Here is a 285789-nt window from a genome sequence, read left to right as displayed (position 1 = left end):
GAGGCATGAGGCGAAGGATGGAGGAGCTCACCTGGACAGGAGGTGTCCTTTTGGAGTGCCTTGCTGAGGTCCTCACAGGACCCTCCCTTTCCAGGAGCTGTCTCTCACCTAGGGTGCAAGGCAGGACGTGGTTCTCTGACCCAGACCACTCTTTCTAAGCATGCTAGAAGGGTTTTAGAATGTGGGACTGTATAAGCATAATAAAAAGTAGCTACAGCTGACCTACCAGGTCCCCCCAGTTCAATATAGTCATGGATAGATGCTGGTTACCCTTCCTCCTCCCCAGGGTCTTGATGAAGCTCTTCAGCCAGGGGCTGCCTGGGGTCAGAACTCTTCTTTCACAAACTCGGTCTTGTCTCTCCATACACGTGGTTTCCTCCGCCTCATTGTTCAGTCATCCTGGATGCGTCAGGACATGTCAGACCCCCATCAGAGTCATTTTTGCTTGGACTTCCCAGACTTTATCAACATTATGCTTTCCTTTCTTAAACTCTTCTTACTTAATCTTTTTTTTTATACAGAAGAGAACTTATTCTGAATATAAAAATTAATGTGTTACAGTTGTAGAACATTTTGAAAATATGGAAACACATAAAGAAGAAGCTAGAAGTTTCTAGCTTCTAGTCAAATTTCTAGTCAAAGCTAGCTCTGACCTTGGAAGCTTTCAAAATTCATAGAAATATCTGCTATAAATTTTTGACATATTTTCTTCCTTAATCTTCCCATGTCTTAAATATAATTTAAATATTAATTTTATATAATTTTTTTTTCATGGAATCCTATATGGTAAGCATTTCCTCAATGTCAATGAAAACTCATAAAATGCATCCATTAGCTCATGGAATAATACATTAAAATTTACTTTAGTATTCCTGTCTTATTGGATATTGAGGCAGGCTGACCATACTTTAATGCTATAAAACATTATGCTCAGCCTTATGTGCATATATCTTTATCCAAATCTCTGATGATTTTTTTTTAGATTTATTTACTAAAGGTTTAATTACTAGGCTAGCTTGTAGGAACATTTTAAAGTTCTTGATATATATTGTTAAATTGCTTCCAGTATATCAGAATGAGTATTTCTTAATTCTCTCTGTTGAGATACTCAGATTAAAAAATAAAAGTAATGCTGCCAATTTCATAAGCCCCTCCTTACCACATAAAGAAAAAAGAACATCACACTGTTTAAATTTGTGTATTTTTTATTGCTAGCTCTTTCCTTCCCTCTGCTTTTCTTATTGTTCCTAAATGTTATTATTCAAACACGTGCCCTTTATTCTTTTGAAGACTTGTGTTGTGGTTGTAGGAATTTAATAAATCTCAGAAGTTTAAGGCAGAAATGTTAAAAAGAAAAAAATGAACAGAAATATCTTTTGGGCAACATGCTCTCAAAAATAATATCTCCCATTTGTGAAAGTTCTATCCCCTATGGTTGGATCATGAATTCTTTCTAAAACTTTAAAATGGCAGAGCCAAGGTTAAAGCCTCTCCTTATGGCAATCTCTGCTTGACCTTGAAGTAAAGTAAAGTCGCTCAGTCATGTCCTACTCTTTGTGTCCCTGTGGACTGTAGCCTACCAGGCTCCTCTCTCCACGGGAGTTTCCAGGCGAGAGTACTGGGGTGCGTTGCCATTTCCTTCTCCAGGGGATCTTCCCGACCCAGGGATCAAACCTGGGTCTCCAGCATTGCAGACAGATTCTTTACCATCTGAGCCATCAGGGAAGCCCACACCTTGAAGCAACTGTTTAATAAGTGGGGTGTGGGCCCACAGAGGACTGCTTCCTCCAAAAACCACCTCTTGCTAAAGCAAAGTGCAAAGGTGGGAGATGAGGGAGGCAATGAAACAAATTAATTTACATCCTCCTGTCCGGATGGCACATATTGTTAAACTACTCTGTGGGGAAATTTTAATGATATGAGGCAATTATTATGGTCATATGTAATAACACATACAATAGTATCATTTTATATGCATAAGTGGAATAAGTTCTGAAATATTAACAGAGGCTTCTCTGGGCAGTGTGGTTGTAAGTGATCCTTTTGTTCATTTTCCTTTTTTTTTTTACGCATTTTCCAAATGTGATAGTATCCCCAAGGTGGGGAGGGGATGTTGTGCTATCTCCCCACCAGTCTGCCTTGGGGCCTGACCCTTCCCCATTAGAGTCACTGGCTGTGGCATAACGATCAATGCAAAGCACAGAGGTCCCCAGGTGGGGGCCCCACGAGGTAGCCCTGAAGGAACAAGATGGGCATCTCTGCTGAGCATCAGCAGGAAAACTGACATCTTCCTGGGGCTTCGAGACGGGAGAGGAGCGGGGAGGAGAGAGGCCAGGAGAGAGGGGCTGTCCCCTTCCTCAGCCCCTTCTCCCCTCTGCCACTGCTGCACACTCCCCAGGCCACGCAGGAAGCAAGACACATGAGAGGACAGACACAAAGGAAATGAAATGCCAGACTGAGGTTTCCCGAGACACGGGGAGCAAATTTTCCCCTTTCTGCAGAGGTTTGTATTTAAGTCTGCACGTTCAGGCTCACAACTGAATTTACTTCACTCTTCTTGAAATACATGTGAGAATCACTGGCAAGGTTCAAAAATGGACATAATGGAAGACACCTGTCAGGCTGCAGGTATTCTCAAGGGAAATGAAGACTAGCTTGTTAGCAATGATACAATAAAGTGTGCATGTATGGACATCCTTGTGTGTGGATGCATCAAAAGGGACTTGTGTGAACTGACCCAGTGCCCCTATAATTTATTTAGAATGGAGCTACTCAAGGTTTGAACCCACTCCAGTACTCTTGCCTGGAAAATCCCATGGATGGAGGAGCTGCATCCGACTCTATGGGGTCGCAGAGAGTCGGACACGACTGAAGCAGCAGCAGCAACTCCAGGTTTCACCATTCATCCATTCACTCTTCACTTACTCATTCAATAAGTACCCAGCTCAAATCATTTTCCACCTCCCCCAACTACCATTAAGCAGGTGATGAAATTTTTCCAGAATTTTTCATGTGCCCATAACCAGGGGCGTCCTGTAGGAACACACAAGGCTGGCACACGGTTGGCTCTCACAGTGGGCAGCTGCTACTAATGCTGTTGTTGTTCACTCAGGACTCGGCCTGCCCCCAGTTTCTGATTGCTCACAGCCCCCTGGAGACGGACACCATCAGGTGTGTGTCTGCTGAAATGAACCGTGTATGAATCCATGTTTTCCAGATGCTGGAGTCCCGACCTACATGTACGAGTTTCAGTATCGCCCAAGCTTCTCATCAGAGCTGAAACCCAAGACGGTGATAGGCGACCACAGGGATGAAATCTTCTCTGTCTTTGGGACTCCAATTTTGCAAGGTGATGGCCCTTTGGTGACTATAAACTTGGAGTTAGGAGATCAGGGTTCAAGTTTATTTGGTGACCTTGGGCAAGTTCCTCCTTCTCTCCAGGTCTTTGTTTCCTGAATCACCATCACAGGGTGGAAGAACAAAGGTCCCAGCCATTCTCTTGCTCTAATGTACCTGATGGAGAATGCGTATCCTTGTGCCCTCACCCATGGTCACTCTTAAGAATCCAGACCTGGGCATCAGCAAGATGGGAGCTGGGTCACCTGCAGGGCCCTGCTCAGGGCTAGAAGGCTACCACTCACCCTGCCCTCACAAGAACACATCAGAATGTGCGTGAGGGTAAAGTTAGAGTTGTTATTACCCTTGAATCCGGACTAACATGTGTGTCTCTCTCCAACCATCTATCTATCTAAAACTGGTATCTTTTAATATCGTAATATATCTAGGTGTGTAATATATTTTTAAAAAAACTTTTCACAGATGTCTTCAATGCCTTAACCATTAGCAATTACAGACAAATTGTGTGTGACACATCACAGAACTGTTCATTACACACAGTGCCTCTGGGCATTTCCTGGTTGGGTGACTTTTGCGGGATCTTGCAGCTCGGTTATTTTCCAGATTCTGTGAAAATGTGTGTGGATCAAGGACACCGAGAAAAGACCCAAAGGAGAGCATCCTGGGAGGTGGGGTTACTCTAGCAGAAACCCTGGGGTGTGTCCCTGAAACACTGAAGGGGGAAGGGCAGTCGGGAGGGCACAGAAGACAAGGCGATATGCTTCTGGATCGACTCCAGCCCTTCATGAGCCCAGCCTCAGTCCCCACACTGTCAAGCTTGAAGTCCACTTGTGTTACCCAAGATCTTCTTAACATGCAGGCTTAGACTCAGTAGTTCTGGAGTAAGGCCCCCATTTCTGAATTTATTAACAATTTCTCAAGTGCTGCTACTGCCAATAAACCACACTTTGAGCAGCAATGGCTTTGTCCCCTCCCCACAGATGGTGCCTCAGAAGAAGAGATCAACCTCAGCAAGATGGTGATGAAATTCTGGGCCAACTTTGCTCGGAATGGGTGAGCTGCTGGCAGACATGGAGCGGGGTTGGGATGGGACAGGGCATGTCTGTTGGGTGGGGGGAGCTTCCAATGTGTAATGGTCAAACACCCCGTCCTGTGACCTCTCAGATGAGAGCTCCACATGATGGACTGGCTGCCCACGACATGGACAGCCTCCTGTCTCTGGAGGCATATGAGCCTTTGGCAGAAATGAAACCATGGGGTCCCTGACAATCTCAGAGGTCCAAGACCACACAGCAGCTTTGGGGAATTTCTGTTTGATTTTGTCCCAGGAACCCCAACGGGGAGGGGCTTCCCCACTGGCCAGCATATGACCAGAAAGAAGGGTACCTTCAGATTGGTGTCAACACTCGGGCAGCCGAGAAGCTGAAAAGTGAGAAAGTGGCTTTCTGGAATGAGCTTCTGTCCCAGGAGGCAGCAAAGAAGGCCCCACAGTCAAAACACGTTGAGCTGTAAACAGGGGGTTTCTCTAGAAGTGTTTATGTGCCAAAGAGGCGTCTTATTGTGGAGTCTGAGGAATTATCCGATGGGAGTGGCAGAGGTCAGGGAGGGGGAGTTTCTGTTTCTGTGGCCTCAATTTGGAAATAAATGTTCTTTTGGAGACCAAGTCGATGTCTTTGTCTTGCACTGGAATAAAGCCATCCTCCTCAGTGAGAGAAGGATGAAGACAGTGGGCACCATTGGCAGGAAGGTGCTCTGGCCGTTCTGGCTCGAACTCTGGGCGTGCAGAGTGGAGCTGGCTGGGCCCTGGGAGGTGCTCAGGGGGATGCTGCATCTGCTCCATGCCTCTGGGCCATCCACAACTCCAATGAGAGGATGTGGGGGACCAGAGTGCCGAGTCCCCCTCGTCCATGTGGAGCTGCCTGTAGAGATGGAGGTGACACAGACTGAGGATGTCCCTGGAGTGGGAAAGAGGGGACTGCGCATGGCGAGACTGAGGCATGGCTGCCTGGCCCTTCCTGGCCCTCCTGCAGGTCTACACTTCTTCCTTCAACTTACGGATTGTCCCTCCAAGCCCCTCCCTGCAGCCATCTCTTCCAACAAATCCTCTGAAGACTTTCTGTGGCCTGGACCATACCAGGTCCAAGCAGTGACCACCTTGGAGTGAATCCCAGGAGTATCACCTGAAAATTGTCTGTTTCAGATCCCTGGGGTGACTTCTGGCTTCTCCTGGGATGTAGAAATCTCTAAGAAATGTATGGCCACCCTTTCTGCAAGAAAAATCTGGATTATTCCCAGTTTCATGACTTCTTCTGATTCATTCAAAGAGGTTGCAGGGCAATGAAGTTTGAAGGAAGATGAACACCGTGGAAGAGAGATGGGGCATGAACACTGGCTGACTGTTGACAGGTGGAAAATGGAATCACCATGTGTGTGAGTAGAGTGACTTAAAATGAGAATTAAGTGTTAAAGGGCAACTGTGGGCGAGTATGGGAGTATACAGTCCTCAGAAACCAAGGACCTACAGGGGTGTTTACACTCATTGCAGGCCCTTCTCCCTGGACCTCTATCAGGGAGCTTTGAGAAATACTGGTAACAGGTAGTAAGATCAGAGAAAACCTGCCCGAGAGGGGCAGGCTAGAAGCCCTGCTCAGACACTTCTTCCCCTAAGAAATGAAATCTCTTAACCACTGGGAAAAGGCAGCACACCCATCCCCACCTTTGGGTCCTGGGGAAGACCTATTGAAGCAGAGGAAAAGGAAAATTTTAGGTTGAAAGCTGGATAGACTTTTTTTTATTCAGCAACGTAATTTGGCTATAGTTATCCAGGATTTTAAGTACTCCCGCTTCCAATCTCAGCTTTTGTGTTTGCAAGTGAGGACTTTATAGGTCAAAAAGGAATGGACTTTTACTGGGTATCTTCTACCACCTAGTGGTAATTTAGTTCATTGCAAACTGTGGGAAAACCCAATTTAGTCTTAAGTAGTCAATGGGACTGAGAAGGCAATGGCACCCCACTCCAGTACTCTTGCCTGGAAAATCCCATGGACAGAGGAGCCTGGTAGGCTGCAGTTCATGGGGTCTCAAAGAGTCGGACATGACTGAGCGAGTTCACTTTCACTTTTTTTTTTTTTCCCAGTGGGTTTTGTCATACATTGATATCACTTCACTTTCATGCATTGGAGAAGGAAATGGCAACCCACTCCAGTGTTCTTGCCTGGAGAATCCCAGGGACAGCGGAGCCTGGTGGGCTGCTGTCTATGGGGTCGCACAGAGTCGGACACGACTGAAGTGACTTAGCAGCAGCATTAGCAGCACTCAATGGGAAATAGATGAGGAAACAGTGTCAGACTTTATTTTGGGGGCTCCATAATCACTGCAGATGGTGATTGCAGCCATGAAATTAAAAGACACTTACTCCTTGGAAGGAAAGTTATGACCAACCTAGACAGCATATTTAAAAGCAGAGACATTACTTTGCCAACAAAGGTCCGTCTAGTCAAGGCTATGGTTTTTCCAGTAGTCATGTATGGATGTGAGAGTTGGACTATAAAGAAGGCTGAGCACTGAAGAATTGATGCTTGTGAACTGTGGTGTTGGAGAAGACGCTTGAGAGTCCCTTGGACTGCAAGGAGATCCAACCAGTCCATCCTTAAGGAGATCAGTCCTGGGTGGTGGCAAAGAGTTGGACATGACTGAGCAACTGAACTGAATGGTTTCAGGAGGACAGCAAAGGGACTCAGCCACATATGTGCATATATCCTTTCTGCCCCTAACTCCTTTCCCATCCACGCTGTCACATAGCATTGAGGAGAGTTCCCTGTGCTGTACAGTGGGTCCTTATGGGTTATCCATTTTCAATATGGCAATGTGTACATGTCGATCCCAAACTCCCTAATATCCCTTCCCCACATCCTTCCTCATGGCAAACATAAACTCATTCTCTAAGTCTGTGAGTCTGTTTCTAAGCATCCTGATTTTTTTTCTTGATAGGTGCCAGTTTTTGAGGGTGTCAAGAACTCTCTGATTTTTCAGACCCCTGGGACCCAGAAATATAAAACTCCTTGCCACCAGAGTGAACCACTCAGTGGGTATCCCCACTGTGGCCTGCGTGTGTCTGCCGGCTTTGGGGGACGGTCACAGGAGCACTGTAAGGGCAGGGTACTTGCCCAGCCAGGCTTGGCAACTGTAGACACCCACCCAACTGGCCTTGGAGGGACTGCAGAAGTGGTACAGGTGTGAGGTACTTGCTTGGTCAGCCTTGGTGGGTTCAAGGGAAAGTCTCAGATGCTGGACATGCCCCCCGGAACTAGCAAGTCAGAGGCAAAGTACAGAAAACGTGTCTGCCAAGCTGATGTTAGCAAGGTAGAAGGAAAAGCAAAACGGGTGCTCACCGGTGCCTGTGTCCCCAGAGAGCATCCCAACAGGTTCCTGCCCCTCCAGCAGATGCTTAAGGATTACCAAATAAATCTTCTTCACAAATGGTCTAGGCATCTTTCAAGCTGCTGCTTTTGTGCTAGATTCCAGGCAAGTGAGTTTGAACATGATCTCTTTAAGAGAGAAATCTCCATTCGCTATAGGCCCACAGTTCTCCTGAACCGGAGCCCTGCTGGTTTTTAAAATCAGGCATCCTGGGAGCTGTCTCTCTAGTTCAGGTCCCAAGGGCTAGTGGGCACAGGCCCCTCGCTCCTCAGGGATAAGCAGTGTGTTTGTGAGATCCCTCTGCTTGTGGGTCACCACACTGGGGTGGGGTTTGGGGAACACCATGACTCTGCCCAGCCAGCCCATCTTTATGTGGCCCTCTGTTGTAGAGGAGCTGATCTACTACCATTGGTTACCAGTGAGATATTTTCTTCTGTAAATTTCCTATCTCTAGCTGTGGCCTTTCATTCTTAGAGAAGTCCCTTTAGCATTTATTGTAAAGCTGGTTTTCTGGTATCGAACTCTTAGCTTTTGTTGTTTAATCGCTAAGTCATCTCCGACTCTTTTGTGACCCCCTGGACTGTAGCCTGCCAAGCTCCTCTATCCATGGGATTTCCCTGGCATGAATATTGGAGTTGGTTGTCATTTCCTTCTCCAGGGAAAATCCAGTTTTCCCTACCCAGGATTGAACTTGCATTGGCAGGTGGATTCTTTACCACTGAGTCACCAGGGAAGCCTTCTTGTAGCTTAAACTCTTTATCTTATTTTCAAACCTGGATGATATCCTTGTCAGGTAGAGTATTCTTGATTGTAGGATTTTTCCTTTCATGACTTCAAATATATATGCCACTCCCTCCTGACATGTAGAGTTTCTGCTGAAGAGTCCACTGATGCTTCATGGGAATTTCATTAGGCATAACTAGTTGGTTTAACCTTGGTGCTGTTAATAGTCTCTCTTTAACTTTTGACATTTTGACATTTTGTCTTGGTGTGGACCTCTTGGATTGATCTTCTTTGGAACACTCTGTGCTTCCTGGATTGAGATTTCTGTTTCCTTTCCCATTTAAGGGAAGTTTTCAGCTATCATTTCTTCAAATAAAATTTCTGCCCTTTTTTTCTCTCTCTTCTCTTTCTGGAACCCCTATCCTGCAAATGATAGTATACTTGATGTTGTCCCAGAGGTATTTTAAACTACTCTAATTTTTTTTATTCTTTTTTTTTTCCTTTTGAACTTTGGGGATCCCCACTACTCTGTCCTGAACTTCACTGATATGTTCCTTCATATCACCTATTCTACTGATGATTCCTCTAGCATGTTTTTAATTTCAGTTCTATTCTTCAGCTCCATTTTTCTTTATACTTTCTCATTCTTTGTTGTGCTTCTCACTGTGTTCATCCAGTCTTCTCGAGTTTGTTGAGGCTGTTTATATTCATTACCTTGAACCCTTTATGTAGTAGATTGCCTATCTCCAGTTCTTCTAGGGTTTTATCTTATTCCTTGCTTGTAACATATTTTCGTTTTGCCTCCTTTTGCCTAGCTCTGTTTTCATTTTTTGTATTAGATAGGTCAGCTACATCTCCCAGTCTTGGAGAAGTGGCCTCATGCAGCGGTTCTCCTGTGGGAGCCAGCAGCACACTCCCGTCAGGTCACCAAGATTATAGGCTCCAGTGACGCCACCTGTGAGGATGCCCGAGTCCTCCTGTTTGGCAGGGCGGACCCCTGCGGGCCCACGGTAGGTGGGCTGGTCCCTGGGCCAGGTGGCTGCCAGCGGATCCTGAACTGGGGGAAGGGCCCAGGGCTGGTTTCAGCCCATTCATGGCAGGGCCATGTGCCAGTAGGTTGGCTCTGAGGTTGGGTGGTTTTACAGCTGGTGCTGACCTGTTGATGGGTTCTGGGCCTGCTGACGGGCAGGGCTGTGTCCCAGAGTGGCTGACTGCTCAGCCTGAGGGGTCCTGGGACTTGTGCCAACTACCTGGGGGGTAGGGAGGAGGGCGTGCTAATGGACGAGAGGGAGGGCTCCCAAATGGCACTTGCTAGCACTGGGGTCCTGGTGGTAGAGCAGGAGCCCATAAATGGCTGCCACTATAATACTTTTCCTTAGGGGGTATCCCAGTTGTCTCCTGCCTCTTCAGGAGGCTCTCCACGATCAGCAAGTGTATCAGATCTAGGCTCCTTTCAAATGACTGCTTCCTTGCTGGGTCTAAGAGTATGTGATATTTTATGTGCACCTTTCCCAAGGCCTCCACTTCCCCTGCATGCTGGCCTTCAAAGCCAGAGATTCTGGGGGCTGGTCTTCCTGGCGCAGGTTCCGCAGATTGGGGGCCCTGGTGCAGGCAGGACTCAGACTCCTTGCCCCTTGGGAAGAACCTCTTCAGCTGCGCTTGTCCTCCCGGGTGTGGGCCACCTACGCAGGGGGCGTGGGTCTTCTCCATCCATCCTCCTGCATTGTTGCTTCCTTCTGCGTATCTTAGTTGTGGAAAACCTTTTCTGCTAGTCTTCAGGTCATTCTCATTGTTACCCTATCTGGAGTGCCTGTTGGAGGAGGTGAGTTCCGGGTCTTTCCACTCCACCATGTTGGCCACTGCTTAGAAAATTGTTTTCCTGAAATAAGTTACTCAGTGGGAAAAGCATACCACTGATGATCAGCTAGTTATATAAGGATGGGACTGCCTTGTCCACCATCATGACCACTAGGCAGGTGACCAGGCATTGTCTTCATCAAGGGTCACTGCTACTGCAGTCAATTCCTGGAACTTCAGGAGACTTTTCGTTTTGACACGCAAATCTCTGGACAGAAATAACATTATGTTGAGACTTCCAGGGTCCTTCTGATGCCCCGTTGTGATCAGGTGATTGGATTCCCCAGATGCAGTCCAGTTCTAGGAATGGCTGAAGCAGAGCCCACGTGGGGAACTTTGGCCTGGGTGGGCTGGAGGGGAGAGCTGCACCCTTGATGCACAGAAGTTGGGGATACCTACACCCCCACTTTAACAGTTACCTGGCACCTCTAAGCCAGAGGGCTGTCTATTGCCTCCATTCTGCATCCATCTGTTGAGGGCTTCCTCTTCCCCACACATTGACTCTCCCTCTCTCTGCTCTGAAAGTAGTAATCATTGTTCTGTCATCTTTCAGCTTCCAAAATACTGTTGCCATCATCTCCGCTTCTGTTTTGTTCGGACACAGCATCTTGTGCCTTAACAAATGTTATTTTGCTCTCCTTTTAGAAAAACTTGAGAAGGGAGTGGAAATAAATGCATGGAGTTTTTAAATAGATTTTTTAAAATATTTGTTTATTTGGCTGTGTGGAGGCTTAGTCGTGTTATGTGGGATCTTTTGCTACAGCCTATGGACTCTCTAGTTGTGGCGGGCAGGCTCAAGAGTGTTCAGGTTCAGTAATAGTGGCCTGTGGGCTTAGTCGCTCTAAGGCATGTAGAATCTTAGTTTCCCAACCAGGGATTGAACCTGCATCCCCTGCATGGCAGGCAAATTCTTAACCACTGGACGACCAGGGAAGTCCCCATAAATGCAAGTTTTGATCCTTCTTCTTTAATAGCAAATGCCAAACTGATTTTTTAATGAACACTTAAAAACAATATCGTATTGTTCCTACATTTTTGACTGCTACGTAGCATCCCACAGTAGAAATACTTCATAGATTATTTAACCATTTACTTTGTTGGTCATAGGTTATTTCATACTTTTACTACTATCAGTATCACTGAGGTGAATAGTCTGATACAGACTTCTTTGAGCACATTCAGAATTATTCCTCAGTAGAGAATAGCTGGGGAGAAGGCAATGGCAACCAACTCCAGGACTCTTGCCTGGAAACTCCTCCCTTGCTTGGAGACTTCCTCCCATGGTCGGAGGAGCCTGGTAGGCTGCAGTCCATGGGGTTGCGAAGAGTCAGACACAACTCAGCGACTTCACTTTCACTTTTCACTTTCATGCTTTGGAGACAGAAATGGCAACCCACTCCAGTGTTCTTGCCTGGAGAATCCCAGGGACGGAGGAGCCTTGTGGGCTGCTGTCTATGGGGTCGCACAGAGTCGGACACGACTGAAGCGACTTAGCAGCAGCAGCAGCAGAGAATAGCTAAGGCAACCCAGATATCCTTTGTAAGTTTTTGGATGTGCTCAACTGCTTCAGTCATGTTCGAAGTCATGTTCGGGTGGAGCGGATTGCCATTTCCTTCTCCGGGGGATAGATTTTGCCAAATTGCCCCAAGAAATGCTGCATTAATTTATCTCCTACATCAGTTGTGAAACTTCCTGTTTTTCTTGCCAATACTTGGCACAACCACTAAAACTGTTGTGAGGTGATTCCTTGCCGATTGGATAGGTACAGTTTGACACACATAGTTTTAATTTGCACATCTTGATATTCATGCTTACTGTACTTTGGAGTGACATTTTATATGTATGTGTAGCTTGAAGGGTACTTGAACCCTGGGCAATATGTTGGGGGAAGCGTGGGCTGATTCAGGCTCCACCCACACCACACACTTGTGCCCAGTCTCCAATGTGCTCCTGACCTGCTTCCTAGAAGGACAAAATGGTGATTGTCCTCCAATGGGTTACAACTTCCCATGGCTCCTGTGACCTTTCAGAGCAAGAGCCAGGAACTCACAACAATAGATCCTGGGATCTGACAAAACTTTTTGGCATCTAGCGTTTTGGAGATTCTTCTGTCGTTATTCTTGCTGAGGTCTGTGGGAGCCCCTAAAGAAAAACTTTGACCTGCAGAGAACTTAGCCATGTTCGGGAAGGAGAGCTCACTTTCCTCCATCTCAGTGAGTGTTTGGAAGGTTCCTTTTCAGAGTAACCCTCTTGGCCACTCCAATGGCTTATATGTTTTTCCAGATTCTACTTTCAGAAACACTGTTGGTATCTTGTCATCCCCATCATCTGGGGTGAAACCCAACTCTCCTTAACTTGGTACTTTTCAGAGTAAAAAAAAATTGTTCTGTGTCCTTTATTCACCTTTCAGCCCCTGCGGCCTACACCCAGGAAGCCTCCAAATCCACCTTGCACTGCTGCTAATGTCCTTTCTTCTCTGTTCTCCAAATCCTGCTCAACTCTTAATACCCAGTATGATCAGAAGTCATGGATAGATTTGGGCATTTATACATATATATGTATGTATATTTATATATATGTTCTAATGGGTTTCCCAGGTAGTTCAGTGGTAAAGAATCCACCTGCAATGCAGGAAGTGCAAGTTCAATCCCTGGATGGAGAAATTCCCCTGGAGGAGGGCATGGCTACCCACTCCAATATAATTGCCTGGAAAATTTCATGGACAGAGGAGCCTGGAGGGCTGTAGTCCACAGGGTTGCAAAAAGTCAGACATGTGATCCTGAGCTCACACACAGGATCTCATGATAATAATGAAACAGATGGTATACTGATATGGCAAAAAAGCATACTGAGTTACTCAGTTGTGTCTGACTCCTTGTGACTCCATGGACTGTAGCCTGCTGTACTTCTCCATCCATGGGATTTCCCAGGTAAGAATACTGGAGTGGGTTGCCATTTCCTCCTCCAGGAGATTTTCCCCACCCAGGGATCGGATCTGCTTCTCTTGCATCTCCTGCCTTGAGTGCACTCCAGACATTGAGAGTTATTGTGCTTATTGCAATCATAATCATTTCTGTGAGTGCATTGTATTCTCTCAAAAGCTTTAAATACATGTTCCCTGCTCCTAATGACCAAGCAAATGATCTCCCTGAGACTGTAATGTTGGAAAAGAAGGAAAAACAATAACCAGTTAAGTATCATGAACTTGAAAAAAAAAAAGTATCATGAACTCGAAGCCATGACCTATGACTGTCATGGGGATTAAACAGGAAAAATTGTTGAGCTCTGGACACCACACAAAGGACCCACAGAAGTTGTGACCTGTAGCCAAGAGTGGAGCTTAGATCTTGCCTAGGTGCCTTAGATCTTGATCACATCTCTCAGTTAAGCTAACTGTTTGATCAAAAGAGGGGAATTGTTAAAAACAAAAACAAAACAGGCCTCAAATGCAGTCACTTGTGCTAAGCCCTCATCATCAGATGAAGATTTAGTACCTTACCTAATTGGAGTTTCAACCTTCCCCAGGAATGGAATCTTAACCAGTCAGTCTGGAATTTCCTGGCCAGCAGCAGTGAGGTAATATGCCTCACAGACCCTTTTGTCCCCTTGAAGAAAGTGACACTGCCCAATGTCATCATTTTTCGTTTGTTTATGATTTGCTTGTCCAACTCCCTCTCTACCTTTCAGAACTTTTCTGCTTGCTCGATGGATTTCTGCTTTGTGTGTGAATCATTTGAAAAGCCAATTATATCTTCAAATTTATGAGGTGGACCTTTGTTTTTAACATAGGATACTAGATGGGATTTTTAAAATAATTATTTTCTTGAAATATAATTCAAGTGCCATAAAATTCACATTTTTTAAGTGCACAATTAAGTGGTGTTGTATATTCACAAAGTTATTTAACCATCACCACTATCCAATCCCATCCCCAGGAAAATTGTCATCACTCCTAAAAGAAACCTCATACCCATCAGGAGTCATTCCTTATTCCCCTCATCCCCAGCCTGTAGAAACCTCTAATCTACTTTGTTTCTGTGGATTTGCTTATTGTGAACATCTCATAAACAAAATTATTCAACATCTGGCCTCCTGTATCTGGCTTTTTCCATTAGCATAATGTTTTTAAGGTTCCTCCACATCATAGCATGTATCCATCCTGTATTTCTTTTTATGCCCAAATAATATTCCATTGTGTGGATAGATTATATATAGATCATAATAGTTCTTTCTCCATTCATCAGTTGATGGGCATTTTTGTTGTTTCCACTCTCAACTCTTTTGACAAACGCTATTTGTGTGCAAGTTTTTGTATAGACATATTGTCAGTTATCTTGGGTACATAGCTAGGAGTGAAATATGGTAATTCTAAGTTTAATTTTATTTATTAATATTTATTTATTTATGTTTGGCTGCACTGGGTCTCCATTGCTGCATGAGGACTTTTTTTTTTTTTTTGTAATTAATATTACTTTTTTTTTCCTATTTATTTTTACTAGTTGGAGGCTAATTACTTTACAATATTGTAGTGGTTTTTGCCATACACTGACATGAATCAGCCATGGATTTACATGAGTTCCCCATCCTGAACCCCCCCTCCCACCTCCCTCCCCATCCTATCCCTCTGGGTCATCCCAGTGCACCAACCCCGAGCACTTGTCTCATGCATCCAACCTGGACTGGCGATCTGTTTCACACTTGATAATTTGCATGTTTCAATGCCATTCTCCCATATTATCCCACCCTCTCCCTCTCCCACAGAGTCCAAAAGACTGTTCAACACATCTATGTCTCTCTTGCTGTCTTGCATACAGGGTTACCGTTACCATCTTTCTAAATTCCATATGTATGCGTTAGTATACTGTATTGGTGTTTATCTTTCTGGCTTACTTCACTCTGTATAAGGGGCTCCAGTTTCATCCATCTCATTAGAACTTATTCAAATGTATTCTTTTTAATGGCTGAGTAATATTCCATGGTGTATATGTACCACAGCTTCCTTATCCATTTGTCTGCTGATGGACATCTAGGTTGATTCCATGTCCTGGCTATTATAAACAGTGCTGCGATGAACACTGGGGTACACGTGTCTCTTTCAGATCTGGTTTCCTCGGTGTGTATGCCCAGGAGTGGGATTGCTGGGTCATATGGCAGTTCTATTTCCAGTTTTTTAAGGAATCTCCACACCTGTTCTCACTAGGCTGTTACTAGTTTGGCATTCCACACCAAACATGTAAGAGGAGTTCCCTTGTTTCCGCCCCTCTACCAGAATTTATCTGCTTGTGTAGCACTTTTCGGATAGGTCAAGCCATTCTGAACTGGCATGTTAATGGTTATACCTCAACCTTCGAGGTTCTTGACTTTAGCATTCTCTGATAATGACGTAGATGTGTGAGCACTACTTTCATGTTGCTTTGTTAAGCCATCTCTAATGTCATCTCTTTGGAAGACAATGTTCTGTTTAGATTTTGGCCCCCATTTTCTTGATGGCGCTTTATTTTCTGGACATTTGAGCCAGCCTTGCAGGAGACTTGCTTGCTATATTTTTGAGATTAATCCTTTGTCTGCTCTTCATCTTCTATATTCTTCTCCCATTTGAAGGCTGTCCTTTTCACCTCGGTGCTTTTAACAGTTTCACTTCATTGTGAAAAGCTTTTAAGTTTCATTAGGTCCATTTTGTTTCATTTTGACTTTTATTTCCAATATCTCTGGGGAGTTGGGCTCACTAGAGGATTTGCTGGGTTGATTTATGTTTGGAGAGTGTTGTGCCTATGTTCTCTCTAGGAGTTTTACTAGTGTTCTGGTCTTACATTCTAGTCTTTTATCCATTTGAGTTCTCATTTTTTGTGATAGGCTGTAGAAAGTGTCTCTAGTTGTTCTTTTAACAAGTGATTGCACCAGGCTTTCCCAGCACCAGCTTGTTAAAAGAGGTTGTCATTATTTTCCAGTGTATATTCTTGCCCCTTTGTTGAAGAGATAGGTGTCCACTAGGTTTGTGCGACTTATCTCTGGGCTTGCTATTTCTGTGCCATTGACTCTATACCTTTCTGATCTTCCTGTTGCCCCAGTTTCCATACTGTCTTGTGACTTTGTAGTTAGAAGCCTGAAGTCCAGGCAGGTTGATTCCTCCAGTTCCATTCTTCTTTCTCAAGATTGCTTTGGCTATTCGAGGTTTTTTGTATTTCCATACAAATTGTGAAATTATTTGTTCTAGTTCTGTGACAAATACCGTTGGTAGCTTGATAGGGATTGCATTGAATCTATAGATTGCTTTGGGTAGTATACTCATTTTCACAATATTGATTCTTCCAATCCATGAACACGGTATATTTCTCCATCTGTTTGTGTCCTCTTTGATTTCTTTAATCAATGTTTTACAGTTTTCTATGTATAGGTCTTTTGTTTCTTTAGGTAGATATACTCCTAAATATTTTATTCTTTTTGTTGCAGTGGTGAATGGTATTGTTTCCTTAATTTCTCTTTCTGTTTTCTCATTGTTAGTGTATAGGAATGCAAGGGATTTCTGTGTGTTAATTTTATACTTGCAACTTTACTATATTCACTGATTAGCTCTAGTAATTTTCTGGTAGAGTCTTAAGGATTTTCTATGTAGAGGATCGTGTCATCTGCAAACAGTGAGAGTTTCACTTCTTTTCCTATCTGGATTCCTTTTATTTCTTTTTCTGCTCTGATTGCTGTGGGCAACACTTCCAAAACTATGTTGAATAGTAGTGGTGAGAGTGGGCACCCTTGTCTTGTTCCTGATTTTAGGGGAAATGCTTTCAATTTTTCACCATTGAGGATAATGTTTGCTGTGGGTTTGTCATATATAGCTTTTACTATGTTGAGGTATGTTCCTTCTCTTCCTGCTTTCTGGAGAGTTTTTATCAGAAATGGATGTTGAATTTTGTCAAAGGCTTTTCTGCATCTATTGAGATAATCATATGGTTTTTATCTTTCAATTTGTTAATGTGGTGTATTACATTGATTGATTTGCAGATATTAAAGAACCCTTGCATTCCTGGTGCATGAGGACTTTATCTAGTTGCAGGAAATGGGGCTACTCTTCATTGCAGTGCACAGGCTTCTCAAGGCAGTGGCTTCTCTTGTTGCAGAGCATAGGCTCTAGGGCATGCGGGATTCAGGAGTTGCAGCACACGGGCTCTGTATTGTGGTGTACAGGCTTAGTTGCTCCACGGCATGTAGGATCTTCCCAGACCAGGGATCAAACCTGTGTCCCCTGCGTTGGCAGGCTGATTCTTAACCACCAAACCAGCAGGGAGTCCCTAAGTTTTATTTTTAATGAACTGCCAAGCTGTGTCCCAAAGCAACCCTAACTATTTTATAACCTATATTTTCCCCTTAACAATGGATCATGACTGTACTCTCTTGACCATATGTAGAAGTGTGCATCACTAGTTTGAGTGAATGGATAGTATTGTCTTAGCCAGCTAAATCTCAATATCAGAGCATATTTGAAGAATTCTCTTTTATTGGACATTAAATGATTCTGTGAAACAGATTTTGAGCATCTTCTTTGCATCCCCACTAAGGAGATGACACTCTCCCAGGTATATCCAGAGCACATTATATATACAGCACATATCTTTATATACAGTGCTTTCACATTGCATGGCAAGCTCCCCATAGCTTCCCCCACCTATTTTATCTATTACATGGTGAACTCCTCTGGGCGCTAGAACATGTCTTAAATGTACCCTTGTATCCATACTTCGCAGCATAAAGCCAAATATTTGATAGATGTTTGCAGAATGAATGAATAAAGGAAATAATGAATAGATGGAAAGATGGATGGATAGAGTCAGGGTCTGTGAAGAGACAGTGTTCCTTTACTATAAGAACATTCTGTCAAAATTCTTGCCTGGAGAAGCAGTGAGTCCCCAGACCCTGGAGGTGTGCAAAAGGAGGTTGAGTTAATTGTCAGGAACACTGTAAAGTTAATCCAGGCATCAAAAGGGAAATGGGATGAAATTTAAGATGCTTCCAAAGTGGAAAGCATGGAACACTATGAAACAGAAACCTGGGAAAGCTAAGAGATTGCCATATGTTCTCCAGCTGGACAGCTGTGGAGCCAGGAGTCGCTCTGAAAGTTCTTGAGCTGTTCTGAGGACCACAGACCAAAGCGTCAGTTCGGTCGCTCAGTCGTGTCTGACTCTTTGTGACCCCATGGATTGCAGCATGCCAGGCTTCCCTGTCCATCACCAACTCCCAGAGATTACTCAAACTCATGTCCATCAAGTCAGTGATGCCATCCAACCATCTCATCCTCTGTCATCCCCTTCTCCTCCTGCCTTCAATCTTTCCCAGCATCAGGGTCTCTTCCAATGAGTCAGTATTTGCATCAGGTGGCCAAAGTATTGGAGTTTCAGCTTCAGCATCAGTCCTTCCAATGAATATTCAGGACTGATTTCCTTTAGGATTGACTGACTGGATCTTCTTGCAGTCCAACCATCTCTCAAGAGTCTTCTCCAACACCACAGTTCAACAGCATCAATTCTTCGGCGCTCAGTTTTCTTTATAGTCCAACTCTCACATCCATACATGACCACTGGAAAAACTATAGCTTTGACCAGATGGACCTTTGTTGGCAAAGTAATGCCTCTGCTTCTTCATATGCTGTCTAGGTTGGTCACAGCTTTTCTTCCAAGGAACAACCATCTTCTAATATCATGGCTGCAGTGATTTTGGAGCCCAGGAAAATAAAGTCTCTCACTGTTCCCATTGTTTCCCCATCTATATGCCATGAAATGATGGGATCGGATGCCATGATCTCAGTTTTCTGAATGTTGAGATTTAAGCCAACTTTTTCACTCTCCTCTTTCACTTTCATCAAGAGGCTCTTTAGTTCTTCACTTTCTGCCATAAGGGTGGTGTCATCTGCATATCTGAGGTTATTGATGTTTCTCCCAGCAATCTTGATTCCAGCTTGTGCTTCATGCAGCCTGGCATGCCACATGATGTACTCTGCATATAAGCTAAATAAGCAGGGTGACAATATACAGCCTTGAGGTACTCCTTTCCCCATTTGGAACCAGCCTTTTGTTCCACCAAAGTGTGCCCTTGTCTAAAGGCCTCTGTTTGCTTATGCCTGCTTTGGGTAGCTCACAGTGCACTAAGGTTAGAATCCAGGAGGGAAGAAACACTTGTGAAACTAGTGGTTGAACAAGTCAGTGGTTATGTGTAATCAGGGAGTTTAATACAAGCTCTTTTGATAAAAGTCAAAGTCTAGGAGGGTGGGGCCTGGACGGGCTTGGCCACTGGAAACTTCAGCCCTTGCATCTTAGGGAGCAGAGAGAGCTTTTCTGTTGTCTCCTCATCAGGCTCTTGGGCGGCGGGGGCAGGGCTGGGGAGAGCTGGAGAGGGCGGGAACTGGGCGGCCTCATTCGTAGGGCCCTCGGTAGGCGCAGACACCTGAGGACGCAGAGCTTGCTGTCCTCTCACGATGTGGCTCGTCGCTCTGGTCCTGACCTCCCTCGCCATTTCCACGGCTTGGGGTGAGTCCTCCTGAAATGCAAATAGCGGGCGGTCTTTGGGAATCCTTGTGGGGGACCAGGGGGAGGAGAAGCGTACAGGGCAACGCAGTGACAGGCTGCCGGGTCCCGCAGCTGCCGGGTCCCGCTGCAGCGCGCGCTGTCAGGACTCTGAGGCTCTGCCAACTCCCGGCGGCGACAGGAGACGAAGGGGAGGGTACACCCTGGGAGCCGCAGCTGCGCCGGCCGTGCCACGTGCAGGAGGGCAGCCAGCTCACCTATCGCTGAGCAGCTGAGGACTTTGGCGAGCTCCGTGTGTTTCCCCCTTGATCATTAGTCCAGTATGGCTAAAAGTGGGTTAGTGGAGTATTAATGTCCACTCTGGAGTCAGCATGGGTGGGTTCCCATCCAAGGCAGCACTCAGGAGCTGTGTGCTTTTAAACAAGGGATGTTTCTTTTCTGTGTCTCAGTTTTGCACGGCTAAAATGGGGGTGAGAACTGTATCTACATCATTGGGCTCTTGTAAGTGTGAAATGGGTTGTTTCTAAAGAGTGTCTGGAATTAGAGAAAGTGAAAAGACAGTGATTGACAAGTAAAAGAGTTGTTTTAACTTACAGTGTATTAATAGACACTCTGAGGTGTGCTAAAGCCCATGGATCAGGAGCCAATTGCCATTTAAGAGATAGTTTGTTTTTCCCATTTCCCAGAGGAGGGGGCATGACACCACCTGGTGGGCTAGAAGGTGAAGCCCCAGGTGTGTCAGGGGCAGAGGAAGAAGGGAGGAATCAGGGGCGAGAACTTTATCTTGGTTGTGGGGTGGGGTGGATAGGGTGAGAAAATTAGCCAATCCCCCCATGCTCTAGGGCTTAGGGACTGCCCACGACTGTTAGGTACTTTGCCCTAGAATGATTAGGGCAGGATGATAGTGGCCATTGTGGAGGGCCTGATAAAGAAGGTGATTGGGGTTCAGCCTCTGGCAGGCTGGAAGGGAAAGTTCTTTCCTGTCTCCAGGGATCAGCTAACTCTGGGAGGGGCAGTCCCCCCAGAATCAGCAAGGTGCCCAGTATCAAAGCATCAGAATACACAGCACAGAAGACATGGTTAATACAAGGGTGCAGCAAGAGCCCTCCTCCTGGTGCTGTGACACTGTGAGAGGCCTGGAATTGAGGGTAAGAGCAGAGTAAGAAGCACATAAGAAGCTGATTATCCCCTTTCTGCTGGTTTATCTGGGTAGAGTCAGTCTCTTTCCATCTTTTGCAAATCCATACTGGCTTCCTCCGTTTCTTCAGTTGCCTCTTTTGTAAAATGGACATATTAATCTTTCCCTAGAGAGGCTTTTGTCATTGGAATGTCCACGTGGCACAGAGAAAGTACTCAATACACAGCATTACGTGTACCTCACGTGGTAACTGCTGCAGTCACCATCGTTGCCTATGCCCCACAGCTCATCACCCACTTTTTCACCTTTGCCAATTGGGCATCTGTCCACTTCACGTCTCTTGAAGGCTGTCATCGATGTGTCTATAAGACCAGATCTGCGTTATTCTCTATTTTGGCCACACGCTTTGAAGGAGAGGTTGTCCTTTTGTCTGTATCTAAAGAGGAACAATTGGGAGGGTGAGAGGCTGGACATCATTTCCTGTGAGGATGCTTAAACAAACATCAGCTGTTGAGGATGGACAAGAGAGGACTTGAAAGATGAGCATGAACGGGGGTTGCACTAAAGCCACCTGCCTCATGAAGGCGCAGGATGTCCCCAAGCAGTGAGGACCAGGCCTGACGGGGCAACGGTAGGAGATGAATTTCAGCTCAATGAGAAGGAACTGTCTGTTCCATGGGAATGGGACAGACAGAATGTGACCCCCAGTTCGCTCCCTCTGGTGACCCTCTGAGTTAGGAAGGACAGTTATCTTCACTCTCTCTCAGCTAAGAAGCTGAGGCTTAGAAAGTTGAGAGGACATTCAGGATCACACGGCAAAGGTAACAAAGTCCACCCAGAATCCAGTTCAAACCTTCACCACTGACATGTCCTCATTTCCTCTCAATGTCCACCAGGGCTGCCACCCTCACCACCTATTGTGGAGACTGCTCAGGGCAGTGTCCTGGGAAAATACGTCAGCTTGAAAGGATTTGCACAGCCTGTGGCCGTCTTCCTGGGAATTCCTTTTGCCAAGCCTCCTCTTGGATCCTTGAGGTTTGCTCCGCCGCAGCCTGCAGAGCCATGGACCTTCGTGAAGAATACCACCTCTCACCCTCCCATGTAAGTTGGGAGTGTGGCTTTTGGCATCTTTCAGTGGGGATGTTAGTCTCAAAGGGATGCAGGAAGGAGCCAAGGCAATCTTCTGAGTGGCTGATACTTTGTTCTGGAATCCTCAAGATACTGTAGATCCTTACCAGCATTCCAGAATTCTCACAGCACTGTAGAGCCTTTATTCAACCAATATTTCTGGAGCACCTCCTGTATGTCAGCCGTGTTCTAGTTTCCTGAGATCCATCAGTGAACCAAAAAATGATCCCACCCTCATGCAGCTTGCCTTTGTAGCAGGGAAAGACAGATCCTGAGCAATATGCAAGGTAACAGATTATATGATATGTAAGAATAGGCTAAGTGGTTTGGAATAAAACAAGGAGTTGAGCAGTGATGGGGGTCGGTCAGAAGTAATGATTCTGTGTATTCTCCTGTCTTGATCTTTGCTGCAGCTGGGGAGTGAGGTGGGCCAGGAGGTGTGCGGGTAGGGAGTCTTTGGGGTATTGCCAGTTCCTAACTCCCAGGTGTGACTGCTGCCTAGTAAGGAGGAGAGCAATGGTTGGTGTGTCCTACTCACTATGTCCACGTTGGGCAAAGAAGTCAAAGCCGTCCCTAGAACACCTAGGACATCTACATGGGTGGATCTCTAGGGATTTCCAGGATCTGTCTCTTGCCGCTAGTTTCCACCCTTAGGTGAGGTCCAGAACCACGTCATTAACACAACGAATGATGCATCTGTCACTCCTTTCACTTAGGGAATTCCTCAGGTTTTAGGAACTGCTTGCAGGAAATAGGAAGACCAAAGATATATTTCTTATTATATCACAGTATCATATCACACAATAAAGATACTTTTTTGTTTTTTTAACATAATTTAAAAATTCTATTTATTAAGTCTTTAATTGGCTGCGCTAGGTCTTTGTTGCTGCACGTGGGCTTTCCCTAGTTGCAAGGAACAGGGGCTACTCTCCAGCTGAGATGCGGAGGCTTCTGTTTGCGGTGGCTTCTCTTGTGAAGCACTGGCTATAGGGCTGTAGGGCTCGGATTCAATCGTTGTGCACCCGGGCTTTGCTGTCCCACGGCATGTAAGAGCATCCCAGGCCAGGGAGCAAACCGATGTCCCTGCATTGCAAAGCAGACTCTTAACCATTGGACCACCAGGGAAGCCCAATACAGATACTTTGGATGTCTGCTTTGCTCATTTGTATCATGAACATGGTTATATGTCATTACATGTCACAGCCTGACATTAGATTACACTGGGTATAGAGGTATAGCTTATTTACCCAGTCTCTTATTTGGGATCATTAATTTCTTCTTGATATTTTTGATAACATCATTAGCACTGTGATGAACATCCTGTAGCCAAACCTTTATGCACATTCACAGTAATTGGGGCTAAGTTCCAAGAAAATGACATTTCTGAGTAAATGAGTATCACCTTTAGTTAAATTTCCTTTCAGAAATGTTCCAACTACACTCTTTCCATTAATATATGAAAACTTTCATTCACTAGACCCTAGCCAATGCTTGAGATTATTAAAAAATGTTTTGGCTATTGGATAGGCAAAATAATAATAATTATTAGCATCATAATTATTTATATAATTTTAGAGTTATTCTGCATTTATCTCAATACTAGTGACGTTGAACTCTCTTTCCCATTTATTTTTTATTTTCCCCTTTTATGAATACTATATCCCCTTGCCTTGGTGATCTGGGGAAAGCTCCCCCGGATGGAAATCAGAAGGGTCTCTTTGGGGCTATGACAGTCCCTTGATGGCTATGTCATCCAAGCACCTCAGTACTGGGGGCCGCCATGCCTGCTTTTTGGAAATCTGGAAATGTGGTTTATAATGTCCTCAGAAACATAAGCAGTGCATAGTCTGACTCTTCCTGGTCATGTGATCTTGGGCAGGTTCTGTAACGTCTCTGTGCCTCAGTTTTCTCAACTGTACATTGGGAACAATAATAGAACCCATATCATGGGTCTGACCTGAAGAATTTTTAAAATAATTTTATTTATCATTTATTTTTGGTTGTGCTGGGTCTTTGATGCTGTGTGGGCTTTATCTACTTGCAGATGGCGGGTCTACTCTCTAGTTGCAGTGAGTGGGCTTCTTGTTGCAATGGCTTCTCTTATGGAGCACCGGCTCCAGGGTGCTCAGCTTCAGTAGTTGAGGCTCCCAGGCTCTAGAGCACAGACTTAGTACTTGTGGCTCACAGGTTTAGTTGCCCCGTGGCATGTGGGATCTTCCCAGATCAGGGATCGAACCTGTGTCTCTTGCACTGGCAGGCAGATTCTTTACCACTGAGCCACCAGGGAAGCCCCTGATCTGAAGATTTTCTGGTTGTTGAGTCCATAAGTTATGTCTGAATCTTGTCAACCCCATGGACTGTGGCTCATCAGGTTCCTCTGTCCTCCACTATCTCCTGGACTCAAATTCATCTCCCTTGAGTCAGTGATGCTATCTAACCATCTCATCCTCTGCCACCCCCTTTTCCTTTTGCCTTCAGTATTTCTCAACATCAATTTCTTTTCCAACAAGTTGACTCTTAGTATCACACGGTCAAAGCATTGGAGTTTCAGCACCAGCAACAGTCATTCCAATGAGTATTCAGGGTTGATTTCCTTTAGGATTGACTGGTTTGATCTCCTTGCAGTCCAAGGGACTCTCAAGAGTCTTCTCCAGCACCACAATTCAAAAGCATCAATTCCTTAGCCTTTAGCCTTCTTTATGGACCAATTCTCACATCTATACATGACTCCTGGAAAAGCCATAGCTTTGACGATATGGACCTTTGTCAGCAAAGTGATGTCTCTGCTTTTTAATATGCTGTCTAGGTTTGTCATAGCTTTCCTTACAAGGAGAAGTGTCTTTTAAATATTAAGTATTGCCTGTTACCACTGTTGGATCTTTCAGATCCTTTATTTGGGCAATGCATAACACTTGACAAGATGAGCTGACAGAATCTTAGCATGTCAGTGCTGCAAGACCCTTATAGAAATCATTCCCCTCACTTAGACATGGCAGACTGGGACCCAGAACAGGGAAGGAACTTGCCCAACGTCACCCAGCATGTAAGTGGCAGAGGCAGAACTAGAACCAAGTTCTCCTAATTTTGCACCACAAATATTTTGCCCTTGGCCTGTTGCATGCCTTAAATGATGGCCAACACAATGGCTTCTCACTGTTTTTGGAAGTCTCCCGTGAACTGGAACTCCTGGTTGACCTGTAGAGGAGAGTGAGCACCCTGCACTCGCTATGCATCATAGAGCCAGCTGTGACCAGGGCATGCAGGAAATGATCTACTTCCAGGCTCATAAGTAGCATCTTCTTGACACAATGCATTCTGAAGTCTCCTGAAAGGGGGAGGTGCCAGGCCTTCTCATTAGTCCTCTCCCCAGAGACCTTGGTGAGCCCTAGAGCCCCCTATCCTGACTCCCCCCTCCCTACCCCCAGGTAGCCTCCTACCCATTCCAGTGTCTGGAATCTGGTAAGACAGCTTTGTTTACAGGCCTAATTCTCCCACTCCAAGACAGGAGACATCTCCTTGGTCATCTGTGATTGCACATCAGGAGTTCTTCTCTTTCCTTGCCCCTCCCAGGTGCTCCCAAAGCACAGTGTTGGCGGAAATGTCCTCAGACCTCATTAGCAACGGAATGGAGAGTGTTAAGCCTGAATTTTCTGAAGACTGTCTTTACCTAAATATTTACACCCCTGCTGACCTGACCAAGAGAAGCAAGCTGCCGGTAAGCACTGGGAACCCCTGGTCAAGACTGGTATAGACTAGAAGGGGATGAAGGGGGTGTTAAGGAGGGGTGTCTTGGGTCAAGGGTCTTCTGGGGCCCCAGGGCTTTCTTTAGCACCATGGCCAAACCTGACATCAGGGAGCGCAGGTTGCCCACACCTGTGTCCCCTCGGCCAGAGTAGGGCCCCTGGGGGAGATGGCTGCACATCTGTAATGCATATTTGAATTTTTCTGATGTCTCTCATGCTAATAGATGGACAAGAAGGATGACTTGTAATTGCTAGGTTAGGAATCTGATACCCAGAGTAGGTAAAACATAATTTCCACTTAAGTTACAGCTGGAAGGAACCTTGGAGATAAACCAACAAATCAACCCTTCCTTTACAGACAGAGAAACTGAGGCCCAGTGAGGGGAAGGGGAGGTCACAGAGGAGGGTTGGCAGGACTGGAGCACGGGGCCCCTGGAATAGTTGGGAGCTCTCTGACACAGGCTAGCAGAGGAGCCTGTGTGTGGCCTTTCCTCAGCACAGAGAGACCCTCTCTGACAGCTATCTGTGTCACAGGTTGGGGGGCAGAGCCTGGAACAACAAGGTTGCACTTTCCTTTGCTAACTATCAAGATTTTCTTGTAGTTAATTTCACTTCCTAATTGCCTTTGGCCCAGGCTAGTGATGCAGTGTGTCAGCATTTCCAGAATAAATGGAGCCCAGAGACAGGGAAGCCTTCCAGACTCAGGTTGGAGGGTGGGGCTGGTCTGCTAGAAAAGGAGGGGTCAGTGGGGGTAGAGACAGGGCTGGGCGCACCCAGCCATCTCCCAGGAACACCCCTGGCATGGTGCCCAGATGTGGAGGAGGGTGTCTGAACTTGGGACTAGAAGCCTGAAGAAGTGGGGACAATTGATCACTCATGCATTCATTCACTTGCCTGTGACATACTTAGTGCTCCCACACATGTACTAGAAGTGGGGATGAAGAGAAAAGAGGAACGTAGAACTATGACCACACAGCCCCTGCCTTTGAGGATGGGCACCGAGCTGGACTGGCTTCTTCAGCAAATCACTGCTGACCAGCCCTTGGCTCAGCCTGGACTCAAGAGATGACTGCAAACTCAGTCTCTCCACCCGGAGGCAGTCAAGGATCGGAGGTGTTGGAGGAGCAGGGGCTCTGGGAGCCGAGGCTGGAGAACCTCTACTGTGGACACAGACTCTGAAACTGCAGAGTCTGGGTGTAAATACTAGTTCTGCCTTTTACTGCCTGAGAGACCTGGCTCTGTTTCCTCAAATCAGGGATAATCACATGTGAGTTTTCAGTGATGAATATGAAGATTTATGGCAGTGTCTGGCACAGCACAGGAGGCAACTTCCTGATGCATTAGTTAGAGTGGAAGGGAAGGAATTCCTCATGCCCCAGAAGCCAACATACTGCACCATGGCCATTGGCTGCTGTGTGCTGGGTGGCTCAACATATGGACTCTGCAGCCAGACTGCCTGGGTTCAAGCCTGCCTCCACTGCCTAGTAGCTGCATGACCTCGGTGGTTAAGTGCCCCCGTTTTCCTGTCCATGAAACGGGATAATAGTAGTCCCTCGTTCATGGATGAGTTATTTTTAAATGCTTAAAATCATACTTGGCACATAGTTCATGCACGAGTCCTTCAAATTTTTTGTTAACAAAATCATTATAATATTTACTTTAGCTATTCTCACTTTCTTGCTATGTGAACTCCTTAAATTGGCGGACATGCATTATGAATGGCCTCAATTCTTACCACAGTCCCTGGCGCCTAGTAGGTTTTCAGATCACATTCATCAAATAGTTGAAGACTTCTTGGAGGAGGTGGTTTTTAGGCTGGGCTTTGGAGGATGGGTGAGATTTGGGGAGCAGAAGGAGGCAGTAGGAAGGTATATTAATATGAGGTACCACCCAGGGCATAGGCTTCTTGACATGATCATTCATTCACAGGAGAAGTTTAATTCACCACACAAAAGGTAACTAAGATGAAGCTGAAACAAGCTTCTAACCAAGGGCTTCTGCATGCTGAGTGTGCTGAGCTGGGTGAGGGGTCCAGGAGTGAGGGTGGTGGGAGTGTTGGGGAGGAGATGATGCATGAGCCTCGGCTGTTCCCATGATGATGTTCTGAGCATGAAGAGTGCTGAAAGCAGGTGGCCCTGGGGCAGGGGAGACAGACAGGGGCAGCCAGGGTGCCCTGAGTTGGGTGGTGACCTGGGCCGCAGCTGGAGAACGGGTAGGTGACCAAACCAGATAGCCTCTGAGGTCTTCCCCAGCTCTGCTTCCTATAACCTGTGTGGTGCATCCCCCCATCCAGGTGATGGTGTGGATTCATGGAGGAGCTCTGCTGATGGGAGGAGCATCAATCTATGATGGGCTGGTCCTCTCTGCCCATGAAAACGTGGTGGTGGTGACCATTCAGTACCGCCTGGGCATCTGGGGCTTCTTCAGGTAAGACCCTGGACTCTCCTGGTGGCAAATTGTCCCCAGTGTAGGGGTGCTAGGACCCCACTCTGGTCACGCAAGCCCTCAAGGGGATCCTTGCTAGGCTCCCTACTATGACATCTGGGTCCCCTCATAACTGGGCTCCACCTACATTCTCATTCCCCACCCACCCTGGTCCACTTACTTCTGAGCTCTTACACATAAAACACCTAATCTACCTGAGAAACTCCTATTATTCCTACAGAGCCCAACCCATTGTTATCTCATCTGAACTACTTATCTCTTTTTCACTGTGCTGCCTGGCATGTTGCCCTATCTCTAAGATGACAGTTACCTTGCAGCACAGCCCTTAGAGGCTCACACATCTTATCTCCTGGGAAGTAAATGTATATCACCAAGTGTGAAATAGATGACCAGTCCAAGTTCAATGCATGAAGCGGGCACTCAAAGCCGGTGCAGTGGGACGACCCAGAGGGATGGGATGGGGAGGGAGCTGGGGGGGGCTCAGGACGGGGGGACACATGCACACCCGTGGCTGCTTTGCGTCAATGGATGGCAGAACCCACCTCAATATTGTAAAGTAATTAGCCTCCAATTAGAATAAATTAATTAATTTTTTTAAAAAAGGAAGGGGCAGATTAATGTGGGAGCTCTGTGAAGCCTTGTAGGTGAAGGAATGGGTGCCTGGAACTGGGAGGTTGTAAGGAGCATCTGACTCCAGGGGTACATCTACTGGGAGGAGCGTTGGGCCCACTCACCCCATTTCCTCCCTGGACTTTGGCACATGCGTGAGTGAAGGCTGAGTCTCCCGCGTGGATTCTCCGAGGACAGGAACCAGGTCTCCAGCAGGCAGTTACTGAGCTTTTCCTGAATGCACTGGCGCCAGGACCTCTTACCCTGAGATGCTGGGGCGTGCACCGGGAGAGGGGTGGTCACCTCCCTGCAAAGACCTGTGGGCCGGGGGAGGGTTGTCAGAGGGGAGTCGTGCCCCAGGACGTGTCCCCTTCACAGAGGCCCCTCAGCTCTTCCCCCACGGCCCGTGTCTGCTGTCAGTGACAGTGTAACTACACAGATTCGCCCCACTTCCCCTTCCCCGGCCTCTCCTCCACCACGTGATTTAGGGTTTCACCCCGACCAGACACCAGACTACTCTGGTCCAGGTCACGTGCCCCAGCATCTCTTGGCCAACCTTGGCAGATCCACACGTGAGCCCTCAGTTCTTCTTGAAAAGCTGACCTCTCTTGGCTCCTGGCCACCTCCTCCCTCATGGGTGCTCCTTCTCAGCTCCTCCCTGGCCCTCCTCCTCCTGTCTCAGCCTCTGTGTGCATCTTCTTCTCTGTCCCACTGATTCCTTGAGTGACCTCAGGGAGCATTTCCAAGCTTCCTACTTTTAGTCCTGTTTCTCCACTGTAGCCCACAAGTACACCATGGAGTGCCTCCTACCTTCCCCATGGGACGTCTGAGGGCACCTCACTCCTCCACAAAGAAATATAACCCTTAACTCCCACTATCCCTCTCTGCAAACCCTCCTTCTCTCCCCACAACAGGGCCTCCTGCTCAGCTATTGGCAAATACACCCTTCCAGTTACTCTGGATAAAAACCTTGTGGTCGCATGAATTCTTCTCTTTTTTTCACTCCCCACATCCAGTCACCACCAAATCCTCTTGGTTCCACAGTAGCCAGAGTGATCATTTAAGACATAAATGAAATCTTGTCATCTCTGCAATGGCTCCCCGTCTTACTTACAACGACATGGATGTCCTCACCCAGACACTCAGGACCCTCTGTAGCTGCATGTCCTAGACTCACACTTTTGTTCACTGGACCCCAGGGACTTTGCACTTGCTGTTTCTTCCACCAGGTATTCCCTTCTTTGGATATTTGTCAAGTCCATGTGCTCATAGGAAATGCTCAATAAATAGATGAAGGATGGATATGTAGAGCCCTACGGCAGAATAGGATGGAAGGAGATGAAGACCCCGTGTCAGGGCTGTGGGAGCCCAGTGCTTTCCAGAAGGCTCACCTGGACCCCCAGCCCCATCTCTGGTCCTCAGGGCCCTGCCGGGACATCTCTGCTCCCAACCCCACCCTGTTCTCTCACTCACAGCACAGGGGACGAGCACAGCCGCGGGAACTGGGGCCACTTGGACCAGGTGGCCGCGCTGCGCTGGGTCCAGGAGAACATTGCCACCTTTGGAGGGGATCCAGGCTCTGTGACCATCTTTGGAGAGTCAGCAGGAGGGGAAAGTGTCTCTGTTCTTGTAAGTCTTCCTGGCCATGAGGTGGCTGCTGATGTGACCCCTTGCAGACCAGCCCAGCTCGTCCTGGGACCTTTGTTTCAAGACCTGGATTCAAGGCTGACCCAACTCTGTGCAACATCAGATGGTGGAGAGTTAACGGCCAGACTCCCCTGAGCCCCTGGGAAGCTCAGGGCTCAGCTGAGCCTCCGGGGCCGTAGCTGTAGCCACAGCTGCGACAGACACATTCTTCCTGACCTGTGTCGGTTGAGCTCATCCTCTCCTTCTTAATCATTTTAACGTTAGGACACTTTTCAAAGTTTAACTTCTCTTGGAAAATAGAGGTGGGTGTAAATTATTAATAAGAGTAGGCAACTGTAAAGATGGACAGAGTGTTGTTATTTGGCTTGAAACCAATTCAGGAGGATGCAAGCACTAAGAACAGGGTGGGGCCCCCTCTGAGGGCATCTGGTGGCTTGTCCATGCCCAGCAGGGAGGGCAGCAGCCTCTGGGGCTGAGGGATGGAGCTGGGCTGGGGGAAGGAGAAGAAGAAGAGGGATGTGGATTGGACAGGTGACAAGGGACACAGACGGGACCTGGGAGTGTGGTGTGGGGAGTGCTAATGAGGGAGACGCCAATGGAGGCAAAGATGGAAAGTCAGATTAGAAGGGCCTGGGAGCTGTGAGAAACCTTCCAATTACCTCACTATTGAGCACTATTACTGTATTTTTAAAACATGTGGGATCATACTTGAATATTCAGAGAAAACTATTTTATATTTTATAAAATGGAGAAAAAAGAAAATCATAGATAACCACCCCCCCCAAATAAAAATTCATCCACAATCCCATTAGCCAGTGGTTCCCACCATGGACAGTTTCGTTTTTCCAGTCTTTTTTCCATGCTGCTGTGCTGTCCTGTGCTTGGTCGCTCAGTCATGTCCAACTCTTTGCAACCCTGTGGACTGTAGCCCACCAGGCTCCTCTGTCCACGGGGATTCTCCAGGCAAGAATACTGGAGTGGGTTGCCATGCCCTCCTCCAGGGGATCTTCCAGACCCAGGGACTGAACCCAGGCCTCCTGCACTGCAGGCAGATTCTTTACCGTTTGAGCCCCCAGAGAAGCCCTTTCCCCATGAATCACCCGACCTATCATCTATCTGTATCTATGAGTTTTTAAACAGAAAAGCTCCCTTTCCATTATAGCGTATATGTTTCCCTAACCATTAGTTATAATTTCTTATGTTTTGTGTGTATGGTCATGAGTATTTCCTGGTAAGAATGAAAAATACCTTATTTACCCAATGTCATGTATTAAAACCTTGTGTTATTTCCACTCTTTACTGTTATAAATAACATGAACATCTTAGAGATTTTTGTTTGCCTCCAGAGAATTTTCCTTAAAAGCAATCCTGAGTAATGGAAATGGGAAATCAGAACTGTGTGTTTAAATAGATGCTAGAAATTTCCAGCTGCCTTTCAGATACTTTGAGTGCTACGATCAGTGCATGCCTCACTCTGTACGCCTGGTTCCCTCTAGGAGAGGTTTTCTTGGAGAAGCTGGACCCACCGGTCTCTCTAGGGAACAAGGTCAGTCAGGTCAAGCAAGGACCTGCCATGTCCACTGAACCCCACGGTCTCCATGGGAACAGGCCAGGACAGGGCTATGGATGGGTAGATCTCTTGAAGACCCCACTCCCCGTGAGCCTAAACTCCCTTTCTTGCCACTCTCCTCCCAGGTTTTATCTCCCCTGGCCAAGAATCTCTTCCACCGGGCCATCTCAGAGAGTGGCGTTGCCCTCCTTCCTGGCCTGGTCAAGAAGGACTCTAAGGCTGAAGCTAAGGTAGGTCTCACACTGGACTGTCCCTACAGCATGCTCTGCTCTGCTGAAGTTGTCGGGGCACTTTCTTACCACAGCGTCTGGCTGACATCCTCAAAATATCATAGAAGTGAGGGTGGCTGACCAGGAAGGGTGAGGACACACCCCGCCCCACCTCCCGGTTCTCCTGCTAAACAAACTGGGGCAGAGAGCAGAAGTACTTGTCACAGTCAGCCGGTGACGAGGGCAGAGCTGGACTCGGGCTCATGACTCTGGACTGCCAGCCCCGGTGCACTTTGCCCTGACCATGCGTCCCGACGTGTGCCAGGTGTGGTGCGGGGCTGCACAGTGGGCAACGGCCTGTCATCTGTGTTGCCTCCCTCAGTGTCTGAGTCTGCTGAGCTCATTGGGCTCATGTGAGGCTGGAGTGGATTTTCCCTGGGGGCTTGAAACTGGGGTAGGTTCCTGGAGCATTCATTCATTCATTCACTCAACAATTAGTTTTGATATAATGTGACATCTGGCAACCTCATGAAGCTTCTATTATAAGTTAGGAGATGGAGTAATAATTATACAGCCGCAAAACTTATAAAACAACAACAACAAAAAAAAACTTATAGAACGTCAACTGTGAAGAGCAATGGAGAAGAGGTACCTGATGTCAAAAGAATCCAAAAGGAGCACTTAGTCCAGTGGGTAGGGAGAGGTTATCAGGAAAGGCTACTGGAGAGAATAGTGATCAACAAGTTGAGATGAGAAGGATAAGCAGTAAATTACTTGGTAAGAAAAGAATATCCAGGAAGAGGGAACAGTGTCCTGTGTCCTGTGGCAGGAGCAGGTGTCTCAAGTGAGAGAGTGAGGAAGGCCAGTGTGGCCAGGGCAGAAAGTGCAGACAGGACCTGCAGAGAGCTGAGGATGGGGCCATTGGCAGGGCTACACTACATAGGACCTCGTGGGGACCTTGTCTTTATTTGGAGAATGTTAGGAAGACAGGGAAGGGTGAGCAACACGAAGGCCCTGCTGAGGAGTGTGCCTCAGAGAGTCAGTGATGTGGAGCGTTTTGGTCAGGCTGGTTTGGTGGAGGGGTGGGGGCAGCAGCCACACTTAAAGGGAGGAATCTAAGATTCTTATTCTTGCCCTACCTCCCTCTCTCTCTCTCTCTCTCTCTCTCCCAACTCTGTCCACTACTTCCGGTCATTTCATTTATTCAGCAAACATCTACTGAGCTCTGATTGCATGTCAGACACTGGACCAGGCTCCAGGCAGCCCTCTCCAGGGTCCCACCATCCCGGCTCCTGACATCTCCAGCATCTTCCCCTCTGGCTTCACTTTGCAAGTGACTGCCCTGAGGCCACATGACTGATAATTGGATGAGCCAAGTTTCAAATTAGACAGTGGGATCCTGGATTCCACGTTTTTAAGCTCCATACCCTGATGCCTGTCTTCAGTTTCAAGAATATTGTGCCCATTTTAACAGACATAAAGTAACAGTGCTGAGGCTGTGTAATTGGCATGACTGGGACCCAGGACCCATACAAATTGGTCTGGAACATTTGCTTTTTCTATCTTCTTCTTCTTCTTCTTTGCTTTTTTTTTTTTTTAGTGTTTTAAACTTTAATTTAATTTAATTTTTTTTTAATTTATGTATTTATTTTTTACTGTGCTGGGTGTTTGTGCTGTCTGCAGCCTTTCTCTAGTTGTGGTGCACAGGCTTCTCACTGTGGTGGGTTCTCTTGTTACAGAGCACGGGGTCTGGGATGTGGGGGCATCAGTAGTTGTGGCCCGTGGCTTTAGTTGCCCCATAGCAGGTGGAGTCCTCCCAGTCCAGGGATCGAACCCGGATGCCCTGTATTGGCAGGCGGATTCTTAACCACTGGACCACCAGGGAAGTCCTGGCCTGGGGTGTTTTCTGCTACCACGGGCTGCCTTTAGAAATTGAGGTTGGGACAGAACACCTCGGTACTGATGGAGGGAAGAGACGTGGCTCTTGATTGCTGTCACCTGTGGTCTCTGTAGCGAATTGCTGCCTTTGCTGGGTGCAAAACCACCACCTCGGCTGTCCTTGTTCACTGCCTGCGCCAGAAGACAGAGGACGAGCTCTTGGAGATAACGCAAAAGATGGTAAGTGCATCCATTCTCTTGGACAAACAAGCCCCCCACCCTGGAAACATGGCTGCAGGCTTCACCATTTCATCTTCAGTCCTCTTGCCCTAGAAAAATCACCTGGGATAGTTTCTCACCTCCCAGGAGCAGTGTCGGCCTCTGGATCTGATTGGGGAACTGTTTTTCTTTATTATTATGGAATATCTCAAACTTCAGCAAAGTCAAAAAAAGAACGAAATGAAGAATAATCCTCTAGATCTATCAAAACTTATTTTTTCTATTCTCATTTTTAGATATATTTTTAAAACTTAAACATTGTATATTTCAGAGGTAACTACCATCCTGAACTTTAGGGACAGAAATATGAAAAACAAATATTTTGGGGAAGATTATCACAATTTCTCTAAGTTAACTTAGAAACCAATTTATTTTTAAGCCAATGGTGGGCCACTTTTCTAGATTTTTTAAGACTCTGCCTCAGTTGTTATTCTAGGAAAGCTATACATCAAACCATTAATCCATCCAACCATCCATCCATTTATTCATCTATCCATCTATCTTATCATGCCTCTATCCAGTCCACAAATCCATTCAAAGTTTTTCATTCATCTGTTATTAATTGTCCATGCACCATCCAGGCACCGATATCGTCACTCCATCATCCATCCGTCCAAAATCAGGGATCCATCCATAACCCATCTGCGAGGTGTCATCCATGTATCCACTTGTCCATCTGACTCACCAGTACTCCACGTACTGACCACTTCATCCATCCATGTATCTATGTTAAGTGTGTGGGGAGGGAGGGGTGGTAACAGGGAGGGTGATGGGAACGTGAATCGGATATATAGTCCCTGCTCACAAGGAACGTTCCAGGGAGAAACACACCCACACACTTTGTGGGTTCTGTATGGTAGGAATACAGAGAGGGGAAGTGTTTGTTATACTAAGCAAGGATGCTTCACAGGGAAGGTGACCTGTGAGGCTTGATGGATGTCTGTGGCAGTCTCTCATCACAGAGAAGCCACAGCAGGACGGACACCCGGAAATACAGCACCAGCACCAATAGAAACTATCCTCTGTGTCGGGGAGGGTTTGAAAGAAAGCCCAGAGTAACCGAAGCACCTGGGCTCTCTGTATGGACTCCGTAGGGTATTCCTGGACCCCCAGAAACAAGTCTCTAACACTGGACTCTGATCTCTTTCCAGTGTGGCCTTGGGACTTAGATCCTGGCTTCTCAGGCTCACATGATGTGACCAATATATTCAAAGAATGAAAATACAACTGCTTTCTAATACCTGAAAGGATGTAAATTTATTTCAGCACCTCTCAATCTGGCACATGAGGTCGAGTTTATAAAGGGAGATTGGTTGGGGAACACATGTAAATCCATGGCTGATTCATGTCAGTGTATGGCAAAAACCACAACAATGTTGTAAAGTAATTAGCCTCCCACTAATAAAAATAATTGGGGGAAAAATTTTTTTTAAAGAGAAAAGAATTAATTAAATAATTAAAGGGAGATTAGTGACTTTGGTTAAACCCGGAGCCTCTATAATCCTCCTGAGTTTCCTGAGATCATGTGGAAGTGTTTCCATGATTACCTTCTCTCGCTAACACACACACACACAGACACCCACACACACGGATACATGCACCTGGATTGCAGGGCTACAACACATAATGGAGAGACCGTTTTTGGTAACCTCATATATCCTGGTCAGGCCTGTTAGCTACAGTGTAACAATAAAGTCAGTACAGTCATGGTAAACTTACCACAAAGAGAATTTTCGGTGACTTTGTATGAGTCAGGATTTTCCAACGCAAGATGAGAAAACTCATCTCAAAGTGCTTTGAGAAGAGAGAGGAATATGTTGTGACTGAATCTTCAGGTAACTCACTGACAAGTCCAAGAGTTGATGGCTTCAGGCATGGCTGGATCTGGATGCATGTATGGTGTTATTAAGAATCTGTCTCTATCCCTCAGCATTTGCCTTTCTGTGTTGGCTTCGCTCTTAGGCAGATCTGGCCCCTAGGGATTTAAACAACAATACTCTAGTCTTACATCCTATCTGGTTAGAAACCCTCTTTCCCATCAACTCCAGCAAAAGTTTTGGGTAAACTCTATTGAACGGACATGGGCACGTGTCCATCCCTGAATTAATCTCAGTATTCAGGGATTTGGTACACCTGAGGTCACATACAGATGCCTGTAATCATGGAGTGAGAGTAGGGAAGAGGGGGTCCCCGAAAGGAAAATCGGGGTGTTGTTGCCTGGAGGAACAAGAAGGGGAAACGGGTGGAGGGCAGGGCAGGCACCAACAACAGTCCTCTGGGAGCTCCCCTCCCCCATCCCACCCCTGCATCCTGAGCTGGTGCCCAGGGGAGGGAGTCCTGCCCGCTTCCTTTCAGCCCAGCCAGGGAGGCGCCAGGAGGGAGCACTTGGTACCTTTGGGCACAGCTCACAGAGGTCAACTTTCCTCCCAGGAAGCCTCCTCACCACAACCTCTGTCTTTGTCTTCACAGAACTTTTTCATTCTTGATTTCTTGGGAGACCCAACAAAGGTAAGGACCTTTGGTTTCTTAATTATGGGTTTTAAGTCTTGACACCTTTAAGCTCCAGTTACATATGAATGACAGAATTCTCCCATGCAGAGCCATAGTAGCTCCTTGTGTTTCTTGGAGAGGGATAGAGTGCTGTCCAGGTGGCCGGGCAGGAGACCAGTCATCAGACTAGAACCCAATACTCTGACCCCCAGGCCAGTGCTCTCCATCGTCAACACTGTGTCCCTGTCCCTAACCAGCCCATGGTCTTGTTTACATTCCTAATATCACCCTGTTGGAAGAAAGAAGGTGAAGGAGAAACCACTGCGGCGAGTGGAGATGACTGGGGAAGGGGCTCTTCAGGAGCCTTCACAAGGAGCCTGGATCGCCTCCTGGGGGGTTTCAGGTTGACTGACTGTGCAAGTCGCACTGTTTGCAGGGATGTGGGGAAAGGAGCCATGAAATTCAGTCCTCAGGACACCACCCTCCTCCCAGCCACGTGGGAAAGTCCAACAGCAGCCTCCCATCTCCTTCATCTCCTCCCACCTTCCAACGCTTCCTTCACCAGGTTCTGGTGGCATTGCTTCTGTGGCATCTCAGTCCTGGCCTCTCTGCAGACTCCCTGGGGAGTCTTATCTTAAAAGGTGTAGAGGATCAAAGGAGACTTAGTCAGTCAACAAAGTGGTTTCTTTTAAGTATAGTTGATTAGCAATGTTCGGCTGGTTTCTGGTATATAGTGAAATGATTCAGTTATACATACATATGCACAAACTTTTTAATATTATTTTCATTATGGTTTTTTATAGGATATTGAATATAGCTCCCTCTGTTGGGGCTTGTTGCTTATCTCTTTTATATATAGGATTTGTATCTGCTAATTCCAAACTCCTAATTTGTTCCTACTCGGCCCCTTTTCCCCTTTGGTAACCACAGTTTGTTTTCTGTCTGTGAGTCTGTTTTGTTTTGTAAATAAGTGTATTTGTGTCATATTTTAGATTCCACATATAAGTGATATCATATGGCATTTGACTTTCTCTTTCTGATTTACTTCACCTCGTATAGTAATCTCCGGGGCCATCCATGTTACTGCAAATGGCATTGTTTCATTCTTTTTCATACCTGAAATATTCCATTGTATATATGTTCCATATCTTCTTTATCCATTTATCTGTCGATGGATATTAGATTGCTTTCATGTCTTGGCTACCGTAAATAGGGCTGTTGTGAACGTTGAGATGCATGCGTCTTTTTGAATTAGAGTTTTCTCTGGATATCTGCCTGGGAGTGGGATTGCAGGGTCATATAATAGTGATATTTTTAGCTTTTGGGGGAACCTCCACACCGTTCTCCGTGGTGGCTGCACAAATTTACATTCCCACCAACAGTGTAGGAGGGTTCCCTTTTGTTCACAGAGATCAAACAAGGAGCTACTTTTTTGTCTTTTTGTTTCATCTCTAATACCACTCACACACCTTCTCATGGTCCTGTTTAGTGCCACCGTTTGCATTCTTGAGTTTTGTGCTGTCAGTTCTGCTGTTTAAAATAATCCCCAACCACGGACAGAAGGGCCGTCTAGTGTACCTAAGTGCAGGCAGCCTACGAAGCGTCTGACTTGTGAGAAATATGAGTAAGAGACAAACTGCCTTCAGGCCTGGGTGACAGTGTTAATGAGTCAACAATGGAGAGCATCCGGAATAAGAAAAGGTTGTTTGCCGATCAGTGCCGTGAGATGCTTAGGAATATGCTAAAGCAACATCTATAGCGTGTGACGAAGCCATGAGAAACAAGCTTTGTTTGTGACTTTATGAGATGAAGGTGGATTTAAAAAAAAAGCATAGTGGGCGGCACTGTTGTGAGGCTGACGGCCAAGGGCTTTACAGTAGCATCGCCCAGGAAACCGCTGAGTCCTTGTGGGCTGTTGTCTTCTTTTCTTTCCCTAGTTCATTCTTCTATTATTTACTTAGTTTTGGCTGTGCTGGGTCTTCATTGCTGCACGGGCTTTTCTCCAGTTGGAGGGCCGTGGTCTCCACAGCGTTGCGGTGTTCAGGCTTCTCACTTCTGTGGCTTCTCTTGTGGAACACAGGCTCTAGGCACATGGCAACATCTGGGCTTATTGCCCCGAGGCCTGTGGGATCTTCCCGGACCAGGGATTAAACCCCATGTGCCCTGCATTGGCAGACATTCTCTTAACTGCGAGACACCAGGGAAGTGTGTCACAGTAACTTCTTAGAGTTAAGTACCACAAATAATGAGAGCTGAATGAGACTGGAAAGAGACATACAGATGTGTGTGTATATATATATATATATATATATATATATATACTTCAAATATATGCACATTATATTATATATTTTTATACCAAATTGACTGAAGATATGCCCCCATCACCTGACCCCTGCTACCCCCTGGTCAGAGTTCTCCCCTCTGGGGTCCACACAGTTATCCCCCTCTGTTAGGACTCAGGTGTGTGATACTGGTCATGAGCTTCGGCAGGTGGAGAGGGAGATGTGGTGTGACCTGGAAGGGGAAGCACAGACCCTACTCTGCCCTCTTCCCCAGACCTATCCTTTCCTGCCCACCGTGGTGGACGGAGTGGTGCTGCCAAAGATGCCCATGGAGATGCTGGCTGAAAAGAACTTCAACACCGTTCCCTATATCGTCGGAATCAACAAGCAAGAGTTTGGCTGGATTCTGCCATTGGTGAGAAAGAACAGACTGATCTCCCGTGCCTGTCACATCACCCTCCCATCTGTGGTCACAGACCTCTCTCTGGGACCAGGGCAGCTGTCCCCTTCATACAAGCTGACATTTCCATGGAAACTATCTCTGATGGTCCACACTGTCATCTGGGTGGTCAGTTCTGGGTACCCGCATCCCCACACACTCTCTGATTGTCCTCCCATCCATGAACCCTGAAATGTCGGTTCCAGGAGGGCTGGTGGAGATCATCACGGGGCAGATGAAACACCCAAGGCCTGGAAAGGGGAAGGGGCTCGGGAGTCAAGGAGAGTGGGGCTTGGAACCTGCAGCCTCTCTGCTCAGGCTTGCTGCTTTCATGCTTTCTCCATAAATTACCCCCACCCCACCCATGCTCTCAGTCATCTCACTGGAAAGATTCAGAGGAGCCTGTTTCCTCCTGAGCTAAAATTGACTTCTAAAATTAGGAAGGGCTTTCCCTTCTGACAGAGATAAACAAAGCCAGACCCTAGGTGAAGTGGTAACAGATGATTCAGTTACATCCTGCTAGAGGGAAACCATCCATCCTGAACTGAACCCAATCCCTGAAATGAAAGCCTGGAGCTTATTTAATGAGTGGGTGGGAGTGGGGTGGGGTGGGGTGGATTGTCCATGTGACTGGACCACCTGGATTTGTTAGCTGGCATTTATCTGGAGAAGAAACAAACTTCTGTCTTTATGACAGGAGGCAGTGGTGTAAGTAGAATCAAGAGTCCCCTGAAGTTAGGCCTTTCTCCTCTCACAGGGACTGGAGGACAGAGCAAGAATTATCCCTGAATGCATGTTTTTCATAGATGGCTCTCAGGTCCTTGAGGAAACAGCTTTGGGTGGTAGATTTACATTTGAAGGGACAAAGAAAAGCTTTATAATTACAAGGTTTCTACAGTAACTGCTCTCAGAGGGAGCTCAGGGCCCTACCTGCCTGTCCCCAGGCTTTGGCTGAACAAAGAGTAAAACCTCCTGGCAGCCCAGAGCTCCTTAAGGGGGCCTGCGCTCATCCTGGGACATGGCCTTAAGCTTCCTTTAGCTGTCCTGGAGTTTGGTCAAGCCTCTTAGGGCCGAGTTTTAATGGAGTTGTTATGTGCAGAGTTCTATGGTTCTTCAGAATGATTTCAGAGGTTATACCAAAGGACCGAGGTCATAATGGCAGGATTTGGAGCTCTCTCAGTTATCTGACTAGCAAATCTGCCTGTAAAGCCCGTGGGTCAGGAAGATTCCCTGGAGAAGGGAATGACTCCCCACTCCAGTATTCATGCCTGGAGAATTCCACGAACAGAGGAGCCTGGTGGGCTACAGTGGATGGGTTTGCAAAGGGTCAGACACAACTAAGCTACTAACACTTTCACTTTTTTTTACAGTTCTCTGACACAGGCAGGGTACTGGTGCAGTCCGTGTCATCTGCCCCAGAGCCCTTCACTTCAACACTAGGCTGGCCGAAATCTTCCCTCTCTGTCTCGACCACTCTGGGGACTCTAATAGTTTGTGTATCTGTGTGCGTACACACATACACACAGACACACACACACGGACTAGGACAGCTTCCCTTAACAATTACATTATCCTTTTTACACTCCCTGGTCTCTGGATATGAAAGTCCATTTGAGTCCAAAACTCATCAAAAACCCATGCCCAACGAAGACATGACAAAGTGACCTTCAGCCTCCATTTAGTTTGGTCTGTTGGTCGCTTTGGTTTTTCCTGCTATTTCCTGATGATTGCACAACTGCTTAACCTCTGTTTTAACAGTTCATGGGCTTCCCACTATCTGAAGACAAGATGGACCAGGAGATGGCCACATCACTCGTGTGGAAGTCCTACCCCATCCTTGTAAGGCTCTAGGAATCATGGGAACTGGCTGAGCACCAAAGAGGGGCAGGGGCTTGTTCCCAATTGCAGAGCAGCTAAGGGCAGAATGAAGACTGGGGCTCGGGGTAGGAGGGTTCAGCTCCTACTTTTCTGCCTTTCCACCTCACCACCAGAGGTGGGCAGGAGCGGTGGCATGGGGCCTGAGAGGTTCACCACTAATGCAAGCCTTCCTCCCTGGCTGGGGAAGCCCAGGCTGTTCACAGGGCTTGGTGGTCACTTTAACTTTTGATCTATTTCAGAACATCCCTGAGGAACTGGCTCCAGTGGCCACTGACAAGTATTTAGGAGGGACACATGACCCTGTGCAAAAGAAAGACCTGCTCCTGGACTTGATTGCAGATGGGTTGTTTTGTGTCCCATCTGTGAACACAGCCCGTTACCACAGAGGTGAGTCTTGGACACTGGACAGCAGAGGGACACTGACCCCACCAGCTTCACACTGTATTCTGTCTTAGCCCTCAGCATAGAAAGATATAAGAAAACGTCAAGGTCCATTCCATATAGCCAGGGGCGGGGCACTGTCCTATTTTGATTTCCACCAGAAGCAGACTCTGAGAAAAGGGTCTAAATGCAGGTAGTGTATTTGGGGTGATCCCAGGTAACACTGGTAGAGGAGTGGGGAAGGGACACGAATGGAGAAGGAAGTCAGCCTACACGGTGCTGTCAGGCGAGTGTCCCCCATGGACACCTGGAGCTGGGGAGCTCTGGGAAACCAGCAGAAGACGGGGTCAGGGTTTTCCCGAGTGAGTGACAGGAGAGCTGGCGTGTTTATCCTCCAGCTTTGGTGAGTCGTCAGCTGAAGGCTGTTCCCAAGGGCAGTTAATTCCCTGGTGCTTTGACCTGCTGCACATGTGGGCAGAGTGGTCTCTGGCTGCCGAAGACCTCAGGCAAAGAGCTACAGATGCAGGAGGCGGAACTCCGGCCAGTGTGCCCAGAAGCAGGGGACATGGGGAGACACCAACAGTCTCTGCCCCGGGGTCTCTCACCTGAATTACAGTAGTCTGTGGGGCCACAGGGCAAATATTGGAGGTTTTTGTCTTAGAAGCCTTCCAAGGTCAGAGCTAGCTTCAAACTAGTTTGTTAACCAGTGGAGCTGGGGATAGCAAGAGGCCAGGTGTTGGATCAGGAATGTTGTCTGGGACCAAGAAAACCCAAAGGACTGAGCCGAGGGAGGTATGGGGCAAGTGGTCTGGAGAATGTTGATGTCTGCAGCTGGCCTTCTTCCATGCCAGTGTGTGCTGTGTCTATCACAGGATCTTTCAGCGCATCCCAAGACTGTGTGTGAGGGGGCCCTAGGGGCATGAGGCCAAGGATGGAGGAGCTCACCTGGACAGGAGGTGTCCTTTTGGAGTGCCTTGCTGAGGTCCTCACAGGACCCTCCCTTTCCAGGAGCTGTCTCTCACCTAGAGTGCAAGGCAGGACGTGGTTCTCTGACCCAGACCACTCTTGCTAAGCATGCTAGAAGGGTTTTAGAATGTGGGACTGTATAAGCATAATAAAAAGTAGCTACAGCTGACCTACCAGGTCCCCCCAGTTCAATATAGTCATGGATAGATGCTGGTTAGCCTTCCTCCTCCCCAGGGTCTTGATGAAGCTCTTCAGCCAGGGGCTGCCTGGGGTCAGAACTCTTCTTTCACAAACTCGGTCTTGTCTCTCCATACACGTGGTTTCCTCCACCTCATTGTCTGTTCAGTCATCCTGGATGCGTCAGGACGTGTCAGACCCCCATCAGAGTCATTTTTGCTTGGACTTGCCAGACTTTATCAAATTATGCTTTCCTTTTTTAAACTTTTCTTACTTAAGTCTTTTTTTATACAGAAGAGAACTTATTCTGAATATAAAAATTAACGTCTTACAATTGTAGAACATTTTGAAAATATGGAAACACATAAAGAAGAAACTACTAGAAATTTGACTAGAAACTAGAAATTTCTAGTTTCTAGAAGTTTCTAATCAAAGCTAGCTCTGACCTTGGAAGCTTTCAAAATTCATAGAAATGTCTGCTATAAATTTTTGACATATTTTCTTCCTTAATCTTCCCATGTCTTAAATATAATTTAAATATTAATTTTATATTGTGGTTTTTTTTATGGAATCCCATATGGTAAGCATTTCCTCAATGTCAATGAAAACCCATAAACACCATCCATTATCTCATGGAATAATACATTAAAATTTACTTTAGTATTCCTGTCCTATTGGATCTGAGGCAGGCTGACCATACTTTAATGCTACAAAACATTATGCTCAGCCTTATGTGCATATACTTTATCCAAATCTCTGATGATATTTTTTTTTTTAGATTTGGTTACTAAAGGTTTAATTACTAGGCTAGCTTGTAGGACCATTTTAAAGTTCTTGATATATATTGTTAAATTGCTTCCAGTATATCAGAATGAGTATTTCTTAATTCTCTCTGTTGAGATACTCAGATTAAAAAATAAAAGTAATGCTGCCAATTTCATAAGCCCCTCCTTACCACATAAAGAAAAAAGAACATCACACTGTTTAAATTTGTATATTTTTTTATTGCTAGCTCTTTCCTTCCCTCTGCTTTTCTTATTGTTCCTAATGTTATTATTCAAACACCTGCCCTACTTATTCTTTTGAAGACTTGTGTTGTGGTTGTAGGAATTTAATAAATCTCAGAAGTTTAAGGCAGAAATGTTAAAAAGAAAAAAATGAACAGAAATATCTTTTGGGCAACATGCTCCCCAAAATAATTTCTCCCATTTGTGAAAGTTCTTTCCCCTATGGTTGGATCATGAATTCTTTCTAAAACTTTAAAATGTCAGAGCCAAGGTTAAATCCCCTCCTTATGGCAATCTCTGCTTGACCTTGAAGTAAAGTAAAATCGTTCAGTCGTGTCCTACTCTTTGTGGCCCCGTGGACTGTAGCCTACCAGGCTCCTCTGTCCATGGGATTTTCCAGGTGAGAGTACTGGGGTGGGTTGCCATTCCTTCTCCAGGGGATCTTCCCGACCCAGGGATCGAACCTGGGTCTCCAGCATTGCAGACAGATTCTTTACCATCTGAGCCACCAGGGAAGCCCACACCTTGAAGCAACTGTTTAATAAGAGGCTTGTGGGCCCACAGAGGACTGCTTCCTCCAAAAACCACCTCTTGCTAAACCACAGTGTAAAGGTGGGAGATGAGGGAGGCAATGAAACAAATTAATTTACATCCTCCTGTCCGGATGGCACATATTGTTAAACTACTTTGTGGGGAAATTTTAATGATATGAGGCAATTATTATGGTCATATGTAATAACACATACAATAGTATCATAATTTTATATGCATAAGTGGAATAAGTTCTGAAATACTAACAAAGGCTTCTCTGGGCAGTGCGGTTGTAAGTGATCATTTTGTTCATTTTCCTTTTTTTTTTAAGGCATTTTCCAAATGTGATAGTATCCCCAAGGCAGGGAGGGGATGTTGTGCTATCTCCCCACCAGTCTGCCTTGGGGCCTGACCCTTCCCCATTAGAGTCACTGGCTGTGGCATAACGATCAATGCAAAGCACAGAGGTCCCCAGGTGGGGGCCCCACGAGGTAGCCCTGAAGGAACAAGATGGGCATCTCTGCTGAGCATCAGCAGGAAAACTGACATCTTCCTGGGGCTTCGAGACGGGAGAGGAGCGGGGAGGAGAGAGGCCAGGAGAGAGGGGCTGTCCCCTTCCTCAGCCCCTTCTCCCCTCTGCCACTGCTGCACACTCCCCAGGCCACGCAGGAAGCAAGACACATGAGAGGACAGACACAAAGGAAATGAAATGCCAGACTGTTTCCCGAGACACGGGGAGCAAATGTTCCCCTTTCTGCAGAGGTTTGTATTTAAGTCTGCACGTTCAGGCTCATGACTGAATTTACTTCACTCTTCTTGGAATACATGTGAGAATCACTGGAAAGGTTCAAAAATGGACATAATGGAAGACACCTGTCAGGCTGCAGGAATTCTCAAAGGAAATGAAGACTAGCCTGTTAGCAATGAAATACAATAAAATGTGCGTGTATGGACGTCCTTGTGCATGGGTGCATCAAAAGGGGCTTGTGTGAACTGAACCAGTGCCCCTATATTTATTTATTTAGAATGGAGCTACTCAAGGTTTCACCATTCATTCATTCACTCTTCACTTAATCATTCAGTAAATACCCAGCTCAAATCCTTTTCCGCCTCCCCACACTACGCACCCTTAAGCAAGTGATGAAATTTTTCCAGAATTTTTCTTGTGCCCATAACCAGGGGCGTCCTGTAGGAACACACAAGGCTGGCACACGGTTGGCTCTCACAGTGGGCAGCTGCTACTAATGCTGTTGTTGTTCACTCAGGACTCGGCCTGCCCCCAGTTTCTGATTGCTCACAGCCCCCCGGAGACGGACACCATCCATCAGGTGTGTGTCTGCTGAAATGAACTGTGTATGAATCCATGTCTTCCAGATGCTGGAGTCCTGACCTACACGTACGAGTTTCAGTATCGCCCAAGCTTCTCATCAGAGCTGAAACCCAAGACGGTGATAGGCGACCACGGGGATGAAGTCTTCTCTGTGTTTGGATTTCCAGTTTTGAAAGGTGATGGCCCTTTGGTGACTATAAACTTGGAGTTAGGAGATCTCGGTTCAAGTTTATTTGGTGACCTTGGGCAAGTTCCTCCTTCTCTCCAGGTCTTTGTTTCCTGAATCACCATCACAGGGTGGAAGGACAAAGGTCCCAGCCATTCTTTTGCTCTAATGTACCTGATGAAGAATGCATATCCTTGTGCCCTCACCCATGGTCACTCTAAGAATCCAGACCTGGGCATCAGCAAGACGGGAGCTCGGTCGCCTGCAGGGCCCTGCTCAGAGCTAGAAGGCTACCACTCACCCTGCCCTCACAAGAACACATCAGAATGTGCGTGAGGGTAAAGTTAGAGTTGTTATTAATCTTCAATCTGGACTAACATGTATGTCTCTATCCAACCGTCTATCTATCTAAAACTGGTATCTTTTAATATCGTAATATATCTAGCTGTGTATTATTAAAAAAAAACTTTTCACAGATGTCTTCAATGCCTTAACCATTAGCAATTACAGACAAATTGTGTGTAACACATCACAGAACTGTTCATTACACACAGTGCCTCTGGGCATTTCCTGGTTGGGTGACTTTTGCAGGATCTTGCAGGTCGGTTATTTTCCAGATTCTGTGAAAATGTGTGTGGATCAAGGACACTGAGAAAAGACCCAAAGGAGAGCATCCTGGGAGGTGGGGTTACTCTAGCAGAAACCCTGGGGTGTGTCCCTGAAACACTGAAGGGGGAAGGGCAGTCGGGTAGGCACAGAAGACAAGGCGATATGCTTCTGGATCGACTCCAGCCCTTCATGAGCCCAGCCTCAGTCCCCAGACTGTCAAGCTTGAAGTCCACTTGTGTTACCCAAGATCTTCTTAAAATGCAGGCTTAGACTCAGTAGGTCTGGAGTAAGGCCCCCATTTCTGAATTTATTAACAATTTCTCAAGTGCTGCTACTGCCCATGAACCACACTTTGAGCAGCAATGGCTTTGTCCCCTCCCCACAGATGGTGCCTCAGAAGAAGAGATCAATCTCAGCAAGATGGTGATGAAATTCTGGGCCAACTTTGCTCGGAATGGGTGAGCTGCTGGCAGACATGGAGCGTGGTTGGGAAGGGACAGGGCATGTCTGTTGGGTGGGGGGAGCTTCCAATGTGTGATGGTCAAGCACCCCGCCCTGTGACCTCTCAGATGAGAGCTCCCCATGATGGACTGGCTGCCCACGACATGGTCAGCCTCCTGTCTCTGGAGGCATATGAGCCTTTGGCAGAAATGAAACCATGGGGTCCCTGACAATCTCAGAGGTCCAGGACCACACAGCAGCTTTGGGGAATTTCTGTTTGATTTTGTTCCAGGAACCCCAATGGGGAGGGGCTTCCCCACTGGCCAGCATATGACCAGAAAGAAGGGTACCTTCAGATTGGTGTCAACACTCGGGCAGCCGAGAAGCTGAAAAGTGAGAAAGTGGCTTTCTGGAATGAGCTTCTGTCCCAGGAGGCAGCAAAGAAGGCCCCACAGTCAAAACACGTTGAGCTGTAAACAGGGGGTTTCTCTAGAAGTGTTTATGTGCCAAAGAGGCGTCTTATAGTGGAGTCTGAGGAATTATCCGATGGGAGTGGCAGAGGTCAGGGAGGGGGAGTTTCTGTTTCTGTGGCCTCAATTTGGAAATAAATGTTCTTTTGGAGACCAAGTCGATGTCTTTGTCTTGCGCTAGAATAAAGCCATCCTCCTCAGTGAGAGAAGGATGAAGACAGTGGGCACCATTGGCAGGAAGGTGCTCTGGCCATTCTGGCTCGACCTCTGGGCGTGCAGAGTGGAGCTGGCTGGGCCCTGGGAGGTGCTGAGGGGGACGCTGCATCTGCTCCATGCCTCTGGGCTATCCACCACTCCAGTGAGAGGATGTGGGGGACCAGAGTGCCAAGTCCCCCTCATCCATGTGGAGCTGCCTGCAGAGATGGAGGCGACACAGACTGAGGATGTCCCTGGAGTGGGAAAGAGGGGACTGCGCATGGCGAGACTGAGGCATGGCTGCTTGGCCCTTCCTGGCCCTCCCGCAGGTCTACATGTCTTCCTTCAGCTTTCAGATTGTCCTTCCAGGTCCCTCCCTGCGGCCATCTCTTCCAACAAATCCTCTGAAGACTTTCTGCGGCCTGGACCACATCAGATCCAAACAGTGACCACCGTGAAGTGAGTCCTTGAAGTGTCACCTGAAAACTGTCTCTTTCAGATCCCTGGGGTAACTTCTGGCTTCTCCTGCAATGTAGAAATCTCTAAAAATATTATGGCCACCCTTTCTGCAAGAAGAATCTGGATTATTCCCAGTTTCATGACTTCTTCTCATTCACCCAAAGAGGTTGCTATTACCCTGAAGTCTGAAGGAAGATGAGCACCGTGGAAGAGAGATGGGACATGAACACTGGCTGACTGTCTGCTGACAGGTGGAAAATGGAGTCACCGTGTGTGTGAGTAGAGTGACTTAAAATGAGAATCAAGTGTTAAAGACCAACTGTGGGTGAGTATGGGAGTATACAGTCCTCAGAAACCAAGGACCTACAGGGGTGTTTACTCATTGCAGGCCCTTCTGCCTGGACCTCTATCAGGGAGCTGTGAGAAATACTGGTAACAGGTAGTAAGATCAGAGAAAATCTGCCCTAGGGGGGCAGGCTAGAAGCCCTGCTCAGACACTTCTTCCCCTAAGAAATGAAATCTCTTAACCACTGGGGAAAGTCAGCAAACCCATCCCCACCTTTGGGTCCTGGAGAAGAAGCTGAGGGAAAGGAAAAGTTTAGGTTGAAAGCTGGATACATTTTTTTTAAAAATCAGCAACATAATTTAGCTATAGTTATCCAGAATTTTAAGTATTTCTCTTTCCAATGTTATAGATCTCAGCTCTTGAGTTTGCAAGTGAGGACGGTATAGGTCAAAAAGGAATGGTCTTTTACTGGGTGTCTGCTGCCTCCTGGTGGTAATTTAGTTCATTGCAAGCTGTGGGATATCCCATTTTAGTCAACCAACAAGCACATGAAAAGGTTGAGACAATCAGACTTGCTTTGCTAATATCCTAGAACGTAGTTCTAAGTTTACAGCTGACAGGCCCTTGAGTAAACAGTTTGGAGTTAGTATGAACTGGTATATGTAGTGACCTCCCCCCTACACCTTTTTTTTTCTAGGGTCTTAGCTTGAATTTTTAGGACCTTGACTTTGTCCCCAGCTTCCCTGCAACTAAAAGCCCTATTTGGAATGCATTTATAAATCTATAGTCAAGCATGGTTTAATTCATCATGTGAAGATGTTTTTGAGAATTTCGTAGTACAATTGGACAGAATTATACATATTTAGGATGCCCAAAACTGGGAACATCTTGTATTAAAGCACTGTTTTCCAAATTGTCTGGTGTTAGAAACATAGCAATACAGCAGGCCCAAGGCAGGACCTTCCAGTGACTGTTAGTAGCAAGGAGGCCCAGGGACCTCAACGTCAGAAAGTGTCGACACTGTCGCTATGGTGACACAGGATGCTGGCTGACCTTGAGGATGGTGAGTAGTCCCAAGACTCAGTTTCCGGGCTTCTGCCACTTCCCTGTCCCTCTGGGTCCAGATAAAATGGTTGTTCAGAGCTCAGTCTTGGCCAGAAGCCAAGTTCCACAACTGTTATTAATATGAATAATATTTAATAGCAATAACAATGGTGTTTCAAGAGGCTTCAAGAGAATTCAGCTAGGATTTTGGTCTGTTCTTAACATAGACTCATCCTGGTAGAACGTGTCATCCTCTGTTCCAAACCTCCAATGGCTCAGCACTTCTCTGGGAGTAGAAACCAAAGTCCTCATGTTGGCTCACAAGGCCCTACATGACTCCCTCCCGCTAGCTCCGTTTGCCGAGCCCTATACCACGGGACTATCAGAAATGTTCTGCCTTGGGACCTTGTCATCTCTGGTCCTCCGTGCCTGCGATGCTCTGTCAGTGGACTCCCTCCCTCTTTTCTTTCAAATCTCAGCCCCTCCCCCCAGAAACCTACCCCTTCTCCTGTACAACTTTTTTTTTTTTTCCTGAGCATCTGTCATTATCTATCCTCCCCTAACAGAAAGCACACTCCATGAGGGCAGGGACTTTATTATGGAAAAATCCTTGCTTTCTCCAGACATTAATGGGCAGGGTGTGCACATAAGAAATAAGTCAGACAAGCAGACTTGTGAGTTAAAGGTCTCTTTCTTTGAAACAGAGACGTTATATGAAGGAAACCGTTCTGAAGACTTCCCAGGTGGAGCTAGTGGTAAAGAATCTGCCTGCCAATGCAGGAGACGTAAGATATGTGGGTTCGATCCCTGGGTTGGGAAGATCCCCTGGAGTAGGGAATAGCAACCCACTCCAGTATTCTTGCCTGGAAAGTTCCACAGACAGAGGAGCCTGGTGGGTTACTGTCCATGGGGTCCCAAAGAGTCGGACACAATTGAGCAACTGACTGATTCATAAGGCATTATATAGTTATTATAAAAAGATGTCTTCTATTTATGGTTTAAAAGGCTTAACTTTTTACTTATCCCATGAAGCAACATAACAATCCCCCATCTTGGTTCCATAGATTCAGATGAGATCTGAGCTATGTTTCTTCATTTCTCCTATTTGTTACCTTAAGGTTTTATTTAGTCGAGGATGAAACAAGAACAGTGGAGGGCAGCTGTGAAGTAAATTGCTGTAGGTCTCTGAATAACCACATTGGAGAAATTAACTGTGAGTGCTCTGGTGGCCCTAACAAAATCAAGAATTTCATCATTGGTGGTCTGGGGTCTGAGGTTCTGGGGTCAGTATCAGATGTGGTGTCAAAGGCTGAGGTCCATCCTTGTCTTTGCTCTTTACAGGGCATGTCACTGTGGGTCAACCCCAGTGCCCGAAGTGTCTGACACATAGTAGGTGCTCAGTGAAAAGAAAGCTGGACTTCGCAATGCATATATGGGGATATGTGAGTGGATGGTCAGAAGACCCTTGGGATTCACAGGGGGTCCCAGGTGGGAGAGAAAGGTGGACCTGAAGGATCCTCTCCTCTCCTTTTTTGATGGATTCTGAACACTGTCAATTCCACCAACACTTATTGATGCCCGCGGGCCAGTGCTTGGAGTGGAGGAGCCGGCAGGGAGGTCAGAGGCCAGCACGGAGGGCCCACCCTGAAGAAGTTCACTGCCAAGTCCACAGGGCCAACCAACACAGAACGAGGTAGCCTGCGCCCCCATGGGGCCCAGAGGCCACTGAGTGGGGAGTGAGCTGTTCTGTGGGAAGGCGCTGGGGACCAGCGTCCTAGACACCAGGACACCTAGACACCATGGTAGGTCTAGGAGAATGAACCAGAGATGATCCAGGAGGAGAAGTGGGGGCATCATTTTGGGGCAATAATATTACATTTGTTTCTTTTTGCTCCCTCCCTTCCTTCCCCACCTTGATTGCTAAAGTCACATATTTTCTCTTGGTAGAAAATTTATAAATTATAGGAAAGAACTAAAAAAAACCTCACCACACAGAGATGGTGCTTCCCGCCATTTTAGTGTATATTCATGTAGACTATTGGGGGCATTATTAAATTTTTAACTATGAATAATACATGAATATAGTCTTCTTGTAAAAAATTAAAACATTATAGATAGGTCTCAAGTCCCCTTAGACAGCCAGCCCCACTCTTCGAGCTGGCTCCAGCCCTTGCCTCCCAAATGACAAGTCATCAGAGTAGTAAGTATCATTCCAGACTGTTCCCTATGTATGTGGAGGTGTGGAGACCTGGGTTTGTTGTTTTTTTTTCTATTCCTTATCTGTATATTTTACATTGTAAATTCAGTTCTGTGGGTGCATCTTTCTACTTGACATTTGACTACTTATTCTATATGCTCTCATATGTACCTCTAGAAAATACTCTATTTTGTTGTTTGTGGTTTTTTTTTTTCATTTGCTTGAACTGTATTTATCCTGTTGTGATTTATTGACTTAGGACAAAGGGGTTGAGAACTTAGGCTCTGGAACTTGATTCCATAGGTTTGAGTCCTGTCTCTACCACTTCTTAGCTGTGTAACCTTGAGAAGATTACTTAGCCTCTCTGCTCTTTGATTGTCTCCTTTAGAAAAATGAGCTTTTTCAATTCCAGAAAAATAAATGACCCAATCAAAAAATGGGCCAGAGAACTAAACAGACATTTCTCCAAAGAAGACATAGAGATGGCTAACAAACACATGAAAAGGTGCTCAACATCACTCATTATTAGAGAAATGCAAATCAAAACCACAATGAGGTACCATTACACACCAGTCAGGATGGCTGCTATCCAAAAGTCTACAAGCAATAAATGCTGGAGAGGGTGTGGAGAAAAGGGAACCCTCTTACACTGTTGGTGGGAATGCAAACTAGTACAGCCACTATGGAGAACAGTGTGGAGATTCCTTAAAAAACTGGAAATAGAACTGCCATATGACCCAGCAATACCACTTCTGGGCATACACACCAAGGAAACCAGATCTGAAAGAGACACGTGCACCCCAGTGTTCATCGCAGCACTGTTTATAATAGCCAGGACATGGAAGCAACCTAGATGCCCATCAGCAGATGAATGGATAAGGAAGCTGTGGTACATATACACCATGGAATATTACTCAGCCGTCAAAAAGAATTCATTTGAACCAGTCCTAATGAGATGGATGAAACTGGAGCCCCTTATACAGAGTGAAGTAAGCCAGAAAGATAAAGAACATTACAGCATACTAACACATATATATGGAATTTAGAAAGATGGTAACGATAACCCTATATGCAAAACAGAAAAAGAGACACAGAAATACAGAACAGACTTTTGAACTCTGTGGGAGAAGGTGAGGGTGGGATGTTTCAAAAGAACAGCATGTATACTATCTATGGTGAAACAGATCACCAGCCCAGGTGGGATGCATGAGACAAGTGCTCGGGCCTGGTGCACTGGGAAGACCCAGAGGAATCGGGTGGAGAGGGAGGTGGGAGGGGGGATCGGGATGGGGAATAAGTGTAAATCTATGGCTGATTCATATCAATGTATGACAAAACCCACTGAAATGTTGTGAAGTAATTAGCCTCCAACTAATAAAAAAATTAAAAAAAAAAAAAAAAAGAAAAATGAGCTTTTGGTAGTATCTCATCTCCCTTCCTAAAAGAGTTGTCGTGAGGACAAAATGAGATAATACATGTCAACTGTTAAAAACAGGGGCTGCCACGTGGACGACTTCAAATGAATGTTAGGTCTGACAAATGTGTTGATATTTCTAGGACCATTTCATCATCAAATGGTGAAATAGCATAATGGCTGAGAGCATGGGCTGTGCAGTCAGGCCGACAGCTCCCTGGGTTCAAATCCCAGCACCACCATGGGCCCAGTGAACTTTGGGCAAGTTTCTTAATTTTTCTGTTCTTTATCTATAAAATGACTTGACAATAATACCTACTTTATAGGGTGAGAATTATGTTAGCATGCCTAAGTATTTAGAAGGATACCTCACTTAAGTGTTCTAGTAATTTTCTTTTTGTCTGCTGCCAAATTTTCAAAGAATAATTATAGTACCATTGTAAAAGCCATTTTCCAATTAGTAGATACTTCAGCTGTTTACCCATCTCCTTTCTCATATGTGTTTCTCTACCCAGAATTGGAATTGCTGGGTCATTGGGCATGTACATTTCAATTTCTTTTTAAAATATTATTTTCTTAATGGTTAATTTCTTAATATTTTTAAAATGCACATATAGATGTATTATTTTAAATAGTTGGATTAGTCATTGCAGCCAGTTTTCTTTCACTTAACAACATAGTGAATAATTTCCAAGTACAACAGCATTTTCTTTTCTTTTTTTTTTTTTAGCATTTTCTTTATCCATCTTTTTATATGCATTTTATTATGGAAAATTTCAAACATAAAAGTAAAGAGGATAGTTAAATGAAATGTATCCATCCCTTAGCTTCAACAAATGTCAACATTTTGCCATACTCTGTACGGCACTGCTAATAATGGTGGAATATGCATTGTAAGGGTGAGCTGTGATTTATCAAGCTGGCCTCTGTTGTTGCAAAACTAAGACTTTATTTTTCCACTGTGATAATGGGATTTTTAGCATCTTGAACTTAGCGATGGGGTTTCTTGCCATCCCATCTTAGACATTGCCCTGCTCTCTTCTCAGCCCAGCACTCTTCTGCCCACAGGTTTCTCTGATTCCCAGCTGGAGACAAGCAGGTGACTTTTTGAAGGTGAGAAGGCGTGAAGGAGGGTGAGAACAGGAAAGGAGGGGCCCGAGCACAGATAACCGTCAGGGCCCCTCTACCCTGCACCTCTCCCACGAGGGGCGGGGCAGAGCTCACACCGCTGAGCTGCCCTGCCACGAGCAAGGGTTCTGATTCCCTCAGGTCTGCCCAGCAGTGAGATGCAACCTGCCAAGCATCTTAGGGAGAGGCAGAGGCCCCAGTGCCAGGCGAAGGATAGTGACAGCCTGTAAGGGGGTCTGGAAGGGTAACATGCCCACATTGTGCATCGTGAGACCCAGCTGACGCCTACTGGCGAGAGAGGTTTCATAAGAAGCACGTGGGGGAGGAAGGAGGGAGGCTTAAGAGGGACGGAGTATGTGTATGCTTATGGCTGACGCACATTGTTGTATAGAAGAAACCAACACAACATTGTAAAGCCATTATCCTCCAACTAAAATAAAATTTAAAAATAAATAAATAAAATACACACAGGGTTTACGAGTTTGGTATGAAAAAATAAGACCTCATTAAAAAATTTTTTTAACATTTCTTACATGTTGAAATAATAGGATATATTGCATTAAATAAGACATTATTATATTTTAAAAATACATTGTACAATACGGGGATTACAATCAATATTTTAAAATAACTGTAAATGGAGTGTGAACTTTAAAATTTGTATTAAAACATTTTTAATTAAAAAAAAACCATGAAGCATGTGTGACAGTAAAGCAAGTCTAACCCCCAGCACCTCAGAATGTGATTGTATTTGGAGACTGTCTTTAGAGAGAGAATGAAGTTACCATGAGGTCATGAAGGTGGGCCCTCGTCCAGTATGACTGCTGAACTCATAAGACAAGATCAGGACACAGACACGCAGAGAAGGAAGACTGTGTGAGGACCCAGGTAGAATTCAACCATCAACAAACCAAGGAGAGAAGCTGCAGGGGGGAAATATCAACCCTCCTGACACCTTGACTTGGGCCTCGTGGCCTCCAGAATCGTGAGAAAATGAATGTCTGTTGTTTACACCAAAAACGAGCTTGTGGATTAAACTGGAGGATGTGGGGTTGGAGAGCCAGGAGGCAGGAAATGAATCTCTCCTCCTTTCATATCTGGATGCAAAGCCCACAGACGCCCAAGCTCAGGCTGAAGCTTGATAGGGAGTGAGATAAGAGATTGGGCAGCATGATGGCTCATATGGAATTTAAGAAACAAAAATTGTGTACCAGCCAGTAAACAGAGCGGGAGGCAGTGGGACGTGCGGGAACAAGGCGGGAGGCAGCTCTGGCAGACGTGAGGGCCTTTGGAAAAACTGGCATGGGGCAGAGGAGCCACTGGGGACGGGGTGGTTAGAGTCTGGGACAAAGTTATTGACTGTCAGGAAGGAAGGGTGCACGCCGACTCGAGGGCAGGGCAGGGCTCCCCTGGCCACGCCAGAAAGTTCAGGTTCAGTACACAGGGGAGGATGGGCTCTAATGGAGCTAAATATCCTTGCCCTTAGAAGGCTGAGGCCAGACCTTCTGAAGGTCACTGGCCTGCCATCCATCCTGCCACAGGACACCCAGGAAGCAGAGAAGAGCCAGCATTGCAATCGGCACCCCCAGGGTTGCATCCCACCCACCCACGTTTCACTTGACTGGAATGTGAACCAGAAGGATCAGAATCTTTAAACATCTGGGTCTCCAGAGCACTGGACCGGTGTTGCTGCATGTCCCCAAGGGGACCATCTCAGTAACGGCTGCCCCCTGCAAAGTGGTCTTGCCACAGCCCCCACCACTCCCCACCTGCTTTTTTACTCATGAGCAAGAGTCCCCGGCCCTGCAAGGGGCTGTGGCGTCCCACTCACCAAGGCTTTGAGGAGTCCAACCTCAGTTTCTTTTTTTATTTTTATTTTCCTTCAATCTCCTTTTGAGGCTGCATATTCTACCTCTGGCTACAGCAATTTGTCTGATGCCCAGGAAAGCAGGGATACAAGGGCTAGGGGTCAGTGGAAGGGGAAGATCCGCATGGAGGCTGAGGATGTAAGCCCTGGAACCAGGCTGTCTGGGTTCACATCCTGGCTCCCCTGGCATCTCAGTTTTTTCACTTATAATATGGGAGAAACGAATAGATATCAATACATGTACACTTCTTTGCACTCAGTGAACGATAACTATTAGTTTGATTCCTAGTGAAACAGAGTCCCCCCTGCTAAAACTGAGCTCCTCCACTGAGTTTATGATTAACCTCTGTATCCAAAACTTTATTTCCTTTCTTGTTCCACACCTGTTCTTCCTCAGGATTGAGGAACAAAAAAAAAAAAAAAAAGGAAATTGTCATCAAGGAGGACCCGAATGGGCCTTTCTGGGACAGACCTTCCTTCCCTATGTCCTCTACCTGCCTCTTGGTTGTAGAAAAACTTTAGCCTCCTCGGCCTCCACCAAATTCCAAAGAATAAATTTAATCAGAGAAGTGAGAAAATGCAGGAACAAAGGAAAACAGCCAAGCAAGACAAAAGTGATAGTTTAGCCATTAAAGTCGAGGATCTTCAGTTCCTCCTCAAGGGCAGTAGATTCTGAGCCAAATCCTTTCAAATGCTTTGCAGTGACTGAACCCCCCATCAGGTGGGAGAAGTTAACTGCCTGTTGCCCACAAGCACATAGATTCCAGACCAGCTGGAACCAGAAGGTTGATGATGTTGACTCCCGATTACCTCACCGCCAGCCAATCAGAAGGCTGTCCACACCCCTGCACCCCTCCCCCTCTCCCTGTCTTTATAAGCCTTTCCCTGACCGCCATGGGGAGTTTGGGCCTTTCAAGCATTAGCTGCCCTGAACTGTCTGCTTGGTGCCCTGCAATAAACACTGCACGTTCCTTCACCACAACCTGGTGTCAGTAGATGGGCTTAATTGCATGCAGGTAAGCAGATCCAACCAGTACATCCTAAAGGAGATCAGTCCTGGGTGTTCACTGGAAGGACTGACTCTGAAGCTGAAACTCCAATATTTTGGCCACCTCATGCGAAGAGCTGACTCATTGGAAAAGAGGGATTGGGGGCAGGAGGAGAAGGGGACGACAGAGGATGAGATAGCTGGATGGCATCAACGACACGATGGGCATGAGTTTGAGTGAACTCCGGGAGTTGGTGACGGACAGGGAGGCCTGGCATGCTGCGATTCATGGGGTCGCAAAGAGTCGGACACGACTGAGCGACTGAACTGAACTGAAACAGACCGAAGTTTGGTTCGGTAACGCTAGCCCTGGGTTGTTCTTCCACTGGCCATCATCTCTAGCCGCTCCAAGCAGGCCACAAAGACATTCTCCCAGCTGCCCTCCCACTGACCACAGGCCTTCGTGTTGGGGCCCTGCCTGCTCCCCCAGGGCCCAGGCACTAGGCCCCAGGGTGATGAGCATTCTTGCACCTCCCCACCTGAGGGGCCGGGCCCCCTGCAGGGCATTGTGTGCTGTGGACCCAGGCCCCCCTCCCCTCCTCCACCCTCCACCTTGGGGTCCTCCAGAACTCAGGGAGCCACTCCCATCCGAGCCACACGGCCTTCACGGCTCCCTCCCCGATTCCAGAAACCACATCAGGTCTGTCCACCTACATCAGGACACCCTGAGGAGGGGGATGATTAAAATGCCAGATCCTCAGCTGAAAAACATCAGTTTCCTAGATCCCATGAATCCAAATCTCTGAGATGAGGGCTGGCAATTCACACACACAGTTTTTGAGATTAAATTACATTTACATTCAGTAAAATGTGCAAACATTAAATTCATAGTCTGATGGGTTTTGACAAATGAACATTCCCATGTAACTCACACACCAGACATGACATAGAACATGTCCATCACCCTAAGAATTCCCCAGCCCCCCTTCCAGTCAATATGTCTCACCCACCCACAACCCCTGTTTCATTTCTGCCCCATATTAGTTTCATCTATTCATGAACTTAATGTAAACAGAATCCTACAGTCTAGTACTTGTTCTGGCTTCTTTTACTCAGCCCAGTGCTTTTGAAATTCAACCATATTATTGCCTATATCAATAGTCTATTCTTTTATATCTGAGTAGCATTCCATTGTATGCATGCCCCACAGTTAGCTTATCCCTTCTTTGCTGGACATTCAGGTTTTTCCATTTGGGGCCATTGTGAAGAAAGCGGCTATGAGCATTTGTAGGTAAGTCTTTTTGTGGGCAGCATGCTTTCATTTCTGTTGGGTAGACACCTAGCAGTGGATTTTCTGGGCCTTTATTAGAAGCTGCCAAACTTTTCTAGAATGGCTGTAACCTTTAAGACTCCATCCAGCAGAATATGAGAGTTTCAGTTGCTTCACATTTCTGCCAACACTTGGTATTATCAGGCTTTTAAATTGTAGTCATTCTAGTGGGTATGAAGTGGCAGATCATTGTGACCTGAATTTACTTTTGCCTGATGACTAAGAATATTAACTATTTTTTCATGTTTATTGGCATTTTATATGCTCTTTTCATGAAGTGCCTATTCAAGTCTTTTGACCATTTAGAAAAATGGGTTATCTTTTAAATTATTATTAATAATGATTAATTTTCAGATATTCTTTTATATATTCTTATAGTGTAAGCTCCGACAGTATTTTCTTTTTTCTAGTGCAAGTGCCTGACACACTTTGGTCACTGAGGCATCTATTTCAAAGAAGCATCCACTTCAAAAACAACTATTTAGAGTAAACACATTGCACGTCACACAGCAAGATAAAGAGCCAGGCTGCCTCCCCCAACCAAGGTTCCTTTCTTTTTAGAGGTCTTGGTTGATAACAACTGACCTTTGGTGCTACATTTTTTTTCTCTTCCCATGTTTTAAAATTCCCACTTTTATGTTTTAAATTCATCAATAAGGAGTGAATTCAGGAAAACCTACACCCCCCACCCTACCCTCAACCTCAATAAAAGAGGAACCCCAGGCCCATGCAGTCTCTCTCTCTCCCCTTGACCTTGCTGTGTGGCCCCAGATGTGATGTATCATTTTCAGATCTTATAAGTCTTAAACCTCAATTTTTTTTTTCCAAAATTTCCTGATGGTTGTAGCTGAAGGGTGTCTTCAATCATACGAACCACATGGACTGGTCCAACCAAAATATTGGTTATTGATAGGCTGAGACCAGCACACAGTTTTGGTCATATGTCCTTTGTCATAGATAAATATTAGGAAATTTTCCTTTCAGTCGAGGGCTTGCCTTTTCATTTTCTTAGTGATATCTTTTGATGATCAGAAATCTTAATTTTTGTTGAAAACCAGTTTGTTATTTCGTCCTATTTTGATGAGTGCTAGTTTTCTGCCTAAGAATCTGCCTACTGACTGTGTGTTTAGCAAGCTTCTCAGGTGGTTCTGCTTTGCACTAAAATTTGAGGTCTCAGTGGTGCAGTGTTAGGTATTTTCCCCTGCTGGCTCCCTTCCTCCTAACACATGTGTGCATGTATGCACGTGCGCACACACTCACATACCTGGACAAGGAATCCAGAACTTAAGAACCCAAGATATGATGGGTAGACAATGGGTTTTCCCTCGCTATGCACCCCCTTCCTCTTTGTAATAGGAACCCAACAATTGTCTGGGATGCGAATGTCCTGCTAAGACTACATTTCCCAGCTTACTTTGCAGCCAGTGGTGGCCATGTAACCAAGTTTTGTCCAATGACTGGTAAGTGGAAGTGGATATAAAACTGTAGGAATATATCCTTGAAGGAATGAGGAGCTTCTTCAGAGTCCTGCCCTTCTTTATGCTAGCTGGAACCTGAATGCAATAGCTGGATCTTAAGCAACCACGTTGGCCAGTGAGGAGGGATATTAAGGCTGATGGAGCAACAGTGTAGAAGGAGCCTGGGTCCTTGATGACTTGGGAGCCACCAGATTGTCTGGATGGCCTCTCTTCAGACTTCTCTTACGTGACAGAAAAATAATATCTTACCTTGTTCAGGTATTGGTGCTGTTACTGCGTTTGGGTTTTGTTTGTTTTCTGCAGTTGAATTGAATACTAACTTCTGCACCTGGCTGTTTTCCTTTGAGGGAGATGGAGAAAATGAACTCTCCATTCTTTGTAGAAGATGCTGACCAGAAGGGGGAAAAAAGGCAAAGCAAAACAAAATGAAAAACTGATACCAATTAATTTCTCAGGAACTCAGTCACATCTTATTTGGAAAGAAGTCAAGGAATCTGGAACATTCCTACAGCCTCTAATGTTTTCAAAGCACTTCCATGCATATCTTTTCATAGAGCCTCATTGCATCCTTCCAGGTGGGTTGTTTTTGGACACACAGTATCGACTTCCCCTGACACAGGCAAGGTCTGAGATTCAGAAGGCAAGTGACTTGCCCAATCCTCCCCTCCATGGCCCACACAGACCACAGGCAGTGTTGGGATACCCTGACTTTTTGCCCAGGGCACTATGGAAATGCCTGAGAACCACAGTGGTACAGAGATGTCTGGGCATGCAGCATCTCAGAGGGCAAGGGTGAAATCCTTTTCCCCCCGATGACAGTGGGGTCTGCCAGAGCTGGGGCTCAGGTCAGGCAGGGGGCCACCCACTGTCAGGTGCCACGGGATGATCCTCCGTGAGGATCTTGCCTCATCTGAGTCCCTGCCGGGGAATGTTCAGCTCAATTCTTTGTCTAAACAGCAGCCCCTGATTCTTCTACAAAGAGAATGATATGGTGGCAAGACCATGGGCCACAGCAAAAGACCAACTTTTGGTTCAAAAATCCTTCTCTAGTTACTTCACTACATGACCTTGAACATTTTCCTCTGCTCAGCTTCCTTTCTGCTCTGAAACACACGAATACTTTGAAAGCACTGTTGGAGGGATTAAATTAAACAGTATAAGTCAAGTATCTGCCATGTGAGTTCCTTTCCCCTCAATTGCCCTTTATGATAATAGGGTTCCTGGTATTCATTCTCCCAGAGAAGCAAGAAATTGCTAATTCATTACACTAATTACACACCTTCTGGGTATAAAGTATGATGCTAAGATTATTCACCAGGTAGAGATAAAACAACCTGATCCAGCTATCAGTGAGGCGTGTTCTGATTGTCAAACAACCATTCCTGGCTGGCTGAATGGAAGGCAGAGAGCAAAGAACCCTCTCTGCCAAAATAGATCCTGACAGATCCTCCCTAAATGTTGCTGGTGGGTGAAATGAAACGATGGGCTGAGTCCAGCACAGTCAACTCCACAACACAGAAGTTACCCCACTTCTTCTCAGGCTTTCATGTTAATATTTCTCTCATTCACTTGACATTTACTAAATATTTATTCTATACAAGACCTTGAGTTGAAATGAATGTATTTTAATTTTACTTGTGGGAATTAATTTCATTAAAAAAAAAAAAAAAGAGAAACACTGATTCTTACCAGGATAGATTTTTCACAAAAACTTCATAGAAATTGATAGATGATTTTAAAAATTGAGACCATACTGGATAAAAACTCTCCCTTCAAATCTTCCAGTTTAAACTGAACCATGAAACTGACGGTCATACTTTTCATAATATAAAATTAAATACATTACAAAAAAGTAAATGCTGTGAAGACACATGGATTAAAAACATAAACATATTTTCCATTAAAATTATATTATCAACCAGATGGATAAAGAAAGTTTTATTCTTACCTAAATGCCCCTCTTCTATGACTTTCAGAGGACTGTTTTTTCTTTTTCTACTCTAAAAAAGGATGAGACATCTAAGACAGATTTCAGCCAGGGGCTGTAGCCTGGCAAGTGTGTGTGAAATGGTTTCCATAAGGGTAAACTCTGGCGTTGCTTCACTGAAGTCTGAGTATTCAGCAGTCTTCTATCTCAAGGCAAGACAAGGTCTGGCCACATCATGTTTCAGGCAATGTTTCCAGTGCCCAGGAATATTACAGAACCCCTGACCACCAAGATGGGGCTACATGTAAGATCTCACTATATCACACATACCACTGTTAACCCCAGTCTGAACCAAATGCTGAGGGTGCTAATTCTATTTGAGAATCTCAGGTTCTGTGTTCCAGGGGAGTTGATACGTTGGGGACGCTGGAGCCTTTGTTCTGAGGATCCCAGCCAGCGGGTCAGGCTGGTCCTTTTTCAACTAGCATTCACTGATCGCCCCCTGGTGGACATAAAGCAGAACGTGCCGTGACCCGGCTCTCAAGGTGAAAGTTATAGAGAGTTGCCATGTCCTATGATGCACATGGAACAACAGACTGGTTCCAAACAGGAAAAGGAGTACGTCAAGGCTGTATACTGCCACCCTGCTTATTTAACTTATATGCAGAGTACATCATGAGAAACGCTGGGCTGGAAGAAGCACAAGCTGGAATCAAGATTGCTGGGAGAAATATCAATAACCTCAGATATGCAGATGACACCACCCTTATGGCAGAGAGGGAAGAGGAACTAAAAAGCCTCTTGAGGAAAATGAAAGAGGAGAGTGGAAAAGTTGGCTTAAAGCTTAACATTCAGAAAACTAAGATCATGGCATCTGGTACCATCACCTCATGGGAAATAGATGGGGAGACAGTGGAAACAGTGTCAGACTTTATATTTTTGGGCTCCAAAATCACTGCAGATGGTGACTGCAGCCATGAAATTAAAAGACGCTTACTCCTTGGAAGGAAAGTTATGACCAACCTAGATAGCATATTAAAAAGCAGAGACATTACTTTGCCAACAAAGGTCCGTCTGGTCAAGGCTATGGTTTTTCCAGTGGTCATGTATGGATGTGAGAGTTGGACTGTGAAGAAAGCTGAGTGCTGAAAAATTGATGCTTTTGAACTGTGGTGTTGGAGAAGACTCTTGAGAGTCCCTTGGACTGCAAGGAGATCCAACCAGTCCATCCTAAAGGAGATCAGTCCTGGGTGTTCATTGGAAGGACTGATGCTGAAGCTGAAACTCCAATACTTTGGCCACCTCATGCGAAGAGTTGATTCATTGGAAAAGACCCTGATGCTGGGAGGGATTGGGGGCAGGAGGAGAAGGGGACGACAGAGGGTGAGATGGCTGGATGGCATCACCGACTTGATGGGCATGAGTTTGAGTAAACTCTGGAAGTTGGTGATGGACAGGGAGGCCTGGCGTGCTGCGATTCATGGGGTCGCAAAGAGTCAGACACGACTGAGCCACTGAACTGACTGACTGACTGAACTAATGATGCCTAGCATGGGGTGAGGTGGAATGGGATGGAGTGAGTGAGGGCAAAGGGTGGCTTGGTCCTGGTGGGTCAGAGAAACCTCTCCTCAATTCTAGAATATTGTGACAACAGGCTCTGCCAGAAATAAAAACAATGTTTACTGAGCACCTAACATATGTTAAGACTGCTCTAAGCCTTAACATGCGTTAACTAATTTAATCCTTAGAGACAACCCCTCATGGTGGATTACTATTATCCCTATGAGAATAGTCACAATGTGAAAGACGTAATCCCCCCAGAGTTAGCCTGCATGGCCTTGGGTGTAGTTTCCAAAGAAGGGAGACTGTGTGGTGGAAAGCCCCAATGCCACCCAATGTCCATTACTGTCCACCACACTTGTTTGCTGATATTAATTTTCTCCTGGGTTTTCAGAGAAGGATTAAGTCCTCTGATTTCTAAGAGTGGTAATGCTAGAAGTCTGTTTCTGTTTTCTACTTTCATTCTTGGGGACAATTTTCTTTTGTCATTTAAGGTTTTTTTTTTTTTTTTCTGAACCTCCAGCTGCAAATACGTTTAATAATCAACCACAACAGAGCCCCTGACAGATGAGCCTCAAAACAGATGGCTCTATTGAAAAGCAACAATTGAAAATGGAGGGTAATTTGAACCAATCAAGAAGATAGGGTCTCTAGGAGGCAAAGTTTCTACAGAAACTGTAACAAACTATAACCATATCCCCCAAGCTCCACCCGCAGATGAGCCTTTCTTGGGGGTGGATCCAACTTTTTTTTAAACATCTGGAATGTTGAAAAGGAAGAGAGAGAGGCCCTAGGGACTTGTCAATCAAATTCACTTTACTTTTGGCAAATTCAGCATCAGTGACAAATTGTGCAATTTGACATAAACAAAGTTGATAGATGTCGGCAAAGCTGTCTTGAAACAGCAGCAGTGAAGAAATGTGTAGGATTTTTTTTCCTTTCACTCAACAGTTTGTTTAATAACAAATAAAACAACCAGATGTTTAAAAAAATCCTGCCACCTCCACAATGTCATCTGAGAGTTAACTGCTGATTAATGAGAATGTGAGGTTCGTTCCCATCCCAATTCAGAAACTTGGCAAGAAAGTCCATGTGAGAACTGCATAGCTCTTATTACAGTTCATGAAGGCTTCTAAGTTCACCTCTGAGGCTTTTATTGGACTAGAAAACACTGGCCTTGATATCGGAAGACTTGAGTGTAGGCTCTAGTCTGCCACTACCTCCCTCTGTAACCTTGGGTATATCACTTAATCCTCCTGGAGTTTGGGTTCCCATGGGATGCACGATGATCACCAGCCCTGCCCTGCCTACCCCCGGGTTGTTGCAAGGTTCAAGTGCGATACTAGATGTGAATCACATTTTCTTTAATTTCAAGCTTATTAATCTTCTCATTGAGAGATAATTACATCTGGTGAAGTACACAAGTCATAAGCCTATAGCTCAATAAATTTTTACATATGTATACACCTGTGCATGTGTGTTAAGTCGATTCAGTCATGTCCAACTCTTTGCAACCCTGTGGGTGGGATGTAACCCACCAGGCTTCTTTGTCCATGGGATTTTCCAGGCAAGAATGCCGAAGTGGATTGCTATGCCCTCCTCCAGGGGATCTTTCAGGCCCGGGGTCGAACCCACGTCTCCTGCATTGCAGGGAGATTCTTTACCCACTGAGTCATCAAGAAAGCCCATTTTATAGGGTAAGAACTGGCTATCCTGTTAGATCAGCAACATCTTTACTGCCTCAAGATGGAGTTCACACCGAGGATGACCCAGCAGAAAGCTGGAAGGTCCCTGGAGACTCAGCTGCTGAATCAACCAACCTGCCATCTACTGCCAAACTTCCAATTAGGTTAATAACACATTTCCTCATGGTTCAGGCCAAATTCAATCAGTTATTCGGAGCTCAAACATCCTGACTGATACACTAAATGATCTCAGAGCTCCTCTATTGAGCTTGGAACTACCCTCAGTATCTTTAACACATGACTTCTGGTAGACCCAACCAATTGTGCCGACACAGGAGTTAGAATTCTGGTCAAAGCCTATTTGCCATCCCTGATAATGCCAAGTCACCTTCTGTGCAGCTGAAATTAAATTCATCTAAAGTGCAAAGTAAGAAGCTTCCCTTTTAAGCTTTTAATGACTATTAAAGAATACTGCTCATCACTCAGTCACAGATCACAAAGCATTATGCAATTTGCTGCCACCCACTAAGAGCCCATCTCCAGCAGTAGCAGCTCAAGATAGGGGGCAATTGTGGAGCTGAATTCTGTCATTTAAGATATAATTCTAGCTTTCTTCCCATGTACCACATGCTAAGGATTGTGGGGGATACCAAGGAAGTAAAACAAGGTTCTAAACTGCAAATACTTTAGGAAAGAGAAGTGATAGGAATTCTGGGTAGCAAAAATATCAAATATTCCATAGTGAAGAGGATATTTTCCCTTTTTTAACTTTTATTGTATAATGAATAATATATGTGTGGTAAAGTATATAAATCTTAAATGTGCAGCTCAATGAATTTTTAAAAAGTGAATACATCCATGTGCCCAGCATCCAGATTAAGAAACAGACCATTAACAAACCTCAGAAGATTGTCTCATTTCCCTCCCTAATCAACAACCCTTCCTCCCTTCAAAATAACTACTGATGTGCCTTCAAAGTACTGCTACTGATCTGACAGTCTGTCACCATAGATTAGTTTTGTCTCATTTGAACTTTATATAAATGGAGTCATACATTTGGATCTGGGTTTTGCTTACCATTATTTATGAAATTCATTCACGTTATTATATGTGGATGTAGTTCACATATTCTTTTATTTACTGCAGTATTTTGCAGTATCACATCATAATTTATTTATCGCATTCTTCTTTTAATGGCATTTGGGTAGTTCCCACTTTGGGGCTAGTACAAAATATGGTGTTTTAAATGTTCTTGTACATGGCTTTAGCGAAAATATGTACACATTTATGCAAGAGATGGATTAAAACATACAAACATATACATACATACATAAAATTGTTGAATCACGGAGTATGTGTGCATTTAACTTAATATGTTTTGCTAGTTTTCCAAAATGGATGTTCCTATTTACAACTCCTCTGTAGTGTATGATGGTCTTAGTTGCTCCACAACCTTAAAAACATTTTTGTTTATGCTGGTAAAATATGCAACATAAAATTAACCATCTTAATTTTCAAGTGTACAGTTCTGTAGTATTAAATACTGTAATAATGTGTTTATGATTATTATAATGCTATCACTACCATCTATCTTCTTAACCCTTTTCAACTTGTAAAGCTAAAATTCTGTACCCATTAAATGATAACCCCATTTCCACCCACTCCCTAGCTCCTGGCAACTGCCATTCTACTTTATGTCTCCATGACTTTACCTACTCCAAGTGAAATAATATAGTCTTTGTCTTTTTGTTACTGGTTTATTTCATTTAGTATAATGTCCTCAAGGTTCATCCATTTATAGTATATGTCATGATTTCCCTCCTTTTAAAGGCTGAATAATATTCTATTCTCTGTATATACTATATTTGCATATCCATTCATCCATCATGGACACTTGGATTGCTTCTGTAGTTTGAATATTGTAAATAATGCTATGTACATGGGTGTAGAAATGTCACTTTGAGACCCTGCTTTCAATTCTTTGGAGCATATATCCAGAAGTGGAATTGCTGGATCATATGGAAATTGTATTTTTAGTTTTTGAGGCTTCTCCATAAAGAATGAGTTTTTCTACTGCAAAAAAAAAAAGTCATAAGGATTTTTTTAGGGATTGCATTGACTCTGCAGATCTCTTTGAGTAATATTGACATCTTAACAATACTGAGTCTTCCAATCCATGGACATGGAATGTGTTTTCTCTTATTTATGTCTTCTTTAACTTGTTTCAGCTATTTTGTAGTTTTCATTATGCAAGTTTTTCCCTCCTTAGTTAATTTCTAAGTTATTTTTATGCTATTAAAAACTGAATTGTTTTTGTAAATTTCTTTTCAGATTTTTCATTGTTAGAGTATAGAAATGTGACTGGTTTCCTATGTGTTGACTTTGTATCCTGTTACTTTGCTGAATTAATTTGTTCACTCTAACAGGGTTTGTTTGTATGTGTGTTTGTGTGTGTATGTGTGTGATCTTTAAGACTGTCTACATATAAATCTTATCTGGGAACAGAGATAATTTAACTTCTTCCTTTTTTATTTGAATGCCTTTTATTTCTCTTTCTTGCCTAGCTACTCTGGCTAGAACTTCCAGTACTATGTCGAATAGAGGTGACAAAAGCAGGCATCCCTGCCTTGTTTGTGATCTTAAAGGAAAAGATTTCAGCTCTTTGCCATTGAGTATGATGTTTGCTGTGGGGGTTTTCATATATGGCTTTTACTCTGTTTAAGTACTTTCCTTCTGTTTCTAGCTTGCAAAGTGTTTTTATAATGACAGGGTGTTGAATTTTGTCAAATGTATTTATGCATCAATTGAGATTATCATGATTTTTCTCCTTCATTGTGTTAAAGTGGTGTATTACATTGATTGATTTTCATATGTTGAACCAGTCTTGCGTTCCAGAAATAAATGCTTCTTGGTCATGGTGTTATACTCATTTTAATATGCTGCTGAGCGCTTCCCTGATGGCTCAAGTGGTAAAGAATCTGCCTGCAATGCAGGAGACAAAGGAGATGCGGGTTTGATCCCTGGGTCAAGGATATCCCCTGGAGGAGGACATTGCAATCCACTCCAGTATTCTTGCCTGGAAAATCCCATGGACAGAGAAGCCTGGTGGGCTACAGTCCATAGGGTAGCAAAGAGTCAGATACGTCTGAGCATGCACATACAGGGAGCTAAGATTCCGCATGCCTCATGGCCAGAGAAACAAAACATAAAGCAGAAGTGGTATTGTAACAAATTCAATAAAGTCTTTAAAAAAAATGGTCCGCATCCAAAAATCTTTTTAAAAATATGTTGCTGAAATTGGTTTGCTAGCATTTTGCTAAGAATTTTTACTTGTGGTATCTTTGGCTGGCTTTGGAATCGGGGTAATACTGGCCTCACAGAACACTCATAAAAAGTATTCTTTCCTTTTCAGTTTTTTGGAAGAATTTGAGAAGGACTGGTAGTAGCTCTTTAAATATTTAGTGGAATTTACCAGTGGAGCCATTGGATCCAAAGCTTTTATTTGTTGAGAGATTTGTTTGAGAGATTTGTTGAGAGATTTGTCGACTGATTCAATCTCATTAATTACAGGTCTACTCCGGTAATCTACTTTTTCTTGATTTAGTCTTGGTAAGTTTTATGTTTCTGGGAATTGGTCCATACCATCCATCATTTGTTGGGGTACAATTGTTCACAGTACTCTTATCCTTATTTCTTATTAGTGCAGTAACGTCCCCACTTTCATATCTGATTTTCATAGCTTTCATACTTTCATAGAAAGTACGTTAGTGTTTTGCTCAAGTCTTTACAGGTGCAGGTTGAAAGCTAGAAGAGAACAGGTCTCAGAGGAGCCTGGGTAGGGGCTCCCTTTCTCAGAATTGAGAGGTAATGTATCGAGAGGGTGGGCAGACACTTTCTTTCCTCTCCACCTTTGCTTATTCTATTCCCTTGGCGAGGAAAAAGCTCCCTTCTCTCTCTGCCTGTCTGAGCCCTGTTCACCTTTACAGCTCAGTGAAGGCATCAACCCACCCACCCCCAGGGGAAGGCTCCTTTCAACCCAACAGACTGGGTTAAACTCCCTTAGCATCCTTACATATTACACTGAAATACACTCTTTCTGCACCCACTTTTCATCAGATCATAAGGACTAGGTCTTACACATTTTTGGCATATTGTGAGCACTAATTGTATTGTATGACTGGGCATTGCAACAATCCTAGCTCCACTCTCCTCATGTCTGTCTTTTTTTCATTTTATTTATTTATTTTGGCGGCACTGGGTCTTCATTGCCATGCGCAGACTTTCTCTAGTTGCAGCAAGAGGGGGCTACTCTCTAGCTGCGGTGCTTGGGCTTGGTAGTTGTGGTGTTTAGTTGCCCTGGGGCATGTGAAATCTTCCTGAAGCAGGGATCAAACTCCTGTCCCCTGCTTTGGCAGGTGGATTTATAACCATCTGAGGACCAGGGAAGTCCTCTGCTTATGTCTTAAACACAGAAGTAGCCTCCCAGCTCCTCTCTGATGCCTACTGTCCATTCTCCCCCAAAAGGACTAGAGGGATTGTCTACAAAAGTAAACCAGCTCATGTCAGAACTCAGCATCAAACCCTCCAGTGGCTTCCACTTGCATGAGGAATAACTGACACTCTCTCGCTGCAGCCTGAAGTATCTACAAAGTCTGGCCCCAGCCAACTGTCTTACCCCACCTGTGCTCCATCATCTTCTACCAGTCATACCCTTCCCCCTGCTTCTTTCTATTCTTCAAACACCAGGTGTTTCCCCGTGGAACCTTCAGATTTGTTCCCTCTACTAGGAATGTTCTGCAGCCAAGGCTGTGCAAGGCTGACCCTTTCTCATGATTTAAGTTTCAGCTCAGCGATCACCTTCTCAGAAAGGCCCTCTCTGATCACACAGGCATTGTCTCTCCCGTTACCCTGCTTGTTTCGCCATTGCCTTCCTTACAAACTGGCAGTCGTTTATTGTCTTTTATTTCCCCCACCACGGGCTTCCCTAGTGGCTCAACTGGTAAAGAATCCGCCTGCAATGCGGGTTTCCTGGGTTCGATCCCTGGGTTGGGAAAGATCCCCTGGAGAAAAGAAAGGCTACCCACTCCAGTATTCTGGCCTGGAGAATTCCATGGACTGTAGCGTCCATGGGGTCGCAAAGAGTCAGACACGACTGAGCGACTTTCACTTTCATTTCCCCCAGCACCTTGAGAACTGTCGTGGTCACCACTGTACCCCCCGTGCCTAGAATAGTGCCTGGCACTTGGATGGTGCTCAATAAAGGGTAAGAAATCCGCGCAGGCCATTGTGCGACCGCTTTCTTGCGCCCGAGTTGACTCTAACCACGTGGGAAGGGTGAGGGCAGAGGTCGAGGGAGTGTGGGGAGTGACAGCTCAGTCGAAGGCCCCGCCCCTAGCCCCGCCCGTGTCCGTGTCCGTCTCCATGGGTCTCCATAAAGTTCATTTGGCGGCGCGCCGCGCGGGGCCTTCTGGGAGGGCCGGCCTCGGCCAATCAGGGAGCGCGGACGAGCGGCGCGAGAAGCGGCGGCCGCGTTCTCCAGCCGGGACCTGCGAGGGGGACACGGCTGCTGCTGCGCCAGGTAAGGGTGTTTCTGGCCCCGTCCTTCTGACACGCGGCGTATCCTTGAACCCAGGCCCCCGAGGCTGGGCGGAGCCCTGTCCACATGCTCAGAACCGTGCTGCCCACGCTTCCCCTTCGCCTCATGGCAGCCGTCACGCCTCACGCCGGCTACACAGCGCCCTGTCGAACCGCCCCTTATTACAGCGTCGGGATGGGCCGGCGGAGTGCCTTCTATCTGCCCTCCTTCCGAACACCGAGCCGCGGGCTCCTGGCGCCCCTCATGTCCCACCCCAGCGCTCTGCAGGCGCGCCACGCCCCCACGTCCACCCCTGCCCTGCGAGTCCACCCTCGTCTGTATCGATGCCCCTCCCCCGCCACCTCACTCTTCCAGATTACCTTCCTGACCGCGCCTTGCCAGTTCGCTCGCCCCTCAGAGATGGATTGACCCTGTCGGGAGGCTTTGCCCTCCCAGGAGAGGGACAACCCTGTGAGCCGTGGCCTATCTCCTCCGTTTGCATCCAGCAGAATGCTCCTTCCCGTGAAGGCAGATGCTAGTGATTAGAACCTGGACGTGGCCCTCACTTTCTCTGGGCCCACAGCTCCCCATCTTTTACAAAGGCAATGCCTACATTTACTGGGTCTCATTTTTGAAAAATTACTGGGACCGCAAGGGTCTTTGTTCAAAGTTTGGACGACCCATTGGCAGAGTTGGTCGTGGTTTGCCCCTCTGCCGGTTGTGAGAAGGAGGTTTTGTTTTGACCAAAATGTCTTTAAGCAGGGGTCACCTTTCTGTTCTCTTTGGGGGGTGAGAGGGTGTCCTTAGGCATCATATCTGTTCTTTTCAGTCGTTATTCTTTGTGAATTTGTGTTTGGGACATTTTTATTTTTCATTCCTGGTGATGTCACTCGAGGCTATCATTGTAAATACCTGTTTATTAGGCTAACAGATCCCACCTGAATATCTCCAGCCTGGGCCTCTCCCTTCACCTATGTGCAGCTGCCTACTTACTGTCTCCACTGGGATGGTTGGTAGGGAACTCAGACTGAACATGTCAGGACAGGGCTAGCAAGCTCCATTCCACCTCTCTTCCCAGATTGCTCTTCTTGCTATTTTTTTCTCTTCTCAGTAACGTAAAAGACTCTGACAACAACCTTTGAGTTATCCTTGACTGCTTTTTCACATCCAGTGTCTTTGGCCCAGTCACCATCACCTCTCTCCTGGATTATTGAAATAGTCTCCCATCTCTTCTCCTGGCTTCTGCCCTAACCCCTGTTTTCAGCACAGCAGATAAAAGGATCCCTGTAAGTCAGATCATAAAACCGTCCAGTGGGTCCCCATCTCATTTTAAGATAAACTCTTGGGAATCTTCTAGTGGTCCAGTGGTTGGGACTTGAGTCTCAGACCCAGGTTCCATCCTTGGTCTGGGAACTAGGATCCCACAGGCTTTGCTGCATGACCAAAAAACAAAAAGAAAAAACAAACAAATGATGAAGTCCTTACAGGGAGCTATAATCTGACCCACTGTTACTTTCTCACTTTAGTTTCTGCTCCCCGCTCTTTGCACATGGCAGACTTTCTTCAGCCTCAGAACCTTTGGGCTTGCGATTCAGTATTCACATGGTTTGCTCCCTCATTTCTCTCAGATTTTTATTTGCGAGTCATCTAGTAAGACTTTTCCCACTTCTTGTCTTCCTTTATTGATTTTGTTGTTGTTATATTTTTCTTGTTTATCTTATGTATGTATTGTTTATTTTTCCCCTTGGGAACACGAAGGGGGAATTTTTATCTGTTTTGTTCCTTGCTGTATCTCCAGCACCTAGACCTGCCACACAGTATGTGCTCAGCACATAGGAAATAAGGCCATGTTCCTGACACCGATAAAGGTTTGGGGATCCAGTGGTGACTGAGATAGGCCTGCACTCACTGAGGTGCTGTTTCTGTGGGGCACAGCACCGGTGGTGAGCCCACAGGGATGGCACGTGGTGGCAGGGCCCTTTTAAAAAGAGGACACGGATATCTGAACAGAGACCTGATTGAAATCTGAGAGGGTAATATCTAGGGCAAGCGCATTCCTGGAGGGAAACAGCCAGTGCAAATACCCTGAGGTGGGAATATTGGAGATTCAAGATAGTGAACTTGAGTGTCTGCACCTGCTTCCTGACGGACTGCAGGAGAAAATAAGGTAGAAAGAAAGATATGCCACTGAGAGGGAGAGGTCAGAGGTAAGATCCGGAGGTGAGGACCTGAGGTACAGGTCCTCAGGGAACTGGCCACTTTGATTTGGCAGACATTGATTTGGTACCTTTTTTGTGCCAAACCTAGCAACTGAAGATTCAGAGCTGAGTGGTCTGTGGACCTTATCCTACCAGAATTCTCCATGTGGAGAAGGAGACAGACTTGGGAAGAGATCATCACCGTTTTTCCAGCTGTCCAGGGAAGAATAGTAATCGAAGGTTCAGAATCGTGTGGGAGCAATTTGAAGTAGTTAGGACTGTCCCAGCCCACTTTTCAAGATACCTAAGAGTGTGACAGGGTAGGTTTGTGTTCTAGCAGAGTGTGCACCTGTGTGTCCTGGGGTGTGAAGGGAGGGAGCAGCATGAGGCACCCCAAGGAGTAGTGAACTGCTGGGGTATCTATGAGTGGCGGGCAGTGAGAGATGACGGTGAGGGTGGCTGTACCCGTTCTTTGGAGGACACCTCAGTTGGCCATGTCAGAGCCTGAGCATTTCTTCCTGCAGGGTATGAAAGGTGGCCTTGAGTGGGTCAAGTGTAAAGGTAGGGGAGCGTTTCAGAAGGAATTAACCTCTCTGGCCAAGGGGAGGATGGGTTAGAGGAACGAGAAGGCTTAGATTGTTGAGGTGATCAGGAGAAAAGAATGAGGTTAGAGAGACTGGAAATGGAGGAGGAGGAGGTGGTGATGGTGGCAGTTGCAGTGGCAGCTAGGAAGCGGGGAGAAGTGAAGCATTTGGGATAATGTGTAGCTTGAGGCACCCACTGGTCAGCCAGGTATAGATGTCAGGTGGACACTTGGAAATATTGGCCCAGGGAGAGAGCTCGGCTAGACATAGAGATATGGAAGTCACCTTTGTGTTGACAGATGAGGCTCCTTGCCTGGGCCCGGATAGACCACCGAGGTCCTTGGATTGATTTCCTGGGGAAAGGCAACATTGAACTTCCTGATACTGCCTGTTCAAGAGTGTGTGTGTGTTTCTCTTGGATGAACATGTGTATGTGAGCGGATTCAGAGAGGTCTGTAGCCACCTGGAAGACTAATGGCCACTGGTGGGAATTGTAGTTGAAGGCTTTTTTTTTTTTTAATAGGCAAAGCTCCAGAATACTTTAAGTTTTAAGCTCTTTGGGAGAGAAGGAATCTAGATATTAATAGACAATAACAAGGCAAATGAGAATGAAGTTAGCAGGGTGGTGGACTAACAGGTCCTAATGCCTGTCCTCCCATAGAAACAAATAAACAACTAGATGTTGATGAAAAATAGCTCTGTGAAAGCTCCAGAGTGAAATAAGGAGGCTACAGAAACCCTGTGGAGCCTAGAAACAGACTGTTGGCCATATGGAAACGTGCTGCGCGACAAGTAGATAAATGGGGTCGAGAGGGATTTAGATGTGGGGAGACCGGCGTGGAGGAGCACCGGTTGGCAGTGGGACTTGAATTGGTGGTGAGGGTAGCTGGTGTTTGAGTGGTTATTGTGTGGCAGGTGAGGAAGGTACAGCTGTGTTTCCACTTCATAGGCGAGGCGCAGAAGGAGTGGTTAACTACCCAAAGTCACCCAAGAGGGCACAGTTCCTAGCTGGATCTGGGGGTGGTGGAAGGTGAGTAGATGTTCCTGGCTGTGAAAAATGGGGCACTAGCGCAGAGCAGGGAGTGGGTGAAGATGGTCAGAGGCAGAGTGGATCACATTGCTCATACACAGGGTTTCTGCAAAAACAGTGCCTCATCTGGAGCCCAGGAATCGGATATATTGAGGGCTCTTGTGCAGGAGCAACAGAGGGAAAGTGATGGTGGAAAGAGGGACACAGTCGCTGTGAGCAAGTGATAGGCATTGGGAGGGGCTGGAACTGGCATCCAGCAAGAACTTGGGCTTAAAGGGCGGGAAGTCTGGCCGAGAGCGATGGTGATGAAGATGGAAGCAACAGTTAGACTAGCTTTCTTGTGGTAATGATCTCACAATATGTATGTCTATCACATCATCACATTGTGTGCCTTAAAATGATACAATATGATGTATCAGTTACATATCAGTAAAGCTGGAAAAAGAAAAAAAGCAACAGAAGACACTGGAAAAATATAGTATCCCTTGCTGTCTAATCTGTTTTAGGTAATGAGGGATTTGGAGGGATGTCATGTCATCTAAATCTGTAATGCTGGTTTTCTGAGATTTTGTTAGGGAGTAGCAATAGTTTGGATAATGAGGAATACCTCCCTGCTGTCTCTCAAAAGTGTATCTGCATCTGTTTTGTTTTCTGAGTCTGGAGAGTGGAGAATACCTGTAAACAAAGCCTCCATACCCAGATGCGAGGAGAAGGGTGAGTTAGAACCTGAGAGAGCAGCCAGAGTATGGTGGAGGGCTTGGGAAGGCGGCTGGCGGCTGGCGGCTGGCGGCGGCGGCGGTGCAGAACTGCATTTGGAGACTGCGGAGCGTGACAGTTACGGGCCTGAGTGGAAGGGCGCAGGCAGTGCCTCGGCGCTCCTGGGCTGGAGTGTGAGCGCCTGCAAGAAGCAGGTGGGGGTGTGGGTTTGACGTTCGTCGCCATCGAGGAGCCAGGGGCAGTGATGAGGCAAACACGGAGGCGGAGTTCAGAGCAGTTTTAAGATGAACAAGTTATTAAAAATTAGAAAGGGTCACATTCAGTTATGGAAAAGAATTCAGATTGACAGAGGGCATAAAGTGAAAAGTAGAAATCTCCCAAATCTTAGCTTTGCTCTCTTTCTCAAGGTAATGCTAAGTTTCTTGCTAGGTCTTCTAAATACCCTCTGTGCACAAGCCTTAATATATATATATATTATATATACACTTAATATATATTTAATATAGCTTATGAACTTTTACATATTTATTCAATCTTTGTGGCCATCACCCATTTTGAAATATAGAATGTTTCCAATACCCTGATGTCTTCTCCTGGGCTGCTGTGTAAACTACCATGGCCTGAGTGGTGTAAACAACAGAGTTCCAGCTCTGGAGGCTGGAAATCGGAGACTGGGTGCCACATGGTGGGTTCTGGTGAGGGCCCTCTCTTCCTGGCTTGTAGGTGGCCACCATCTCAAGTGTGCTCACGTGTACTTTGCTGGGTGAATGTGTGTGGAGTGAGGATAGGAGATGGGAGAAGCAGCTTTCTGGTGTCTCTTTTTAGTAGTGTACTAGTCCCATCCTGAGGACCCCCTCTTCATGACCTCCTCTAAACCTAATTACCTCCCAGAGACCACTTCTCAAGATATTTTCATGTTAGGACTTCCGCATAATGACTTTTATGGGTTTCCCTGATAGCTCAGTTAGTAAAGAAGCCACCTGCAATGCGAGATACCTAAATTCAATCCCTGTGTTGGGAAGATCCCCTGGAGAAGGGAAAGGCTACCCACTCCAGTATTCTGGCCTGGAGAATTCCATGGTCTTTATAGTCCATGTTTGCCGTAAAGAGTTGGACACGACTGAGCGACTTTCACAGTGACTTTTGGAGGGACACGTTTCAGTCTGCGGTGACAGGAAAGTTCTGTTGTCCTTCCTCCCAATCATTCCCTGTTCCCCTTAAACGCCCCCCCGCCGCCCCTCCCGATAACCAGTGTTCTGATTTCTAGCACCATAGATGAGTTTTTTCTGGTCTTAAAATCCATGGAAATGGAATCATGAGATATGTCCTTTTGGTATGTGGCTGCTGTAGTTCCTTTTATCCCTATTGTTCCATGTAGCTGTGGTTTGATCTTTTCCAGTGCTCTGTGATACACCAGGGTATGAATATACCATCATGAAAAACTCAGATGGTATAATTCTGTACTATACAGTGTTTTAAGGTTATTTGGGGCAGGGTGGGAAGGAGACTCAGACTTTTGTTAGAATCTGGTAACATCTGTAGTGCTTTTCTTGTGTATTTTTTTAAGATGCATGCATATATTTCCAGAGGTTCAGGAACCTCTGGATGCCTTTGATGCTAGTGTCATGGCCCTCAGGACAAGGGCCTTCCTTAGTTTCCTGCAAGGTTTCTCAGCTTTGACACTGTTGATATTTTAGGATGAATAATTCTTTGTTGTGGAAGCTGTGCTGTGCATTGTAGGATGTTTAGCAGCACCCCTGGCCTCGGCCATCTAGATGTCAGTGGCACGTGGTCTCTCTTCCTCTCAATTGTGGCAACCAGAAATGCCTCTCGATAGTGCCAGAGCTCCCCAGAGGGCAAAGCCGCCCCCCAGCTGGGAACCCTTAGTTTAGAGAGGAGAGCTAAGGCCTTTTTGGGGTAGACTTGGTGATCTGCCCTGGGTTATGTTCCCAAGATTCTACACAGATACTTTTCATCACCACTGAGTTGGGGCTGCTCCTTCCAAGGACACGTTCATTGGGTTTCAGTCAGTTCCGTTGCTCAGGCATGTCCTACTCTTTGCCAGCCCCATGGACGGCAGCACACCAGGCTTCCCTGTCCACCACCAACTCCTGGAGCTTGCTCAAACTCAGGTCCATCAAGTCAGGGACACCATCCAACCATCTCATCCTCTATTGAGTTTAGAGACAATTAAAATATCCCACATCTGTAGTTTCTTCTTAGTGGGCAGGACCTTAGAAATCAGCTGAGCCAACCCCTTCATCTCACTGGTGGTGAAGCTGGGATCCAGAGTTGAGGAAGGGCAGATCCCAGGGTCAGAGGGCTGATGTGGGGCAAAGCCAGGATGGGGTCCACATTCTACCCCAGGCCATCCACTGTGAGAGTTTGTCAGAAAGTGGGCTGTGTGGATACTTGGTTTCTGCTTCTCTTTGCACCTTGAAATGAAATAATACAAGTGTTATTTTATGTATCAGGAAAGCTGACACTACACACTCCTGACCAAGTCATCTAGGCCCATACTTGTACTGAGTCACCAGGTCTTTCATTTCTCTTCTGTCTAGGGTAGTTTGTTTTAATTCTTTATTTTCTCCAGTGTCTACCTTCTGAATAATGATTAGGTCTAACTCTTTTCTTAGTTTCACAAGACTATAAAAAAGTATCTGAAAACACTTTTTTAAAATCATTTTTTTCCTAGTCTTCTAGAGGTGTCTGAAACAATAGTATCTGTTAGGGTGTAATTTTCTTTTGGTTATTGTTGTAATTGACAGCTGACAGATACAGCATAAAGTGGAATGCTATTGTCATTTAACCATAGTTTATATATTCAGAAGAAGAGTGGAGAACAGAGCCAGTCTTCAACTTTTGACACTTCCTGTGAGGCTTTCCTCGTTAATCTTGGTGTTGAACATTGAACATTTTTCTTGTGTTTTAATCCTATTACAGTCTAATTAATAAGAAGGTTTGAGGGCAAGATTTCTGCTTCAGATTCAATGCTAAATTTCTTTTGAGTCACACTTTTCATTGTGGAAATTTGGATTTATAATTAAAACCATATTTGATAGTGGGGAATTTAAAAATGGTGCATGTAAAAATTGCGGCTGTCTCCCAGAAGTTCTTACTGAATGATATGAAGCTGTGGTTAAATAAGTCATAATTTAGTATCATATATTTACTAGATTATTTTGAAGCAGAGATGTTTACAATTGACAAAATATTGCCAAATTGGCAACTTTGGAAAGAAGCTAAAATACCATTTTATGATGACGTAAATCACAAGAGTTAATAAAAATACTTCCTGTGTGTCGTCAGCTCCTTGAAATAGGTAGGCATTGTCCTCTCCCCTTTAGAGACAAGGAAATTGTGGGGGAGATTGGGATTCTATCCCCCACCTTCAGCTAGTAAGTGAAACCTTCTAGATTTGAACCAGGTATGTGGGCTCAAAGTTCAGTCTTCTCCTGTTGACATGTTTTCTCTCCTGTTTTCTCCAAGTCCTTTTAAAATATTTTTTTATTACTGTCAAAACTTCTAAAAATAATCAAAAGAAGTAATAACATTGTTAGTTGTATATTTTAAAGAAAAAAGGTATAAACTGCAGCATCAGTTACTTCCCCTCATGTATATGAAATCCTCCTCTGACAACATCCAGAAAATGTATAGCAGTGCTAAATGTGCGTTTATTAGATTGCAGTATCTTTGTAGTTGGAAGAGAGAATGTTTGGGTATATGGTAAAATTAGAATTCCACAGTGAGTGGGAATGAAGTATTGTTTGAGTACTTTGACATTCTGCAGGGAAAGTAGCTGGTATCATCTCCCCGTGCACCTCAGTGAATTGAGAGTCCTTAACGCTGAAGAAAAAATGGCTGGCCTCGTCTTTATCCTTTCACCTCTTTCTCAGCCCTTGGTGTTTCTTGGATGGCTAGGCTGTTTGGCTTGTGGGTGATGAGGGAAGGAGAAGCTCACTGGGGTTGATCAGTGTGTTGCGGTATCTGAACGGGGCAGTGAGCTCCCACTAGCATTCTGTGCGGTAGGGCAGAACACATTCCCTGTGTCTTCACTGGACACATTTCATCATTTACAAAACAGATTTCTTCTCCCAGATGTACTTTCCAAATGAACAGCTTAAAAGAGGGCAGGGAAATGACAGCAGGCCGATTGTGTCACTCAGTCTTTATAGAAGTAATTTCACTGCTAAGGCCTAGTGAGGGTAGGTTTGGCAGGACATTGAAGCAGGCTAGTAAGCACTTATCAGGTCTAGCTCAGATATCCTCGGCAAACTAGGGGTTGGCAAACTGCTAGCTATGGGCCAAAGAAATTGAAGAGTTTTTATTTTTTATGTCTTTAAGTCATTTTGGGGAAAAAAATCTAAAGACTATTTCATGACATGTGAAAATGTTATAAAATTCATATTCAGGTGGCCGTGATTAAAGTTGTATTGGATCGCCTCCACACTTGTTTACCTGTTAACTACATTAAAGTGGAGTTGAGTAATTGCAAGGGTAGTTGTTGTTTAGTCGCTAAGTCATGTCTGACTCTTAGCGACCCTACAGCACACCAGGCTTCCCAGTCTCCCCCGAGTTTGCTCACACTCATGTCCATTGAGTTAGTGATGCCATCCAACCATCTCATCCTCTGTCACCCCCTTCTCCTCCTACCCTTAATCTTTCCTAGATTGTTACCTGTACTTAGGACCAACTGGCTACAGATCAGAAGCTCTTGTATCCACCACCGCCACCTCCAGGTTTAATTAGTTCACTAGAGCAGTTCACAGAAATCAGAGAAACACTTACTTAACGTTCACCAGTTTGTCGTGAAGGATGAATGGCCAGGTGCAGAGGTACATAAGATGGGGTCCAGATGAGTCTTCAGCCCAGGAGCTTTTGTCTCTGTGGAACCTGGGTACCATTCCTGTTCCCCTGGAACCATTGTCCCAGCATGTAGGTGATTCACCAACCCAGAAACTCAGCAAATCTCATTGTTCAGGAGTTTCTATAGAGCTTAGTCTGCAGCCCTTGCTTCCCCTTGCCAGAGGTTGGGGGGTAGGGCTGAAAGTTCCAACCTTCTAATCACTTGGTCTTCCTGGTGACCAGCCCCATCCTGAGGCCACCTAGCATAGCACCTCCAAGTTACCTCATTTGCATAAATTCAGGTGTGCTTAAAAGGGTTCATTGTGAGTTACTGAAGACTCAGAACTTCAGCACATTCCAGGGGTTATAGAAGCTTTGTGCCAGGAACTTGGGGACAAAGACCAAATGTATTTATTATACTACACTACTCTTTTCTGACTTGATTAAAGTGGAAATGACCGTATTTTTCATAATTAAGACACATGTTAATAGCAAGTAGACCAAAATTATTTGATGCATTTTTGCTTTACCCTCATCCTATATGCAATTTGGAGATATTTTTTTTCCTCTTTGTTGACAATGTTTATGTGCGTAGAAGGGGCATTTTTTTGGACACTGAAGGACAGGTGAATGCTAACTAATTTGAGGAAGTGGAAATCTGCCCAGTCCTTGGCTTTCATTCTGAGTAGGAGCTGTCTCTCTAAAGCTGCAGGCTTTAATTTTTTCCTCTAGTTAATTTTTTCAGCATCCTCTAGGTATGGTGAAGAGGTCTGAACTGGGGAACTTCCACTTAAGAAGCATTCACCAGTGGGTCATTGCCTTTCATTTTGGAGGGGAACTTTTTACTCAAGTGTGATGCACAATCAGAAATGTGCATAAGCGATGAGTCTTGCTCCAATTGAACACACTATTAAGCAGCACCAAGTGTAAGAAAATTACCGATCCCCAGAAGCGTCCTTTCTCCCCACCCCTCCCCCCGCCAAAGGGTAACCAGTTTTGCCTTCTGACAGCAGTGATAAGTTTGCCCTTCATTTTAAGCTTCACCGGGTGTTTGAGGAGGTCGTTGGAGGACTTCTTCCCAGAGGCAGAGAGCGCAGGTGGTTGCGCAGAGCCCGCGTACCCTGCTGTGCTCTCTGAAGCACCTTGCAGTGTTTCCAGGGGCCCCTCGCAGTCAGGCAGGAGTCCTGCGGACAGAGAGGGGCCCCAGTGCCGTGAGCTGTCCTTGCTGGTCTTTTCCACCCAGCCCCCGTTTTGCTGCCTTGGCTGTGCCACAGCCCACTTGGGTGGGTTCTCAGTGGCTTCTTCCCGTGGAGTGGCTCCCTCCTCACAGCTTCCCGGGGTGCAGCTGACATCCAGTCTGTGCGTGTGTCCTGACCAGATTTCCCCGACACAGAGCTTGGACTTCACCCTGACAACTCCCCCCTCCCCATCCCATTTTAGTTCTCTCTGTTGGACTAAACTTGTGAGGTTATTTCCCTGATCAGTTTTCAATATCTTGGATCAAGTGATACTGATACTTGGTTGGTTTAACCCCCTATATTTTGTGGCTAATTTGATATATATTTTTGCAGAAAGGTTAAAAATTGTCTTTAAATTTGTTAAATTAACCATGCATTTAAAAATTTTAGTGAAACGGGATGATGACTGCATCATAGTGTAGACTTGGAAACTTTAATAGCAGTTTTTGATAAATCAGTTTCCATTGGTTGAGTTATAATGCGGGACAAAACCAGTTTTTCCAAAATATAGTATTATATACATTACTGTCTTCTTTCAGACAGACATGGAACAAGCTTATTTTCTGCTCTGAAGTTGTATAGCACAATTCTATGTATTATTTGTTCTTTTAGTTTGGAATTTGTTCACCTGAAAACTGGGCTATTTCTTCTAAAATACCACTGGGTTTTTGTCTGGGTATGTAGAGGGAAAGCACTTGTCTGGACCAAGTGTGATCTGAATTCATGCCATTTATACTGTCACTGCCTTATGCTGTGCAGCCTCGGAAATGTTAAGTATCAGTTGGTAGTCGGAAGGGAATGTTTTTGCTCTGGTTTCTGCTTGCCAGTGGATTTGGCAAGAATGTGTAGGAAGCCTTCAAGAAAAACAGTCTCCATAAATGGAAGAACAAAACTCCTACTATTCATTCAACAGATGAGCACCTACTATGTGCCAGGCACTGTTCTAGGAACCTGAGTGAACCTCAGTGAACAAAACAGGTAAAAATCACCATCCTTGTGCAGTTTACATTCTAGCTGGGGTGACAGACCGTAGGGAGATGGGGGAGTGCTGAGGCTGGTTGCGGGCTGCACTCTTAAATATTTTGTTCTATGAAATGAAGTGAAGTGAAAGTCGCTCAGTTGTGTCTGACTCTTTGTGACCCCATGGACTGCATCCTCAGGCTCCTCTGTCCATGGACTTCTCCAGGCAAGAATGCTGCAGTGAATAGCCGTTCCCTTCTCCAGGAGATCTCCCCAACCAAGGGATCAAACCAAGGTCTCCCACATTGCAGGTGATTCTTTACCATCTGAGCCACCAGGGAAGCCCAGGTTGGCATCAAAGGCACGGTGACAGTTGAGAGAGCTAGGGTACAGAAAAAGGACAGGAAGATGTTTGACCCATAGGGGAGCAGCACGGAGGCCCAGAGTGCCTGGAGTGCAGGAAAGGAGGAGGGACGGGGCTGGAGATGCGTCTTGAAGGAAAGAAGAGGTGGGTTGCTTCACGGAGCTTCACTCTGTGTTAACACAAGAGGTTTAAACAGAGGATGGATGTGATCAGACCTTTAAAGGACCACTGGTTGTCAGGTTGAGAGTGTAGGAGACAAAGGCTTAAGCCGGGGAGCCAGGAAGAGGTGATGGTGAGTTGGATGGGGGAGGTGGTAGGAAGAAGTAGATCCTGGGTACACTTTGAAGGTAGATTGAAAGGCTTGGCCTGTCTCATGTGGGATGTGAACTGGGGAGAGCTTTAAGGATTTTGACCCAAGTGACTGATGGGGTCTCCACACTGAGAAGGCCAGGGAGCAGGTTTTATAGACAAGAGGTTAAAGCTCAGTTTGGGGCATGTTAAGTTTAGGATGGCAGAAAGTGAAGAACTACTAAAGAGCATCTTCATGAAAGTGAAAGAGGAGAGTTTAAAAGCTGGGTTAAAACTCAGCATTCAGAAAACTAAGATCATGGCATCCAGTCCCATCACTTATGGCAAATAGATGGGGAAACAGTGGAAACAGTGGCAGACTTTATTTTGGGGGGCTCCAAAATCACTGCAGATGTTGACTGCAGCCATGAAATTAAAACATGCTTGCTCCTTGGAAGAAAAGCTATGACCAACCTAGATAGCATATTAAAAAGCAGAGACATTACTTTGCCGACAAAGGTCTGTCTGGTCAAAGCTATGGGAGAAGGCAGTGGCACCCCACTCCAGTACTCTTGGAGGAATATCCCATGGATGGAGGAGCCTATTGAGCTGCAGTCCATGGGGTCGCTGTGTCGGACACGACTGAGCAACTTCACTTTCACTTTTCACTTTCATGCATTGGAGAAGGAAATGGCAACCCACTCCAGTGTTCTTGCCTGGAGAATCCCAGGGACGGGGGAGCCTGGTGGGCTGCCGTCTATGGGGTCGCATAGAGTCGGACATAACTGAAGCAACTTAGCAGCAGCAGTCAAAGCTATGGTTTTTCCAGTAGTCATGTATGGATGTGAGAGTTGGACCATAAAGAAAGCTGAGCGCCGAAGAGTTGATGCTTTCTTTTGAACTGTGGTGTTGCAGAAGACTCTTGAGAGTCCCTTGGACTGCAAGGAGATCAGAGCAGTCCATCCTAAAGGAGATGAGTCCTGAGTCTTCATTGGCAGGACTGATGCTGAAGCTGAAACTCTAGTACTTTGGCCACCTGATGCAAAGAACCCACTCATTGAAAAAGGCCCTGATGCTGGGAAAGATTGAAGGCAGGAGGAGGAGGGAGTGACAGAGGATGAGATAGTTGGATGGCATTGTCGACTTGATGGACATGAGTTTGAGTAAGTTCTGGGAGTTGGTGATGGACAGGGAGGCTTGGCATGCTGCAGTCCATGGGGTCACAAAGAGTCGGACACGAATGAGTGACTGAACTGACTTGACTGAAGTTTAGGATGTTGTTTAGAGATTCAGCCTTTATTTTACTATGGTCAGAATAATCCTAATTCATTAACTTTGACAAATCATATTTGTTGGACCATATTGAAGTAAAGCATGACTTTTACTTTACATTTATTACTTACCCTCAAATGCATCACTTTAAGTCTTTGTATGGAGAAGTCACTTGAGAGGTTGAGCATTTCCTTTGCTGAATTTCTCTGACATCGGAATGTTACATGAAATATTGGACGTATTTTCTTCTCTCTGCTTTTTTTAAACATAAAGTTTTGTTTCATTCAGTGTTTTATTCGAGGAGTTCCAAAATTTTCCTTATGAAGGAAAAAAGGCGTTTCCTTCTCCTTGGCTCTGTTTGACAAATTATTTTTATCTTAGAGTAAAAAAAAATGTGGGGGAAGAGGCAGCATGTTTCTTTTCTTTCCTCTTTGTGGTGAGAGAGGCCATGTTTCTGACAGTTCATAGAATGTCATTGGCCTTGTAGGTTTCTGAGGAAAAACATTTCTCCATCAGGCAGGAGCCATTGTGTAATAATAATCTGTTTCTTTATTCCTCTGTCCCAGAAAGTACCTCTTACTCTGTAATCTGCATTTTCCCACAGGTGGAGATGGCCAGTTACAGCCTGATTCCATTAGGTAAAAAAAACAAACAAACAAACAAACAAAAAAAACGACCACGAATATCTAGAAACTTTAGATAAAGAGTTATGGCATACATGACTTTTTATCTAAATATTAAAGCCAGTTGGCACTTCATAAAGAATATAGAAATGTTTCCATGTTTATTCCAGCTGAGCTGTTTTTGTTTTAACCTTGTGCCCTTGCTTTTAAAGTTAATGTCCTTTAATGTTCATTTTTAAAACTCCTTATTCTCTTGCTGTGGATTTATGGTGGAAACCATGCCCTTTTAACATTAACCTGAGCTTCATAGCTGAGATGTAATTGTATATTACATTAACATTGTAACTACACTTCTAGACCAAGGGATTTCAAAAGTACAGTAGAAGTCATGCCTTTAGAACAAAGAGGAAAATTATAATCAACAAAAGCTACTTTTGAAAGACTTGTTCTTTTTTAATAAATAATAATTTTGTTAACCTTTTAGCAGTGAAAATTTTTTAAATGATGTTGATACTATTTACCTTCTCTTGATTTCAATAGTGGTAGTAGTTAAAAACTCCTTGGTCATGAACCTTATACTAGGATGGTACAGTATGTAGAAGATTCATAACTGTGTAATGTGCAGTAAATATCAACACTGTTCAAAGCGTTTTTCTCAGTCAGTTGTTGGAGAAAGAGGTGATCTTACTAATAATATTCATCATCTAGAAACCAGCTACTATTGTATAATTATTAGTTGCAGTGGTATTTCTGAAAGTAGTAGATGTATTAACAAGTCTAATATTCTGAGTGTCATATATAACAAGCAAAGATGGATCTCTGCTCTCAGAGATGAAGCTAAAGAACAATGAGTGGAGACTTGGACATGAATTTTAAAAGATCGTCTTTTATGTGAGCAAAGGAGCAGGTGTGTGAGACTAACAGGGATCAGTTAGAAGCCTGTCTTCTGGCCTCAGTTCTGCCTCGTTGCTGCAGAGACTGTTCTGGGCCCAGGACTGAGCTCTGTGGACTGACGTTGCTACTCACTTCTCAGGGTCCTCAGAGTTGTAGGGAATCATATAAGATAAGGGCCTTATTTTATAAATTGCCCGGCCCTCTGCAGGTGGGGCGCTTTCCTGTCTCAGACGGGCGGAAGGAGGGAGGCACAGGTGAGGGTTCTTTGGGCCTCTCAGAGGTTGCCACCGTGGGTTCTGTCCCCTGTCAGCTCTGAGCCTGTGAAGGGAGACAGGAATTCTAGTTTGTGCCTTAATATCTTTGCTTTTGTTCTGGTGGCAGAAATCAATCTTGGGGCTGTCAGTATGGACAGAAATGATCTATTTCTTCTCAGTCTGACTCATTTTCTCTGTCAGACCTGTCATTCTTGGGCTATGTTCAGGAACAAACCCTGCTTGTTGAAGACCTGCCTCCTTGTCTGTTTTCAAAAAGTCCCAGTGTTTCGTTGAGCTTGTGACAGGTTCAGGCAGTGTGTGAAGCCTATCCTTCCCTTGACTTGGGTCTCTTCTTTCTTCTCCCCCACCTAGGATCTGCATCCCCGATGGATACTGAGGGGTTCGGTGAGCTCCTTCAGCAAGCTGAACAGCTTGCCGCGGAGACCGAGGGCATCTCAGAGCTTCCCCATGTGGAACGGAACCTGCAGGAGATCCAGCAGGCGGGCGAGCGTCTGCGTTCCCGTACGCTCACACGCACGTCCCAGGAGACAGCAGATGTCAAGGCGTGAGTGCTGCTGGGGAGGGAGCTCTGGCACTGGGGGGCTCGGGGGCAGGAGCTGTTCTTCTTTCCTGCCTTGAATTTGGCTGCAGTCTGTAAAATTCAGATACAAGCCAGATCCTCAGGAATTCGAAAGAGGTTTTATAAACAGGTCAGCAGCGCTGCTTTGTCCCCCACCTTCCTGGCTTTCCCAGCCTGCCTACCTGACCAGGCTGTGAGCCCCATCTCAGGCAGAGGTGATCAGGGTGAGAGAGGGTGTAGAGCTTTGCCGTGCAGAGTCGTCCCAGTCGTTTTCCTGCTTGGGTTCACTAACTGTTGGGTCATAAATGGTTCACATAGTGTATTGGTAAATGTGGGTCACACAGATAAGTGTACCCTTTAAAGCCAGAGAGCACAAAGTGATGGGCACCGTTCTTAAGAGCACTTGGAAGAAATTGATGAGCAGTTAGTGATGAGAAGCCATCCGCATGAGTAGTGATTCTGTCTGCTTATTGTCAGTGACCCTGTAGGCTGCTTCTAAAAGACCTTGGAAATGCGGTACCTGCCAGTTGATTGTAGAAGAGGAAAGTGGGTGAGCCCCGAGGAAGTGCGGCGGGAGAAAAGTGCAGATTGACTGTCTGACCAGTGGCTGCTGCTGCCACACAGCGTGCGTTGGGTTGTTGATTCTACAGACATATGTTTGGGGTCCCCACTGTGCCAGGCCTGGACAGTCTCTTGGCTACAACCATGAATTAGACGTGGTCCTTGCCCTCAAGGAACTTATTCTTTAGTGAGGCAGAGAAAAAATCTTACCACTTTCCATAACAAATGTGTTTATTGATTACTTACTGTACATCAGTAAGATTTTGCTTAGTCCTCACAATAAAATGGCAACCCACTCCAGTATTCTTGCCTGGAGAATTCCATGGACAAGGAGCTTGGCAGGCTACAGTCTGTGGGGTCACAAAGAGTCGGACACGACTGAGTGACTGACACTTTCACAATAAATAGTAGGACTGTGACCCCTGTATTACAGTTGAGCAGCTGAGGCTCAGAGAGGGCAAGGAACTCTCCGCTCACACGGCTGGCGAGTAGTGAGTCAGGAGTCAACCCCGGAGAGGGTGGCTCCAGAGTGTGTGCGCCTTTAGCCCTGATGGAAGCGTCGTGGAAGGATGGAGAGGTGGTGTGACTGGTGGCCTTGCTGGGCCTGGAAAGTGGCTGGGATTCTCTGTGGAAAATACATCATGGGAATCGTCAGTCATCGTTGTCATTCCTTAAACTTGAAAAAGACCTAAATGCTGGTATTAAGGTGGGGACATTGTTTTGGATACATAGTGAATAATGTCACCAAGATGAGTATAACGGCTGCATTTTCTTTTTTCAACTCATCTTGAGATCTGAATGTCTTGGCTGCCATGCTGAGTCAGTAAGGATGTTGTAGAAATCCTTATGTAGGCCTCCCCAGAATTTTAGTTTTCTAAAATACTAAGTTTTAAAAAAATAATAATAAAATTTAAAAAAAATACTAAGTTTTCTTGGTTCTGTTGGTATTGGTAAAGGCACATCAAGGGAGCCCTGGCAGGGATTTTTTATTACCCGTCCTTGCTCCCCTGCACTGTCGCCCAACACCCCAGCCAGCCTTCAGACGTTTCCACTGACTAGCCCTCCCTGCAGGCTCCTGCTGCAGCTCCTGGCTGCCTGCGGTTACCCCGGGGCTCGAGCATGCAGGCTTTGCTTATGTGACAGGATGCTGCTGGAGCGAAAGGACTGTGATGCCAGCTGAGTTGCTATAGTTATAATTTAATTGCATCAGCTTTACAGCCTATTAAGAGCAAAAAGGGAAAATGTTTTCTTGGTAACAATTATCAGTCATGCTCTCTTTCTTGTAAATTTCCATTCTTCCTCATCTCTTTCTACCTTAAATTCATCATTTTAGCGGGGAGGAAGTTGGAACATTGAAAGAATGGGTATAGGGTGGGGCAGGTGCTTAAAAAGAAACCAAAGGGCTGATGACTGTATTTTTCCATCTCTGTGATAGGCAGAGACATAAAGTGTGGTGTGAATATTTCAGTACAAGATGAGGGCAGAGGAAAGAAGTGAATAGGGAAAATTTTCTTACATGAAATAAATTTTGAAAAATTTCTGTCTTCAAGATTTTAGTTAAGATTGGATTGTAGATTTAAGATTGAATTGTTCTGTGTTGAAATGCATTTGTTTAAATAGACTGTTGGATTTTTCATTTTAGGGAACAGATTTGATTGCTTTTTTGCATGTGTGTGATATTTTTAAATTGTTAAATTTCTTCACACATAAAAAAGAATATGCATAACGTATATGAAGGTATAAATCAGGGGTTGGCAGACTAAGACCCAGGAGCCAAATGCAACCCGCTGCCTGTTGAAAGTTTTATTGGAACACAACCACACATACTTGTTTATGTATTGTCTATGCTGCCTTTGTGCTACAGTAGCCGAGTTGAGTAGTAATGACAGACTGTATGGCCGGCAAAGCCTGAAGTACTTACTGTCTGCCTTTTACGGAGTTAAGTTTGCCGACTCATGGTGTAAATAGTAGTAAAGTGAATGAATACCGCTGTGCACATTGCACAGTTAAGATATAGAATGTTATCAGTAGCGGCGAACCCCAATCTGGGTACACATCGTCAATTGCATCTCCCTCTTTTCCCACGGGCGATGCCTCATTGAATTTTTCCATTCAGCTCAGAAGCCAAACAATCTCGGATACAAAGAAAAAGTCAGCAATCACTCTCTCTGCCCAACTTCACCCTCCAAGGTCATCAGTGTCATTAACTTGCTTGGTCTTTCACAATTTTCCTCATGATCAGGCAAAACATGTATACACTTTTATTTGCCCAGAGTTAAACAGCAGATTATAACATTTTCTGTGCTCATACTACTAACCTACCTTTTAAAGCACTTATTGTTTGTCAGACGCTGTGCCAAGTACTTTACATGCATTATGTACTTTCCTGTGAAATAAAATAACTCTTTGAAATAAGTGTGACTGTCTCCTTTTTATATTGAGGAGTCAGATAGCAGGTGGTCACACCAGAACTCAAACCCAGCTTGAGCAGTGAGAATCCCTCATGTTTGTGAGGCATTTTCAGTTTCCAAAGGCTTATCATGGGCATTCTCCCGACTGGTCTTCACAGGCCTGAGAGGTGAGAGAGGCGGGGCTTTCCTCCATGTTTTAGCAGGAGAAAAAGGAAGCTTGGACAAGTGAGCTGTCCGGGATTTTCAGTCAGTATCTGACAGGTGGGACTAACCCAGGCCTCTGGACTTCCTTCTGAGAACAGCTTTTGTCTTCCTGTTCTCCTGGGACTGGACTGTTTGACTCCAGCCTCTCTGGCTTTCTGCTCAGTAGAGGCTCCCTGGCTTGTAAAATTTGGGGCAGGGAACCTTTGGATTTTTCCACCCTGAGAAGGTGAAACAGCCTTTGTTTGTATTAGTAACATTATCCTTACCCTAGATTCCCTGCCTCCTTCATGGTCCCTCTCTCCACCTCCCCCCTGCCGCCCCATCAGGGCTTCTGCAAATGATGACTTTCCTCATAATTTTCATAGCTAATTTTTAAATTTCAAGGTTCCCAACCCTGGTATGCCTTAAAATCACTGGGCTCTGAATACCTTCTTGCATATCGCTGGTGGGGATAGAGTGCCGGTGGGTCAGAGTTTGTCAGTAGCTAGTGAATTTACTCTTGACCCAGCCGTCACCCTTCTGGAGATCTCTCCTAAAGATACACTGGCAGAAGTACAAAAAGATGTGTGCACGAGGATGTTCTTTGCAGCATTGGTTGTAATAGCAAAAGTTAGAAAAAATTCCAGTATCCATCAATATGGGACTGGTTGAGTAAGTGTGGTGCATGTGCATAGCAGAGTGCTTTTCAGTAGCACAAAGGAATGAGAATATACACTACCATGGATGGAGTGTCTCCAGGCCATATTGCCAAGTAAAATAAACGTGAAAGGTGGAGGAACGTGTATACTACTGTATCATTTATTTAAGAAACAGGTGAAAGTCCATGTGCATGGATTGGAAAACTTCATCTCAATAAGATGTTAACACTTACCAAGTTCATCTATGGATAATGCAATTCCTATCAAAATCCCAGGTGGCTTTTTTGCAGCAATGTGTAAATTCATCCTAAAATTTGTATAGAAATTCAAGGAACCTGGAATGGCCACAGCAGTCTTTTTTTTTAATTGAAGTTTAATTGACCTACAGTGCTTTGTTAGTTCCAGATACAACATAGTGATTCAGTATTTCTTTACATTACAGAATGATCACAATAAGTCTAGTTACCATCTCGCCATACAAAATTATTACAATGTTATTGACTGTATTTTCTATTCTGTGCATTTCATTCCAGTGATGCATTTATTTTATAATTGGAAGTTTGTACCTCTTGATCTCCCTCCCTGCATTTCACTCGTTCCCCCTACCTCTCTCCCCTCTGGCAACCACCTTTTCTTTGAATCTATGAGTCTATTTCTGTTTTGTTATCTTTGTTCACTTGATTTGGTTTTGAGATTCTGCGTATAAGTGAAATCATACGGTATTTGTCTTTAAAATTTTAAAACTCTTAAAAGAAAACATAGGCATAAATCTTCCTGACCTTAGGTTAGGTAGAGCCTTTTTGGATATGAAACCAAAAACACAAGTGACAGAATCAAAAATAAACTGAACTTCATCAAAATTAGAAAGCTTTTGTGATTTTGTATATTGTATATTGGATCAGGGACTTATATCCAGAATATATTAAAAACTCTTACAACTCAGTAATAAAAAGACCACTCTGTTTTGAAGTAGTATTGATTTACAATATTAGTTTCAGATGTACAGCATTGTGACTCAGTATTTTTACAGGTTATCATCCATTGAAAGTTGTTACAAGATAATGGCTATAATTCTCTGTGCTCTACAATATATCCTTATTTCTTATCTATTTTATGTATAGTAGTTTGTGTCTCTTAATTCCATATCTCTAATTTGCTCTTCCCCCTTTCCCTCTCCTTTCTGGTAACCATTAGTTTGTATCTGTCTGTCTATTTCTGTTTTGCAGGTACATTTATTTGTATTATTTTTTAGATTACATTTGTATTATTTTTTAGATATCATATATAAGTGATGTCATACAGTATTTATTTCTGTCTAATTTCACTAAGTATGATGCTTTCTCAGTCCATCCATGTTGCTGCAAATGGCAAATTTTCATTCTTTTTTATGAGTGAGTAATAGTCCATTGCATACAAATACACACACACACACACACACACACACACACACACACACACACACACACACACACACACACACACACACACACACACACACATCTTCTTTATCATCTGTGAATGGGCACTTGAGTTGTTTCCATATCTTGGCTACTGTGCTGCTATGAACATTGGATACATGTATCTTTTTGAATTAGTGTTTTCATTTTTGTATATCCCCAGTGAAGTTGCTGGATCATGTGGTAGTTCCATTTTTAGCATTTTTTCTTTTGCGAAACCTCCTTATTGTTTAACATAGTGGCTGCACCAAAAGACAACCCAGTTTTAAGATTAGCAGATCTGAATAGGCATTTCTCCAAAGGAGATCTGTTCATGTCCAGTACACGAATGAAAAGATGGTCAATTCACTAACCATCAGAGTGGTGCAGATCAAAACCACAGAAAGATACCACTTCACCCCTGCTAGGATGACTGTAATCAAAAGATAGGTAATAACAAATGGAAAGAATGTGGAAAATATTGAAACCCTCATATACTGTCAATAGGAATGTAAAGTGGTGCACAGTTTACAAAATCATCTAGCAGTTCCTCAAAAGGTTAAATATAGAGTTTCCATATAAACGAGCAGTTCTACTCCCAGGCGTATACCCAGCAGGATTGAAAACAGTTGTCCACACAGAAACCTGTACATGAGTGTTCATAGCAGAATTACTTGTAATCGCCAAAAAGGGTAAACAATCCAAATGTCTAACGACTGATAAATTGATAACTGAAAGTGGTGTATCCATATAATGGAATACTATTTGGCAATAAAAACGAATAAACTACTAATACATACTCCAACATGGATGAACCTTGAAAAAACATGCTAAGTGAAAGAAGTCAGTCATAAAAGACTATATACTGTATAGTACCATTTACATGCGGTGTCCAGAGTAGGCAAATCTATAGAAACAGAGAGTAGATTAGAGGTTGTCAAGGGAGTGATAGACGAGGGGGTCTGGGGAGTGACTGCTCTGGGTAAGGAGTTTCTTTTCTGGGTAATGAAAAGATTCTAAAATTAATTGTAGTGTTGGTTGCATAAATCTGTGAATATATTAAAACCCACTAAATTATACTTTTTTTTTTTTTTTAGATTTCCCCCCCCCAATCACACTTCTTTTTAACCCTTTTATTATGGAAATGTTAAAACATTCGTAAGAGTAGAGAAAACAGTATAATAAACTCCCAGGTACCCATCACCCATCATATCAACGTTCTGCCATTTTTTAAATTTCTTTTTAACTTTTACTTTATATTATAGCTGATTAACAATGTTTCTAGTTTCAGGTGTGCAGCAAGTGATTCAGTCATACATATGTATGTGTCTGTGAATTCCACATTTTCAGTGGGTGATTGAATAGTATGTGGATTATGTCTCAGTAACACTGTTTTCAAGAAGTAGAAAACACAAATGTATATATCTGTCTGCTAATTAAAAAAGAAAGGTATTTGAAAGTACCTAAGGTTTGCTATAATAAGGTATGGTAAGACATGCAGACATGGATATGACTGTCACAAGGGAAGACGTTTCTACTCAAATTTCTCCAGAAACAGGAGGCCGAGCATGCCATGCAGGGCCACTGAGGAAGCACTGAGGTCAGTCGGGGCAAATGAAGTAAGGGGAACACGTGGGCAAAAGCCTTTATTGTGGTTTCTGTAAGAAGGCATGGTGAGCAGGCTTAGGATTGGCTAGTTTGAATCACCTCAGTGGGCTCTAGGGTAAAGGCTCTGTCTCTGGTTGGTTGGTACCTAGCCCTGATTAGGGCAGAGGATGGTGTCCCAGTGAAGGAGGTGGTTGAGGTATGGGCTGTGGATTGATCAGTATGCGTATGTTATATGTGCTTGCAGGCCTCTAGGAATTAGGGAACCTGGGAGAGGCAGTCCCTCCAGTATCAGCAAGGCCCCAGATGTCAAAGCAGCAAATACAGAAAATAAAAAGATGTGATTAATACAAATGGTTACCTATAGGAAAAGGGAAAAAATAAGATGGAGAAGACAGGGACTTTTTTTTGGACTTTGGAATTGTTTAAATATTTTGCATAATTGTAAAACAATTAAATTTCAAAAAAAGAAATTCCTACAGAAGAAAAATGCTCATTCAGTTGATGACACAACCATTCAGAGAGGAACATTTCCAAGTAATATCTTAATCAGTTGTTGATATTGTTGGTGGAGGGATTGATACTGCTGTTTTGAGATTGTTGTGTATATAGTGTAGGATAAAGCAAGTAGGTAGTTAGGGTAGTGATGTTGAGAACTAGGACTTTGGTATAAGAGAAGGGAGATGCAGATAGAAAATCTATGAGGTTAACCCAAAACTATGTGTTTTTAATTTTGAATTTAAAGTGTCAGTATGAACTCGTGATGTAATTTATCTCAAGGAAGCTGAAACAAAAGTAAAAACTCTGTTTCTAGCTCTGCCTGTTGAGGGCTTAGGAACAGTGTAGCAGTGAGCAGCCCTAGTGCCAAGATAGTGCTCTCTGAAAATCCATTTCTTAATAAAACGTAACGGGCTTTTTGGAGAGTTGACCAATTCCAGGTGTGTGTAAGATGAACTTACACCAGATGGCAAGGAAGTTATGAAGGTCCACTTGAGTCATGTCAAATGATCTCAGAAACCAACTTGAAAAGGCTTGTTAGCCAAAGATGAGACAATTTTGAGCATGATAAAGACAGTAACTGCAGTGGAGTGAAACACATCAAATATGTTTAAATTCATGAGTTCATAATGATACTAAAGCAAGACTCATCAGTCACCTTTGGAGGATGCTAGAGAATCAACTCATTATTCAGAGTAACCACATAGTTGATGAAGAGCGTCTCTGAGGGGAAATATTCCAGCTAATAAAGATAGAATACCACCATTTTGCAACCTCTAAGGAATTAATGAATCTCAGCAGTGATCATCAGCGTCTGGTAACATTCCAAAAAGAGGTAATCAGACGTTACATACCTCTTGATAAAAGTCTGAAGTAATCGAACCAAAAAAATAAAATAATGCCACATGAATCTGATCCGACTGTCAGCACTTACTTTCAATTTACAGGAAATTGGATAGGAGAGGCCAAAGGACCCTGCTAAATTACATCATGGGGATGCAGTCAGTAAAACCTGTTATGTGGGAAACTACATCTTTGCTACTTTGAGTGTGGCCCATAGATCAACAGCATAAGCATCAGCTGTGAGCTTTTCAGAAATGGAAACGCTCATGCTCTATCCCAGACCTGCTGAAACAGAATCTGCATATTAACAAGTTTCCCAGGTGATTCACATGCACATTTCAAGTTTGAGTAGCATTGCTCCACGGGACAAATGAACTAGAGTCTCCAGACAAGTAGTAAGGGAAAAAATGAGACAGATGGGAGCCTATATAGATGAAAAGAGGCATATCAGTTATTTGCAAGTAGAGAACTAATTTGTGTTTGATTCAAACAAAGAAATCTTATAATTATTAAATAATTATATCTTGGATTTCTTTTGAAATAATCTGGGTGGTAGAGAGAGGAAAGTAGGTAGGGATGTAGATGAAATAAACTTGCTACAACATGCTGATTTTTGAAGCTGTAATAAGTATGAGTATTTTGGTCACCTGATGCAAACACCCAACTCATTCAAAAAGTCCCTGATGCTGGAAAAGATTGAGGGCAGAAGAAGAGGACGTCAAAGGATGAGATGGCTGGATGGTACCACCCGATACAACGGACATGAACTTGGGCAAACTCCGGGAGATGGTGAGGGACAGGGAGGCCTGGCGTGTTACAGTCCATGGGGTGGAAAAGAGCTGGATATGGCTTGGCGATTGAACAACAATATGTACAAGGTTTATTATTTTGTAATAAAATATTAAGATTTTTCCTATAATAGTTGAAAAGGGGGAGTTCACTAAAATGGCTGCAATCAAAAAGGTAATAACAGGTACTGGCAAAGATATGGAAAAAGTTAGAACCCTCGTACATTGCTTATGAGACTATAAAATAGTGTAACTGCTTTGGAAAATAGTCCGACAGTTCTTCAGAAGGTTAAACAAGGTGTTAATATATAATCTAGCAGTTCCAAAATAGAAAGCCCAGAGATAAATCCATGCACCTATGGACACCTTACCTTTGACAAAGGAGGCAAGAATATACAATGGAGAAAAGACAACCTCTTTAACAAGTGGTGCTGGGAAAACTGGTCAACCACTTGTAAAAGAATGAAACTAGAACACTTTCTAACACCATACACAAAAATAAACTCAAAATGGATTAAAGATCTAAATCTAAGACCAGAAACTATAAAACTCCTAGAGGAGAACACAGGCAAAACACTCTCCGACATAAATCACAGCAGGATCCTCTATGACCCACCTCCCAGAATGTTGGAAATCAAAGCAAAAATAAACAAATGGAACCTAATGAAACTTAAAAGCTTTTGCACAACAAAGGAAACTATAAGCAAGGTGAAAAGACAGCCTTCAGAATGGGAGAAAATAATAGCAAATGAAGAAACAGACAAAGGATTAATCTCAAAAATACACAAGCAACTCCTGCAGCTCAATTCCAGAAAAATAAATGACCCAATCAAAAAATGGGCCAAAGATCTAAACAGACATTTCTCCAAAGAAAACATACAGATGGCTAACAAACACATGAAAAGATGCTCAACATCACTCATTATCAGAGAAATGCAAATCAAAACCTCAATGAGGTACCATTACACGCCAGTCAGAATGGCTGCTATCCAAAAAACAAACAAATAAATAAATAAATAAAAATAAAAAATAAAAAAAATAAAAAAAAAAAAGAATGGCTGCTATCCAAAAGTCTACAAGCAATAAATGCTGGAGAGGGTGCGGAGAAAAGGGAACCCTCTTACACTGTTGGTGGGAATGCAAACTAGTACAGCCACTATGGAGAACAGTGTGGGGATTCCTTAAAAAGTGGAAATAGAACTGCCATATGACCCAGCAATCCCACTGCTGGGCATACACACCGAGGAAACCAGATCGGAAAGAGACACATGTACCCCAGTGTTCATTGCAGCACTGTTTATAATAGCCAGGACATGGAATCAACCTAGATGTCCATCAGCAGACAAATGGATAAAAAAGCTGTGGTACATATACACCATGGAATATTACTCAGCCATTAAGAATACATTTGAATCAGTTCTAATGAGGTGGATGAAACTGGAGCCCATTATACAGGGTGAAGTAAGCCAGAAAGAAAAACACCAATATAGTATACTAACGCATATATATGGAATTTAGAAAAATGGTAACGATAACCCTGTATGCAAGACAGCAAGAGAGACACAGATATGTTGAACAGTCTTTTGGACTCTGTGGGAGAGGGAGAGCGCGGGATGATATGGGAGAATGGCATTGAAACATGCAAATTATCATATGTGAAATAAATCACCAGTCCAGGTTTGATGCATGATACAGGATGCTCGGGGCTGGTGCACTGGGATGACCCAGAGGGATGGGATGGGGAGGGGGTTTCAGGATGGGGAACACATGTACACCCATGGCGGGTTCAAGTCAGTGTATGGCAAAACCAATACAATGTTGTAAAGTAAAATAAATAAATTAATTTAAAAAAATAATAATCTAGCAGTTCCGTGCCTAGGTATATACTCACAAGAAATGAAAACATATATTCATGTAAAAACTTGTACAAGGATTTCCGTGATGGTCCAGGGACTAAGACTCTGTGCTCCCAGTGCAGGGAGCCTGGATTCAATCCCTGGTCAGGGAACCAGATCCCACATGCTGCAACTAAGATGACCAAGACCCAGTGCAGCCAAATAAATAAATATTACCCAAAAAAAGAAAAACTTGTACATGAATGTTCATGGCAGCATTTTTATAATAGCCAAAAAGTAGAAACAACCCAGCTGTCTTTCAACTGATGAATGGATATGTTCATAAATATAAGATATTTATGATATATATCATAAATATAAGATATATAATATAAGATATTCATAAATGGAGTACTGTACAATAATAAAAGGAAATAAAGTACTGATACATGCTACAACATGGATGAACCTTGAAAACATGCTAAGTGAAAGAAGCCAGTCACAAACAACTACATATTTTATAATTCCATTTATAGAAAATGTCCAGAATAAGAAAAGTTAGATGGAAAATAAATTTGTGGTTGCCAGAGGTTGGGGAGAGATTTGTGGAGACATGAGCATCTTACATTCCCATGACTGCTGATGGGTTGTCAGGAAATTAGGAGGGGGGAGGGTGATGAAAATGTTCTAAAATAGATTGTGGTGATGGTTGTACAACCCTGTGAATACACTGAAACCCATGAAATTCTACACTTTTAAGTGGGTGAATTGTGTGATATGTGAATAATATCTCAGTAAAGCTGTTACTAAAAAAAGGAGAGCATTATACCAGTCTCCAATCTGGACTGGATACCCAGTCTCCAGTCTTCACCCAGCATTATCAGAATCATTGGGAGGGAAGTTGTCTAGGCGATTCTAATGTGCAACCAAGACTGGGAACCCCTGTAGTAGGAAGTTTTCTGTCAAGGATTGTTAGAAGAGAGAGGCAAGATTATCTGTTTGAAATGATAGCCTGGAGGGGAGGCCAGGGATGGCATCGTAGCTGACCATTCTGATGAAAAGAGACCAAAATCTACAGCGGGGAGTCCTCTGGGTGCACATCACCTATGAGTAGCACTTGGTACCAGTAGTGGTACTTGGTACAGCGGGAATAAGCATGAGAAGCCCTTTGATTCTCCAGTGAGTGTGTTCAGGACTGGGCTTCCTCAGTGACACCCGCAGGCTCTCGGGTCACTCTGCTGCCGGTGGTGTCTCTGTGAGCACAGACTTTGTCAGCGGGATTTTGAGGTATTAAACCCTAATCCAAAAGCAGCAATCTAAACAACTTAATCCCCCTAGGTTCCTTTCCTCCAGAAAGTGTTCTGGATATTAGTGAGACTCTATAATTATTTTTTGGTCTCCATTGTCACATTACTCAAGTGAGTAGATGTAAAGCCAGCTGTACTATTCTCATTTCCCTTCAGAATATTTATTAGTCATGTGTTAGACTGGGCAGCAGAGAGGGAATTTGAAGATGCAGTTTACATGATGTTTGGCTTTTGGAGAGAATCTTTGGAGAACCGGCCTTGAATTCTGGTTTTACTGCCCTTTGCAGGTTATTGATTGCCCTGGACTTTAGTTTCCTTAATGAATGAAGCTTGAACTAGGTTACTCCTGAAGCTTCTGAAATTTTGTGGTTCACTACATCTGTCTGTACAGAGGCTATAAATATAGTGTGCTGGTTGAGTTTGTGCTCTGGAGCTTGGTGACCTGGCTCCGCTGTTTCCTGGCTTTGTGATTTTGAATAAGTTGGTTAACCTCTTTGCACTTTGGTTCCCCCATCTGGAAAATGGTGATTGAGAATAATACCCACCTCACAGTTTTCTTTACTGTAAAATATTTGGAGCAGTCTAGCCTGTGATTTTATTGATATGCTATCAGTTTATCCTATATAGGTCCCTCACTCTAATTTAGGCGTGATCAGAACTCTTACTGAAAAATGCAGTGTTGTGTCTATTATACCAGGTGGTAGATGTTTTTGGAAAGATATAAAGCAACCATACAAAAGTATTTGGGCAGCGTATAAGATGTTTTATACCAAAAATACTCTTTAATATTTTAGGAAGTACATTAGATGTCCTAATTCTTTTTTTCTCCCTGCCCCGTACCCTCATATAGATCAGTTCTCCTTGGGTCTCGGGGACTTGACATATCCCACATCTCGCAGCGATTGGAGAGTCTGAGTGCAGCCACCACTTTCGAGCCTCTGGAGCCCGTGAAGGATACAGACATTCAGGTAAGCGATGCCAGGCACCTGGACTGGTCCAGTGAAGCCCTGAACGTGCAACCCAGGCTGAAGGCCCTGACCCTTTGTTCACCAGCTGGTTTAGTAATTCCATACTTCTTTGTTAATTTTCTTCTTCAAATATTAAGAGAATGAGAGGCTCAGCTTTGGAGGAACATTGGATTATTTTCAGAGTGCTCTGCAAGACTGAATTTAAGGAAGCAGTTCCGACCTGCATTTTTTAAATTATTGTAATTACGAGCACAGATTTGTCTTCCTTCTTTGGGCTTAGTCCAAGGCACAGAGACATTAGTTGTAAGTTTCTCTTGCTTTCTTTGCTGGATCTCAAATAATTTTACTATTCATCTTCCATATTTCTTTTCTGCATCTTGCTTGTATGCATTGGCAAAGAGCTGGGAAAAACTTAAGTACTATTTACTGAAACCCACTTATCGATTTCTAGGAAGTATTTGGCTCCATTAGTGGCACCAGGAAATGGCCTAATAGAGCACTCCAGTCTCATTTAACCTAGCATGCCACTGGCACAATTGATTGCTATTTTAATCTAATCAGAAACTAGTGGCTGTGTGAGTGTGTGTCCAAAATTGTTAAGCAAAAATCTTGTGATCCATTTAGTTTTGAGGAATTGGAACACTGATTTGTGTTAGAGTGAAGGGGTAGTGGGATACCATTTTTGTCATTGATTTACCTTTGAGATAAAAGGATGCAGGTCCTACAGAGGCAAATCCTAGTACAAATGGATCTATTATTATTTGGACTCAATTTGAAACACTTCACCCCACCATCCTTCTTAAGAACTGTTTTAATCCATCTAATGGCCACAATGCTACTGCATTTATTCCACTTCAGAAACCTAAAACCCTAGACTTTGAGTTGAGAGTTGAATAACTACAGATGTTTATTATTTCTGTGTTATTGATATGTTCCCAGACTATGAAATTCAGTTTTTCCCAGTTTTATATGCTAAATTATATTTGCCTCTCACCTAACAGATGCTTTCTTATTTCCATGTAATCTTAAAATGGCATGTATAATTGCCTCTTTTTTTTTTTAAGTTTTAACTGTTCCTCTCCCCACCTTCTATTTTGCTTGATGCCCTGTAAACAAATATTGGGGGTGGCCTAAAAGATCATTTGGGTTTTCCCATACCATCCTATGGAAATGCACAAATGAGATTTTTGGCCTACCCAAAACTTACAACAGGATGAAGGTGGGTGAACGGGATAGAGTTCAAGTAATTTGAATAATCACCATGTGTTTAGGGGAGTATCCCTAATAGTGTGGAAAGAGATGGCACTTACTGAAAGGTTGTTATCTGAGTTGTTTTTAATGTTTAAGATGCCAAATAAGTTGTTTATTTTAAAAACTGCTTTTTTTAAATTTTCTTTGGCGTATTTGTAATACATATTTGGAATACCCAGCAATGTTTAGTGAGGCACTTCATGAATTACCTTTGATGTGTTACATTGTTTACTTTGAGGGATTAATGACAGGTTTACAAATGTCAAAAGTTAGAATAAAAAAAAGTGAGAATAACTTTCTACTTTATGCATGAACATTGTCCTTCAACAGCCCCTTTAGGTGGCTTCCTAGCAGTGCATGCTTGGTCACAGCAGAAAGTTTCTTAATTTGGAATGAGCATGGCTAAGAGTTTTGGTCCTGCCGCTGCCGCGAAACCTTTGAACTTTGAGAGGAAGGATGCTTCCATTTCAGAATTTAACCTCTCAGTTGAGCTGTTCTGAAATATTTTTAAAAATGTGAGTTGGCTGCTCCAAGATAAGTTTTGATTATTTGGGAATTGATGATCTAGACCTGCAGTAAAGATCTAAGACTAACCACTGAGCGACTTCACTTTCACTTTTCACTTTCATGTATTGGAGAAGGAAATGGCAACCCACTCCAGTGTTCTTGCCTGGAGAATCCCAGGGAGGAGGAGCCTGGTGGGCTGCCGTCTATGGGGTCGCACAGAGTCGGACACGACTGAAGCGACTTAGCAGCAGCAGCAGCAGTTTCAAAATAAAATCCTCTGTTGACTTCATCTTCTTGCCAGCAAAGCCTTAAAGAAGAAAATGTAACTTTCAAAGGACTGAGTCTTTGGCCTAATTTGAGATGGCTCTAGTGGTGATAGAGATTTGAAGCCTTAAGTTGTATTGTGTGGCTCAGTTGACCTGTGCCCTAACTTGTGCACGACGCAGGATCATGTCCTTGCCTGGTTTCCTGTGTGGTAATCAGATACAGGGGCCAAGCCAGCTTCCCCCTTCACAGGAGTGAGCCTCCTTTTAATCCTTCTCTTCATGTATTGATTGTCCAGGAAGAGTTAATTTGGACATTTTCTGTTTGAGAAACCAGATACACTTTTTGATGCACACTTTCTTCTCACTTATTTTTCTTACCAGCTTTATTGAAATAATGATTCACATAATATCAGTTTTTGTATATGAATGTCATGTTTTTGTATATGAATGTCATGTTTTCCAACTATGCAGTTCTGAGATAAGAACACACCCTAATCTCACGTACTGAGTATCAGTCAGTGAATTTATTATGTCAGTTTATAAATTCATAAAAGGAAATGCTGAAGGAGCCTTTGGTAGATTCTGCTCAAGACTTTGTATTGTCCAATGTTTGCGTTACTTATAAGCTTGAAAAGGCATTTTCCCATGAATAGATTGTCCTTTTCTGTTTGGTAAACATTGATTGTATTTCCTTCTCTTTCTAATGGAGCTTGAAATTAATACAAGTTTTTTGTTGTTTATCATAATTAGTGATCTTGGCATGCATTGAGAATGCATTTTTAAATTGTTGTGGCCAGCAAAGGTAGCATATTTAAATAAGCCCACTTAAATATATGTTTGAATGATACTAGTGGAATTTTTTAAAATGTTTATTGATTTAATTTTTGGAAATGTTCATAAAGAAGGCCTACACATTTGCTGTAATAGAGATGAAGAGCAATAATTGTTAACAGGACGTGGTACTAAAGCAACTACTGCTCTGTTCTGAGTGACTTTGTTGTGCTTGCAAGTACGGTTCCTCTCGCAGAGATCCTCTTGCTCACTTCTATCTTTGGAAAAAAAATATTGAGGGTAGACTGCACATTTTTACTGTGGTCTGAACAGACCTAATGTACCATGGATGATATGTATTATATAGTAATAAAGTGCACAGTTATACAGTTCAGTTGTATTCTGGGCTTTTTCACTAGATTACATGTATTTTTCAAGAAAGCTGTGTAGAAATAACCTGGGCCGGCCATAAAAATGGGAGCTGCAGTTTCTTGGCATTAGGCTGCAATATTTCCAAATGGCATTAGACCAAAATATAATAATATTATTGCGAAACTTACTTAGATTCCTATGGCTGCCATAACAAATTACCACAAACTTAGTGGCCTAAAACATTAGAAATTCATTCTCTCGCTGTTCTGGAGCTCAGAACTTTGCAATCAGGCTGTTGGCAGAGCCGTCAGAAGGCACTCAGGGAGACTCCTTCCTCTTCTAGCTTCTGGCGGCTCCTGACGTTCCTTGATCTGTGGCAGCACAGGTGCGGTCTGCCTCCATCTTCATGGGTTTTCTTTTTTTCCTCGTGTGTGTCAAGTCCACTTCTGTCTTCTAAGAACACCAGCCATTGGATTTAGGGTGATGATCTCAGCTAGAGATCCTTAACGTAATTACATTTGCAGAGACCCCCATTTCCAAATAGGATCACATTCACTGGTACCAGGAGTTTGGACTTAGACATAGCTACTTTAACCCACTGTGCTAACAGTGCCAGAAAACGTAAAGCTGTAAATTAACTGAAATGAAACATTCACTATTTCACAGCTGGATGGAGTGTCAGGATAAGGCACCTATTGCTAGTTGTTCCAGGGACTGCAAGCCTCAATCGAGTATCTGATCTCATCTTCAGCTCTCTTTCAGGTCTTTGAAAGGTGAGGCTGACTACTAGAAACAACCTGATTTTTTAAAATAGCTTTAAGTACGTTAGTTTTCAGGGTAAGGACAGATAGCATTAAATTTAGGAGGGGAGGGAGTATTGAGGATGAGAAAGAGGTTTCTACTTCAGCTAACCAGGTTACCAAACCGTTTTGTTTTCCTTCTATGCTTTTGGCCTTTGCTCACCACCTTGCTTTAGTGTGGAGTAGCACCTCTGAAAATGTCTGACACTCTTAAGGCCTTCCTTAGATGCCACCTCTTTCATAGTCTCAGATCTTTCTTCCCATGGCCTTCAAATATAGCATGTTGGCTTTACTGCTTAGGAAGAAAAAAACCTTTCTGAATGGTCCCCCACAAAGTAAACAGCAACCTAGATTATGTTATTGGAATTGACTTAGCAGCCAGTTTAAATCTTGATAAATGAAAATATAGCCCCTTCATTACACAAAAAACCCTATACAGAACTAAAGATCTTCATAATCTGCTCAATTTCCAGATGGAAATCTGTCCTGTATAAGTAAAGAGAAAAAAGATTCTTAAAAAGAGAGTAAAATAGCTGTAAGAAAATGAGTCAGGGAAACTGATGTGTCACATATAAAACTAATGGTGTAATAATTGATTTGTTAAAAACTTGTTCTGCTTACCACACTGTATCTATAGTAAAATATTCATTATGTCCTTCCTTTTTCTGTCCTTGGAAATGTAGAGTTATGCTCAAACCACTGTTAGCTTATCTTGTAAATAACCAGAAGAAGCTAAATGGCTTTGGTTAAGTATAAAACAAATCACTGGTGGTATAATCCCATATCACCTAAATTGTTATTTTCGAGGTTTATCTTTTAATTTTATACTTCAGAATTAAGGTACTGCTGATTAAAATGCAGCTATATATAACAGCTAAGAGGAAAAGTGGTTGAGTGCTATTAATAATTGAGTGTTTGTAGTACTGGCAAGTTGTTGGTAGGGAATTGGTTCCAGAAATCGTATGGCAGTTTGTTGACAAGAGGGTCAGACTTGCCTAGAATGATTAGTATGCTAATAGCAGTTCTTCAGGATTAGTACTGGCAAAATATTAATACTGAGGGGAGAATGCAGTAAGCTTTCCCTAGCTTGAATTAGTTGAGGGAAGGTACATTCTGAATGGATGAACAGTATCTTCAGTCAGTCAGTTCAGGCGCTCAGTCATGTCCGACTCTTTCCGACCCCATGGACTGCAGCACACCAGCCTTCCCTGTCCATCACCAGCTCCCAAAGCCTGCTCAAACTCATGTCCATTGAGTCGGTGATGCCATCTAACCATCTCATCCTCTGTCATCCCCTTCTCCTCCTGCCTTCAATCTTTCTCAGCATCAGGGTCTTTTCCAGTGAGTCAGTTCTTCACATGAGGTGGCCAAAGTATTGGAGTTTCAGCTTCAGCATCAGTCCTTCCAGTGAATATTCAGAACTGATTTCCTTTAGGATGGACTGGTTTGATCTCCTTGCTGTCTGAGGGACTCTCAAGAGTCTTCTCCAACTCTGCAGTTTAAAAGTATCAATTCTTTGGCACTCAGCTTTCTTTATAGTCCAACTCTCACATCCATACATGACTACTGGAAAAACCGTAGCTTTAACTAGACGGACGTTTGTCGGCAAAGTGATGTCTCTGCTTTTTAATATGCTGTCTAGGTTGGTCATAGCTTTTCTTCCAAGGAGCAAGCATCTTTTAATTTCATGGCTGCATTCACCATCTGCAATGATCTTGGAGCCCCCCAAAATAAAGTCTGCCACTTTTTCCATTGTTTCTCCGTCTATTTGCCATGAAGTGATGGTGCTGGATTCCATGATTTTAGTTTTCTGAATGTTGAGTTTTAAGCCAACTTTTTCACTCTCCTCTTTCACTTTCATCAAGAGGCTCTTTAGTTCTTCGCTTTCTGCCATAAGGGTGGTGTCATCTGCTTATTTGAGGTTATTGATATTTCTCCTGGCATCTTGATTCCAGCTTGTGCTTCATCCAGCCCGGCATTTCACATGATGTACTCTGCATATAAGTTAAATAAGCAGGGTGACAGTATACAACCTTGACATACTCCTTTCCCATTTTGGAACCAGTCTGTTGTTCCATGTTCAGTTCTAACTGTTGCTTCTTGACCTTCATACAGATTTCTCAGGAGGCAGGTAAGGTGGTCTTATATCCCCACCTCTAAGAATTTTCCACAGTTTGCTGTGATCCACACAGTCAAAGGCTTTGGCATAGTCAATAAAGCAGAAGTAGATGTTTTTCTGGAACTCTGTTGCTTTTTCAGTGACCCAGCGGATGTTGGCAATTTGATCTCTCATTCCTCTGACTTTTCTGAATCCACCTTGAACATCTGGAATTTCATGGTTCATGTACTGTTGAAGCCTGGCTTGGAGAATTTTGAGCATTATTTTGCTAGCTTGTGAGATGAGTGCAATTGTATGGTAGTTGGAGTGTTCTTTGGCATTGCCTTTCTTTGGGATTGGAATGAAAACTGACCTTTTCCAGTTCTGTGGCCACTGCTGAGTTTTCCAAATTTGCTGGCATATTGAGTGCAGCACTTTCACAGCATCATCTTTCAGGATTTGAAATAGCTCAACTGGAATTTCATCACCTCCACTAGCTTTGTTCGTAGTGATGCTTTCTAAGGCCTACTTGACTTCACATTCCAGGATGTCTGGCTCTAGGTGAGTGATCATACCATTGTGGTTATCTGGGTCATGAAGATCTTTTTTGTATTATAGTTCTGTGTATTCTTGCCACTTCTTCTTAATATCTTCTGCTCCTGTTAAGTCCATACCATAACCTTCTGTTAGGTCCATGCCCATCTTTGCATGAAATGTTTCCTTGGTATCACTGATTTTCTTGAAGAGATCTCTAGTCTTTCCCAGTTCTATTGTTTTCCTCTCTTTCTTTGCATTGATCACTGAGGAAGGTTTTCTTATTTCTCCTTGCTATTCTTTGGAACTCTGCATTCAAATGGGTATACCTTTCCTTTTCTCCTTTGCCCTTTGCTTTTCTTTCCTCAGCTATATTTAAGGCCTCCTGAGATAACCATCGGAGAAGGCAATGGCACCCCACTCCAGTACTCTTGCCTGGAAAATCCCATGGATGGAGGAGCCTGATAGGCCGCAGTCCATGGGGTCGCTAATTGTCGGACACGACTGAGCGACTTCACTTTCATTTTTCACATTCATGCATTGGAGAAGGAAATGGCAACCCACTCCAGTATTCTTGCCTGGAGAATCCCAGGGACGGGGCATCCTGGTGGGCTGCTGTCTGTGGGGTCGCACAGAGTCGGACACAACTGAAGTGACTTAGCAGACAACCGTTTTGCCTTTTTGCATTTCTTTTTCTTGGGGATGGTCTTGATCACTGCCTCATGTACAATGTCACAATATCATGAACCTCCTTCCATAGTTCCTCAGGCACTCTATCAGATCTAATCTCTTGAATCTGTTTGTCACTTTCACTTTAAGGGATTTGATTTAGGTCATACTTGAATGGTCTAGTGATTTTCCCTACTTTCTTCAATTTAAGTTTGAATTTTGCAATAAGGAGTTCATGATCTGAGCCACAGTCAGCTCCCAGTCTTGTTTTTGTTGTCTGTATAGAGCTTCTCCGTCTTTGGCTGCAAAGAATATAATCAGGGTGATTTCGGTATTGACCATCTGGTGATGTCCTTGTGTCAAGTCGTCTTTTGTGTTGTTGGAAGAGGGTGTTTGCTATGACCAGTGCTTTCTCTTGGCAAAACTCTGTTAGCCTTTGGGCTGCTTCATTGTTTACTCCAAGGCCAAATTTGCCTGTTACTCCAGGAATTTTCTTGACTTCCTTTAGGTCTGGAATTATTTTTAAAGAAATGTAAATCATTGTCATTTGCATCGTTTCTAGAGATTGAAACTGCTAAGTGTGTGTACCAAGGAGAGGTCTTACCGAAACTGCTTTAGTAAATTAAGGAAGAGATGAGGTTCTTTCATAAGAGTTGCATCTGTTTGCAGACTGAAATTTGAATAACAATTCTGAGAAATGGTTTAAGGTAGGCAAAACATACCTACCTGCCTTATTGTTTCTGCTCTTGAATATACTTGAGCAGTCTTTTCTACACATAATGGTGATCTTGCCCAAATTAGATGATTCAGAATTTTGAATTGATGGACTCTGAGACTTTGCTCTTAAATGTTTTCACATAATATTAATATAAAAATGTAAGAGACCATTGCATGGAATCTGACAGTGTGAAGATATTTATTTAGTTAAGCATTTGTGTTTATTAACCTCCTTTGTTATATTCCTCTTGCTCCTAAGAGAATCAGTGGGAAGTTCAAGCTAACCTTTCTTTTGAATTTTTAGAGGACTTTAATGGATATTTGAATCTTGCCCTTTCCACCTTATAACAATTCTCTGTCCTGGACTTGAAACAACCTATAGGTAATACTCTTGGGTTCACTAGCAAATGAATCCAATTCCCACTGGATCCAAAGCCTGTTAGTAGAGAGTGAAACTCTTTCCTAGAAATAATACCAGGTATATTTTAGGCTATGATTCAGTTGTAGGGGCTGAGGTGCATGTGGATCAGGTGCGTCTCTCCCTGTGTTCTTGTTCAAGGCAGTAGCCCTGCTAGACTTTGTCTCTCGTGTAAACACTGCAGCGCCCACATCACCCCCACTTAATGAGCATATTTGCTGTTCCTTGTCATTAAACCCTGACCTGGAATAAATCTCAGAGCTGGTAAAAGCCACTAAACATGTAAAAAGGCAAAAATAGTGTCTTTGCAGAGGCAGGTTAATATGCCATCCTGTTTTGTGTTTATAATGAGGTGGGCTAATGCAGATTGCTGTGGTAAATACTGAAATGACTTAATTTTCCTGCCTGTTTGTGATAAGGGGAAAGGTAGATATTGTGGTCTGGTGGCAAAGTATGCAATTATGTTAAAGTGTCCTGTAAATGCAATTAAAAATGGTAATAAAAATGGGTGTTAGAGGCATCATCTGTGGAAAATGTGAAAAACTGCTTTTATGTTAGCCAGGGATATAAGATTTCAGCCTTTTTACTTATCCATTCACACTTACTCCTGAATGCAGGGCTTTCAGAACAAACAAGTAAATGGATGCTGAATGCATTCTGAGCAGGCAGGAAATGACAGGCTTTTTTGTCTTCTTAGAGGTTTCTTATATCCTGTAGTGAGCAGAGGAATATCAATTACCAACTTAAAGAAGAAAGAAGTTGGAATGGTTCTGTAAGAGTATTTTGGAAGAAGCCCATGGCTAAAATATTTATCTACCAATTTAATAGAGCACTTCAAGTGTTGGCCAGGCGGTGCCTTTGAACTGGAATTGAGTCATCCCTCCCTCTTTACCAGCTTCTCTTAACCTGCCGATACCTATTGATGCCCGAACTCTGGAGATGATATATTGTCAACTTCGGTCTGGTATCTTTAAATTGCTTGGTTTCAGAAACTAGAAATGGGCTGAACTGTTTGATTTAAATGGGGGTTAAAACCTAGTCAGATATTGAACACACTTACTGTAGACCAGTCTGTCATTCTCAGATGGCGGATCTTGACCCCGGGCGCCACTCGGATCTGCTTTCCACAGCGCCGGGTGATCTCTTATTTCCGTTTCGGAATGTTCAATCCAAGGCTTTCCAGGCCGGCAGTGTGATCTGGCTCCTTCCATTGGTGGTGGTGGCAAAATGTGGCTCCCTGGTCATCAGACTGCCGGCCCGGGTTCTCCCTGTCTCCACTGAAATCCCACATCCTGTGAAGGAACTGAGAGGGCTTCAGAAGGAGAGCCCCATGGTTTTGCTTCTGTTTGTTGGCGGGGACCAGGAAAAGAGGCGGGGAGGGAGGGTGGGCATCATCCTCTGCTGACAAGACCTGTGCTTAGAATTTCTTTTGCTGCAGAGCTCTCAGAACCAGTGTGTATTGCTTTTTTTTTTTTTTTTTTTTGAGCATTTTCCGGTCTCACAAATGGTTGGCTTCCATCTTGCACTTCAGATGTGGAGAGGTTGGGTGAGTCCCCCACTCTCCTGGTCTGCGACACTAACGATCGGCAGCAGCGCACGTGCTGCTTTAATTATCTTGGAGGACAGAAAGGCGAGTCCCTGCTTCTCACCGTGGAGTGGCTGTGAGGCTGAGATGCCATCAGCAGAATCCTGCCTGTGCTTTTCAGAAAGCCGCAGCACTGGAAGCACTGCGGCAGAATCGGCTGAGCAGGGCTGGGTGTGACACAGCTTCCAAGAAACTGGACGAAAAAGCCTCTTGTCTTATAAGACACATTTACAACTAGCCCCAACCATTCATTTAGTTTATAACACAAAGGGGAGGATTAGGTCAGCAGAATGTAAGTGGGAGTATGGATCCACTGGCTGATTTTTATTATTGCTACCTGATTTGATTTATTTCTTTGAATGGCACAAGTGCAAGGATATGGGGCACAGTTTTCTCCATTCCTCCTTTTTCTAATGAAAAAAAAATTGTCTATTTAAAAAAGCTGTTGCTCTCTTAGGGACAGGAGGAAACAACCGTGGCACGTTATAATATGCTTGATTTGCTCAAGGTACCAAAATATACTTGTATGATATTATCTGGGAGCGCTTTCTCATTTCTTATCAGATTCTCTGTTATCCACAGTACGTATCAGTCTTTCTCAGCAGAACCAGTCTCTAAATGAGCAGGGCTGAGTGGGTCCTTAAAGGTTTAAGGCCTTCACTAGTAGCACTTGGTTCTGTGATGAGGTCCCATATGTGTTTGTTTTGAAGAAATTGAGTGATGGGTGTTATACTCAAAAGGTGTTAATAGAATCCATGCTTCTCAACTTTCTTTTTTCTTTTTTCCCAATTTATCCCAGACTTAAGATAAAATAAGTTAAATGAATTACTAGAAAAAGTGAAGTAAAAGACATACAGAATATGAGCCTTAGGTTTTGGTTTTATGTTTGTTTTGTGTTTTTGGCCACTACATGCAGCTTCTGGAATCTTAGTTCCCCGACCGAGGATTGAACCCAGGCCCTTGGCAGTGAAAGCGCAGAGTCCTAACCACTGGACTGCTAGACCAAGGAATTCCTGGAAGCCTTGTTTTTTTTTTGTTTTTTTTTAAATTAAAGTCAGTAGACATAAAACTACTCTTGTCAGGTTACTATAACAATTTCTAAATGCTAATTCACAGTTTTTGTAGTTATTTGCTACAGACCGGGAACTGTGGACGGGTGCTCCTTCAGCTGTACTTGGTAGTTCTGGTTTCAGTAGCTGTGTTTTCTTCTTTTCTCCTTTCCTGCCTCCCTTCCTTTCTTTTGTCTTAAGTGTTCCTTGCTGTACGGTGAAACATGGCACCAAAGACAAGTGTGAACTTCTGTCTTGTTTTATCCCAGCTAAAATCAAGGAGGCAGAGCTGAAGATTAACTAAACATGTATTGTGTACAGATACTGTACTAAGCAGTTTCTAGGTTTCCTCATTCAGTCCTTCCAGTAACCCTCTGAGGTGGTTACGTTAACCCCATTTCACCAGGGAGGAGACTGAGGCCTGAGAGGCTGTGTGTGCCAGACTTGAACTCCCTTCTGTCAATTTGAGTTCAGTCCTTGCCCTTATTCCATGAGGTTTTAAATTTCATTTGTAGACTAAGGCTCTTTTAGCATAGGAGTGAATTTTCAGGGTATATTTGAAGACTATGGTGGTAGAAATAGGAAATAGAAGTATAACTGATTGCTCATTTAGAGCAAAATAAAGAGTAGAAGTCTCATAGAGAACGGATATGTGGGCACCGCTCTTGTTCAGATAAGCTTAGTGGTAAAATCGTGCTGACTGAGGGGGAGGCTGGAATGTGCTCTCTAAACTGTAATACAGACCCCTGCTGGTTTTGGGGGAGATGAGTTTTGCAGGAAGGCCAAACCTGCTTCCTGCATTTATCTGCAGGTGCTGGCTTTTTTGCCGTAGTTTTCTGCTTGCTGAGCTGTCAGTTTAATTTACTGTCTAAAGCCCAGCCTGTTATTTCTCAGGTTTGCTGCCCTACAGGTACACTGTAAAGGATTTCTGTGAAATCCTGGAGCAGCTTTTAGTTTTGAAATGCCAAGGCTTTGTGCTTGTGAAAATAGATTGTGTTCAGCTTCTTGCTTGATCATCTTTGTTTTGTTTTGCTTCTGAAGCTGAGCTGGAGTTAGAAGGATGATGCTAGAAGCAATTTAAAGGGCACATCAGATTTTTACTGTAGTCCTGGACTATTGATTGTTGACTTCTTTGTAGGTTTAATGCAGACCCATTTCCTTACTTAGCGTCTGACTGGCCATTAAGTTCTGGCAGTGTGCCGGAATGTTGAAATCTTACATCTCGTAATATGATTTGGCTGTCTAAGGGTATTATGTGTGTTTGGTCTTTAAAGACACAGGCAAAGCCCTCAACTTGGTGTGTGTGCTCCAGAACACAGGAAAGAATTTCTGCATAGCAAAATCAGGTTTTTCTAGGAGCCAGCACAAAAGTGAGGAGTCAACATTCACCTGAAGTCATGCAAATTGATACCTCCGGACTAACTGGTTCTTAGAAATAAACACAGACTGGCATGACAGAATCTTGACGAGAAGACCAGCAGGGAACTGGGCGGGCGTGGTGGTGTGCCAGAGTGGGTCCCCACTAAGCAGGCCCTTCCTGGTGAGTGGTCCTCAGCGTGCGCCCAGTGCCGCTCTCCCCGTGGGAAGTTGACAGTAGAGTCTGGCTGAGAGGCGGTCACAGTGTCTTGCTTATGGAGGAAGCTGGGCTCACAGTGGTTGGAAGAGAAGTAGTCAATATCTGTGAAAGACTTCTACACTCCTTTTCATAACCTGAACACCTCTTGACTGGAATTGAGAGTAAATGAGGGCTAAGGGAATTAGATGACAAGAAACTATTAAATTTGGGATTTTAAGGGTGTGAATGAGAACTCAGTGGCATTAGAAGGGGAAATGCACTTTTCTGTCTAATTACAAAAGCAAGATGTGCGTACTTCAGAGTACTTGGGAAATGGCTCCATAGTGCACTTTCTTGACTGCCACCATTTTGGGAGTTTTGAATTGTTTGGACCAGGTACTTGAAGCTGTGAAACATCTTTGAAAATAACAAGGAAAATTAACTTATTTTAACAGGGCAGTGAGGAATTGTTTCATGAAATGTGTTAGAGGTAGACTATAAGAATAGCCCTCATAAGGCCATTGGTCAATTCCTCTAAAGTAATATACAGTCTTTTCCTTTATTCTGTAACAGAAAAGTTTTTCTAATGTGTGAATAGAGATCTGATACAGATTTCATGAATGATCATTATGTCATTTCACTGTCCCCCTCAAACCATTGGGAAAAATAATTATTGAGAAGTCTTATGACTTTGTCCTGATTTGGAAGATCAAGGGGGAAGTAGCAGACTAGTGATTTTATGTGAGCTTTGAGGGACACACTGTGATAATCCTTTCATTCGTGTAATACTTTGCAGTGGACTTTGTCCATCACTGTCTTATTCCTTTCTGCAGTGTTTGAGGTGAGGTGAATGGATGTTGGCATCATCTTTATTTAGAAAGGGAACAAATCGAGATCAAGATTGATTAGTTACTATCAAAGGTGGAACTTGAATCCAGATGCTTCATATCATGCCTTGGTGAGGAAAGCCTCAAGGGATGCATAATTGGGTAAATTCCACATTATCATTATTATTATTTTATTTATTTTTCCACAAAGATGATAACCTGGTTCTTTTGCCACTGGTCAGATTTCTCGATGTTTTGGTTCTGTCTATCCCCCTGGACCTTTTCTTACGTTTTTTCTTTGGTGACATTTCCATGTATTCCTTTCCACATGAAAGATTTGCTGGTTAACTAAATCAGTTGTAGAGATGAAAATGCTACTTAGAAGAGCAGTACTATAGACTGGTGACAAACCTCACAGTTTCCATCTGAGATATACTTTGGAATAAAAAGTGATACTGAACAAAAGTGTAACTGCTGCTGACACAGTTTACAGATGCCCTTTGTGTGAAGTGGCCCAGGGTTTCTGGAGATTTGTTGCACTGGACCCTCTCAGCCTGGTCTGTGCTGTCTGAGGAGGTCACTGGTGCCAAGCAAATGCTCAGCAGCAAACCAGAGCAAAAGTCGTATTTGAAACTTTAGTTGGACTACACTGTCAGGGTTCAAAGCAAGTCGGGGGAGAGATTTTTAGTTTTTGCCAGTTTTTTGCTTTCTGGTTCACCCTCCCTGTTTCCTTCCTTGGACTATTGTCTCTTCTTCCATTCTTTTTGTCTTTTCTCCTTTCTTCTTTTCATTCTTGCTTTTTGCCTTCTGTCCTTTGCATCTCTTTCTCTGTCTACACCCCACCCCCGGCCTTTTAGACTGGCTGGCATCCGGAGCAGCCATTGCTAATGGAAGTGTATCTCCTTTTTTCCAGTCACGTAGCAGCTGTGAAATCATGGCTGTTAGAATGGTTCCTGCAGCCTGGCAGCGTGCACCCACCCGCGCCGTGTGCTCTGTAGAGTGAGTCTGGGTGTGGGGTTGAGCTGGTGTGGAGAACCTGGTTCTGTAGGAGCCAGGCCTTGCTCTTCCTCAGGTGCTATCATTACTTGGGTTTTCTGCATTTGCAAACCCCAGAGAGGTGGAATTTAGTTTATCTGTCTGGCTAACCTGTTCTTATTTTGCTCTCTTAATGGATGCTCTAAAACACATTTCCTTATTTTTGGCCCTTGGCTAAAGCTTCTACTAATATTCTACTTTTTCTTTCATTCTTTTTTTTTTTTTCTTTTTCCTTTTGGTGCCTAACTCAGCTTGATATTGAAGGTGTATACAAGTTTTCTGTTACAGTAATTAGCTGTTTTGGGTAAGGCTGTTACAACTTCCTTGTTTTTTGAGGATTCATCATGCATTAAAGCCAAATCCTAAGTAGAGGGAAGGATGGGGAAGAAAATGACCAAGGAAAAGGCATATTTGATTTTGTTTCGCATGTTTTAGGAATGGAGTTATAAATTAATCTAGTTCTCAGCTTCATATATGTTCCTCACCATGTACTGGTGACATTGTACTGTCTCATCTTTTGGGGAGAGGGAAGGTTGTGGAAATGGGGTTTATTTTGGAGCAGCAGACATTGAAGAGCCCTTTAGACCTCCAGGTTTTTCATTGGGGGTTAGGAAGGGAAAGGAGCTGCGTATCTCATCTTTGTATTTGTATTAATCTCCCTCAGGTTCTAAGTTCCTTCTCTATTCCTCTCATGCCCTTAACACATTTGGCAACAGGAAAGAAGTCTTGGTCAGTCATTCTAAAGTGTGGTGTCCAGACCAACAGCTTCAACATCACCTAGGAACTCGTTAGAAATGTTCACTCTTAGGTCCCACCGCAGACCTAAGGAATCCAGATCTCTGGAAGTGGGCCCCAGAATCTGTTCTAACAAGCCCTCCAGTTTGAGATCCACTGGGTTAAGCTATTACAGAAGCCTAGGATAAGTGACCCCTTCTTTTCTAGCCATCTCTGCCAACTGTTACACTTAGTCCACCTGTGGACCAACCCTGAACTTGCAGCCTGTAAAGCAGTATATTTATTATCTAAGTGTTTGAGACCATGAAGAATTAGAAAGCACTGTTGGGTTTTTTGCTTGTTTCTTTGTTTTTGTTTGCTTTTTTTTTTATTCTTTATGACTGTGATGGGTCTCTTGCTGTATGGCGGGCTTTCTCTAGTTGCGATGAGCAGGGAATGCCCTTCGGTGCAGAGCACGGGCTCCAGGTGCACAGGCTTCAGTAGTTGCAGCATGTGGGCGCTCTGGCTGTGGCTCCCGGGCTCTGGAGCACAGGCTCAGTAGTTGTGGTGCCCGGCCGAGCTGCTTCTCGGCTTGTTGGTGAGGTCTTCCTGGACCAGGGGTCACACCCCTGTTCCTTGCATTGCAAGGTGGATTCTTAACCACTGGCCCTCCACCCTTGGAAGCCCCACCACCCTTGTTTTTATTCTTGTTCTATGAAGGGCACAGTGGTCAATAAAATATATTTTAAAACTTCTGTATATTAAAAGTCTATTACTTGTAATCGGTTACTGATTATTTTTTCACCATGAAGGAATTGACTCTGATTCCGAAGCTGTAGCTTAATGTACACTGCCTAAAAAGCAGTGAGAGCGCAGTGAGGGATGAAGAAGAGAGGGGGATGGAGGAACAGGAAGTGGAGGGATTGATAATCCTGTTTTGGTTAATCGTCACTTTCCTCTGTGATCCCTGTGAGCGGATATGCTATTGCTTCTGCTAACGTTAATAATTCATGGATGGACTATACCAAAGGGAGGCCTTAAATCTGGTCTCTCAGCAGATTAAATATACCGTCCGTCTGCCATCAGTTGGAGCCAGGAGAGATGAAAGATGGACTTGTTGTTTTTACTCATTAACCTGATTTTCTCTGCCTTTCTCCTCAGTTTCTCGCATCCTCATCTTATTCACCTTTTCATTTGTTTCTCTCTGTAAGCCCCTCCTGCATTAAGTGAGTGCTGAAGATCTTTGGTCGACTGTTAATAACATTAGATTTTACTTTTCCTTAACTGCTAGTAACAACAGATGCCGTGAAAGAAAGCAGAGAGTCAGAATAAGTATTTCCTTGGAAATGTCTAAATCAGTCTGCATATTTCAAAAATGTATTAAAATTTGCAGCCTGTGTGTCTTAGAAATCATTTGAAACATCTTCTCTTTGCTTTGAAGAATAATCCTCTTGTATTAGCTGGTGAAGATAAACATAGTGTTTTTCATATAGGTGTGGTGGCATTTTCCCATTTTACAGATGAGGAAACTGAGGCATGATGTGAATAAGTTGTGTAGGGTTACCTAGAACACAGTTCTTTTGACTCCCAACTTCAGTATGCTTTCCACTAGATTTAATTACCCCCTTGCCTTTGGAAATCCTCTGTAGTTACAGGGCATTTAACCCATAATGCTTAAATAGACCTTAACTAGATTAAGTTTGAATAATATACAGGTAGCTTCACAGGAACACTTCATTTTGTTGTTATTTTGCATGTAATTTTTAACTCTGGTTATTTTCTTATAAAATTTTTCTAAGAAAGATTTCAGGACTAATATTTTATATGTCAGTAGATTTTGAAACTCAGACTGGATAATGAAATACTTAAATGTTTCCTTGTTGGAATCCTTGAGGACAGAGTAATTTTAGTAATCCTTTTCTTTCTATTGAGGAATTTTTTTTTTTTAATCAATTTCTGGCCTCATCAGTGTTTTCCAGTTAATAACAGAAACGGTAAAAATTAAGGTTTTAATGTCTTTTCTCTAAAATAATAGTAATAATATGATGGGCCCTGCTTTTTTGGATTTGTAAGCAAATCCAAAATCTGAATATCTGTATTTATTACAGAACTCTTGGGGTGATATTTAGCTTTAGTATTCCTTCAAATAACAGCTTCCCTACTGAATTTAAAATAGAAGTTGTTTAAAAGAATTCTATTTACAATCAACCTGGTAAGAAATACATCTGTTGTGTAAAGTACATTGGTAACAAGAACTAGCAAGCCAGAAGCTGTTCTTTTGTATCCACCATCATCCTCCATGGAAGAACTTCAGATTCCCTGAAGTCAGATTTCATCAAGCACACCCCTCACCAGGTTGTGTTGATACAGTGCATAGTGCTATGCGGAGAACTCTGAGAGCCAGGAACTCGGGTCTGAACCCAGGGTCTGGACCTGTGAAACTCTAGGTTTCTTTGTTTTCTTAATCTATGCCACAAAGGGAAATGAACTGCCCCTGAAATTTCCTATGACTATGATGAAGATGAGTTTTTATTTACTTTATTATTTCATTTGTTGTTACTGAGGTAGAACTTCTTCATATAATCTCCAAGTTCTTGCCAGAATCACTTGTTCCCTTTGTCTGCGTACTAAGACTTGATTAGATGCTGGGAATGTATTTGTTTGTGTGTGTGTTAATGAGAGAGACAGAGACCCAGACCCAAACTGACAAGAGAACTCCCATTCTGAATTTCTGGAACTTGGGACTGCAGTGAATTTTCCGGAGGAATATTTGAGGAGGGGTGCTGCCTCCTCCTGCTTCAGCCCCTTCCCATTAATAACCACACTTACTGAAAAACTACTTCCTTAAGATGTGCTTAAAGTGGAAGCCTGGCTTCTGAAATTACCTTCACCCACCTGCCTTGAGTTTCTGGCCGACTCCTGACCCAGTCCCCTTGGTAAGCTTATGGAGGCAGAACCCTGCTGTGGCCAGTAGAAAGGAGAGCTTTCTTTTTCCTGTTGCTTCTTGAGCCCTAAGCAGACAAGTTTGCATTTGAACAACAGATAATGAACCTTAATTTATTTTCCTGCTAAATAAGTTGAGCAGAGATCCTCTGATTCTTTAATGACTGCCTAAATCTAGTAGTCTTCACTTAATACCCAAGGTGAAATGTCATTGATAAAATTAGAAGATTGCTTTTTCATTCTCAGCTGATTTGTCAGGACAGATCAGCTGTGAATGCCACACCACTGACTTTGGGCCAGGTCCATCTCATTTTCCCGGAACCTCCTTGGCTCTGGAAGCAACTGAGAAGGAAGCCGACTTTGGGAATTGAATACCGTTGATAATATTGCTTAGTCACAAAGATGAGTTTGGTGCCTCTGCACATTGGCCAAGAACCACCTCAGCATCTGTCTTAGTACCTAAGGCTGCAATTATCTTAGGGAGCTGAAGAGATTTAAAAGAACGAACAATAAGTGAAAGTAATATTTAGCTCCCTTTAAGTAGATACCTCTGTCTCCCTGGGTGGGGACTAGTGAACACTAATAAAAATCAATGAAGTGGTTTTGTTGAGTGCCCATTAAGAACTGCAGTATATTAGGCACTGATGACAATTAGAATAAACCTAAATTCTGGATGCTTCCCTCTGGAAACTCTTGTTCTCTACGTAGAGAGCCAAGACTAACATTCCTATTACAGGATCAAACTGTCCAAGACCGTGTGAAATGACTGGCAAAACTAAATAGGAATCACATGAGATTCTGAATGCCATAGGGAGTTCAGAGGAGAGAAAGGGGGTAATGATGAGTGAATTCTAGGGTGATTGGAGAAGATCCCCTGGAACAGCCACGATCTCAGTAGGCCTTGAAAGATGAAATGGGCTTAGCTTGTGGGAAGTGAAAGAGGAAATGAGAGTAATAACCTGAACAAGGTCAGGGAGGCGAGAGTAAAAGCTATGTGCTAAGAAGTAAAATCTGTCAGTGTAGGAGGAGCAGATGTGAAAGCAGTAGAGTGTAGGCAGTACATGCTGTTAAAAGTTTTGGAGCAGGTAAGTATCAACAAGAAAGGAGGGAGGGTGTGGAAACACTTATGGAAGTTGGCTGGGCCAGGGGAAGGATAGCTGCTGCAGTGTTGTTCAGAGGTGATTGCAGCAATCCAGGCACAGTGATGGTGGCCGAAAAAACAGAGAGGAAAAGGTGTGTGAGAAACACTTGGAAGAAAACATCTGTGTCAGTTGGTGCCTGATGGGCTTGAGAAGGATGGGCGCTGTTGGCCAAGGCTGAGAAATCAGGAAGGCTAACTAGATTGGGAGTTGAGATTTGATTTCAGTTTTTGATGTTCTGGCAAGACATCTTCATGGAAATGCCCCTGAAACATTTGAAGATAGGATAAGAAACACTGCTCGGAAACTTGCCCCAGCCAGAGTTTTCTAGAGTCATCGGTCTAGAGGTGAGAGCTGTGGCGGGACAAGTGTCTGTACAGGCGGGGAAGCACATAGCACGGGGCCGGGGGCCAGGGTCTCCGCGGGGAGAGGGGAGCCCGGAGGAGGTCGGTGGGCGGCCAGCAAGGGGACTGGGAGCCGCGTGCCTCAGGAGGCTAGAACAGGGGACGGTGCTTGCCTGACCTCACGTGCGCTCTCATTTTTAACTCTTAAGAGCACTTGCCCTCCAGTGATACTACTTGATCTTCCCAGCAGCCCGGTAGAAGGGAGAACAGAGCTCATCAGGATTCTGTAATAGTTTGATTTCTGGGTGAAACCCTACATGTTGTTAATGTACTTTAAAGCATCAGAGTTGTATGCTTGAACATGGTAACTTCACTGAGTGATTATTATCATAATTCTAATTGAACCACAGAATTTCAGTGGTTTCCTTTTTCTATTCTATAATCTTCTTTATTAATGGTAACAGGTTTAAAAAAAAAAAGGCATACTAATGCCACCTCTTAAATAAATGTCTCCTCATCCTCGTTGTGTTTCAAACACAGGCCTAAGGACATTAGAGCTACTTTTTCCCTCCTTTTTATTTTTTATTTTTTCCTACTCAGATCTTTAAAACCAGTAACTACATGAGGGAGAAAGTCAGAGACTTTGGAATATGGCTGTCTGAGGTTGGAGGAAGCGTTGCTACTATTTCTGGAAATTTTTTTCTCTCTTTTTTGGTCCTGTACCTGTACTTTGCTAAGAAGTTACTTAATGGACTAACTGGGAGAATCTGTAGAGAGATGGAAATAAAAACAATGAACTTGAAACTTTTCTATTAAAGATTCACATTACAGTGAATTCTAAGGAACAATCTAAAGGCATACTTCATTGGAAATTTGTATGGAATAGCGTTTAAAAATTTGAGCCCTCACCAGAAATTTGGAGATCTTTCAAATACACAAAGACCTTAATGCACTTTGGTCATTGTGGTAGTAAGATCCATCTGTCTTTACACTTTGGGTTGTCTGCATTTTTCACACAGAGTGTATGTGTATCTGATGTACAAGTTAGGTGCCATTGTATTTCAGAATGGTGCAGTGTATAGAGGATTTTGAAAAGATCATGTCGATCCCTTTTGGTAGAAGGAATGCGACATCATCTCTGCATTTGTGAAGTAAGCAAGCACATTTATGTCTGTTATATTAATAAATACTGAGTCCACTAGTTGTCTACCATTTGCTCTTTTAGTTTTTTATGCTTAGGACTGTATAAAGCCAAAACACAGAATTAAACAATGGACTACCAAATAGGCATTTAGGAATGGATTACTTCTTCTAGTGATACAGCAGTTGGAAAAGTACTTCTTTTGTCAGGTGTCTTCTTTCCAGTGTTTTAGCGACCTCCCAATACTTATTTGGGATTGAGGGCTGAGGCAGATCACTTAACGTTTCTCAGTAGTCTCTACTCTGAGGTCCTTTGCATTCAAGATGTCATGCAACTCATCTGGTCTCCTTGGGATGCTCATAGATTGAGGCTGAGCTGGTTTACAGTTTATTCCAGCATAAAGGTGTATCCTCTTAATTTATTTCTTTGGCCATAGTGGCATGGAAGAACGTGGCTCTAATGACATGGGTTTTTTACGTAAGGAAGGGGGTTTTCTCTGTCTCCTGTAGCGAACTTTAGATGTCTCCCTCAGGAATAGGTTTTAACCATCAGTGAAATGGTTTGACTGTAACCACACTGGGGTCTCAGTTCTTTTTTTCTCTTGCCCCTTCCATCCCCAGGCAGAGACTCCTCTTGCTGCATATCCACTATGCTCCAATGCTGTATTTATTTGATCAGAAACAAAAGAGTTTGCTTCTTGCACTGGTTCAGAGAGAGGTCCCCCAGGATTGTCTTTTGTTCAGTAATTGGAGCATAAGCTGAGCCTGGTTAATTTCAAAGCTACCCCCAACACACGTTCCCTCTCTTCCTCCCTCCTTGCTTGTTCGGTTTCTGAGCCGCTAGTGATACCTTGTATTGGGTCTGAAACAAGCTTGAATTGTTGAATGTTAGCTACAACTACTGTGACATCTGCTATGGCACCAAATAGCACTGTTGGTACAGTTAATTTTAAGTTAGGAGAAGAAACAAAACTAGAAAGCTCTTCAGCTTTACAGCTCTTGTTAACACATGCACCTCCAAATTATGCATTTGGTGCTATCACAATGAATAAAACAAAGGAAATCATGGGTTGATTTTTATGTTAGTAACATAAGTTCTTTCATTGTTATTCACTGTGCAGACACCAGTGTGTTCTTATGTTCATTCTTTTCCCATTTAGTTTTCTTTTTTTTCAAGGCAGAAATGTCTGAAACATCTTAACTCTGAGCATTTAATTGGCAAAAGTTCTGATGTAAGAAATATGAGTTGATTATATTAGTTGTTTTTCTTTTAAAGCAGCGAAGTCTGTAACTTGGTTCTGCTTTTTTAAAATACCGAAATGATTGTTGCAGATGAATAAGAACCTTAAGTAGCCAAATTCTAGATACTAAGTAGCCAAGTTAATATTTGTATAAAAATGTTGTAAAATTGGCAAATCATGTGCCCTTCAGGTTCTGCAGTATAGGTATTAGTTTTGCAGCCAACACAGTTGCAGTTACAGGGTTTGTGGTTTTTGTTTTTGAAGGTGGGAGGATCTCTTTTGCAGAAAAGAAGAGTTTTTCTTTCCCAGTCTGCACTGTAATGACGGCCCACTGCCTTACTGGCCTGGCTTTAATCATCTCGCGCCTGGTTCTCAGTGCAGTTTCATCTCTGCTTTTGCACAAGCTTTCCTGTGATTGCACAGTTGTTTGCCGCATTAAATTTCTTTTAGTGACAGTAAAAAACACATGTTAGTATTTTGAGGTAGTCTTTAATTCTCAGGTAATACATTAAAACTTAAAGAGGGAAAAAATCCCTTTCTGAGAAACATTTTTAGAAAACCATTATGGTAGTATGGAAATATTCATTATTTACACATCATATATTTTCCCCTAAATGTTGTACAGAGAAGTGACAGTTGAGCCGAGCATATGTTAATAAAAGGTCTGCATTTTCCTGTGTCACTGACAGTTTCTTTGGCTGTATATTCCTGAAATGCAAATAACCTCGGTTCTGTTCAAAGCTATAATTAATCTGAATAGTTATTTAAACAGTATTGAAATCTTTTAACTACTGAGGGGCCAAACATATAAGATGGTGAATTTACCGTTCTGTTTGAAGGACAGTGCAATTGATGAGGGCACAGTGAGCTGAGATGCTTGTGGAGGTTGAATCTACACATTCTGTAGGCTAAAATGGCAGAATCTGCCTGCTGCTGTATAAAATCTTTTAACTACCATTTATTTTAGCATCATGGCATGTGCAAATTCCTGCTGCTCAGTTAAGGGACCAGCTTCACAACTGGTGTTACAATCTGTGGCCACAGCACTGCATCACAATGCAGCAAATGCATTTTCCACATTAACCAAACATGACAGCTGAAGCGAGTATTAACCATGCAAGATGTCGGAAGTCATCAAAAATTCACATCAGAGTAATTGCAGTGGCTTGGGTCAAAAAAAAAAAAAAAGTATCATAGCATTCCTTGCATGTTGTCTCTCCCCCTCTTAAATCTTAACTTGGTACAGTCCGTTAACAATAAAATACCCTTCTGTAACCTATAAACTGTTACTCCCATCAGTTTGTGCTTTCAAACTGATGGCTGACTTCTCTGAATTTGTGTGGGGCAACATGGGTGATGATGCTCTGCCCTGGGGGCTGCGAGCACCCTTTTTAAGGGGACCCTGCAGTCTCATTGTCTAATTAGACTCTAGTGCTTCAGTCGTATCAGCATTTGCAGGGTGCTATCGTTTCCTTTTTCTTCGTACTCTCTCTTCTTTCTCTCTTCCCTGTCTCTCGCTCTCCTCTCCTCCCCCCTCTCATTTCTGGCTGTTCGGAGTGGGGAAAACTTGAGCACTGGTTCCAACAGAGCTCATCCCACATAGAAGGTATGGAAGAGCTGCAGTGACCAACGACGTCGGCCGGTCTCCTTAAATTGGAGAAACTCCTCAAATTGGAGAGCTGCAGGTAGGATTGCCTGTGTTTCATAGAGAAATTAAGATGAATGCACCTTAAAAAAAGATTAATGTACTCTAGTAAATACATTGATGGCATGTTGTTGCAATACCTCTGAAAGATAAGATCTCGGTTTGTTAAAATCTTGAGATGAATTCAGAAGCATTTAACTCATTTGATAGAAAAAGTACTTGATTCTCCTGAGAATTATTCAGATTTGTGCCTTGTCATTCTAACATTTTTCTTTTAAAAAAAAAAAACCTGTTGGGTGGGGCAGATAAGCATTCACTTAAAGATTTAAATAGTCGATTGTTTAGGCTTTTTGCAGACTTCATCTTTAAGTAGTAAGTAGTGTGGACTTTCTTTAGGATTTTTTTTGAAAAGATGCATGTGAAGTGTAGAATTCTTACATGAGGTAAAATATTAAAATAGAATTTTTCTATGCTAAAATCAGATTCTTTGGGATTGTAGATGAGAGAGAGAGAGAGTGTGTGTGTGTGTGTGTGTGTGTGTGTGTGTGTGTGTGTGTGTAGTATGCTTTACCAAGTAATTCAGCCTTTTATATTTTGTTATGGGAAGAAGTACTATCCAAGGTATCTGGAATTATCTCACAAGTAGTGCTTTGGCATAAGACTTTAAATGAAAATTAAATACAGCATCAAAGATGTGGATTCTCAAGTGTTATCAAATGTAGGTGATTTGAATTGAGATAGTGACTTTTCCTATCCCAAATTTGTCCTCAGAACACTTTAAGTATATTTCCAATTTTTGGTGCAGAGATCATGATTTGTATAAGTGAAATGAAAAACTTTCTGAGTCCTCTAAGCCTTATCTGGAGGGTGGTAAAATGATAAATGTTTGTTGCCTGTACCACTGTTAATACCTTGACTAATATCAGAGATAAAATGCTTTTGATTCAGCATTAAAAAGCAGCTTGATTGTCTTGTCTTCCCTTAAAAACAACCCCCCCCCCAAAAAAAAAAAGCCAATGATACATAGCTTTTTATCCCAAGGATTGTATTTGTATCATGGGACCCATAGGGTCTAGACTTCTTTCTGAAGCTTGGACTTGGAAATTGCTCACCCAGTTAAGAGATTTAGCTCCCTTCAGAGGTGTGGGACTTTCTGTACTCTTAACAATAGGAAGACTTGAGGCGCTGTCAAGTGAGGAATAGAAGAGAACAGCTCAGGGAAGACAGGAACTGTGAGAATCTCACTTGTCTCAGTATTGGAGGTCTAGATTTACCCAGGACTAAGATTGCTTTAAAACTCTGACCCAGTGCAGCATTGCAATGAATTGATTGCTGGGATGAGACAATAAGCTGTGGTTTGCATTTTGTAAAGATGGAGGAAACCTCTAACACTGACCCAGTATAGGAGATGACTCAATTATCCGTGCCTTGGTACAGTTGCAAATTATTTTCCTTTGTCTGAAGTGGGAGGATGCCAGTGCCTTCATCAGAGCTCCTTAATTTAATGTATGGAAAATGTCTCAGCCACCATTTTTAACAATTAGCTGTATCATGGTTGAGGTGAGCTGGGTTCTGAAGGCAGCTGCAGGGCCATTTCATTTACATTAGGTTCTGTGGCACGAGAGCTTTGTTACTGTAAAAGTCAGAAAATGAAATGCACGCTACATAGAAGAGTTCTGTAGGAGGGTGGAGAGCATTCCCAGAAAGAAAATGGAATCCTTTTGTCTACAGTAAGTATTTCTCATACTCATATAGCGGTGAGAAGTTGAAAATTTGTCTTTGGTTGAATGGACAAAATAGACTTTAGAATGAACACTGCAAATATTAAAGGTATAAAACAGAGATTGTGAGATATATTTTTTATGTATGTGTTAGAAACCAAGTGTGATTGATATTGATATATATGTGTACTTGAAATATGGGTTTTGTGAATGGTTTTAATACATACTTTTAATTAAGTATTCATTGGTAATTTAAGTTAATGAGAGGTATGAATTTATCAGTCGTCAAAATGAAAGTGATACTTGAGAGAGAAAAGAAATCTAAATATGGTATATTTAAGAGAGTTCCAGCTTCTTTTCACTGTCTTTTACAATTTGTTTTCCATTTATGAAGAAATTGCTGGATTTTAGGGATTTTATTGTTTTGTTTTGTTTTGTTTTTTTAAGAAAACGCTTCCAATGTTAATGATCTATAATGGCTGATTAAAGTATATAGGGAAAATGTTTTAACAAAAGAAGATTTTGTCCTTAAGAGATCAGTAGATGGAGGGCTTTCACTCTCATTAATGGGGATAATTTCCAGTGCCTTCTGCTTAATTAATAGTTGACTTCAAAGCTACTTGTAGAAAACTCTTGTTTGTGATTGTCAGCTTAGAAATCTTGATTCTTAAAATTAATTGGATTTGACTCGGCTTATTCCTTTGTTCCTTTATGGTGTTACTGAGAGGAAACAAGTGGATTTTAACTTTGATTTGTGTGTTTATGTTTTCAAAGCACTTAACCCTGAAGAATTTATAGTAAGTGTGTTTTACAGTAAACTGTACCATGAAGAATTTGCTCAGAATACTTTAGTAGCTGTTTCAGGAGTTGAATCTTCACAGAACTAGGTATCTTTTAACTTGATACCAAATTTATAAAGCCAGCTGTTCTTCCAAGTCTTGTTGCAGTAGCTGTTGTTCATCTTCTTCACTGAATGCTGTTTTCTCTAATTAGGAGATGTTTTTGAAACTAGGAGAGAGGAGGATTTTCACATCAGTCTTTTCATTGAAATTGGAAGGCTCAGTTTTCCTAAGCCCTCTTTAGAATCCCACAAAGATTCCGTAAATCTTGCATTAATCTTATGCTTGTCGCGTAAGAGCCTAGATCTCAATATAATTTTACTAATCCTGAAAGAGACATATAATATATTAATTGTTTACTGTATATAGTAGAATGCAAAGGGATTCTTTTCCTTTGGTTTTTACAAGGCTTGCATTTTGAAATAAAAGACTTGGAGGACAGCAAATTAGAACTCCTCTTAACTGCATCTTTGCCTGCATAAATGTTTGGTTGGATGACATAAAGGGTTATCACAAAGCCTTTCCTTGACATTTTTAAAGTAAAACTTGGTTGAAGATGCTGGTCTTATTCTCTTTCTCTGGCTTTATGTAAGCTGTGTACCAGGTACTCTTGAGGACATAGCAGAGACCCAGCTGCTTTCCATTTTCTTTACCTTCACCATGGTCTACTCCATGGTCTACTCAAGAGTGGCTACTGGGGAGAGGCTCGCATTTCTGGTACTTGTAGGGGATTCCTAAACCTCTTTAATGTGGAAATTTTAGCCTGGCTGGTAGTAGAGAGTCAGAGGCTGGGTCTTTCTGCTGCAAAAAATATGTTCCTATCAAACCTTTGAATGCTCTGGCAGTGCCATAATGTAGATAAGCTAACTTGTCGGCAAGCCTGCTAAGAGACGTTCGTGGCACTAAGATGGCAGTGAGGAAGGAGGAAAATGGCGTCCCCAGGAGCCCTGTGAGAAGAGGTGGGCCGCACGGGTCATCTTGCTTCAGTCAAGTCTGAAGATACCTCTAGCAGCACTACCTTGCCAGTTTACAGTTACTTTTTATTCTGTTAAACGGTAGAGATTTGAGATTTTCCTGAAGTAAAGACTGAATTAGCACTTGTATCTAGATAGCTTCCGATTGCTGCTTTTAAGAAATTGGTAGCAAATATGGATAAAACAAAAATTTAAATAAGTATTTTGTTAAGACTTCTGAATTTCCTTACTTTGTGTTTTCTTCTTTTTTTAATTGCGAAAACGTACTCCTTTCAATATATGATGGTTTTTCAGAAAACAAGACAGTATGCTTCTCCTTTATGGCAAGATGAAACTGGCATTCCTATGGGGGAAAAAAAACGTTATTTGTCTTTGATTCTGATTTTCTTTCTAGCTCTCTGTGGGCTTTGATTAGTTTAAGTATGAAATATATGTCAACTGCCTTCAAAAATGAAGTTTGCTGTATTTCTTTTGTAGTTTAAGGTATGGATTATTTTGGAAGTGAGCTATAGTCATGACGATGCTAATTTCTTACCTGTTCCCACCTTTCACAGAGTTAGAATTTCTGGAACTGGCTTTAGAGTTTATGTACTGTAATCAGCTCATCTTGCAGTTTAGTAAAGCAAGGTTGACTGCCATTAAACAACTTTCTCAAGGTCATGCGTCTGGAAAGCAGTCAATTTTGCCTGAATTCAGGCCATCAGACTCATAATCTATGCTATGCATCTGCCTGCATTTGACTGTTTTCTCTTGTGGGCTTACTGATTGGTGATGGATCTAATGGATTGAGCTTACAACAAAGTCCGTCTGTGCTTTAGCAACCTTCTCCCAGAGATGTTCCTTCTCAGTCTCGTCGGAAATAGCTTTAAGGAGTCTGCTTGAAGTCCTCCTGATCCTTTGATGTAGACAATACACATTTATAAACAAACAGTTAAAACAAGGTAAATCCTACAGGTTGAGCTTTTAGGCCCACTCTGTTGATTTGGCATGCAGGGTGAAGTACTTGTCTCCTGGCATGGACATGGGCATTCTGATGCATCCTCGCAGCAGATCACTCCTTCTTCTCCAGGTGTGAGGGGTCCCATGGGGCAGGGTTGCCCCTCTCCTCCTAGTATGCATAGGCTAGGTGAAGTTTTACCTCCCTGTCTGTTTCAGGCAATTTGTGTTTGAATAAGGGTCTTGCCCTCTCCCCTCCTGTTGCTCGCATTTGCCGTTTTAGCGAAGCAGTCGTTGGTGTTTTCTGTACCCGCAGTGACAGTGGTGAGTGCATCCTGCAGTATTCCCTCAGCTCTGACAGGGCAAAGTCAAAACGCTTCCGAACTTAATCAAGGTTTTAGAGAGAGTGTGAAACCCCAAGTACTGGTAGCAAAGGGGGTACCATGACAGATTCCGTCTAAGACAATGGCAAGTTATAAAAGAGAGAGTCTATTAGTGGTCTCCCAACAAATACATTTTTGTAAAAGAATTTCTGAATGAGAAGAAACTGCAGCAGAACCAAACCTCCCTTTTCCGTGACAGCCATGATGATCAGTGCTCCAATCCCATCAGCATAAGCAGTGCTGCATAGCAGGAGGAGCTGGGATTTTCGACTGCAGTGTGAATGACTGACACCGTGTACCAGCAGGGAATTAATATGACACGTGGTTCCCAAACACTGTCTTCGCTAAGGGCGCTCCTTGCGCTTGCTAAGTAGAACTCAGCAACTTAATCCTGAGTGCAGTGGAAACCAGTCTGGCAGAAACTACTCAGCTCTCACCTGACTGCCTCAGAGACACACCCTCTGCTGTCTGTCCTTCTCACAGCCCCCGAGTCTTGGTTTTGTCTGTTGCCAAGGGCAAAAGACACTAGATCTGACAAAGCAGGCAACCTGTATTTTTTTATATATATAATACAGGGTTCTTTTCATAAGTTCTTTTAAGTTTGGGTTGGGGTGGGGGACAGTGGGAGGGGACTTTGGCCGTGATAAAGGCCATGATTGATACGTTCCCATTTCATACTGCAGTGCGGTTTTAGTACCCAGAGTTCTTTGAACGTGGACTAATCCATCTCCAAGATGGAAATCCGTTCCCCAAAGACACATTAAAACATTTTTATCACCCTTTAATGTATCCTCCTTATCTTTTCATCATCTAAGAGTGGCTATGGGATTAATATTTTTTAGATCTAGTCTTACCTTTGGGTGAGGAGAGGGTTCTTCAGCTGATTTTTGAAGCCGGGCATACTTTGGCACACAGTTTATTCCACTCACAAAGCTAGATTGAAAAGTTTTCTCTTTAGAATCCTCCCTGTTTTTGTGACTTCAAAGGGTAGCTCTAACAGGTATGCTGGTTTGGGGGCCAGGGTCCGGGTTTGATGGGCAGGCGGAGGGCAGTACCTGCTCAGAGCTACTGTCCTTACTCTCTCCCATGGGGCCACCTCCAAGTCTGAGAGCACTTGGCAGGCTGGCCTCCTCGCTCCCTCCCTCCCTCGGCTTTCAGTGTTCTTACTTTTCGGCCCCCCCTTCCCAGGAGTGGAGAGAGAGGGCGGCCAGCGGCCAGCGGAGGCCGGTGACGGCCGCAGGGCGCATCCTGCGGCATTGCTGAGGTGCAGGCTCCGGCTTGTTTTCTGGAAGCGGTGAGGTGTGGGTATCCGCGCCAAGCAAGTCACATCCTCTCTCCAGGCCTCCTGTGACCAGCAGGGGAGAGCTGCTTACACAAGCCTGAAAGGTTATTGCAGGGCTCTGCTGCATTTGGGAGGAGGAGGGATTTCTGCTGAGAAGCCTTTCCCCCCTAGCTGACTAAATGGCCATCGTGTTTTATTTTACTCATTCATGTTATGCCCTCACTGCTCGCCCCACCCCATAGAGTCTCTCAGTACCTGACCTGGACACTTCCCTTTCCTGGATGACCAGAGGTAGATAACGGGGATGGCTGGGCCCCCTGAAAGGGACAGAACTGGTTTTGAAGCAGGAGCGCAAAGAGGCTTACATGGCCCTCACTGGAATGCAGACCTTAACCTTGGCCTTATCCTCCAAGTGCAGCAACCAGATGTGCTAATAAGCAGTCCCAGCTTGAAGCCTTGATGTAGAACCAGAAGAGACGTCTATAGTCGTTACCTGCCTACACTGTGTTGGCACGAGAAGTGTGCGGTGCATCCTTGCACCCCTCACCAGTGCCCCGCAGGAGTGACGTGTCCCCTTCTCAGAGGTGACTTCCCTTGTGGATCAGAGTGAGTCCTGCCTCTCACATGCTTTCTTCACCCAGTGCTGAGACTCTCGGAAGTTGGGTGTTTGTTTTATGATAGTTTTTTCCTCCTCCTCCTCTGCCCTTCCCTACTCCCCCTTCCTCCCCCTCCTCCCCTTTCCCTTCTGTTTTCCTTCTGCCCCCACCTCTCCTTCCTCCCCTTCCTCCTCCATTTTCCCCCTTGCCCATCTTCCCTCCTCCCTCTCCTGAGACAGGAAGGCTAATTCTTGAAGCGGTAGGCCTGAGGTCCTCATTCCTTTTCCTCCCTCAACTCCCTTCCTGTTCCCTCTCTCTCTCTCTCCTTTTCCGCCTCCTCCCTCTTCTTTCTGTTCTCTTGTGGGGTGGAGAGGGTCATAGGGAAGGAGCCACAAAAGGCTATTAGACAGACTTATATGAGTGGTTCTCTCAGAGGCCTGTGACTCTTCAGAGGCCTGGAAGAGGCGTTGTGTCACGGCGATACTGACATGCCTGATAGAGACCAGGCCAGCCAGTACACTTGGGTCAGAGTGCTGCCATAAGGCCCTGGGTGGGCCCGGGAGGAAGCATGCTCAGAGCTTTGTTTATACAGCTTGGGTTTACAGTCTCTTTGCACATGTTGAGTTCTCTTCATCCTGTGAGAACTTGTAGACCATTTGTAAACCAATTTGAATTATATGGGAGCAAGTGATTTGCTTCGCCTTCTTGGACCCAAGTCCATCACATAGTTGTGTGACCCTTTGTTTAGCCCAGCAGCGGAAGCCGTGTACGAAGTGGGACCCTGCAGCCTAAAGAGTGACAGATGGCCTGGTGCTCACACAGCACCGAGGTCTGCCACCTGTGGCTGCAGAGCTGCCTGTGGGCCAGTGGGTCTGCTGACGTGGCAAATGGGGGACAAACACCGGAGCCGCTTGCAGCATCTGCTGCCACCTGCTGAATGAGGGTGGCTAGGCTTTTGCATAAATGCACAGAGAGGAATCATACAGCAGCATTAAAAATGTATTACAGTTGACAGTGTCAGATCTTAGCCCTGCTTTCTGCAGGGGTATTTCTTGGAAAAACAAATATAATTACATATATATATATATATTTCTTTTAAATTTAATGCGATCTGAAAAATATATATTTAATACAATCTGTGAACAATTTAAAATATTAATTTTTTTGTAGAAAACAAGCAGTGAAACCTACTGTAAATATCTGAGTTGGTGAATAAAGCTTGGATTTGCTGTTTAGTCTGTATTTCTCACAAAAGGAGTTTGGTCTCTCATAGGCTTTTATATCTTCTTGTTTTAATGCATTAAATATTGATCTACTAAAATAACCAACCATGCTATAAAACCAAATGAAAGTTCCCCAAAATTTTGGAAAATGCCCCCCATTTCAAATTTCTCTGTTCGTCCTTTGGACTTATCAGTAGTAAATATCTCTTTGCACCTGAAAAATTCCTTCAGGCGATCTCTGTAGGCACCACAAAGGGAGCTAATGAAAAGCGTGTCCACACCATCTGATAAGCCCAGCGGCAGAGTGCTGGCAGGCTTTCTGATGCTTGTCTGAAAACCGCATCTTGCTTTGTCCTTCCTCACTTTCTCCTTAAGTAGCAGTTTTGCCTTTGTAAAAATTTTACCCAAGAGAAAACTTCAGAAGAGGTCATTCATTCAGAAATTGGCAAGAAGGTTTGGGAGAGGTTAAGGGAGTGATATTTTATTCAGAATGAGCTGAAGCAAATAATGGGTGCAGCTCGTATTCCTGTCTTGACAGAAAGTGGACACGTTTCTGTTTTCAGTATCCAAAGTTCTAAGGAATACTTATAGTGCTTATTGAAATCCCTGTTTCATCTTGGAATAGACCCTCTTGATTATTCTGTTTCTTAAGTTTATTTTTTGCCCTGCTTATTTTTCTTTCTTTCTTCATTGCCTTCCTAGCTCTTGCTTGTATCTTGGCAATGTTTTTTTTCCAACCACAGTGACCATTAAGTATGGTCACTGCTTAATTGTGTTAATATCATTTTGGATTTGGAATGTTGGTTATTGACTTCCTTTAAATATGTATGTTTTCCATGAGAGAAGAGAGATTTTTTTATAGCACTCACCATGTGTTTTTGTCTCGTGTCAGATACCTTCTGATAGAAAGTCAGGCCTGCTGTGGCTGCCTCACTTTAAATTTTGACAGGGTAGATTGCCAGTTGGTCTGTTGAAGGGAAAGAGACTTAGAGTGGTCTTTCGTGTTTTGAGCTCCATGTAAACTTTTGGCTTTTGTTTTATGGGGCCAACTTAGACTAATTATTTTATTTTTTGTTTTATTTTTTAATGATCAGGAAATCTATGTGTTCTTTACTTCAAACCATTTACGTAACTCTTCGACAAACCACTTACTTGTTGGTGGGAAGCAAAGGCCTGTGAAAGAATCAATGCAAGCTCTTTTGCCGTCACACTTCGCTAGCTAAAGGGGATACTAAAATTTTTCTCACAGAGACCCTTATTTCTTACACTTTTACTATTGGAAAGCAAATAAATGAAGAGAATTTGGCCATTTGACAAAAACAAACATCCTTGCCCACTCGCTTTTTCTGCAGTCATTTATAGTCTGAAACCCAGAGTGTGCGTGGTGATTAAGACAGTTTTTCATGCTTGTCTTTTTCAACCTGAGCCATTTAAAAGCCAGTTTGGCCTACCGGGTCCCTACACTTTTGATAGGAGACGTGGCTTACCTTGCGGCTGCATTCTAGATTGTTCTCAGCCAGTATATGTTGCAAGGCACCCACTTCTAAAGATGGAACACGTGGCTAGAGATATTGTGCATACGTACAGTGTTTATTGTTCCACAGCAATAAATAATAGTGATATTTTGGGACAGTATACAGTGGACAGTCTAGAACAGTGATTTCTCCATCTTTTATTTGTCTGTGATCCATAGTAAGAAATACATGTAACACCATGACCCACTTCTACATACAAATATGTATATATAATTGAAAGTTTCACAATACAGTATCTATCCATACTGTATATCTCTGTTACATTGTATTTCATTTTAAAAATGTTAATTTCATGACCCAATTATGAGTTCTGATGCACATTTTGAAAAACACTATTCTAAATAAATGCCCCAAACTTAACATTTATTGTTTCATTCCTCACCTGTGTGAGGTATGGGGGGGAGGGGTAAATATGCAAGCATAAAACAGCTGTTTATCTCATCCTGACTTGGATGGTAGAGTGGAAAAAGGTAGAAAAGGGGTCAGAAAATTTGGATTCCAAGTCTGAACTTGACTCCTTATGAACCAGGTCATCTTAATAAGGAACTGTAATGTTTTAGAGTTGATGGAAGCTCTGAAAACCATCTCGAAAGCCCTTTCAGCTTTTAAACCTATCTTAAGAACATATTGATACTTTATAGGGTTATCCAGTTAAGTACTGTTGAGAGTCAGTTGAGCACTGGGTTAAACGTAAAGACTAGAACCAATATGTGCAACACACACTTAGGACAAAGGGATAACCATACCCATGTAAGTGTTCACTCTTACTAGTACTGGCATAAGAATTGGTGTTCTGTGAGCCTTTAACTTCACCATCTATGAAGGGGAGTTGATAATTGATGAAGGAAACAAATCTAAGGATATTTTGCTCCCCTCCTGGACTCCATCCTTTTAGAGATAAAAGGAAATTTTATTTTTATTTTCCGAATATTACTAAGTTTACTATTCCCTCAGTGTTTCAGAAGCAATTGGTCTTTTGAGAGTTTGAGCTGTGCTTGAATTCTTCCCCTGCCTCCTCTTGGTTGGGAACCCTTGTCAGTGTTAATTGAATGCTGAAATCTGTTACCTGTAAAATGTGATTGGGAGGGGAGGGAGGAGAATGGATGTCTATTCTTTCATATTGTTAAAAGATTAGCAATAATGTCTTTGAATTGCTTGGAGCAGTGTCTGGCCCTTAATTGCTTCCTGAATAGAAGCTATTATATGTTACAGAAAGCTTGAAACCAAAACCCATTCAAGGAGCCAGTTAGAAAAGGGTCTGTTTCCAGGACTCTGGCAGAGAGGAGCATATACAGATGGGAAGTCAGGAGAAGTTATCTTACTTTGAAGGCCTGCAGATGTTTATGGAATGTTCTTTATTGAGGGGGCCAGCAGTAGAAGGGTTGGGGACTATGAGCAATTAAAAAAGCACTTGTTGACAAAAAGCGGGGAAATTAATGATGAGGCTATCTGAGGGTCCAGTTACACAGCTGGCATCTTCAGGTAGGAAGTGAGCTGTTGGGCCTTCTCTTCGACCAGGAATCTTCAGTGGGGCAGAGAGCCCCACCCGTGGAGAGAAGGCATCTCCTAGTACACTGTTCACGCCGCAGCTCACCTCTGTAGAAAAGCCATTTTCTGATAAGCTTTAAAAATATGTCTCTGGGGTGAAGGGCCTGAAAGGTGCCTCACAGGAGAAGAAAACACGCACATGGAAAAGGGAGGTGGAAGGAGAGACCCATGGGAACCTTGGACCGAGGCAGGTGTTTTCTTGCCCAACTTGTTAGTTCTTTGATTTGTTATTTTTCCTTAAGACATATGTTCTTTACAAGAATCTAACTGCCACTAGATGGCACACAGATCCCAGCACTATTCTGACTGGGTAATATGTTTAAGATTCTTTTCAAAAGATAGGTCACTGATATGTTTTTTTAAAAATAAAATATATTAAAATATTTTAACATTTCATGTTAGGAGTGAATAAAGGATGAAAAATTAAAATTCAAAATCCATGTATTTTGTAGACTTGGCTTGTGCTGTAGAGAAAGCCCTATTGTTGAGGTTCATCATGGCTCATGGTCTTTGTTCATATGTAGGTGATATCTGTAATTTGATTCTCATGCACAAATGCTTCATTTAATTTATTTAGTGAGATTTTGGGAAGGTGGGGTTTTGAGAAGAGAGTTAGCTATACCCCCTCCAACAATGCCTTTTTTTTCTTCATTTTTGTTTCTTAACCACCACTTGAAATTTCATTTCTTAGAAATTTTGAAACTGTGTTTCTTACAGAATATTATGTTGCTTTTAAACAAATGTCTGTTGCTTTGCATTTGTGTTTGAATTGTGTGTATGTGGGTTATAGACAGACATGGGTGCAGCTGAAAGAATGAGACGGCTGGTCACTGGGAAGAGCAGAGAAGCCCAGAGAGGATGTGGGGCAGTTGGCACAGCCCCTCCCACCCCAACCAAAAAGAAAAAATTGAAACCAGGCCTGTCAGGCAGTGGTTATCACCACCACCCTGACCATCAACGGCGTGAAACAGTGCAGCAAAGCACAGACTGTGCCTGCTCTTTGTTCAGGAGCAGCAGTGGCAGATAGTTCTGTCGCTCTGTTTGTAAACTGTGACACTAAGGCCTTCGGCCCTAGCCATTGAAGACCGGCTCAAGAAAAGGGAATCATAATAAAGGTTTGTTTATTTGATGTAATCATTCGCTGTGAAGGGTATGAACAAGGTCCATTAAAATCCTTCCCATCATTTCATGTCTGGCTCCCTTGCAATGGTCAGAAACAGGCACGTGGTGACAAGCTGCCCTCTCCTGAATGGATTCCATGGGGTCTTAGGTTTACATACTCTGGTTTATTGAGGCTATTATATTAGTTGGCAAGTGGCCGATGCTTCCTTCTCTCCACCCCTCCACCTCCCCCACATGTCAGTGTAGGTGTTTGGAGCAGCCTGAGTGCTGCCTCGGGGCTGCCTGCCCTGGAAAAGCCGACAAGAGAACTGCTCCCAGAGCTACTGGCCATTGTCCATTCTGGTGCTCAGCCCAGGTTGGGGTGTGATGACAGATGTGGAGAATTGTGCAAGGATCAGTCATATTTTTTTAAAATATATGTCTCCAGTCTTATCTAGCCCCCTACCACTGTTTTGTTTTGTTTTGTCTTAAGAATCATAGCCTTATAACTGGGACTGTTTGAATAAAATATACTAAAACATTACAGTTGTTGAGATATAAATAAGTGATCGATACATCAATCATGACAGTAAGTTTTCAAGAAAACTGTCAGATAATGTTTTACAATTTAGCATGAAACTTTTAGCTTAATTCTACTTTGTGTTATAGTTCCCCAAAGAGTTCCTAAAACAAGAACAGTAAAAACATGATTCTGAAAAAAAAAAGAAACATGATTTTGAACACATATAAATACACCCACAGTGTTCTTGATGCGCAAGTACCTTGAATTCCATAGTTCAGGTGGATCTAATGTATAGAATGATGCCAGTTCTTTCATTTACAACTAAGGCTTTGATCTCCAACTATTAGTTAATGGATTGTCTTCCTTGTTCCTACTTGGCCCCCACATCCTAGCTTCACTCCTCTGTGAAGGGCCAGGTACTAGCCTAGAGACAGGCATGGAAGCCCACTCTGTCTGCAGCTGTACCTTCTCCTCCTCCCCAGGATCTCAGGTTGAGCAATGAAGACAATAACAGCAAGGAAGTCACCCTGGGCATCTTGCTTTAATGTCACCAGCAGATCTAGATCTAATCAGTCCTAATGCTAGAACTACACGTATTGAGCCTTGGACCAAGCATTTGATTACATTATCTCCTTTAATTTTCATTTTACATCTGCGTAAACTACAGCTTAGAGAATCTGGGTGACTGGTCTAAAATCAAGTCACCCATGCGAGCAGTAAATAGGGGGAGCACAGTGTAAAACTAGGTCTGTTGTGTTACCGTGAAGTTGTATTTTACGCACATTTCACCCTGTGCATGTTAAACCAGCCTTGTGGGCTGGTTCCTCTTCCCCCACCTATATTAAATAGACAGTATATGTCATCTGGCCTGAAATAGGGGGCACATGTGGCATAACCCCAGAAGAAGTATGTAAATAAATGGTTTTGCAGGTATCCCAGCCATTGACAAACAAGTGAAAAACACCCAAACAGAAGGATGGCTGATGGCTTCCTCAATATTAGGAAGAAATCGTAGACCAGAACAGTTACAGGCACTGTGACTGGCTGCATATCCAAAACTGTAGTATATAATATTTTCAAGTTGAGAGCGTTTGTTGAGGGTGAAGGTAAGCAGGGTAACAGATGTCCTTATGGTTGTGTTTTTTTTTTTTCTTCTTCTTCTTCTTCTTCCTACAGTGTGCTTTTGATTCTTTAAAGGTTAATTTTGTTAATTTTGACCTAAGTTTTATCATTTCTCTCCTTCTTCCCAGGGCTTCCTAAAGAATGAAAAGGACAATGCCCTGCTGTCTGCCATCGAAGAGTCCCGGAAGAGGGTAAGAAAGGCATAGATGTATGCTGTTGTGAGGGCAGCATGGATGCTGGAGTGTACAGGTTCTAGAAGCTGGATTCTCTGTCCCAGGCCCAGCTCTTCTGGTAGTTCACCAGGGGGAGTTTTACAGTAACCATTTTTGAGGAAAATACCATGCTTGTAACTCTGTGTATATCCAGTAACTGCATCTGAGCTACTGGGCTGGGCAGTTAACCATTAAGTTAATCTTGAAATGGGAGAGCAAGGCAATTCTTTGATTTCATTGTTATAGTATAAATGGCATTTTGGTTTCTGTTGAACCAGCAATTCAGAAAAGCAGTTATGATCCTTGATAGTTTTCCCTAATTTATTTTCCTTTTGTCATAAAATTTGACTTTCTACACCACCTTTTAAATTCGCAATTTCTCCAAGCTCTTTCGAACAAATAAGAACATCTTGATGTTCAAGAGGATAGTATGTAAGTCAGCCAGAACAGCCATGACATGGGCAGCAATGTTTTGCAGCAAGCATTCCCACAGGATACTCAAAGATCATTGACTTTACTATCATGTGAGTTATCTTCAGTTGTTTGACAAGGATGAAAAGATCAAAACCTTTCCAAAACCTTCCATTATGGAGTAAGAGATTTTCAGGTCCCTGAGTCTTTTGGGAAAGGAGGAAGACACAGCTTAGTGATTATGTGGAGTTGGTTCTAAAGACGCAACTTTTCCCAGGAAGGAGGCTGGGGACTTCACGTTAGTCTGAAAGCAGTCTCTGTGTCTGCAAGGATGAGTTGGGGTGAAGGGACCTCTGTTCTGCTGTTTACTTATGTAGCCCATAGATCATGTGAAATACACTTGTATATTATTTATATGGTTCAAAAAACAAGAGAGAAAAAAAAATTAACTGCTTTTTGGTGTGCTTTATTAAATACTCCATACAGGTGAAAGTGTCTCATTAGGGTTGATGTGAGTGAGACAGGGCAGCATGGGGGCTTTCCAGCTCTAATTGATAAGAATATGTTTCAGAGACATTATTTGAATGACTAGTATGTTTAATTATCAGAGTAAAATTCCCTAAAATTTAATTAATTATATTGTTGGCAATAGTACTTATTCCTAGAAATAGAGAAAGTCACTTGATCCAGAATTGAAAAAAAAAAAAATTTAAGGTTTTTTTTTCCTTTTTGTTCACACTTGGAATGAGTTACTCACCAACATTGATTCTCCTGCTGTACAGGACCAATGAAATTAAATTAGGATTGTCGAATGCCACCGAGCCTTATTAATCCATTTACCCTGCGGATGTGCTTCTGAAATTGGCAGTCTCTGAACGTTGTGCCATACTGAGACTAAATGTGCAGCCAGCCAAAACATTTAAGTGACATACCACAGTGCAAAATGTGTGCATATGTGTTTGTGAGGGAGGTGTTCCGGTGTTGGGAGCTGGCCCTGAGGGGGGACCTTTCACCTGTCTGGACACCGGGAGGCTGCCACTGAGCAAGAATCATTTTCAAACAAAAGGTGAGCAGCTTCCTGGCATTTTGGTGGTAATTTCACGTTTGAATAACTTGCCAATGTCCTGCTGAAATGCCAAGAAAACAAGCTACAAAACCACAAATGTGTCCTCTCTTTTCCCATTTGGTGCATCCCAGCAAAAACAGAACAACATTATCAGAACATATGTAGAGTTTCTAAAAGCCAGCAACAGCTCAGTAATAAGCGGGTGTGAAGTCAAAGCATATTGCCCTCTTCCCTTTATGAAAATGGGGTTCGAGTGCTCCCCACCTGTTTTTAATTCAGTTGCCCAGTTCTTTCCCTGCCTGCCTTTCTTAATTGTCTTTAAGAGATCTATTTCCCCACATAACTTGAAAGATTCAGATATAGTTTATAACAGTTTCTCCCTGCTTTGTCATTTTCTGTGGTTTGTCTTTCCTTTTAATTTGTAGACCTCTGCACACCCTTCCAGGTTATCCCTCTTCTCTTCCCTTGGGTTTCTTTCCTTCTTTTCTCTCACCTCGCTTAAGACCCTCCCTGTCCTCCTCTCCTCTTGGTTCTTAGCTCTGTTGATTCTCTCTGATTAGCTCTTCTAGTTGACATTCTTCTTTGCACCTAATCCGGTGGTTCAGATGTGGGTCTAAAGGGAATAGGCTGGAAGAGGGCAGATGGGCGGCTGATCATCCCTGATTAGCCCACAAATTGGATGTTCCATTATCTCTAATGTAATTAAGATAAGCTAGGGGTGGCATGGTCAAGAGAAGAGAATTTTAATGTTGGGCCATTTATTTTTATTTGAAGCTCCTTATCACACTAATGATGAATGGAATGACAGTGCTGTTTGTTCAGCTTGTGGGGCTGTTTCTAAATGAGTAGCCTGGCGTACTTCTCAGATAGATTCTGAGGACTGGAGCCCAGAAAGCTGCCAGTTTTCAGAGTACTTCCTGTGTTCCTGAAGCAGTTCTTGGCACACAGGTAGGCAGCTTGATTAACAGGGGATGGTTGATTCCCACTGTTGTGGCTCTGACCCTTACATGATGCTGGAAGTCTGCCCCTGCCATCCTCATCAACAGTGCCTCTGAGACAGATTGTGTTCTCTTCAGTTGCCTTTACTGCTTTGCCATTCTTCAACAGCCGGAGGGCTTACCCTTAAAAAAAACTCATGTGATGCCCTGTTGTCTTGGGTCAGTGCCACAGCTTAGTCACTGCTTCACTTGCTTCACTTCCTGTTGCAAGTTTGGAAAGCTGTATGGTATGCCAGCTCTCCACCTCTTTATTTCAGCCCACCCTGGTCCACCTGCCACATAGCTCTCTGTTTTCCCTTACTCAGACAGGTTCAAGGTTGAGGAGGTGGTTGACCACTAAACAGGAGGAGGTTTAGAAGAAATGTGGTTCAACACATGCAGCATTTCTGGGTAGCTTCTAGGTACCCTAGCCCCTTCCCCTCCCCTTTCCCCCATCTTTCTGTCCAACATTCTTCTCTCTGTTCAGGAAGCATAGCTTTCATGTTTAAGGTCCCTAATGTAGCAAGAAAAAATGATTTTTCTCTAGGTATTTTTTTTTCAATCCAGGATAACTGGAATGGTCTTTTCTGCCTGACTCTCAGAAGAGAACCAAGTGAAAGTCTATTTTTAAAGTTTTTGATTATCATTTCTTCTTCTGTCTTTAGAGTACACGTTAGGAATACACTGATAGATGGACCAAATCAAATTTGCAGGATGTGCCAACCCTCTTGCTAATCATTTTTGTGGCTGTCTGCTTTCTTTTTCATATTTTAATAAATATTGGTCCATACGCAAACATCACATTTGTAAAAACAGTATACGATTTTTCTTAGAGTTTCCCAGAGCTCACATATATGGATGTTATCAGTATATAAATTATCTTTGTTGCCAGAAATAAAGCAGGCATTACTAATACTCATTCCCTTAGTGCTGCCTAACTGGATGCCAATCTGATTGTAAATGAAATGGCTTTTTGAAAAGTGGGCTCAAGCTTACGGGAAACTGGTTTGCCAATTAAAGAATCATAGGCTAAGAATGGTTATGATTCAGTATGTGTCTATAAGTTGCTTTAATCTCCCGCTCAGAGGTTTTGTTTTAGTTTTGAAGGGGGTTTTTTGTCTTTTTTTGGGAGGGGGGGTTGCTGTTGCTGTTTCTTTTTCCCTTCCTTTCTCCCTCCCTTCTTTTCTGTTTCCCTTCTTTCTTTTTTTTTTTTCCTGAGTGCATTTGCTTTGGCAACCTGCAATGTCACTAGCAAATAAGAGTGAGGTTTGTCAGAGATTTCAAGAGTGACTTTGAGTAGACTGAGATAGGAAACTTGTAGAAGGCTCTAGGTTTTTTTGTCTTTTTTTTTTTAACTGATTTACTTCCTCCTATGAAAATAAAGAAAAGGCAGAGGAACCAGAGATCAAATTGCCAATATCCACTGGATCATTGAAAAAGCAAGGGAGTTCAAGAAAAACATATATTTCTGCTTTATTGACTACGCCAAAGCCTTCGACTGTATGGATCACAATAAACTGTGGAAAATTCTGAAAGAGATGGGAATACCAGACCACCTGACCTGCCTCTTGAGAAACCTGTATGCAGGTCAGGAAGCAACAGTTAGAACTGGACATGGAACAACAGACTGGTTCCAAATAGGAAAAGGAGTACATCAAGGCTGTATATTGTCACCCTGATTATTTAATTCATATGCAGAGTACATCATGAGAAACGCTGGGCTGGAAGAAGCACAAGCTGGAATCAAGATTGCCGGGAGAAATATCAATAACCAGTATGCAGATGACACACCTTATGCAGAGAGGGAAGAGGAACTAAAGGAGCCTCTGATGAAAGTGAAGAGGAGAGTGAAAAAGTTGGCTTAAAGCTCAACATTCAGAAAACTAAGATCATGGCCTCTGGTCCCATCACCTCATGGGAAATAGATGGGGAGACAGTGGAAACAGTGTCAGACTTTATTTCTTTGGGCTCCAAAATCACTGCAGATGGTGATTGCAGCCATGAAATTAAAAGACGCTTACTCCTTGGAAGGAAAGTTATGACCAACCTAGACAGCATATTAAAAAGCAGAGACATTACTTTGCCAACAAAGGTCCGTCTGGTCAAGGCTATGGTTTTTCCAGTGGTCACGTATGGATGTGAAGAAAGCTGAGTGCTGAAGAATTGATGCTTTTGAACTGTGGTGTTGGAGAAGACTCTTGAGAGTCCCTTGGACTGCGAGGAGATCCAACCAGTCCATCCTGAAGGACATAAGTCCTGGGTGTTCATTGGAGGGACTGATGCTGAAGCTGAAACTCCAGTACTTTGGCCACCTCATGCAAAGAGTTGACTCATTGGAAAAGACCTTGATGCTGGGAGGGATTGAGGGCAGGAGGAGAAGCGGACAACAGAGGGTGAGGTGGCTGGATGGCATCACCGACTCGATGGGCATGAGTTTGAGTAAACTCCGGGAGTTGGTGATGGACAGGGAGGCCTGGTGTGCTGCAATTCGTGGGGTCGCAAAGAGTCAGACACGACTGAGCGACTGAACTGAACTGAACTGATGAAAATATTACTGTTTCTTAAAAAAAGACACTGGGAAAATCTTTTGTTTCTGTCTCATCTTAGAGGCTCATTAAATCTTAAGATACCATTGACTTGCTCTTTTCCTCCCTGGCTGCTTGAAGATCAGCCGCCATCATGAACGACACAGTAACTATCCGGACTAGGAAGTTCATGACCAACCGACTGCTTCAGCGGAAACAAATGGTCATTGATGCTCTTCACCCTGGAAAGGCAACAGTACCTAAAACAGAAATTCGGGAAAAACTGGCCAAAATGTACAAGACCACACCAGATGTCATCTTTGTATTTGGATTCAGAACCCATCTTGGTGGTGGCAAGACAGCTGGCTTCGGCATGATTTACGACTCCTTGGATTACGCGAAGAAGAATGAGCCCAAACACAGGCTTGCAAGACATGGCCTGTATGAGAAGAAAAAGACCTCCAGAAAACAGCGAAAGGAGCGCAAGAACAGAATGAAGAAAGTCAGGGGGACTGCAAAGGCCAGTGTTGGTGCTGGCAAAAAGAAGGAGTAAAGATTCTGCAGTGACTGTATCTGTGGTGCTTGTGCAGATTTTTCATGAAAGAATAAACTAAGACCTTTTCCATGAAAAAAAAAAAAAAAGATACCATTGACTTAAAATCCATCATTATTTTATGTACTGCACAGAAAAAGTACTTAAGAATAGTACTTCAATTTAAACTTTTGACATGCTGTCAATCATAATATGTAGCCTCAGTTCAGAGGGTTACAGTTTTAAGAAGATATTTATCTTAATAAGCACATAAGAAAAAAATTCAGCATTACTACTCATTAGAGAAATGCATGTCAAAACCAGGAGTTATCACCTCACACCCATTAGCATGGCTAGAGTCAAAAAACCCAGAAAGTGATATTGGAGAGGATGTAGACAAATTGAAACTATTGTGCACTGTTGGTGGGAATGAAAAAGTGTAGCCTCATTGAAAACATTATGCAGTTGCTCAAAAAATTAAACATAGGATGACCGTGTGATCCAGCAATTTCATTTCTGGATATGTATCCCAAAGAATTGAAAGCAGGAACTTGAAGAGATATGTGTACACCCAGGTTCACAGAAACATGATTCATATTAACCAAAAGTTGGAAGCAACTCACGTGTCCATGGATAGAGGCATGGATAAACAAAATGTGGTGTATACGTATAGTGGAGTGTTATTCAGCCTTAACACGGAAGGAGACTGCATATGCTACAACACAGATGAACCTGAGGACATTATGCTAAGTGAAATAAGCCAGACACAAAAAGACAAACACTGTATGATTGCACTTCTTTGAGGTACCTAGACATGTCAGAATCCCAGAGACAGAAGTAGAATGGTGGTTGCCTGTGTCTGGGGGATGGTGGGAATGGAGGTATTGTTTAATGGGTGCAGAGTTTCATTTTTGCACAATGAAGAGCATTCTGGAGATACATGGTGGTGATGTTTGCACAGCCATATGAATGAACTTAATGCCATTGAACTGCACAGTTAAGTGGTTAAAATGGTAAGCTTTATGGTTAAGTACATTTTACCACAATTAAAAATCTGCTTTTCATGTGTTAGACTTGATGAAATAGGGCATGTTTGCAAACAACTCTCAGTAAGTTCTTTAAGGATAATTTGAAATAGCTTGCCTTTGCTCTGATAATGGAAAGATGGCAGATCAAGAGGGTTTTGAATTTCTACTGCACGTTAAGGGAAACCGTGTTCTTTGTTTTCTCACTCGGGTCCTGTCTCTCTTCTCCCCTCCTCCAGACCTTTGGCATGGCTGAGGAGTACCATCGAGAGTCAATGCTGGTCGAGTGGGAGCAAGTGAAGCAGCGGATTCTCCACACCCTGCTGGCGTCAGGAGAAGATGCCCTTGACTTTACTCAAGAAAGCGAGGTGAGTTGAGTCCAGAAAATCAACCATTATTAAAAACGTCAGGTCAGAAAATACTTATCTGCTTGACTGCTGGCCGACCTGGCACAGCTGATCCCTGTCTTCCTCTTGAAGCCCTTTCTTCATTGCCTTCTAGATGCCCACATTTGCCTGGATTTCCTCCAGCATGGCTGGCCGCTTCTGCTCAACCTCTTGTGCTGAATTTTCCTCAAACTCCTGTCCCAGGGCTCCGTCCTTGACCTGTTCCTGATTCTTCATTAATCACTGCCCTGTTGATCTCTTCTGGGCTTATGGTATTAAATACCTTCTATGTACTTGAAGACTCAAATTCACATCACCATCCCAAATCCTCTCAGATTCACTTGTTCTGCTGGCCTTCTTGGCTACTCAGGTGTCTCAGAGCCATCAAGCTTAACATGTTTAGAATTGAGTCGTGGTAGCAACTGCCTCCAACTCCCTCCCAGCTTTTCTCACAGAGTTTATCATCTTTATAAAGGGCAGTTCCAGTTTTTCACTTGCTGAGATCCAACACCTCAGATTCATTTTTATCCTACCCTTCTCTTACCTAGACTCTCAAACATGCTGACAAATCCACTTAACCCTTTTCTCAGAATATACCCAGAGTCCAACCACTTTTTTTTTTAATTTATTTATTTTAATTGGAGGCTAATTACTTTACAATGTTGTGGAGGTTTTTGCCATACATTAACATGAATCAGCCATGGGTATACATATGTGTCCCCACCCCCCCATCCTGAATCCCCCTCCCCAACCACTTCTTACCACCTGTGCTGTTAGCCTTGGGGCCAAGTCAACCAGCATCTCTTGTTCAGATTATTGGACCGATTTCCTAACTGGTTTTTCCATTATCTGTTGCTGTGTAATCAATCACTGCAAACCATAGTAGCTGAAAACAAGCGTTTAGCTTAGCTGAGTGTTTTTTGGTTTGGGATGTCCTGGCCCTGGTGGTCAGGATGTTGGCTGAGACTACACTCCTCGCAGAGCTCAACTCGAAGGGGATCTAGTCCCAGGCTCACTTACGTGCTTCCTGACAAGCCTCAGGTCCTCTCTGGCTCTTGGCTAGGGGTGTGAGTTCCTTGTTGTGTGGGTCTCTTTCGTACTGCTCACAGCATGGGTAGCGTGCCTCTCCTGGGGCAAGAGTGAAGGATCCAAGGAAGAGTTCAAAGGCCCCTGAGACAGAAACTACAGTCTTTCCATGACTTAATCTTGAAAGTTATATTCTGTTGCCTCTCTGATCAAAGTAAATTACTAAATTCAGCCTATACTCAAGGAGAGAGGATTAAATGAGAGCTTGGATCCCAGGACGTGGGGATTATTGGGAGCCATCTTAGAGGTTGTCAACCACACTGGTCTACTGCTTCTGCCCTTGTACAGTCTTCTCAATAGCCAGAGTGATGCTGTTAAACACAGACTAGATCATGTCACACCTCTTCTCAGGATCCTCCAGTGACATCCGTCTCGTTTGGAGGGAAAGCCGGAGTCTTCGCCCTGACTTCCCAATCTTTCTCTGGCCTGGTCTTGTTGCTTCTCCCAGCTCACATTATTCTGCTCTCCCCATTGCTCTTGCTGCTCCTGCCTTAGATCATCTGGGCTTCCTGTTGCTTGTGCCTAAAAGGCTCTTTCCCTAAATCACTGCATGCCTGTCCTCCTCACTTCCTTCAGGTATTACCCAGTGCCATCTTGATGAGGCCTTCCAGGACCTTTATATCTGAAATCCAAACCAAACTCTCCCCATTCAACCCTCCCTATATGCCCTTTTCTTGCTATATTTTTCTTTTTATTACTTCTTCACTTTAAACCACTTAAAATCACTGTGTGTGTTTTTATGTCTTTATATTGCTTATTGTCTGTTTCTCCCAGAAAAATTTAAGCTCCAGGAAGGTAAGGACTTTTGTTTGCTGTATTTACTCATATCACCAGTGCCTAGATGAGTGCCTGGAACATATTTGATGCTCCAAAAATATTTGGTAAATAAATCATTTGGCCTTAGCTAACTTTATGCCAACCAGAGTATTAGGGATGTGTGATTTTAGAGTGGGTATGTTATGTAGGGTTTATCTCTTACTTATCCTGGAGATCTTTCCTGAGAGGGATTTTGAGGCTGCAACTTGGGATCAGCAGGAAAGTATGTCTTCCTTGATTAGTGATGTCTGCCCTTGGCCAGTGGGAACTGTGACCATACATTCACCACACCAGTGTTGGGGAGAGAATGACTTTAGGGTTCTAATCCTAGCTTCACCACTGACTAGTTCTGATATGACATCCACATTATTATTTATATATTAAATATTCAAGTTATTTAACCCTGCAGACGTTTAGTGTCTTCATTAGTAAAATGGGATTATTGGGAAGATTAGTGATAATGTAAAGCCCCTCTCCCATAATGATTGTCCTTTATTATTGTTTAAAAGTAAGTAATTTCAGGGCACTTCTGTGGTGGTCCAGTAGCTAAGATTTTGCCTTTTAATGCAAGGGGTGCTGATTCAATTCCTGGTTCCAGAGCTAAGATTCCATGTGTTTCAAGGCCAAAAAAGCTATAACATAAAACAAGCACTATTGTAGCAAATTCACTAAAAGACTTTAAAAATGGTCTACATTTCTAAAAAAAACAATCTCAAAAAGTAGTTTCAGGCAATTTGTATGTGCAAGTTAAAAATTATGTCAAAAAACTATTAAAATTTATAAAAATTATAGCATTAGACATTTCAAGTAATATTACCAGTGTCTCCTCCGAAGTTGTTTTGACTAACTGATGTTCTTTTCTCATAAAAGATTGGGCACCTAAGGCTCAGTGAGGCTTGTACTGTGCTAGGTGAGACTGGGGACTGTTGACATTTGGACCATCGTTCTGTTGAAGTCTGGGTCAAAGGTGGGTAGCTTGGCAGTGTCATGCCTGCATGATAACGTTCCACATCCTGTGTCTACAGATTTGCTCCTGGTTTAAAACCAAGTTTTTCTATTAAATTAGCCCCCAAATAAATAGATGCTAAAGTCATTTATCTCAGGAAATTACTCATTAAGGACCTTGTTCCGCATTTCTTAGACTCAAAGACTTCAGAGAAGAGCAGAGTCTTGGGGAAAAAAAAAAGAGCTAATGTAGAAGGTCCTTGGGCAGCCTGATGTTTCTCAATTGCTTATGAGTCTAGGCAGAGAAGTAGAACAGCTCATGGTTTTATAAACTTCATTTTTTTAAAACTGTGTTAATAGGTTGTGGTCTGTATTGGGATTTGGAAGTAATTATAAGCTGCTAATGAGATATTCTTTCTTGATTGCTCTTGTCTTAAAAATAGACTAGTCTATTTAGTAGACATTTCTTCCTTGACCTTAAGTCCTCCCTCTTGAAAGGGAGGACTCCTTCTTATTGATACTTCTGCTGTTCTCTGTGGTGACACCCATCAAAATGGATAGCTTTGTTGAAAAAGCTGGCAAATAATGCAGATGGTTCTCTCTTCAGGTTATCCAGGGAATTGCCATTTCTGGAACCCTCATAGGTTTTATTGTTTGTTGCTGTTTTGAACTTTCCCCCTAAAGTATGACATACATACAGAAAAAAATGCACGCATTATAAGTATATAGCTCAGTGAGTTACCAAAAACGAAACACACCCAGATGAAGAAACCACACTGCCATCCCCCTAGCATCCCCACCCCCAGTGCTTTTTCATTCACGACCCCTCACCATGACCACCAAGAAAAACACTGTCTTGACTTCTAATGCCATGGATTAATTTTGCCTGTTTTTAAACTCTGTGTAAATGGAGTCATGCTGTATGTGCTCTTGTGTCTGGCTTCTTTTGCTTAACATTCTGTGTATCGTTACATGTAGTTGCAGGCTGTTCATTCTCATGGCCAGATAGTATGACTGCAGTATTTTTCCATTCTGATGTGGATGCACATTTGAATAGTTTACAGTTCTTAGCTTTTATAACGAGTGCTAGTGAGAGCATTCTTGTACCTGTCTTTTGGTGAACGCACATTTGCACATCCGTTGGGGGGGCAGTTGCTGGCACAAGAGGGTACACATGTGTTCAGCCTTAGCAGATGCTGCCCAGCAGCTTTCCAAAATGGTGTCTCACCATCCCCTCCCACCAGCACTGTGAGAATTCTTTGTTCCTTATCTTTGCCACACTTGATATTTTTTGTCTTTTTCAGTTCAACCGTTCTGGTGGATGTGTGGAAGAACCATGTGTTTTTCCCATATAATTTTCTTCCAAAAGATGGAAAGGTAGTATTAGCTCCACTTGGGCAGACACTTTCTCTACCCTCTCTGTAGGAAACCACAGAGATAGGCTTTGGAATTCAGCAGGCCTGAGTTCCCAGGCCTCTCCTGGGAACCACATTGTTCTCGTCCTCGTTGTAAAAGGCCTCTCTTGAAGAATGGTTGAAAGGAATGTAGAACGTGTGTAAGGCACCTGGCTCAGAGCCGGCATAGAGTGCACGCTTAGCACATCCCAGCAGTAGTTTATGGTGGTAGTTAGTATTTGGTCAGCTACCCAGGTGGGACTAGTGGTAAAGAACCCACCTGCCAGTGCAGGAGACTAAGAGATGTGGGTTCAGTCCCTGGGTTGGGAAGATCCCCTGGAGAAGGGCATGACAACCCACTCCAGTATTCTTGCCTGGAGAATCCCATGGACAGAGGAGCCTGGTGGGCCACAGTCCACGGGGTTGCAAAGAGTCGAACATGACTAAAGCGACTTAGTACACATCCATGCACACATTGTTAAGTTTATTTTTATTATTTTAAGATGGATCTGTTCCTTTTTAACTGTCCCTTGATTTATGAAGTGTTTCTGGGAATGAAAAATATCTCATAAGTAGAGGAAATAATTAAAGTATGACTTGCCATCTAAACCATTCTTTTCTGGGTACTTTATTGTGAAGAATAAGACTGTTGGAATCCGGAGAGTTATTAGCTAGGAAAGAGGCTTCCAGTCATTTGGAGCTGACCTTACATTGAAGGAAAATGTCCAAATTTGGCTAATTTAATATGAAGAGAGGCTTGAGGCTTTTTTTACTTTTTTAAACAAAAATGAACTAGAAGTTGGTGATTCCTGAAACATTTTACCCTCAAGCCTTCTGATTACAAAAGAGCAGCAACACATTAGTAATATCTGTTCCTGGCAAGTTTTAATAAGGAAAATGATGCTTCAATAGCAAAATTCAATTTGGGAAATTAATTTCCTTAGGATATCATTGAAGAAAAAGATATAATTTTTAAAGGAAGTAGGAATTGAAAGATTGTTAATAATGTTCCAAGTTTTGGTCTCAATAAAAATGATAGGCTTTAAAGCAAGAAAGAGACTCCTGGCTAAGAACCCCCATGCCCCAGACCCTCCGTCTGGCCTGTGCGGAAGAACACCCCAGTCTGTGCTGCTTGCATGACAGCATGCAGGCTGGGAGCAGTGTTGAGAATCCTTGATGTATCTCAGCCAGCATTTAAAACAGTATTTAAAGAAGTAAGTTTTTATCTAGCCTCAGTGCGCCATGGCTGTGTTGGTGTTAGACATAGTCAGTGGTCAGTGCTTTATTGTATTATGTGGGAAATGACTCAGCTTCTCAAGCAGGAGCCTTGACCAAGAAGCTGTTGTAGCTTAACCATTACAGATAGTGAACGGTATATGTTGAATATAGTCTCTAATTTTGATAACTGACTTAATACCGTATTTCATCAGCTCCCAGCTACGCATCTTTTCTATATTTTACCATCTCTGAAATCAAGATATGTCTTAAATCAATGGTATAGTTTGTCAGCATTTTTCTTTCTTAGTGGTACATAAACATGATGTCTTATAATGGATGGTTAGATTCGGTAGAATACAGCAAAAATATTGACTGACAAAGTTTGAATTTAAAAACCCCAGACTAGATGATTCCAAACTGTATTTTATGGCTCCCTGGTAGTTTCTGAAAGGGCTGGTTTTGTTTCACATACTGGAATTTAAATAGAATTTCAAGTATGGAAAATGCTCCACTGCTCTTTCAAAAAGAAGTTTAAAGAACCAACTCATTTTAATATCAAGCCATATCACACATGAACACCTTCTTGCACAGCGTTCTGATGGTTGAACGTACTTGTAAAAATTCAGCCTCTGTCCTCCACCCCAAACCCAACATAACCTCTGACATCCTGTCCTTTCAATTCCCTCTTATGTCTTTATGTGCACAGTTATACGTTTATGTTCATCCAATCAATTTATTATCTTTTCCGTAGATGGCAGCATTTTCTATAATAGATGCTACAGCTTAGCATTATGTTTTGTTTTTTTTTAACTTATTTTGGAGCTTTTTCTTGGTTAGTGTAGGTGCCTGTCTTTTTTTAGTGGCTGTAATAAATTTCATTGTATAAATGACCCAAGTGTTCCTCCCATTTTATCCATGAAGAGCTATGCCCCAGAGAAGTTAGATATCATTACCCAAAGTCACACAGTCGGGTTGCATTTAGAACCTGGGTCTTCTGGTCCCCAGTTGGTGTTTTTTCCCTAGTGGTACTGAGCTTCTGTGTACAGAGTTTATAGCCAACTACTGTACGTTAGTTACTTTGGTTCTGTTTTGTTTACGTAAAGCCACAACCTTCCACTTGGAAGTTAAAAACTCTCTTCCTTCAATAGTATCATCACATTTTCTTTTCACTCTGTACTTATTTTGCTAAAAGTGAATGCTAGTTACATTCCTTTTTTCCTGTCTAGAATGTTCCCTCCTTGGAAAAAAATTTATTTCTGGATATGTTATGTACAAAAATAGCTGCTTGATAAAAGCTTACAGTTACCCCCTGCCACTCCCAACTATATCCTCCCAGTTCTGGAATGCTCTCTTAGAAAATGGGTCTTTTACCCTATGACATCCCTTATATGTGAAATCTGAAAAGAAATGATACAAATGAACTCATTTACAAATCAGACTCAGAGTCTTAGAAAACAAACTTCTGGTTGCCAGAGGAGGGAGAGTAGGGGGAAGAGATAGGGAGTTTGGGATCAACATGTGCACACTGCTTTATTTAGAATGGATAACCAACAAGGACCTACTGTATATCACATGGAACTCTACTCCATGTTATGTGGGAACATGGATGGGAGGGGGGCTTGGGGGAGAATGGATACATGTATATGTGTGTATATGTATCGTTGAGTCCCTTCACTGTATCGTTGAGTCCCTTCACTGTTCACGTGAAACTCCCACAACATTGTTAATCAGCTATACCCCAATACAAAATAAAGTTTAAAGTCTGATTTAAAAAAGAAAAGAAAATGACTCTTTTGGGAACACCATGTACACTGAGAAAACCCTTCTCATGTCTATGCTCTGAGAGACCACTGTTTCTCCGCAGTATCTACAGACCCCTGGTGAACCCTTTGCTGTCCTCCTGGCCCTGCCCTCCCATCTTCCCCGCCTTCCTGGTCTCTTGACTCCATGCTCCTGGTATCCCCACTGTGATCCAGTCAGGCAGACCTGAAAAGTTTGAAATGTTATCCCCACACAGCACACCGGTGTCCACTTTCCCAGCCCTCCAGCAGCCCCTGGCTTTGAGATTCCTATGAATGTTTGCTGATTCCTCTCTTCAGGCCTGTGCGTGTCCACATCCTGTTGGTGGATAATTGACTTCGTGTGTGGTGAAATAGAGGCTCCGCCAAGGGCAAATGAAGGAAAGCTATGTTTGAAAACAAGCGTATTAAGCAAAATTCATTTAAATGGAAATTTGCAGGCTGAAAACCAACTACTTTTTAAGTGGATAATTTTTAGAATTAGGTTTCTAGTAGTACCAGAAAATATTTCTCAAGGCTGTTTATGTATATTTAGCTGAAACAATTGTGTCCTTGCAGAAGTATTTTGTGCCGTTTCTTCCTTTCATCCCTGTTTATTCCCCCCAGTTAGGTTACTGTAATTAACAACCTTAGTGCTCTGTTCTTTCAAAGACTTGGGGATCATCAGCTTTCAGAGAGTTAGTTCTGTTCCAGAAAGATGGCTGTGTTATAGAACAGTCTTGACTGTCACAGTGTTACTGAGAACACTCAGAAGTAGAAAATGAGCTGGTGGGAGTTCTGTTCATACAAGAAACGCATGCTCATTGTAGAAAAATAAGATGAGAATTTCCAGCCAGCAGAAAGTAAAATATTGTAGGTTATGTTTCTGTAGTGTCCATATCTATCCATTGTTCAGCGCTGGGTTTATTCCCATGTTCCTTGTGGTTTATTTTTTATTTAATGTGATAGCATTAGCGTTTACTGGTCAGATGTTGGACACTGAGCTCTTTCTACTTGTTCCTACTTACTCCTTGTGAAGTGGGTAGTATTTTCTTCCCATTTAATCTTTTCATCTATAAGGTAACTATCATTGCTGCCCCTGTATCATTGCAACAGCTAAAGAAGCCCAGGCCCCAAAGAAGCAGTGTACTCAGTCAAGATCACGTAGCTCATGAGCAGTGGAGCCAGGCTTTCTAAACCACTGCTCACTTGTTCTCCAGTGGCCATCCTTGGACAGTTGCCCCGGGCTACCCTGGCAGGCAGCGTGGCCCCAGACTGTGGATGCAAACCATGGCTCTGCTACTTCTTACTGGAGTGTCCTCGGGCAGTTGCTTTCTGTGCCCTTTGGTATCTTTTTCTGTAAAACTAATATAATAAAAGTGTGTCTCTCATAGGGTTGTGGAGTTAATACACGAAAATTAAGACCCTGCTTGGCGTATAGTAGTTGCTCAGAAAGTGTGGCTGTTGTCACTGTGACCTGATGGTTTTCAGTCATTTCAGATAGGAATGCCTTCTGCTGTGAATAACTGAAAACTTGAGTTTCTATAGCTTGAAGAGGAATTTATTATTCTCAGCTAACAAGTCTGCAGGTGTGGAAAGAGTGGGGCCTTAATTCACTTGCTCTGCGGTGCCATCAGAGACACGTCTTTGTCTCTGTACACCAACATTTTTTAGCCCGGCCCCTTCAGGCTCGCAAGATGATTGCCGCTGCTCTAGGTGTGCTGTTTGCATTCTGCTTGGAATACTGAAAGGCCATGCCAGGCTCTTTTTTCCCCCTCTATCAGGAAAAGCAGAAGCTACACTTTGCCTGAATGTACTGCTAGGCTTGTGCTTCCGCCTCACTGGCTAGATCCGGGGTGGTGCATGGCCATTCCCAGCTGCAGTGGACGCTGGAAAGGGTAGTGTGTAGGGGTTAGCTCATGAGGACCTATTGTCAGATTTTCAGAAAATTTGCTATCTAGTTGATATCACTTGGAATAGCTTGAATTCTGCCAGCGTGGGAGTATCTACACTAAAGAAACCAGCAAATGCTACAAATCAAGTCCCCTTCCCCAAGCCAGTTGTTAAACATTTACCAATACACTATTAGATATGTTTAACTCCATATGCCAGAGGGGGAAGTGGCAGTGACTAGAGGTAAGAGGTAGGGATATGAAATGTTCATTGAGTCAGCCAAGCGGCAGCATTTACTAAGCTTACCATCTGATAGGGAGAGTTTGAGGCCAACATATGGAAAAGTTTCTTAGTCTTTTTTTAGAAAGAGCAAAGTTAAACTTTAGCTAAGTTTCATCCCTGTTGTAAATAAATACGGATCAAAATTAGGTGTGTTCTACTAGGTATTATTTATATTCTTAAATTTGCAGCACACTGTACTGTACTGTAGTGAGATCAAATTCAATATTTTGAACAGTAAACTATTTATAGCTCCTTTAATATCAGTGACTGCAGAAAATCAGAGCTGGGAGGACTTCTTGAGGTTGTCTAGGACAGCCCTTTCATCAGTTTCTCAGATGAGAAAGGAATGTGCTTGGCCCCAGACCCCAAAACCAGGGAGTGGAGTGGTCCTCCTGGAACCCAGGTATCCAGACAGTCCAGTGTTCATTCCAGAAGCTGAGGGTTTACAGCTCGCCTTTCTGCCTCCTGGCCCTCCTTCCTCCCTGTTCTGCCCCAGCACATGCTCATGCAGGTAACCTTCTGCCACCTTGGTGGTGCTGGGAGGTTTTGCTGCTATCTTCCATCTGCTCCCCCAAAGCCTACTTTAAAACTGCTTTGTTTTAGATTTTAGAGAATAGAGCACTGATTTTTTTTTTTTTTAATGAGAGAAGCTTAAGAATTTGATCTCTGCTACAGTACAGTACGAACTAGTTTGGAAGTTTAAGAATATGCCTGATGTCCCTAATTGGAACATACCTATTTTTGATCCATTTTTGTTTACAGTGGGGAATAAACTTAGCTAAAGATTAACTTTAATCTTTCTCTAAAAAGACTAGTAAATCTTACCATATATTGGTGTCTAACTCTCCCCATCAGTTGGTAAGCTCTTGGTGGGCAGCCTCTGTGGGCTGTCTTCCTGTCATCCCTGTGGGGATGGGTGCGTTCATGCTATGCTTATGGCAGGCGGACACTTAACACATGTTTACTGAATAAACGAATAGATCAATAAAGGACTCAACTTAGACTGACTTTGTTTCTTCGGATGCAGAAAGTTCATCAGTAGGTGTTGCCTTAGTGTGGCCTCTAGATAGGAAATGTCTGAACCTCAGTATTGTGACCCTATAATCTCCATTTCTTCAGCTGTTTAACATGATTGATGGAAACAGGAGACCCACACATACCACAGCCTCACTGGTATAAAGACATGGGTGAGAAAGATGAGGTGGAGTGGGAGCTTGGGATTGAAACCAAATGTTACAAAGATAGAAACAGTTACTGAGATATCCCTGCACGACATATTCATCAGATATCCCTGATGAATTGAGATATTCGTCAGCCTCCTATTATTGAGTTCATTGGGTCCCATGCCTACTCCCTTATGTGTTCATGATAAGGGAGTCACCTTCTATTGAAACCCCCAAAATCATTGTTTTCAGGAAGTCTGACTAGGAAACAGACTTCTCACAGCTCTGTTAAAGACAAATGTTTATGATTTTTTTTTTCCCTTTACATGACTGAATGCTGTTCTGAACCAATTCTGAATGTATGTTTATCTACAGCCAAGTTACATCAGTGATGCAGGACCCCCTGGTCGAAGCTCTCTAGACAGCATTGAAATGGCCTACGCCCGGCAGGTAAGCATGTTCTCAAGGAAGATCAAATCCAGGAAAATCTTCTGTGAGCCCTCTGGAGAGTTAAAAGGAACACAGACTTCATGTGAAAGTCAGACCCTAAAAGCAAGTTGGGTTTTCATTCAGAGGACTTGTTAATATTTTACCAGCTAGGTCCCTGGAGAAGTCTGTCAAATTGGGTAATAGAATGACTCAGGTTTGATTTAGGGAAATTGAAATCTGCCTCACACACTGACCAAGGCATTTCATTCTGCATTTGGCAACAGTTCATGTACAGTAAAGCTCTGAGTAATTTCACTGCTGAGCAAATGGAGTTCTATATTAACTGATCACCTGGTTGGCAAATGGTATTATCAGAAACCCTGCTCCCTGCCTTGTTGTAGAAAGAAATTTTCTAAGTGTTTTTCTGCCTGGGTAAGCATAGTGTACTCACCATTACTGGATATTACTGTCCTGGAGAAGCTCATAGTATTTGGGGTGTTGTGGCTCTGGCTGTGTATCATGACCATGTGATAGTGTAAACATAGATTGAGACACTCTGTGTTAAAGCATAGGGTCTGAAAACTACACGAAACTGCCCTTAGGACAGTACATACCTGGAATTGACTTTTTGAGTAAAGCTGTGCCAGCCTTGTGTACTTTATTCTAATTTGCTGCTTTCCTGCACAAAGTATCAAGAAGGAAAACAGTCTTGTTTCTTGAATTGCAGGTGGTGGGCTTCCACCCTCTAAATCGTCCTGCACCAGAAGTCACCAAGGAACATGTGTTCGATTGTGACCAACTTCCACAGTGCTATGAGGGTAGAATATGTTGGTGCCACTGTGGCCCTCCACCCACCCCACGCCAGACTCAGTGGAAGGAAGGAAGTGGGCAATGCTGAGGGCCACAGTGGCACCAGCATATTCTCCCCTCAAAGCACGGTGCCAGTTGTGTCAACTTGGGACACAAGTCCACCTTCTTTCAACTCCCTCATGTTTTACTAGTATTTATTCTTCAATTTTTAGATCTCCCACACTCCATCTACATTTTTTTAAATTTCACTTTGTTTATATGACTGACTACCATTGCCACAGACATCTCCAGAATTCAGGCCTAACGAAATTACAAGCTTCTGAGGAGAGAAACCATGGATCTTCTGTGTCTGTGAAGACTAAAGCTTTATAAGACTATGGTTTTCCAGCACTCAGGACACCATGTCATGTCTGTTTATGTGGCAGTCCCCTCCAGTGGAGAGAGAACCTTTATATCCCATGCTGAACACAGTGCCCAAGGGAAGGCCCCTCAGAAATGCTCGTTGAGTGAATAAACACCACCTTGTCTTTATAATGCTCCTGGAGGCCACATGCTGCTCTCCGCCATTGAGAGCAGAGGGCAGTAAGGTTCGACAGGCTCCTGTTTTGTCTAAAATCACTACCTAGTTCAGTCCTCAGCAGAGCAAGGATTTCAGAATGCAACGAGTAGAACTTACTAGTTTTCACCATCACTGTTGTGTTTCTTTAAAAACATAGTCCAGAGTAATATTGGCCTTTCCATTCTTTAAACATCACATAGTTCCTTTTTCTTGAGAAATTTTACTAAGGAGCTGGGATTCTTGATGAGAGAAATGGGAACTGCAAATGGGCAGAAGTGCTCTTCTGACATGTGTGGAGGGCTGCAGCCTGACGCACATCCCTGGGCTGGGGCCATTCAGTCCTTTTGTCAGAAGGGTGACCAGACTCTGCTCAGATTCCTAGGAAACAGCAGCTAGAGACCTTCCACTGTCCCATCTTCCACTTTGGTCCTTGCTGTCCGGGACCGAGGGTCTGCTGGGCAGAGCAGCACAGAACCGCACGTGCTGCTCCTCCCCCAGGGCCACCCTGCTCCCACTCCCCAGGTTAGGAAGGCTGGGGAAGCAGTTAGCTCTGGTGTGTGTTCATGCCACTGCCCGAAGCTCAGACACAGGACTGAGCAGCTAGCCAGAGGCCTTGCCCTCCAGGCAGTGTGGACAGTTCAGCCACTGTGAGGAAGGAAAGGTTGGCCGAAGCTTCTGACCACTGGGCAGAAGTTGGTTTCAGAACTGCTTCAAGGGGTTTTGAAAAGGAGAGGTGAAAATGGCATTTGTGCCATTTACTCTGCTCTTCCTTTCAGATTTATATCTATAACGAGAAGATCGTAAACGGACACCTGCAGCCTAACCTCTTGGACCTCTGTGCATCCGTCGCAGAGCTGGATGATAAGGTAGTGTCCAGAGCCGGCCCCGGGAGACACGTGGGGTCGGGTGTCTGATGGGATTAGCGGCTTGCTGATTTGGCAGAAGTGTGCTAAAGAGAAATTCTGTGCCTTGGAAGATGAAGTTAACTGTTCTTCAGAGTTTTATTTTAAGTAATTTTGAGGTGGTTTTTTTTTTTATGGTGATGCTATATATATATAAAAATATATGTATCTTTAATGCATCTTCAAAAGGCCCAGCCAAGCTGTGTTTGCTTTGAAGTCCTGTCAGGCTCCAGCTTCACCCTGTCAGTTTCCCTGCTAAGACAGACAGGGCTCTTTCATGAGATGTGAATTGTAAAGGGGATGTGGTTTTCATACCATGAGCCCCTTGAACTCGACTCAGGTGGGGTCTTTACAGGCATTTTTCATATGCCTCTGGTTTTGTTTCTTTCTGACTCTCCCTTTTCATTACTGCCCCTCAATTCTTAATCCTTGGCCCAGTTTCTCCCACAGCAGGGAAAAAATAAAAAACAAAAAAAGGGGATGGATAGATTGGTAGGTGGCCAGGAAGAACGGGAAAAGGAAGGAAGCCTGTAATGGAAGCAAGCACTTAAACACATTTTTCCTTCACAGGGCAGCCAACTTTTTTTTTTCCCTAATAATAAAGTGTAAGATGATAAAACCAATATAAAGAAGAAAGAACTTATCTACTGTCTCACCACCTAGAAAGAGTCCCATTTAGATGGATTTTCTACAGTTTTTTAACTTTTGCAAGAGACAGTGAAAACGGGATTTTCTCTTTTCCTTTGGAAAAAGTGTATACCTGCTTTTTCTCCAATTGCTACTGTCTTCCAGAGATTCTTAACTTTATAACATTGCAAAGGGTTCAGGGAACATGCTTTTAAGGCGAAGTTTACAACCAGGAGGGTTCTGGGACGTGAGAGTCCAGCTGTGTGGTGGTTACACACAGGCAAGCACAACCATGCCTCTTCTAGGAGGCTGCACTGGGGGTGCCTTTTGAGGGGAGTGAATAGGCAGGGAAATGAGAGGCCATGCTGCTGACAGAATAGGGTAAGAGCAGGGACCCCTGGAGAGGCTCCGGGAGGACAAAACCTGTATTATTTAGGTTAAACTCTTATTTTAAGTCTTAAAAAACTCAAATGACCTTGTAAGGGCTGACATGCAGCTATTTGAGTTTAAACTCCTAGAGCTCTGGACGATTATAAATGTGTTCACTCTCTCTTAAGGGATAACCCACTGAGATTCAGTGTTCTTGTTACTTTTATGTGGTCTCAATTATGTCGGTGGTTATGTCAGACCTGGAATAGTAATTGATCTGAAAACCCAACTCGGGACGGGAGCTGCTCACAGGAAGATGAGAGCCTGGCCACATGGCCGGGCCGAGGCGCATCTTCTGTGCTGGGCTTGAGCCTGAGGGCTACAGACAGGACGTTAACCTCAGTCCCCTCCACGTCAGAGCACCGTGAAGAACCAGGCTGCTTGTCCAGCCCCACAGCATTGCAACATGCAGTGTTCTTTCTGTGCAGAACATCTCCGACATGTGGGCCATGGTGAAACAAATGACGGATGTGTTGTTGGTGCCAGCAACTGACGCCCTGAAGAGCCGCAACAGCGTGGAAGTGCGCATGGAGTTTGTCAGGCAGGCCTTGGGGTACCTGGAGCAGAGGTGAGGCAGCGGCAGCACAGAGGCGGCCTTTAAAATCCCCTGAAGGCAGCCATTCCCCTGTTTGAAGTGGTCCTCAAGCTAAGTGCTCTGGGAACTGGTGTGATTTAAACAAGGTTGAGCAAGTCTGAGAGGTGTTGCGCTGTTTTTAGGAGTACTTCTCTACCGGAACTGTCTCTGCACAGATGTAAAACCACGTGAGTGGGAGCCTTGAGCCCTGTTAGGCTTTTCTCTCTGTCTTTCTCCACCCTACGTCCCTCAGTACAGAGACACGGTTATTAGGGCACAATGCCTTGGGTCAGGATCCTGGGCCCTCAGCAGGGTTCAGCCATTACTCCTCAGGCTCTTGGTTTTCTCTCAACATTTTAATTTTCCCACCCAGCATTTTACCACCTCCAAACCCTAGGGAGGCCCCTTGAGCCTTTGTTTTCCTTCTGGCTTTGCTTGGTTAATCCTGTGAGTTCCGATCCTTCCCAGTTGCTAATGCCTCTGATTTGTGCCTGGGTTTTTGCCACCTCCTCACTAATTAGAGTTGGTCACAGAGGGGTTTGCGGCTGTGCCCTTGTGCCTTGACTGTTGTCCCCCTAGTTGGTAGGGCCCGTGCCATTCATCCACGCCCTGTGGACACTCCTAGCTCTGAAGTGACCAGCAGGTGTTGTCGTGAGTGTGCAGCAGACCCTCTTTATCTCAGAGACAGGGTGCTGGGCCTCTCTCTGTTGGCTGGAGAAGAGAAAGCCAAGCTAAATACACTTGCTCAGTTGCAGCTCTTTGCCTCTGCACCCATGCAGCTGCCAGTGGCCTTGTTGTGTGGTCACCCTCTGTCAGCAAAACAGTCCTTGTCATTAGGGAGTCAGGGTAATGCAAGACTTGGTACGGCAGAGAGAGAGCAGGTTTTTATACCAAATACTGAATTAATATTGAGTAGCTACACAAGATAACACCATCAGATGTGTTAAACTCTAGCCTCCATTCTTTTGTTAAGAAAAATCTGAAACTCCAAATGGTCTTTCATTTCTTCTGGCACAGGCACAAAGAGTTCATAAAGTATTGTGTCAGGCTTTCACTCAATTTTTATAATGTAAGTTTTGTAAGTCTTCAGCCATGAAAAACCTAATATATATAGTGGTATTTATTTGCTACAAGTTAGCAAAATATGAGTCAAAAAATTTCCCACAGTGTATAAAAAATATTAGGGTTTTTTTTTTTAATGGATATAAGTATATGACTGCTTTTTCTTCAGTAGAGCTAATCCTCAGTGTTGGTGCTTGACTTCATCAGAGGTACCAGGTTGCAGTTTGGGGTTTTTTATATGTAAGCCGTCCCATTTCTTTTATTATTCTTTTCATTTAGGTTTTTTAGAATGGTCTTGTTCCATTAATTCCTTTAGCAGCACTTGGAGCTATTCGGGAGTTTCCTGTGCACAACTATTGTATGCTTATTTTCTTTTTTAATCTAACAGCATCTCTCTCAGCATCTTTTTAAGTATTTGCTGTCCCTTTTGATAAAGGGAATATTTCAGATAACTGTACTCATTTAAAAAATATTTTTGCTGGTGCTAATCCACTGAGAGTATAACATACAGTATTTCTTTTTTCTTTTTTTTAAGTTTTTTTGATGTGGACCATTTTAAACATCTTTATTGAATTTGTTACAGCATTGCCTCTATTGTATGTTTTGGTGTGTTGGCCTTGAAGCATGTGGGGTCTTAGCTCCCCAAGCAGGGATTGATCCTGCACCCACTGCATTGGAAGGCAAAGTCTTAACCACTGGACCACCAGGGAAGTCCCAACATACAGTATTTCAAGTGATGTAATACACCAGATGGCAAAGCAGGTCTGGTCCCAAATTATTTTTTGAGTATTTCAAATTTGAAGCAAGGTAGCATTTCTTAGCTCTCAGGGAATTGAGGCTGTTTCCTCAACTGAGGCCCTTTCCAGCACGTGGGTTGTCTTCATTCTGGTTGGAAGAGTTGTTTGTCCCGGTTGCTACGGGGCTCTTCTCTAATCCCTTGCCAACCTCTGCTTTTAAATACTTCCAGTGATAGAGAACTTGTATTTGTTAAATCAAATTATGTTTATTTTTCATCATAAAAATACTACATGATTATTATAGAAATTTTGAAACATGCCAAAAAGAGGACCTGAAAAAAGGAGCATGCAGGGGCTCCTGGTGCCTTGTTGTGTTTCCTTACTGCCACCTCTGCACCCACCCGCCACCGCCTTTTTGGGATATATGAATATTTTGTTTGATATTTATCTTTTACACAGCTTATGATCCCAATGTGTACAATGTATGGTTTTATATATAGTTTGCTTGTAAAATTTTTTGTCAGTATCTTTTTTTTTGAAACTACGTCATTTTCTGATGAGTCTGTCTTCTGTAATTGATGTTTAGGTGTTTTTCTCTGAGAGGTATGTATGTTTGTGTCTGTCTCTCGTCTGCTATTTTACTTAATCCGATGTTGAACATTTTAGTGCATATGAAAGAACCTGAACGTTTTTCACTATATTGACCCCATTTTTGAGTATCTGTAACTCAAACCACTTAATACGAAAACAATTTAAAATGCTGTAGAGGATTTTAAGAAGCATGCTAGAAAATAAACAGGGAATGATAGAAAATCGTGTGCAGCCACCAGTGTGACAGTGCGTTCAGCAAAGACCATCAGTGGAAACTATGGGGTGAAAGATTATTGGTGAACAGAATATTCACATGACCTCCAAGTGGTACCCCACAGAGTACTTACTAATTTCAGAGGGGAAAGGAGGTGCTTCAGCAGTGAAATCTGGTAGACCACATCTTTAACCAAGTGATCAAATTAAATGTTACCAAGAATGGGGCAGAATGGTATTATCTGCCTCATTGTGGCAGTACCAACATCAGCAAAAAAAACTGAACCTGGACCAAGTCGTCTGAAACTGTTCAGCTTGTGGGACATTATACCAGGTAGCTAGCCTAGATTCTTCTCAAAAGGTCAGTGTCATGAAAAAAAAGTAGTAGAATTATCCTGGATTAAGGGAAATGGAAGTGGCGTGACAACTAAATTTCATTCATTCCCTGGATTGGCTCCTGGATTAAAAAAAGAAAAAAACTGTAAACGACATTATTAAGAAATGTGAATATGTGTTATATTTTAGACAATAACAGTACATTAATGTTAAATTTCTTGATATGATGATAGTATTGAGGTTAGGTAGGAGAATGTCCTAATTAGGAGGTACATAGTAAAATATTTAGAGATGAGGTGGCCCCTGATTTCTGTATTTCTATAACACTTTCAAATGGTTCAGATAAAATGTATGTATGAGAGAGAGAAGAGCATGCATGTAAATATTAACAATTGATGAATATAAGTAAAGGGCATATGAGCACTCGTCAAACTATTCTTTAATTTTTTGTAGGTTTAAAATTTTTCACAAAATAAAAAGTTTCAGAAGATCCCACTAGAGCATTAGGCTGTGAGGCAGAGCACTTATTTTTCTGCACGGCAGCCCTTTCTGCATTTGAAATACACAATTCTGTGGTTCTAGGGATTCTTTTGAGTATCCACAGTGATGAGAAATCTTCACGGAGATCCACCGCCCACCGAATCAATAATGTAGCTTGCTTCATTAAGCATGCACTTCTGTTTCCTCTTCTGTGTTCAGTTGAAGTCCAGGCCCTGCCATGTGGAGTTCACGGTCTAATGTTCTGGGTATGGACACAGATACGTGTAATATGTGTTTTCAAACCCCCCTCCCTTTTTTGTGTCTTCAAATTTTTTCCAGTTATAAGAATTACACCCTTGTGACTGTCTTTGGAAACTTGCATCAGGCCCAGCTGGGCGGAGTGCCAGGGACTTACCAGTTGGTTCGAAGTTTCCTGAATATTAAACTTCCAGCTCCCTTGCCTGGACTTCAGGTACTAGCACCTTTATGTGATAAGTTACTCCTCCAGATCAGTCTCTCAGATAGGCATTTTCAGCTGAAATGAGGTTGTGTGTCGAAACTGCTATATGAAGAAGAGACCAGAGAGGGCGGGAAGAGAACCTAGGAGATCTGGGAAGGTGGTGGCTCAGGAGTCCAGGGCGTGATGGTGGAGGAGGAGGGTGCAGGGGGATGATGTCATTGATTTCTGGACATGTTATGAAGGTAGACCCATTAGGACTGGAAGAATTTGGCTGTGGTGTGAGCCACAGAGTCAGGGATGACTTCTGAGATTGCTGGCTCAAATAGCTGGCAGAACAGTTAGATGTGTTTCCTAGAAAGTGCCTTTCTTCTCAGTTCACAGTCCAGTTAACAGTCAGATACATGCTGTGTGCAGAGTGTTGAACCAGATCTTTGTACCGAGGGTGGTGGAATACACAGGAGGCTGGCTTCCTGCGGGAAGTGAGGCCCACACTAGTGCCTGAAGAGTAGGAGCTCGCCAGCCAGCGGTCTCGGGTAGGGTTTTCGAGGCGGAGGGAACAGTGAGAACAAACGCGTCCAGGCAGGCTAGGGCACTTGGCCTACTGGGTGTGTGTCAGGGTGGGGCCAGCTTGGGGAGCACCAGGCCAAGCACTTAAGGTGCAAACAGCTCATAGGGGTTTAAGTGGGGAAGTGACACAATCAGGTCTGAGTTTTAGAAAGAGTCCTGCTGAGGGGAGGGTGGAGGGGCCAAGAAGGAAAGTCTGCAGTCCACATTTCTGGAGGAGTCTGGGAGGAGCAGAGGGAGGAATAACCACAGGGCTGCTGCACAGTCTGAGGACACAGCCACTTTTAGGAGACATGCTCTGTTGCCCAGAGGGTAGGATCAGATCTGCTTTCCTAGATCCCCAGTGCCAAGCCCAGTGAAACTCTTAATATGATGATAGTCTCTTATTGGTAAGTGAATGTCTTTAGCCCTTACTTGTTGGGGTGGCAAGAGTGCATGTCTGTAAATCATCACAGAAGAACATGTCACCCCTTCACTGTGAATCCAGGGGTCCATGGAGAACCCACCGGCTGGCTTTGAGTCATGTGGGACACATGGTGCTGTAGAGGAAAGGCTCTAGGCTAGACTGGCGCTTACCAGCTTGCCATGGAAAAATATTTAACAACCCCATGCCTCAGTTTCCTGGTTTGTAAAACAGAGAGGAGGAAGCCATTCAGGGTCCCTATCTAGTGGAGTTGTGAGATTGAGTGACTTAATACAAGAAGAGGCTTAGCTGGGGACCAGCACATTGAAAGCCATCAGTTAGCTTTTGTTAGCCTGGCTACTTGAGCACCTTTCCTTTTTTAGGATGGAGAGGTGGAAGGCCATCCTGTGTGGGCGTTAATTTATTACTGCATGCGCTGCGGAGACCTGCTTGCCGCTTCACAGGTGGTCAACCGAGCCCAGCACCAGCTGGGAGAGTTCAAAACTTGGTTCCAGGAGTACATGAACAGCAAGGACAGAAGGTACGGTGAAAGAGGTGCCGAGTCCAGAAGAAGCCACGTGGGGATCAACGGGGTGGCCTTGAGATCAACAAGGCCTCTTTTCCTTGTGCACGCTTGTAAGAAATAAGTTTCTGCTTGGGAAAAAAATGAACTTTGAAAAGCACAAAGAACTGAAGAGCCCCACTCTGACACTAATGTCTAGACTTACAAAGTCCTAGGCACGTAAGAAATGCTTTATAAAATGAAACTATTGTATTACGCTTCACTTGTTCACTCTTAGTGCTTTTCTGGTTGATCCAGAAAAGCATATGGAAATATGTTGTCATGCACTTCATAGCTCAAAGGCCAGAATTAGACATTAGCAGACTTGAGAGATAACCATTGAATTATTTCACTAAGTTGTTTTTTGTTTTTTGTTTCTTTTCCTCTTACATTAAGGAACTGCAAAGCATTAGTTTTTCTTTGGTTTTTGTTAATGTAGTTGGACTTAAATTCATATTCAAACCTAGTTTAAATATATGTGCATGTATGTAGAAGAAATAGTGGTAGTTACCCCAGTTATGCATGTGGAAAACCAGGGTTACTTTTTTGGCAGTGTCCATGTCCAGAGAGTGTGTTGAACCATAAGTCCTGTCTTGCTCATATCAGAGTGTAAAGTAGGGACCGTGTCCTCGGTTCCCCAGAAGGGGACCCTGAGGCAAGGATTTGAGTGCAGGGAGTTTATTTGGGAGGTGATGTCACAGGGTTAAGGGAGTGGAGAGGCCAGAGGGGGCTGAGGCAGTTAAAGGACTGACTCAGTCTTGTTCATCACTGTTTGGAGGCTACTAGGGGTGGGGGGCTGGGGGGTCAGTTCCCCAGACTTTCTACCCTGAAGGCCACTACTGGAGGAAGCCAGCAGGCAGAGACACAGGTCCTGGTTGCTGCAAGTCAGGTTAAAGTGATGGTCCCTGGGGATGTGGGTGGGACAGTGTCTGTTCCCCTTCATGGAGGGAAGCTTCATAACTTTGTTGTGTGGTTGGACCCTGGGTGCTTTCAGGTGCCCTTGAGGATCTTCAGCCTGTGTCTGTTCCCTTGTGTCTTCAGATTGTCCCCAGCTACGGAAAACAAGCTCCGACTGCATTACCGCAGGGCCCTCAGAAACAACACGGACCCCTACAAACGGGCCGTGTACTGTATCATTGGCAGATGCGACGTCACAGACAACCAGAGCGAGGTGGCCGACAAAACCGAGGACTACCTGTGGCTAAAGGCAGGCGTGCTCCCCTTGCCCAGCAGGGCATTTGCCCCTCCCCCTGCTCACACTGCGCACAGTTTGCACTGCTTAGTGTAGGATGCCAGGAAGGTGACTGCACTCGTGGTTTTTCTGCCTCCTGGCCCAGCTTTCATTGTGCGGTATTCCCAGCCAGTAACACGGCCATTAGCACAGCCTTGAGCCTTGAGCTCAAACAGCTCTAAGTTCACTCCTGGCCCAGAAGGTAATTGGTACCAATGCCTGTGTTTCTCTTGGGGGTTTAGTTGAACCAGGTGTGTTTCGATGACGATGGCACCAGCTCCCCACAGGACAGGCTCACTCTGTCTCAGTTCCAGAAACAGCTGTTGGAAGACTATGGTAAGATCCCCTGAGCATAAATGCCTTCTCTCTCTCTCTTCCACCTAAGGTCACTGGTTAGCTTCTTTCTGGGAAAATCCTTCATCTCTGAACTCTATCTCTCCTTCAAAACCCCGTAAACCTTCAAAACACAGCACAACAAAGCAATTATTTCAGATTCGAGTAGCGGCTGCACCCATGGCCTTGAGTAGTGGGTGTGGCTTACACAGTCACTGACAGTTCTTTGAACAGCTCTGGTAGACACTGGCTCAGAGAGAGACATAAGAGGACTTGGCTGCTGCTCCCTCAGAGATCTCGAAATGACTACATCTGAATATAGAGAGAAATAGTTTTTCTTTTTTTCTTTCTCTCACTGTTTAAAAATTCTGGGAAGAAAAGAAGTTCCCACTGGTGGTCAGCAATGTTAAATGCCATGAACCTGAGGGAACTGCAGCTTGGAAATCATTCCTCTCCTTACTGAGTGATTCATCAGGACACAGGAGATAAACAGACCCTTTTGCATTCTGTTCTAAGGTCCTACTCTGTTTCTCTCCCACCTAATGCAAGAAGTCCAGGTTTTACAACACAGGCCCCCCAGGCTCCAGTTGTGTTGGGAGGTCAGGAGGCTGTGGAAGCAGGGCGAAGCTGGAGTGGCGTCCACTGTGTCTAGAACCCCCAAGTCCATTCCTGCTCAGGCTGGTGCTTTCATCCCACCCTTTAAGCACTCGGGGCTGCCGGTCAGCTGCTCCTTTGGACTCGCTTCTTCTGAGTCAGCTATCCCTCCTCTCCCTCAGGCGAGTCCCACTTCACGGTGAACCAGCAGCCCTTCCTCTACTTCCAAGTGCTGTTCCTGACGGCGCAATTTGAAGCCGCCATTGCCTTTCTCTTCCGCATGGAGCGGCTGCGCTGCCATGCCGTCCACGTGGCACTGGTGCTCTTTGAGCTGAAGCTGCTTTTAAAATCCTCAGGACAGAGTGCTCAGCTCCGTGAGTATTTGTTGGCCCTCACACCTCCACAACATGACACATTCCCCATCGGGTGGCAGTGGACGCAGAACTGGGACCAACAAGGATCCAGGCAGACAGAGCCAATCATTTTTGGAGTGTTGTAGACAGTTGGGCTTCTGGGATGATCAGTGTGAGGGGTCTTGCCTCTCCATCCTCCATTCAGATCCCTGGGGAGTTCAATATACAAACCTAGTGAGACTGGTTCCCACTGGGGCTCTAATTGGAGACACTGGAAGGCCCAGCCGGCCATCAGACCTGCCTGCCGGTGTGGGGCGGCAGTCAGGAGGGAGAGGAGACACGTGCCCGAGGGGCTGCAGTTTCCTGAGTAGCGCAGCACATCCCCCGCCCCTCCCGGAGCACATGCTGCAATGGTTGGTTGTTGCCCCCTTTTCACTCAGAGACCAACATGCTAGTGATTCACTACAGAATGCCATTTTCTCCGCTCTGTGCTTGGGCCGAACTTGAGGGCGGTGCTGAAGGGCCTGGGCTGAGCTCACGCTGCCAGATGTTGGCTGGGCTGCAGGAGTAGGTGCCACTGGGTCTTTGGGCTTGGTTCCCATAGTTCCTGGTTGTGTGGTTGTGACCAGTTCTGTACCCGCCTCCCCATGCAGTCAGCCATGAGCCTGGCGACCCTCCCTGCATGCGGAGGCTGAACTTTGTGCGGCTGCTCATGCTCTACACCCGGAAGTTTGAGTCCACGGACCCGAGAGAGGCCCTCCAGTACTTTTACTTCCTCAGGTGAGACTGGCTTTTGACCATTTACTTCAGCTGATTTTGGTTTCTGCCGTTATGAGAATGATGATTAGAGGCCTTAAAGTCGCACCTTCAGAAATCAGTGTGTTTTTGTCTCCTCCTAGGGATGAGAAGGATAGTCAAGGAGAAAACATGTTTCTGCGCTGTGTGAGCGAGCTGGTGATAGAAAGTCGAGAGGTATATCTCCTAACCTTCCCAGTATACAGGTTCTCATGCTGATCACCTCAGTGTGGGTTGTGGGGAGCTTTAGAGTATTCTTTGGTTTCTAAAAATGTTGGTTCAATCCCAGTGTCCTCGAGACTTCCTCCACCTCCCCTCGCCCTCTCTCTTCTGCAAGGAATTGTGGGTTATGTGTATATCCTCTTCCAGTAAACTGGGTAAACATTTTTTTGTCTCTGCAGTTCGATATGATTCTTGGGAAACTGGAGAATGATGGAAGCAGAAAGGTGGGTTAAAGACACCCCTGGAGATGTGTTAGTTTGCAGGTGGGGATTTACAGTTGTCAAAAAAAATACAGTTAGGTTTTAGGATGCAAGGTACTAAAGATGCAGATCTGAATGAAGTTGCTTAAAAAACAAAAAATGAAAATTACAGGTCCCAAGTGATGACCTTGATGTTAGACACATTTACATTTCTCCTTGAAATATGTAAATCTGTGGTGAGATAGCTTTTTAAATTATGTTCAGAATACTCATCTGTTTACACCTGCCATTTTTTCATCTGAGAAGGCTACATTTCTGCCATTCTTGGCTCAGAAAATATGCAAGAAAGAAATTCATTATTACGCGTATTCTCCCCAGATGGGAAATTAGAGATGCACTTGACCTCTCTCCAAAGGTAGTTTTCAAGGGCTCAGAACTCTGCACTGACCCCAGAGAGGCAGCTGCTCCCATGAGCCTCAGTGATTCCCTGAGACCCATCATGGCTACTGGGCCGTGTGGACGGGCAGGGACCCTGGCATGGAGGCCCCTCCTGACCCCACTCGGGGCTCCTTGTGCCTCTCTCAGGGACTCACTTTCCCTGCTTACAAAAATGGGTGGTTTAGACCCAGAAATCGTGAAATGAGCTCACACTTGCTTACACCATCTAGCTCAGGAAGACCAGTGGCCGTGCTGGTGACGATGTGATGATGGCCATGCATATGGAGCAGTGACAACTGCCAGGTCCTGTGCTGAGTGCTCGATGCATATGTTCTCACCTAATGGTCACAAGAACCCAACAGAGTCGGAACGGTTACCTGTTTTTCAAGGGAGGAAGTAGAGACGAGAGAGGTTCATTTTTGTCTTCAAGGTCACACAACTAGTAAGAAAGTGAGCTGGAATTGGAACCCAGTCCTTCTTGATTGCAGAGCCCATGCTCTTCACTCACCTCCTGTGCTGCCAGAGTGGCAGAGAAGGTTGGTTGCCTGACTTGGTCCAAGGCTGGTGAAGAATCAGGCAGCCAATCAGATGTCGCAGAGTCTGTCCTCTCTCCCTGTGTTACCTAAGGCCTGTCTCATACTCTCTTGACCATTTGGTTGCTGTTGAGTGATGATGCAGATTTTTTTGTTGTTTTTAGTATCCTGGCACCACTTGCTGTATATTTTTTTCAGGACTGGGTTTCTTTTGCTGTCTGTCTTATAAAGCAAATCCAAAATCTTTCAGATATTTTCTCTGAGCCTCCTGATTTTTTTGTCCCCTCTAGGGTCATCTGCAAAATTAAAATCATTGATGATTTCACGTACTCGCTAGATCATTTTGGAAAATGAGAAAGCATGGAGTCTTAACTGCTGACTCCTCTGGGCTGCCTGTGAATCTGCCTCTTCATGGGTACTCATCTTGGTCCTTTTCATATGTTTAATAGGCCCTTATATCTTCAGGAAAGCCAGAGTCTGCCTGATGAAAATATATGCATTGCCCAGAGCAAGCATTTTCAGTTAGTTTTCAGATCCCTGATTGCTTCTCTGTGTTTAAAATGACAGCTTTGTCCCCCTGTTTCTCTCTTCCTCCCTTCCATAATTTGTCTTGTCAGCCTGGAGTCATAGATAAGTTTACCAGTGACACGAAGCCTATTATCAACAAAGTTGCTTCCGTGGCAGAAAATAAAGGACTATTTGAAGAAGCAGCAAAGCTTTACGACCTTGCCAAGGTAAATGTGTACTTTTCTTGCCTCTGCACCTAATAGATCTGTCAGCCTTGCTGCGTTAAAAGCACAACCATTTCAACGGTGCTGTTATTGTACCCCTCTGTCTGCTGAGGCATTGTCTCCTAATGCTTAGGCAGTTAATGATCCGGTCAGGGTGAAATTCCCATTTTACAGAATTATTTCTGCCCATAAGGTGCTTCTGGCCAGACGAGAGCATGATATATTGAAAGGCTGTCCTGCGGGCATTGAGCTGTAGTCTCACTTGGCAGCAGAATAAACCTCCATCATGCTTGGACAGTGAAGCTGCTGGTGAAATTGCCTGGTGCTCACCCTCCAAGCAGCCGCAGACCCACTGGGGATGGATGGATGTTTGGGAACAAAACCACAGCCAAGGCGTGCTGAGAGCCCTGGAGTTAGTTCTGCATTAGAACATTTGGGGGATACTAGTAACTGCATAGCCTGGAGAAGACTGCATTCTCTCCTTTTATCACCTGAGAGAAGTGGGCAAAAAGAGGATTATAATTCATTTTTTTAATTTAAAAATATTTTGAGACTTAAAGTGAAAGTGTTAGTTGCTCAATCATGTCTGACTCTTTGTGACCCCATGGACTGTAGCCCACCAGGCTCCTCTGTCCATGAAGTTCTCTAGGCCAGAATACTGGACTGGCTTGCCATTTCCTTCTCCAGGGGATCTTTCCCACCCAGAGATCGAACCCAGGTCTCTTGCATTGCAGGCAGATTCTTTACCGCTGAGCCATCAGGAAAGCCCTCTTTGAGACTGAGGTCTTATGAAAAAAATAGAAAAAGGTGTAGATACTCAGCATACATAACAGCTTGATGGATTTTCCACAGGTATATGTCTGTGTCATCACCACCCACGTCAAGATCCAGAACAAAAAGTTCCCTCTTTTGTCTTGGTGATTTAGCTTTTTTCTCCTTATTGATTGTTTTTAACGAATTCCTTCTTTAATTTTAAAAAACTGGACAGAACGCCGACAAGGTGCTGGAGCTGATGAACAAACTGCTTAGCCCCGTTGTGCCCCAGATCAGCGCGCCGCAGTCCAACAAGGAGCGGCTGAAGAACATGGCCCTCTCCATCGCGGAACGGTAAGGCCGAAGCAGCTCCTGGGGCCCCGGGCTCTCAGCACCCACCCAGGTGTGTCTTCAGCTTCACTGTAACATCACAGTCCCCAAGAGGGGCTCCACCGTCCCACCAGCGCTGACAGTTTTGAGAGTTCTTATTCCCATCATAACCAGCTGTCACTTGGTAAACATTTTTTTCAAAAAGAAGGGGATGTAAGAATATCTCAGCATTCTAAGCCTGTAGTTTAGTTCTAGGCATTATACTCATCTCTGTGCCATTAGCACCCATCTCAAAGGGATTTGGTAACGGAGCTAGTGATGGATGGATGGGTAGATGGGGGGTTCCTCAAGGTGTAGTGGCCAGTGTTTCAGAATCTCCCCTCCTCCCCATGAGCGAGTGGAGCTGTACTCCAACCAGTGTGACGCCCTGGCTGGGGAGCAGTCATTACTTTTTGTGCCCTCTCCAGATCCGCCTGAGAACTGGGTCAGGGTGCCTGCTGAGATGGCATCCAAAGCTGGAGAACTGGGCTTCATACAAAACGTTTATAGGTGGATCTCTGTCAAATCCACCATCAAATGCTTGGCCATTACAAAAGAGACACTGTTTTCCACTCCTTGGTTCACCTCATCTAGAGACTCTAAGAGGTTTTAACATTTTTTAGATGTTGTCCTCAAGTTACAGATTGCACAGAATTCCTAATATACCCCTGCCTCCCTTCCCTCTATTTTGTCCTTCAGGTATAGGGCCCAGGGAATCAGTGCAAATAAATTTGTGGACTCCACATTCTATCTTCTGTTGGACTTGATCACCTTTTTTGACGAGTATCACGGTGGGCATATTGACAGAGCCTTTGATGTAAGTTTCAAGAGGGGTGTTTGAAATACTGGTTAATTTATGCCCTTGAAAAACCAAAACATTTTGTGGGATTCATTTAAAACAAAGGAATGTCACCAGTATGCCTGTTAAGTGAAGAAGGACAAGTAAGATCCTGGCAATTTAAAAGGGATTTCTATGTTGTTCTTTTTTTTCTCTTTTTTCCTTTCCTTTCTTCTTTAATCTAAAAACAGGGATTTCTCAAAATAATTTGAAGTCTCTGAATTGTAAAAACTGCCTTGGAAAACGAGGATAGGAATTGAGTCAGTCAGCAAGTTGGAATCAAAGCCTTTGAACAAGGGGAGTAGAATTTCCTACTAAGAAGCCACCTATGAACATGTTAGATGCTGACATGTGTTTGAAGAGATGGAATGACTGTGATGATTGTATCATATGGGGCTGATGGCCTTTGTTTTAAACAGATAATTGATCGCTTGAAGCTGGTGCCCCTGAATCAGGAAAGTGTGGAAGAGAGAGTGGCTGCCTTCAGAAATTTCAGTGATGAGGTGAGTCCTTCTCTTCCTGAATTACAAAATTCTTTTTTCCTCACTTCTACTGAAAGCTTTTGTTTTAATGTAACCAGTAATTCTTAAGAGTCTAGTACAGTCACCATCCAGACTGAATTTTCTAAGACGAGTCCAGTTTCAGGAATTCTGGGCTGGTTTTCCTGTGAGTACACGTATACCCATCAGATTATTGTCTGAATTCCTGACTTGGAAAATACACCCACTCTAGTGATCAGACATATTCTTGGGAGAAAAAGGTTTCTTACTGATTCTGTGAAATCTGGCTTAATTGTTTATTATCTACTTGTTCTAGAGGGTGTATCAGTGCTTAACTCTCATACTAAGTAATTCCTTCGGGTGCATGAAACATGCATTGTGATCCACTTCCTTCTTTCCCTTCTCTGAAGAAGCAGAGAAGTTTTGTCTCAAGAAGCAGGAGCAGTGACCATGGTCTCAGTTATCAGCCTTAGAACCCAAGAGCTCCTCTCTCTGCAGGGTTTCTGGCATGTTGCCACTGCCTAGCCCAAGGCTGCTCAACTAGGCTGCACACTGGAATTGCTAGGAGACCTTTAAAAAAAATTCTCATGCCAAGGCCTAGAAATTCTGGTTTCTCTGATCTAAGCCTGCAGCCCAGAACTCCCCTGGTTATTCTTGTGTGTGGCTAGAGTAAGACTCTTCTCTAGAACCAGCTGCCTGGTCCCAGGATGTTCCTAATAGTGTTTCGATTTAAAAGCATTACTCGGTGAACACATTCCTTTTATAGAAATATGTGTCCATTCTAGAGGAAGAAAGAAGGCCAGCTTCCACACGTGGGGTGGCTGCCTCCTATGGTATAGACAGCTAAGAGGTCTTGCCTCTTGCCAACCTCCCCTTCACACCTACTAAAATTCTGCCCCTAGCTACTCCTCCTTTTGTTGTTTCTTGCCGACCCCTGCTTACATCATCCGTTGTTTTGTAGACTGAAACATGGTACCAGGGCCTATCCTCGTAGACACTCTCAAGGACTCTGCTCAGGCTGTGCAGGTCCCAGGGAGACAGTCTGGTGGGTCTGAGGCAGTGGGCAGTGATGGGGACTAAAGGGCCAGCGTGTGCATCCCTACCTCCTGATGTTCAGATGCGGACTTCTGCTAATCCCTCTGCTAGCCAGACGTAGTCGACGTGCTCTCTGCTCACTTCCCTGCATCAAGAAGGGAGCAGAGGAGACTTCCTTGGTGGTCCAGTGGCTGAGACTCCATGCTCCCAATGCAGGGGGTCCAGAGTTCGATCCCTGGCTGGGGAGCTAGATCCCACATGCTGCAATTAAGAGTGCTCATGCTGCAACTAAAAGACCTCAAGTGCTGCAACCAAGATCCAGTGCAGCCAAATAAATATTTTAAAAAAGAGCAGAAGAATGACCGATCTGACCTTCTGAACAGCATTGCCTGGGCTTTGCTTTCACACTTGACATTCCAGTGCCATCCACTCCTTCCTGGTGGCTGTGTAGTACACCAGCTGGCAACTGTGGGGTGTGGCGTGGCCTGGCCTTCCCGGAGCACTGGTCCCTGCTCCCCCAGCCCGTCTTTGGCCCCAGGGCTGGGTGCTTTCTTCTTACTTCATTGTGTCTCTCTCTGCAGATCAGGCACAACCTCTCAGAAGTGCTTCTCGCCACCATGAACATCTTGTTCACACAGTTTAAGAGGCTCAAGGGGACAAGTCCATCCTCGGCATCCAGGCCTCAGCGAGTCATCGAGGACCGTGATTCTGTAAGATCCCAGCGTTGGCCACAGCCATCGCTGAGAACCACCTTTCTGGTTTGCCTTCGATTGCTCCTCATGAGACCACTGCTCATGACCTAAAGTGCTTGTTTCTTTACTACCTGGCATCTGGGTAAAGTTTATGTTGAGGGCTTCCAGAAGAAACTGAACATTAATGGGGTTGCTCCTCTTCTCAAGCTAAAAAATAATGATGTGCCAAGTCAGTGAATATCCGGTCTTAAAAAATCAATCAAAATGCTAGTTTATATTGATTCCATAAGAATTCCTGCCCACTCTAAAATATACAGTCATTTTATGAGTCTCAGTTCAGCACTTCCATGAAAACTGTTCTTCTGGTTAACAGTTGCTGTGTCTGGAAGCCAGGTCTGTCTGACACCGGGGCCAGTACCCCTTCTACTGCCTGTGGGGCCTCCAGCATTACCTGGGTCACACGGAGTCCAGGCAGATAGAACCCTTGGACCCAAACAGCATGTGCTGTACAGTTGATTTGACAAAAAGGGAAACGTGTTTGACCCTTTGGAACATTAAAACTGGTGGTATTTTAGAATTACCTTTCCTTTAACATTTCCACTTAATGTTTGATGAGGCTCTCAGTATGGTGTGTAATAGCCATACCTGGTTTTGGCAATCAAGAAACGAGGGCCTTGAAAACCTATCTTCTGCCTCCAAGGATGTCTGTGGGCTCTCTCAGCCATGACCCCCACAGGTCCTACCATTGTCAGAACCTCCGCCTTAGACTTGCCAGTTTACCTCACATATCAGGGAAAAGGCACCTGCCTTTCAGCTTTCTTCTTGAATGGTCCTTAAGAGACCTAGTAAGTGACCCTTGAATTTTCCTATAAAGTCTCGTTACTAGTCCAGAAAATGTGTAGACCACCCACCCACCCCCACCACCCTTTCTATCCCAGCTTTGGTTTCCTTCCTTCTGTAAGCATCCAGCACACCTCAATATGGGCAACCTGAGCTGTTCTCTGAGATTTCATTTTTCTTTATTCAGTGATTCATCACTTGGAAATCAGAGTGAAGGTTATTGTTTCTAATATTGAAAACACCTGAGTTAAAATCTTTTTCCCTCCTGGAGCAATCCAGGAATCTCATAAATATTGTTGCCTGAGAAAAGAGGGCTACTCATTTCCATTAGGAAGAGAGAAATGAAAGGAGTGAAAAGAAGGAAAGGGGAAGACGCAGGAGAGGGAAAGATCTGGAATGGGCTGCACTTAGGCAGTGCAGGTGCTTCCTGGGGGTCCTAGAACCTCAGGTCCTCACCAGTCAGGGGAGGGAGAGGTTCCGAAAAGTGGAGCAGACAGTCTGAAGCACAGAGCCAGGTCAGCGGCTGCTCAAATGGGGCAGCTTGCCTGGCAGACCCATCCGTCTTCTGCTGAGTAAATGGGCTTTGCAACTGGGGGCCCGGCGGCCCATCTTTGCTTGCTCTGCACCACCCTGGAGGAACGTGAAAGTGGAGGGCAAGATGGTCATCCACCCATTGGGAGTCTGTCATGGCACCACCGAGGGGAGAAAACGGAAGGATGGATTGCTGGTTCCCAGGACAGAGCTCTGACCCAAAACTTAACTGGGTTCCTTCTCTTCTTCCCCTTTCTCTCAGCAACTCCGCAGCCAAGCCCGAGCCCTGATCACCTTTGCTGGGATGATACCCTACAGGACATCTGGGGATACCAACGCGAGGCTGGTGCAGATGGAGGTCCTCATGAATTAAGTGTGATGTTCTGAGGGGCTCTTGGGGCTGCTTGCTGTCGGTACCTCGGGGCCCTCCAGGGTGGGGGCTGGTTTCTGGTTTTGTTTCCGTTGTGTTTGTTTTGTTTCATTTTTCTGTATTATGTATTTTTGTCAACACCAATAAATTTCTTTGATTTGTATTTTTTTTCACATTCTTTTATTTTCACTGTTTCCCCCCCCCCCCTTTGGAATTTTGTTGAAATTTTTATTTGTGTGAGAGGAATTGTCTTCACTAGTGCTTGGGCCAGAAAATGACAGACTTGTATAGGCATCCAGGAGTTGGTTAAAGTTGACCTGATATGATTAAAAATTGACCCAAAATGAGCGAGGAAATGAAGCCTTTGGGAGTTGCTTTTATTTAGATATAATGTTCCCTATAACAGGGTCACAGTTAGCTTTTCACATTTTTATTTGCATGTGAGAGCCAGCCTCAGCCTTGGGTGAGTTAAGATTTGTGTGAAACACCAGGCACTCCACATCCTCCTCCCTCTTACCTCCCCAGGGCGTGCCTTGAGGCCCAAGTTGTTGTTGTTTGTCAGCCACTCAGTCATGTCTGGCTCTTTGTGACCCCATGGACTGCAGCACACCAGGCCTCCCTCACCATATCCCACAGTTTGCCCAGGTTCGTGTCCATTGCATCAGTGATGCCATCCAGCCTTCTCATCTGACCCTCCTCTTCTGCTGCCCTCAGTCTTTCCCAGCATCAGGGACTTTTCCAATGGGTTGGCTGTTCACATCAGATGACCAAAATACTGGAGTTTCAGCTTCAGCATCAGTCCTTCCAATGAGTATTCAAGGTTGATTTCCTTTAAGTTGACTGGTTTGATCTCCTTGCTGTCCAAGGGACTCTGAGGAGTCTTCTCCAGCACCACATTTCAAAGGCATCAGTTCTTTGGCACTCTGCCTTTCTTATGGTCTAGGTCTCACAGCCATACGTGACCACTGGGAAGACCACAGCCTTGACTATACAACCCTTTATTGGCAAAGTAATGTCTCTGCTTTTCAGCACACTATCTAGGTTTGTTGTTGCTTTCCTGCCAAGAAGCAGTCATCTTCTGATTTCATGACTGCAGTCACCATCCGCAGTGACTTTAGAGCCCAAGAAGAGGAAATCTGTCACTGCTTCCACCTTTTCCCCTTCTATTTGCCGTGAAGTAATGGGGCCAGATGCCATGATCTTAGTTTTTTTTTAATATTTAGTTTTAATCGTTTTCACTCTCCTCCTTCACCTTCATCAAGAGGCTCTTTAGTTCCTCTTTGTTATCTTCCATTAGAGTGCTATCATCCGCATATCTAAGGTTGTTGGTGTTTCTCCAAGACCATTCTCCAAATTATCTGCCCTGATGCCAGGATTAATGTTTGCTGTTCTGCTGAAATCCCCCTGGAGATGAAAACATAGTCCTGGAGACCCATAGTCTAATCAGTGAACATTGTTGGGGTCTCAGCTGGAGCTCAAGGCAGCGCAGACCTGGCCGTTTCTCCCTCTGTGGCTGCTCCACAGTGAGGCGGCTGCTTGGCACCTCTTCTGTCTTCTCCACTAGTTGGTTCTTCTCCTCGGACAGCCTCCTCTCCCTGTCTCCATTCATAAAGCCAGTTGACCAGGTCAGCTCATGGGTATCATTCCACTGGGCATCAGTACCATCAGTATGTGGTCCCTGAGCAAGGTTGTTCCCCATTGGTGGCCCTGTTTCTTCTGAGGCCTTGGACTTAGCTGGAGAGGACGGGAGGATGAGTGTTCCTGAATGTGCCAGCCGGGGCTACAGAATGGGTACAGTCGGCCCTGCTGGTTTTATGGACTGCTCCTGCAGCAGCTTTCCCCGGGGGAGAGTGTTAAGGTCCCCAGAGTCTCGTACCTTTTGCTTCTAGAGAGAAAACTCTCCTCACAGGGCACGGTTACTCTCATAATCATGTAAATACAAATTGTTGCCTTTGCCTGTAGTAAAGGGCTCGTCTGTAGATAATGGGGCCATCTGCTGTGTCAGTCGCATCCCATTATATCTATCAGGGACGTAGCTTGAGGGTCTGTCTCCTCTACTGGCATCTATTCACCTTCAGTTGAGCTTTACTGAGAAAGTCTCTGAAGACAGGCGCTGCAGGAGACTTGAATTAGCAAGTTGTGCCCTCTTTATAGGCATTGATTTGTATTTTAAACAAAGCAAACAATTTGCTTTAACAGTGCTTTAAAAGAGTTTTCTGAGGACTTTTCATAAATGTGACTTAAGAGTTCTGATTTTTTTTTTTTAATGCTAGATCTTATAGATAGAAATGTAACATTGCCATCGAGGACAGAAGGCACAAGGTGTTTAAATTTGTATTTACTCCCTGGTTCTTCTCTTGTTCATCATTTTCATCATGAGAATTAATTGTGGATTTGCCTTTCTTTGCGTCATGCAGTTCTGCCGGCTCCAAACAGGAGAGCTGCACGGGAGCCCTGCGTAGAGGGGTGAGGTCCTCCATCTTTGGACAGAAGGGAGGGAAAACTGCCCTGATAGGGAAACTGTGTGGAATTGAGAGGAACACAGTCCCTGATTGGCATTTGAGGGCCTGCCTAGCGAGAGACACTTATAGGAGAAATAAGATAACTCTGTTTATTCCAGGAGGGCCAGGCTTCTGGAGCAAACCCCGGTGCTTGTCCTATTGACTGATTCTGTGGTAAAATATAGCTGGGTGCAGAGATGCAGGAGACACGAGGCTGAGTTTGCAAGGCCACAGCATCAACAGGTTACCGTGTGCCCATGGTTACAGCTTATGCTCAGAATTCATGATCCTGTGACAGGTTATTAGGTTAAAAGTCATCCTCAGCTCACTCGGTCAGGGAACTAAATCCTCTCCCTTGATACTGGTCCGTGATTTCACCATTTATCTAGAGAAACAGAGAAAGTGGCCCTGGGAGTCTGTTGTCTTCCCCAGATAAGATTCCAATCTTTCTAACAAAATCAAGGCCACTTGGAGCTTGATGGGGTCAGTGCCTGCCTCCAAATGGCTTATAATAAACTCACTGAGACACTCAAAGGGAAGTACTCACTTGGTCTAGGGCCTTTTCAGAGGCCTCAAGATTTAATTACAAAGACTCTGTTCCTTGGATTATTTTTTTTAGACAGCGCTGGCCCCCTGACTTCTGGGGGAAAACTGGAGTGGGAGTAATGTGCTCTCAGAGTGAATCATTTGGTTTCATCTCTCCTGTTGTTATTTTGATGAATGACTTGAAGTCTAGGGTTTAGGTTACTTTAAGCACAGTACTATAGACTTTCCGCAGAATCCCACAGTTGCTGATATAGAGGGAAAAAAATTGTGGACTATTTCCTCTTTGGATTCTCACCCCTGCCTGCTCTGTTTGAGTGAACTCATGGGGCCAAAGCTTTAATATTCAATTAAGCCATTACGTGCAGATGTGCCAGTGCCCTGCTGCTTTACATGGATCTCCACAGTCCATGTTTCTCCATTAGGCATCACAGTGTTTGTCCAGCTCATTCGGTAGTTCACATCAAACCACTCAGGAGGTGACTGAGCATGCGGAATACTGCATAAAACCCCAGACTGGGGCGTTGTCCCAGGCTTGCCAAAGTGCTGGCAGGCCCCAGCCTGACTGGACTCTCACTTAGCCTCAGTCAGTCATGGAGACTGAGCCTTCTGTCCAGCAAACTGGGAAAAATGTTATAAAATTCCTAATGGAAATGCACACTTTATGGTATCATTCAAGATGCTCGTTTTGTATCAGTAAAAAAAAAAAACTTTTGTGCCTGCCTTTCAGGAATATCAGGAGGAAGTCAGTGACTCGTTAAACAGAAATCATGTAGCTCCCTGGAGGGAAATGAGGCAATGAGGCTGTGCTGAGGTCCCGGATGTCCCCCATTCTTCGTTCTTCTAGGTGGAATTGAGACATCATCTGCCTCCAGCCCATCTTCTGACTGCTTCATAGTATACTGGTATCCCTCACAGGACAGGGACAGGAGGGAACTGAATCTGTCTTCTTAGTGCTTGTTTCTAACTGAAAAGGTTGGTGGAAAAAAACTTAAAACCACTACCTAAAATGTTTTGAACATTAATTTCAAATGATCTGTACTTCTTGCCTTGTGACTGGCTATAGTAGATCTGGCCAAACAGATGTATTGATGTGGATTGATGTGTCTGCCTTAGTTCCTTTCAGCTGTACAGTCCTGCACATACCAGGCTGTGCTCGGGAGCTGGGAATGGCCAGGGTAATCAAGTCCCCATCCATTCAGAAGTCTCAGTGGGATCTTTCTTTCTTTTTTTGGCCAGAACCACCTAAGTGGAAATACTGTTGGTTCTAAGTTGCTCACCCAGGAAAGGAAAATTTTTTTGTCCTAACTTTGTTTTTAAATAGCTTCCATGTGCCCTCTCTGGGGAATCTAGCCCACCTAGTTTAGCAAAGATTTGAACAAGCAGGTTCTTTGCTTCCGTCTCTTGTACCAGCCCCCTGCCCACATCCTCTGTCCCAGCTCCACGTGCCTGGATTCAGACTCAGGGCCCTCTAATAGGCATTCAGCCTGAAAGAAGGTAGAGGGGAGTGTCTCCTGGGGGTCAGAGAGACCAGGGCTGATCTTTCAAAGAAGGAAACTTGTGGAGCTGCACAGTCTGCAGGGAAACGTTGAGAAGAAGGGGGTGGACGTTTGATTCACTGTTAACAACAATAAAGGTCAAATCTTAAAAAAAAAAAAAAAAAGGTTGAGGGATGGGCAGAAACCCAGCACTGCATTGGCACGCTATCTGTCCTCTCTGTTGCCTTTGCCTTTGGGGTCCTTGAGATTTTGGGGAGGGTGAAAGAGTTTCCTCAGACAGTGGCTTCTGTTTGAGCAGGAAGTGGGAAAGCCTGTGATCCCAGAGGGGACTTCTAACAGAGAAACGCACATCGTAGCCTCTTGGGTGGCCCCAGTGGAGCCGGCCTAGGCAGGCCCCTTCATCCACACCAGATTTAGCCAATAAAAATACAGGACACCTGGTTACATTTGAATTTCAGATAAACAACGAATAGTTCTCACTCTTAAGTTTGTCCCAGTTTTATCTGGCTACCCGATTCAGGCTTGCCTCTGCTGGCATCTGCTGTGCAGAGGCTTCCAGGCTGGGCACAGGCTGCCAGGAGCTCTCCAGCTAAAGTGGATTGCCCTGATTTGTTGCACTGTTTGTTCCTCTGTGGGCAGCGGAAATGACAGCTACGCAGTTACTTGAGAAAGGGCGTGCTGAGTCACTTGAGAAAGGGCGTGCATGCATGCTTGGTCACTTCAATCTTGTCCAATTCTGTGACCCCGTGGACTGTAGCCCACCAGGCTCCTCTGACCATGGGATTCTCCAGGCGAGAATACTGGAGTGGGTTGCCATTTCCTCCAGGGGATCTTCCCGGCCCAGGGGTCGAACCCACATCTCTAACATCTGCATTGGCAGGCGGATTCTTTATCACTGGACCACCTGAGAAAGGGCGGAAACAAGAATTCGGTTCTGAGGAGCCAGACAAGCTGACTTGAGTCGGATGAGTGTGGGCCCCCCTTGACTTCAGCTGCTAGCCTCTACTGGGTATTTTTCCGCCAGGAATTTCAATGTGTATTTTATAAAGGGCGCGAAGAGGCGAGGTACAGCCTTTGCTCACTTGATCAGTAACTGATAAGACATGCACGGGGGGAGAATGTTTTGCTTTGTTTGGTTGGCTGATTCTTCTCCTTTCGCTTTGCTGACACTGTCGCTCTGTGTGGTGTTTGTGGGGAGAAGGGACAGGGTGGGAGCCGGTGTATGTGTTCTCGTGCTCCTTCCAGTAACTTCTGCGTTTACTCTGTTTAGAATGGTTCCTTCATCGCCACCCCTGTCTGTAGCCAGTAAATTTCCTGAATGTTCTCCCCAAGTGCCCCCTCTGCCCAGTCCTTCAGTGGAGCAGGAACCACTCTCAGGCTCCCTTCCTGGGAAGGTCCTTAGCTGAGACGCAGCCTGGGGCTCCTCAGAAGGCAGCCGAAGTGCCTCTTCCCTGTCTCTGGGGTGACAGCACCAGGCCCCTCCTCCACTCCCTGCAAGGAGGGCTGAGGCCTGCCGGGCCCCTGGGTCTGCGAAGCCCCCAGGGGTTTATGTAAGTACAGGACTCCCAGCTCCGAAGTCTCGCTGTCCCCCCACCAGCTTTGGAGTTCAGTCCCCTGACTAGGGGTCTGAGGAGGGTCAGGCTGGAAGTGTGGTGGGACCTAGACCATCCAGAGCATATGGGTGGTAACTCTGCGTGTGGCATGCATTCTGGGGCTGGGAGCTGCTGCAAGTCTGTGACCATTGGTGTTGGGTTCTCAGTGGAAAGAATTTTAAATGGGGGTCAAGAGCCAGTTATTGGCCTTGGGGGAGGTGATGCAGGATGGGTCTGGTGAGGGGAGAGACTTGGGCCTGGTCGTGGGACAGGTGTCTCCCACTTTCTTGAGCAATATCTGCCTGTGTTTCTGATTCGGAGGGGTTTTCAGGGTCTGGAGCCTGGGCTTCTGTCTCGGGATGTGCAAATGGCTGAGGAGGTCGGGGGTCTTCATCTCTGTCCACCTGGGGCACCTGGCCCTAACGAGAAGCCCTGGAGAGACCGGCTCCAGGTGCCTTGTGGCTGGAATGTTCTCTCCTTGAAGGGGCCACTTGGAAGAGCTGCAGCCCACTCCCTTTGCCTGGGGGCCCTCAGCTTGTTCTGGTCCCTGAGGCCGAGGGGAGGCCACTTCCTGATGAGTCGCCCAGAAATCTGGGCCTCATACAAGTGCCCCCGACCCTCAGTGGTCTCCTCTGGGCTCTGCAGCACCTCCTGACGCAGGGCCAGGTGAAGAGCTGGCCACCGCTGTTAAGTGTAGCCCTGTTCACCCAGGTCTCGGAACTGGAGGCTTTTCAGTGGAGTCCTCAGTTAAAATATTTCAGAAGCCACCCAGGTGGCGAGGAGAGAGGCCCAGGTTAGGGCCACTGGTCACCCCAGGTGCGGGGTCCCAGGGTTCCATAGAAGCCCCGGGGAGCAGAGGGAACTAGGAGGACTGACGGTGGGCAGCCAGGCCGGAGCTGGGAGCTGCGTGCTGCGGCAGTGCTGCTGTTGCTGGGAAGACCTTTTCCTTGGGGAGGTCGGCTGGCAAGTCTCGGGTACTGCAGATGCCTCGCTCTCCTACAGGGCCAGCCCGATGTTCAGAGCTTGAAGGCTCTCCAAGCACAGAGCCCTAGATGAAACAAGCCCACCAGGCCTCAAGACCCAGCATTTTCAAGAGACATAAATCTTGGAGGTGGCCAGAAAGTTGGGCTGAAGTCCCCCTTTCACAATTTGGTAATCATGTGTCTGAGGGCACATTGTTGACTGCTGCAAACTAGATTGCTCAGGTATAAAGCAGGGGTCCAATTGCGATTCCATCAGCCTAATGAGAAGGTGAAGTTAATTTCCAGAAATCACCGACCTACTGCCTGACACACTCTGGGCCTCAAGGTTAATTTTGGCCACCCTGCCCCCAACCTTGTTTAGATGGGGCTCTGGAGCTTGGGGCTCCTCTACCATTTGGCTTCTGCCCTTCACAACAGGTTTTTCACATGGGTGCAGGGTGGAATCAATTACCCCCACCCTGGTGATAGTTTTTTGGGGTTTTTTTTGGCAAGAAGACAGGGTTAAAATTAGTAAGCCAAAAATTTGCTACTAGGGGACAGACCTCAGCATGTCAAGTTCAACTTGGGATTCCTATTGATTCAGTGACTGCTAAATGGATAACGCAATTCAACGAATGTTTGAGCATCTGTGCTGTTTCAGGCATTATTCTAGGTGCTGGAGACACAGAACTGAGATGAATCGGCATCCCTGCCCTCAAGGAGCTTACCTTTTACTGAGGTGAGACCTACAGCAAAGGGCCTCTTCCTATAAAAGGGCCTCTTCTGCCCCCACTCCCCACCCCCACCCTACACTAACTGAAGAGCTTAAAGCCTTTCAGCACCTACCAGGGACCTGGGGCTAAGAGCTATGTGGTGATTTTTGAGACTGATTTGCAATCCCTCTTGTATAATCTCACTCTGTGGTTAGGGAAAGAGAGGTAGGTGTGTGTACACACAGACGCCATAATAAGATAGGAAGCCTTTTGGAAATGCCTAAAGAAAGGGCTAAACAAAGATCAGAGGCAGGGTTGCCTGTGGCTTGGGGATGCAGGAGCCCCCCTGCACGACCAAGGTCCAAACCCACAGCTGCAGGGGCTGCGGGTGGGACGGCACAGTTGGGGGTGGCCATCCTGCCAGCCCAGAATGGTAACAATGAGCTCCCCTCCAGCTCCCCCTGGGGCCCTGGCGTCTCCCGCTACTGTTAATCTCGCCTGTGACCTTGACTGGGGAAACAGCAGGACTCAGGGGACTTGAGGGGTTCTGAAGCCAGGTGGAGACCTACCAGAGGTCACACGCCTCATGTTCAGCCCTTCCTGGCGGAGCAGAAGCCTGATTGTGGGGCACCCACCTTGTCCAAGAGGTGAGTACGTGGGGTTTGTACCTGGGGTGTGTGGTACATCAAGCAGAGCAATGAGGGAGTCTGATAGGGGGACACTTACCTGTACAGATCAGTAACTGTACATCTGTCTATTGGTCTTAAGCAATGAACCCAAGCAAAGGGCTGATAGCCTACTTATGTCTTCATGAATCTACCCAGGAAAAGGAAACATTTTAAAATCCTTTTACAACATGAAAGATTATTTTTAAGAAACCCTAAATAAGCATTACCTTTATCAAGAAAAGCCACATTTTGTGTTGTGCACAGCCTTAGTCAACACAACTTTCTGTGGCTTTCAGCCCCAGCACTGCCATTCACAGCCCTGGCTACATATTAGAATCACCTGGGGAGCTTTCAAAAACACTGACTTCCAAGCCCCTGCCCCCTGAGTTTCTGGCATAATTGGTCTGTGGAGGGGCCCAGGCACTGATTGGGTTGTTAAAGCTCCCCAGGTGACTTTCATGTCCTGAGTCAAGAATAGGGTCAAGACCTTTGTTGTGACGAAGCAGAGAGTGAAGTAGGCCTCTGGGCCCCTCTAAATGTGGACTCCCCCTCCCCACTCCTCAAGGAAGGCTATCAATAAGTCGTAGTGTGTCAGAGATGCACTAAACAGGAAGATGAAAATTCTAACTGGTTAGGAAAAATACGTACCATACCTAGGGCCCCTTGGGTCAGCTAGCCCACTGTGTACCCAGCAATGTCAAAGCCAGTTGTCCAGAATGGCTCTTGATGTTGGTGGTTCATCAGTTAAAAATGGCACCGGTTGAAGTGCATCATTGTGGGGGGTGGGGGGGCGGGGCGGGTGGTTGGGGTGAAAGGGTCAGAGGGGACAGCAGTATCCCATTTCCCAGGAAATCACAAGTGAAAGACCATCTGATAGCTCTGGTTGAATCCCTGAGCCCTCATCCAGGGTTCTCTTTCCCAGTGTCCCCCTCCCCTGCCCCCAGCCTCCCGTGTCCACCTCTGGCGGGCACTAGCCTTTCCAGGCTCCCTAGGCGCCTCTCCAATGTGCTCAGTGCTGCTGCTAACTCAGCTTCCAGGGAGTGAGGACCCGAGGCCCGCTCCACATGCAGCCCTCAACCTTCCTGCTGGGGGGCTCCATACCCAGGGGACCCGCACCAGGCCTGAGGGACCCCATCTGGAGAACAGACTCCCTTGGATCCAGCCTGGATGCAAGTGTGATTTTGCCTCTGAACCCTGGATGACCACCCGCAGAAGAGCCTTTGGGATATATATTAAGGAGGTCAGTAGCTTATTTCAAGTCTCTGGTAAAGGGGCAACAAGATGACAGGGGAGTTTCCCTGGGCTTCTAGGCTCCTCTGACTGTTTGCTCTGTTGAAGCTTGAGTTCTGATGAATGCAAACCACCAAAGCCAGCTCTCTTTGGGTTTCCACCTCCTGATCCTGAGCACTTCTTCCCCCCAACTCCTCCTAATGCCCTGTTTTGTTTGTTAATAAGTTTTAGCACCTGCCCTTACCAAAAAGCATTGCCTTAAATAGTCAAAGGTGAGTTGGTTTTCCCCCACCTTTATTGTAGCTAAAGAGCTGGAGGAGGGGTGGGGGGCAGAATATATATATATACACACATATATATATATATATATGCAGAACTTTATTAATGTCTTCTGAAATGCTTCTTTCACAAGTTCCCTCTCTTGATCATCAAAACACTCATTGACTGAGAAGAGTTATCCATTTGACAGATGATGAAACTAAGGCACACAGGCCTGAGGTCGTGAGGTATGTGGTGCAGAGCCAGGTAGCCCAGGCCTCCTTTGACTCCTATCCTTCCCCCTCTCCCCATGTGTCTACGGCTGGGCCCAGCTTGGGGGAGCGGGTGGGGGAAGCTGAGCTTGTACAACAGTTCCATGATTCTAGGGCCCCTGGTCCCAGCTCCAGGATCAAGTCAGAGACTCCTAGGCTTCAAAAGACACCATTGAAAAGGATTCTGATTAGAAATGTACCCGTGGAATTCAAGATTGAGCACAATGACCATGGGTGGTCTCTATTGCTTTTAAGAAAGGTGCAAAGGCTTATAGGAAAGTAAGAAAAACTAAAGGTGCGTTTAAAAGTGAAAGGCTTTGGGTAGGAGAAACAATGGGCTTGGTCTCTTGGAGAGCACATTGGCAGCCATTGGGCTGAAGACCTAGTGGTCACATGCGTGTGACCACAGGGCCGCGTTTCTGTTAGAATCACCGCTTCAGCTTGTGCTGATGCAGCAGGAGTGAGCTCAAGCCACCCTCACTTGGGGAGCTTCTCCAGGCTTGGGTGGTGAGGGGCGGGATTGTGGGTTGGGGGAGATTTATTTTCTTTATGAGGAAAGAGAGAGGGGAGAAAATAAAATCTCACTCTTTATCAGATAGTGACTACTGATTACAGTTCTACTTTTTTGCCTTGGCTGCCAGGGAGCTCCAGGCTAACATGGCACTCTCCCTCCTTAAATGATTGCTTATCTCTAACTGTGCTACTTCATATGTCCCCCTCCATCATCACCTCAGCCTGAGGAAGGCATCCCTTCTATGAAGCCGTGTAGTGTTTTATCCAGGGGTTTATGCCTTTATGCCTTGGGTTCTGGCTGTTACCTCCTCTGATGAACTACATGATACTGAGAATAGTATCTCTGTGTACCCTCCAAAACAGCTGGACCGAGTCTAATACATCATTAATACCTGCCATTAGTTGTGGAGTGAATGTTGGCTAAATAGTTTTTTTTTTTTTAAAGTAAGTCTAACCACGAAGAAAAAGGAACCAGGAATTGTTCTTCAGCACCAAAACTATCTTAGTCATCAAACATGTTTCCCTTTTGCTTTATTTAGCTGCCAGTAGCTTCAAGGTAATTCAGTGTTCAACTGCTGTTACAGTGTCTGGATAGAAAGTCCAGAATTATGGTAGAGAAACCCCAGTTTTCTTGGTTCTGGTTGCTGGAGAGGCTGCAGTCAGCCTGTGGCTTCCAGACCTTTCTAGCGCCTGTCACCTCCGCTGTTGCTCTGTCTTCTGTACTGTATTCAGGGTTTTGTGCGTCTGCTCCCCACTTCCTCATCTCAAGTCTGTGCGCCCCCTGGGGGGCAGGGACCCAGCCTGCTTTGTTGGCAGCCCCAGGCCTCTGCAAAGCACTGGCCCGGGGCAGCCGCGGGCCGGGGAGGACGTCTGCAGGGCCTGTCATCGCTGCCTCGACGCCTCGGAGCGCCGGCCAGAGGAGGAAGCGCGCCCGAGTTCTGGTATCGTTGCTGCAGCTGGTGTTGTGAATCAGGCCGACGAGCAGCGCATCCTCTTACCCGGCTATTTCACGACACCAGGGTTGCATCATACCCATCCTCTCCAGGCGAGCCTCGTGGGACCCGGGCGGACGTGGACCTGGGGGTGGGGTGGGGGCGGACAGGCTGTGTGTGAAAGATTGCTCTCTTTGGCCCACTGGATCTCTGACTGCCCCTCAGGACCACCTGGAGAGCTTTCCAAGAATACTGATGCCAGCCCCTCACCCCTTTTGGGCCCCAGGCCCATAGAATCCCTAGTAGGGGCCACATAGTCAGCATCTGTCAGAGGCTCCAGTGAGACTGCGAAATGTGTGTGCAGTCAGGGGCTTAGAGCTGGGCAGTTGTCTGTTCTTGCCTGATTGTTGCCATAGACCCTCCCAGCTCTCCCTGGCCCTGTTTTTCTTCCTGGCACTGCTCACACACTATTATGCCCCCCACCAGCTTTTCAGAAGCAGACGAACTCTGATTTCCCCAGGACGAAGGCCAGGCTCCTACCCTGGCATTCAAGCCCTTCTTGAATGCCTACTCAGAAATGACACCACCTTTCCCCCCCGAGTCCTCCCTGTTCCTACATGAATCCGTGTGCTGGTTCCGTCGGCTCTGCCTTGAGCATGTATCTCGACCCCCAGTACTTCTCACGACCTTGTCATCCACAGCTACTGCCCAGCCACCACTTTCAGGTACCCACAATGGCCCCACTGGTCTAACTCTGCTTCCCTACATCCAGTCTCCACACAATGGCCAAAGTGACCTTTGAGAAATATAAATCTGCCCATCACAAAATAGAACATGAAGCTTCTAACCCCAGCTTATAAGGCCTGGTGTCCCCTCTTCTGTGTCTCAAACCCATCTCCTCGGTCCCCTGGCTCCTACCATCCTAGGCTCCTCGCCATCTTGAAGCCCCAACCACTCTCCCCCAAGGCCTTTGCACATGCTCTCTCCTCTGTCTGGAACCCCTGTGCTCACATCTGCTCACTTATGGGTGTCTCCCTGTTATTGTTGGAGCTCAGCTCCAATTTCTCATTCTCAGAGGAGCCTAAATGCCCCTCCTTTAGAAAAACAACAACAACAAAAAATGAATGTACTGTAATGATTGCTTGTTTTCTGCCTGTCTGTCTCTCCCACTAGAATGTGAGCTCCCGGAGGGCAGGGCCTTTGTCTTGTTCCCTGTGGTACCTCTTTTGCCTAGCACGTGGCATGGTGTGCAGTAGGCACTCAATAAATGTGTGTGACTGGAGAAACAATCGGACCCCTTTCAGCCTCATCTACCACCCTTTCTCCCCTCTGCCTCCCCCCAGTTCCATGAGCTCTAGTCCCACGCCTGGTCCCTTCCACCGATCACGCCTTCCTGGGTCCCATGTCCCAGAACCCCTCCATCCCTGCCTACACATCCCCTCCCAGCTCCCCTGCCTTCAGGGCAGCCTCCCTGTTCTACCAGCCTGTTGCTGCCATCTCCTTGCTGGTTCACCTGCCGGCCTAGGCTGTGAACTCCAGTTCTGGTGCATCAAGACTTAGGCGCCTCAGGCCGTGAAAGACACAGGCCCTGCTGCCCTCACCATATCAGCCCCCTGTGTCCAGAATTTCCACTTCAGGGAGCTTCCCGACAGTGAGTCTTTTCTGTTCCTTCACTGCCCCTATGCTCCCTCCTCTCAGAAACAGGAGAGGACAGGGGCCCTTGAGTGAGGACGAGCGGCACTAGCATGGGTGTCGTTTCCATGTGGCTACTGACGGAGCAAAGGCTCAGCAAGACCAGAGGACCTGCTCAGAGCCCTGGATCAACTGACAATGGAGAAGGGAGCCTGACAGCCCGTGCGGCCACATCCCAGGGCTTCGCTCAGGGTTCCTGTGACTCCCTCCCCCAGGTCTCAGACCCTTGCAAGGCAGGAGTCGTGTGTGACCACGCTGTGCCCCCATCAAGAAGAGTGCCCCTGTGAACATTTCTCAAAGTGATAGACGCCCACTCAAGGGCAGGAAGCACCTTTCTTAGGTGGGGGTTGGGGTGTGGGTCTGTGCCTTGGGACACAGAGTTCCGACAGTCCCTTCAATTCTCTGACCAATAAGCCTTTCGAGGGGTCCTGCTTAAATCCCACCCCACCCTAGAGAGATGTAGGGATGGGGGAAGGCTATGGGGAAGGCTTCTTGAAACAGCAAATGCTCCAGTGCTAGGAGGAACCTTGCAGTTCACCCAGGCCTGGGAATGGCGAAGGGGAGAGGAAGTGGCTTGCTCAAGGTCACCCAGCAAAGTGGTGGCCCCTCACTCGGCATGGGCCCTGGTGCTGCTGGAATCCGGCCACTTCCTCTCCTGAGATCTTAATCAGGAATTTTCCACAGCTGCTCCGGGGACACGGTATGAGGGGGTGTTGGGCGGCTGTGATTTTCACCAGTCAAGTGGCAGTTAAAGATGGAGAGGCCGATAAGATCTGTAAGCTCTGCCCTGAGGCCCCATGGGAGGGAAGGAGGAATTGGCAGATGGGGTGGGGGCTGCAGGGAAGCTTGAAAACTGGCCAGGAGCCCTGGCCCTGGAGTCCTCACCACGGAGCCTTCACCTTGCAGGCAGCTGGTGTGGGGAGAAGAGAGGCAGCAGGACAGAAAAAAGGGGGAACGGGCTGCTGGGTAGACAAAGCCTCAGCTGACCCCAGGGACCTCTGGAGCTGGGGTGGGCCTTTGGAACCAGGGACAGGGCTCCAGGCCTCTGCATCCCACACCCATCATTGGACAAGAGCTCCACGGGGGAGCTCGGCCATAGGTAAGGCCATTCCCATGGGGGCAGACGCTGAGACTCCTCCCAGCAGCTGGGGGTGTCCTCCTTTTCTGGCGGAGCATCAGGCATCCAGCCCACTCACTCATCTCTTCAAACCCTGAGCTACTTCTCTTTCATCCCCTACGACTCAAAGTTCAGCTCCCCACCCTGCCTTGGCTTCGGTGTCTCTGGTGACCAGACTGATGCCCTCATGGCCACTCTGCATTCAAAGGCTGACCTCACGGATGCTGGCACAACTGGAGGCTGATCTGGTTCAATACTAGGATGGCGCCCGGCCCGCTGCCTGCCGTGGGAGCTGGTTGCTCTTGGGCTGGCTCCTTGGGCTCCACACCCCAGTGGCCCTGTAAGCAGTCGGTGGGGTCGGTGTCCACTTGTCTTCCTGGCCACTGGGCAGCCACAAGCCCCAGGGGCTCATTGGTCCCTTGGTGACTGCAGATCACAGCTGGTACCTGCTGAACTCTGCTTGGGGCTGCTGGTACGTAAGTGCATAAACATTCTGAGATACCTCTGGGAGGACATGTAAGAGTAGACTTGGGTCTGAGTAAGAGAGACTAACCTTTTATATATATGTGTGTGTATTGTTTTAAATGGGGCTTCCCAGGTGGCACAGTGGTAAAGAATCTGCCTGCCAATGCAGGAGATTCAAGAGATGTGGGTTTGATCCCTGAGTTGGGAATATCCTCTCAAGTAAGAAATGCAACCCATTCTAGTATTCTTGCCTGGAAAATCCCATAAACAGAGGAGCCTAGTGGGCTATAGTCCACAGGGTTGCAAAGAGTCAGACACGATTAAGTGACTGAGAACACACACACATCGTTTTAAATGTCATACCACTCAGCTATTTAAAATGCTAAGTAAATAAAACTGACACAGGAAGTTTCTGAGAGGGTCATCAGGCTCTCTGGGGTCCCCAGTGGGGCCCCTCATAGTGTCCCTATGGGTCCACTCCTTCCTGGGATTCAGCTGCAGATGTCTGCTGCCCCCAGACTTAGAAGAGCCTCCCTAGGACCCAGGGGCTGGGCCAGCCTCAGCTCCCAGTCCAAGGCCAGTGGCTATCTCTGCGATCAGATGGTGGGCAGGTCAGCAATGGGCACGTGCTCTGCCTCCCACCCTGTCCAGGGACCTTGCTGACCAGCTGTGGGCGGTCTGGGCCAACCTCCCCGTCTCCTCCCTGCTGTGGGCCCAGCCTATAAAGCCACCCTGCATGTCCCCACCGACCCTGGCCCCCTCCCCTGACACCCAGAGCCCACGATGGCAGAGCTGCCAGTGTCGGAGACGCCCAGGGACCCTGCTCTGTGCAGTGGGCGCTTCACCATCAGCACGTTGCTAGGGGGCGAGGAGCCCCCCCCACCGGCCGCCCATGACAGCAGCCACCCCGGCCACCTGACGCACGGCCACACCTTCTACAACCGCACCTTTGGCTACAACACCGTCGATGTGGTGCCCGCCTACGAGCACTATGCCGACAGCGCCCTGCCCGGCGAGCCCCGGAAGGTCCGGCCCACGCTGGCCGACCTGCACTCCTTCCTCAAGGTAAACACCATCCCGGAAGAGCAGACCTTCCTGCTCTGTGACCTCTACCGGTTGCCTAACCTCTCTGAGCCTCAGCTCTGCCATCTGTGTCGTGGGGACACAGAGGGGTCTTCCTCGTGGGCTGAGAGGCCCGTGTGAAATATGGGCATGGGAGCTATAAACCTCTGGGCACATGGTGTAATGTTTATTGCCCAGTCTGGCAACCCCGTCAAGCAATCTAGGGTTTCCCAATGCAGTAATGAGTTCCCAGTAGTTTAGAGAGGTTTCACACACCTAAAGGAGATGAGGAAAGAAGGGTAGGGAAGGTCTGCAGCAGAGAGGGGGCTTACTAGGTTTGCTGCCTTGGAGGCTGAATGGTGGAGGATGGAGAGCTAGGGGAGCTGGATTGTCCTGACCCCGGCCTGCCTGACCCGTGGTCTTTGGGCTCCCAGCAGGAAGGCAGCCACCTGCAGGCCCTCGCCTTTGACAGCCGGCCCAGCCATGAGATGACTGACGGGCTGGTGGAGGATGAGGCAGGTACCAATGGCAAGAAGAACCCTGAGGAGCCTGTGCGCTTTGGCTGGGTCAAAGGGGTGATGGTGAGTGGATGGGATGTCCAGGGATGGGGGTTGGGGAGACAGAGCTCCATGCAGGCTCAGCTCTGACTCTCAAGAGGCAGTGGTCAAGGCAGACTCAAGACCTGGTTTCCCCATCTGCATAGCCATCTCAGATTTTCTCTACCTTTTTGCGTCCTGACCTCCATTTACCCCCAGGCTGAGGCCTGTCCCTGGGGTGGACGTCTGTTTGACTGTTCCACTCATCATGTGACCTGTCCATGCCTCACTTTCTTCATCTATGAAATGATCAGCATTTAACCAATTAATAGATATAAAGCGCATGAATCAACGCCTGCCTTGAAGTTATTGGGAGAAACTGTGTTACCCCCTAAGAGCCACGAGAGGGCAGCACCTAACACAAATTCACAGCTCTTCTCACTCTCCGCGATGAGGAGACGGTTTGCCGTGTTAGGTCCCGAGACAGCAAACAGTCTAATAAACTTGACTTTGAAAGACTTTATGGGACTTTACAGAGGGCATCACATGAGGGCTAGGAGAAAGCTTTAGTCCCACTCTGGGAGGCAGGAGGCCTAGGTTCTGACCTTAACTCTTTCAACTCCCTGCGGGCTGTGCCTCTCTCTCCATCTGAATGGTCACCCCTCCCTCTGATCCAGCGTCTGGATCGCCTTCCCTCCCTTGGTGCCCACAGCCCGGTGTGGGCCCCATTCAGTACCTCAGCACATATGGAGGCCTTCGCCATCTCCTGGGCCTAAAATTTTGGATCACTCTGTTGTACACCCAAAATTAATATAATATCAACTATACCTCAATTTTTTATATTAAGTTAAAAAATTTTAAAGACTAAAAGAAAAAAGAAATCTCCAAGACTGGTAACTGCCACCTGTCCCACTCCGAAGACCACCACATCCCTCCCATGTGGGAATTCCAGCCTCAGCTGTGGTCTCCAGTTCGTCTTTAAATTTGGAAGCTGGAGTCACCGCAACCTGAGCCCTGACTTCTGCTTGCATGTGGGGCATCGGCTCAGCTGGCATTTGCTGAATTCTCCCTAAAGGCCAGGTTGTGGGCCAACAGTCGGCCACTGGGCCATGACTGGGGCCGGCAGACACAGTACCGTGTGCTTGGCGTGGGGTGAGAGGTGACAGACTTGCTGCCCACCTTCAGGCCTCGATGGAAGGAAGGCAGGAGAGTGGTGGGAGGGACAGGTGGGTCTCTGGGTACCCCTCCCCTCCCTGCCCCGTAGAACCAGCCAGGCACTGAAGTGGGCACCCGCTCAAGTGGGTGAAGCAAAGAAAGCCCAGGTGTCCCCTAGGTGCTCGATGCTGTGCCATGACTGGGGACAGGGATGTGTGTGTTTGATCTTGGGGAACCCAGCCCCCAGGTGGCCTCTGATGCCCCTCTCCTCCCAGATCCGCTGCATGCTCAATATCTGGGGTGTGATTCTCTACCTGCGGCTCCCCTGGATTACCGCCCAGGCGGGCATCGGTGAGTGCTGCCTCTGGGGTGCAGGGGAAGGGGCCCGGTCCTCCCAGTCTTGAACTCGGGTTATGGAGCCACGGGGCCCTGCAGTGACCGAGGTCAGGGCAGTGTGGTCCAGGAGCACTGCATGTGGAGTCAGCAGGCCTGGGGGTGCTCCCTGGCTCAGTTTGCCCTCAGGAAGTCAAGCTCTGGGGGCCAAATTCCTCGGACAGAGATCCTGGGTTTCAGGATCTCTCACTGAGGAAAGAGCAGCTGCTGGTTCTGTAGCATGCTGTGTGACCTTGGACACACATGCTGTGTGACCTTGGACAAGCCTTTAACCTCTTTGAGCCTTAGTTTCCTCATTAGCAAAACGTGGCAATAACTGTTCCTCTGATGTGCATAAAACAGCAGAGGGTTTGGCACCCAGTGGTGGCTCAGCAAGAGGTAACTATTACTTTATTTTTTATTATTAAAAAAAACCACCTCCCCATGCATATGTAAAGATCCTTTACACGTTGGCTTATCAGCTCCCTGGCTCTTCAGAGTATACCATGAGGTAGACAGAGACCCATTTTTCCAAAGAGAACAGAGAGAAGGACAGTGACTTAAGTCCCATGGTGAATCCATTGGCTGACTTGGGTTTCTCATTCTGGAAATGCCCTGACTGCTTTTTGGGACGATCACCCCCCCCACACCCCCACAGTCCTGACCTGGATCATCATCCTGCTCTCGGTCACCGTGACCTCCATCACGGGCCTCTCCATCTCTGCCATCTCCACCAACGGCAAGGTCAAATCAGGTGGGCCCCACCCCAGCCCCCAGATCCTCCTCTGGTAGGACCCTGTGTCTTCACCCTGGGGGCAGATCTCTCAACCACTCCCTACCCTCCACCCCAAGCCCAAACAGGGGATGCTTCTTCTGGTTGCAGATGTAGGCTTTGGGCAGTCTCTCCACACCCACGGGGTGGCCTTGGGTCTCTCCTCCCCCATGGACCACTGGGTCCCGTGCTCACCTCCTCCCAGCCTCAGCTCTGCCCGCCCCAAGTCCGTCCCAGACAGCCAATTCCTCTCGTGTCATGGCTCCTGGCTCTGTCCGCTACAGGTGGCACCTACTTCCTCATCTCCCGGAGTCTCGGCCCAGAGCTCGGCGGCTCCATCGGCCTCATTTTTGCTTTCGCCAACGCTGTGGGCGTGGCCATGCACACTGTGGGCTTCGCCGAGACTGTGCGGGACCTGCTCCAGGTGAGGCCGGGGCTGGAGCCTGGGCAGAGGGAGCCCGGGTGGCCTGCTGCCTCCGCCCCCACCCCATCTGTGCCAGGCCTTCCTGCCCCTCTCTCTGCCCAGCTTTCCCATCAGGGACCAAAGCCACAGTCTGACCACTGCGGGTGACTATGATGATCTCAGCAAATAAAGACTATTCCCAGAAACCGCCTTCCAGGGTGCGTGTTGCCTTTAGGGCCAAATTGTCCAGGCCCATGCAGTATTTGCTATGGAGGACCTGTTGGCAGGGAAGGGGGTTGAGTGTTTGTGTTCCTGTGAGCAGACACCCATAAATGAGGTAACTCAAGGTGGAGGAGCCTGGAGGGGTGGGCTGTGCAGAGACAGCACGCAGCCTGGCCTGTCCCCTCCCCCAGGAGTATGGCTCGCCCATCGTGGACCCCACCAATGACATCCGCATCATCGGCGTGGTCACCGTCACTGTTCTGCTGGCCATCTCCCTTGCTGGCATGGAGTGGGAGTCCAAGGTGAGGGCAGGAGGTTGGAGAGGGGACTGGGCAAGGTCAAGTGCAGAAGCTTGAGTCCTGGGACCGGCTCCTGGTTCTGCCTCTTGTGTGTATCAGCTGGGTCTTGAGCTCTGCTGCTGTGACAGAGACCCTAAGGAAGGGGGCCTCAGGCCAGAGTCGTTTGTTTCTCTCTCGTGTGTGTGGCCCCAGGGTGGGGGTGTGGGGAGCAGGTACCCAGGCTCCTTCCGTCCTGTGGCCTCTCCATCCCTGGGGTGCGGCCTTCATCTGCCTGGCCCATGACGGCCCCCACGTCCATGTCCGCAGCCCAGTCAGCAGCCATTTCCTCCTCCAAGGGCTCTTCCCAACCCAGGGATGGAATCTTGTGTCTCCTGCATTGGCAGATCTTTCACCACTGCACCACCAGGGAAGCCCCAGGAAGGGGAAAGGGGGTGGGAAGGAGAAAATCCCTGTCCCCTTTTACTTTTCCGGCCCAGCCTGGCGGTTATACATATTCCTTCTGCTCACATCCCATTGGCCAGAATGCGGTCCGTAGCCACACCATACTGCAAGGGGGCCTAGGGAAATGTGGGCATCGTCTGAACCTGTGCCCAGCCCCAGATCAGAGGTTCAGCAAGAAACGAGGGGGGAGAGGTCGGGCCTCAGTGGCAGACTTGGCGAGCACAGCCCTGTATCCCGTCCTCACCTTCCCCCTCTGACCTCCAGCTCCATGTCTCCTCCCAGTTCCTTGAAAGCAGCAAGCTAATGCCCCTGTCACGCTGCTGCTCCATTATCCTCCCTCCTCTAGGAACCTGAAGACATCTTCCCAGGCCTCCCTGCTAAAGGATCCCCAACCCCACCCCCGTGACACCCCCATCCATTCTCTGATTCATCTTCCTCATTTGTCTGCAAGACAGGAGCTTGGCTGTATCGCCAGCTCCTAGAACAGAGCCTGCAGCATAATAGGTGTTGACTGAACGAACGAACGAGAGAGTGAGGGACCTAGGCAAGCTCTTCCCCACTGGGGCTCCCTGAGCGGCAGGGCCAGCCTGTCTGACCTCCAGGCTCCTTTCCTCCCAGGCCCAGGTGCTCTTCTTCCTCGTCATCATGGTCTCGTTCGCCAACTACCTGGTGGGGACGCTGATCCCCCCATCTGAGGAGAAGGCCTCCAAAGGCTTCTTCAGCTACCGAGGTACGTGTGGGTTGGGGCCCCTGCCTGTGTCTCCAGAGACAGAGACGGTCTGCCCCCCAATCTGGCCCATTCTGAGGGCGCTGTTACCTAACCAAATTAGTGTCCACTTGGCTGCGTGCAGTAAACGCCCTCTACTGACGCCAGGTTGTGGTGATGGAAAGGGCAATGTTCATTGCAGGGCACCAAGCAAAGAGTTCAGGGCAGCTGATGCTTAAAAGACCCAACCTCCCTGAAGGCTTTCAGGGCAAGATTTATAAAGACAGGGAGAGGGAGGGGGCTGTCGGGGTGTAATCAGCTCGAGGACCTTCTCCTGATTGGCTGGTGGTGAGGTGGATCGGGAATCAGCATCATCAACCTTCTGGTTCCAGCTGGTCTGGGGGCTCCGTGCTTGTGGGCAGCACGCAGTTAACTTCTCCCACCTGGTGGGGGTGTCAGTGGCTGCAAAACAGTTGAAAGGATTTGGCTCAGAATATTATCTACAGCCCTTGTGGCAAAAGAGGAGGTACTTTGTTTAATGGCTGAATTATTATTATTTTGTCTTGCTTGACTGGTTTCCTTTCTCTCTGCATCTTCTCACTTCTCTGATTAAATTTCTTCTTTGACTAAGGATTTTTCCCTACCAGACAAAAGGCAGGTAGAGGACAAGGGCAGGGGTCTGTACTGGGAAGGCCTCGTAGAATCCTGCTCGCTTATACGGGGAGGCATGAGCTGCCATGGGAGCCCCCTGCCTGCCTGGCTGGGCCCAGCAAGGGGTGCCAGACCTTCCAGGAGGTCCTGACTCAGGCCTCATTTTTCCAGCGGACATTTTTGTCCAAAACTTGGTGCCTGAATGGAGAGGCATGGACGGCAGCTTCTTCGGGATGTTTTCCATCTTCTTCCCCTCGGCCACAGGTATCCTGGCAGGAGCCAACATCTCTGGGGACCTCAAGGTGAGCAGGGCACCCATCCCTCCCACTTCCTGGTCCTTCCTCCCAGGATGTCCTACTGGGCACCAGGCTAGGCATTGAGCCCCCAGGGCCAGAGCTTTTAAACTTCAGCTCAACCCAGTCCAGACCAGCCCAAACCAGTCCCGTTCAGCCCATTCAATTCCGAAGATGTTTACTGGCACCACCACTAGGCCTTGAAGGCCACCCCCAAACGGGCTGGTCTTCTCCGTCGATCCTGGCACTCCCAGCCTAAGGGGCAGACTGAGCCAGCCTGACCTTCCAATACTCAGACGGGATCAGGCATGTCTTTCCCGGGCCCTCCACCATCCTGATCGGGCAGGCTCCTTGTCTTGGCCTGGGAGGCCCCAGCCCCACAGGAACTTTTGCTGTTCCCATGAGCCCCACCCAGCCCTCAGGGTCTACTGCTTCGCCCCGTTCCCCTGTCCCTCCTCCCCACCACTGCCTCTGCTGTGCTCTCCGCCTAGGGCTCCTCCTCTTCATTTCTTCACCTTGCAAAGATCTGTCCCTCCTGAAGATTCACACCTCCATCCTGACACCTCTCCCCACCCTGCTATCAGCATCACGGTTCCCCTAGGATAGGGGTGTCAGGCCACTAATGTCTCTGTCCCCCGCATCTGGAGAGCTGGGGGCTCACCCTGTGTCCGCATTCCCAGCTTCGCGTCTGACACGCACTAGGTGCCCGGTGCCTGTCTGTCGAGTGGACGGTGGTGGGATGTGGCAAACGGGAAGTGTCAGAGCAAAGTTGAGTGTGTAATAAAGTGGGGAAGTCGTGCAGGCTGAGGTGGCAGGAGCTCCTGCAACACTTCTGGGTGGAGGTGGAGCTGGTGCCGGCGGAGTCCTCTCCAGCAGGGGTTAACCAAGGAGCTGGTACACACGTCGGGATGAACAGAAAGGAGCCTGGCTCTGTGCCGGGAACCCTCACCCTCCACCTCCAGTTCTGCTTGAAAGTGCTCCCTGATCACATTCTTGAATGAATTAAGAATCATGCGTTGGAGGCATTCTCAAATGCAGCCTGGCTCTGGAATTCAGAGGGAGGCTGTCTTTGCCGGTTCCCCTCCCTTCTCTGGGCAGTGGCCAGCAGGGGCTTGGTCTGCCTGTCCTGAGGTCCTGGCAGAGCTCAGGCATGAGCTCAGTGTCCTGGTTCCCCCTCCCAGCCCCGTCGTAGAAAACCGTAGCCTGGGGATTTATCTAGACGCTTCATCAAGCTTCTTAGATTACTGACCAGCCCAGTGTGCAGGCGTCAGAGCCCAGCGGCTGTTCCAGAGCTGGGGGTGGAGGGGTGACTTCTTCTGTCTTAAATGCCTTTGAATCCTAAAGGGGCCCCTTCCTCCTGGCTCTGGCTCCTTGCCCATTCCGTGGGACAGCACGTCCTCAGCAAAGAGTAGTGCTGTTCGTGGGGACTGTATGCAAGTCCCTTAAAACCTCTCTGGGCCTCAGCTTCCCCAACAGTAAAATGGGACTCACGCAGCCATGTATTCATAAGGCAGGAAGGGTTCAGCGTGCTGATTTACATAAACTTCTAGCAAGGCGCCCAGCCCGGAGGAGATGTCAAGGGCCAGTAGTCAAGGTCAGTGTCATTTTGTGGCCAGCACAATGCCTCCTTCTTTTTTTTTTAAATTAACTTATTTATTTGGCTGTGCCAGGCCTTAGTTGAGGCATGTGGGATCTAGATCCCTGACCAGGGATCAATCCCAGGCTCCCTGCATTAGGAGTTCGGAGTCTTAGCCACTGGACCACCAGGGAAGTCCCGGTGCCTCCTTCTTTACAAATAATATCCTTGGTGCCACCATAGTCTTCTATCATCACTGTCCCCCCGTTACAGAGGAGCAGACCCAGTTCTGAGAGGGTCGGGGGCTTGCCCAGGGCCCCGCACACAGGGGTCAGAGGAGCTGGAATGCCAAGCTTCTAGAATACCGAAGGCTCAACTTCATTACAACTTCATCATTCAGCCAGTATTTTTTGAGCACCTGCTTTGATGCCAGGGTCTTGTCGACAGCAAGCAAGCAGCAGTAAATAAAAAACACAGATTCCTACCCTCATGGAGCTCACGTGCCTCGCGGGAGAGACCATCGGCAAACAAATAAGTAAAACGTGTAGTTTGCCTGATGGTGGCTGAGTGATGGGGAGAGAAATCAGGCAGAGAAGCAGGGAGGGAACCCCTGGGACAGCGGTGGGTCTAAGGTGGCCAGAGACCCCTGAGAAGGTGACATGTGAGCCGAGCCCTAAAGGGGAGGTGACAAGGTTGTCATTGTCTCCATTCACCCCGTACGCCCCCCAACCCTTTAGTGTTTACAGAGCAGTCTCATGACCACAGTCTCAGGGAGGTTTCCTTTCACAACCACCCTGCGCTAAGGCCAAGGAAAGCATTATAATGAAGTCAGTTTTCTGATGGGGGGATGGGGACCGAGACGAGGGTCTTCTAGTGACTGCCGTGGGGTCTCTGCCAGGCTGGGTGACCACACAGCTCACACCTAGCCGCTCACATTGGTGAGCTTGCTTGTGCCCTTGCTGTGTGCCAGCCTACTCTCTCATTTCACAGGGGAGGAGGGAGGGCTGCTGAGGCTCAGAGAGGGTAAGGGGCTGGTCTCAAGGCACACAGCCAGCGAGAGCTTGGCAGGATGTGGACCCAGATATTCCTGATCTGTGAGCTGGGCTCTGAGATTTCGGACCAAGACGTGAGGGAGGGGTGGAGGCCTAGGGTATTCACGTCCCGTGGCTGCTATAACACATTACCACCCACTTAGAGGCTGACAACAGCGGAAATTTATTCTCACACAGATCTAGGAGCCAGAAGTCCAAACAACGGTGTCTGTAGAGTCCGTGCTCCTCTGAAGGCTCTAGGCAAGAATCCTCCCCTGCCTCTTCCACCTTCTTTTGTTGTTCAGTCATTCAGTCGTGTCTGACTCTTTTCGACCCTGTGGACGGCAGCACACGAGGCTTCCCTGTTCTTCACCATCTCCCAGACTTTGCTCAAACTCATGTCCATTGAGTCCGTGATACCATCCAACCATCTTGTCCCCTGTCGTCCCACTCTCCTGCCTTCAATCTTTCCCAGTTTCTGGAGGCTTCCAACAATCCCGGGGGTTGCTTGACTTATAGCTGCCTCCCTCCAGTTCGGCCGCTGTCCTCACATGGCCTTTCCTCTGCATGTCTCTCCTCCTCTTACAAGGACTCAGTCATTGGATGCAGGACCCACCTCATTCCATATGACCTCATCTTAACTAATTGTATTTGCAAAGATGCTATTTCCAAATAAGGCCCTATTCTAAGGTTCTAGATAAACATGAATTTTTGGAGACACTATTCATCCCATCACAGGTGAGATGGGCCGTTGACCTGGTCTGTTGGCCTTGGGCCCAGGGACCCTGTGTGCTTGATCTAGCGAGCCCCCCTGGTTCTCAGGGCTGGCTGGACCACGGCTGCAGAGCAGAGACCTCAGAGCTAGGATGCTCCAGAGACGCCAGCCTCCCTCAGCTCGGCACCTGTACTCCCTCTTCTCTCTGGCCCACACCCCCTTTCCTCCCCACCCAGCGCCTTCAGAGTCACCTCAGTCGTCCCCTCCACCATGAGGCCTTCCGGGGTTCTGGCAGTGTCTCCCCCGCCTTGCTCCCCGGCGCACCGCGGTCCTCCCTGGGGTGGGCACACCATCTGCCCTGTGTGGGCAGGATCCCACCTGTACCTCCTCCCTTGGGCCAGGCCTCAGGCCCCCTTCATCACAGAGTGACCATGGCTTCCATCTCAGCCCCCCGGTGTTTGAGGCAGAGAGCCGGACCATGGCCAGCTTCGTTTTGACTTCTCCATGAACTTGAACAGTGTCTCAGTCCCTCCAAGTTCTGTCACCTCTGATGCTTTCTGAGTGGCGAGCAGAATGGCCCAGGGAAGGCAGGCAGGTTTACCAATTGACTTCCCATGGCTGACGTGGCCTTCCCCTCCAGGCTGGGGCCCATACCTGGACCAGAAACTTACTGTAAAACCCCCATCCTATATCCCTCCACCCAGGACCAGTGACCCCCGGGGGCAGGTCTGAGGCTGTGGACCTCGACATGTCAGGGCTGAGCTGCTTAGGGCTCTGCAAACTGGGCCCTCCTCCTGGCTCTCTGGCCTCAGTTTCCCCACCAGCCACCTCTCAGGAAGCTATGCTTGAAGACGCGCCCGGAAGAGTGAAGCACATGATGTGGGTGTGAAGGTCTGCTGTTACTGCCAGGAAAGCCCCAGCAGAGTTCTTTGTCAGAGAAGAAGGAGGGAGTTGGGGACTGGTCTATATATTCCTGATCAAACAAATCACTTGATGCGTAATGGGGATTACATGCCGCAAACGCAACTGATGAGCTGGGCCCTGGTCTAGGAGCTTGACAAGCATGGATTTGTTTCGCCAGCATCCCTGTGAGGCTGGAGGGCCCGAGGGGTGGGAGGACAGGCATGCTGCCTGGTGATCACCTGAATCTGACCGCAGGCGGGATGACTCAGGGGGCTTCCCAGGTGGCTCAGTCATAAAAAATCTGCCTGCCAGTGAGGAGATGAGGGAACCACGAGCTCAATCCCTGGCTCAGAAAGATCCCCTGGAGAAGAAAATGGCAACCCACTCCAGTATTCTTGCCTGGAGAATCCCATGGACAAAGGAGCCTGGCCATAGTCCATGGGGTCGTACAGAGTCAAAGCTGAGCACTCACGCAAGCACACAGGCTGATTCAGGAGCCCTCCACCTTGCCGGCCCCAGAGCAAGCACTGGCCAGGTGTCCTCAGGGACCAGAGGAACTGCTGGGGGTTCCTCTCCCTGCTCCGGCTCCCTGGGTGTGGTCTCAGCCACCACCTTCATTCTGTCCTGTCCTCCTCTGTGGATGCTCTGTCTCTAGGTGCCCCTGGGAAGGGACTCTGAGGGGCCAAGGTCAGGGGTGGCTGCCCCACCCTCAGCCTGACAAGGGCAGAGCCTGGGAGGGGCTACCTGACCCCTCTCCCCCCTCCCTCCTCCAGGACCCTGCCGTAGCCATCCCCAAGGGCACGCTCATGGCCATTTTCTGGACCACCATCTCCTACCTGGCCATCTCGGCCACCATCGGTAAGCCGCCGGCCCCGAGCACTGGAGGGGTCCCAGGGTGCAGTCGGCTCTCTAACAGGGAGGGCTGGGCCGGGAGGACATGGCAACACCAGCACGTGGAGCCATGAATTTTATTGGGTGGGGCACCGTGGTGGCAACCAGAACATCTATGTTGGGAGGTAGTTGTAGTGAAGATGGGGGGGTCAGACGAGGCTCCTCTGATCCTTTCAAACCTCAGGTTACAGATGCAAGCGTGTAAAATCCTGTAGGAAAAATCAAGCTCCAACTCTAGGAATAATAATAAAAACAGTGATGCTGAGGACGAAGAAGATGATTCTAGCAACTGACTTATTATCACGGGCTCAGTCCTTTACATGCCTTATAACATTTAATCCAGGCACTGGTCATTTCTGCCTTTTGATGGAGGAGAAAGCAAGGGCTCAGAGACGTCAAGTGGCCTGCCCAAGGTCACGCAGCCTGAGTGGTAGAGTAGGGCTTTGGACCCAGGCCTGGGCTGTTGACACTCGCCTCTCGCTGAGACCCTCACACACACTTTTGCTCTCAGTAACCACCGTGCGAGGTGAGCTGCTCACAGATAGATGGCCAAGGGACATGGCCCAGTCATGGCCACTCACGGCCTGAAAGTCAGGTCTCCATTATAAGGAGGACACTGTGACCTTGGGTCACTTAGGCTCCCTCTGCCTCTATAGAATGGCAACAACAACAAAAATAATAGAAATACCTGCTTCCCAGGAGTGTTTAACGTGTTTAACACAGGCCCTGGCACGTCAAAAGTGCTCTTGCATAGAGCTGAAATGATTATCATCATTATTATTACAAAGCAAAGGAAGAACCGGCCCAGCAGTGGCATCTCTCCCTCTGCAGACATGACCAGCATTTTCCGGGTGGGAGGGGAGGAGGGGAGGGAGGAGGGGAAGGGAGGAGGGGAGGGAGGAGGGGAGGGAGGAGGGGAGGGAGTCCACCCCACGCCCTCCTTCCTCCCCAGGCTCCTGTGTGGTTCGAGATGCCTCCGGGGGGCTAAATGACACGGTGACCCCCGGCTCAGGCGCCTGCGAGGGGCTGGCCTGTGGCTACGGCTGGAACTTCACCGAATGCAGCCAGCACCACAGCTGCCGCTACGGCCTCATCAACTACTACCAGGCACGCACGGCCCCGCCAGCGGCCGGGAGGGCCGGGTGGAGGCTGGGATGGGCTGGAGAAGGCAAGGTTGGGGGATGGCCCCAGGTTTGGGGAAAGAGCTTCAGACAGGGGCTCCAGGCCCAGTTCCTGCCCCAGCAGGCACTGGGTCCCCAGCGAGGGTTGCAGGTTCAGGTAGAAGCTTCCAGACCAAGTCCCTGCTTGCCGTGGGGACTGGGGTGACCCAGGTGGGGGCTCTGGGCCCAGCCCCTCACCTCGGAGGCCCAAACCCCATGTCCCTGCAGACTATGAGCATGGTATCAGGCTTCGCACCCCTGATCACAGCCGGCATCTTTGGGGCCACCCTCTCCTCTGCCCTGGCCTGTCTCGTCTCTGCTGCCAAAGTCTTCCAGGTGAGGCCGCAGGAGCGGGCAGGAGGGCCTGGGAGGCCAGGTGACCTCTGGAGGCCGGAGGAGTCGTGTGACCTGGTGTCTAGATGGAGGGAAAGGAGCTGGGAAAGCGAAGGCCTGCAGGAAGCAGCCCCCTCGCCGCGCTGAGCTTTGAAGAGCACCCACCTTTCCCACCCCGCGCCCTCCCTGCACTGGCACCCCATCTGCAGCCCACCCTCCCAGTCTCCCTCCGATGTGATCAGCCCCCTTTCAGTCTTTGTGGTGAAGTGGGGAGGGCGGGAGATCCCCCACTTTCACAGAGACAGAAGCCAGGTGGGAGATCCCCCTCTTTCACAGAGTCAGAAGCCAGGAAGTGTCCTGCCGAGGTCACTGAGAGAGCAAGCAGGGACTGGGGTGCAGGTGGCCGCAGGGGAGGGGATGGGCAGGTCCCGGCCAGGGGGTGAGCGCGTCGCCCTATGCCCACAGTGCCTGTGCCTGGACCAGCTGTACCCACTGATCGGCTTCTTCGGCAAAGGCTACGGCAAGAACAACGAGCCGGTGCGCGGCTACCTGCTGGCCTATGCCATCGCCGTGGCCTTCATCATCATCGGTGAGTGGCCGAGGGCACGCAGGGCCACCACCTCTCCGGGTGGCCACAGGGCAGGGTCTGACCTGCTTTCCCTGGTTCTGCCCTCCTGTGTGCTGCTGGCATCTGGGGCCCTCCCTCCCCAGGTCTGAACCAGCCCCCAGGAAACACTGGGAACACAGGGCAAGTGACTGATTGCTCCTCGGGAGCTGGTATAAGCAGCTGGGTCACTATCTCTGTAGGTGCAGAAGTTACACCAACCTCATTTCTCAGACCTTGAGCTACTGGGTCCCTTGGGGTCTGAGACAGGGGATGCCCTTGAAGAAAGATCCCAGTTAATCAGTTAGCTAGATTGACCTCTATCCTGGCTTTGCCATGTGCCGGCTGTGTGACCTTGCGCCCCTGATCACAGCCGGCATCTTTGGGGCCACCCTCTCCTCTGCCCTGGCCTGTCTCGTCTTCACCTCCCAGACCCTCAGTTTCTTTGTCTGCAAAATGGGAGCAACAATGAGTAGAGGGTGTGTCGCTGAAGGGCAGGAAGAGACCATGTATGTACACACACACACATGCATTCATATATGCACAGACTCGTGTGTGCCCACTCCCCAGTACTTTCTGATTTACTTAGCCAACAAGGCAGAACTTGCTAGGAGAGAGCGCTAGGAGAGAGGTGACCTGACCAAGCAAGGGCTGTGGCCATGAAGACCCCTGGCCCTGCTCCCGATGCAGGAATGGGGCGGGGTCAGTGACTGGTGAACCTCCCCTGACTGGGGGTCGCCTTCCTGCCACAGCTGAATCCCTGCGACTTAGGCCAGCACCGCCAACCCAGGAGACGTAGCCTAATGGTCTAGCTCCACTTCCACCCGAGGGCAACTTTCCAGACTGGGTCCTACACCAGATGAAGAGGGAGGAGGGCCACACCCAGGGGGTGGAAACACATGGTCAGGCCCGGCGTCCCTCATGTTTCCTGCTCACCCTGCAGTCCACCCCCTCCTCCAATTTGATGTCCTTTCTTCTGGGTGGTTCTGACCTGGACCTCAGATGGAGGACAGTGATCTCAGATGCTCTTGGGCAGGTTCTTGTGCTGATTCAATGGACTCGTGTACAGAAGACCTGGCACATAGAGTTGCTCGTCTTGTTTGGGGATCGTGAAGAAGCAGGCCCCGAGACAAGGATTCATGTGCAGAAGTGTGCTGGGGTGCCAGGGCAGGGGGCTCGTGAGACAGGGAAAGGCAGGAGTCAGTTCTTGAGCAGGTTTCCACTGTGGATGGAACTGTGATATGGTCTCAAGGCTTCAGATAACAGATAGCATGGGTCGCATTGTAAGATGTATTTCTTTTTATAATTTGTGGTTGCAAAAAGGAGTGACAGTCACTGTCCTGGGTCATTCTGTCACCTGACAGGATCTACCCTCACATTGCCGTCCATCCTCCATAGAACTGACACTTTACAGCTTACGAGAAAATGGGCTTTGAGAGTCACAAAATGATGGGCCCTTTTCACAGATGAGAAAGCTGAGACTCCCTGAGCCTCGGTGGCCCGTCGGGCATTCCCTTACCCTGAGAGGGAGGGTTCTGGGCACTCTGTGATGGAGCTGCCCAACAGAGTGTCTCCCCTCTCCCTTGGGTCCCTGAAGCTGAGCTCAACACCATCGCCCCCATCATCTCCAACTTCTTCCTGTGCTCCTATGCCCTCATCAACTTCAGCTGCTTCCACGCCTCCATCACCAACTCGCCTGGTAAGCAAGGCCCTCATCTCTCCGTGGGAGGTGACACTTGTGGCTGGGGTATGGAGGTGGGGCGTGGAAGACATGGGTGCAGGTGGGCAGACCAAGGTCACCTGTCAAACTGAAGTCAATTAAAGGTAACATTTCAATAATAATAATAATAACAGCTATCCTTTAGCAGGCACTTACAATGTACACTCTACATGGATTCATACACTGTTTACAGTATGCAGAGACCTTTCTCGTGCCTTCCTCCCCCAGATCTAAGGGAGTCAGGAACCTGATTCCCCAGAGAGGGAAGAAAATCACCAGTCACAGAGTGACTGCAGGTTGCACTTGCCCAACTCCAGGGGGCGCCACTCATGACATCATAGATTTATATGTTTATTATGAATACCTTCTGGCAGATGGTAGCAAAGAGTCTTCCAGGAAGACTTTTCCCAACTGTCCCCAAACTGCCAATAAGCTGTCTCCGGGCCACCTTTTCCCCAGGCTGTGGACCACGGTGCCTAGAGTTGTGGCATGGGGTGGCTGTCACTAGTGGTGGCCCTGGCATGGCTGCAGATGTGGGCCACGCAGAATCAACTCCTTCCCCTCCATCTCACTCCCTCGGCTCTGTGCGAGCCCCGGAAGCCAGCACTGTTGCTGACGCTGGATGTCCTGTGGGCGTATTTGGCCAGAGCCGGATGCCTGCCCTTTGATACATGGGGCCCATGCCTGTTCACATGGGGGATGCCAGCCAAGGCAGGCGCGTGGCCCTATCAGTGTTTCCAAGGCCAACCCCAGGAAGCAAGATGGGTGGGCAAAGGCTGCGACCCAGGCTCTGGGCGCTGTGGGCATTGCCACCCCGACCCTGCCCAGCTGTGCGGGCTCAGAGGGAGACTCCAGAGTGTTGAGTCCTGTGCCCCCCACCAGGGTGGAGACCCTCGTTCCGATACTACAGCAAGTGGGCAGCGCTGTTTGGGGCGATCATCTCCGTGGTCATCATGTTCCTGCTCACCTGGTGGGCGGCCCTCATCGCCATCGGTGTGGTCCTCTTCCTCCTGCTCTACGTGATCTACAAGAAGCCAGGTGTGTGTCTCAGGCAGCCCCAGGGAGGGGTCTGTCGTGCCCTTCTCGCCCTGAGGCTGCCAAGCTGGCCAGCCCGTCAGCTCAGCCAGAGGGCCTGTCTCAGACTCTCTGCTCCCAAGGGCTCCCTCTGGTCCTCCAGCCTCATCCCTCCCCATGGGGTGAGGAGCCCCCGGGGAGTGTGCCCACTCAGAGTCCACACCTCTCCTTCTAGACCACCCCCTGCCGGACACCCAGGGCCTGGAATTGCCTGCTCAGGTCCAACCTCCTGAGAGCGGCCAGCCTGCTGGTGTGCGTACCAGACCAGGGGCTGCCTGACAGAAAGGCAGGCAGTCAGAGCCTGGATGCAGGGGCAGGGGTATCTACACGCAGGCAGGCAAGGATCCTAGGAGACAGCCCTCTGGGGGTGAGATAAGAACTCCAGGAAAGCCTAGAACTCTCAAGTTGAACTTGGCCTTCCAGATCATTGTGAAGGTCTGTTTGTCAAGGGAGGAGAATAGTTTGTAGAGTTCGCTAGCTTGATATGTGTATGTAGCCGTATTGTAAGTGCAAAGGTTAGGAACAGAACTACAGGCTGGCTACTGCTCCCACGGGTGTTTGGCTCCTAAAGGTCAATGCTCCCTCACTCGTACTTAATGTCTGGTTTCTCCTGTGACTTCTAACCTCAGAGGTGAACTGGGGCTCCTCGGTACAGGCGGGCTCCTACAACCTGGCCCTGAGCTACTCTGTGGGTCTCAACGAGGTGGAGGACCACATCAAGAACTACCGGTGAGCACAGCCTCGGGGTGCCTGGGGTGCAGGGCTGGCCCTGACCCTGTTCTGGAGATCCCCAGCCAAGACCTGACACCTGACCAGCAGACCCAGGCTGGGCATGGCCCCTTCTTGAAGAGGGAGCAGGGTGGGGAGGCATCGCCCAGCACTCAGGAGACCAGAGTAGACACGGCCCAGTGGGACCCAGGCAAGTCTAGTGGCCTGTCTGTACCTAAATTTCCACAATGGAATATGTCTGCGATACACACGCAGACAACACAGACATCCCTCCGTGTCTACCGGGGACTGGGTCCAGCCCCATCTCCCCATCCCCTGCCCAGATACCAATGTCCTCAGATGCTGAAGTCCCTTATGTAAAAAGCCTAGTACATTTGGCCCTTGCTGTCCACGGTCCCACATCCAGATTCAGTCTCCATGCTTGATTTTTTAAAAAATACTTATTTATTTGGCCACACTGGGTCTTATTTGCAGCACGTGGGATCTTTGATCTTCATTACAGCATGCAGAATCTTGAGTTGCAGCATGTGGTATCTAGTTCCCCAACCAGGGGTGGACCCGGGACCCCTGCGTTAGGAGTGCAGAGTCTTAGCCACTGGACCTCCAGGGAAGTCCCCGCCACACTTGGTTGAACCTGCAGATGTAGGACCTACAGACCCCAAGGGCCACCTGTGTTCATAACCTTGCTCTGATGTTATAATTTGTGAGGCTGACTGTGCTGAGCCTCTTCCAAGTCGTCTTCGAAGCTGATTCCCCTCCTAAGTGAGGAAAATTGTGCCTCCAGGATCCCTTTCCCAGCAGATCACAATGTTAATAATCGGATGTATCTAGGTGTCAATCCTGTGCAAGGTGACCGACACAGCATCGGCACAACCCCCTGAGGCATGTGAAACTGCTAACCCCATTCACAGATGAGAACACTGAGGCAAGGAGAGGTTAAGTAACTGGCCCCAACTCACACAGCTGGTGAATGGCCAGTTTTGTCTGGTTCCAACTGAGTCTGGTAGTGACCCTTGACTGTGAGCCTTAGCTGCCTCTTCTACCCAGTAACGCAGTGATCTCCTAAGTGAGGGACCTGCCCACTTGCAGTCTTGATTCTGTTCACACCATGCTGTGCTGAGTGGAGCAGGGGCTCTAGGTGGAGCAGCTGAAGGGAGGTTCGCCCCAGCAGAGCATGTGGTGGCCTGAGCAGGAGGAACAAGGGACACCCAGTGTGGTGGCTGGCCAGAGAGAGAGCTGGAAAGGAGTCATGGTTCCTCTGTCTAAGAAGGGAGTCCTGGAGCTGGGGCAACTCCTAGAGCGCCTCTGTTTGGCATCCACACCCCCAACTCTGTCCTAACAGCTCTTTTCCCTTCCCCTCCTCAGCCCCCAGTGCCTGGTGCTCACGGGGCCCCCCAACTTCCGCCCGGCCCTCGTCGACTTTGTGGGCACCTTCACCCGGAACCTCAGCCTGATGATCTGTGGCCATGTGCTCATGGTGAGTGTCCCCTGCAGGGAGGGTGGGGCTGTCCTCCTGGAGGAGCCGCTGGGCACCGGGTCCACCCCTGAGGCTGGGAGTGGGATGGGGTGAGGTAGGGGCCAGAGGAGAGGCTGTGGAGCCTGGACAGGTTCTCTCCCTTTCCCTGTCCCTCTCACTGGCTTCTCCCCACTGCCCTGCCTCTCACCTGCTCCCTCCATCTTTTTCCTAGCCTTCCCCCTCCCAGTGAAAAAGTGAAAGTCACTCAGTTACGTCCGACTCTTTGCGACCCCATGGACTACATTCTTTAGACCAGAATACTGGAGTGGGTAGCCTTCCCCTTCTCCAAGGATCTTCCCAACCCAGGAATCGAACCCAGGTCTCCCGCATTGCAGGCGGATTCTTTACCAGCTGAGCCACCAGGGAAGCCCTCCTCCTCCCTAATTCCATAAGGGAAATCAGCAGTGAGCCCAGGGGACAGCCTCCAGGGCAAGAGAGGAGCTGTGTCTCAGGTCAGAGGGTAAAGGCCACCCCTGAGGTCACGCATCCCTGCCACCCACAGGGCGCCCGCAAACAGAGGATGCCTGAGCTCCGGCTCATCGCCAGCGGGCACACCAAGTGGCTGAACAAGAGGAAGATCAAGGCCTTCTACTCCGACGTCCTCGCCGAGGACCTCCGCAGTGGTGTCCAGGTTCTCATGCAGGTGGGCGGGCCTGGGGCTTCCCCACAGGCCTTACTACTCGGTGTGACAACCTGGAAGTGGGATGCCCTGGTGGGCTAGTTGAAGCCCCTTTTGCTGCGATGGGAGTCCCCCCTTTCTCCCCCGCTCTGGATGTGTTGATTCAAGGCACTCTCTCCAAGTGCCCAGGGCCCTGGGGACACTGCCTTGGAGACCGGTGGGAGCTGATGACACAGTTTGTGGTCTGGGGACTTTTTAATGATATAATCTACAGACAGCAAAGTGAAATAGTGTAGAGTTTGATATATGTTTACATATGCAGACACCACTCAGTGCTATGAAACCACCACTCGGGTCAAGTTCTAGAACATTCCACCCGGCAATTCATTTTATTGCTCAGTTTTCTTATTTGTAAAGTGGGATGCATGGATAAAATAACAGCTGTTAATTCTGAGTCAACATAGGGGACTCCTTTTCAATAGTTTTCAATATTTCTCAAAATTAAAAAAGAGCATACAAGGTCTCCTTTTGGGATCATAAAAATACTTGGAGCAAAGGTAGAAGTTATGATTGTGTGATATTTTAAATGTACTAAATGTCACTCAATTATACACTTTTATTTATTTATTTTTTTGATGCATAACATATACTTTTTTTTTAAATTTTTTTTTTTTTATTAGTTGGAGGTTAATTACTTCACAACATTTCAGTGGGTTTTGTCATACATTGACATGAATCAGCCATAGAGTTACATGTATTCCCCAACCCGATCCCCCCTCCCACCTCCCTCTCCACCGATTCCTCTGGGTCTTCCCAGTGCACCAGGCCCAAGCACTTGTCTCATGCATCCCACCTGGGCTGGTGATCTGTTTCACTATAGATAATATACATGCTGTTCTCTCGAAACATCCCACCCTCACCTTCTCCCACATTATACACTTTTAAATGGGTGATTTTATGTTATGTAAACTTTACCTCAAAAATTAAAAAAAAAAAGTTTAACATTAAAAGAAGAGAAATATAAAAGATGTATGGATTAGGTGACCCAGGAATACTCCAAGCTTGACATCCAAATTCAAGTCCCCTGTTATAGGAAATAATTCCATAAAGAAACAGTAGCTGGGATGATCCAGAACTAATGGGACAGTCCAGCCGTTGGCCCCTGCTTGCAGAGGCCTTGGGGAAAAACTCTGGCTGTAGCTTTACCTTTCCAATGGGTGTATCCAGGCAGCCAGCACCTTGGACTGAGGGATGTATCTCCTGAGCCCCCACCCCATGGCAGAGAGGGAAACTGGGCTGAGAGCAGGCCCCACCCTGGTCACAGAACAGAGCCCCGTGGGGCTGTGGCCTGACCCCCTCACCTCATCCCCACCCCCTGGCAGGCTGCGGGTCTCGGGAGGATGAAGCCCAACATTCTGGTGGTCGGGTTCAAGAAGAACTGGCAGTCGGCTCAGCCGGCCACGGTGGAGGACTACATTGGCATGCTGCAGTGAGTGAGGTCTCCAGGCGGGACAGGCCCTGAGGTCTCCTGATTTGGGCCTTTGGCATCTCCTGGGCCTTGGGACGTAGAGGGGAAGCAGTGGACCCTGTAAGAAGCTGAGTCCACTGGTTCAAAGCTGAGGAAGGAAAAGACGGACTGAGGGTTCCCCACTCTCCCCTGTGAGTCATAGACACCCAGACTGGCAGAGGACAGGCAAGTAACAGAGTGAAGTGGGCCAGGTGTGGGGCGTTAGGGAACGGTGGAGACTGTGGCAAACGGAGGCGAACAGGTGTTCCCTGGCTCCAGCTAATCGCACCCAGGCAGAAAGGAGGACCCAGCATTGCCAAATCTAGTTTTTCAGAGAAGTCGAAAATGTGAGTTCTTAGGTGAAAATCATGTGCTTACCTGGGGGCTGCAGAAGACCTTCAAATGCCCAGCTGTCAAGGTGTGAGGTGGTACCACCAAAACCAGGCCTCTGAGGAGGCGACAAACTGGGGAATGGGACCAGGGGATAAACTCCCTGGGGATTTCAGGGTTAACTCCAAACCCTTTCTCTTTCATTTCTTGCTGTGCAAAGTCCAGACAATGCCTGCCTAAGCTGCTTTTCTGCCTTGATGGGGTATAGAGAGGCAGTGTGCTGGAGCATTTAACAAACATGAGGTTGAGTGTTGGGACCTGGGCCTGGCTTCCAGGTCTGCTGTGAACCAGCTGTATGACTGAGCAGTGCGTCTCACTGCCTCTAGCAAAATTACAAGAGGAGGCATGCATACCTGCTCTGTAGGAACCCCCAGCTTCAATATGCCAAAACTCCAAACTGCTGAAGCCTAAAGGGCCCCGTCCCAGAGATTTGTGATTAGAGTTCAGAGGGTGCAGTGCTAAGCCTAGTAGATTGACCCTACTAGGGTCTTGGGCACTGTGTCAACCAGAGAGTAAACATACTTGTGGGGTGGGAGTCTTCCAGACATTCCACACAGACAGCCCATTGCTGTCTTCATGAGCGAGGCCATTCCTGTGTGCATGTCCATCCTCAGCTATTTAATTCTGATCTGAACTGGCCACTTCTTAATATGTGATCATAGACAAGATACTCCCTAAAACTTAGATTTTGCATCTGTCAAACGGGGGTAGCAATTCCCATCCCCACGTCTGTTGGTAGAGTTGTGAAGATTAGCCACGTGTGATGCTTTCAAACTGTGGTGCTGGAGAAGACTCTTGAGAGTCCCTTGGACTACAAGGAGATCAAACCAGTCAACCCTAAAGGAAATCAACCCTAAATATTCATTGGAAGGACTGGTGCTGAAGTTGAAATTCCAATACTTTGGCCACCTGATGCGAAGAACTGACTCATTGGAAAAGACCCTGATGCTGGGAAGGATTGAAGGCAGGAAGAGAAGGGGGTGACAGAGGATGAGATGGCTGGATGGCATCACCAACTTAATAGACATGAGTTTGAGTAAACTCCAGGAGATAGTGAAGGATAGGGAAGCCTGGCATGCTACAGTCTAGTCCATGGGGTTGAGAGTCAGGCACTACTTAGCAACAATCAGGAGGACAGGGCTGGTTCCAAGACTGATCTGACTCAGTTTCCCCCAGGAGGGTCTGCAGGATCCATAGTGTCTCAGACAGTAGAGCTAGAGGGGTCCTGGCCACCTCTCCAGTCCTGCCTGCATATTACACAGATGGGAGACCAAGGCCCAGAGAGGAGAAGAGTACGGTGGGAGGCAGGGTCAGCTCTAGACTGGCCTCCTGGGGTCTGGGGACTGGGGGCTGGAGGCAGGGCAGAGAGCAGGTTGACCCCATGACCTCTCTCTCCAGCGACGCTTTTGATTTCAACTACGGTGTATGTGTCATGAGGATGCGTGAGGGCCTCAACATCTCGGAGGTGATGCAGGCACACAGTGAGTACCCCCCCGACCTTCTTGACGCCCCCGACAAAGACAGAACAGGATCCCAGGAAATTATAGAACCTATTTTTTTCCCCAAGTGGTTCAAGGAAGACAGGGGGAATTAGTAAGGAATAAAAGGTCACAGACTGTGCTCGCTTCGGCAGCGCATATACTAGAATTGGAACGATACAGAGAAGATTAGCATGGCCCCTGCGCAAGGATGACACGCAAATTCGTGAAGCGTTCCATATTTTTAAAAGAAGAGAAAAAACAAAAAAGAAAAAAAGAAATTAAAAAAAAAAAAAAAAAGGTCACAGACTCCTAGAAAGTCAGTTTTTGATGGAAATCATCAGATTTCTAAATGGAGAAACTGAGGTCCTGAAAGGGGATGTGACTACTTCAAGGTCTTGCTTGGCTGGACCACAGCTCCCCAAATCACCATGAGAGCTTCCGTAACCAGATGGCATAAAGAGAAGCTAATAGACAGAAGAGAGAAAAAGACGGGGGAGGACAGCCACGTGGAGACTCCAGAGCATGAAAACACACACAGAAAGGCCATGAAAGCTGGGGCAGAGAGTAGGGATACATGCTACATACAAGGTCACATGTAAACAGATCTGAATTAGTTATTTTTAGAAGTGTGATAGAAATAACACATATGAAGACAAATGGGGACCAGGGGGGTAGGGGGGTGGTGCGATGGAGAGAAGAGGGGAGGCTGCAGGCCAGCCTGGGTCTTGTTCACCCAGGTCACCGAGGGCTGAGGGCGTGCCTGGCAGCTGGTAGTTCAGTGAATATTTACACAACCAGAATTTACAGAGCAGCAGCCACACTCCTGACCGAGGTGGCTCTAGGCCCTGGGCGTTCAACAGGGAACAAAACCAAGTCTGCCCTGGAGGAGCTGACATTCTGGGGGAAATGCGGTGGACCCAGGACTCATTGCAGGCAATGACAGCTCATGAGGTGTCCTGAGGAGGCCCACACGGAGGGGCACATGGGCAGAAGGGCCTCTCTGAGGAGGGGGCTTATTTCTAGAAGGGGAGGGCTGGGGAAAGAGGGCACTTGGCTCTGGGACCACCCACCCACCGCTGAGGCCTGGTGGGAAGGAGCATGGCTTGTTTGAGCAGACAGGAAGCTGGTCGGGGGGATGCAGGGAGCGTGCAAGGAGGCAGAGACCAGATCAGTGAAAGCTGTGGAGTCAGGACCTTCCCCCAAGGTAAGAGGGCCCCTGGAGGAGCCTGGGAACAAAGCTCCCCCTCTTTTGCAGTTAACCCTGTGTTTGATCCAGCAGAGGACAGCAAGCAAGCCAGGGCCGGTGGGGCCCAGCTGTCTGTCTCTGGCACAGGTCAGTCCCCCCGCCCCAGCTCAGAGGCGCAGGGTGCTCCCACCCTGAGGGGCACTGGGGGATGGGCCACGGGGGAACTTGGCCAAGGGCAGGAGGTTTTTGTCTGTGACAGTGGGGCCTGAGACCCCTAGGATTGGGTCACAGGGAATTGGTAGGACAGTGGGGCTGGGGGCAAGATGAAGATTGCCAGCCCTGCTGGAGAATTCAGGGTCCAGGCATCGTGGGACCCCATCTAGTAGGCTCTGGGGCCTGAGTCCTGCCCCTCCGAGGGCCCCCTGGCCATGCTCCGACGGGGAGGGGCAGCAACACTCTGGGAGGCGGGATACGCTCAGTGCAGGGGCTAGGAGCGTCCTGTGGGCATTTGTGAGGGGCACAGGGGGGTTTTTAAGAGAATGCCCCCCCCCGGTGCCAACCAGAATCCAGGGAGAGAGAAACTGGGAGCAAGGGGAGGGGCACATCCCAGCACTGCTTGTCCGGGGTCCCTGCCCTGGGAGTCTCCCACAGGAGGGCCCACTGGTGGTGCTGCGGCCAATCCCCAGTGCGCACACAGCAAGGGCGTCCGGCCACCGTGTGCACAAGCCCACGCCGTGTTCTCAGACAGACTCAGGCGTTTCCATGTGCTCTGTACCCACGTGACCTGCCCCTCTGCTCCTGCAGTGGACCCCGAGGCCTTGGGGCAGGAGGAGCAGGCCAGCACCGTCTTCCAGTCGGAGCAGGGCAAGAAGACCATCGACATCTACTGGCTGTTCGACGACGGAGGTCAGCGCCCCTGGACGCCAGCTCCCCCCCACTGTCTCCCTTCCGTGACCTCCTCTCTCGGCCTCCCTTGCTGGCCGCTGACGACAAGGCCACTGGTGGGACCTCAGGGCCCAGCTAAAAGGAATGGGGGCCCTGGGCCCACCACTGGGCTCACCGGAGCCTGGCCAGGTCCCTCTTGTGGCCCTCTGTTTTCAGCTGTAAAATGAGGGACTTAAAGCAGCAGGTGAGGTCAGCGTGAGGAGGGTCCTTCAGACTGGACAGGCCGTTGGGGTCACGGGCTCGTGACATAAGTGGGAGAGACGAACCGGAGCGCAGGAAAGCTGTAGGCATATTAGTCACTTACCAAAGAAACACACGCTCTCTCGTTTTTCTTGTGACTCAGCTTTATTGTTCCCACCCTTGATAGAGTCCTAGATACAGAGAAGATATTCTGAGCATTTACTATATGCTTGACGCCAAGGGTTTGCATAGGTTAGCCTAATGCAGTCCCCAGGTGGAAATGATTATTAACTCCCCTTACAAATAAGGAAACTGAGGCACAGAGTGGAGAAGACACATGTGGATCATACAGTGATAAATGACAGTTATCTAGATTTGCATGTGAAATCCCCCCCAGATGCCAGCTCACGTACTTAAAAGCCTTGTGCACGGGAATTCCCTGGTGGGCACTTCGATTTCAGGGGGTGCAGGTTGGATCCCTGATTCTGGGAAATAAGATCCTGAAAGGCCAAAATAAATTTTTTTTTAATTTATTTTTATTTTTGGTTATGCTGGATCTTTGTTGCTGCGTGGGTTTTTCTCTAGTTGTGGTGTGCAGGCTTCTCATTGTGGTGGCTTCTCTTGTTGCGGAGCACCGGCTCTAGGGTGTGCAAGCTCAGTAGTGAAGCTCCCGGGCTCTAGAGCACAGGTTTAATAGTTGTGGCACACAGGCTTTGTTGCTCCAAGGCCTGTGGGATCTTCCTGGATCAGGGATCAAACCCATGTCTCCTACATTGGCAGGCAGATCCTTTACTGCGGAGCCACCAGGGAAGCCCCCCAGATTTTTAAAAAATAAATAAAAGCATCATGCCATTCAAATGAACCCCAGCCCACAGAGCCCATGTCTCGTCCTGGTTTCACCTGGAAAACTTGTTATAGAGATGCGTACACTGAGGCCGAGAGAAGGGATGGGGTTTGCTAGAGGCAGAGCAGGGCCGGACCCAGAGAAGGCTGTATCCTGAGAGCATCTTTCTCTTAACTCACGGCACCCTCCTTGCCAGGCCTCACCCTCCTCATCCCCTATCTCCTCGGCCGCAAGAAGAGATGGAGCAAATGCAGGATCCGTGTGTTCGTGGGGGGCCAGATCAACAGGATGGACCAGGAGAGAAAGGCGTAAGTGGGGAGCGCCGACCATCCAGGGCTACCCCTGCCTGCCCCTGCCTGCCCCCACTCCCCATTCCACCCCTCAGGGGTCTCGGGTCACAGCAGTGGTGAGAGAGTCCAGGACAGGAACAGGTTTCTCTCCATTTCAGAAGTGGTTTTGGTGTCCTGTCCCCTTTAATAAGATGCGCATGTCCAGTCCTGTCCATGGCAGGGAGGGCTGGTAAATTTTAAATCCACAAATCTCCAGGAGATTTGCAGTGAAATGAAGGATGGAGAAGGCCCCGCCCCTCAGAAATGAGGCGGGAGCTTAGAATCCTTCAGGGCAACGTCCCCCACCCCACCCCACCCCATCCCCGCACCCCTGAGCTTGGGGTGCCGCCCCTGGTGAGACCAGAGGTGACTTCAGTGGCCGGGATGAAGGGCAGCGAATCCCCCAGAATCTCTTGGTGAGAAGGGACTCCATTCTCCAACTCCATGGCTGATTCTCTGTCTAAACAAGAGGAAGTCGGCCTGGTTCAAGGGCTTGGCAGGCGATGGCATCCGCCAGAACTGAGTGATGTTGGTTTACTGGTTTTATTGGCCGCATCTTTCTGGCAAGAGTTGCTGATTTGCTGATTAAATTGTGAAGCCATTTCCTTTCAAGACATATCTAAGTGAGAGTGTGAGTTGACTTGAGCTGAGGCGGAAGTAAACAGTAAGGCACGTACACAGGTGTGGAGGCGGCAGGAGTCGGGCAGGTGGCACACATGTGCTAGATTCGGGCTCCTGTTGCTTTAGAGCAAGGTCAAGTGAGGTCAAAGGCCGTAGGACCAAGGACTGCTGGAGGGTGCGGGCAGGCTGGGGAGGATGGGGTGGGTGGCTTGCCCCAAACTGTGCAATTAATTAGCCAGAAAGAAAGCCCTGCCCGGCCTTGAGTGCCTGCCCTGATGCCTCAGGGGCAGCTCCCCGTGGCCTGGGCCGCCCTAGTCCTGCGCCAGGACCACACACATCCCGCGAGCCCTGCTGCATGTGTTAAGGGCGACCAGCAACCCCATCTCATTGCCCTTACCGCCGCTGAGAGCTTCTCCACTGGAGGGCCCTTCTCCTCAACGCGGAGGAGAACGTTGCCCAGGAAACGCAGCCTCTGCTTCTCCGTGCTCCTCTCCATTAGGTAAACACACCGCAAAGGCCACTTTGCCCTCTGGGCTTCCTGCTCCAGCTCCCACTCAAAGCTGGGCTCAGGGGGCCTTGGCTTAGACGAGGCCGCGGCACTGTGCAGGCACAGGATGTCTTGCAAGCAAAGGCTGTGAAGTCTCCTCTCCTCCCGGCTGACTCTGGACCAGCCCAAGTTCTCTGCCTTCCTTGTGACCCCAGGCCACCCCTGTGCTGCCCACATCTCTGCTTTCCTAAGTTCACTCCCAAGTTCTGGGACCAGCAATGGCCTGGCAGTTCATCTCCTTTTTGTCCCCTGGCATGCTCCACACCGTCCCAGGCAGCCCCTCACTGCTCCCACCCCATCCCCTGCACCCCCTGTGTCTTTGCTTATTTGGACTCTCCTCCTGGGGTGCTCGCTCCCCACCAGCTAGTCCTGGGGCATCACCAACACCATGTCCTGCCCAGGGATTCTGATGCAATGGGCAGGCTAGGGCCGAGGCACGACTACTGTTTAGAAGCCTCCTTCTGTGGTTCCAGTGTGAACACCCTTATCCACCCTCTTCAGTCTATAACAGTCTTACCCACCGTTCACCATCCAACCAGATCGCCACCTCCTCTGTGAAGCCTTCCCTGACTGCCTCAAACCACAGTTGCTGTTTCCTCCTTGTGGATGCAAACTCAGGGCTAGCTGGCTTGCTACTCCTGGTTCTACACTCAGCTCATACGTGTTACCTGCTCCCTCAGCCACCCTGGGGAATTTCCTGCCGTTCACCTCCCATCCCTTAGCCCCTTGTTTCTCAAAGTGTGGCCAGTGAACCAGCAGTCTCACATCACCTGGGAGCTTCTTAGAAATGCAGAATCCCAGGCTTCCCTGATGGTTCAGTGGTTAGGAATCCACTTGCCAATGCAGGGGCCACATGCAGCAACAAAGACCCAGCTCAGACAAAAGTAAATCTTGAAGATTAGGAAAAAAAAAAAAAAGGAAATGCAGAATCCCAGGTCCCAGCCCAGGCCAGCTGGATCAGAACCGGCATCGTACCATGCTCCCCAGCAGGTGCACAGACGTTAGAATGTGAGGCATTCTAGCCCAGGAGACTTAGGACAATTCTTTTCTCCTGTCACTCGTCGTCATCTGACCTGCTTTATCAATATTCACTTATTGTCTGCCTCCCTTGCAGGATAGAATGTGAAATCCCTGAGGGCAGAGTTTGTTTCGTTCACTGCTATATCTTCCCTGGTGGCTCAGATGGAAAGGGTCGCCTGCAATGCAGGAGACCCAGGTTCGATCCCTGGGTCGGGAAGATAGCCCAGAGAAGGAAATGGCAACCCACTCCAGTATGCTTGCTGGGAGAATCCCATGGAGCCTGGTGGGCTACAATCACACGGGATCACAAAGAGTCAAACATGACTGAGCAGCTAACACACATATCCTCCACAGGTGCTCAATGAAAACTCACTGAAGGAATGAATGCATTAAAAAAAAAAAATCTCTGTCTTCTAGGATCATTTCTCTGCTGAGCAAGTTCCGGTTGGGATTCCACGAAGTTCATGTCCTTCCCGACATCAACCAGAAGCCACGGGCTGAGCAGTGAGTTTTCTGTGTTGGGGGTTCCAGGCAGAAGGGTCGGCCCTTTCTCTTTGGTGAATCAAGGGCAACCTGGTTCACCTGCCCCCGCCTACCCTGGGCTCATGGAAAGAAAGAGGAAGGATTGAGTTTGCAGCCGTTAATTTCTGTTTGAGTTTTTTCCTCTTGCCCCGTGGTCCTTTGCATATCAGAGCTGTGGTCTTTGCCAGAAACACACCTGGGCTGAAGGTCAATGAATGTTCCCATTCATGCTTTTCACAGACCAAGTGTCTTTGAAGCTCTTCACGGCTGTTGTGCCCCTAGAGCAGAGCTGGTGTTTCATCTGCCAGGGACCTCCCACCCACCGCACACACCCTGGGGCTGAGTAAGTCTCCAGTTTCACACTTCTGGAGCTCAGGCTGCTGGCTACTCACAAAAGGCTGATTTTATCTACTCTGATTTTCTAAATTTTCTCCAACCCCTGTTGTTTTCATAGAGGACTGGTTTTCAAACAACAGCATCACATGGAGGGTTTGTGAACACACAGCTTGGGGGGCCCAGCCCCAAGATCCTGAGTCACTAGGTCTGGGGTGAGGCCTGGAAATCTGCACTTCTAACAAGCTCTCCTGTGCTGGTGCAGGTACCTCACTTTGAGAACCACAGTCTCAGACGATCCACATGCTTAACAGGGCGCCCGGCCCAGAGTCAGTGATCAATCAAGGCTGGATTTGTGGCTTCTGCCCACTTGTAGCCTCCGAGCTCTTTCTGCATCTCCACCTTTCCCTATAGTCCTAACTCTGCTACAGACTGCCTCCTTCCTTCTCCGGACATTGCCTAAATTAAGTGTCTGAAAAAGGGACTGTGACCAGGCTGGCTCACTGCTTCCTGCCAAGCCGAGGTAAAGGTCACCGGAAGGTCTATTTCTTGGCCACCTTTAGTCCACTTGGCCGTGGCCAGGAGTGGCCGGATCATGTGCCCTGAAATACACCACCGGAAGGAGGCTCCTTCTGCAGAGGCCATGGCAGAGGCGCGTCCCCTCCACGGGCTGAGGGGCACTGGAACAAACAGAACGGGAGTCCCCCGGGCCCTGAGACGGAGCACGGCGGCTGCAGCCCCTGGCGTTATACTAACTCACTGGCACTTGGGGAGGGGAAGATGTTGAATGGTCTGGGCAACCGCTGCCCTGCTCACCCATCCAGTGGCAAGTGGGCAGACTTGAAGCAAACTCCTTTGTGACTTTGTAGCAGGGCTCAACTGTGGGGCCAGAAGGAATAAGTTACTTTCCTAATGATTCAGTTGCATATTCTTAAAAGAAGACATTTACGATAGGATTGCCTTATGGAAATATGTCCAAGTGAGGTTTTCCAGGACTCTGTCTTCTCAGTAAAGTAAGGTCCGTCCTGACCTCTTTAGCTCTTGTTTACCTGGAGAAGGAAGGACATCAAGAAGAAAAGAAAGGGGACTTCCCTAGTGGGCCAGTGGCTAAGACTCCAAGCTCTCAGTGCAGGGGGTCTGGGATCAATCCCTGGTCAGGGCACTAGATCCCACATGTCGCAAGTAAGATCCCCCAGGCCATAACTAAAAATCCCTCATGCTGCCACTAAGACCCAGTGTAGCCAAGTAAATAAATATATAAATATTTTTTTGAAGGAAGGAACTAGTTAATAGTGATGGATATACTGACTCCCCCATTCTCTCAGGGCTGTGTTTGAGCTGCCGGGGCAGAGATGAGTAAATTGCAGCCCTGCCCTCCATGGTTTACCCTGGCCGAGGTAATGGGAGGATGTCAAGAGGCATTGGAATGGTGCAGAGATGGACCCGAATGCAAAGGAGAACAGGGCCATCTCTGCTGGTGGAGGAGCAGAGCCTTGAGAAAGGCTGCGAACAGAGATGGAGGGGAGACCTTCCCCCATGGAGAGGACAGTGGGAGCCACATGCAGAATCCACCCCGCCCCCCCGAGCCCATCTTGTCTTCAAACCCCATCTTTGCTCCTGCATCTGCCTCCACTTCCTGGACCATTTCTCTCCTCCCTTGCACAGCTGACCTTCTCCAAAGTGATGCTACCCTCTTTGTGACCACTTCCTTCCACCCCTCCCTCATTCTCCAGCTCACTCCAGTCTGGCTGCCCGCCTGCAGCTCCACTGAAATCCCTCTCGCCAGGCTGGGCCGTGATGTCTGCACCGCCAGATCTGCAGAGCCGGCTGCTGTCCTCGTTCTCTGCCTCATAGCTGCATTTGACACCACGGTCCTTCTTGAAACAGCCCCTTTGGATCCAAAATGCTGCCCTCTCCTGGATCCCTCCCACTTCAGTGATCCTTCTTTCAGTTTCCCTTGCTGGTGCTTCCTCCTTTCCCTGACTTACCTGATGCATCCTATTCTCCCCTGCTTTCACCTTGCTCCACCCACACAGGCTTCCCTGCTGCTCCTCAAGCAGCTCAAGCACACTTCTGCCTCAGGGCCTTTGCACCTTCCATTCTGTTTGCTCCAATACCCCCTGCCTGTGCATAGCTAGCTTTGGAAGGACGGGCATCCTTGGGTCCAGAGAGGCCTTTCTGCCCAATTATTTCCCATCCCAGGACTCATTGTGTGCTTTCATAAAACTTCTGATCTATATCGATTTGCTTATTTGCCGCCCAGCAGACCATGAGCTCTGTGAGGACTGGGGATGGTGTCTGGTTTGTTCACTCTTGTGTAGCACAGAGCGGTGCTCAGTAAACACCCTGGGGTGGGAGTGGTCAGGGGGTGGAGATGGATCCCAGGTCAGGCTTCGTGGACCACTTGTGGAAGTCCTGTTCAAAGTCAGACCCAGCTGTCAGGGCTGAATTCAACACAGAGGCTGCTTCGATGTTAACAGCAGCATCAGAAAGAGTTTCAGCCTGAAATGTATGTCCTCACGGCCCCCACCTCCATCTCCCTCTGAGGACCCAGTTCCCCTTGACATGGGCACCTCACCCGTTCTCACTGGCTCTCTCTGCCCCCAGCATCAAGCGCTTTGAGGACATGATTGCACCCTTCCGCCTGAATGATGGCTTCAAGGACGAGGCCACAGTCACTGAGATGAGGCGGGACTGCCCCTGGAAGATCTCAGATGAGGAGATTAACAAGAATAGAATCAAGGTGCGGGAGAAAGAAGGGGTGGGGTGGAGTCTGGGTGCTCCCCTGGGTCAGGGCCTGTGCCCCATCTGACCTGGGCTTGCTGAACCCCTTCCCCTGACCCTCAACTGCAGTCTCCCTGCACCAAGCCTGTGAGGTGTCCTCAAGCCACACACGCTCAGGCTGACGAGTGACCCAGGGGTTGATCTCAGAGCCATCCTTGGTGTGGGAGCCTGGTCCCTCGGTCCATTTTGAGTCTCCCTGGCCATGGCGATGGACTGCCTGGGGTCCTTCCCCCTCTCTTCCCCTGTTCCTCCAGGTCTGCAGGAAGGAATTCATAAGGCAGGTGGTGAAGGTCAAGGTAGAGCTTGTCCTCTGTGGGCCCACAAAGCTGCCTGAGCTTCTCCCCTTAGCTGTGGACCCCACGCCCTTCCCAGGCAGCCTCTTCAGGACTCTGCTCAGGCCTCAAGGAGAGTCGGGGCTGCCATGCCCATTTTAAGGTGGGGAGAGCAGTTGGGGCCTGGGGGGCGCAGTTCTGCTCCCTGTGAGTTCCATGGTGGTAGTTCTGAGGACTCAGGGGACATTTGGTGATTTCTGGGGACAATTTTGGCTGTCACCTTCCAGCAGGAATGGCCACTGTCACTTAGCAAGTGGCGGCCTGGGATGCTGCTAAACATCCTGCAGCCCACAATGGACAGTTCCCGCAACGCAGAGTGATTCCGCCCAAATGCCGCCCATGTGAGATCTGGGTGAACTCACTTGCCCTCAGTTTTCCATTCTCTCCAAGGGGGTATCTGTCCACAGTCAGACCCCGAGTGTCCGCCATATTCAGAGACAAGCCTTGGAGGGGGAGGAAGTCCGCCCCGCAGCTCAGCCCCACCCAAGCTTTGGGGAGTTCTCTGACCTGGCAGTCCTGACACTCGGCCTCTGAGCCTTCCAGAGTCACCCAGTTCCTGAGAAAAGGCTGAGTAATGTGTCGTGTCCACAGAAGTCTCCTGCCTACTCTGTCACAAAGGAGATAGAGCCATCGCCATTGCTGAGTCCACCTTATCAAGTGCTTCCCCTTGGAGCTTTTGCATACATCATCTCACTCAGGCTTCCCCAGACTCCCCAGGGAGGGCACTGTTGGACCCATTTCACAGCTGAGGACAATGAAGCTCAGGGAGGCAAGGTGCCTGCTCAATGTCAGAAACTCCTAGAGCTGAGATGTGAACCCAGCCCTCCCCACTCCATGGGAGGTGCTCTTCCCCACCACAATCCCACAATAACATGGTCAGGAGGAAAACACCCTGGGGGCTCCTCCAGGAGGCGAGCTTGGCACTCAGTTACCTTCTCCGAGGTGGGAGAATCTATCATAATCTGGGGGGACAATTCACACACCCAGTTTGAGATGTTCAAGGATGTGGACTTGGGCTTGGTGGGGATGGCTCAGAGGATGTTGGAAGTGACCACATGGCTTTTCCTTGCCCAGTCCCTGCGGCAGGTGAGGCTGAACGAGATTCTGCTGGATTACTCCCGAGACGCTGCTCTGGTTGTTATGTAAGTAGTGACCTGTGTGCTGGAAAAGCCTGATGCAGAGGCCAGCGTGTCAGCTTTAGAGGGATGGTCACTGGCTGAGGATCCGAGCCTTCCCCTGTGAGGATGAAGGGCCCCAGGCCCATAGAAACACAATCCGGGTGGCTTCTTAGCCCGTGATCTGGCCTGCATCCACCCCACTCCCCGCGCCTGCACGCCAGCTGGCCGAGGTCTTGGGTCCCCGTGTCCCAGGCCTCACCGACTCCCCCCACCCCTGCTTTCCCCTGTCTGTTGCTTTTTCCTGCCAAACTCAGCTTGGCAAAGGGGACCCAGTTTGTCCTGGAAGAAAATCGATTCCTAGTCGTTTGGCCAGCCCTCTTTGGTCACCAGCCACCCCCAGTTGATGTTGGCGCCAGGTCTGGGCAGCGGAATCGGAACCTTGCCCTGGCCGGGGCTGTTCCAGCCTCCAGGCCCGTCAGACTCTCTAGCTTCTCTTGCTGCCGCCCCTGTCTGGTTAGGAGCCGCCTCTGCTGCCCGTTGAGCCAGGCTGCGTAAGTGGAAGGGAGGGAAAGGTGACAATGGCTCGGTCAGCCAGGCCCCCAGCCCCTCTCCCAGGGACAGGCCCGGCTCAGAGGGAAAGCGGCCCTCTGCTGAGAGGAGCCCCTGACATTTCCTGGGGCGAGCCACCCGCAGATTGCACAGGACTGCGGAAAGCCGGCCAAACCTGTTTGTTCACACCCTGAGACCAGGATGGAGCGCAGCATTTGTGCGGCTGTGCGCAGTGAGAACGTGGGGCCCTTTGCTCAAAGGCGATTGAGGACGTCAGGTTGGTGGCAGCAGAGCATGAAACCCAGCCTGGGACCCGTCTCAGGGGGCGCTTCATGACCACCCAGGTGGCTGCCCACGAAGCTGCCTCTGCCTGAAGCTGTTCTTTCTGGGGCTTATGGCGAGACAATCTTTTCTACAAAGAAAGTGCTCCATATTTCCTTTGATGTGGGGACCATGGAATAAGAAAAGCAGGTGGATTTCCGAGCCGCTGACCAACATCTTGCAGAGAATGCTTCTAGGGCCAGGTTAGCCTGGTTGTGGGCCGGATCAGCGGGTAAGACGGTGACGGTGGCTTCATCCTGGGATGGCTCCCTGACTTTCCCTGGGTGTGGTACTTGGGATGTGCCAGCTGGGGCGTGGGTGTGCCAAAGCACCTCTTCCTGAGTGCCACCTCTGTGCAGAGAAGCAGATTTACATTTTGTCTCTGCCATTAGCCCACTGTGTGGCCTTGGGCAAGTAACTCTCCTTCTCTGAGCCTCAGTTCCCTGATTATACATTTTTTTTAAAAATGTTTATTTTTGGGGGCTGCATTGGATCTTACTTGCAGCACTCAGGTTCTTCATTGTGATGTGTGGGCTTCTCTCTAGTGTGGTGCGTGGGCTCTAGCTCTGTAGTTTCTCTTCTAGTTAAGGCCTCCAGACTTGTAGTCGTGGCTCTCAGGCTTAGCTGCCCAGAGACATGTGGGCTCTTAGTTCCCTGACCAGGGATAGAACCCATGTCCTCTGCACTACAAGGCAGATTCTTAACCCCTGGACCATCAAGGAAGTCCCTCGCTGATTATAGAGAAGAGTTAAATTAATTATTTCCAAGATTCTCTTTCATTCTAACATGCTATGACCCTAACTTTGCCACTAAAATGAGTCAGTCTCTCAAACCATAAGAGGAGGAATTTCATCTGGGGAGGGACCACCTCCTGTCACCTCTCCCCTCCCACTCCCCCACCTTCTGGATCTCTCAGGGGAAACCAATCCCCACCCATCAGCCTTTCTGGGATTAGCTTATACAAATAAACAGTCACCTTAGAGGAGAGACCTGCACACAGGGTCCACCCCATGGCAAATGCCACAGTTGTTGCCTGAAAGGGCCCTGGCTATCAAGCCAGCACCACTGGGAGCAGCTGCTCTGCTCATCTCCAACCCGGAGACATGCCTTTAAAAGTTCACCCTGAGGGTCCCCTGCCTCAGAACCATTGAGGGGGCTGGGAGGCGTGGAAAACAGCAAATTCCTCAATTCCTTCTAGACCAGGGTCTGTGGTTGAGCCCAGGAGCCTGCATTCCCCAGAAATCCCAAGAATAAGAAAATCCTCCCAAGCCTCCAGGAAATGACAAAAATCACCTTTTCTAGCACATCCAAGAGCACACATGGACTGTTTTCTAGAGCAGCTTTGAGGCAGAATTGGCTTGTTTGCTGTCTACTAATCACTGGTTTATCTGATTAACCATCCATGTTTGAACTCAGCTTAGACTGAACGCTAATAAACCAGCCTTGTACCCAGCCCAACAACCTTGACCACACTAAGCACATATTTCTGGCATAACTTTTGGGTCTAGACCCCTCTTTTTTTTCTATAAAGACTCCCTCCTCAAAGCTAAATGCATGTGTGCTAAGTCGCTTCAGTTGTGTCCAACTCTTTGCAGCCCCATGAACTGTAGCCCACCAGGCTCCTCTGTCCATGGAATTTTCCAGGCAAAAATACTGGAGTGGGTTGCCATTTCCTACTCCAAGGGATCTTCCCGACCCAGGGATCAAACCCATGATTCCCATGTCTCCTGTTTTGGCAGGCACATTCTTTACCACTAGTGGCACCTGGAAGCCACCAAAGACAAATGGTAATAGTCAAAATAAGAGTAATCAAATTGAATTTTATTGAGTGCCTCTATGACACTCAAAGCATTGGGCTTTATTAATAAAAAAAATTTTTTTTCATTTATTTTTTGGCCATACCGAGCAGCATATGAAATCTTAGTTTATCACCAGGGATTCAATCTGTGCCCCTTGCATTGGGAGCATGGAGTCTTAACCACTGGACCACAAGGGAACTCCTAATTTTTTTTAAATTTATTTTATTAAAGTATAGTTGATTTATAATGCTATGTTAATTTCTGCTGTATAGCAAAGTGATTCAGTTATGCATATATATACATTCTTTTTCATATTATTTTCCACTATGGTTTATCTGAGGATACTGAATATAGTTCCCTGTGCTACAGAGTAAGACCTTGTTGTTTATCCACCCTATACATAATGGTTTGCATCTGCTAATCCCAAACTCCTAATCCACTGGGCCTTATTAATTTTCAGAACTCTATGAAGTGATTCTGTTTTACCCCCATCCCCACCGCAGCACACACCCTTAGGAGATGAGGAAGCTGAGTCTCAGAGAAATTCAGAACCTGCCAGGTGGTGACTGGGGTTTAAAGCCCAAGACACTGGTTCTGAAGCTCAATTATCTTTCCGCATCTAGGTTAGATCCAAGGCTGCCTTTCCTTGTGGCTAAGCGATGCAGTTCTGAGCAAAAAGCTCCTTTGTTCTGGAGCAGCTTGATTTCTAAAGATTAGTAGCTTACACCACACACATCCTGTGGGTAGAAACAGAGCATGTTGTTCGCTGGCACTGGGGGAGAGTGTCAAGGGAGTCTGTCCTTCAGACAGGCAGACAGATGGACAGGCTCTGCTCTGGGAGGGAACTTCATGTTGGGGCTTGAAAAGCCACAGCAGGAGTGATGGAGGTCCCCTGCCCCCACAAGCCTTTGACATTTCTAATTGCAGCCCCTGAAAAGGATGTATAATACTAGCAGTTCAGCAAATTTCAGTTACTCAGTCGTGTCCGATTCTTTGTGACCTCATGGACTGCAGCACGCCAGGCTTCCCTGTCCGTCACCAACTCCCGGAGTCTACTCAAACTCATGTCCACCGAGTCGGTGATGCCATCCAACCATCTCATCTTCTGTCATCCCCTTCTCCTCCCACCTTCAGTCTTTCCCAGCATCAGGGTCTTTTCCAATGAGTAGTAACCAGTGGGCATTTCTAGCCTTTAGTGTAACTGTCAAAGCAGGAAAGTTTGGTTTCAATATTCCCACTTCCCTTTTCCTGGGAAAGGCACCAAAAAAACACGAACTCAGTCTCTTAACTAAGGTGACACTGGCTTAATGGAATATCCTTGTTCACGTGGGGTTCCCCGATCCTGGGGACCTTGCTTTATAAGGGAGGATACTGTTTGTCCCAAATGAAGCTTTGAGAAGGGAATTTTTAAAAAAGGGACAGCTGTTTGGGGACCTCGATTCTCAGCAGAGGAGGGGTTGCAGTGAGCTGGGATTGTGGTCAAGTCCCAGCTCTGCCACTCACTGGCTGGGTCATCTCAAGCTCATAAATAGTAATAAGCGGTGACAATACTGCTGATGTTACAAAGTGCTCATTCTGTGCCAGTGTTTTTGTGCAGTACCCTTCATGAGCTAGGGCTTCTTTAGAACTCACAAGTCCATGACAGAGGCATGTGTGTTCACGTTGGGGAAACAAAAACTGCGGCTCAGGGTCAGCGAGCCATTTGTCACAGTTACGTGGCCGAGGAAGTGGCAAAGCCGTGACTCTAGCAGCTTCTCTGACCCAGAGCCGGCCTCTGAAGCCCAGCATTGCACAGCATCCTCCTCTCTGGCCGGTTCCCTCAGCTTTTCCCCTGGTAGTTTTGAGGTTCAGATGAAACAGTACCTGTGGGTGTACTTTGGGAAAACAAACACGGTTCAGGCCCATGTAACATGCTGGTGCCCCAACTTTGTGCAACGCCAGCCGGGTTGGTGTGATGCTGCCTTCCCGCAAGAGCCACGAGCAGGGTGGTGGCAGTCATCACCAGGCATCTTTGGAATCTCAAGATGGTGGAAAAGTTGCTTCCTGAAATAGCCATGAAAATGTGGCTGAAGAGCCTTCCCAGGGTATGTGGTTATTTGCTCAGCATAGCAGTTCAGACAAGACAGTTCAGGGAGACAGCAGAGTCCTGCTCCCAAGGCCTTACATCCGGGGCAGGAACCAGGACGGCCGCTCAGCTGAAATGCATGAACATATCACTTTGCTGATATTCTTGGCCCCAGGCAGGGGTGTGGCTGGAGAGGCGAGGCTGGTGTGGTCAGTGGCTGCAGGAGTGGGATCCGTGAGCCTCGCCCTGTCAGACTGTGTTCTTCACGGAGAATAAGACAGACCCTGCCTGCTCATGAGCGAACAAACATTCTAGTGGGGGGAGACAGACAACAAACAAATAAATGAGAAGAGGATTTGACTGTGTGAAGTGTTCCAAAGATAATGAAACAGGGTGACATGATAAAGAGAGATGGGATTGAAGAGGGTGATCCGAGAAGGAGGTGCACTTGGGCCAAGACCCGAGGGAGCCAAGGTGAAGAGCTGGGGGCTGGCTCTGCCATCTGCGTGGAAAGAATGTCATGTGCCAAGGCCCTGGGGCAGGAACAAGCTGGCCATTTATTTCAGGAGTGGAAAGGAAGCCTCTGTGGCTGTAGGAGTGTGAGGGAGCCTGAGGGCGGTGGGAGGGGAGGTTGTGGAGGCTGGTGGGGCCAGGATCACGGGGGCCTCACATGCCATGGCTTTGTTTAGAAATGCTTCGTGGCTGAAGTTACATTTCAAGTCATGCTTTCAAGAAGAGCCACAGGTCATTCTTAGGGTGGCTGGGAAGAAGGAGCGCTGAAAGGGCTAATAAACAGAGATCCTGTTCAGGAAACAGACCAGGAGCTGGGCCATGTGGGGAAGGCCCCTGGTTAATTTCCCATCTGCTGCTTCTTCCTGCCCCACAGCACCCTGCCCATAGGGAGGAAGGGGAAGTGCCCGAGCTCGCTCTACATGGCCTGGCTGGAGACGCTGTCCCAGGACCTCAGACCTCCTGTCATCCTGATCCGAGGAAACCAGGAGAACGTGCTCACCTTTTACTGCCAATAGCTTCGGACTTGGCTGTACCTGCCCAAAGCCTGAGCGCAGGGGATGCCCACCTGTCCACGGGCACAGAAGGCGGACCCTGTCACATGTAGCATCTGATAATCTGATGGAAGAAGTTGGTAGATTTTCAAACACCTGCTGGACCCCACTCCCATCGGGCGTGTGCTCTGTGTTTTTTATTTTATGGGCTAAAGAAGTAGCAGATAGAGTTGTCTGCTCTATCTGGTGGGTCCATATCCCTTTTAAGTTTTCTTTTGCTCTTGATTACAACAAATTAAGATTTCAGTCTTTGATTTGTGTACAAATTTGAGTCAGACTGCTGGAGGTGAATCTTGGCAGTTTCTACGGACCTTTCCTGGGAGCACCCCCTAAACACGCCTCCCCCTTCCAATGTCAGGCAAGTGGGCACCCCACAGGCACCTGCAGCCCTTACAGGAGGAATACAGGGCCCCTTGAGCCTCCATAATAATGCAAATTTATTTAACTGCCTCTCACTTCCTTCACTTTCAATAATGTGTCTAAAGTGTTTTGGTTCTTTGGTAAACTGGGACTTTCAAACTTTTCTAGATGGCAACCTATGGTAAGAAATCTATTTGACATTGAGACTGGGAACAAATACAGTGAAATGAAAGTGTCACAAAACAATCCTTATCCTTTGCTGAGAAAGACAGTGCTTCTGGCTGAGCACTTGGAGGAGGGAGAGGGGGCTGCCTTTGGGCCATTCAATGGCCTGGGACCAACTCCCACTCCAGATTAGGCAAAGCCTTTCTAGAGCCACATGGAAAACCACTTCCTGGCAAATGGTTGCTCCCTCTTCTGACCTCAAGGAGACTCTGATCCAAGAACAGAGAATGCTTTGACTTCAGGAATTTAAATAAAACACTTCACCATGTTGGAATCTAAATTTTGAATAATGATAATAGCTTTGTTTAAAAAAAAAAGCTTTGAGTTAACAGTGAGGTCAAAAACAATGAAATGAATTAAAAAATACATTTACTCAGTCAACAGAATTTATTTGTTTTGGAACAGGCTGTTTCTCAACTCTGCTGAGTGTGTTGGAAAAACTAACTCTATTGTTTTTTCAACCCTGGATTAAACTTTTCTCTGAGCTTCCACTGGTCTTGTAGGTCATAGTGCCAGATTTCTACATGGTCGTTTACAGGGGTCACTTACTTTTTCCCTTGCTTCTCTTAACATGTGCTTGAAGATGCACAGAGAACCTGTCTTCTTTAATCTTTTAAAAAGTCTCCAGGAATTTCAATCTTGCCTCAAACCAAGAGGTGGAGAGATCGAGTGGAAAGAGCCACTGCGTGGCCACCAAGGAACCTGGACTTGAGTTTCTGTCTCCCCCCAAAACTGGCTGTGACCTCAGATATGGCCCCTTACCCTCTCTGAGCCGCAGTCTGTGAAGTGAGAGAATGGGACTGAAGCAGGTGTCACCAGCCAGCTGGCCTGCTGCTGACTGTGCTTTGGCCATGTGTTGTTTTAATTTTTATTTTTAAAATCGTGTGTGTGTTTCTTTTGGCTGTGCTGGGTCTTCGTTGCTGTGCGGGCTTTCTCTGCTTGTGGTGAGCAGGGGCTACTCTTCGTTGCAGCGCTCCGGCTTCTCTTTGTGCGGCTCCTCTTGCTGTGGCTCAAGGGCTCTAGAGCAAGGGCTCAGTAGCTGCGGCGCATGGGCTTAGTTGCTCCGAGGCATGTGGAATCTTCCCGGATCAGGGATGGAACCTGTGTCTCCTGCACTGGCAGGCGGATTCTTAGCCACCAGACCACCAGGGAAGTCCCCCACGTATGGTTGACCAGGGTTATGGAAGTGAGGGGATGGGGTGGGTGAAGAGCACATTCTTCGGTCCCCCCACCCCCACTGTGGCACACCACTTCCGGCTGCCCTACTGTGTGCTCAGAGGCTCTGAAGACAACACTCCCCACCCCTCACCCTCCCGCCCTCCCGCCGAGTCATCCTTGGGTACGTGAAGCACTGAGAAATGAAGAAACTTTGGTCCGCTGTGTGTGTCTGCATCTGGATGATAAGATGCTCCACGTCAGTGAGGAGTCCCCCCTTGCACTGTGCCCGGGAAACCACAGAGAGGTGGGCATCAGAGCTGGAGCCCAATCTGCCAGCAGCCACCCTGGCCACCGCAGAAGGGACTCCTCACTTATCTCCCCCACGATCCACTGCTCAGATAGCTCCTGACATCCCCCCCGGCATTTCAGCCTCCAGATTTCATGTCCTCTTTCAGTTCCTGCCTGGGCTTGTGGCTCTGATGTAAGATAGGCTCTCTGAGCTCCCCTCTCAGGCAGGGAGCTGTGGGTCTCACAAGAACATGGAAAGCCCCGTCTGGACTGAATTCCCTTTTACACACCGGCCTGGCCTCTCGTGTGGCTTGGAGGGTGAGGTGGGTTTTACACTGATGAGACTAGCTGAAATGTTACTGAACCACCACCTGACTGAGAGGCCCCCGAGTACATGCAAAGCAGCCAGGTTTTGCTTGTAGCCGTGTATATCTCAGGAGAGCAGAAAAAAAAAAAAAAAGACCACCCCCTTGGGAAGTGTTCACAGAAACGGGGCCCAGGAAAGTCCGGCCACTGGCTTTGTTGGTAATTGCCCACTTGAAATGAGGTTCAAACTTATGACCGAAAGCACAAGCGTGATATGAGTGCCCCTGCCTGAAAGGGAGCCATAACAAACACAGTTTCTAAAAATATCATGTGGTCTAGTGTTAAGAAAAACCACCTGGCTGGGAGGCAAAGCAGCAGAATGTCATATGGTTAAAAGACAGTAGCAAGAAAAGATACATGTTTTCTGCTTCAGCTTAGAGGAGAGTTTCAAAAGAAAATGCTCTGAGGATGCAAAAGAGGGAGAAGAGAGAGTAAAGACTAAGGTGGAGGGTGGAGGGAACTTCCCAGGGACTAATAAGACTCCATGGTCCCCAGTCAGGGGCTCCCCGTTCGACCTCTGGTCAGGCAACTAGATCTCCCGTGCCGAAACTAAAAAAAAAAAAAAGATCTCACCTGCTGCAACTAAAGATCTCACATGGCCTAGCTAAAGATCCCACATGCCACAACAAAGATCGATGATCCCACGTGCTGCAACTAAGACCCGGTAAAGCCAAATAAATAAATGTTAAAAAATAATAATTTCCTCCACCCTCCACTTTAGTCTTTGTTCCCTCTTTTGCATCTTTAGAGCATTTTCTTTTGTGACTCTCTTATGTAACCCTCTTTTGTAACTTTCCAAACTAGGAATGTTTGGAGAACAAGAAATAAACCATTTTTCCTGGTTTAAGAGAGTTGTGAACTGGGAGAAAGTAAGATTGAGAAGGTCTTCAAGTGCAAGGCCCCCACGGGGAAGCTGAGGAGCTCAGAACTGACTCAGAGGCACCAGGGAGCCACTGAGGGTGAAGGGGCAGCCTAAGCCTGAGGACGTTCGGCCAGACAGGAGACGGAGGAGGCTGGAGGAGAAAAGGCAGGGTGCCCGGAGAGGAGGATATGCAGAATTGCCAAGGCAAGCCAGCAAGCCTCAACACTCTTTACAGTGGCAAAGGGCAGGGGAAAGAGGAGGAAGAAATAGCATCTTCCAGAACTGAGAATGGCCTGGATGTATGTGTAGATGGAACAGGGCCCCAGAAGTTGAGCCTGGGCAGCTGTAAGAACAAACAAACTATGTCACATGGAGGATGAGGGATCAGGCTTCCTGCTGGAGGAAACGAGCAAGTAGGCGGGTTTGGTTTCAGATATTTAAAGTATGAAGACACCCCAAGGGTCAGAAATGTGGTCCTGGAGCTCAGGAAGAGCTCATGGTGTCCACTGTTTCAGCCTGACACTCAGAGAGCAGAGATCATAAGTAGATTTGGCAGTCACACTCATGGACAGGAAATCAAAGTCATAGCTTGAGTGAGATCACCAAGAAAGAGAGTGCCGGGAATGCAGAGGGCTGGAGGCTAGACCTCGGAAGGGCTCCATTTAGGGGCAGGAAGATGAGGCAGCCAACAAAGCAGCCTAGAAAAGATCATTAGTGGGGGAATATTACTCAGTCATAAAAAAGGAACAAAATAATGGCAATTCGCAGCAACCTAGCAATTGTCACACTGAGTAAAGTAAGTCAGACACAGGAAAACAAATATTATATGCATGATATCATTTATAAATGAATCTTTTTTTTTAAAAAAAAGGTACAAATGAACTTACAAAACAGAAGTAGAGTTACAAACATAGAAAACAAACTCATAGTTACCAGAGGATAAAGAGGGGCAGGGTAAATTGGGAGAATGGGATTAACATATAGATACCTGCATATATATATAAAATAGATAACAAATAACAGCCTACTGTATAGCACAGGGAACTCGACCCAATATTCTGTAGTGGCCTATATGGGGGAAAGATCTTAAAAAGAGTGGATACATGGATACATATACAAGTATGGCTGACTCACTCTGCTGCACAGCTGAAGCTAACACAACATTGTAAATCAACTACACTCCAAGAAAAATTTTTCAGAAGAGACCATTGGTGGGGCAGGAGCAAAACCCAGGTAACCAAGGGCCTCAGAAGGCACCAGGGTCCAAGAAGCACAGAATTGTCAGCCCTTATGTTACCCGAATGGCAGATGTAAAGTCACTGCTGAATTGCTGTTCTGGGCATCACTGGGAGCCTTAGAGAGAATAATTCAGTAAGGTAGTGGGTCAGGGACCCCAGACTGAGGAATAGTTGGTGGAGGGGGAAGGAAAGCAGCAGATATACATATAGACCCGTGCTTGAGTGACCCAACAATAGAGAGAAAAATGACAATATGGTGAAGAAAAATAAGGTGGACCTTGGAAGAGAAGCAGACTCCAGGGAAAGCATTTTGATTGTTGTTGTCTTAGCGGGTATGTCAGTCAGGATAATGCTAGGTTCTGCTGCAGTAATAAATTACCCTGTAAATGTTAGCAGCTTATATAATAAAGATCAATTTCTCTCTTGCAAATATTCCTATGCTGGGTAAGCCCTCTTGTCCACCTCAAGTCCCAGTGATTATTCCCATCTTGGGAGGCAATCACTTCAGCCAGTAGCTTCCAACTCACTGAGGAAGGGAGAAGAGAGCAGAAGGGTCGTGCATTGGTTTTCAAACGCTTATGCTCAGAAGTGACCTGTTGCTTCCACTCAAAGTCCATGAGCCAAATAATTCACATGGCACCACCTTGCTGCGAAAGTGCTGAAAAACTGGGAGGACCATAGAAGTATTCATTGGGCAATAAATGTCTGTCATGGGTGGGAATGAGAAAGAGAAATATAGGTCGGAGGGGAAAGATTTAACATGCAAGGAAAAGAGTAATTGATGAAAAGGTGGTAATGGAGAATCAACAAAATGCAGGGGGAATTTTGCCAAGCAGCACAGAAGGCATTTGAGCAAACTCTGGGAAATGGTGAAGGACAGAGAAGCCTGGTGTGCTGCAGTCCATGGGGTCGCAAAGAGCTGGCCAACAAGGAAGACATAGCTAATGTCTGCTAGCTCAAGGGTGCAAAATTCCCAGGACACCTGCCCTTGTGCCTGTCTCTGCCAAGGCTCCTAAGCACCAGGTCATAAAGCAAATGTGCAGAATGAATAATCAGGGACATGTTCTCTAGTGATGGGATGGGCCAAGCAAGAAGGATGGAAGGCCAAGGTGCGAGAAATCCAAGGAGAATGACCAAAGTACATGAGCTCCAAAATGGATGGAGAGACTGGAAGTGAGCTGCAGGATTTGAGAACACTTGAGGGACTGGTAGCAGGAGGACAAAAAGGATGCCCAGGGGAGGTGGGAGAGAGGGAGATGGAGAAGAATACAGGGGAGTTTGTGGTCAGTATGTGTGCATTTCAACATGTGAGATTCTGCAGGAGGTGTTGGAGCAAAATCTAGGGTGTCTATCATTTGACTGTGAACTCTATGAAGGTGGCAACTGGCATGAACCTTTTAGTCACAGGGTGGCAGGAAGACCTTGAGGGCCAGGGCAGCTGGAGGGTATTCATGGCATGATTACCGGCTGGCATGGGGGTATCTGAATATCTCAACTGCTAAGATGGCTGAGTGAGTGCCGTTCGGCCCTGATGGTGACCACGTCTGACTCATCTTTGCTTCCCAGCACCCAACACAGAGCTTAGCACAGAGAAGGCACTCAATAAATGCTTGCCAAGTGAATGAATGAATGAATGGATCATGTCCAATGGGCAGTGGGAACAGAGCAGAGTAGGGATAGAAGTAAGCGGAAATGAATGAAAGGGAGTGTGATTGGGAAGCTAGAACCATTATGATGGGCAAAGGATGGAACTTCCCTGTCGGTCCAGTGGTAACGACTCCACCCTCCCAATGCAGTAGACCTGGGTTCGATCCCTGGTCAGGGAACTAAGATCTTGCATGCTATGCAGCCACCCCCCCCCCCAAAAAAAAAGAGAGAGAGAGAGATGGGCAAAGGATGTAAAGGAAGCTTGTAATCTTGGAAGAGACCTCTAGATGTCAAAAGACTGTAATTGCAGTCAGGTAAGCCTTCTGATGAGAAGAGAGAGGCTGCTAAGATGCACACCAGCTTAGAAGAAGCATTGGGGAGGGGGTGAGGGGAGAAGGGCTGTCTTCAATGGGAAACGTCCAAAGGTCCTATCTTAGAGAAAGGTAGGGTTGGTTAACGTGAGGAGGCTTTGGGAATTGAGGCAAGGTGCATAGGGAGAGAGCCAGAGACTGTTTATAAAGAACCAGACCCACAGGTAAAATCTTGCTGACCTGAGTGATTGACTTAGGCCTGGGCAGGAAAAGCTGACCAGACCAGGGGAGAGATAAGCATTTAGAGGGATGAACAGACATATTTGTTATGGGCTGGGAAAGGAGAAGCCCAGAGTTCAACGGGAGGGCTGAGCAAGAAAATTCATGGAGGAGAATAATAAGTCCCACCGTCATGACAAGAACATTGCTATCTCTGTGATCTTACACATCTTTGCTTAAGTGCTCTATCTAGTCTGAAACCAGCTTGGGGAAGCTGGAGGTTTTGCTAGAGTAAAAAGAAAGTAACACACAGTCGAAATTCTGCTTGGAGTCTAGGAAAGATTTTTTTTATTTACGAAAAGGCACTATAAAACTTAAGATGAATAAACACTGTTTTTTTCCTTTTCTTTTTAAAGCAAAATACTGAACTACAATCAGAATATTTAGAAGAGGGCTGGACTGGTGGCTGTGATGGGAAACTATGGGCTTCTCATGTTGCCTGGACCCCAGAGTTAGCCATGATCCTGCGCCTGGGATGCAGGCCTGGAGGGCAGGGCCTACCTGAGCGGTGTTTGCCCTGAAGCCAAACCCAAGCAGCCAGGAGAGTCCTGAACCTGGAGCTGCTATGAATATTCATAGACAAGTTGTTGTTTAAATTCCTGATTTCAACTACTCTGGATATACATATCCCTAGGAATGGGATTGCTGGGTCATATGAAAATTCTCTGTTTAGCTTATCAAGTAAATTAACCCCGGGTACATTTTTAAACCTTGTGAAGTCTCAGATTAGCTTCCCTGATAGCTCAGTTGGTAAAGAATTCACCTGCAATGAAGGAGACCCCAGTTCAATTCCTGGGTTGGGAAGATCCTCTGGAGAAGGGAAAGGCTACCCACTCCAGCATTCTTGGACTTCCCTTGAGGCTCAGCTGCCTGCCATGTGGGAGACCTGGGTTTTATTCTGGTCTAGAGAATTCCATGGACTGTATAGTCCATGGGATCACAAAGAGTCGGACACGACTGGGCAACTTTCACTTTCATGCAGTTGACTGGGCTTCCCAGGTGGCACTAGTGGTAAAGAACCCGCCTGCCAGTGCAGGAGAGATGAGACTCTGGTTCGATCCCTAGGTTGGGAAGATTCCCCTGGAGGAGGGCATAGCAAGTCATTCCAGTATTTGTCTGGAGAATCTCATGGACAGAGGAGCCTGGCAGGCTAGAGTCAGTCCATAGGGTCACAAAGAGTCAGACACGACTGAAGCAGGCATACACGCAACCAAGTTACTTAAACTCCCCGTGCCTCAGTTTCCCTAGCTGTGAGATAGCAATAATAAAAGCATTCTACTTTATAAGGTTGCTGTGAGGATCAAATGCAAAGTTCTGGAAGCTGTGTGTCTGGCACCTGGTAAGCACTCCCCTCTGTGTTAGCCATTAGCTCTATTCATGAACCTATCTTTGTTCCCAAGCCTCTTTCCCTCCTGCCTTATTTCTGCTAGGTCTTTTTCCCCCCATCTTTTTTCACATTTCCTTTTTAACTCTATCCTAGTGCTGATCTATGTTTTCTCTTGAATGAAACACTCAGGCCTCCAGACCCCAAGCCTCTTCTCAAACCCAGCCCTTCCTCATGATGCGGATCCATACATGATTCTGGTCACGTGCCTTCTACTCCTCAAAAACCTTACTGCCCACAAAATAAAACCAACTCTCAAGGGTGAGCATACAGTCTTCCCTGAGCTGGTCCCAAAAATTCTTTCCAGTCTTAACTCTTGCTGACATCATCATAATTATTATTTTAAAATAAACTCTGGGGAAATACCCTGGTGGTGATTTTGTACTCCTACCAGCCATGTATGAGGGTTCTGATTGCTCTGTATTTTTTCAATACTTGGCGTTGTAAGAGTCTTCACTTAAAAAGAGTCCCTCGGATGATTCTGTTTCACAATCAGGCTTAGGAACCTGTAGACTGGACTTGTTGCAGTTCCCTGAATATTACTAGCTAATATTAACTGAGCACTTGCTAAGTGTCTGGCTCTTTCCCATGATCTTTATCAATGTTATAACATTTAAATATCGCAACAACTCTGTGAAAGAGACACTATGGTTCTTTCTATTTTACAGATGAGGACAGTTAGGTACAGAGAGGTGGAGTAACTTGCATAAGGTCACATAGCTCATAAGCAACATAAGTTGGGTTTGAAATAGGCACTTTGGCTCTTCATCCATCAGTTGAACCACTGACTTTTACTTTCCCATACAAATTGTGTATAAATCCCCTATTGAGCTTAATCAATAATTGCTGACATTATTTTTTTTTAATCTTTATTTATTATTTGGCAGCATGTAGGCTCTTTCCTCGAGGAGCATGAATTCTCTAGTTGTGTCGTGCAGACTCCATAGCTGTGGCACACAGGCTTAGTTGCTCCACAGCATGTGGGATCTTAGTTTTCCTACCTGGGATCTAACCCACGTCCCATGCATTGCAAGGCAGATTCTTAACTACTGGACCATGAGGGCAGTCCCTGCCATTATTATTTTTACTCAAATCCCACTTATCTTTCAAAGTTCAGCTCAAATTCCACATCTTCTATCCAGGCTTCTGTTTCCCCCTCTCCTTCTTCCTCAGTGTAATCATAAATCCTGCAGAAATGTATGAGACTTTTGGGTTGACTTTTATTTCTGTTTTGCACTATCTTATCATGGTCATTTTATTTGTAAGGTCACTGAAATCAGGGTCACTCCATGTATATCTTTCTATTCCCAGCATGCTGACCTGAATTTAATGTTCTTGTAAATACGGTTGCCCCTCTGTAACCATGGGTTCCACAGATTCAACCAACCATGGATGGAAAAATATTCTGAAGAAAAAACTTCCAAAAAGTTTCAAAAAGCAAAACTTAATTTGCTCCTGTCTGGAAACTATTTACATAGCATTTAAACTGTATTCTTACAGTTATTTACATAGCATTTACATTGTATTTGGTATCATAAGTAATCTAGAGATGAATTTAAAGTATATTGAGAGAATGGGACTTGTCTGGTGATCCAGTGGTTAAGACTCCAAATTTTGCAGACTCGATCCCTGGTCAGGAACTAGGTGCCTCGTGGCCAAAAGGTTTTTTAAAAAAATGTATATGGGAGGATGTTGCATTGGCTTTATGCAAATACTATACCATTTTATAGAAGAGACTTGAGCAGCAATGGATTTTTCTATGGGGTGGGGGAAGTCCTAGACCCAATCCTCCATGAGGATTTGTTCCTCCATGAGGAACAATTCTGTGCTACAGGTAGAATCACAGATGTCCTTTATAAGGAGTTGTCTTGGAGAGATAACAGGGAATCACAGAAATCAGCTTGCCTTTTCCCTAGGGAAAAACACACCCCTTTACTTTCTTACTACTGAGTGAAAATGGATGTGCCGTTTTAAGGGGACCTGTTTCTTGTCACTGCAGGCTACAGGAGACCACGTTATGTGGCATTGTTAATTACCCAATGAAGCTGTTATCTTCTGCCTGGCTGCCTCCTCCAAGGCCTCTGCTTGTCTTGTCTGGCCTGGCCTCACTGGTCAGCTTCTCACTAGTTGCAAGACTACCAGATTATAATAAGTCATTTTTTCCCATACCAATGTATGAAAAACAGGGCCAGGTACATAATTTGTGAGACTGGGTGAAAAACAAAAATGCAGGACTTCTTGTTCAAAATTTATTCAATATTTTCAGAAGGGCATTAAACCAAGAGTAGGGCCCCACAGGTGTCACACCGGTGAAGCCTGCCTGGATGAAAAAGGGACTGAGCTCTTCTCAGCTGACAAAAACACAAAGTTGAGCATGTGGCAAATAATCTCCAAAGGCTTCCACTTCCCTTCTTGGTACAAAGACTGCTGAAAAGGAAACCACCCCTGTTCTGTGTTACATTTAGGTTGATTGTTATGTATTGAACAGAGTCCTCCAATTCCCTGATAGCGCAGTTGGTAAAGAATCCATCTGCAATGAAGAAGACCCCGGTTCCAATCCTGGGTCAGGAAGATCTGCTGGAAAAGGGATAGGCTACCCACTCCAGTATTCTTGGGCTTCCCTTGTGACTCAGTTGGTAAAGAATTCGCCTGCAGTGTGGGAGACCTGGGTTCAATCCCTGGGTTGGGAAGATCCCCTGGAGAAGGGGAACGCTACCCACTCCAGTATTCTGATCTGGAGACTTCCATGGACTGTATAGTCCATGGGGTCGCAAAGAGTCAGACACGACTGGGCGACTTTCACTTTCAACGCCAAGTATGTGGTATTTGGAAATAGGGTCTTTGCAGATGATCAATTAAGATGAGGTCATTGGTAAAACCCTAATCCCATATGGCTGGTGTCCTTATAAAAAGGGGGGGGGTGGAACTGGGACACAGAGACATGCATAAAGAAAATGATGTGAGGGCATGAACACTGAGGGGCGTCAGGGGGTAGGGGGGAAACGACACATTGTGACCATGAAGGCAGAAATGGCATGATGCACCATCACCCCCAACAAATGCCAGAGATTGCCGGAAGGGAAGAGATTCTTCTGCATTGCCTTGAGAAGATCGAACCCTGCCCAACACCTTGATCTCAGACTTCTAGCCTCTAGAACTATGAGACACTAATATATTTCTGTCCTTTAAGCCACCCAGTTTATGGCACTACGTCCACCAACCAGAGCAGGTTCCTCCTGTTACTCTCTTGCCCTTGCCAAACTTCTGACACACCTGGCAAAACAGATATCCCAACAAGATTGGAACAAGGATGGGCTAAGCACAATGGCAGTTTTGTTTTTTCAAGACCTTTTTTCCTACAGAGAGAGGGAGCGTCTACAGCAGCAAGGCCTTTGAGGTCACTTTTTAGGAAAACAGAAGCCTGCCTTCCCTTCTCAGCCTGTTTCAAGGAAGCATATGTTAGTATCCTATAACCTGAGGACTTTTTCCAACGTCCCCCAGCTTAACATGGACTGTGCCCTGCCTGCCACTCAGTATGATGTCCCACACTTGGGGGTGTACTTTCAAGACTGAGGTCACAGATGAACAGGCAACATTGGCTCAGATTCCTGCATCCTTAACCACAGGAAGGATCCGCCCTTCTTCCTGGCGCTCCTAGGGCGCCGCAAACTGGGTTCGCCCAGCGGTTCTTTGAGCCGAGGCAAGGGTCGGGGCGGCGCCGCCTGCCCTGGGTGCCTGACGTCTCGGGCCACCCCTGGGAAGGGAAAGAGTAAGTGGGACTGGGGGCAGAGGGGCGGGGGTGCTGCTTTGTGAGGAAACAATTTGCAGAGGCTGCCAAACCGGGAGTCTGCAGGGACGGCCCTCCCTAAACGGCCTTGAGCAACCCGAGCCACGGAGCAAGCCAGTGTCCTCAGGGCTGAGGGGCCCCGCGCGGGCCGCACGCACCCCAGCATGGTCACCGAACCCGGGCTCCCCAGCCGCAGCCGCGACTCCGGGTGACGCCACCGCCGCGGGTTGCATCAGCCCGCGCCCACGGGCCTTGGCCCGCCCTTCCGCCCACGGAAGTGGGCGCCGATTGGGCCACGTTAGGGCAGGGGCCTCCGCCTCAGCCAATGGGCGACAGCCACAAAGGGTTCTGTCCGCAGAGTCCGGGCGCGGGGTGCTTATAAAAGGTGCCGGAGGCGGGGGCGCGCGCCCCAGAGACTGGAACCGTCGTTGCGGGGGTTGCTGGCGGCTGGGACGCTTCCTCCCTGCTGTCTGGGGGAGCCGTCGACATGGAGCCTGAGCCCGAGCCTGAACCCGTCACGCTCCTGGTGAAGAGCCCCAACCAGCGCCACCGAGACTTGGAGCTGAGCGCCGATCGCAGCTGGAGCGTGGGCCGCCTCAAGGCCCATCTGAGCCGCGTCTACCCCGAGCGCCCGGTGAGAGGGGGGCCCCGACTCCCGCTGCCAGCACCCCGCCACCCCGGCTGTCAGCCTCGCAGCCCTCGTGGCGCCCCCTGCCCCCTAGAGATGCCGTGTCCACCTCCCCTCCCTGCATTCTCTCCCTTCGCCGGCCGTCCTCCAATGGCTGCTCCCCCAAGGCCAGTTTCCCGGGCCTGTGGTCTCCCCCTTTTAGTGCCCTGCCGCCGTAGGCGTCCCTTGACCTGGCCCCGTGACTGCCACTTCCTCCTCCCGGGCCGCCATCGCCCCGCCTTCCCGACGGGGCCGGCTTCCCCTGTCACGTCGCCTCCTAGGTCCCCAAACTCTGCCATATACCTCTCCAGACCCCTTCCCGTCCCCTCGATCTGGCTTCCAGCCTTAGCAAAGCCGCTGAAACAGCAGTTTGACCTTGGGTGAATCGTTTTATCCTCCAAACCTCAGTTTCCCCCAAACGTCAGAGCGACGTGTTCCTGGTTAGGATCGTATCCGATTAGGTTAGAAATAAGGAAAAGTGAAGGCTGCAAACTGGGGTTTCTGATGTGGCCTCTCCGTGGGGAGAGAGGGCAGGGGCTAAGCCCAGGCCAGTGGCCATAGAGAAGCGTGGTGAGCGCCGGGCCGTGTGTACCGAAGGCCCCACACCCAGGAGCAAGGACGTGGCTGTTCCCCTCCGGGTCCACCTTCCGCCTCAGGGCCCCTCCCTGTGAGCTGGACTCCACAGCGTCTGCCTAGTCCCAGGGAGGAGCCTCGTGCGCTTTCTGCTTAAGAGTGACTTAGAACGCAAATAGGTGGAAGGAATCTACTCGAGTCTGGGTTTTAAAGACTTTGGGCCCTCAGTTACAGAGATTTCCTCGCTTTGTTTTGGTTGACACATCTGTCAACATCACCCTTAGCGACGGCCCTCCCTCCCCACCACGTGATGGAAGCCATGAACTGGACCTTCCTGTGTTTACTTTCTAATTTTTTTTACTCTAATATTATGTAAGTGTCAGCAGTGTTCTTTGCTGCCCAGGACTGTAATTCCCCTCAGTCAAACAGAAGAGGGCATCAGGTCAGGACGAGATTGTGAAATTGTCCCTCCTTATCTGAAGCGTTATTACGTGCCGTGGCTCATGGGTCAGGTTGTTTTTGTTACCTGTTGTCAAGAAGGTGGAAGTGTGAGTGTCCCTTCTGAGCCATTCTTTTGAAATTTACTTATTTGTTTAAGAAGCTCCCATTTTGTTAGCATTTATCTTGGCACTGTTTGCAAGGTCACCATAGTTGCTTCCAAGAAACCAGGTGTTAAGCTGCTATGAGAATGGCTATTAGATACACAAATTGGCGAGGCAGGTGTAGGCTCTTGTTGCATCATTTGGTGAAAGGCGGTGTTTTGGAAGAGAGCTTTCCTTTTGGGCTTCCCTGGGTGAGGAGCATCACTCTGGTCTGAGGACCTAAAGTTGTAAGTAAAAGGTCTCAGATATGTAAATTTGTGTTTAAAAATTATGGCTGAAGCACACTCATCATTTGCTTTGTAATGTGAGAAGCCTTACTTTTGATAGTGGTTTGCTTAATATATTTTTCTTCAAATCAGCATTCTGGGTAAAGACACCAGGGTCAGTTCAGGCCTTTAACAGGCCTCAAATCACAGGCACCTGTGGTTTTCAAACCTTTCCTAGTGTGAAACACTTTAATAATGCAGGATCCCACCTATGCAATAACATTTACAAGTCCAAGTGTATAGCGTTTACTTAAAAAGTTCAGTTGTTGAGAATGATGGTGAACACAACATTCAGTATATTTCTGTAGTTTGTTGTACTTGCCCAGTGTCAAAAAAAAATCCTGATTTACACAGATAAATCGATACTGTTATTGTTTTATTTTAAACAGCTTGCTTTTGTATCTTTGGCTACTTTGCAGGAATGGGTTTATTCCAAATTTTGCATAGTTGGTTTTTCTGGCAAGAGTAGGTTAAGAAGTTGGTGATGCTCTCCGGTGTACTGACTTTGGTGTATGTCATTTGAAGCCTTTAAGTCCAGTTTTTAAGGGAATTAAAACTAGATTTTAAAAGTGAGATCTGGATAAAAGTGTGTGGCACCACTGTGGTTTTAAAATCGCTGGAATGGAGAAGAGGGTTAGGAATCTTGACTTTAGCAGCACGTGACCTTGGACAAGTGAATTTTAGACTTTCCCCCTCCCCCTTAAAATTGCTTGCTAAGGTGCTTCAGTTGTGTCTGACTCTTTGCTACGCTGTGGCCTGTAGCCTGCCAGGCTCCTCTTGTCCATGGAATTCTCCAGGCAAGAATACTGGATTGGGCCTTCCTGACCCAGAGATCTAACCCACGTTAAAACAGGCATACTAAATATCTCTCAGGGTTGTGTGGAGTGTTGCCACACACTGTCTCCTCTCTAGCTGTGTTTGTATGTTGAGAAAAGTCTCTTGGAGGGCTTAAGTTTATAACTGCTTCGTGTTATCTTGGGACGGTGTTCTGTGGTTTTAGTGAAGGCTCGCTTTGAGTTCTCTTGAGACCAAACGAGGTTTTGAAGTTGGTTGCTGTAGGAACTCCAGATTGGTGCTTTTTGTGGCAGAAAGCAGTCTCCCTAGAAGTTAAGTAGGTTGCCATAGGCTTTGTGGACTGGATGTAGTTTTCCATCCTAAATTTGTTTGCATGTTAGAAATCAGTTTAAAGTTGAGAATTTTCTGAACAAAAGTATATGGGGCCTTTGGAAAAAATGTTCTCCTATGATGCTGGGGGGAAAAAATTTAAATATTTGTATAAAACAGTGTCTTCTGTTTGGGAACTTGCAGGGCTAAGTGCTGACCTGTGCTACTCTTTCTTTCCATAAGCGTCCAGAGGACCAGAGGTTAATTTATTCCGGAAAGCTGTTGTTGGATCACCAGTGTCTCAGGGACTTGCTTCCACAGGTATCACTTAATATTATTAACTTTTTGAATGTTTTTGAGCACTAGCCGGGTTGAATTCAAGTCCTAAAGTATTTCCTTATTACTTTCAGCAGGAAAAACGGCATGTTATGCATCTGGTGTGCAATGTGAAGAGTACTTCAAAAATGCCAGAAGCCGGTGCAAAGGTAAGTCTGCTTTTTCATGACTGTGGCAGTTTGTGTCATTCAGACTGTCAAGGTAGAAATAAAGGAAGTTGGGTTAAACTCATAAGCGAGCCTTTTTATTTTTATTTTTTTTGTGTGTGTAATAAAGTTTTATTAAAGTATAAAGGAGATATAGAAAGCTTCTGACATAGGCATGAGAAGGGGGCAAAAGAGTACCCCCTTTGCTAGTGGTAGCAATGGAGTTATATACTCTCCAATGAATCCAAAGAATGTCTGGAGGTTGTAAAGACCTCACCAGACCCACTCCCATAATTTACATTTTAAGATAACAGAGTTGGCCAGAAGCTTTAATCCAAAGATTGTCCTCAGGCAGGATACATCCTTGTAAAGGCCAGACTGTTTTAAGATAACAGAATTAGCCAGAGGGTTTAATCCAAAGACTGTCCTCAGGCAGGATACATTATTGTTATATAATCCTAAGGAATGTAGAGGAAAAAAAGTAAAAAAGTTTGTCCTTTCTTCCTCCTTGAATATCCCAGATCTCTCTCTCCTTGGGGACCCCTAGACTTCTTATCAACCTGCCTAGGAAATGACTCTCTCATTACCCCCTTTTCTTTTAGGAGAATTATGTTGCCTAGGGAAAAGGGGCGTCGTTCTCATTCCATAACTGCTTCCGAGCTGACAAGGGGCGTTGTCCCTAAATTGGTGAGGCAACATATTCTCCTAATCCTCATAGTGAGGATGTCTGATCCAGGGGCTCCAAGTAATTGTTGGAGGAGGCTGTGGCACTCGTAGGAGCTCGGACAACTATTTGTAAACTAAAAGATAAGCGAGCCTTTTTATCATGTAATATTTTGTCTCTTCCCCAGTGAGAATCAGGAATAAACTGTTATCAATACAAATAAGAGTTTACTATAATAGAAGTAGAGTGTTCTATTAGTCTTGTAGTGGAAAAGTGGAGTTCTGCAGTATACTCTTTTTCTGGGACACAATTTGACCTATAGTGGCTCGGAGTCCAGATGCCAAAGTAGCAAGGCAGTCATGAATTTAGCACATAATAAATTTCTTCTAAGGAACCATTCATTTTTATAGAGTAAAAAAGTGACTCTATTTCCTTTGGAAGTTTTCATTTGTTGGGATAGAAAAGACCACAGTCTTTATAAAGACTCATGTTAAATGGTTAAAGTCCCTTGTTTTTCATTTCACAGTGTTAGTTTAAATATACACTATTAATAATCTAATGTGGTGATACACTCTAAAATTGCATTACAGCAGTACATCCTGAAACATCTGATTGTACTATAAGAAATACTTCAGGTCTGTGTTGTACTTATAAGCCTTATCAGTCAAATTTAATTTCTTGATTTAGTAAATTTAATACCATAAGATGAATGGAGCATTAATAGGAAGCTATTGCTTTCTCAGCAATGATAACTTCATTGGAAGATTTCAGTGAAATTACAGCAGAGCTACTCTAGGAAAAAAAAAAAAGTATAGATTTAGTATCTCTGTATTGATACTGTGTTGAGAAAATTTCAGAATATCTTTATGTAACATTGCGTCTATTTTGATTTTGTCAAGTTCAGAAGTCAGGGTTGGGACATAAGCCATTCCCAGCGAAAGAATTCTTAAAGCTTGATTTCAGACAGTTGCATCAGACCTTTTGTTCTTGTGTTCATGTTGCACTTAGGTTGCTGAAGCCACAGAGCAGCCCACTGGTCTGAATCAGGGACAGTCCCCTGGGGATTCCTCAAGTGACGGTTTAAGGCAGAGGGAGGTTCTTCGGAACCCTTCTGCCTCTGGATGGGAGAACATCTCAAGGTGAGTGTTGCCATAAAGAACATGAACGTGCATCATTTGCATCAACTTACGAATAAGCTGTGTTTGTACTATAAGTCATGGAACTTTAAAAGAGACACAGTTTTGCTTTATAAGGGCTTCACTTTAAAGATCTTTTGTGTATTTAGCTTAATACATGGCCTTGTAGGAACATCTAAAAAGTAGAGAGGCACATCATGCAAATCTGGGCATTTCTCCTCCCACGTGGGTGTGCCTCACGGCACTGACCTCACGGTGGGAATCGGTGCTGCTGCGCTGGAACGGCTGTTGTCAGCAATCTGCAGCCGCTTTGCTAAGGGGCTTTGTGCTTTGTCGTAACAGTGGCTGACAAAAGCTGAAGGTATCATTTGAGAAATGCTCTGCCAGGAACTGTGTTGGTGGAGTTAGGAGAAGGGGGTACAGTTAGAGCTTTTCTTTAGAGCAAAAGCCAGAAGTGTCTAAATGGAGTGCTGTTTGTATTTCACAGCCCTTAGAACACCTTTTTAGGAAAGACCCTATGGGGAAAAAAAACAGTTTATTAATTATGAGTTGAAACTGTCTTCCTCTCTGAGTCCCCTGCCTTCTGTTTCTTGGTTTTTAATACCTGATTGTTGACAGTCAGGTGTTTGAGGAATGAAGAGTTGGTTTTTTTCTTAATGGAAATTTCAGATACACATGAAAGTAGAGGGAACTGTATAATGAATCTTCATGTAATGATTAAAATTTTTTGCCATACTTGCCTTATCTATTCCTCCTTTCCTTTTGTCCTGAGGTATTTAAAAATAATTCTCAGACATTGTCAGTTCACCCCATATACTTCAGGATATAAAAAACCTTGTAGTTACCTTGTGTATCTGGAGTGTCATCATCAGAGCTAACAAAAATACTTTGTCATTTCTACACACACACTGTGTCTTTTTGCAGTTGTTATTGACATGGGGCTTCCCAGGTGGCTCAGTGGTAAAGAATCCACCTGCCAGTGCAGGAGATCCAGGTTCGATCCCTGAGTTGGGAAGATCCCCTGGAGGAGAAAGTGACAACCCACTCCCGTATTTTTGCCTGGAAAATCCCATGGACAGAGGAGCCCCAAGGGCTACTACAGTCCATAGCGTTCTTTTTAAATTTTTATTTTCCACTGTGGTTTATCACACGATATTGAGTATAGTTCTCTACGTTATACGTTAGGACCTTGTATCTTTAAATAATCAAAAACAGTATCGTACCATGACATACTTGTATTAGAATACAATTTTAGAAGTATCTGGGTATGGAATTTGGTTAAAATACTGTTGCCAGCGTACAAGTCGGATAATCGAATTCATTATTGGATAGATGCTCTTAAAACTTTTTTTGACTGTATGATTTGAAAGTTGAGGCTCATATCTCTGTGAATTTCGCCATCATAAAACTTGTTGATTTCATCCAACAAATATTTATTGGACAGACAGTGCATGCGCCTTTGTTTAAGGATATGAGTTGACCAGCACAGATGACCACGCAACTCTTCCTGGTCTTTCTGCAGTTGTGTTAGTTTGTGTTTTGTGATGTGATGCCAAAGAAGTTCACCGTGTAGGGCTCACAGGCAGAAGATGACTCCCACACACACCCTGCCCCAGGCTGTACTGAATGACAAACGCAGGAGTTTGGTGTCATATAAACAGGGCTTAGATCCAGCCCTACCACTTAGGAGTTCAGCGGCCTCATCCAGATGCTTTGTCCTCCCTGAGCTGTCCTCAGGCTCCCGGCTATAAATGGAGTGGCTGGAGAGCGCCACAGACTTGCTGGGGATCCAGTGAGATAGCAGCCTGGTGGCCTCACAGGGCACAGGTGGTCAGTGAGCATGGCTGGGTGATGCCACACGTAACTCTGCCCCCTTTATATTTCAGACCTAGGGTTGGGAGAGAAATGGTGTTGGGAGAAGGGGAGGATTTCCTGCAGAAAAGGCTCTGGAGAGATGTGACTTTTTCAAGCTGCTCCCTGAAGGATGAATAGTAGGGTTTAGACCTTCGGTGAGACTCTACAAGTCTAAAATAAGGGTGGGGATCCACTCAGACTGAAAAGGTCCAGCTTGTTCGTACGTCAGGGTGATGACATGAGAACCCGGTGCTGGGTGAGGGCCCTTGTTTTCGCATGGGATCCAGACCGTGGCAGGAGGGCTCTGTCAGTACCGTCTGGGATGGTATTGCCCTGGTGCCTCGCCCGGAAATCTGTGTAACTGTCACAAAGCCCAGTCTTCCGTCTCTTTCTGTTTTGAATTCCTGATTGTGATTTAAACTTGGTTTTCATTGATTCATACTAACCCAACTCAAAACGAGCATTTTTTATCATCTTTCACAGACCTGAAGCAGCCCAGCCAGCGTTCCAGGGCCTGGGGCCTGGTTTCTCGGGCTACACAACCTACGGGTGGCTGCAGCTCTCCTGGTTCCAGCAGATGTACGCGCGGCAGTACTACATGCAGTAGTGAGTGTTTCCCCGCCTGCTGGGTGTGGCCAGGGCTCCCGGGAGTGGAAGGAGCGCGCGTCCGTGATTCCTGTAAAGCTAGAAATGGAGGGATGAGTGTGTTTTCCTTATTATCTGCAGAGTCCTGTTGTGTCTGGTTCTGTGGGTGGAACAGTATAAATGGTAACTACTAACTTGTGTATTGACACAGGTGTGCTTGTGTGTGATCCATGGTTTGATGATTTTATGTAGAATATGTTCTTTCCTTTTTAATTTGTGGTATCTCTAATGGTTTATGAAAATTTTAATTTACTATTGCACTGTACTTTCTTGGTGGCCTTGGTGTTTAATTCCAGATGAAATGTACCAAGTGGCTTCCCTTAGGAGCAGAAAAGCTTTTAAAGATATGATTGTTAGTAAAGAAGTTCTTCACTAAGTTAAAGAAAATCTGCATTTGTATATCCCTACTTATAATTCTTAATAGTGAAAGATCCCTGTGTAAATGAGATGATGAGAACCGGTCTTCAGGATGCCTTGCTCTCAACAGTGTCTGCCTCTGTTCTTTTTATCTTAGCTTAGCGGCCACTGCTGCATCGGGGGCTTTTGTCCCCGCACCGAGTGCACAAGAGATACCCGTGGTCACTGCACCTACTCCCGCCCCAATCCACAACCAATTTCCAGCTGAAAACCAGCCCGCCAATCAGAACGCCGCTCCACAAGTGGTGGTTAATCCTGGGGCCAATCAGAATCTGCGGATGAATGCTCAAGGAGGCCCCATTGTGGAAGAAGATGATGAGATAAACCGAGATTGGTTGGATTGGACCTATTCGGCCGCTACATTTTCCGTGTTTCTCAGTATCCTCTATTTCTACTCCTCCCTGAGCCGATTCCTCATGGTCATGGGGGCCACTGTGGTTATGTACCTGTAAGCAGATGGTTTCGCTTTTATTCCCTCTCTACTACAAATCACACTATGTGATGACTCAAACCAAGTGCAGACTTTCCTCTTTTGAGCAGTTTCAGTCAATATTTAAGGAGGTTTATTTAAGTAATAAGTCATTCTGGCATTTTCAGCATAAAGAATTGATGGCTTGGTTGTGCACTGCCAACAATACAGTTAAATCTGTATTGCTACAAGAACAACATTTTCTTCTTTTCCTCTAGTTAAGCTACCTGCCAGGCTTCTTTTCACACTGAGGCATGGAAAGAAAAACTGTGTTTGTGTTGAATAGGAACATATTTATCTTTTACCAGGCTACAGCTGCCTTCTAGGATGAAGGCCACTGGCTGTGGCATAGTCCTAAAGGGTCAGGGAACTGTTGCAGGCCTGGCATTGGCTATATCCATGGTGCTAGTAGTTCTCAACCAAAATGGTTTTACGTCTCCCTCTAACCCTAACCCTTACCCTCAAGACATCTGGCAGTGTTTGGGGACATTTTTAGCTATCACAGTGGGGATGGTGGTGGGGCGAGGTGGTTCTGCTGGCATCCAGCTGATAGCTGCTCAACACACCACAGTACACAGATGAGCCCCACAGTAAACACATAGCCTGGGACATCAGCAGTGCCGAAGTGGGGACCCTGGCCTGGAGTGACATGTCCTTATTTGTGGTGAAAACTGACTGAAGACATTTTTCCTCTATAGGAAAAATGGATTTTTTTAGTTTTTGAAAAATCTTAGAAATATTTAGAAAAATGCATTCAGTACTCACACCCAGTATTAACCATGGTTAATATTTTGTCATGTTTGCTTCAAGACTTGGATTTAAGTGGATTTTCCAGATAAAGCTTTTAGGTAATTTTTAAATTCTATCGTCTCTAGAATCATATATTTAGGTGACCAAATCTAGGTCTTATTAGTATGTTATGACATACAGTCACAGCTGTGTATGTATTTCCTCTTTTCCTCTCTGTTCAAGTTTTCAAGTGTAAGGTTTAGTTCAGATGAGCAAGTATGTATTGAGCACATACTATGTGCCAAGTGCTCTTTCTGTTGCTGGGCACACGGTAATAAATAAGGCATAGTTTTCATAGTGACCATCAAGAACCTCACATTCCACCTGGCCTGGTAGAATGTGTCTGCAGATGGGTCTGGCTTCAAGCTTTAATCGGGCCCTGTTCTGCGGAGAGGAGGGGAGCGAGGGGGACCTCATCTCATCCAAGAGGGCCCCTTAAATTCTTGAGTACATCTCACTCTATTCACTAAGATGGATTTAATGTGCTTCCTTCGAAGGCATCACGTCGGGTGGTTTCCCTTTCGACAGAGGCCAGTTCAGAACTTCCCGAATGGTGGTGGTCCTCAGGAGGCTGTGAATCAAGACCCCAACAATAACTTCCAGGTATGGAGCCCGGTATGAAGTGCCGGGCCCTGGAGTCCTTCATCTTTAATTAAATACCTTGTGGTTTTTTCCATTTTATTAGACTAAATATGTCAAGATTTTTTCAAATTTATTCTTAGAGCAGTAGCTATTTTTAAAACAGTCATAAAATCCATCAGGTATTTTTGTTGTGTGGCAATTTGCATTTTGGCTTATGTAAATGGTTTTTTAAACTATTTTGAGTGTTCATGCTTAGTAACAATGTATTATACCATGGAAACTGCTAATGGAGAGTTATTCTAATTAAGAGGAACATATGCCTGTCTCTCAGAATAGATTTCTTGGAAAATAACATACAGAAATAGGGTTTCCATAAGGCACTTTAATGCACAATCCTAAAGGAGATTCTTTTTAATATAAAGTATCACTGTAGTATCTGTTTTTAGAATTCTGTGTTTCCAGTTTTAGTTGCCTTTTTTTTTTTTTTAAGCTAGGAACACTGCCAAAATTAGAAAAATATTAAGTGGCAAGCTTAATTACTAACTTAATAATAGTTGAAGATGTAGTTACTTCATTTGATACTGTGGCCAGGGATACTGAAAACTATGAGAGCGCTCCAGCACACTTGTGCTGTGGAGGCCAGAGGAGGAGCTCCGTCCAGCCTGCGACATCATCCCCGCGGTCATGCCTGCATCGCTTGGCTTATGCGCAGGGACCCAGGGAGTCACTCTGCCCTTGCCTAATGTTATTGGGTGCTTGTCACAGTCCTAATTGTTTTCTCCTTGTGTTTTATTCCCTACAGGGGGGTCCTGATCCTGAAATTGAAGATCCCAGCCACCTCCCTCCAGACAGGGATGTACGGGGTGACGAGCAGACCAGCCCTTCATTTATGAGTACAGCCTGGCTTGTCTTCAAGACTTTCTTTGCCTCTCTCCTTCCAGAAGGCCCTCCAGCCATAGCAAACTGACGGTGTTTCCTCTCTGGATGCTGGCGGCTTTGACAGGCGTGGACTGATCATCTGATTCTGGCTCAATTTCGTTACCTGGACATGGCAGTGGCACAGAAATAGTATAAGAATCTACAAAGAGGATGATATGCTTTTGTGATTAAGCAAAAGCAGGAAGTAAGACATGAAGCCATGATACAAATTGATGAACAAAAAATGCCTACAGGCTTCTCATGTCTTTATTCTGAAGAGCTTTAATATATACTGTTGTAGTTTAATAGGCATTGTAAGTAGAAGGCGTTAGTTTCGCATGTTTATGCCTGAGGAACTTTTCCAGATGTGTGTGTCTGCATGAGTGTTTATACATAGATGTCATAGACGCAGAAATGATTCTGCTGGTACGATTTGATTCCTGTTGGAATGTTTAAATTACACTAAGTGTACTACTTTATATAATCATTGAAATTGCTAGACATGTTTTAGCAGGACTTTTCTAGGAAAGACTTACGTATAATTGCTTTTTAAAATGCAGTGCTTTACTTTAAACCAAGAGAAGCTTTGCAGAGGTGAAAACCTTTGCTGGGTTTTCTGTTCAATAAAGTTTTACTATGAATGACCCTGGCAGAGACTCCTGTCATTTTAGTTGTTTATTCTGTGCCTGTCGTCACTGGATGGTCAGCAGTTGAGTTGCTGATTTTTGAGTAACCTGAATAGTTTGCTTCTTTTTATAAAAGGACCATTTGTACTGATTAAGAAGATAAGGTAAGGCCACGGAAGTTTTAACTTACTGAGATTATGCTTGTGTTTGCCCTGCATCCCCCATTTCCTGATTTAAACAATACTGGCTTATGTTGTAACCCATCAGCATTAAATTCCCCCGATTTAAAGTTAGTGGCTTTAAGTACTTTTCACCTGCTCACTTGTCATGCTGAGCTTTACTTTTGGACTTTAATCTTTCTTTTAAGTATTATTTTTGAGACTAATCTGAAAAGTAAAGTGCTGTGTATTTTTCACATGAATGATGCTGTAAGTAGAATGCTAAAGAACTGGGAATGTTGTTTTCAGCAAAGTAAATCCGCTTCTTGCGTCATGGTCATGACCATTTATTTATGGCTGCACTAGATCTTTGTTGCTTTTTTTTTTTTTTGCACAGGCTTTCTCTAGTTGCAGTGAGCGGGGCTACTCCTCATTGTGGTGCGAGGGCTTCTTACTGACGTGGCTTCTCGTCGCAGAGCACAGGCTCTAGGCACTCGGGCTTTGGTAGTTGCGGCTCATGGGCCCTAGAGCTTTCGGGTTTTAGTAAGTGCAGCTCGCAGGCTTGGTAGTTGTGGTTCACAGGCTTAGTTGCTCCACGGCAGGTGGAACCTTCCCAGATCAGGGATCAAACCTGTGTACCCTGCATTGACGGGCAGATTCCTGTCCACTGCACCACTAGGGAAGTCCTGGTCATGATCATGTAAACATCATTGTTTACAATGATGACTGGAAACATCATTGACATCCAATAAACATTCCCTGTACAGTTCATAGCCAGATGCTGGGTAGAGGCAAAGCTGTTTTATGTGTGTGTTTGTGTGTGCATGTGCGTGGTCAGTCACTCAGTCGTGTCTGACTCTTTGCAACCCCATGGACTGTAGCCCATCAGGCTCTTCTGTCCATGGGATCTTCCCAACCGAGGGTTCGAGCTGGTCTGCTGCATTGGCAGGTGGATTCTTAACCTCTATCACCACCTGAAAAGGACTCCAATTTTATCTATGATTGCGCTTTTAAAAGCCAACCAAGATATCATGTAAGGAGTAAAATAGCATAGAGTTTCAGATAACACCAGACTTCTGGAACAGAGGACTGACCAGTCAGGAGCCACTGATGATTGACGAGTTACAAAGGTGATATTTGCTTGAAGGAAGAAGCAACTCAAGACAAGGTTCTACAGTTTTACGAGTGAGAAGTGAGTGATGGGAAGAGAGTGAGGAGCTGCAGAGAAGGGTCACCGCCGAAACGAGAGTGCAGAGATGAGACTCCCTTCCTGCGAAGGAGCTGGATTCCTGGTGTACTTGGCCATTGATCAAAGTGGTCATTAAGAATTGATATGAAGTCATTTTAAAATTCCTGAGTGGAGAAGCCTATCGTTTTATGGAGCAGGAGCAGCATCGCTTGGAAAAGGCGCCCGGAACCCCAGGCAGCTGGCAGTGCTGGGCTCCTGCTTTTGAAGTAGTGAGGCCACTCACTCTCCCTGTGGTGTCCGGTTGCATCAGTTAAACTCCAGATTCCACAGGCTCAGAATAGGTGCTCCTAAGGACAGCTGACAAGGGTTCAGATTGTCCCTAGCCACATTAAGAAAGGAACCTTCAGACAAGAGTCAAGGCTTAAAGACTTCTGATGGGTGCGAGATATGGCAAAAAGAACTGTTTCCACGACAGTTACTAACTGTGCAGTCACAGAAGAATGTACTGCATACCATACTTTGGAAATTGTTGGTTTGAGTCTCTGTTGTTAAGTAGCAGTTAAAAAGCTGAAAGCATAAACCAAAAAATTTCCCAAATGTTAGCTCAGGCCGTCATTGCTTTTTAAGTTAGTGTTTTTCAAGGTGTGTTTTCTTGAACCCTCGTTCTATAGCAGGAACACTCCAGAGAGCGAGCTTGTGCCCAGTCGCTCAGTTGTGTCCAAGTCTTTGCAACCCCATGGACTGTAGCCCACCAGGCTCCTCAGTCCCTGGGATTTTCCAGATAGGAAGACTTGAGTGGATTGCCATTTCCTTCTCCAGGGGAACCTTACCACCCAGGGATTGAACTGGAGTCTCCTGCTTTGGCAGGTGGATCCTTGACCACTGAGCCACCTGGAAGGCCCCGGGAAAATGATCTCACAGCCAGGTAAATCTGGAAACCTCAAGTTGACACAAGTTGGTGGGTTTCTTCACTGCGGGGCTCCGAGGGCATTTAATATCCCGATGTGCATTCGAAGGAGGGTGTGTGGTCTGTGGCCTCTCCCTTCTGTGGACCCGCCCAGAACTGAAAAATGGGCCACAGCTGAGGAAATGCAGTTAAGTTACTGTTAATGAACAGCTTGTTTGGACAGCACACAGGTGCTTGGTGAGAAATGACCTTACACATCTATAATGAGCAATGGAGGTAAATACTCAGATGGCTTAGGGAGGGGATCAGAAGCCAAGCGGATCTATATAGGTCTGGCTAGTAGAGGAAGGTTCCAAGTCATCTTTGTCAGAAGACGCTCTCTCACCTGTTTCTAAGGGAGTTAACCCTTTGCGTGAAGAAACTGCAATGGCCTCCCCTGAGGGAGTTCCCTTGAGAGAAGCGGCTGATTCTTCTCAGGACCTACACCTCCCCCACCTCCCTTTGCGTCTAGATGCAAGTCCCAGCAGGCCTCAAGAAGTGAACAGCTCTGGGCGGCACACCTAAAGAACTGCATGATTTTTCCCACTTATACGGCCAGTTCCAGGGTGGGGTGAGAATGGATATTATTAATGGATGTGGGCTAGTGGTGGAAGCAACATCAAGTTGGATCAGGCTGGATTTATTTTTTGTTAATTTTTTAAAAAATGTATTTATTTTTGGCTATGCTGGTTCTTTGTTGCTTCACGGGCTTTCTCTGGTTGTGGTGAGTGGGGGCTACTCTCCAGCTGCAGTGCAGAGGCCTCTCTCACTGTAGACCCCAGGCTCTAGGTTCATGGGCTCAGTAGTTGCCCTGTGGCATGTGGGGCCTTCCCACACCAGGGATCGAACCCATGTCCCCTGCATTGGCAGGCAGACTCTTTACCACTGAGCCACCAGGGAAGCCCATCCTGGATTTACTAACAGTCCACTGAGCAGAGATTCTTTTTTTTTTTTTTAATTTATTTATTTTAATTGGAACCTAATTACTTTACAATATCGTAGTGGTTTTTGCCATACATTGACATGAATCAGCCATGGGTGTACATGTATCCCCCATCCTGAACCCCCCTCCCACCTCCCTCCCTGTTAAGCAAAGATTCTGTTTGTTTCAGTGTGAAAAATGAGAAATTGATCTGATAGATAAGTTGGCTGAAACATAGGTTGAAGGGTGGCCCACACTAAGGAAGCTGAAATGACAGAACTACCTTGGTATACTGTAGAAGGTATTCATCATAGGGAGATTGGAATGTTTAGTGTGAATTTATCATGTCAGACCTGCTCACTCACCCTGGGAGGGTCCAGAGGACACACCTTTCACCTGTAGCCCACCAGGCTCCTCTCTCCATGGGATTTCCCAGGCAAGAAGACTGGAGTGGGTTGCCACTTCCTTCTTCAGGGTAGTAATACAGTACTTTAATTTTTTTTTTTAATTTTATATTTTGTCAGCATGATGTGTTTTATTTATTTTTGAATGTCTTGGCCACCCCCTGTGGCATGTGAGATCTTAGTTCCTCCAACTAGGGATCGAACCTACACCCACCCCTGTACTGGAAGCACAGATGCCCAACCAACCACTAGACCAGGGAAGTCCCTACAGTATTTTTAAATTAAGATATGTGCTATTTTATTAGACATTATGTTATTACCCACTTAATAGACTATGGTATAATGTAAACATAACTTTTATGGGCATTAGGAAACCAAAAAGTTCGTATGACTCACTTTATTACAATATTTGCTTTATTGCCGGGGCCTGGGACTGAACCTGTAGTACCTCGGAGGTGCACCTGTACTTAGCAACAGGCAGAATCCCCACACTGGTTCTCTCACTTGTGGAGTGAGGCTTATTATGTAAAACCAAGTGGAAGTCACAAGAACTGCCTGTACCCAGGAAAGTGTACACGGAGACCAATGCCACATCCCCAGAGGGACTGCAGAGATCAGCGCCACCATCAAGGACTTAAGAGATGCAGCGGTGCTGACCCCACATCTCTGTTCAACCCTCATTCTCTGCAGAAGACAGGTGGGTCATGGAGGATGACCTTTGTTGTTCAGTCACTCTGTCGTGTCCGACTGTTTGCAACCCCATGGACTGCAGCACACCAGGCTTCCCTGACCTCCATCTCCCAGAGCTTGCTCAAACTCATGTCCATTACATCGGTGATGCGATTCAACCATCTCCTCTGTCGTCCCCTTCTCTTGCTGCCTTCAATCTTTCCCAGCATCAGGATTTTTTCCAATGAGTTGGCTGTTTGCATTAGGTGGCCAAAGTATTGGAACTTCAGCTTCAGCATCAGTCCTTCCAATGAATATTCAAGCTTGATTTTCTTTAAGATTGACTGGTTTGATCTTTTGCAGTCCAAGGGATTCTCAAGAGTCTTCTCCAACTCCACAGTTCAAAGGCATCAATTCTTTGGCACTCAACCTTCTTTATGGTTCAACTCTCACATCCGTACATTACTGGAAAAATCACAGCTTTGACTATATGGACCTTTGTCAGCAAAGTGATATACTTTTAATATACTGCTTTTTAATATACTGTCTAGGTTTGTCATAGCTTTTCTTCCAAGGAGCAAGTGTCTTTAATTTCATGGCTGCAGTCACCATCTGCAGTGATTTTGGAGCCCAAGAAAGTAAAGTCTCTCACTGTTTCCATTGTTTCCCCATCCATTTGCCATGAAGTAATGGAATCAGAAGATCCCCTGGAGAAGGAAATGGCAATCCACTCCAGTATTCTTGCCTAGGAAATCCCATGATGGAGGATCCTGGTAGGCTACAGTCCATGTGGTCGCAAAGAGTCAGACACGACTGAGCGACTTCACTTTCACTTAATGGAACCAGAAGCCATGATCTTCGTTTGTTGAAATGTGTGGACATGGGTGATCATAAACTGATTATCACTGGTGACTGGAGGTGGTGACTCCAACTGCAGCTGCTCTTCCATGTAGTTTCATTACTTGAGCAAGTTACACATCCCCTGTTCCTGGTTTTCAGCTACTGATCCAACAAGTGCTTTTCCCTTAATGGCTGTTAGTTTAAACCATGAGAAGCAGTTTGCTCTCAGTTGGCTAGACCAAAAATACTCGTTCACCATCCTGCCTCAGGTGTATCAACTCTGCCGCCCAATGTAATTACAATTTGGTCTGCAGGGACCTTGATGACCTTTTCCTTCCACAAAATATCCCACTGGCTGAACACTGATGATAAATGGGAATTCCATCTAGCAGGACATTTGCATTGTCAGGTGGTGGGAAATAAATTCCAAAAAGAGTCAGGGGCCTTCCACCTCAGTGAAATTTCTAGTGATGCAATGGTTGGGTGCATGTCAAGATAGGTTTTTTCAGACAAGTTATTGGCATCCGGCCCCTCCTACAGCCAAAAAGCCAGGCACAACATAAAATTGTCCTCTGGATTTGGGAGCAATGTAGTCCTCATTCGGGTGTGTCACTCCGGCTTATTTACTCTCAGGCCCAAGTGACCTGAAAAGCTGCCTGTTTTGAGTGGGGCCCAGAGCAAGAGAAAGATTGGCATCTGCTATTCTCTGCAGATAAATCCCTTCCCTCCTGAGTAACTGCTGAACTGCTGGATTTACACCTGCAATGACCCTATTTCCAAAGAAGTTCACATCCCGAGGTTCTGGATGGGCACAATCTTGGGATACAATTCAACCCACACAGGGAGAAGTGCTTCCAGGAGACACAACGATGATTCCATCAAACTGGGAGCTTAGCTCCCCAGCCACTTCGGGCTCTCATGCCTCCAGAATCAACAGGCAGAGAAGGGCATTATCCTATTGGCGTGGCTGGTTGAATCTGACTATCAAGAGGAGATTGGGCTGCTACTACACAAATGAAGATAAGGAAGAAGATGGGAATCCTGGAGATCCCTAAGGCTACCCTGCCTGTCGATGGAAAATCCAATGAAGGCAGAACTACTAATGGTCCTGACTCTTCAGAAGTGAAGGTTTGGGTCACCCCAGCAACCAGACCAGCTGAGGTGGCTGCTGAGGGTGTGGAACGGGTAGTGAAAGACAGTAGTTGTAAACAGCAACTACATCTGCGTGACCAGTTGCAGAAATGAAGCCTGTAATTATGAGTATTTCTTCCTCAATTTGTTGTACTGTGTTGGTAGCTTCATACACAAACTTGTATATTATGGATAGATATATAGTACATATAAAGTAAATATTTTTGTCTTATCTCCTTGTAATGTAACATAAGGTGAATTAAAAATAGTTAGCTTTACATCACAGAATGTTTTCTTTCTTTAGCCACGTGGCGTGTGGGGTCCTAGTTCCCTGACCAAGGATCAGCAGGATTCCTTTCAGTGGAATCGCAGAGTCTTAACCACCAGACCACCAGGGAAGCCCCCTGCATCATAGGATTTAAGTTACAGGATCTCATAGAGAAGAGTGACCATCACCCAAGGATTTGGCATCCTCTCCTGGGGAAAGGATCAGTGTGTTTGGATTATGGGGGGAATAGTCACATCACATTCAGTGGAAGCAAGGCTGTGTTACTGACTTTATCTGGAGGTAAGTATGGCTTAAGAGTGTGAGGGTACCTAGCTGACAAAGGGTGGACTGGGCTAGGCCAAGTTATTCAAACACTAATCTAGGTGTTGCTGGGCGGGGCGGGGGGGGGGCATTATTTTGCAGATATCATTAACACCTACAGTCAGCAGACTTTAAGTAAAGGCGATTATCCTCTACATCTGAGTTGGCCTCATCAAACTAGGTGAAAGATCGGAAGAGCCAAACTGAGGTTTCCATTAAGCCTGAAGACCTCAGCATCAGCTGCTTATCAAAAGTTTCCAGCCTGCTGGCCTGCCCTAAAATGTCAGGCTCACCCAACCAGCCTCTACAATCACATAAGCCCATTCCTTGAAAGACAGAAACAAGCAATTAATTTATGAATTCTGTTCCTCTGCTAGAACCCTGACCGATAAAGTGTCCCAGCTCTGGAGGTTAGGGGTCCCACTCCTCAGCCTTATGCCCCATATTGGCCAACAGGGGTTTGCGGCCAACAGGCTGTGTCACTTGTTTAGAATCAGGTGCCTCCCTAGGCTCTGCCTGAGACCAAATACATATGGGGGCTGCTCCTTACAGACTTTGCTCTGTGCCTCACAAGGAAGGTTTCCTATTCCAAAAGTGGCAGGGCAGGCTTGTGGGAAGAGGCAGAAGCAAGTTCTCCACTGAAACAGCAAGTCCTTAGGGTGGAAGGGGTAGGATATAAATCGTAGCTGTTTCCGACTTGGCACCTCTAAGAGTGACTTTGCCCACAGTGGTACCCAGGGATCCAGCAGCAGCTGGCTTTGTAATGCCTCTTGTATTCACGCAGGCCTGAGTGTGCAAAAGCTTGTGTTTCCTGCTGCATAGCTGGCCAACAAGCACTCAGGCAGGCACATGTCATGGGGTCAACACTCAGTGATGTACTCAGGACCTTCCTGATGGCTGGCGTGCCTGCCCTCATGGAGCTTACATCCTGGCGGGACCACAGAGACAAAACAAGGGTTGGGGTGGGGGAAGCATAGAAAAAATACGGGGGTGGGGATATTTTAGAGTGGTGTGTTTGGAGAAGGTCAGGTGGTTAGACAGTGGTCAGGGAAGGCCTCTGAGAGGTGACACCTGAATGATGAGCTGGAGCAAACCAAGCAAAGATTTGGGGAAGAGTTGTCTAAGTGGCAAGAAAAGCAAGTGCAAAGGCCCTGAGGCAGGAATAAGGTCCGCAAAGCCACTGTCTTAGAAGGTGGCAGGTGGCTGACATTGAGTGAAGGGGGGTGGTGGGAGAAGGGATCCAGAAGCAGGGGGAACGGATCACGTAGGGCCTCCTAACTTAGGGCCTCCTAGGCCTTCGTAAGGAATGTGGGTTCTAGCCAAAGAGAGATGGGATCCACTGGAGGAGTTACAAGGGTGGGAACAGTATGGTCTGATGGCTTACAGTTCAAAGAGCTGGAATTTCATGGAGGAAGAGGGAGGAGAAATGATAGACATACAAAGGCTATAGGAGGGACGACTGCTCCACTGACAGCCGCAAATCCAAGGTCAGAGCAAGGAGGTGAGGGCGTGGAGCAGAGCGCCCATGATGATAGAAGGCAGGTGGAAGGATATGGGGACTGGGAGGAGCAGGGCATAGGTTGCCTGAGGGCGGCAGGGAGCCGCGGAGGGTGTCTCCGTGTGGGCTGATGCAAGACTCCGCCGCTAGGTGGCGCTGGAGGCAAACAGGGAGGTGTTTGCAGGGCTGAGGCTGCAAGGGCCAGGGAGCTGGTTTGAGCCCTGGGGCCTCTACACCTGGAGCCCCTGCTTTTCTTCATCCATAACATAGACCCCCAGGGACACATAAAACTGCTCTGCCCACCACATGGGGGCCATGAGGCTCGAAATCACGCCTCCCGGAAGGTGGCAAACATGCCCCTGGATGGGTGTGCAGAACTAATCTAGAGGGTCTGTCCCACTGATAATCTTGGTAACAGTGTTATTTTTCAATATATTAGATAAGCGCATTTTTCCACTTAAATAGGGATATGAAGTTCCCTTTTGAAATACATTTAATTTTAAAAATTCCATTTAAAAGGTTAAGTAAATAATAGTCTAAAGCCTGTGCAGAGAAGGCAGAAATTATGGCAGTTGAATGATGGAGGCCAGGAAACACTAAAATCTTTGTGACATATAGCCCATGGCGGGGGGGGGGGCGGGAATTTAAGGGAAAAAATTTCCTTTATTTTTTTTTTTAAATTTTCTTTAATGTTTAAAAAAAATATTAAAAAAGAAAAGACTTGAATCCCAGCACATGCGTTTGTCTGTATTGGGTGGCTCCCACGGGTGCATGTGCGGTTCTGGGAGTAGGATGTCTCTGGGAGTGGTGTGTATTAGCCTGCGTGTAGGGGGCTGGGGTGTTCACAGCCATGGGCACATGCACACATGGTTATTTTCGTGTGCCAGCAGATTGATTTTTCTGGGTGGGTGTGTGGGTACAGATGTACAGGTGTGTGCACATCGAGTTACAGTCGCGGCCCTGGCCCTCAGCTCTACCCCGCGGCACTGGGCTGGGCCGGAAGCCTGGGGCTGGCTGGTCACCAGCCACCAGGGGGCAGCAGGTAGCCGGGCAGGGCCTTCGGCCGGCCGGGTCCCCTCTGGGTCTGGCATGTGAGGCCCACTGAAGTCCCTCTCTGCCCTGTCCCCACGTCCCCTGTTAGCCCCAGGCTTCTGCTGATAGCCCCAGTGGCCCTGGCAGAGGCTTTCTGAAAGACCTAGGACTCAGAAAGGAGAGCTGTTGTAGGTGGTGTGGGACTCATGGGGCCACGGGGGAAGGGACCCGGCTGGCCCCTGATTTCTGGGGCCAAAGCTGGCTCTTCTGCAGTCTGGGCTCTGGGTCTCTTTCAGGCGTGCTCTGTAGCTGTCTTCTCTACTTTCAGCCCCAAGCTTGTTCAGATACTGCTAAACCCTTGGGCTCACCCCTGGCTTTGTGGGGAGTAGGTCATTCTGAGGCTCCCACGTGGGCATCACAGGGGCAACTGGACCCTAGAGCCCTTCAGCTCTGCCCCGCATCCAGGGCCACCACCCTCACTAACGGGAAGAGCACCCCAGGTCAGCCCACTGGTGGCAGTGACTAACCCAAATCCCCCGTCCTCCTCACAGTCCTTCTGTCCACAGATATGTAGTGAGGTCCTACTATGTGCTGGGCACAGCTGCAGAAACTCGCCTCCTAGCGATGGGCGGCTTCCTCCTTGCCAGCCCTGAGGACCGAGGCCTCGCTGGACCAGAGTGTATTAATGCCCAGCAGCTCTCCTCCCAGCCCAGCGAGGAGGAGGAGGAGCCATGATGAGAAAACAGCCGACTGTGGGCCAGGCAAGCAGTACTGCCTCTGATTCTCCCACCGACTCTAGGAGGTAGGTACAATGTGCCCATTTTATGGTTGAAGAAACTGAGGCTCTGAGAGGTTGAGTGATTTACCCAAGTTGCACAACTGGTGAGTAGCCCACCTGGGAAGCCACACTCAAGTAGTTTGCTCGCGTTCAGAAATTCTGTTTCTTAGAGATCCCTGTAGACACAGACTCCTTGTGATGGAATATGAAGGAGCAAGTCATTCTCCCGGGACTCAAGAGTGACTAACTCCCCCGTCCTTGCCCTCACCCCCACTGCAGGTGCCCAAGTTAACGATCTCGTGTGTGTCCTTCCAAATAATCCAATATGGACCTACACATATCAACACATATTCAAGGCCCGGGGCTGTCTTCATGTCTGGTTTATAGACACTTTTCTCCCTCAATGACACTGTGTGAAACAGTAACACCGCCCACCGCCCTCTCCCCACCAAAAAAATATTCCCGTCCTAACCCCGGGCTGGCTTTTTGCACTGACACAATCAGCATGATGTATGATTCCATTTATACAGAAGGTCCAGAGCACATCTGTGGTTCCAGGGGCCGGGGGCGTGACTGCTTATTGGGTGTGTTGCTAAAAATGGTCTGGAATGTTTGCACACACAGCATTGTGATGGTTCTAAACATCCTTGAAGATTTCAAAAGGGCACATTTAAGGTGTGTGTATTTCACCAGGGCAAAAATGGGGAGGACTGAATGAGATCATGCAAAAAAGCATGTAACTCAAAGGTATAGCTGGTATTATGATGGTTACTAAGAGTTGAAGATGCAGGATTCTAAGTTTGAAGGGCTAGATTTTTCAAATTGAAATATAGTTGACTTAAAATGCTGTGTGAGTTCAAGTGTAGAGCAAAGTGATTCAGTTAACTTTACATATATGTGTATTACATATATGTTACATATATGTGTATATTGACATATGTTATTTTTCAGATTTTTTTCTTTATATGTTATTACAAAATATTGAGTATAGTTCCCTGTGCTATACAGTAGGCCCTTGTTGTTTATCTATTATTATTTTATTTTATTTTATTCTATTTTATTTATTTTTGGCTGTGCTGGGTCTTCACTGCTATGCGTAGGCTTTTTCTAGTTGCAGTGAGTGGGGCTACTCCTCATTGGGGTGCCTGGATTTCTCATTGTGGTGCCTTCTCTTGTTCAAGAGCACAGACCCAGCAGTTGTGGCACAGGCTTAGTTGCTCTTAGTTTGCCTGGATTCGCCAGGCAAAAATACTGGAGTGGGTAGCCTATCCCTTCTCCAGGGGAATCTTCCCAACCCAGGAATCAAACCAGGGTCTCCTGCATTGCAGGTAGATTGTTTATTAGCTGAGCAACCAGCGAAGCCCGTTCTATATATATAGTACTGTGTATAGTCAGTCAATTCATTTGCTCAGTCGTGTCCAACTCTTTGCGACCCCATAGATTGCAGCACACCAGGCTTCCCTGTCCATCACCAACTCCCGGAGCTTGCTCAAACTCATGTGCATAGTCAGTGATGCCATCCAACCATCTCATCCTCTGTCGTCCCCTTCTCTTCCCACCTTCAATCTTTCCCAGCATCAGGATCTTTTCCAAGGAGTCAGTTCTTCACATCAGGTGACCAAAGTAGTATGTATATGTTAATCTCAAATTCCTAATTTAATCCCTCTCCTTCAAAGACAGATTCTTTTTTTTTTTTTTGGCTTTGGTTTTGGTGTTGGTTGGTTGGTTGGTTCCATTTGTTTTATTTTGCTTTCTAATCCATTATCTCCAGGCCTCTCACACTCCCCTCCAGGCCCCCCAGCAGCCGTCTGCCCTAGAGATGGGCATGCCTCTCTCTCCACTCAGGCACAGCCTCAGCTGTCAACACCCAGGCCGGGGCACCTTCGGTCACTGCCCTCCACCCACCCCAGGAATGGAAAATGAGCGGTAGCCAGGAGAACAATAGCCCGCCAGGAAGCCGTCCCCTCCTAGGAAATGGAGCCAATTAATGCAGCTCCCCAGGGCCAGCCCACGGATGGGGTGCTGGGGTGTCCTGGCAAAATCTCTGCCCTCTGACCCTTCTCTGGTGAGGCCGGTGGGCACACGACTGCTCATCATACTCTCGCGGTGACTGTGGGTATGTACCCCCAAGGGCCTGATGCCCAAGGGAGACAGATAGCGCCCCCAACCCGGCTGGGCCTTGGGAATCAGTGAGGCCCGAGAGGGGGGCTGGGCAAGCCCTCCCTTTGGGGACAGCTTCCTGTCACATCTTTGCAGCCCTGACTCCCTGCCTGAGGACTCTGAGAAGGAGAAATTGGTCATTTGGTCTCAGGTGCTAAGGGGAATTCTTGGCCCCAGCTGTGATTAAAACACAGTATGTTATAGTTTTGGGTTTTTTTGAAAACACATTCATGTGACTCAGAATTCAAAAGGCATGGAATTCCCCTACCACTTTCTCCCAGCCACCCAGTTCCTCCCAGAGGCAGCCGATGTTTTCAGTATCATGTGCACCCACCCAGAGGTAATTTGTGCCTATCAAGCAAAAGCCAATATTTAGGGGTCCTTATAGGGTCCACCACCTTTATCTCCTTGGCTGCAAAGGGCAACAATCATCCCTGCCCCATTTGACAGAGGAGGAAACTGAGGTTCAGAGAGAGCCAGTGACCAATCCATGGTGACACCGCGAGTGAGTCAGGGGCCAGCTAGACCCCCTCTCTGCCTCCCCATGTGTGCTCCCACCCCACCCCCACTCAGGGCTTGGGAACTTGTAAAAGCCCTGTGAACAGAATACAGGCCTTACTGTTTAAGTCCTGCCTCCCATGCCCATCTGTTTGAACATCTAGGAAATGTCATTGTACCTCTCTGAGCTCAGTTCCCTTGCCTATAAAATGGAGATATTTGATAGTTCCTTACAGGTTTATCGTAAGAACTGAATAATATAAAGCATGTAAAGACCTCAGCAGTCGGAAAGCTCCCCTGGAGAAGGGAATGGCAAACCACTCCAGCATCCTTACCTGGAGAATTCCATGGACAGAGGAGCCTGGTGGGTTACAGTCCATGGGGTCGCAAAGAGTCAGACACGACTGAGCCACAAACACTATAGGCTCATCCTAAGAACTGAATAATATAAAGTATGTAAAGACCTCAGCACAGCAGCTGGCTTTTCTATTCTCTTCAACAAGCATCTGTTGCAGGCCGACTATGTGCCGAGGGCCTACTATGTGAAGATCCAGTGCAGCCACAGTCCTCGCCCAGGGAGCTCACAGCCTAGCAGATCCGTAATAAGAGCTCGGTATATGCGGATGTTATTATCCAGCACGTAGTCACCTCTCCTCCTGGTTCTGCGAAGTGGGGGTGAGACCCCTGTACCCGTGTCTCCCCTGGAGGCTATCTCTCAGTGGAATGTGGAACTGTGAGAGGAATGGCCAGCATCTTGTTCGCCACCCTCTGTGTCCCTGCCGGGGGTCACATTGGTGACCAGATGCTCAGCACATATTTGTGGGATGAATGTGCAGAGGAAAAAAGACTTGGTAGAAGAAAGCCCATCCCCCCAACACAAGCACTGAGATTGCTCTAGGATGGGGGGATGAACAAGTGATGTGATCTCCTTTTCTGTGACTTGTGACTATTCAGATACCCATTTTATGTTTTTTATATGTATTTATTTATTTGGCTGCACTGGATCTTAGTTGTGGCATTCAGGGTCTTCGACCTTTGATCTTCTTTGCAGCATGCAGGATCTTTAGTTGTGCCACATGAACTCTTAGCTGAGGCATGTGGGATCTAGTTCCCTGACCAAAGGTTGAACATAGGCCCCCCTGCATTGGGAGCATAGAGTCTTAGCCCCTGGACCACCAGGGAAGTCCCTATATTTATAAAATTAATATGATTAATATTGAAAAGTTGAATGGCACAAGAGCTCATCCATGCTGAATGCTGTTATGTGTCCAGTGACAGGTGCAGGTGAGAATTCAGAAGCGGAGGGGCTGGCAAGGACGAGGTGCCCGAGGAAGGCGTCCTATAGAGGGTGGTCATGGAGACTGAGACGTGGGCGCTAGGGGCCACGACTGTTGTCAGCCTGGCTCCTGTTACCATCTGAGGATGTGCGGCTAAGTCCAGTGGGGCAGAATGCCCTTCTCTCAGTGCCTCCCAGACCTCCTGTCCCCGCTGGACCTAGACACCCCAGACTTTCTGAGCTGCAACTGTGAGGTGCCAGGTGGGTGCCAGCACCTCCCTCCATGTGTTCACGGGTCCATAGAGCTCCTGGCAGTGGGGGCTGGTGGGGCTAGGACATTGGGTGTGCTGCCAGGCCTGGGTGTGGCAGGTATTCATTCAAAACATTCAGACTTCTTCTCTTCCTATCTCTTAATCTAAGGCCATGGGAACCCAACTGGCAGGAGTGGTCCAGACACCCCCAAAACTCTGATTCCAGGCTAGTCTAATGGCAGAGGGAACTTGGAGGGTGCCAGCAAGGGGATGGGGGTGCACTCCAGGACAGCCCCTGCCCCAGAGACAGGCTGTCGGCGATGGAGGAGGTTTGGGAATCTCCACAGAGGGCAGGTCAGCGCGGGTGAAGCAAGAGCCCGGGGTGGGGAGGCCCTCTCACTGACTGCTGTGTGGCCTTGAGCCGCTCGCCTCCCATCTCTGGGCCTCAGCTTCTTGCAGAATTCAATAAGGGAGGCTAAATACAGTGGTCTCTAAAGCAGAATACCAAAGTGTGAGACAGTACCTCTGGGGGGATGCAAGATAAGGCCGTCAGATACACAGATACAGCATTAAATACCCTATATCCCAAATCACAGGCTTTCCTGGTGGCTCAGATGGTAAAGAATCCTCCTGTCAATGCAGGAAACTCGGTTTCAATCATCCCTGGGTCAGGAAGATCCCCTGGAGAAGGAAATGGCAACCCACTCCAGTAATTTTGCCTGGGAAGTCCCATGGACAGAGGAGCCTGGCGGGCTACAGCCCATGAGGTCGGGAAGAGTCAGACACTACTTAGCGACTAAACAACACATTCCAACTACAGTGAGGAAAAAGGTCAGTGCTGTAGTATCTTGAAAACCCACGAAGCTGTCTCACTTTTTCAACTGTTTTAATTTACATCCAACAGCATGCTTCAAAGTTAGGGTCATTGTCAAGCAAGAGTATCTGGCAAGAATTAAATATCTTTATTGTCATTATATGTTGACCTCTTTGCAAATGAGAGATAAAGTTTATTTTTAGATACATTTATTTAAGTAAAAAAGAATGGCGTTTTTAAAAAAAGTATTAAGCAATTATCCTTGGACTGCAAGGAGATCAAACCAGTCAATCCTAAAGGAAATCAACCCTGAATATTCATTGGAAGGATTGGTGCTGAAGCTGAAGCTCCTATACTTTGGTCACCTGATGCAAAAAGCCAGCTCATTGGAAAAGACCCTGATGCTGGGAAAGTTTAAAGGCAGAAGGAGAAGGGGACAACAGAGGATGAGATGGTTGGATGGCATCCCTGACTCAATGGGCATGAGTTTGAGTAAACTCAGGGAGATGGTGAAGGACAGGGAAGTCTGGTGTGCTGCAAAGGGTGTCCATGGGGTTGCAAAGAGTCGGACGTGGCTTAGTGAGAGAACAGCCACAGCAGTTATCCAGGTACAAAGGAGATGGCAAGCATAGTGCAGATGGGGAAATGAGCAGAAGGTGGGGACTCTGGTTGGAGGTCCGGCTCTGAATCTGAGAGGAGGCTAGCGGGGGCTGCTGCGATCGGTCAAGAGGCTTGGCCGCGGAAGTGCGTCACGTCCCATGGGAGTTGTGTGGACACCTGCTCCAGGAGGGTCTGCCTGCTCCTGCCTCCCTCCTGCCCCCAGCTCTGCTGTGCCCGTGCCTGCCCCAAAGGCACTTTGTAGGTAGGCATCATGTGCCGAGTTAGCCAGCCTGCTTTCTTGGAATGTAAATACCACTCCCATTGCTCTGTGCTTGCATCTGCCTGTCCACCCATCTGTCTGTCCACCCAGGGCTCCTCTGGGGGGCAGCCACTGAGAAGGAGACTCCCAGCTCTGAGGCAGGGGCTGCCACACTGTAGCCCAGAGAGAGGACAGCCCTCTTTCTCCTGACCTCACTTTCAAGTCAAGCTGTTTGGTGAGAAGGTCCCCTAGGGGCTGTAAACAGCCAGATGTGGGAGTTTGTGTTTGCCCAGAACCCAGGGTTTTTCTGGGCTTCCAGTGAAGTTCGGAGCAGGGCCAAGTGGAGGGTCAGGTTAGAGGGTGAAGGTAAGGAGGTCAGTGGGTATTTGGTAGGATCAGGGGTTGGCATGTGCCCAAGGTGGAGAGGCTCTGTCACTGATTGCTGTGTGACCTTGGTCAGCTCCGCTACCTTCTCTGGGCCTCAATGTCTTGCTCAAAACAATAAAGGCATAGGGAGGCCAAATGCAACGATCTCTAAAGTTTGCATCCCATGACTATAGATTCAGTTTGAACTTTGGGCAGGGAGTGTCCCAGCAGAAGGACAGGTGAGGCTGGACTTAGTGTGTGGTTGATTCAGAGGCTGCAATTTGACTAGGATCATGGGGTTCCAGTGTGTTGGGATCCTGAATCTACGGTATGACCAGGATCTCTGGCCAGGGTCAGAGGTCAGGGCTCTCTCTATGTGCCCTGAGCATAGTCATCTAACTTAGGCCAGAGTGAGGCCCAGTCTAAACCCTCATCCCAGAGAGGTTGAGCCATGGCCAAGGACCCCCTATAACCCCTCTCCACTGCCCTCCCTTCTCATGAACGAGGAGACCACCAAGGGGATCCAGACAGCCTCCAGCAAGCCAGCTACCCAGATATCAAGGGCAAAGGGCCGTGACGATCCTTGGCCAAGTCAAGTAAGGCCTGCACGAGTGAGTCAGACCTGGGGTGTGCACAATTGTGGATTGGTGGGGTGAAGCTTGAGACTTGCCCCCAGCCCCCAGAGAGGAAGGGCAGTCAGGAGAACTCAGGCTTTCCCACCCGACTTGGGGGCAGAAGCCTGGTATTGTAACCCCCTACCCCCACCTAGCTTCTTCAACCTATTCACCACCCGCTCCCCCCAAGTACTCCTAATGGGGATTTACTGGAGTGTATTGATCGCTCCAACAGGCCCAATAAGATTCAGACCTTAGAAAGGCCCTTTCTCTCGCCTACAGACGGGGTCTTTCGGGGCTAGCAGGAGGCAGGGTTGTGAGATCTCTTGGCAAAACGAGTCTCCTAGATTTACTTGGGCTGAGGGTGCGCTATGGGCCAGGCACCTTTACAAACAATGCCTCCTTTTATCTTCAGCACATCCCACTGCTGGCCCTGCTTACTGAATAAGGAAACAGGAGCTCAGGGAGGCTAAGCAGCTTGGAGGTCACACAGCAAGGCTGGCAGTGGTAGGTTTAGATTCTAACCCAGGTCTGAGCACTAGACTTGGCCCCTGGAACATAATACATCCACCTTCTGGGCCCCTCAGGCTACACGGGGGCTTGGGTCCACATCTGTGTGTATGAAGCCTTAAGGATGGGGAAGACACTGTTCTGAGGCCTTAACTTTGTCCTAAAACTAACCCCTCCCCTCTCATGCCAAAAACGGACTCAACAAAGCTGGATCCGGAAAACCAGCACCTGGATAACCAGGTGCGGGGATCGGTGTGATCGTTTTACCACCACTAGGGGGCGCCGGCGGTGCTGAATGCCGCTGTGTCTTTTGTGAGGAAAGCACCTGCCACCAGCAGTTGGAGAGTGGGTGTCCCAGACCTAGAGGTGGCGGGCGGGGGCATCCAGCGGGGCTGCCCCGGCCCCTCATTCTCTGTGCGACCTCGGGCTTCAGTTTCCCTTCTGCAAAAGGAGGATGGAGGCATCCTAGACCTGCAGCCCAAAGGGTGAGAGCTGGCAAAGTTGCCCACCGAAGTTAAGAGATATTACCCTGAATAAATCACCAGCACTTCAATAAGGCCGGACCTCCATAGAATAAATTTCTTTAATATGTAACTTAGCCAAAGTAAACATGGGTGGAGCAGAATTACATGTAATTAACCCTGATTGATATTAGGTGAAGCTGGACTCAGCTCCAGGAGGACAGGACGGGGCTTTGCCCACTGCATCCCTGAGCAGCACAGGATGGCAAAGAGTGCAGAGGTGACAAAAACACCCACTGGGTTTCAGGCCCCATGACACCCTTCCTTTTTTCTCTTTGTTCTCCCAGCATCCAGAGCAGCCACCTGCCCATCGCCAGCAGCCAGGTAGAGCTGGTGGCAGACAAGTCCACGGGTGTCTCCATTCAGAACACATCTGTGATCTTCAAGGGGCCCTGAGGTGCCGGGGGTAAGTGCTCCCACATAGCTGACCACAGCTCCCTGGCCCTCTCTGGTCTGAGGGCAGAATGAAGGTCCCTGGCTCTTTGTATGCTGAGTTAATCAGTCTATAGATTTTGAAGTCGACTCCTCTGTTGACCAACACCCAACTGAATATGTGTCGTACTCCCTCTGGGAAGGCAGCGAGGCTGGACTCCATGGCCGCTGCGTGGCTTTGACATTTAGCGATTGGTTATGGTCAGGCTATGGCAAGTGGCTTCCCCTCAGGGCTGCAGCCCGACAGGCTGTGTGACCTTGGGCACTTCACTTCACCTCTCTGAGTCTCAGTTTTCCCACATGTAAGATGAGAGTGATAATAGCAACTGGCCCATATGGTGGTTGTGAGATTTGAGTGGAAAAACTGTGTGTAAAAATCTTAAGATTATACTCGGCCCAGCTGGTCCTTATTATTACTACTGCTGTGACCAGCCTGGTACCCCCCCAGAATGAGCATACTGTCAAGTATTTTTCAAGCAGTAATAAACATCGAGTGAAAGCTAAGAAGGAAGAAAGTGGTTTGGAGATCTAGGACTCCTCCACCTTTCCTAGGGTCACTTCCCTTCCTTCCCATGCAGCCTTGGGTTAAGGGGGCTGGATCTCCCACAAAGCCTTCAAGATTGAAGGCGGGAGGAGAAGGGGATGACAGAGGATGAGATGGTTGGACAGCATCACCGACTCAATAGACATGAGTCTGAGTAAACTCCAGGAGTTGGTGATAGACAGGGAGGCCTGGTGTGCTGCAGTCCATGGGGTTGCAAAGAGTTGGACACGACTGAGCAACTGAACTGAACTGAACCCACAAGGCTGTGCAGTGAAGAAAAAACTACTTAGGACTGTTTCTCATCTGCCCAACAGCGACATCACTAGGCCATTGAGAGGAACTCAGGATCTGGGTCCGGTGGCTCAGTGGTAAAGAACCCACCTGCCAATGCAGGAGCTGCAAGAGACGCAGTTATGATCCCTGGGTTGGCAAGATCTCCTGGAGTAGGAAATGACAACTTGCTCCAGTGTTCTCACCTGGAAAATTCCAAGGACAAGCTACAGTCCACGGGGTCACAGAGAGTCTGACGCAACTGAGCAACTGAGCACCAAGAAAGGAGAAGAAGGTGATCTGAGAGGTAGGAGCACTACTGTCCCAATCCTAATACAAATACAAGTCAGTGTTTGCAGAACTTGCTACTAACCAGCTACTTGACTTAGATTAACTGTGGAATCCTCACAATCACCCAGCAAAGAAGGTACTGCCAACACCCCCATTTTATGGCTGAAGGAACTAAAATTCAAGGAGTCAAGGGGGACTCCCCCACCCTGAGCTGAAAAGCAGAAGAGCATAATTTGAGCCTGAACCATCTAAATATTCCAAGTCCCTGTTCCTACTGCATCACAACTGCTCCCACACGGAGTCTCTATGGTTGGCTGGCAGAGCGGGTGGTGGCCAGGCTGAGGGCTCTGCCTGGCTCATTGGACCCTGGCACATAGTAGGTGCTCAGTGAAACAGAAGCAATAAAAAATATTCATATCACATCTTCTTCATCCATTCAACAGTCGATTGGCAGTTAAGCTGCTTCCATATCTTGGCTATTGCAAATAATGCCACAGTGAATATGGGGGTGCATATTTTTTTGAATTAGTGGTTTTGTTTTCTTTGGAAAAAATACCCAGAGATGGAATTGCTGGGTTATATGGTAGTTCTACTTTTAACTTTAGAGGAATCTCCCTACTGTTTTCCATAGTGGAGAAGGGGACAACAGAGGATAGGGTGGTTGGATGGCATCACTGACTCGATGGACATGAGTTTGAACAAGCTCCAGGAGTCAGTGACAGACAGGGAAGCCTGGCGTGCATGGGGTCGCAAAGAGTCGGACACTACTAGCCGTTGGACTGAACTGAATTACATCAATTTACATTCCCACCACACTGCGCAAGGGTTCTCTTTTCTCCACATCCTCTTGAGTTCATTTCCAAATTTTCACTTTTCAACTCTATCCATCCTTGCCTTCCCCTGTGGAGTCCTATGATTTCATGTGGTGCTATTTCTTTAATCATTGAAAAATTAGTTCCTGTGTAGTGTCTTCCAGGTTGCTCTATTATATCAGAGCCTTGGGGTGCTAATCCTCTTACTAATTGTGTTTGCTAGCTCTCTCTCGGGGTGAATGGTTTCCTTTGTTTGTAATATTTATTTTCTTAGAAGCTCACCTTTAGTGGAATTTGGTTTTTCTGTGGACAGACTCTGCTCCCTGAATCACCTACATTTCCTTGGAGAATAATTTTGCACTTTGACCTGCCAGGGACCCCCAAGGTTACATCATTCATTCATTCCTGTCTTTGTAGGTCCATTTCTCAGCTCAGCAAGTCCTGCACCACGCTAGCAATATAAATGCATACACGCTTCAGAAAGGCATGTGCATGGGCTCAGGTTCTCAATTTATACCCTCTCAGACCCACCCTGAAACTTCTGTAGCTTGCTTGGTGGGTGAAGTCATTTGGTCTCCATTTCACCAATAGGAGGTATTTTCACTCCCCATCTTGTCTCACTTCTCTCCCTCAGACAGTGTTAAAACCCCAACCCAGTTGGGTCTCAACCCACAACCTGATGCTCATCTCTTTGGGTCATCTTAATTACAGCTTTAGCTCTCATTTCCCTCTTCATCTGTAGTATCTGGGATTGTCCCTTTCTTTTGTTTGAACTCAGCTGTGTATTAAATAAAACCTTTTGTTGCAAGGTACCTATTGGTTTGGGACTTCCCTGGTGGTCCCGTGGTTAAGACTTCACCTTCCAGTGCAGAGCACAGGTTCCATCCCCGGTCGGTTTTATTTAATACACAGCTGAGCTCAAACAAAAGAAAGGGATAATCACAGATACTAAAGATAAAGAGGTCAGGGAACTAAGATCCCACATTCCTCATGGCAAAAACAAAAACAAAAAACCACCATATAAAACAGAAGCAATATTGTAACAAATTCAATTGTTGTTTAGTCACTAAGTCACTCTTTGCAACCCCATGGACTGTAGTCCACCAGACTCCTCTGTCCATGGGATTCTCCAGGCAAGAATACTGGAGTGTGTTGCCTTGCCCTCCTCCAGGGGATCTTCCCTACCCAGGGATCAAACCAGTGTCTCCTGCATTGGCAAGCTAGTTCTTTACCGCTGTGCCTCCATGGAAGCCTGACAAATTCAATAGAGACTTTATGTGCTATGCTTAGTCACTCAGTCATGTCCAACTCTTTGCGACTCCATGGATTGTAGCCTGCCAGGCTCCTCTGTCCATGGGATTCTCTAGGCAAGAATCCTGGAGTGGGTTGCCATGCCCTCCTCCAGGGGATCTTCCCAACTCAGGGATCGAACCTGCGTCTCCTGCACGGCAGGTGGATTCTTTACTGTCTGAGCCACTTAAAAAAAAAAAGTACCTATTGGTTCAATTTTTTTGATGGGGAGAGATCTCCCTGAGCCCAGTCCAACAGTCTGCAGATCACAGGTCCTGCCCACCTGCCCAGGTCACCTCGGGCCACACATCCCAGTCCCTGGCCACCTACCCATCCCATGCATTGGCCCTATTCCCACCACAGGGCTTTTGCACATGCTGTTCCCCCTGTCCAGAAGTCCTCCCCCTCTTCCTTGCTCCATCTGATTTTCCTTATCCTCAGGGAAGGCCTCCCCACACCCTAACTAGGTGAGGTTTTCTCTCCAAGAGTCCTGAACTAGAGCCTGGTGCATCTGTTGTTTAAGACACTCCTCGGGGGCCATTTTACATTTAGGTCTGGGATTATCTGAGAAACCCTGAGCCTCCTGAAGGTAGAGACCAAGTGTATTGAGCTCTTCACTGTCCCCTGCCTCTTCTCCCAGGAATGAAGCGTGGTCACCATGTCATGAATATTGTTACACAAAAGCAGTGGCAGCATCTTTTGGAGAGTAACCATGTGCAATTCCTTCTCTTTATGTGGATTTCCTCATTTAATCCTTGCCACAACCCTTGGAGGGAGCTACTATTATCATCCCCATTTTACAGATGAAGCAGGTGAGGCCCAGGAGGACTTTTCCCACACTGAGAGGTGGACAAGGCAAGGGATTGCTTCCCTATCACACAGGCAAGAGAACCAAGGGCCAAGGAGAGTGAGAGGGTGCCCACGTCACTGGCAAGTTAGCCGTGGGGTGATCTGGGCCCCAGGCATTGCACCAGCTGCTTCCTTTTTTCTCAGCCTGGGAACCCTGGGTCAGCTTCGGCCCTTCCGTCTCCAGAGGCAGATGACCACAGCGGTTCTGATGGGCCCCCATCTGGACCATGGGACCCCTTCTGTGTCTCCCACTGCTTTCCCACAGCATCCTCGTCAACCAGGCCTAGGTAACTGTCTTCAGCCTCAAGATGCTCAAGCTCTCCTATGAGAACAAGAGTATCATGGTTCCACCATGATTGTGTAAGTCCCCTCCCGACACCCAGGCAGGCAACTTTTTGTGGCTTTCACTTCAGAAGAGTTGGGGTGGGTAGACACAGAGGGAGGCGGGGAGGCTGGAGGATGGAAATTCCACCCACACAGATGGGCCTCTGAAGCCTCCAAGTTCTTCTCACGGCCCCTGCTGTGACTGGTTGGGTTTCTAAAACATGACTATCCTCTTGATCATCAAAATCATACAAGTTATGGATGGGGTACCCCTGGTGGTGGGGGGGAGTTGACAGCTTTAGTAATATTAGATTTCTTAAGCTGAGTGGTAGGACAGGGGTGTCTGTAACACAGGTCCCCCAAACCACTGCCCGTCTCTATTAGGGCCACATGACTTTCCAAATCCAGAATTCTGTGGATTTTAGAAGGTAGTACAGGGTGTGTGCACACTAGATACATTACAGGACACGCCCATGGGATCCCAGTGGCACCCTACAGTCAAGTCCACTGATATTTCTCTGCATATGAATGATCACATGAAGCAAGATAAGTACTGTATTAATATTATAAACAGCCTTCCATCCAAACGGTCACGTTTGCTGACAAAATGTAAGAAATCTTGCAGCCTTCAGAGCTTGTTTGATTTTGTCTTGTAAATGGGATTGACTGTCTTAGTTGCGGCGTGTGAGATCTTTGATCTTCATTGCAGCGTGAAGGAGCTTTTAGTTGCAGCATGCGCTATCTAGTGCCCTGACCAGGGATTGAACCCAGGCCCTCTCCATTGGGAGCACAGAGTCTTAGCCACTGGACCACCAGGGAAGCCCCTTCAGTATCTCTTCATGTGTGAAAATGACAGCCAACTGTAACGCAGGCATATGGTGGAAAATAGAGAAAAGTATAAAGATAAAACTCACCATGCTCATTCACGGACATCACCCATTTGTCATAACTAAGAGATCAATGTGGGTTTGTTGCTATTAACCACACTCCAGACTTTGAATTTCACAAGTTATTTCACTGACATACTTTTTCTGTCCCAGGACCCAATCCAGGTTAGCACATTGCCTTTAGGTTTTTAAAAAAAAAAATTTTTTTTTAATTTATATTATTTACTTTCTTTTTATCTGAAAAGTTCAGAGTCCTCTAACAACCAGCTGTAAACCCCATCTCCCAGAATGCCCCTCTTCTCTCCTCCTCCCCTGACTTTTCTCAGAGTCCCCTCTTATTTCTGGCTCCTGAGGACTTCCCTTCTTGCATTTGAGTCTGACTATGGACATCATGCTTTTTAGGAATCTGTTAACTGAGACTTGGGTGTGCTGGAGTGCTTCCAGAAGTCAGTTTGAAGCAGCTCTTCAGGGGCAGGGAGAGTGCCAAGCAGATGTGTCCTGGCCAGGGCAGAGCAGTGCTAGGATCGGGGCGGGGGGCCGCAGGGGGAGGAATCCCAGGGTGGCTGAGGCAGGGGTTGTTTTCTGGGAGGTGGGTAAAGGAGTTGCAGATCAGACCAGGAGTTAGGTCAAGATCATGTCAAGGAGACTTAAAGGCCAGAAGAAAGGAGTAGAAGCACATAGAAGGCGTGGGGTGTGGAAGGACATTCCTGGGTTGCCGCTGGTGCAGAATGGCTGGATTGGGGAGACGTCAGCCTGAACCTTTGTTAAAATGGCAAGAGAGGAATGGCCCTCAAGGGTCCTTCATTGCACACACGGAGCTCCAGAGGCTGAGAACCAGGACACTTGTTCAAGGTCATATGTCACATTCATATCAGACTCCATAGTGTCTGTGGCCCCCAGCATTTTTATGTATGGATGGATGGGTTTCCAACAATAGCTGTTTCGTTCTTACTCTGGGCCAGGCCCACATAGTTCCTGACTTCATGAGTCATGTAGATTAGAGGACATGGGCAGTGATAGATAATAACTAACTAGCCAAACAAAAGACTATGTAGCCACTCATTGTGCCTGGAGCTATGAATTAAAGACAGGTGGTCAGAGAAGAGGCTTATACAACTCACAACCCCAAATTAAGAGGCCATTTGAAAGTTATCCAGTGCTATGGGTCTCAGACTTTGGCCTGCCTCAGAATCACCTGCAGGGGGTGGTTAAGACAGATTCCTGGGCTCATTCTCAGCTTCTAACTTGGTGGGCCTAGGGTGGAGCCTAGGGTCTGAATCTCTAACAAGTTCTCTCCCAGGTGGTGCTAATGTAGCTGGTTGGGGGCGGGGAGGGGGGGCGGGCACACTTGGTCCCCAGAGTGTAAAAATGCAGTTAACTCCAACTGCCAGCAGATGACGTATCACTTGGCTTTGCTGATGGTTTCATTTCGGAGGTGGAGGAAGTGAGCCATGTGGGGAAGTCCTGGTACCCGTCCAAACCTGAAAGAAGCTGTTGAGAATGTGGATAAGTGAGACTCCAGGAGAGGAAGAGCCATGTGATTCCCCCAGCTGCAGGTTCTAGGGAACTCCCTTCAGTTTTCAGATGACTGATGCTAGGCTGACCCCAAGAGTCCAGGGGACCACTGCTCCCCACACCTCTCCCATCACTCAGCATGGAGATTCAAGGGTCCTGGGCTTGGGGGTCGCTGCCTATTCTGAGGAGAGCCCCTGCTCACAGTGGACCTGGTTTCTTGCCCCCACTCCCACTGCCCCAGAGATATATCTATTGGACTGCCATCTGCAGGCCTTCGAGCCTTGTAGTTGCCCAGCCTTGAGACCAAAGAAGAGCCAGGAAACAGCAACAGAGACATCAACAGTTTATTAGACAGGAGATCTTAAACAGGAGCTCCTGGAGCAACTGGTTATGGTAGACAGACCGTGGCAGCGGGGAAGAAGGAGGCTACCATTTATAGAATAACTGACATCATGTGGGCTGATCATTTACCAGGAAAACTAGCAGCTAGGGCGTGTCCCTCACCACCCTTCAGGTTAAGGACCACGACCATCTGAACCACTGCGAGGGCAGGTGTTTCCCTTTAATAAACTAGCAGGTGGAGCCGTTCTGACCTCAGGATTAGAACAGTCAATCCCTAGCTGGAGGCCCCAGGGCAAAGGTATCCCTGTGAGAGGGGTGTAGGTAAAGCAGAGAGTAGTCGAGCAGGGGGTGTACAAAGAGCAAGTGAGCTTGTACAGTCGCCTGACCAGACACCATCCCTACCATCCACGCCTCCTACTCCAGGAAGGAGATTTTCTTAAACCTCTTGGATTCTGCAGTGGAGTGAGTGGTTGACTCAGCAAATCCCACCCTGGCCCCTCTGAGGTCAAGCACAGAATATTGGTGGGGAAATGCTGTTCCTTCCCTCCAGGACTTATGACCTGACTTCTGGCAAGGGAGAAGACTCCAGAATCGTGATTGGGAGGAAGAGGCACCATGAACGATGGAAGCAGGGGTGAGGGGAGGTGGGGGTTGGGAGGGCATAAACCGGAAGGGCCTGCCCGGGCAAAGGCCTAGCAGCGGGGATGGCAAAGCCCATGAGAGTGCTCACAAAGTCTCTCTGCGGAGTGCCCTAAATATAGACGGAAGCACTTGGAATAATTCCTAGAGTTTCTTTTCTGGGGGATGGGAGCACAATAGAGAGCCAAATTCGCATCTCTCTCTTTTTTTTAAGCATACTTTTTAAAATCATTGTGATTTTAAAAATAATTTTTATTTATTTTTGGCCGTGCTGGGTCTTCGTTGCTATGCTGGCTTTTCTCTAGCTGCGGTGCGTGGGCTTCTCATGGCGGTAGTTTCTCCTGCTGTGGCTCCCGGGCTCCAGAACACAGGCGCCATGGTGGTGGCACGCGGGCTTCGTTGCCCCGAGACATATGGGATCTTCCCGAATCTTGGATGGAACCCGTGTCTCCTGCGTTGGCAGGTGAATTCTTTACCACTGAGCAACCAGGAAAGCTCTGCAGGATTAAACTGACCTTTTCCCACATTGACCAAGGTAGGTGGTCTTGGCAGACCTGGAGAAATAAGCCCCATAGTATCTCATGTCTTTAAAAAAAAAAAAAAACCAGAGGAACCTGCTGTCTGTCTGCAACGGGACCAGATGAACCTTCCCTAATCTCACGACCCTTCTGCCTGTGTGTCTGTTGGGAAGACAGTGAGATTGGAGAAATGGGATCCTGGTGATGTCAATTAAGGGGGTGGAGGGGGCAGGAGAGCTCCCTGGGCCTTGGATCCCCTCTGTGGATGGGATGATAGTCACAGCACACACACACCCCGCCACCCCGCCCCAGGCCCTAGGAGGGACCACTTGGGAGATGTACCACTCGGGGGGTGGGGGACAGGAAGAGAGGATGGGTTAGGATGTAGTTTTTCACGGACATGTGGATGAATGCCCTGCAGGCCATGGGGCCGTCTGCCCCGAGGGTCACTCTGTGCCTGGGGAGGTTCACCGTGGGCCTGTGATCTGCGGAGCCGTGTTGAGTCTGCCCAGAACTTCCTGTGGATGAGCATCACCACAATGAGTGGCCTTTGAGGTCATGTCTCCAACATGTGGTCTGGAGGAGGGTTTGGAGACATGTGCCTGAGAGCGAGGCTTTCGCTCACCTCCTAGGCTCTTCCCAGGCAGAGCCACAGGTGCCCCTGACTCTCAGTCATCGAAGTTTAGTGGTCCTGGCACTCTGAAGGTGCCATTCCCCGCGGGTGGCAATGCACACCCACAGCCCGGCCAGAGCACGGATCCTGGCTCCTGGTTTGGTGGAGAATATTGTCTCTGTCACCCCACAGATGGCTCAACCCATCTTTTTTCTTTTTTTTTTTTTTGGTTGCGCTGGATCTTCGCTGCCGTGTGCCAGCTCTCTCTAGTTGCAGTGAGCTGGGGCTGCTCTCCAGTTGCGGTGCTCAGGCTTCTCACCATGGTGGCCTCTCTTGTGGAGGGGGCTCTAGAGTGCTGGCTCAGCAGCTGTGGCACTCAGGCTTTAGCTGCCCACGGCATGTGGGATCTTCCTGGACCAGCGATCGAACCTGTGTCCCCTGCATTGGCAGGCAGATTCTTATCCACTGGACCACCAAGGAAGTCCACACAGGTCTTGTAATGGCACTCCAAGAGGCAGCAAGAGCCCTGGGCTGGGAGGCTGAGGCTTGGTTCCTGGGCCTCATTTTCCCTTCCTGTAAAATGAGAGTGTTAGACCTAATGATCCCCAAGTTCCCTTTTGATGCTGACCTTGTAAGATATTTGTCCACATGGCGTGACTCTAATGGCGGAATCTCAGGCGCCGTGACTGGGGTGGGCAGGAGGTATTTTGGAGAAGGCCCTGCCTGGCGCTTTCTGCTGCCTTCCCCACAGGACAGGTTGAGCTGGCCCTGCAGTCTTTTTGAATATCTGCCTGTGCACACAGCTTTGGTAGGAAGGGAGCGGGAGCTAGAATTACCCTGCCTGGGTTTCCCAGCCTCCTCACTGGGAGGTCAGCAGAGAGCATCTCTCAGACAATCTCTCTTCCCTCCCCCTTGACCCCCTTCCCCAGCTACCAGCAGGAGTCCCATTTCCTGACCTGCTTCCTGCATGAGCTGTCACTCATTTTCTGTCCCCTGTGGTTCCAGTGTTGGGCAGGAGATACGGGACTGGGAGGGCCTCAGATTCAGACGATGGCAGGGAGGGTAAGGGGATGTCACCAAGGTCCAGTTTCTCATAGAAGAGGAGGTGGATGGAGCCTCTAAAAAGCAAACCAGACTTAAACATGGAAGAGAAACTCTGATGAGCGCCAGCCAGCCCAATTTATGATGCTCAAAGCATATGTCTTCTTCCCACCTCAGGCTAGAAGACAAGAGGTTTCTTTCTGCCATCTTAGTGTTGGGAGGTACCAGGCTCCCAAGAAGCTGTGTGAAGAAAATCCCTCACTGCCACATTGGCCAAATGGAATGGGGAAATGGCCAGGAAGACACTGGCATGTGCAAAGTCCCTGGGGTAGAAGGAAACAGGAAAGAGTCAAGAACCTGAAAGGAGGTTGATGTAGCAAAGAGGAGAAGGAGAGAGACAAGGTCTGGGTCCATACTGTGAATGTGCAGAGGGGGCCTGGCCTTTACTTTGATGAGCAGGAGAGATGGCCAGGGGGCAAGGGCCAGAGTGGAACTTGGCAGAGGGACACTACTTAGAGTTTGGGAAGATTTGAGGGGATGGCACCATCTTCTGAGCCAGGTTCTTTCCTCCTCTCTCCCCTCCAAATGCTCTCTTGGGCCTGTTTCTCTTCCTCCCTCCGGGGCCAAAGCGAGGTCTGACCCAGTAAGCTGACCAGAGTGCTCATTCAGGCTGGCAGGCAGGGCCCTGGCAGAGGAGTCAACGCGGCTTCACCAGTTCCCAAGTCCTGAGTCCAACATGGAAATTCCAGGCCTTGGGATGTAAGCCTTTGTGGGTAGTGACACCAGTTGGGAGACTCACTCTACCCAACACCCCCAAGGGGGTTGGGAAGGCCAGGCCCCCACATTGATGCCCCAAGGACAGTATGAGGATAACAGGGCAGCTCCTTCCCCAAAACAGAAACTTTCACCATCACAAGTGGCAGAGAGCTAGCTTGGAGTCCTGCCACTTGTGGACCACAGCCCACCCAGGACCCCACAAGGCCCTGGGACTCATTTCTACTCCAGAAAGGTGCAGCCCCTCAGCTTCCTTCCCCATCCCGGGAGAGCGACTCTGCACAAGAGATGCAGTTAGCATCTCATCACTGCAGTAAACAGGACATGTGGAGTCCCAGAGCTTGCCAGAACAGTGCCAACCTGCTGGACGCCTCTCCAAACTCCTGCCCCTTCTCTCCAAGCCCAGAGACTCAGACCTAGGCTTACATCAAAATACTGGGAAGTCCCCCAGCACAGCTGGGGGCATCTGCTGCTTCCTCCAGGGAGGAAACAAGGGCTGCCCAAGGCCAGGTCCTGTGGACGCACATCCTGCCACCTGGGCTTCTGACCCAGGAGAGGTTGGGCCCTTGTGTGGGACCAGCCTTGGGCAATGGGGAATGCAGGGGGAAGGCTCGGTCTTCAAATCTGTGTCCAAATACCAGTATCTTGAAATAGTAGTTTGGAGTCACTCTGCCTCGGTTTCCGCATCTGTTAAATGGGATGATAATAATACTTTCCACACAGTGGTCTGGTAAGGACTGAGTTAGTTTAGAGGGACTATCACATGGTGGCCAAGAGCAGGGGTTCTGGAGCTCCCCCACTTGGGTATAAATCCCAGCTTCTTTGCTGCTAGCTGTGTAATCTCAACATGTTACCTCTCCGTTTCCTCACCTGTAAAAATGGAGATAAAAAGGCTGCCATGAGGATGAAAGGAGCAAGCACAAGTACCTAGAGTAGGTACCAGATGCTCACAAATGTCAGGTATTGGTTTTACTCCATGGAAACGGTACTTGGCACACAAGGTAAATGGTACTTGCTCAGTAAATGTAGGCTCCATCCTCTGGTCCCCTTGACTGTTGCATCTTGTGTTTCCTACCCCCAAATTCAAACACACAAGATTCCCTTTGATCTCCCATCAGTAAAATTTTATTACCTTGTTCACACTCAAGTGTAAATGACTGATAGTCATTTAATTTACACCAGAGGAGCAGTCACACCTTCAGCCAAAGGAACGATGTGCTGATGGTGGATTCTCAGGCCACAGGCCGGGCTGAGGGTAGGGGGCACTTGGGAAGGTAGCTCTCCCAGAGTCCTTCAGTGATAACCTTATCAGCTGGCCAGGTACCTCAAGGGTAGAAAGGATATCAGGTCCAAGACCCAGCTCTGCTCCTAAGTGCTGTGTGACTTTCAGCAACTCACTTGACCTCTCTGAATCTCAGCTTCCTCATGTACTTAATAGGATTACTTTTCTGACTTTCTCGAGGGGCTGTTTGAAATTAAATGCACCTGAAAATGGTCTGCATTTGTCTTTCCAGATTGTGGTTATTTGTCCATGCGTCCGTCTGCTCTCCCCAGCCTTCACAGGGAGCAGGTGCTCTGTGAACACAAGCTATACTGAAGTGCACATCCCGATCTTGGGACATAACCCCTTCCATGCACCCAGTCACAGCCCACATGCACTTTCTCATCCATCTCGCACTATGCCCTGCAGTGACCTGGGGAAGCTGGGAATGCCCTGTTTAGCAGAAGAGGAAACTGAGGCCTGGGGAGGTCAGGGCATTTGCCTGAGGCCACATAGCTAGAAGTGGTGGAGCTGGGAATCGGCCACAACCACTTGACTGCAGAATCTCTGCCATCACATGATATCTGGTCATCAGAGCTGGTGCTGGAAGGACAGCAGCTTCCCTTCTCCCTTCTCCCAGGTTTGTGGGATTGGCAGAATGAGAGCAAACACACTAGGATGCCTCACTCGCTTCAGGCACAGGCTACATCAGCCTTAACTATAGGAAGTCAATTAGAGATCTCTAGGTGGAGGGATCATCACCCTGCAGACAGCAAACTTCAGGCTCAGAGAAGTCAAGGCATTTGGCCAGGAAGTTGAGGAGCAGGACTTGAACCCAAGGATGTCAGACACCGATGGTTGTGTTTGTGACCACTACCTGGCAGCATCCTCACCCCTCCACACCTGGCTTGAGAGACAGGGGGACAGAAGATCTGGGAGTAAGAGCTGCTTCATTGTGGGGATGCCAGGGTGAGGTGGGCAGATGGTCTTCCTACAGGCAGACCTGTCCAGGGAATGGAC

General features: G+C 46.5%; 6 protein-coding genes and 1 non-coding gene across 10 annotated transcripts in view; all 7 read left to right on the top strand.

The window, feature by feature from the left end:
• LOC122421312 (liver carboxylesterase-like) overlaps nucleotides 1-5020 on the top strand; it is a 23951-nt gene extending 18931 nt beyond the window's left edge. The window contains exons 8-10 of the mRNA XM_043437168.1: nucleotides 3218-3349; nucleotides 4338-4410; nucleotides 4686-5020. Of these exons, the coding sequence (XP_043293103.1) occupies nucleotides 3218-3349; nucleotides 4338-4410; nucleotides 4686-4869 (389 nt within the window). The 3' untranslated portion in view covers nucleotides 4870-5020. The remainder of the gene's footprint in view (nucleotides 1-3217; nucleotides 3350-4337; nucleotides 4411-4685) is intronic.
• A 14699-nt stretch (nucleotides 5021-19719) lies between these two features.
• LOC122420760 (liver carboxylesterase-like) lies at nucleotides 19720-47841 on the top strand. Its single transcript, XM_043436205.1, has 14 exons — nucleotides 19720-19871; nucleotides 21903-22107; nucleotides 25705-25849; nucleotides 28171-28304; nucleotides 30407-30560; nucleotides 32274-32378; nucleotides 34371-34475; nucleotides 36984-37022; nucleotides 39564-39704; nucleotides 41487-41567; nucleotides 41846-41993; nucleotides 46043-46174; nucleotides 47159-47231; nucleotides 47507-47841. Exons 1-14 carry the CDS (start codon nucleotides 19820-19822, stop codon nucleotides 47688-47690), a joined length of 1698 nt encoding a protein of 565 aa, XP_043292140.1. The 5' UTR covers nucleotides 19720-19819; the 3' UTR covers nucleotides 47691-47841.
• Nucleotides 47842-70705: 22864 nt separating this feature from the next.
• On the top strand, nucleotides 70706-176129 carry NUP93 (nucleoporin 93). Its single transcript, XM_043435304.1, has 22 exons — nucleotides 70706-70820; nucleotides 86457-86649; nucleotides 99641-99758; nucleotides 137290-137352; nucleotides 144149-144277; nucleotides 155246-155320; nucleotides 157445-157534; nucleotides 159055-159194; nucleotides 162959-163091; nucleotides 164430-164587; nucleotides 165650-165815; nucleotides 166082-166175; nucleotides 166949-167140; nucleotides 167773-167899; nucleotides 168019-168091; nucleotides 168316-168360; nucleotides 169925-170041; nucleotides 171027-171145; nucleotides 171860-171977; nucleotides 172418-172501; nucleotides 174115-174243; nucleotides 175859-176129. Exons 2-22 carry the CDS (start codon nucleotides 86471-86473, stop codon nucleotides 175967-175969), a joined length of 2460 nt encoding a protein of 819 aa, XP_043291239.1. The 5' UTR covers nucleotides 70706-70820; nucleotides 86457-86470; the 3' UTR covers nucleotides 175970-176129.
• On the top strand, nucleotides 142430-142974 carry LOC122420295 (40S ribosomal protein S24-like). Its single transcript, XM_043435305.1, has one exon. The coding sequence runs from the start codon at nucleotides 142507-142509 to the stop codon at nucleotides 142903-142905; it is 399 nt and encodes a 132-aa protein (XP_043291240.1). The 5' UTR covers nucleotides 142430-142506; the 3' UTR covers nucleotides 142906-142974.
• Nucleotides 176130-190572: 14443 nt separating the features above from the next.
• On the top strand, nucleotides 190573-231719 carry SLC12A3 (solute carrier family 12 member 3). Of its 3 annotated transcripts, none has more exons than XM_043436228.1 (27): nucleotides 190573-190930; nucleotides 191699-191988; nucleotides 192420-192566; nucleotides 193952-194027; nucleotides 194707-194802; nucleotides 195105-195244; nucleotides 195637-195747; nucleotides 196804-196915; nucleotides 197714-197844; nucleotides 202834-202918; nucleotides 203904-204058; nucleotides 204340-204447; nucleotides 204910-205033; nucleotides 206646-206747; nucleotides 207651-207806; nucleotides 208472-208571; nucleotides 209937-210048; nucleotides 210590-210730; nucleotides 212089-212195; nucleotides 214002-214084; nucleotides 215364-215417; nucleotides 216075-216176; nucleotides 217436-217547; nucleotides 220174-220260; nucleotides 223219-223354; nucleotides 224802-224869; nucleotides 230466-231719. In XM_043436228.1, the coding sequence occupies exons 2-27, from the start codon at nucleotides 191707-191709 to the stop codon at nucleotides 230605-230607; spliced, it is 3069 nt and encodes a 1022-aa protein (XP_043292163.1). In that variant the 5' UTR covers nucleotides 190573-190930; nucleotides 191699-191706; the 3' UTR covers nucleotides 230608-231719. The 3 variants fall into 3 exon arrangements, with proteins under 3 accessions (XP_043292163.1, XP_043292162.1, XP_043292161.1); XM_043436227.1 differs by having other exon boundaries at nucleotides 190575-190930; nucleotides 192423-192566; nucleotides 215340-215417; XM_043436226.1 differs by having other exon boundaries at nucleotides 190578-190930; nucleotides 215340-215417.
• LOC122421889 lies at nucleotides 214221-214327 on the top strand. The gene has a single exon (XR_006263690.1). It is a non-coding gene; the product is annotated as a U6 spliceosomal RNA (small nuclear RNA).
• A 10712-nt stretch (nucleotides 231720-242431) lies between the features above and the next one.
• HERPUD1 (homocysteine inducible ER protein with ubiquitin like domain 1) lies at nucleotides 242432-254365 on the top strand. 2 transcript variants are annotated; one of them, XM_043436229.1, is made up of 8 exons: nucleotides 242432-243182; nucleotides 246004-246081; nucleotides 246171-246245; nucleotides 247915-248045; nucleotides 250380-250502; nucleotides 251056-251406; nucleotides 252714-252819; nucleotides 253601-254365. In XM_043436229.1, the coding sequence occupies exons 1-8, from the start codon at nucleotides 243036-243038 to the stop codon at nucleotides 253763-253765; spliced, it is 1176 nt and encodes a 391-aa protein (XP_043292164.1). In that variant the 5' UTR covers nucleotides 242432-243035; the 3' UTR covers nucleotides 253766-254365. The 2 variants fall into 2 exon arrangements, with proteins under 2 accessions (XP_043292164.1, XP_043292165.1); XM_043436230.1 differs by lacking the exon at nucleotides 253601-254365 and having other exon boundaries at nucleotides 251056-251252; nucleotides 252714-252793.
• The last annotated feature ends 31424 nt before the right edge of the window (nucleotides 254366-285789 follow it).

Source organism: Cervus canadensis, chromosome 18 (genome assembly GCF_019320065.1).
Source record: "Cervus canadensis isolate Bull #8, Minnesota chromosome 18, ASM1932006v1, whole genome shotgun sequence".
NCBI lineage: Eukaryota > Metazoa > Chordata > Mammalia > Artiodactyla > Cervidae > Cervus > Cervus canadensis.
The sequence above is the reverse complement of the archived record's forward strand: the minus strand, read 5'-3'. Positions and strand labels throughout refer to the sequence as shown.

Bases quoted from the DNA above. Each gene is read 5' to 3' on its own strand.
- LOC122420760 (XM_043436205.1), top strand. From the start codon at position 19,820: ATGTGGCTCGTCGCTCTGGTCCTGACCTCCCTCGCCATTTCCACGGCT. The intron at 19,872-21,902 runs GTGAGTCCTCCT...AATGTCCACCAG, and splicing joins CGCCATTTCCACGGCTTGGG to GGCTGCCACCCTCACCACCT. The intron at 25,850-28,170 runs GTAAGCACTGGG...CCCCCCATCCAG, and splicing joins CCAAGAGAAGCAAGCTGCCG to GTGATGGTGTGGATTCATGG.
- NUP93 (XM_043435304.1), top strand. From the start codon at position 86,471: ATGGATACTGAGGGGTTCGGTGAGCTCCTTCAGCAAGCTGAACAGCTT. The intron at 137,353-144,148 runs GTAAGAAAGGCA...CCCCTCCTCCAG, and splicing joins TCGAAGAGTCCCGGAAGAGG to ACCTTTGGCATGGCTGAGGA. The intron at 159,195-162,958 runs GTGAGGCAGCGG...AATTTTTTCCAG, and splicing joins TTGGGGTACCTGGAGCAGAG to TTATAAGAATTACACCCTTG.
- LOC122420295 (XM_043435305.1), top strand. From the start codon at position 142,507: ATGAACGACACAGTAACTATCCGGACTAGGAAGTTCATGACCAACCGA.
- SLC12A3 (XM_043436226.1), top strand. From the start codon at position 191,707: ATGGCAGAGCTGCCAGTGTCGGAGACGCCCAGGGACCCTGCTCTGTGC. The intron at 194,028-194,706 runs GTGAGTGCTGCC...ACACCCCCACAG, and splicing joins TACCGCCCAGGCGGGCATCG to TCCTGACCTGGATCATCATC. The intron at 195,748-196,803 runs GTGAGGGCAGGA...CTTTCCTCCCAG, and splicing joins GCATGGAGTGGGAGTCCAAG to GCCCAGGTGCTCTTCTTCCT.
- HERPUD1 (XM_043436229.1), top strand. From the start codon at position 243,036: ATGGAGCCTGAGCCCGAGCCTGAACCCGTCACGCTCCTGGTGAAGAGC. The intron at 248,046-250,379 runs GTGAGTGTTGCC...CATCTTTCACAG, and splicing joins GGATGGGAGAACATCTCAAG to ACCTGAAGCAGCCCAGCCAG. The intron at 251,407-252,713 runs GTAAGCAGATGG...CTTCCTTCGAAG, and splicing joins GCCACTGTGGTTATGTACCT to GCATCACGTCGGGTGGTTTC.